Genomic DNA, 287,077 nt, shown 5'->3' with positions numbered 1-287,077 from the left:
CGCATCAGCCATGCGTTAGAATAGCGAGGGAGGCTTCACAGAAACGTAGGAAGGCCTGGCCCTCTTAACACCAATTGCGCCATTATCCCTGGAAGTGGAACTCGGGCATCAGGATTTTTCTAATACTAATGTCCAAGGTTACAAACCACTTGCTTAGCCTTCTTTCCAGCTGGTTTGCCTCACAGGTGCCAGGACAGGAGAGCTACCCAGAGGAGCCAGCCAGAAAGGAAAGCTTAGGGGTGGGTTTTGGTGTTTTCCATTTTTTGACTTTTGTTTTCATGGCTTGCTCTTTTGTTTTACAGAGAACAGATGTTCAGCTTTCCTTACTTTCTTCTCGGGCCTCCTCCGATTGGAATTTCTGACATCATCAGAAGGCTCCCCATGATCCGGGAAAGCCCAGCTCATCCCGGTTAATCCCTCCCTCCAAGCTGAAGGGAACCAACCTGCCTGGGTGTCGGGCTGACCTGGCAATCCAGAAGCATTTATTACCATCTCCAACAAGGCTCATCTGGACTGACAACACACTCTTCAGCTGCGGAAGACAGTGGAAGACAGAATAGAAAAGACAGTTCTATCCCCAACTCTTGCCAAGGACTTCTCACCTGTCTTGGAACTGCAGAACCCTGTTTGTGCACTGCCGGGACCAGTGGGTGTCATTTAACATCTGTCAGTTAGCGTCACGCTTCCCTGAGAGCCCATCTATCAGGATTAAGTAGTGTCTTAACACTGACATACCATTTACACTTCCTCCTGCCAAATGGGTAATATTAAACTATTTTTGAAAGTTTTTTTTGAAAAAGTCTGTGTGCAGAGATGGATAAGGTGGGAAGTAGTTCACAGGCTGAGGGAAAGAAGACACCTTATAACAACACAGTTTTTGACAAAAATTTGCATGCAATACACGCAGAGTTGGCATCAGAACTCCAGTTCAAAGCCAGAAAAGCTTAAACTTGACCTAAACAACATCTGAAAATGGGAGTAATGGAAACGAGTTAGTTCTGCCGAGTTCTTTTATGGAGAAGAATGCAGGGTATACCCTTAACACAAACTTCAGGGTGGAGCAGAGATGTCATTCTCTCATGGAAAAGTTTGGAATCTCTCCCTCATTCCATGCTGAGAGTTTGTTTATACTTAGATCTTTAGATGATTATTTTTTCCCCTTCAAGGAAGGTCTGACTCATCAAAGGCTAATACGAGAAGGTTCTGTGCCTTGCAAAGTGGGGTGTGGAGTGGGTTTTGAGCTTTGCTGTGATGAAGGCACATGAGTAGGTGCTTATTTAGCTTCAGTAGGGCTCTAGTTAGAAGGTCCACACCTCCTTCCCATGACAAAAACAAGATAATGGAAATATATGCAGAAGAGACTTCTGAATCAAATCACAGAAGCAAGACACAGAAGGATGCTCCCTTCGTGAAATGTACACACCAGCAGAGTGAACCCATGATGGAAGCTTAGGATGAGGGTCCCCGATCCTCAGTGTGACTCCCACAAATGTTTTCTTCAGGTCTTTTTTAATCAAAGTAAAGTTGATATACAATCTTATATTGGTTGCAAGTATACAACCCAGTGGTTCAACAGTTACCCCTGTTATTAAATTCTCACCCTCACTGGTGCAGTTACTGTCTATCAACTTGGGAAGATGTTACAGAATCATGGGCTATAGGCTCCATGCTGTATACCATCCCTGTAACCAGCTTATATTATGACTGAGAATTTCTGTGCCCCTTTTTACCTCTCCCCCTCCCCACCTACTCACCCCTCCCCCATGATAACCATCAGTTATTTCTCAGTGTCTATGAGTATACTGTTATTTTGTTCCTTTTGTTGTTTTTAGATTCCACATATAAGCAAAATCATACAGTATTTGTCTTTCTCCACCTGGCTTATTTCATTAGCATAGTATCCCTGAGGTCCATCCATGTTGTTGCAAATAGCAGGATTTCTTTCTTTTCGTGGCTGAATAATATTCCATTGTATATATGTACCACCTCTTCTTTTATCCATTCATCTATTGATGGACACTTTGGTTGCTTCTGTATCTTGGCTATTGTAAATAATGTGGCAATAAACACAGGGGTACAAGTATCTTTTCGAATCAGGGGTTTTGTTTTCTTGGGGTTAATTTCTAGAAGTGGAATTAATGGATCCTATGGTATTTCTATTTTTAATTTTCTGAGGAATCTCCATACTGCTTTCCACAGCGGCTACACCAACTTCCATTCCCATCAACAGTGTAGGAGGATCCTTTTTTCCACATGATTTCTCCAGGTTTTTTATTTTCTTTATCTTATTAGTTGGTAGGTGAGACTATCATAAATGTGTAAACCTCATCAAGAAACTCCATTAGAAGGAGCTCTTGTGATAGAGATGAGGAAGGGAAGGGGGTGAGAGCTGATGGAAAAGAAATTGAAAGGCTCCAGTGGTAAACATGTCAATGCTCTGCATCCTCCTCTATCCAGAATCCCAACCACGGAAACCCATTGAGACCTTGACTGAAATTGTGCGCCCTGTTACTGGGCTGCTGCCTTTTTTCCTTCTGAGTCACTTCAATTGCATGTGGAGAGCAAAGATGAGGTGGGGGGGACCACAAACAACAGGAAGCAATGGGAAGGAATCGGACGGGTAGTTTTCCATGGCCTGTGGAAGCATCTTCGTGCCGCATCTTCGTGCCCGTGTGAACTCACCCCACAGCTCATTGGCTCCTGATTGACCCCTGAGTGGAGAGATGGCTCCATGTCCTAAAGATTAAGTTTTATTAGGGAGGTAGACTCAGGATATGTCAACTCTGGCATCAGGAAGGAACAAAAGCTGGACTGGGATCTGAGGAAAGGCGTTCTCATTACAACCCACTCAGGGTTCATAAAAGCCTGCGCAGGCGCACTCCCCAGAGTAGCAGGATGGGTTTTTACACAAATAGGGCCAGCTTCCCACAAAGAGAAACAGCTCAGGGGAGAGCAAGGCACATGCTCTAACAGGAGGCCATGGGAAAGGACTTAAGCCAGCTAGTTGACAGAAGCCCCTAAAACCATAACTGATTTGATCTTGGGCAGCAACCAAAAATGTACTGCCTATTAGCAATAAGGCTAAGCCTCTCTCACCACTCTGTGCTGGGCTAAGAAAAGTTTAATACTAGTCAATATATGTCTGCTAAGTGATTGAATGAGTCCAGACTTCACCGGGGGTTCTGGGTTTGGCTCTGAGCAGCAATACTTTGAGGTAAACTGCAGCAATTTCAGAAAAGCATAATTGGGATGATGCATGGGTTTGGAGCAGTCACACAAAGAATTGAGGAAATTAAGAATGTTTAACCAAGAATGGGGCAGTGAGGGCTAGGGGCTCAGAGAAGAGAAGAGAAGGATTAGCCTTCTTCTGTGTTGTCCCAGATGGAATTGTCAAGGTGATATAGAGCTCGGATCAGCAAAGTCTGAAATATCTTGGGCTGATGTGGGCTCTGTGTCACTGGGAAAGTGACAGTTATTTGGTAGGAGGAGGGACATGCATGGTGCAATTCTAAGGTCCTTGCCAGCCCTCTGGTTCTACAATTCTAGAGAGAAATATTGGTTTCTAAAGTGTCTACCACTGACTGACATGAGGGCGAATGTCCCCAGTTCCTCGAAGTTTCAGCTACTCTGTTGAATGGAGAAATTAAGTCCCATGTTGGAGAACTGAATCAAACCAGCCCTACAGGGAAACAATTCTGTGATTTCACAGGCAATGGCAATCTGTTGATTAGTTGATACCCGCTGAGTGGTATCTGAAATTCCACACTTAGAGACTCATGAAGGGTCCATTTCCAGCTAAAATGTGAATATTCCTGGGAGAATTAATGAATTAAACTTGATGAATCCTTTATCTGTGGATTTGAATAAGTTTAACTTCAACAGAGTCAGCTTGTGATACTGAAAATGAATTGCTGTAAAAGGGATGGAAAAGCATCAGAAAGGTTGTTAGAGGCTTGAAAAGAAAAAAAAAATTTCTATTTCTAAGTTTCATCTAACTTTAGCTCTGCACGTACCGATAGCTTTATTGCTCTGTCCTACATTCAGGGCTAAACTATTCCATTCTTTCCATGGAAGTTTTTTTACGTTAGACCTCAGAACATATACTTTGTTGCTTGGGAAATAGATGTCCAGAAAGAGGTAACACCATTGTTATAGAAGCAAAAGAATGGAGGGATAATGAGTTTTCTTTATTGTACCATTCATGTTTCCTTCCTTTCAACTCAGAAATTAGTAAACCAGTGGATAAAGAAGGAGACAAAAGTATCTTCACATTTGTTTTTATTTTAATTTCTAACCCACAATGTCATATCTCTAAGCCCTTTACCTAAATCAGTCATTGCTTAGGTGTTTCTGCAGCAAGGTTATATAAAAATAGCATGAATTTTAGCTTTAGGACTGACCTGTAATCCTGGTTGGACCCTTATATCAGCTTATGAACTTGGGCCAGTTATTTGACCTTGCTGAGACTCAGATTCTGCATCTTTAAGTGGAGGAAATAATTCCTCATTATAGAGCTGTTCTGAGGAGTAATTGAGATGAATACAGCATATATTAATTAGGTCATCAAGAATTGTCAGTTAATGTTCCTCTTTTTTGAGAAATTTTGTCTAAATGTATACATAAAATTTGCATACTATAATTCAATACATGCATAGCCACTTAAAATATTTCATATGTGCTTTCCCATGAAACTACATAGCAAATAGTATTTACACTTGCATTTTTTGTGGCTTTAAATATGCCAATGAGTTATTAGTACATAATGTATAACCACCATATTATTGGACACTGGAGTCACAGATAGATAAATAGACATAGATTTCAAAATAGGCAGGGGAAATTGGACTCTGAAATTACCACAAAGGGAACTGAGGATGATTCTCCAAGAGATAGTGATTTCTCCAGGGCTGAGGTGCAGCTCCAGGGATTCCATGTGGTGTCTTTCCCACAGGAGAGGGACTATGTCTCCTGAGCTTATATCAGTAGAGGTGGAGGACTAGCGGCCAGGGCTGCTTGCTTCCATGCCCAAAGCTGGATTGCACAAATACAGACAAAGAAAATAAATTAACAGAAATAGCTAAGAGGCATTTCTAAACATGCCCAGCTGAAAAAATTTATGGCTATTAACTCTTGGAAAAGGTCATTTCAGATAAGACAACTATTTATATAGAAAACAAAAATGAAACACATATTGATTGGTTTTCAGTTGACTATCCCCAGTCCTGGGAGAAGCACTAAGTGGGGAAAAGCTTACCTGACCATCTTGTTCTTTGCCAGTGCATCATTCACTAAAGTCCCCCAAAATTTGGACTAGAGGGAGGGTTTCTGAAAAAGTTGAAGTTCAGTGTTTTGTAACCATGTGGACCTTTTCTTCCCCCAGGATTCTTTTATAAAAGAAAGGAAAGGATCTAAAAACAGAAGCATTCTTGAACTAGCCACATTCTCTGCAATGGCCAAGTTAGATCTTTGAGTACTGCTGGGGAGGTAGCCCATGGTAGAAATTCCCCTCGCAGGGAAAATAAGAGTTTCTCTTCACATATATCCAATGCATCTACTGCTCTAAGGTTGTGTGACCTTAGGAAAGCTATTCATTTCCCTTTACCTTGGTTTCCTCATCTATAAAGCAGTCTCTAAGGTTCTTCCAGCAGTACCAGTCTACATTTGACTTCTTTCCCATTTTTTTAAATTTTGGTATCATTAATCTACAATTACATGAAGAACATTATGTTTACTAGGCTCCCCCCTTCACCAAGTCCCCCCCACATAGCCCTTCACAGTCACTGTCCATCTGCGTAGTAAGATGCTGTAAAATCACTACTTGTCTTCTCTGTGTTGCACAGCCCTTCCTGTGCCCCCCATGCACTATACATGCTAATTGTAATGCCCTCTTTCTTTTTCCCTGCCCTTATCCCTCCCTTCCCGCCCATCGTCCCCAGTCCCTTTCCCTTTGGTAACTGTTAGTCCATTCTTGGGTTCTGTGATTCTGCTGCTGTTTTGTTCCTTCGGTTTTCCTTTGTTCTTATACTCCACATATGAGTGAAATCATTTGGTACTTGTCTTTCTCCGCCTGGCTTTTCTCTCCCATTTTTGAAGCTGCTGACCCTTCTCATTGCCATATGTTCAAATAAATTAGAATGTGCAAGTTAAGTTTGCTCTGTCCTATAACAGATTCCCAGTAATTCCTCACAAAGTCTGATCCAATGTAGGTTGAATGAAATTTGCACAATCTAAAGAAAAGATTTGCTTCACATGACTATGGATAGAATCAAAGCAAATAATACTGTCAGGATAATTTAAGAACTACAAAGGCGTCCTTACTGTAATATGTGTAATGCAGATGCTAGCTTAGCTGGGTTCTTCTGGCCCCTTGAGAACCAGTTAAGTTTAGTTCAAACCCCCATTCATGCCCTGTCAAAATCCAAACCTTCAACAAAATGGTTGCTAATTCCTAGTGAGTCCATTTCCTTCTGTTTCCACAGGTGCTATGTCTGTTCTTCACTTCAGAAGTGAAACTCAAGTTCTTTCTTAAATTCCTGAAACAAAACAAAACTTTTGCACAAAGCATTCAGGTGTGGTAGATGTCACTGAAAATTAGTTAAGGTAGTGAGGGACAAAAGTGAGTATTATGCCACAGCAACATGAAGATGTTCAAATTAAACATCAGAAATCATTAATCTTAAATTGTGGAATTTCTACTGGTTGTTTCATCAAATATGGACCTTTGCCTCATTCCATCTGCTAATTCCTCCTTTCTTTCTCTTCCCTTCCTTCTCTCTGTATCCTCCCTCTTGCAAACAGAGAGAGTCCTCTCCTTGTCTCCATATTGCTACCATTTTTGTTGTCTCATGCTTTCATGTATTTTTCCAAACAATGGCAATTTTTTTCTCTAAGAAGAACTCTGGTGTCTGATAACAATAATCCATTTGTATTACATATAAAATCCATAATGTTGGGAAACTTTCAGATGGGAAAGTTAAGACAACTTTAAAAAGAATCTTTTCAAGCAGTCTTAAGTTGGCTTTACAAGTACCCAGGGATAGACAAACAGTGAATGATTAGTTGAGAATGTATGATGATTTAAGGTCTGAGCTGGGTCTTGGTGAGTCAAAGAAGTTTGAAACACAATATGAAGGCAAAAGACTAAGAATAGCCAACACAGTATTGACGGAGAATGAAGTTGAAGGACTGATACTACCAAACCTCAAGACTTACTATAAAGCTACAAATAATCAAGGCAGTGTGGCATTGGCAAAAGAATGGAGACATAGATCAGTGAACCAGTAAGATTCTAGAAATACACCTATACAGACATAGTCAATTGATCTTTGACAAAGGAGCAGCAAAGGAAATTCAATGGAGAAAGGATAGTCTTTTCAACAAATGGCACTGAAACACTTAGATGTTTATATGTAAAAATAAAATAATCTAGGCACAGACCTTACACCTTTTACAAAACTTAACTAAAAATTGATCATACCCCTAAAAATAAAATGCAATACCATAAAACTTCTGGAAGAAAATATAAGAGAAAAATCTATGTGACCTTGGATTTCTGATGAGATTTTAGGATAATACCAAAAAAATGATACATGAAGAAAAAATGGATACATTAGATTTTATTAAAACTAAAAACTTGTGCTCTATGCAAGATACTGTTAAAAGAATGAAAACTTAAGCTAGAGACTTGGAGAAATTTTCTGTAATCATCTTTTACAAAGGACTTCTTTCCAAAATATACAAAGAATCCTTAAAACTTAACAATAAGGAAACAAACAACTCAATTTAAAAATAGACAAAATATTTGAACAGACACCTCAGCAAAGACATATTGATGAATAAACATATAAAAGATGCTAAGCATAATTTGTCATTAAGGAATTGCAAATTAAAATAAGATACCACTATATACCTAATAGAATAGCTAAAATAAAAAAAAACTGATGATGCCAAATGATGGTGAGGATTTGAATTAATAGGAACTCATTCATTGTTAGTGGGAATGCAAAATGGTACAGTCTCTTTGTAAGACAGGGTTGGTAGTGTCATACAAAGCTAAGCGTAGTCTTACCATATAATCCAGCAGTTATGCTCTTAGGTATTTACCCAATTGATTTGAAAAATGTATATCTACAAGAAAGACCCTGTACATGAATGCTTATAGCAGCTTTATTCATAATTGCCAAAAGGTGGAAGCAACCATGATGTCCTTCAATAGGTGAATAAAGAAACTGTGGTACAGTCATATGATGGAATATTATTTAATGATAAAATGAATTGAACTATGAAGCCACCACAAAAAAACATGGAAGAAATTTAAATACATATTGCTAAGTAAGTGACTAATGGGAAAATGCTACATACTGTATTTTTCCAACTATATGATATTCTGGAAAAGGCAAAATTATAAAAACAATAAAAAGATCGGTGATTTCTGAGAATTCAAAGGAAGGAGGGAAATGGTAATTAGGTGAAGCACAGAGAATTTTTAGGGCAGTGAAACTTCTATATGATATTGTAATGGCAGATTCTGACATGGATTTATGAAAACCCATAGAACTTCACATCACAAAGAGAGATTCTTAATGCATATAATTTTTTTAAAAATTGCTTGGAGGTCAGGAGATCCTAGAAAGGAATGTAGACTGTGACAAGAGACTCCAATTGTATTACAAATGAATGAACATGTTCACTGGAGGAGGAGGGGTGGGAAAGGTGTTGACATAAGTAGCCTTGGAAATGAGTGGAGACTGTAATGACAAAGACAGGGTGGGGATGGATTTGCAAAGGGCCAGAGTTTTTGTGTTTTATTGAAGTTAAGTAGATATAAATTCAGATTAGAATATTATAACTGTAGGATGTTAAATGTAATTCCCATGGAAAACCACAACGAAAATATTTTTAGAATATATACAAAAGGAAATCAGGGAATCAAAACATTTCACTCCAAAACATTTAACTAAACTCAAAAGAAGAGAGTAATACAGAAAATGAGAGATGAAAAGCTAAAAGGCGTATAGAAAACAAATAGGAAAATGACAGTAGTAAATACCTCCTTAATTACCTTAAATGTAAATGGATTAAATTCTCCAATTAAAAGCAGAAATTGGAAGGATGCATTAGAGGAAAAAAACATGATCCAAATGCATGCTTTCTGTAAGAGATTTACTTTATCTGAAGGCACAAATAGGTTGAAAATGAAAGGATGGAAAAATATATTCTATGCAAACACTAACCAAAAGAGAAGAGGGTGGCTATCCTAACATCAGACAAAATTGACTTTAAATCAAAAAAGGTTACAAGAGATGAAAGACATTATATATTAATAAAAAGTTCAATAGAACCACAAGACATAATAATTATAAATATTTACACACTTAATGACAGACCATCAAAATATGTGAAGCAAAAACTGACAGAACTGAATGGAGAAATAGGCAGTACTACAGTAATAGTTGGAGACTCCAAAACCCCTCTGTTAATGATGGACAGAACAACCAGACAGAAGGCAAGGTAACAGAGGACCTAAACAATACAATAAAGCAACTAGATTTAACATACATATACAGACCACTCTATCCAACAATAACAAAATAAACAGTCTTCTCAAGTGTACATGAGACAATCTCCAGAATAAGCCATATGTTAGGCCACAAATTAAGTGTCCACAGATGTTAAAAGATAGATATCATACAAAGTATCTTCTTCAACCACAACTGGATCAAGTTAGAAAACAAAAATAGAAGGAAAGCAGAAAACTCACAAATGTTTGGAAATTAAACAACACTCTTAAACAATCAATGGATCAAAGAAGAATTTACAAGAGAAATTAGAAAATCTTGACAAATCACAAGAAAAATGCAACATACCAAAACTTATGGGATGCTGTAAAAGCAGGGCTTAGGGGGATATGTTAGCTATAAATGCTTACATTTTTTTGTTGTAAAGCTCCTGAATCAACAACCTCACTTTACAACTTTAAAAATCTAGAAAAAAAAAAGAACAAACTAAACTCAAAATTACCAGAAGAAAGAAAAACATCAGGATTAGGGAAAAGATGAGTGAAATAAAGAATAGAAAAAAAGTTATGTAAACTAATGAAACTAAAAGTTGGTCCCTCAAAAAAATCAACAAAATGGGCAAACCTGTACCTAGATTGTCTATGCCAAAAACAGAAGGGACTGAAATTACTAAAATCATAAATGGACATTTCTACTGATTCTACAGAAATAGAAGTATTATGAGAGTACTATGAACAATTCTCCATGAACAAATTGAATAACCTAGATGAAATGGAAAAATACATAGAAACATAAAAGCTACCAAGAATCATGAAATGGAAAATCTGAAAGGAGATTGAATCTGTAAACAAAAATCTCCCGATAAATAAAAGTCCTGCATACGATGGGTTCACTGGTGAATTCCACAAAACATTTAAATAGAACACTAACCTTCTCAAAACTTTCCCAAAAAATTGAAGCGAAGGGGACACTTACTAATCTCATTCTATGAAGCAATTATTTCCCTGATAATAAAGCCAGACAGACACTACATGAAAAGAAAATTGCAGACCAATATCCCTTATGAACCTAGCTGGAAAAATGCTCAACAAAATACTTGCAAACTGAATTCACTAGCATATTAAAAAGATTATATACCGTGACCAAGTCGCATTTGTTCCTGGTATGCAAGAATGGTTCAACATATAAAAATCAATCAAATACACCATTATCACCAGATAGAAAGAAAAAAGACACATTATCCTCTCAAATTATCATCTCAAAAAGCACTTGACAAAATTAATACCCTTTCATGATGAAAACACTCAAAGTCTAGTAATTGAAGGATGTTATCTCAACATAACAAAGGCCATATAAAAAAACCAACATCCAACATTATACTCAATGTGAAAGACTGAAAGTTTTTCCTCTAGGATCATGAACAAGGCAAGGATACCTGCTTTTACCACTTGTATTCAACATAGTACTGAAAATCCTAGCCAAAGCAATTAGGCAAGAAAAAGAAATAAAAGGCATCCCAATTGGAGAGAAAGAAGAAAAATTATCTGTTCATAAATGATATGATCTTATATGTAGAAAACCCGGATGATTCCACAAACACAAGAGGAGGTAATTTTATTATTGGAATTAATAAATGAATTCAACAATGTAGCAGGAAACAAAGTCAACACACAGAAATAAGTTGCATTTCTACAAACTAACAATAAACTATCTAAAAAGGAAATTAAGGAAATGATTCAATTTACAATAGGATCAAAAATAATGAAATACTTAGGAATTAATAAAGGAAGTAAAACGCTTTTACAATGTAAAGTACAAAACACTGAAAGAAATTAAAAAGACATAAATAAATTGAAAGATATTCCATGTTCATGCATTGAAAGATTTAGTATTGGTTAAATGCATTGATGCTACACAAAGTGATCAAAAGATTCAGTGCAATCTCTATCAAAATTCCAACAATGATTTTTTCAGAAATAAAAATAAAATCCTCATGGAATCTCACAGGACACAAAGACAAAAATATCTTGAAAATGAACACAGCTGGAGGACTCACTGATGTCAAACTCACTACAAAACTACAGTAGTCAAAAGACTGTAGTACTGCCATAAAAACAGATACACAGAGCAATGAAATACAATAGAGAGCTTAGAAATAAACTCTCACATACATGGTCAAAAGATTTTTTTGACAAGGGTTATGAGATTATTCAATGGGGAAAGGACAATCTTTTCAACAAACGGTGCTGGGAACTGGTCATCCACTGCAAAAAAAAATGAAATTGGCTCTGACCTAACACCAAACACAAAACAATACAAAAATACCTAAAATATTTCATGGGTGAAAATATTAGATCCAAGACCTAAACATAAGAGCTAAAACCAAAAAGCTCTAAGAAGAAAACAGGGCGAAGCTTCATGACTTTGGACTTTGCAATGATTTCTTGGATATAACACTTGAACATAGGCAACACAAGGAAAAACAGGCAAACTGGAATCATGAAAATTAGTGCATCATAAGACACTATCAACAATGTAAAAAAGCAATTCTCACAGAATGAGAGAAAACATTTGTAAGTGACATATCTGGGATTAATAGGGATTAATATCTAGAATATATTTTTTAAAACTTCTAAATGCCAACAACAAAAAATCAAACAACCCAATTAACAAATGGGCAAAGGATTTGAATTCATATTTTTCCAAGTAGGATATATAAATAGTCAACAAGCATATGAAAGGATGCTCAGCATCAGTAATCACTAGGGAAATACAAATAAAAACTACAATAAGATACCACCTCACAGCCATTAGGATGGTTACTTTATAAAAGAACAGAGAAAAGGAAGGGAAAGAACAAGTGTTGGTGAGGATGAGGAAGATTGGACCCCTGTGCACTGTCAATGAGAATGTGAAATATACAGCCACATGGAAAACAACATAGATTCCTCAAAAAATTAAAAATAAAGTTACCATATGGCCCAGCCATTCCATGGTCACATAATAAAAATAATTGAAAGGAAGTTCCCAAAGAGATATTCAAACAGCCATATTCATAGTGTCATTACTCATAATAGCTAAAATGTGGAAGCGACCCAAGAGTCCACTAACAGATGAAGGAATAAGGAAAGTGTGGTAGATGCAAACAATGGAATATTATTCTTTCTTAAAAGGAGGGAAATTCTGACATATGCTACAATATAGATGAACATATGCCAGTCACAAAAAGACAAATACTGTATGATTCCACTTACATAAGGTACCAGAAGAATTAAAGTCATAGAAACAGAAAGTAGAATGGTGGTTTCCAGGGGCTGGGGGAGAGGAATGGGGAGTTCGTGTTCAATGGTTATGGAACTTCTGTTTTACAAGGAAAAAAGTTCTGGAGATGGACGGTAGCAATGATGACACAACATTATGAATGTATTTAATACCACTGAACCGTACACAGAACAATGGTTCAGATGGTAAACTTTAATGTTATTGGTATTTTACCACCACAACAAAAAATTGAAACGGTATGTTTAAAAACGCTGAAGACAAAATGAACTGCACTTAAACATTCTACTCTTATCGACAAAGTTCTCACGGGAGTAACAGTTAAAAAATTCTGATACTTTATACATGTGTGCTGGAAGTGAACAATTAAGAAAATTAATGGCAGATGGTGGGAGCCAGGTTTCTCACTGTTGGACTAGGAATTGCCCACTGATAGAGATAAGTTCAGGGAGGAGGCTAAAATGATTCAAGTGCTAATTCTTTGGAGTTGGAGCCATCAGTAAGACCCACGTTTAGCTTAAGGTAGATACACAGGGTTACATATGGAAATATTTACAGATATGTGTATATACATGGGCTAGTATACACACAAATATTTTGTTGTTCTCAGCTTAGAGGGTGTAAAAGAAATGACCCCCCACAGCAATGAGCACACATAGTGTCTAGATCTTGGTTTCTAATGCCATTCTCCAATAAAAGGAACCAGGGTCGCTTAGAGAAATGGCTAATTCTCAGATAGAAACACGAAATACATACAAGGTAAGCCTGGAACATCCTGCAGTGCCATAAAGTAAGGAAGTACTAAAAAGCAAACAAACAAAACGCCCCACACTGATGGAGGTATGTCAAAGGGACACAGGCGCCAGCTGAAAGAACTCCCAATGGCCAAAGCTGAAACAATTTAAGTAATATAATAAATCAATAAGTAGGGGATTATAACCCAAAGTATGAAATAAATAATATGCAAATCCATACTGACAACAATAAATGATTGAGTAAATAAATAAATTGGGGAGAAGAGACAAATCTCCTGCGCAGAGGAACGCCAAATAATTCATATAGACAATCTTCCCTCAAGGAAGGAAGAGCGCACCTACCCGCTCCTTAAGTATGAGCTGCAAATAATGACCTTTTTCCAGAAAGTGCAGTTGGGAAAAGGAGAAATTTCTTTGCACTGGAGAAATATGACAAACACAACTTCACGCACACGATCAAGATCAACATCGGTAGTCAGTCATAAATCACATTGACAGTAGGCACCCTGGATATGACATGAGGAAAATGGTACTTTACCTCCTCCTCAAACCCTGTAATCCCAGTCTTATGAGAAAAACATCAGACAAATTTCAACAGAAGGTCATCCTACAGTGTATCTGATCACCAAGCCTCAAAACTGTCAAGATCATCAAAAAACGTGACATCTGGGAAACTCATAGCCCAGGGGAGGCTAAGGAGACACGAGGACTACATGTAATGTAGTGTTTTGGATGAGATTCTAGAACAGAAAAAAGATATTAGGTAAATAATAAGGAAATCTGAAAAAAATTATATAGGCTTTAGTTAATAATACATCAATATTGGTTCATTAATTGTAACAAATGCAGTAAAGCAATATAAGATGTTGTTAATGAGGAAACGGAGTAAGCTATATGAGAACTCTCTTTACAATCTCAACTTTTCTGAAAATATAAAACTTTCAACAATTAAAGTCTACTTAAAAATATACAGTATGAAACAACAAATATTTACTAAATGAATGAATGACAGAGTACTTGATTGCTCCCAGGTCCTTATAGTGCCGGACTGTTCTCCAGCTGGTTGGGCAGCAACAGTGTAGCAAACACAACTGTCACCCTCAGCTCCTCAGGGAGCAAGGGGTCCAGCTGACATGACCAGTCCAGCAACTGTTGTTCTCCTGCTGCTTTCAACCCAGTGCCTGCGGCTGTGTTCAAGGAGAAGGGCTCTCTGCTGCAGTATTCTCCCCAAAGAAGAAATTTCCCAGGAGGGGGAAATGCTGCCATAAAATTTCTTGGCACCCTGGGAAAGAAGAACGGTTCTCAGTGGTTCAAGTCTGGTTTCCTCCACTATTCCAATCAAAACACAGTACCTGAAAGGGAAAACCACGTGAATTCTGGCAACAATGTTGATTCTGCCTGGCAGATTTTAGCTCAAATATTTCCATGACTCCTCAGAAAAATGCCTAAGGTCTAAGTAGCCCATGAGTACTTAGATTTAGGATCCTTTCAAGTAGAAGGGAAAGGGGACTTGAAGAAACAAATGTCTTGGAAGTTACAGTCTGTTTGCTGAGATACAATTATTCCAAGAGCTCTCATTTTTGCTTCAGAGCAAATGCCAGCACAGAAGCCGTCTTCCATAGAAGAAGAAGAGAAATCCAAAGCCTAAGGCTCTAGGAAGAAGGAGCTCCTTCCACACATTGTCAGCTTCTTCTTGGGAAGGTCAGTACGGAGATAAACAATCTTTAAGGGAACTAGCTACAGGTCTGGTCTTCAATACCGTGCTCTGTTAGTGTCAGATTGTGATTGATTATCCTCCTTCAAGACTCTAAGTTCAGCAACCAAAGGAATATTGCCAATGTGAGTGTTTCGTGGAGGTGGTCTCTGTACTGATGTTGCAACAGACTGTGAGTACAGGGTGCCTAACATGAATTTTAAAGATGAGTTCTGCCCTGGGTAGGAGTTTGAGGTGCTCTCTTCGGCTCGGTTCTCATCTCTTATCCTGAAGCTCATCAGGTGACAGCTGTTCACCTGGCTTTTTCAGGTTTCAACTCCAACCCAAGGATCTACTGAACTTCTCATCTACACCAACAGAAACTATCCCTGAGCTCTGCTTTTCTGAACTTTTAAGGAACTAATATAAGTAGTGAGTGTCCACCTTGTTAAGGCATCAATTCCTACTTCTATTTTTATTCTTCTTCCTCCTCCATACTTTATATATTTGATGTCATAATCTGCATTTTTTGTGTATAGTTGGTTTTACTCCTTTTTTTTGCTTTAATTTTGTATGTGCTTGGTAAATAATTGGTCAACTAGCTTTACTGTGATTTATTTTCATGGTGAAAGCTATTTAGATTTAAGAGCATTTCCATCTACAGAAGTCCCTTTAACATACACTGTAATGCAGGTTTAGTAATGGAAAATTCCTTTAGCCTTCATTTATCTGGGAAATCTTTAATCTCCCCTTCAAATTTGAATGATAATTTTGCTGAGTGGACGATTCTTGGTTGAAGGTCCTTGTGCTTCTGTCCATTAAATATTTCATTCCACTCCCTTCTGGCTACAAAGTTTCTGCTGAGAAATTTGCCAATAGCCTGATGTATTGGCATCTTTTCCTTATAAGTAATCTTTTCCTCTCTCTGGTTTCTCAATGCCCTCTCCTTATCCTTAATCTTATCTTTTAAATTATTATATGTGTTGGTGGCGTCTTCCTGGGGCTCCTTTTTTAAGGGGATCTCTGTGCTTCCAGGACATGGGTGTCTATTTCCTTCCCCAGATTGGGGAAGTTTTCAGGAATTATTTCTTCAATGAGACTCTCTACCCCTTTGTCTCTCTCTTCTCCTTGTGGTTCCCCTATTCTGCAAATACTTCATGAGCTCAGCAGTGCCACCATTGCTGACGGGCAGGCAGAGGGCACCCTTTTCATTTGGGGTTGTCACACAGCTCCCTTAACATCCTCTCACTTCTAGAGATTCTTTTTTCTCTCTGTTCCTCAGATTCCTTGTTTTCCTGTCCTTTAATTTTCTTCTTATTGACAGTCTCCTCTACTTGCAGTGATCTATTATTCATTCCCTCCATTGTATATTTCATTTCAGTTACTGTATTATTCAGCTCTGAGTGGTTCTATCTGACTCCTCTATCTCTGTTGAATTCCTCCCTGAGAACTTCAGTCTTTCCCAGAGATCAGTGAGGATATTTATGACTGTTACTTTGAAATCTTTATCAAGAAGATTGGTGATCTCCATTTCATTTATTATTATTGGTGATCTCCCTCTTTCTGGTGTCTTATCCTGTAGTTTTGGTTGGAACATGTTCCTCTGCCTTCTCACTTTGTAGGTAGATCCACTATGCCTCCGCTTCTAGAGAGTAATGGTTTTATGAAGAAAGCATTCTGTGTTCCCCAGAAGCTCAAGACTCTACTCTCCAGTGCCTGGTCATCCTTTGTGGGGAAGCCCCATTTGTGGGTGGTGGGTGATGAGCAGGGCCACCTCTCTGTCCGTCTGCTGGCAGCGGTCTATCACAATACACCACAATCACAGCTCACCTCAGCCAACCCTTTGTGAGCCATGGTGCTCCTGCAGGGATCATTGTCGACAAGGGTGCCCTCTGCCTGCCCGTCAGCAATGGTGGCACTGCTGAGCTCATGAAGTAAGCATGGTGGTCATGCAACTCTGGGGCAGGTATGCTGCAGTGGCATGCACAGGCATGCAGTTGTGGGGCATATACATGCAGCACTGGGTTGTGCCATCCACAAGGAGGAAGGAGGGCTTGGAGCTGGATCCTGCAGGCATCTTCCCAGTTGAGCTGCGATAGGGCCAAAAAAGCTGGGACAGCCTCCTTCTGCCTGCCAAATAGCAAAGTCTGATACTGCTGGTCTGAGTCAGCCTGGCAGGCTGGCCTGTGCTCAGGGAAGCATCTCGAGGCTGAGTCACCAGTGAGGGGGATGGAGCATCTTGGACTCCCACAAGCACCCAAACTGTTGGGCTAAGGGATGGCTGGGGAACTGTCATCCCCCTGCCCTTCTCCTGCTGAGAGGGCTCCATCCAGCCCTTGCCCCTCTTGCACCTCTACCTCTGTTGGAAAGTCCTTTAGACTGCCACCATTCTGGGGTCTCAGCAGAACTGATGGATCCTGCCTGTCCTCCACAAGTGGCAGAAGTCTCAGCCTCCCACAGTGTGCCAACACTCCCCGGTGTCCAGCCCCGCTAATCAGAAATGCAATGTGGAGTTGTGTTCCCAGGGCAGATCTCCAGGGCCAGGTGTCAGAGTTCCTGAGCACTTATCCCCTCTCCACTCTGCTCCCCTTCCTCGTGCCCGTGGGCTGGTGTGGGGAGAGGGCTGGGGTCCCGATGGGGCATGGCTCTGCCGCTTTACCCTTCTCCGTGTGACCTTCTCTTCTTTACCAGGTGTATGTGGTCTGCTCTGCAGTCTTCAGGTCATTTCCAGGGTCAGTTGTACTTGCGAAGTCGCTTCTTTTCTGCGCATGTGCGGGAGGAGGTTTCTGCCTTGTCTTCCTGCTCTGCCATCTTTACCCAGTTCTCTATCCCTCCATCTTTACACATAAGGTCTTTGGGTTAAACTGGTTTTCTAATTTTATGGCTGCAAAATATCAAAAGAACATAATTTCATTACATATAAAATTTACGTGAAGTTCAAATAATAAATTTTACTGGAATTCAGCCACACTCACTGCCTTCGCGCTACCAGCTGAATAAGCTGAGTAGCTGCAAGACACCATACGGCCCACAAAGCCAGAAATATTTATTCTCTGACTCTTTCCAGAAAAAGTCATTGACCCCTGTCTAAACAATAATCCGTCCTCAGTAACACCGTCCCTTTTCAGGCTACAGGGATGCAGGATTATTCCTGTTTGCACTTTTGGAACAAAAAAGAGGCCATGCTCAGTGAGAAATGCAACCATGGTAAACCAGTAACAAAACTGATTTGTTGAGGGTTTAGAAATCGTGGTTGTTCGTTCACCTTTGTGAGATTTTGTGGTCAGACTTTGAGTTGAGTTTCACCAGCAAAATAATCTTCCTACTGTTTACACAGACTCGGCTGGACTGGGCAGACAGATGGTTGGGCCTGAGGGGGACAAAGAGGGTGGACATTAATACAGTTCTTCTTGGGTCCACTGTTCCCTGCCACTTTTCTTTCCTTTTAGAACAGTGGTTGTTGACTCTCAGAGCACTTCCAAAACATAATCAACCCGAAGACATCTTAATATAGCTCTTCTGTGTCAGCAACTGCCATCAGAAGAGACTCCATCTTTCCCCACCATTGTCCCATCCCCACGAGCAGGCAGCGAAAGCAGGGCTGTGCCTTCTTACCTCTCCCTTCAGTCCACCTGCCCCAGGTCCGCAGGGCCCAACCCTGTCCCAAGAGCCTTTGCGGGTCAGCAGGAAATCATGTCAGGTTGTACCTGATTCTTCACTCTGACAATGTTTTTATTTAAGGGAAACCATGTTAAATGAGCTTCCAGATTTAAAGGGAAAATAATTAAACACACAGCTTAGAGAACTCTGCAGAAATGAGAAAAGGCAGACCATTAGCTTCATCTCTTTGATGCATTCAGGGGATTCCAGTTAAATTACCTACCCTGGAGTCAGATCGTTTTTGTTTCTGATACTGACACATCAGCGGCCCCCTCTGATCAGGTCCCACGGCGCTGAGTCAGTTTGCAGTTCCCTAAGAAGTACGCCTGTGACCTGACCTGGTTCTACAGCTAAATGCCATCTGCTCCAGCCGGCACAGCTAAAACCAGAAGGCTCTACTCAGAAATTTTCTTCTTAAGCAAATGACATTATCTCCTTCTGCTAAGAACATTTTGCCTCCTATGGCCCCATATGAGGAACAATTCAGTGAGGTGAGTGGATCACTTCTTTTGGCGAAGGAGGAGAAATAACAAAAGGTCGAACATCTTTGTATGTATTCTGATGAAAAGGTGACTCACTGCTCTATTTGCCTAATAAAATCTTTCTCCAGGTGAACACACTGAGATGAGTGTCTTATTTGCACATCAGACCTGGGGCATTAAAAGCATAAGCCACTGTACATATAAAGCCCTTTTCAAAGAACACAGGAAAGGAGGACTTAAAGTAGATAGAATGAAAACAAGCCCAAACTGAGAGACGGCAGGAAATAGTTCAAACTGTGAGTCTGAACCTATAAACTGTAAAGAAACTGCTCTTATTATTTCTTTAGGGGTATACCTCCCTCTGAGTGCCTCATTTCTAATAAAAGAGAATGAGAATGGAACTGTTTGTGGAGCCCGGAAGCCCTACCAGAGAGGACAGTCAGCGGAAGGCAGTCCCACCTCCCTCTTGTGGCTTCAAGCTCCTTAGCAGGCATGAGATGTGCTCTGGAAGATTGATGTGCACAAATCATTGCCATCCTCGACTTTCTTTAATGCGCTGAAGTACAGGCATTCCAGCAGGCCACGTGCATCTCTTTGTTTGAATTTGTTCACTTAAGAGGCTGCCTAAGGCAAACATTTTGGTTAATGTCCCTTTGGAGGTAATTTCAGTTTAGGACCTTATGGCTTTAGTTCCGCTGTCAGTCGGGATGTATGTTGGTTTAAAGAGAGGCACATGGTAAAGCGGTAAGTGCTCTGGGCCTGAGTCAGAAGACCTAGCCCACGGGAGTCAGTGCCTCACTGGGCAGGGTCCTGCTCCTTCCACCTGAGCTTGGGAGGACCAGCTGAAAAGGAGGGCGAACACGCTTCAGGACGATCAAGATTAGACTATGCAAACCTACGACTACCGCACAGAATCAGAATGGTGAGGGGGCAAATTTAACTTTGGGCTCCCTCCTCTTTCATCTAAGAACTCCCCAGATCTGCCTTCCTGATGCACATGCTCTCATTCTTTCTTTCCTCTATAATGTCAGTTGTTTTTATTAAGCCCATCTTATCCCAGGGGCTCTTGGCTAAATTCACTTGCCCATGCGGTACTAATGAGAGAGTTTCTCTCCATTTCTGTACATTGCACTGATACACTGAAGATCTTCAACTCCATTACCTAAAGGAGTATGGGAGACCTCAAGCATCAGGGCAAAGGTTTGGAGACATTTTGGGGTGGTCAACACTGTGGCCCTTCAGAATCATATTATATATTGCCTAACCTGCTCAAACCAAGTTATCCTGGAGAGGAAAATGGTAACTAGCATTTCTCAAGGGCTGATTTGGGGCTAAGCCCTGTGGTAAACCCTTTACTTACTCTATTCCATTCAATTAGATCATTGACAAAATCCATTTAGTTGAGGGAGAAGCCACTTGTTAAGAGTTGAGAAAGCCTTTGGGAAATACAGAGGCCTCCCACACACTTATTTTATAGGTGGGGTTGCTTGGGCCTCAGAGATTAGGGGTTCCCTGTCGCATGGTTAATTATGGCAGAGCCGAGCAGAAACTGGCCTTCGGATGTAGGAAGGGGCTCCTTCCTCGATTCCAAAGTTCAGCTATCAGCTCTACTTCAAAAAAATCAGCTTTATAACCACATTTCATATGCAGGTGAATCACTTGAAAACACATTGTGGGCAGGGATCTTGTGCATTACCCATTTTATGTACCTGTGAAGTCTAACTAGAGCTTATGGCATGACAGGGGCAAGCAAGTGCTTTGCAGAGCAAACATGTGAAAAAAAAATGGCTTTGAATATGTCTAACCTCTACCTCATCGTCACTAGACAAAAATAAAATATTTTTCCAAGTCTATACAGTCTGGTTAGTATAATAGACTTTGCTTTAAGCAAACCACACCAAAAATCTTATAATCGTTGGCAGCTGTCAGTGATTCTTTGTGTTAAAAATGGAGTCAGTATCAGTCAGGGGCCGGGCAGGAAGCATGTGGCACTCTCAGGATGGTCACTTGAGAGGTTAGTAAAGGAACTATTTACAAAGGTGTGGGCAGGGTTTAGGAGCAGCAGAAAGGCATGATGCAACAGCAGTTCACACCAAGCAGGAGCAGCTCGGGCTGCCCTCACCACGCAGAGGCCGGGAGAGCTGGATGCAGAGGAAAGCTGAGAGGCGATGCCTCCGGTGGAGGGGTGCAGCCGCTGACAGACAGGGAGCCAGGAAAAGCAGCCCAGCAACCTTGTGTCCCCGGCCACCTGTATTGTGAAGCCTCAAGATGCACGATTATGCCAGAAAAACTTCTTTCAGTAATAACCTTCTTCCCCTCCCAAGGCCCCATTGAAAGTTCACAGAAAAAAAATTGTTTTTTTGAAAGACCAATGCCAGGCTGGAAAAAAAGTATTTTAAATGGGATTGTGTGATCAGAAAAACCAAAGCAAGACAGCCACAGACCAAACCACTAGAAGCCAGAGCATTCTTTCCAAGAGCATCTCAGAGAAGCTCCAGGCTTGGACAAATGGGAAGCGAGATGCTCAGCCACAGGGCAAAGGTCAGGGTTCATGGGCAGGCAATGAACCCTTGATTTCAGCCCACCCGAAAGTTCTGGATTTTGGCTCCCATGTTCCTTGTAACATATCCCCAGTATCTCTATCAATTCGTCTTCTTACTATACCTCTGCTCTTCGTTGACTGGCAAATCCAGCTCTGGAACTCTTTCTGGAAGAAAGGGGCCAGCTAGGCTCCCCCTGTCCCTGCTCTCACCTCCCATCCTCCTCTCTGAATACCCTGTATGCCCACCTAAACGCAGCGGGCGCCTGCTTGCATCGGGGCTTCTCCGCGTGGGTGGGAGACACGGAGGGAGCGGCAGGTTCGTGCTTAAAAGGGCTCCCGTCTACACGGAGGGAAAAAGGAAGGAGAGGGGGACCCTTCAGAGAGGGAGATACACAATGCCCGACACGCCGGAGCCTTCCATTCTGTGCACCCGGCCTCCCTCACTTTGCCCACATCACACCTCCCGCCCCGGACAATAGCCTGACAACCGGCGTGTCCCACGCGCACACCCAGCAGGAAGCCCACAGAGAAAACAGTTGTATTTAACCGAGGAAGAAACTCTTGCCAACAGTTTATACAAACTAAACAAGTGGTGACATGCTGCACACACCGTTCTGTGCCTGGCTTTTTTATCTTTCGACTCTCTTTCGACTGTAAAATATAGGATATTGGAAATTTTTCCACGTCAGTCCATACAGAAGCCTCCTTACTCTTTGTTTACAGCTATATATTATTCCCTAGGACTGATGCCCCACAATTTAAACAATCCCTTATGGTGGATAATTTAGGTTGTCCTATCAAACTTTCTGATCTTTGCCAATCTTACGGGTGATAAATTGTAATTCAGAGTAGTTTTATTTTACTTTTATCTTATTAGGAGTGAAGTGGAATATCCTTTCATGTGTTTAAGAGCCATTTATATTGTCCTTTCTGTGAACAATCTGTGCAAGTTCTTGCCTGTATTCTCCATTGAGTTGTTGGTCTTTTTATTGATAGAAATCCAACATCTAAATTTGGGGGTAGAAAGCAATAGAATTAACCTTGCTAAAGTGCACAACTCATTATTTCTGAACTGAAATGCAGTGCAATTTTATTTAGATTACAAATAAGCTCCAGCTTCTTAAGAGCAGGGCCTTTTCTAGTGAAAGACCAATTGCAGTGCTGGGAAGTTTATTTGAAATGAAATTGTGTGATCAGAAAAAGCAAGAAAGGACATCACTGACCAAACCACCAGAAGCAAGAGCAATCCTTTCATGGATCTTTCAATAAATTCAGCTACACAGAAAAGAAAAAAAATATTGCTAAAGCCATCAAACTCCATCGACTCTTACAATTTGAAAACTAAAAGGAATCCTCCTCACTGTCCAGTTCTATTATTTCACTGTGTAAATGTAACTGGGAGAAATCAAGGCAAGCGGCCTTAGTTAATAGAACCAAAACCTCCAGATGAGTAGCCTGGAGATTTCTGTATTCTACTTTGTAGCTCCTTTTAATCTGCTACTTAGAGAAACCAGAATTTTCTGTCCTTGGCTGAAAGTTTCTTTTCAGGAGATATGTGAGCAGCCGGCACTGCACCCTTCAGAAACAGCCCAGCACAGCTGAGCTCATTTACTGGGGTGCTTCTCCCAACTGGTTTCATTGCTCACCCAACCTTGACCTCAAGCTCCTATAAAGGAAAGGATTCAGCAACGCTGGGTAGACAAACAAATATTTTGGATTTCTCCCCAGTGATAGGACGGAACAAGGTAGCCCGGGCAGAGGCGTGGTGAGGAAAACTTTTCAGCGTCCAAGGCTGCGCTGAATCCTGCCATCCAAGGTAAACACACAGCTCAGTGAAATTTCAGGCCCTTGGCTTTTTGTCTTTATGTTTGATCCCCTATAAAGGAGAAGTAACATTTGATGAGAAACTAAAGATTTCAGCAAACCAGATAATAATCACATACTGAGAATAGACACAGGAGCTTAATTGTCTAGATTCTGGATTAATAAACGACATGAGGTATAAAAGTCCAAATGCAAGAACTCCAGCCAAAATAGTGGATGAGGAAAAAAAATACAACCCCTACTTAGAGTTCTAGGCTGAGGAAGGCACATTGGGGGGTGAGGAACCAAAGGCTGTACTCTCTTCTTTAAGTAGAGATGGCATCAGTTCATTCCCACATGTCATTGCGGCAGTCTCCAAAGAAAAACAGGTGTTCTTATGCAAGAATGAGAGTTAGAAAGGATGCCTTGGCTGAGTTGTTCCATGAAGGAGAAAGAGTTGCAGACCATCTCTGGTGGGTTACATCAGGACTGTCTCAGCAGTAATCCAGGACACAGCTGCCTATGCTGCCAGACTGCTCTGTACGGGTGGGCAGTTTGTGCATTGCTCAAAGGCATTGTCTAAAAGAGTGCAGGGGATGAAAGCCAGCCTGCCTGTCACTAGCATGACTGTGTGGGGAAAGGATTCTTTTTGCAAGGAATCCTTTGCATTTGCCTTAAGGGGAGCATATTTTTATTTTTTATTCAAGCAGAAGTGTCATGTAGACTAGTGACAACCGGGGATTTTATAATAATGAAGAATCTCAAGGCCTATGTCAGAACTACTCAGTCAGAATCTTCCATTAATATTTTCCTAGGTGTTGGCTACCATCCAAAAGACAAACAACAACAAATGTTGGCGAGGTTGTGGAGAAAGGGGAACCCTCCTACACTGCTGGTGGGAATGTAAATTAGTTCAACCATTGTGGAAAGCAGTATGGAGGTTCCTCAAAATGCTCAAAATAGAAATGCCATTTGACCCAGGAATTTCAGTTCTATGAATTTACCCCAAGAATGCAGCACTCTAGTTTGAAAAAGACAGATGCACCCCTATGTTTATTGCTGCACTATTTACAATAGCCAAGATATGGAAGCAACCTGAATGTCCATTAGTAGATGAATGGATAAAGAAGATGTGGTACATACACACAATGGAATATTACTCAGCTATGAGAAAAAAACAGATCCTACCATTTGCAACAACATGGATGGAACTAGAGGGTATTATGCTCAGTGAAATAAGCCAGGTGGAGAAAGACAAGTACCAAATGAGTTCACTCATATGTGGAGTATAAGAACAAAAGAAAACTGAAGGAACAAAACAGCAGCAGAAGCACAGAACCCAGGAATGGACTAACAGTTACCAAAGGGAAAGGGACTGGGGAGGACGGGTGGGAAGGGAGGGATAAGGGCGGGAAAAAAGAAAGGGGGCATTATGATTAGCATGTATAGTGTGTGTAGGGGGGCACGGGGAGGGCTGTGCAACACAGAGAAGATAAGTAGTAATTTTATAGCATCTTACTATGTTGATGGACAGTGACTGTGAACCGGTATGTGGGGAGGACTTGGTAAAGGGGGGAGCCTAGTAAACATAATGTCCTTCATGTAATTGTAGATTAATGATAGCAAAATAAAACTAATAAAAAAAAATATTTTCCTAGATGGCTGTATGCTCACTGGAGTCCAAGCAGCCCTAACCCAGAGCCTAGGAGGACACATTTCACTTTGCAGAAAGTATTTGCAATATGCAGGGAAGTGCTTTGCTTAGAGAAGAGGCTGGGTTGCTCTCAGGCCTCCTGGGTTCCAGTCCTTTTATTATCTCTGTCTGTTTTGTCACCGTGCACAGCACCAGGGTGCATGGCCTGAATGTCTCTTTACTTTTAGAGTTCTAAGGCTCCTGGACTCCTCAAGACTTGGACATATTTTGTTCAAGATTCCCTGTTGACTTCTGAATGGGGATCCTCGGATGACATCTGATCCATAGCAGTGGAGCTGCCCCTGCTCTGATCTGCTCAGAGCACTAGTCCTCAATTCCAGCCAGCCTCCAGGTCTGGGAGAGAGTACCTGGGTGCTTACGTGCATGTGCTGCAGTGTGCACACGCACGAGGAGAGGCTGGGAGTGCCAGTGCCGGCGCACAGGATCATGCGTGCCAGTCTCGTGCTTCTACCTGCCCACCTAGCCTACCATACAGTCCCAAGGAAAAGGCCCCCCAATTTTTTTGCACTAATCATCTGTACAGACTGTACTCTAAACGGGGAGTGCCTTTCAGCCTCAGTTGTTCTACACTGTTGATAGAACTTCTGTCGATCAGTGTCTCTCTCTCGCAGATAAAACCACCTTACTCACACTGCTGTAGGATGCCCAGCCTGTAGGAATAGAGGGAATGTCTTGAGGCAAAAGTATTAAGGAGCGAAGATCCCAAACCCCTAATTGCGAAGCAGGCAGTGGAGTACAGAACATCTCCGCACGGCTGGGCAGCAGCTCTCCAGCTCTCAGACAGGAGCCGGCAGGTCTCCTCCTTAGCGGGTTCTCCTTCTCTTTCTTTCTGTTCTTTCTCCTTTGAGAGTCCCAGGAAGGACAGACTGGAGGCAGGTGTCCCCAGCAGGCTCTCACCGGAGGACAGCCTTTCCCCAACCAGGGGCTCCTCCAGCTGCCCTCCTCCCGCTCAAAGGGGCTGCCTCCAGCCCTCCAGCCCTCCATCCCTCCAGCCCCCGGGCTCCCCCAGCACGCATGACTCAGAGCCAGCAGGGTCCCCCCAGCCGGCGTGCGCCCCGCCAGCGGCCCAGACAGCAGTCAGGAAGCCCTGGCTTCTGGCCCTGCTCTCACCCACCCCGTCCTCTTTCTTCTCCCCTCCCAACCTACAGCTACTTGCCAAGTAGGTAGAAAGATATTGAAGGGGTTTCCACCAGATACTTTCTATTGAAATAAAAAGCAGAGAAGGAGCAGCTATCTTAGAGGATAGTGGGGTGGTCAGAAGTTTAAAAAATGCTGAGACTTTACGTTGTTATGCTGGAGAGAAAAATCGGACACCTGAAGAGAGAACAGGAGGACGGCTGGGTCGGGGGGACTTTCTTCCCACCTGCTCCTCCCCTGGAGGCTTGGGTTCATTTTCTCTCTCTTTCCTCTTGCCCACCATGCCTTCAGAGTAAAGAGGGGTCTTTTTCCAGAGGGACTCTTTTCTCATTAAGGATCAAGTCATAGAGAATGAGGAGAGGAAGGAGAAAATGTTCAATAAAAGGTGGCTGGATCTCATTATTTCGGTCTGTCACTTCACCTCTCTGAATCTTAATTCCACTGGACATAAAATTAAGATAATCGAAAGAAACATCAATATCCTGCACAGGGATCTCAAAAGAAGCATGTTACATAATGCATGTGAGTGAATTTTGAGAAGTGTAAATTGCTCTAAGAGTAGAAGGTGCCGCTGATATCGAATCCCTGTTTTAAGTTCTTTGTGGACATAAGCTTGACCAAGATGCCTTTACATACCAAAAAGTTGACAATGACATTAGGGAGACAAGACATGCAGCGTCAGTCACAGCTGAGAACATGACTGGCAGGTGGAAAGGAACAGGTGAGTGGTACAGGTATGAATGAGTAGCTGTTGACCTACAAGCTGCATAAACCTGGAGCACAGACTGATTCTGGGAGGCTCACTGAAGAGATGAGAGCTGCTATGGATTGCACTCTGTCCCCCAAAAAGATACATTGAAGTCCTCACCCCCAGGACTTCACCCATGACCTTATTTAGACATAGGGTCTTTGCAGATGTAATGAGTCAAGATGAGGTCAACTGGAGTTAGGCGGGCCCTTCTCCAGCATGGCTGGTGTCCTCAGAAGAAGGGCAGAGAGAGACACAGAGAAGAGACACACACGAGTAAGGGAGACCGTAGACGGCAGAGGCAGAGACTGCGGTGGGGTAATGGCTGTAAGCCAAGGAAGGCCAAGGGTTACTGGCAACCACCAAAGCTAGGAAGGGGCAAGGATTCTCCCCTACAGATTTCAGAGGGGGCACAGACCTGCAGACACCTCGATCTCAGACTTCTGGCCTCTTGTTTAAGATGTTTAAGACAAATTTCTGTTGTTTTAACCTACCCAGTCAGGATGATAAAGAACTTAAAATTCAAAGCACCAAAGTGGAAACCCACACTGGAGGGAGTATTGATTGCCTCATGGAGGCTGCAGACAGTGTCCTCATTCAAAACACACAGCCCCGAGCTGAGCCAGGTGCCTCTTTGCCCACTGAGTTCCCCACTCAGTCCTGCGTTCCTCTCTCATACCACTTGCATCAGTTCTGGCACCACATTAAAGCCGGTCTAGCAGACGATACAGGAGCTGAGCAGGGCTGTAACCGGTGTGTATTCCCACAGGATGAAGGGAAGTTTCTTCATAAGCTGTTGGAACGTAGGAGTGTGTAAGAGGGGAGCTTCACCAGTCAAGTTAATCATTTCTCAATATGCTTTAATATACTGGAATAACATCTGTGTTCCTTCTAGATAAGATCGGCAATTTCTATTTTACTATCTAATCAGTAATCAGCATTATCATAACTTTGCTACCTTGTCTATTTGGTTTGGCTGCACAAACTCTTTTTGAATTACTTCTCTTTGGCTATTATCTATTTATTGCCCATTGAAGAATCATGATGACCCTGTTCTCCTTTCTAAAAAAATCAGTGTTTGGATTTCACATTTATTAATATTCAGATCTTCGTGGCACCCAAATGTCCCGGTAAATCTTGACATTTTGCTCTGAGGAGAGCAGTATCAAAGACATAATAAGAAACTTCTAAACACTGTGAGTTCTATTTGATACTCCGCAGATTTTGCTTCAAGGAAATCCTGTTCCCAGAAGAAGCTGCTGTGGTCTATTGGGCCAGTATTAGACCTTGAGAAAGATCTAAGAGCCGTATTTACACGTTCAGCTGTCATAGATCCAAAGTAGCCATTAGTAATGATTAGGCAAATAGAGTAACTCCACATGTCCCTGAATACATATTTGCAGGATAATAGGCTGTTGGGTGAGGTGTTCCTCTTTTGAATAAGCCCGGCTTTTAAAAATGGAACTCTGGCTAGGTCGTAAGCTCACTGGGTAATGCCGCCCCCATTTCTGCATGTTACCCGTTAGTATGTCATGGTGGCATCTGGCCACGTTTCACACTTTTTGGGTTCTCCAAGGATGATGTGGAGTGTGCAACACTGATTTAAGGCAAGCCTCGGATACTGCTCAGTATTCTAAGTTTTAGAGCAGAGGCTTCTACTTAGGTGTCCCCAAAGGTGGTAATGGGCGTCTGAATGCTATTTTCACTGTTCCAACAGTCTAGCAACAGAAATCATTCATTTACACTCAAGTAACTAAGTGGTCTAATTCAAATATCAACAATGCATTATAAAGATTAAGAGTTAAGAGTCTGGAGTCAGATGGCCTGAAATAACTCACCTGCTGTGAAACCCTGCCCAATTCACTCAACGTCTTTGAATTGCAGTTTCCTCATCCGCACAATAGGAATGACTGCAGTATCACACCTCGGTATGCTGGTTGTGAGGTTACCTGATTTGAAGGAAGGAGGGCATTTGGAGCAGGGCCTGGTATACAGTAAGTTCTTGAAATTACGACTTTTTGCTTTTAGCTAAATTATATAAATTCCAACCAGATATTTTATGCTAATCAAAAAGTCTACTAGGCAATAGCATACATCTCAAATTAGTTTTTATTAATTATTAAAAATAATTCATTGATAAGATATCTCTTAAAACCTGGTTAGTACAGGGAGAAAAAAATGAAAGGGGTCATTACATTGGTGATGAAATATTTGAAATTACTCTGTTGGGATTTTTTTAAAGATTATTTTGTTTATTAAGATTTATTAAGACTGTCTTGTTTATACTGTGTTGACCCAGCTTCCAAAACCATAAGGGAACCCAGTCCTTGGAAACACTAATCCTAATATAGTAATAATAGTCACTTAACAATGGGAATTTGGCACTTTCAGTTTCCCATTAAATTATCCTGGGAGACTTCAGAAAATACAAAAATGAAAATGAAAGCTGATTGACACTCAAATACCAAATTGTGGGAGGAATCTCCACTAGATAAATCAGATGGAGCCGAAGAGAAGGCAAAACTTCTGCAGGATGATAAAGAACTTAAAATTCAAAGCACCAAAGTGGAAACCCACGCTGGAGGGAGTATCTGCCTCACAGAGGCTGCAGACAATGTCATCATTCAAAAGGCGCAGCCCGGAGCTGAGCCAGGTGCCTCTTTGCCCACTGAGTTCCCCTCTCAGCCCTGCGTTCCGCTCTCATACCACTTGCGTCAGTGTAGGGATAATACCTGCTTCTAGGTCTAAGTCTAAATCTATACTGTGGGAACCATGGGCTGGTCATGTTTGCATCTCAAAAGCTGGCAGCACATCTGGCGCACAGTAGACAACAAACCTAAGTTCAGTTGGGCTATGTAGACTTCATCCAATGCTTTGCTAAAAGCCAGCTGTGCTCTGAACTACTAGTTTTGTGGACTGTCAAAAGGAAAGAATTTGTTTATTCAGTCAGTCAGTAATTTATCTGCTCATTTAATTAGTATCTTCTGAGTTTCTCCCAATTGCCTGACATGGTGCGTGTGTTCAGCCTGGTATGAGTTGCTTCTTGGGCACCCAGGCTGATGACCAACTCCTTTTCTAGGTTTTCAGAAATGCTTCCTCTAATGATTTATTCAAGAATGTTTCCAGTGTCAACCTCATTCGTCTCTAACGTGACCAACACACCTTGCTCAACTCACCATTTCAAAATTTAGAATAATAATTGTCCATCTCCAAACTTCTGATACTGTTCTCATTGTCTGTGATGCTTCCAGTTTATACAAGTAATTCAACCTCAACTTAACCTCAATTAAGACTCAGCATTCTTGCAAGTAATACAAGAAAAAAATCCAGCTCTTAACACAATAACACTCAATAATATGAATAACCTGAAAACTATTAAATGAATTTAATTCACTACCAAAACCCTTTCCCAAAGAAAACTCTAGGCCCAGAGGATTTCACTGAATTCTACAAAACACTTAAGGAAGAAATAAAACCAAGTCTACACAAAATTTTCCAGAAAATAGAAGGGGAAATACTTCTAATTCAAAATGCTATGAGGCCAGTATTATCCTGTTATCAAAACCAGACAAGAACATCACACAGGACATTACATTACATTACAAGGAAGCTGTAGACCAATATCTCTTATGAACTTGGATGCAAAATCTTTGAAGAATATTAACAAATCAAATCCATCAATAGGTAAAATAATAAATCATGGCCAAGTATATGAGATGTCAGTTTAACATTTGAAAAATCAACCCGTATAACTCATCATGTTAACACATTAATGAAAGAAGTCGGACATAAGATGCTGTGCTACGTGATTCCATTTATACAAAATTCTAGAAAAGGCAAAGCTGAAGTGCAGGAAACAGATCAGTGATTGTCTGGGGCTGGAGTGGAAAGAGGGGATGGACAGCAAAGGGTCACAAGGACACTTTGGAGTGTCATGGAAATGCTACATTTCTTGATAGTGGGGGTAGTTATTAGACATTTGTCAAAATTAATTAACCTGTACACTTAAAATGGGGGGATTTCATTGAATGTAACTTATGCCACAATAAAGCTGATTTTAAAAAATTGGGGGCCCAAATCAGCAAATGCTGTCATGGTAAAAGCATCTCCCATAATCCTCCTGTTTCTCTGGGTCTCCTCTTTCCCTCCCTTTTTTGGCCTAGTGGTATCTTGGTACACGGTCAGCTCTGGTGGTCCCAGTGCCCCGGCCGGAAGTGCAGTCAGTCATTGATTCCCTCCATGGAGAGTCCCTAAGGGAAGGCGGTGCAGGGGCTGCCAGGGCCCTCGTAGCTGGGGAGTGAGGGTCAGCGCTGTGCCAGTGCGCATTCTCTCCTTCCTCTCCTCCTGTCATGAGCAAATGTTTGGGCGGGGCCCCCTGATACACTCTCTTTGGCTCAATTGAGAAACATTCATTCCTTCATCAGTGACAATAAGTATGTCAAGAACTGGCCTTAGGAGTCAAATGACCATATTCTAGAACTGGGCCTGTGTGAGCCTCAAGAAGTGAAAAATTGCCTCATTTCTCTTGGCTTCAGTATCATTCTTCAGAAAATAAGGATTGATCGTTCCTCAAGTGTTTCCAATAAGAGCTGATTCCTTACTTCCCAGAGGAAAGACTTCTGCGCCATTACTGTGCTTCTCTCATACCATTGCTTAAAATTGTTCATCTGCTTCTGAAAGTGAAAAAATTCACAACCCCAAATTCATGTCTGTTAAAGTGCCCAATTATACTCAGTTTAGTGTATTTAATATACAATAATACCTCATCCATCCAGCACTCAGTTTGCTTAACTTCTCAATTCTCCAGAATAAAATCAAGGATCAAATAAGAAGCTTTGAAACAGGGAGGAGAGGAACTCTGAACCTTCAGTTCAAAGGTTGAGGGATTTTTCCAAAAAGAAGAAAACCATAGGCTTCCTTAGGGTTAATTTGTTAGGTATTTCACATTCAAACCTAATAAGATTAGTTTGTTCTCAAACTCTTGCTAGATATTCATCAGCAAATTAAAAGGAACATTGACAAACCAATTAAGGGATGAGATAGAGAAACCATAAAATACAAATGATTCTAGTGTAGAAAGTAAACCATCTTATGCACATACTGCAACAGGTCCTGAGGCAATTACTGCACTGGAGCTAAGTACAATTACTAGTTTTCATCCCTGCTATCTTATGTTTTAAGGGACAACCTCTCGGTTTTCTGGATGGATTCTCCAAAAGGACTCAGCCTTTGAAGGTTCTGGAAAGTTGATGTTTGCTATATAGTATGTTTATTTAGCAAGTGTTTCATGTCTCTAAATGTTGTGTTCTCAACTTCACTGAAGCTCCTTGAGGGGAAGGCCAGGTCTGATACTTCTCTGTGCCTCCCATACAACCAGTTTCATCTGTATCATGAGACTAATGACACCACCTTCACGTGAGTGTCATTTGCATAAAGGACACAAGTGCCTAGACAGAACCTGGAACATTGTTGATGCTCAATTAATGTCAGTCAAATGAATGGTGTTTGTGCGTTGTGAAGTTCAAGAAGTCCTTGAATTATTATTGGTTTAAGGTTCCTTCAAAGCTGGTCTTCTTCAAAGCTGCATTGCATGCTGGGATTGCCATCCTTTTTCTCCAAAATATTTATTAATGTTCTTCCCAACACAGGTCACTGTGGACTTTGGTTCCTGGGAGAGTCCTCACTCAGGAAGCACCGTAGAAGGTAGGTGCTGATACACAGCAGAGACACAAAAACAGATCTGGTATGTAGGAGAGAGATCACAAAGACCCAAGGCCCGATGAAGAAAAAGGAGATCAGGGCAGCTGCTTAGCCCCAAATAAGAAGCACTTAAATAGCCCCAGAAATATAACCAAATGGGTAATTGTCCGATTGTGGGTGTCCGTACTTCTCTCCAGGGTAGTATTAGATATGAATGCAAGTAAAATTGATGACTGTGAGGAGGCAGCCCCAAAGGCACAGCTCAGATAACACTACTTGGCCCTCAATTTCCATGGGAGGACGCAGGGCTGGATAAACAAGGGGTTGGTGCCAGAGCTGAATTATTGAGGATGTTGAGAAGTGGGGGCTACTGTCATTCTTCTCTGATCTTCCCCCATGCAGCCTCCAACCACTCCCCTAAATAAATGCTAAACAAATATTGAAAGAGTAATGGTTTAAAGGGATACTCAGCTCTGAATCTAGAGATAAATAATAAGGAGAAAAAACTGAGAAAGCTATTCTAGATATCAGTGATGTGTCATCCATAATGCTCCTAAATGCTATTTGAAGCTGTTTGCAGTTTTGCAAGTTCTGTAAGTGTATAGCTGTTGCATTCTTGTGTGTTTGTGGTTGTGTGTGTGTGTGTGTGTGCTGCAGACATGGAGGGAAAGTCTACGTCATGCTCCCACTGTAAATGCAGTGATGTCCAGACACCTGCAGGACGCTGGTCAGTGACTCCTGGCTCTGACTCCCAGGCCTCAGGGCAGAGACTCTTGAACCGTATGTGACAAGAGCCTTCCCCTGACTCATCTGAAGGCAGGTGGGTGAGAAGGGCATCAGCAGGACAGGAGTGTGGTGAGGCAAACATCACAGCACTGCCTGGGGAGAGACTGGGGCCGGGGGAGGAGTGATTTCAAATACAGCAAGACTTGTGTTGGGACTGTTCTCTTGGCCCCTCTCTAGTGGCTGATGCTAGGCACCTAGGGCCCCTCAGAGCTTCAGGCTCACACAGAGCACAGGGCTTTGCAGCCCATCATGGTTCAGGGTTATAGAGGTAGAAGGCAGTTACCACACTCACCTTCACCTACTAGAGCACAGAATGCACACGGAGCAAGGCTGTGAGAAAGCAGAGACCATCAGTAGGAACTCGTGACCTGAGGACCGGCGTCATCACAGACTCTGGGGAAAGTCCCATCACAGAGACAGTGGAAGCTGCTTGATGAGGTCAGGGCCACCAGGAAGGACAAGATGGGCAAGCCCAGGTAGCCATTCCTGCGCTTGTATGAGACCCCAGGGACTCTGAAGGACTAAAGGAAGGTGTGAGGGGTTGGAACACCCAGCTTTGAGGAGGAGATTAAGTCAAAGAAAAACTCCCTTGTTGCAAACATGATGACTGCTGCCCACCCCCAGCACTACATGGTTGTTCCTGGGAAACACGGGTGTGTGTTTGCATGACCGGGCTTACTGAGTTCTCAAGGAGAACACATTCACTAGACAGCTGGGAACTCCATTCCTGACTGCTTCCACCTTGGGTGGTTTCTCAGGCTGGGCCGAGAGAAGCTGACAGCCGGTCACTGCAGGACTCGAGAGGAGTTTCCCAGATCTTCTCATCCAGAGGAAAGTTTCCGGTCCCAGTGGCATCTGGAAAAGCCAGATGCAGGAGAAACAGAACCTTCAGGAAAGAGGAGTAAATGGGTGTTGATGTGACCAGAGGTTCTGGGGACTAGGGAAAAGTCCCAGGAGAGAAAACATTTCGTCCATGTGTGCCTCTGACCGAGGTCTGAAGTCCTGCCATGACGACCACCCTCAGCTGGTCTTTAATGCTGTTTGTGGTGTTTCAGGGTATTTTTCTGGATGGAGGGTTAGTGCTAGATACACTTGAGCTTATTCTTCAATTTCATTATTAAAATAGATGCTGAATCCACATTATAGGCACTACGGACATAGCTTCTAGGCCGGTCATTTCCATGAGAAATCGCCCTCCTCTGCTCACACTGCCCCCGCCTTTGTCGTTAGGGGTCTGCATATCCTCCTAGAGTTGCTTTTCACACAAATGAGCAATATAAATACAATATAAATACATATTCTCACCTCCCCCAAAGTAACATATTATCACACTTTGTTTTGCTTTATTTTTTGTGGAATTTTTTAACTTAAATTTTTTTTTACTTAAAAAAGTGGTTATCTGACAATTTCTATATCAGAGCATGTTTTAAATAGCTGCATGGTATTCCATGTGTGAGTATACCATAGTGTTACACAGTTCCTTATAATTATTATTTAGGTTACATACACTATTTTGCTATTATAAATGACTTGGCAAGAATGGATCCCAGAGAAGCTGGTCACAATGGCCATTTTGCACATGTGCAAAGTACAGCTGGAAATAAACTCCCAGAAGTGGAAAAGGATACAGAGATTCATAATTGGGTTAGTGTGCCTGTGAAAGAAGGAGAGAGTATGTGGGTATGATTTTCTATTTTGGAATCGTTTTAGATTTACAGAAAAGTTATAAAGATAACACAGAGTTCACATATACTGCTAACAATTCTGTAAATTTTTTTTATACAGACATTGAAAATTTCGGTGTGGTCAACTCTGCATGTTTGCCTAGAGTTTCAACTTTTGCAGAAAAAAATCCATCATTTTTGCTTAGTTATTTCTTGTTTCATCTTTTACATTGAATTCTTTAATTCATCTGAATTTATTATGGCATATGATATGAAGTGATACCTCACACTTTAAATTTTTAATTTTTTCCTTTTTTAGTAAAAATTTCTAAGTATCCTGGCATCTTTCATTGGCTAATTCTTCCCTTATCTCCCTCTTAGCATGCCAGGCTTCCTTTATTATATATGAAATTTTTATTCATTTTGGGGTTTATTTGTGAGCCCTGTATTCTGCTACATTGATCTGATTTTTTTTTATAGATCTTTTTGGCTTTATTCAATGACTAATGAATCGAGCAGCATCCCATCTAGCAAATAGAGAGAAGCTCTGAAGAGCTGCACAAAATGAAGGACTTCATAGGCAGAAGGGGGCAGGACAGAGAAGGCACTGGCAAAGAGTGGGTTGGTGGTGGCAAGGTCACCTTCCTTTAGGGGATGGTAGGCTTCTACCAGGCCGATTACCTCACTAGTGGGGACCAGGTAATTCTAGGTTGACTAGTGTAACATCTCCTGGGAGAGGTTGAAACTGGTGATGTGGGCTCAGCACAAGCGACTCCATTTCAGGCTTGCTGTCTCTTGTTTTTTAACAATACACTTGACCCTTGAACAATACAGGCACTGAAACTCTGTGGGTCCACTTTTTCAATAAATGTATTGGAAAATTTTCTGGAGATTGGTGACAATTTGAAAAACCATTTCCTTTTCTGTGGCTGACTTTATTTTAAGAACACAGTATATAATAACATAACATAAAAACATGTTAATCAACTGTTAATGCTATTGTAAGCCTTCTAGTCAACAGTAGGGTATTAGTAGTTAAGTTATTGAAGGAATCAAAATTATGTTTGGGGTTTTGACTGCATGGGGGGTTGGCACTCTGAACCCCTGTGTTATTCAAGCCTCAACTGTACTAAATTGTCTTAAAAGGTAGAAACTGGCAGTTGGAGTTAAAAACTAAAACTAGGCATGTGTTGTTTATAAGAAACACACCTATGATAAAGTGACAATGAAAGTATAAAAATAAGGAACATGGAATTTAAGGTCAAAGCATGAAACAGAAAGAGGGACACTGTATAATAAAAAAGGATATGATTTACAAAGAAGTTATATATGTCGGTTATCTATTGTTGTGTTCAAAAGACCCCAAAAAGTAATGGCTCAAACCCTAACAATCACCGGTCACGTTCTGTGGCTCTGGAATTGGGCTCGCAGGTTGTTTCTTTGGTTTCATAAGGGGGCCAGGATCCACTCAGCTGCATTGTGGCTGCTGGGTGGGATAGGCTGGAAGGCCCAGAGGTCTCACTCACTCACTTAGGTCTTAGCTGGGGTGTTCAGAATTGGAGGGCATTCTCTCTCACTGCTCCCATTACTCGTCAGTATTTGCATGCACCTTTGGCTGGTAATGGAAGATGGGAAATGGAGCCCCTGGCTGTGGAGCCACATCTCAGCTGAAAGGAGTTTACACAAGGCAAGGGAAGAATGGACTATGGCAGAGAGTTAATCATCCCTGCCGCAACCAGAACCATCCTCAAATTGCGTAGACCTGTCTGAGTGAGGTCTGTGTAGTCTGGGTTACATCAAAGGAGCTGCTAGACATAAGGTGTGAATTGGGATTTGTTTTTTCCTTTTTCACTTTTATTTTTCACATTTTTTCCTTTTTTCTTTTTTTTTTTTTTTGAGAGGGCATCTCTCATATTTATTGATCAAATGGTTGTTAACAACAATAAAATTCTGTATAGGGACTCAATGCACAATCATTAATCAACCCCATGCCTAATTCTCGACATTCTCCAATCTTCTAAGGCATAACGAACAAGTTCTTACATGGTGAACAAGTTCTTACATAGTGACTAAGTTCTTACATGGTGAACAGTGCAAAGGCAGTCATATCACAGAAACTTTCGGTTTTGATTACACATCATGAACTATAAACAATCAAGTCAGATATGATTATTTGTTTGATTTTTATACTTGATTTATATGTGAATCCCACATTTCTCCCTTATTATTATTATTATTTTTTTAAATAAAATGCTGAAGTGGTAGGTAGATGCAAGATAAAGGTAGAAAACATAAATTAGTGCTGTAAAAGGGCAAATGTAGATGATCAGGTGTGTGCCTATAGACTAAGTATTAATCCAAGCTAGACAAGGGCAACAAAACATCCACGGATGCAGAAGATTTCTCTCAAAACAGGGGGGGTGAGGTTCTAAGCCTCACCTCTGTTGATTCCCAATTTCTCACCTGATGGCCCCCCTGTGACTGTGCCTGTCTTAGGTTGTTCCTCCCTTGAGGAATCTTACCCGTCTCTGGCTAACAGTCATCTTCCGGGGCCATACAGGGAAATGTAAAGTTGGTAAGTGAGAGAGCAGCAATATTCTTTGAAAAGGTTAGCTTTTTACTTCTTTGCAGATTTATGCCCTGTGGCTTCTATGCCCAGCATTGGTCTTGAGGTATCTTTACCACTTGGAAGAATTATGATACTCGGTAATTTTCAATATGAGGCATGAATTCTACTAAAGGATTGTAATTAAGAAGTAAGAAGAAAAGCTATAGAAGTAGCAGATGGAAGAAAACATGGGAAGATTGATTATTTCTTTGACATATCTTCTTGTAGAGTAACATAAGGGTGTATAGGTTTTAACAAACTACTAATTAAATTGCGTGCACACATTCACAGAATAGGAATACAGATACACAACAAAAGCAGACCTACAATTACCAGCCATATCCAGTGTAGGTACCCTAGGCATTTGTGAAAACTTATCACTGATATGATGGATATTGTCTAACTGAATTTGAATAGTTTGAGAAAAATCAGACAAATTAAAACAACACATTCCTGGGAACTGTTCACATCCCATATGTTCTTTTAACAGTAGATAGTCAATAGTCACATGATTTTGGAGCACTGCAACTTGCACTTCTCCTAATTTTTGGTTGAGTTCCGTCAGTATAGATCCAGTCAAATTTGTTGTTTTACTGTATGCACAGGCCAGCTTAGATATCTCCTTCTTCATTCCAATGGCAAACCCAGGAACCGGTGGGATGAATGGAGCTACAACTGCAACAGGGCCAGGATCTTTGTTGAAGCTTTCTGATGATCATCTTCTGGAATGACTCTTCCAGAGGATGTTAATGTTGGAAGTTCTTCTTCATATCTTATCTTCGTTCATTTTCTGGGCAGCCAATTAGGCTTTGATCCTCTGTATAAACACAAACCCTTTGCCCACACTTAGATATGACCTTTATACCATTGTGAAGAACCTATTGGAGATCACCACACAAGAACTGCTTTTTTTTTAAGAGAAAGAAATATTATCAGAAAAATGTACTTCCATAGCTGATCACCCAACACCCTTTAAAAGATAAAAATTAAGGATATGTAAAGCATGCATTAATCATTGATTTGCAGGTAGTTTTATCCTATCAGGGAGTAATCCCCCTTTTCTTTCTTTCTTTTTTTTTGTTATCATTAACCTATAGTTACATGAAGAATATTATGTTTACTAGGCTCTCCCCTACACCAAGTTCCCCCCGCAAACCCCAATACAGTCACTGTCCATCAGCATAGCAAAATGTTGTAGAATCACTACTTGTCTTCTCTGTGTTGCACAGCCCTCCCCTTTCTCCCACCCCCCACATTTTGCATGCTAATCATAATACCCCCTTTTTTCTTCCCCCCCTTATCCCTCCCTACCACCTATCCTCCCCAGTCCCTTTCCCTTTGGTAACTGTTAGTCCATTCGTGGGTTCTGTGATTCTGCTGCTGTTTTGTTCCTTCAGTTTTTCCTTTGTTCTTATACTCTACAGATGACTGAAATCATTTGGTATTTGTCTTTCTCCGCTTGGCTTATTTCACTGAGCATAATACCCTCTAGCTCCATCCATGTTGTTGCAAATGGTAGGATTTGTTTTCTTCTTATGGCTGAATAATATTCCATTGTGTATATGTACCACATCTTCTTTATCTATTCATCTACTGATGGACACTTAGGTTGCTTCCATTTCTTGGCTATTGTAAATAGTGCTGCGATAAACATAGGGGTGCATCTGTCTTTTTCAAACTGGAGTGCTGCATTCTTAGGGTAAATTCCTAGGAGTGGAATTCCTGGGTCAAATGGTAAATCTATTTTGAGCATTTTGAGGAACCTCCCTCCATACTGCTTTCCACAATGGGTGAACTAATTTACATTCCCACCAACAGTGTAGGAGGGTTCCCCTTTCTCCACAACCTCGCGAACATTTGTTGTTATCTTTCTTTTGGATGGTAGCCATCCTTACTGGTGTGAGGTAATATCTCATTGTGGTTTTAATTTGCATTTCTCTGATAACTAGCGATGTAGAGCATCTTTTCATGTGTCTGTTGGCCATCTGAATTTCTTTTTTGGAGAACTGCCTGTTCAGTTCCTCTGCCCATTTTTTAATTGGATTACTTGTTTTTTGTTTGTTGAGGTAGGTGAGCTCTTTATATATTTTAGATGTTAAGCCTTTATCGGATCTGTCATTTACAAATATATTCTCCCATACTGTAGGGTACCTTTTTGTTCTATTGATGGTGTATTTTGCTGTACAGAAGCTTTTCCACTTGATATAGTCCCAATTGTTCATTTTTGCTTTTGTTTTCCTTGTCCGGGAGATATGTTCAAGAAGAGGTCACTCATGTTTATGTCTAGGAGATTTTTGCCTATGTTTTTTCTAAGAGTTTTATGGTTTCATGACTTACATTCAGGTCTTTGATCCATTTTGAATTTACTTTTGTGTATGGGGTTAGACTATGGTACAGTTTCATTCTCTTACATGTAGCTGTCCATCTGTTTGATGTTTGCCAGCACCATCTGTTGAAGAGACTGGCATTTCGCCATTGTATGTCCATGGCTCCTTATCAAATATTAATTGACCATATACATTTGGGTTAATGTCTGGAGTTTCTAATCTGTTCCACTGGTCTGTGGGTCTGTTCTTGTGCCAGTACCAAATGGTCTTGATTACTATGGCTTTGTAGTAGAGCTTGAAGTTGGGGAGTGAGATCCCCCCCAACTTTATTCTTCCTTCTCAGGATTGCTTTGGCTATTCGGGGTCTTTGGTGTTTCCATATGAATTTTTGAACTATTTGTTACAGTTCATTGAAGAATGTTGCTGGTAATTTGAGAGGGATGGCATCAAATCTGTATATTGCTTTGGGCAGGATGGCCATTTTGACGATATTAATTCTTCCTAGCCAAGAGCATGGGATGAGTTTCCATTTGTTAGTGTCACCTTTAATTTCTCTTAAGAGTGTCTTGTAGTTTTCAGGGTATAGGTCTTTTAGTTCTTTGGTTAGGTTTATTCCTAGGTATTTTATTCTTTTTGATGCAATTGTGAATGGAGTTGTTTTCCTGATTTCTCTTTCTATTGGTTCATTGTTAGTGTATAGGAAAGCCACAGATTTCTGTGTGTTAATTTTGTATCCTGCAACTTTGCTGTATTCCGATATCAGTTCTAGTAGTTTTGGAGTGGAGTCTTTAGGGTTTTTTTATGTACAGTGTCATGTCATCTGCAAATAGTGATAGTTTAACTTCTTCTTTACCAATCTAGATTCCTTGTATTTCTTTGTTTTGTCTAATTGCCATGGCTAGGACCTCCAGTACTATGTTAAATAACAGTGGGGAGAGTGGGCATCCCTGTCTAGTTCCCGATCTCAGAGGAAAAGCTTTCAGCTTTTCGCTCTTCAGTATGATGTTGGCTGTGGGTTTATCGTATATGGCCTTTATTATATTGAGGTACTTGCCCTCTATACCTCTATTCCTCTATACCATTTTGCTGAGAGTTTTTATCATGAATGGATATTGAATTTTGTCAAATGCTTTTTCAGCATCTATGGAGATTATCATGTGGTTTTTGTACTTCTTTTTGTTGATGTGGTAGATGATGTTGATGGATTTTTGAATGTTGTACCATCCTTGCATCCCTGGGATGAATCCCACTTGGTCATGGTGTTATGATCCTTTTGATATATTTTTTAATTCGATTTGCTAATATTTTATTGAGTATTTTTGCATCTACATTCATCATGAATATTGGTCTGTAATCTTCTTTTTGGTGGGGTCTTTGCCTGGTTTTGGTATTAGGGTGATGTTGGCTTAATAGAATGAGTTTGGGAGTATTCCCTCCTCTTCTATTTTTTGGAAAACTTTAAGGAGAATGGGTATTATGTGTTCTCTGTATGTCTGATAAAATTCCGAGGTAAATCCGTCTGGCCCGGGGGTTTTGTTCTTGGGTAGTTTTTTGATTACCATTTCAATTTCTTTGCTAGTAATTGGTTTATGTAACTTTTGTATTTCTTCCTTGGTCAGTCTTGGAAGGTTGTATTTTTCTAGGAAGTTGTCTATTTTTTCTAGGTTTTCCAGCTTGTTAGCATATAGGTTTTCATAGTAGTCTTTAATAATTCTTTGTATTTCTGTGGAGTCTGTCATGATTTTTCCATTCTCATTTCTGATTCTGTTGATGTGTGTTGATTCTCTTTTTCTCTTAATAAGTTTGGCTAGAGGCTTATCTATTTTGTTTATTTTCTCAAAGAACCAGCTCTTGGTTTATTCTTCTCAATTTTGTTTATTTCTTCTCTGATCTTTATTATGTCCCTCCTTCTGCTAACTTTAGGCCTCATTTATTCTTCTTTTTCCAGTTTTGATAACTGTGATGTTAGACTATTCATTTGGGATTGTTCTTCCTTCTTTAAGTGTGCCTGGATCACTATATACTTTCCTCTTAAGACTGCTTTCGCTGCGTCCCACAGAAGTTGGGGCTTTGTGTTGTTGTTGTCATTTGTTTCCATATATTCCTTGATCTCTATTTTAATTTTTTCGTTGATCCATTGATTATTTAGGAGCATGTTGTTAAGCCTCCATCTGTTTGTGAGCCTTTTTGTTTTCTTTGTAGAATTTATTTCTAGTTTTATACCTTTGTGGTCTGAAAAGTTGGTTGGTAGAATTTCAATCTTCTGGAATTTACTGAGGCTCTTTTTGTGACCTAGTATGTGGTCTATTCTGGAGAATGTTCCATGTGCACTTGAGAATAATGTATGTCCTGTTGCTTTTGGATGTAGAGTTCTATAGATGTCTATTAGGTCCATCTGTTCTACTGTGTTGTTCAGTGCCTCCGTGTCCTTATCTATTTTCTGCCCAGTGGATCTATCCTTCGGGGTGAGCGGCATGTTGAAGTCTCCTAAAATGAATGCATCGCATTCTATTTCCCCCTTTAGTTCTGTTAGTATTTGTTTCACATATGCTGGTGCTCCTGTGTTGGGTGCATATATATTTAGAATGGTTATATCCTCTTGTTGGACAGAGCCCTTTATCATTATGTAATATCCTTCTTTATCTCTTATTACTTTCTTTGTTTTGAAGCCTATTTAGTCTGATATTAGTACTGCAACCCCTGCTTTCTTCTCTCTGTTGTTTGCCTGAAATATGTTTTTCCATCCCTTGACTTTTAATCTGTGCATGTCTTTGGGTTTGAGGTGAGTTTCTTGTAAGCAGCATATAGAAGGGTCTTGTTTTTTTATCCATTCTATTATTCTGTGTCTTTTGATTGGTGCATTCAGTCCATTTACATTTAAGGTGACTATTGAAAGATATGTACTTATTGCCATTGCAGGCTTCAGATTCATGGTTACCAAAGGTTCAAGGTTAGCCTCTTTAGTATCTTATTGCCTAACTTAGCTTGCTTATTGAGCTGTTATATACACTGTCTGGAGATTCTTTTCTTCTCTCCCTTCTTATTCCTCCTCCTCCATTCTTTACATGTTGGTTGTTTTATTCTGTGCTCTTTTGTGTTTCCTTTAACTGCTTTTAGTGGGTAGTTGATTTTATTTTTTTGTCTTTAGTTAGTATTTGGTTGGTCTGCCTTCTTTGCTGTGATTTTATTTTCTCTGGTGACATCTGTTTAGTTTTAGGAGTGCTCCCGTCTAGAATAGTCCCTCTAAAATACTCTGTAGAGGTGGTTTGTGGGAGGCAAATTCCCTCAACTTTTGCTTGTCTGGGAATTGTTTAATCCCTCCATCATATTTAAATGATAATCATGCTGGATACAGTATCCTTGGTTCAAGGCCCTTCTGTTTTATTGCATTAAATATATCATGCCATTCTCTTCTGGCCTGTAAGGTTTCTGTCAAGAAGTCTGATGATAGTCAGATGGGTTTTCCTTTATAGGTGACCTCTTTCTCTCTAGCTGCCTTTAAAACTCTTTCCTTGTTCTTGATCTTCACCATTTTAATTACTATGTGTCTTGGTGTTGTCCTCCTTGGGTCCTTTCTGTTGGGAGTTCTGTGTATTTCCGTGGTCTGTTCGATTATTTCCTCCCCCAGTTTGGGGAAGTTTTCAGCAATTATTTCTTCAAAGACACTTTCTATCCCTTTTTCTCTCTCTTCTTCTGGTACCCTTTTAATACAGATATTGTTTCTTTTGGATTGGTCATACAGTTCTCTTAATATTGTTTCATTCCTGGAGATCCTTTTTTCTCTCTGTCAGCTTCTATGTGTTCCTGTTCTCTGGTTTCTATTCCTTCAATGGCCTCTTGCATCTTATCCATTCCGCTCATAAATCCTTCCAGAGTTTGTTTCACTTCTGTAATCTCCCTCCAGATGTCTGTAATCTCCCTCCAGACTTCATCCCTTAGCTCTTGTATATTTCTCTGCATCTCCGTCAGCATGTTTATGATTTTTATTTTGAATTCTTTTTCAAGAAGACTGGTTAGGTCTGTCTCCTTCTCAGTTGTTGAGTCTGTAATCCTTGTCTACCTCAAATTTTGCCTTTTCATGGCGATAGAGATAGTTTGCAGAGCTGGCACGAGTGACGGCTGGAAGAACTTTCCTTCTTGTTGGTTTTGGCCTTCCTCTCCTGGGAGAACAGCAACCTCTAGTGGCTTGTGCTGGGCAGCTGTGTGCAGACAAGTCTTCTGATTCTTGCCCAGCCACTATGGAGTTTATCTCTGCTGTTGGTGTGGGAGTGGCCTGCCTCAGGCTGCTGCTCCAATATGGCAGAGCCACATTGGAGGGGGAACAGCCAGGAGGCTGTTTATCTCCATGAGGGGCCTCTGAGCTGCTCTGCTATCCAGGGGTTTAGGGTGCCCAGAGTTCCCTGCTACTGGATTGTGTCCCAGGAAGCTTCCATCTGGCTGTGGGGTCCCTGTCCCTTTAAGACTTCCAAAAAGCACTCACTTTTCTTTGTCCCCGGGGCACCAGCTGCAGGGACCTGCTCACAGGTCTTACTGTCCTGTTTCCCTAGTTTCCAGCACCCCACACACGCCCTGCTTCTGCACCCTGGTGTGGATGGCTGGGGCTGGGTGTTTAGCAGTTCTGGGCTCCCTCTCCCTCCCCGCTCCGACTCCTCTCCTCCCGCCTGGAGCTGGGGTGTGGGGCGCTCGGGTCCCGTCGGGCCGGGGCTTGTATCTTACCCCCTTCGCGAGGCACTGGGTTCTCGCAGGTGCGGATGTGGTCTGGCTGTTGTCCTGTGTCTTCTAGTCTCTCTTTTAGGATTAGTTGTATTTGTTGTATTTTCAAAAATATAAGTGATTTTGGGAGGATATTTCTGCTGCTCTACTCACGCCGCATCTTGGCTCTGCCCCCATTGATCTGATTCTTAAGCATTGGTGCTTTGGGAATAATTTCATATTTTAATTAACTCATTAATTTTATGTTGATTTTTAGCTGACTTGCTTGGATTGGTAAGTAAGTCTTTGTATTTATGAATAGTGGTGATTTTGCCTCCTTTTAAAAGAATGTTTATTGCTCCTGCTTTTATTCCTTGTTTTATTCCATTGGGTAGAATAACTGTGGGGACGGGACAAGAGTGAAATCAAGTGCACAGAGGGGCCTCATCTTAAAAGGAGAGAGGAACTCCTCTTGCCATTGGGATGAAAGGGAAGGACAAACAGGTTCAGAGATGCGGGAAGTGGCAAGGTAAGGAGCTGAAGGCTCCCTGTCTGATGGCTCATGCCTCCGTGGAGTGGGGGGCAAGGCTGTCTTATTAAGGGATGGATGGTGAAGTGAAGAACAGAGATGAACAAATGAGCTTCTTCCTCTGGAGAGGACCACAGCGAAGCAAGTGTCCTCAGGATAAGAACCAGGTTGTAGTTAAGATGGGAAGGTAGAAGGAACATTGTGAGCCTAGGCTGGGGATGTAGGGGCCTGTGCTCTGAAAAGGCACCATGCAAATGAAAGGAACAATAGAAGTGGGGGTCATGGAAAGAAGGCTCCAGACATTATGAGCATGGGAGCTTTGGGGAGAGAGCCACAGGGAAGCTTCCAGCAGGGATCTGGCCAAGATCAAGATGGCTGTGTGGCATGGACATGTTAGCTGGTGCGAAGTTTCTGAAAGGGGCAGTGTCAGCATTTCATGGTGCACAGTCAAGACTGAAGCTGGGAGGAGATGCCACAGTGCAAATTGATTACCCCTTAAGGGGGTCCCAATCTGGGAGTAGAGACAAGCAACAGATTCATGCATTGAAATTCATCAGTCCCAGAACTTCCACTGCTGGCCAAACGGAATGTGCTCACTACAGCCTATCTCTTACACCAGTAATGATGAAACTTCAAAATGACATAGAAAAAGCAAATACCTGAGGGTGCTGAAAAGAATAACAGGCAGATTGGGGAGGGAAGTCCAGACTTGAATTACTAGGATTGCAGTGATTTCTTAGCTTTTTGTTTTATCTTTTTTCCTCCTTTAATCTGGTTTCAACCTGAGGATGGCCTGGGTTCCTGAACTCCACAGCAGATATCCTCAGCAAAAACTGAGAGAAACCCCCTTTTTCTGGCCATAAGACCAGGTAAAAAGGGCCCTTGTGAGCCAGAAAGGATGGAAGAAATCATCATTTTCTCTTTTTTTCTCTCTCTCTTCTACCACCATTGCAGTGACAGCAGTGGTACAGATACATAAAGCTGGAGAAAGAAGTTCTTGTGATCCTAAGATCACAACAACGAAAAAAGTAAGTACAGTTCCCACTATTATTTTCTCTCTTTTCTCACCACTTTGCCCCTAGGATGGCCCCATGACATGGGAATGTGTGGTGGTGCAGGAGTATGTGTGACAGTGCAGGGGTATACTAAACTCTTAAAGAAACCTATATTTCAAGTCAGAAGGACCTGAACAAGAAGCCCATGGAATCAGAGAGAGACGAGGTAATTTTGTAGAGGAGAGAGCTGGAGAAGCAGCCACCATAATTCACAATGTGTATGAACCAATATAAATCCTGAGCTCACCACTGAACTGCACAAAAGTGAAATAGACCCAACAAAACATAGTAAAGGCTTTGAGAACTGAACTCTGATATAAACACTGACCAAGCCCCAGACGTAACTGTAAGTGGCACATTCATGGGGCAGATTCACATAGTGAAGGCTTTGAACACCAAACTGACATTGGACCTACTGTCATGATAGGTGAAACTGAGCTGGCAGTCTGAACATAATCAGGTTGGTTACTAATAAATAAATAAACAATCTCCAGGGGATTTTGATGGGACTCATACTCTCACAACATAATATATATATATTTTTTTGGAAAAAGCATTAACGTTGTTTATTTAGGATAGTCTATAGGAATCTTTTTTTTTATTTTTTATTTTTTTGGTATCCTTAATCTACAATTATATGAAAAACATTATGTTTACTAGGCTACCCCCTTCACCAAGTCCCCCCCACATACCCCTTCACAGTCACTGTCCATCAGTGTAGTAACATGCTGTAGAATCACTACTTGTCTTCTCTGTGTTGCACAGCCCTCCCTGTGCCCCCACACACACTATACATGCTAATTGTAATGCCCCCTTTCTTCTTCCCCGCCCTTATCCCTCCTTTCCCACCCGTCCTCCCCAGACCCTTTCCCTTTGGTAACTGTTAGTCCATTCTTGGGTTCTGTGATTCTGCTGCTGTTTTGTTCCTTCAGTTTTCCTTTTTTCTTATACTCCACATATGAGTGAAATCATTTGGTACTTGTCTTTCTCTGCCTAGCTTATTTCACTGAGCATAATACACTCTAGCTCCATCCATGTTGCTGCAAACAGTAGGATCTCTCATAACATAATATTAACAGTGTTAAGGATACAATCTAAAATTATTCAATGTGCTAACAACCAGAAAAATGTGGCCAATTCTCAAGAAAAGAACAGATTACACTTGGGATGACCTAGATGTTAGACTGATCAGATGAAGACTTTAAAACAGTATTATAACCATACTCCATGAGATGTAGATATATACTTTTAACAAGAATGTAAAGATAGACATTTTTTTAAAAGCTGGAAAGTATAGAATTAAAATATTTAGTATCTGAACTAAAGAATTCACCTGATGGGCACAAAAGCAAAATGAAGATGACAAAGGGGAAAGTGAGTGAACATGAGAGTAAATCAATAATAATTTTCCAATGTGAATAACAGAGAAAAAGCAAATTTAAAGCAAACAAGTAAATTGTGATTCAGTGACTTACAGGATGATCAAAAGTTCTAAGTTCATGTCATTGGAGTCTCAGAAAGAAAAGAGAGTGATTGGAGCAGAAATAATATATGAATAAATAAGGGTGAAAACTTTTCAAATTTTGTGAAAGATGTGATTTACAAATTCAAATATATCAGTGAAGCCCAAGCAATACAACTCAGTGAAAATAAGCAAACCATAATCAGAATGACAAAAACAAAATACAAAGGAAAAAAAATCTTGAAAACAGCCAGAGAAAAATGACATATTACATATGAGGCCCTAGTGAATGACTGTAGACTTCTCATCAGGAACCATGGAGGCCAGAAGACAATGGAACAGAGAAGAAGGCGAAAGAGAAGCATTGTCAACCCAAGCTTTATATCATTGAACATACTCTTCAAAGCAAAATAGAGACAATTTCAGAAGAAGGAAAACTGAGAATTTGTCACCAGAGGATAAAAGAAATGCTAAAGGAAGTTATTTAAGCTTTAGGGAAATGATACCAAAGGGAACCCTAGAAATTTAGGAATAAAGAAAGATGAAGAACAACAGAAATTCTAAAAATCTGGATAAAAATTATAAACTACTGTTTCGTCTTAAATTCTTGAAAATATGTATGATCACTGAGAGCAAAAATTTTGCTTATTTTGTTTAGTGCAATCGGAATTCTCATACATTGCTGGTGGGAATGCAAATGATGCAGCCATTTTAGGAAACTATTTGGCAGTTTCTTATAAAGTTAAGCCTCACTCACCATATAATCCAGCAATTTCATCCCCAAATATTTACTCTAGAGAAATAAAAATTCATGTTTATTTGAAAACTTATATGCAGATGCCTAGCAGTTTTATTCATAATCTCCAAAATATAAAAGAAATCTCAATGCCCTTCAATTGTATAAACACACTGTGGTACATCCATACAATAGACAGTAGTGTACAATTTATATGTCATTCTGGAAAGGAGATGGAGAACTATTTGTTAAGGGTTAGGAGTGGAGGGATAAGTTTATTATGAAAGGACAGGACAAGGGAATTTTGGAAACTGATGTACCTTGATCTTGGTGATGATTACACAATTCCATGCATTTCTTCATACTCAGAACTGAACATCAAAAAAGTTCATTATGTAGCAGTCTCACATATCTCTCCCTTAAGTCAATATACATATTTCTAAAAGCTGAATGCAAATTGGGATCTTGTACATTCAAATATTTCAAAGTTCACTGTAGGATCTTGCTTTTAAAAAGATTCTTAGTGTGAATTTTTTTAACAAAGTAAACTTACTGTATCTGACTCACTACTATCAATGTAAACCAGAGTTTTGAATTTCACTGTCTGCTTAAAGTGAGGTGATGCTTTTTTCAGGATAGTCTTTATTTCACATCTCTGACCAATGGCAGGTTGGAGATGTGATTCCTACAGCCCTTCCCAGTGCCACAATTGGAAGAAAAAGAGTCGGAGCACTGCTGGGTATTTCAAGGACCTGCCCCTGGAGAAAACACCTTCTCCAATTAAGTGAAGAGGACACTGGGAGGACACTTAGGGAGCCTGGGTGGGTGCCCAGGTACTTGCCTTTGGTTAGGTTGTGCCCGTGGCTACAGGTCACTGAGGCCTGAGCCCCACAGAACCAGATCATGCCACATGCCTCCTCTCACCCTGCCAACCTTCGAGCACCCTGATGTCAAGTGCAAACAGCAACACCATGAAAAAGAGGAAGTCGCCTTTGTCTCAGCGTGGTGCTTGGTGACGGATGTCAGAGATGACAACTGTTCAACAAACCGGGTAAACTTTGTTCACCTTGTCCTGGCTGCCATCAAGCCCCACAGTTAGCACAGGTGCCCAGCACGGCAGTTTGCACATCCTGGTCACATTTCCTCACCCTCACCTTCCAAGCTGGGTTTCAGGTTCAGTAGTCTTTAAAAAATTACAGACAGCTCTGCCTCTGCCCCTCCTAGGAAGGGGTTCCTCACTTGGCTCAATAAATTCCTGAAAAAACAATGGATGCAAATCTCACTGTTATCAATCACAGCAGGATAATAAATGTCTAGGAGAGTCCCTATCCCGTCACCCACTGGGGCTCCTCCAACAGACTGAAGTCTCCTTTTGTAAGGGACTAATCCACCCCCTACACACACACACACACAAACACACACACACACCAATTTCTCTAACTGCTAAATCCTCTTTGGGAGGCATAAGTTTGGACTTAATTGCAAGCATTAAAGCCAGTTCTGGGAGCTCCAAGCTCCCGACAGAAGCATCTTTCCTTCCTACAGCACAGCTGCTTCTGCTCCCCTCCCAGCGCTGTCCAGAGCTCCCCACCCTTACAAAAGGAGAAGGTGGTTCCACAACACAACACAAGGGAGAGTATACGTAGACCAAGCATGCATTTAGTAGATAAAGAAAGTAGACTGTGATATGAATGTCCTCGCATGTTGCCAAAACACACCAAGAGTTTCTTTTATTTTTCCAGGGGATCTCGCCACAACTAGAAGGGATCAGTGAGTACTGCTACATTTTTTAAATAAAGTTAAGTACAAGTCAAATTTAAATTATTCATCACCCTACTTTTGAGAAGTCAAACACTGCCCACCAATGAGAAAGACTCCACAGAAGCCTGGTCCAGTCCCTCGTCATCCTCTGCCGGGCTCGCCCTGCAGAGTCTGATCTACCTGTTGAGGGAGAGTACCTGGTCCCCAGGGCTGATAAATACCCCACCCAGCCTGCCACACTAGCATGCCAAGCCTGGCTCACCCTTAAGGATTCCACGACTGTACCATCCGCAGGAATAGAACTGTTTTAACAACTTCATAGGCCTGAGTCCCCAAGTCCTCATCCCATAGCAAATCAAAAATTTTTAACTTACCTATATCCCACATTAAATAGAATTCTACATGGCTACGTAAGAGCTAGAAGCAGTTAACTAGTTGATATAATGTTTTACAGACATTTAATTAAATGGTCATTAATTTTGACTTTTTGGGTTTTCTTTTCATATTCTGAAATCAACACAGCTCTTTTTGGTTCCCAAACATTTCCAGCGTCTCCTGTGAAGTCGGTTCTCCTAGGGCTCTGTGTCTGCGGTGCCTAGTGGATACGACAGTCTTGCATGGAGGAGTGCAGAAATGGCATCCCCGGGTCCAACCCGCGGCACGGGCAGCTCAAGATGCTTTTACCAAGCGTAAGCCAGAATGTCAGAACAGAGCAGGAACGCAGAGTTCTAGCACCCACCGGCAGTCAGTGCCACTTCTATTATTCACTCAATCTTCACAACAGTCTTTTCTGAGTTTGGAATTATCATCCTCGTGTAACAGGGAGGGACACTGAAGGTCTGAATGACGTGTCCAAGGTTCCACACCGAAGAGCAGGCTTCTGCACCCAGTTCTCGCGGCCCCAAACTGAGTCACATCTCCTAGGTCATGTCTCCTGCACATCTAGTGGAAAGTCTCAGCTGTCCTTCCTGGCATTTACTGTGTGATGAAGATGGCCAGTTTCAAAGATTACTTCATGTCCTGTCATCCACAGATCTCTTTATATTGCTATTCATTAATTTTTCCTGTCTTTATCTTTTTGTCCAAAATGACATTATGCTGTAAATGACACTCCTAATATGTGGTTTGTTTTTTGAGAGGCTGGGTTCCACTCAGCCTCCCCCTCAGCCTTACACATCGTGAGTATTCTCTCTCCTCCATGCCTTCCTCACACACTCTGTAGAACTCATGTGGCATTTGGACCCCAAGGTCACTGTTTTGTTCCTGCTCATCCCATCTCTCTCACATTACCCTCCAGGATCCTGGCGGTAAAGACTGAGTTTTGTGCTTCCTGCTCTCCCCCGCAGCAGCGTGTTCTAGTGGTAAACGAGTCCTCATTTCCAGTTCTCCCTGGGAAGCTAATCAGGTATGTAGCCAAGAAGTCACCCAACTTCTCAGTCTCTCTATTAATCAAGTAGAAACAACAGTTGCCCTGTTTAGCCCACAGGATTAGTATAAAGATGAGAAAACAAATTGATGCAGAGTAAGTGCTTTGCAATCTAAAAAATACTGTGCACATACACAGGGTGATCAAACCAAACTATTTCTGACTGACACTGGCAGGAAAAGCAGGTTCCTAGGCTTTTTTACCACATTGAAAAATAACAGTTTATCTAGGTTATAACAGTTTAACTACTACTGCACTGGGCTCCCCAAGATCATGGCAGTCGAGTGAACCCATGGATCAGATATGCAATGATGGCCAGTTCAGCACTTGGGTCCCAGAAGAACAAGGGAAAATCGTGAGCTGTGACACTCTGGTGAGACTCTTGTAAACCTTCTGACCTCCTCAGAGAGTGAGACAGAAATTCAGCCCCTGACTGGTAGCATCTGCTCACTGGACATCTAGAATGTTCTGAGAGCTTTTGCCAGCACTCAGCCGGTGTCCTACCTCAGTGCTTACCTTAAGAAAACATCACAGGTGCAAATACACATGCTGGTACTCAGAGATGGCACCTTGCCAAACCTTTTCTTAAAGCTCCAAATTGTCAAGGTGTAGAACTTGTCACAGTGGGATTGGCAAACAATGAAAGATTTTGGGGGGTGCTGAGGGTGGGGAGAGTGTGAAAGGGAGGGAGGTTCCAACTCAGGATGGAGGGGAAAATCAGATTTTTCAACTAGTAAACCTGAGCTTAATTCACCAGAAAAATGTTAGCAACGGAAAAGGAATTCCCTCCACAGCGTGAATCCAAAAAGAAGCAAAGCCACCCCTTGTAATAGAATCCCAAGCCAAGAAAGACAGACACCTGGGCACTCAAGGCCCAGCACTGCCACGCCTCAACCTGCCTCCCCAAATCCAAAGCCTACCACTTGAAATATGTGCTGGTACAATAAGCGTCCAGAAGCTGACGCAGATGTGGGCTGGCAGCTGGCGGGGTGAGAGAGGAGGTGTGCGGTTCGTGTATTAATGAAAATTAGGTGCCACCTTGTGGCCAGAAATAGAAGTTCAGGGATGTAGCGGGGTAAGAGGATTGATTGATTGCTCTGAGGACCAAATATAGAATTGCATTCCAGAAGTAACACCCTCCGTCCCAGTGGGGACAGCACATTCCCACACTGACCCTCAGAATGCTTCTTTGCTCCAATCCATGATGTCCTTACAGCCATAATCCTTACCTCACACCCACATCATTTTCAAGTCTCCTGAAGTCCCATTGCTCTAATCAATAGCGCTGGCTGTCACCTTGCCCCAAATCCAGTATGATTAACCCCTGAAAATTTTTCAGGGAAAATTTGATTTCTGAAAAGCAAAGATGACATAGTAGACAGCTTCAGGAATATGAAGTGAAGAGAATTTCCTTTTGTGAGCAAATAAACTTTCAGTGACAATGGAAGTGATGCTTTGCTAAAAGTTGTCTATAAGAAGTAATTTAAAATATTTTATAATTTTTATAATTTATAGTTGGTGATTTTATTTTATAAAATTGACAATTTGTGATATTTCATAGTCCCATATAAGTGACCAATTATGACAGCACTGGAAGGTTCAGAGTTTCCCTCAAACTAAGAGTATAATAGAAAAGGTCAATATAAATAAAATCAAGCCTTATTTCAGATATCATCTACTTGGATGCTTTTTTAAAAAAAAGTTTAGACATGCACCAATTAAAAGAGACTGTCAGAAGAGATCCAAAAACTAGACCTAATTTTATGTTGTCTGTGATAAACCCACTTTAAATGTAAAGATACATACAGATTAAAAGTAATAATAATAAAAGGTAAATAAATATATGCCATGCTCAAAGTAATCCAAAGAAAGCAGAAGTAACTATACTAATTTCAGTCAGAGGGGACTTCAGAATAAGGAAAGTTATCAGGGATAAAGAGGGGCATTAATAATGATAAAGGAGTCAATTCTGCAAAAATAGAAAACAATCCTTAATGTGTATCCATCTCACAACAGAGCATCAAAGTACATAATGCAGAAACTGATCGAACTGCATGGAGAGAGAGACAAAACCCCTATAATAGTTGGAGACTTCAACACCCCTCCATCAGAAATAGAACCACCAGGCAGAAAACCAGTGAGGACATGGTTGAACTCAACAACACCATTAATCAACTGGATATAGTGTACATATATTAACTACTTCACCCAGCAACAGGAGAACACACATTCTTCTCAAGCTCACAGAGAATATCCACCCAAGGCAGAACACATTCCCAGGTATAAAACATATATTAACAAAATTAAAAGAATGGAAATCATACAAGGTTTGCTCTCAGACCACAGTAGAATTAAATTACGATTCAGTAACAGAAGGATAGCTGTAACACCCAAAAGTACTTAGAGATTAGACAACACATTTGTAAGCAACATATGGGCCACAGAAGAAATCCAAGAGAATTTTTAAAATATTTTGAAATAAAAGAAAATGAAAATACAGTTTACCAAAACTTGTAGGATGCAGCAAAAGCAGCATTTAGAGGGAAATTCACAGCATTGAATTTATATATCAGAAAATTTAAAAAAGTCTAAAATCAATCATTAAAGTTTCCACCTTAGGAAACTAGAAAAAAAAAAGTAAATTAAATCCAAAGAAGCTGAAGAAAAGAAATGCAATATAATGAGTCATAAGAAATACATATTTGATCATTCATTTGATCAAATATATATTTCCCAGGTGTATTTGGCCTCCATCCCATTTCTGAAAACACTGCAGAGTCTTAAAGGTGAAATGGTGTCTTGTCATGTTAATGAGAGACTTTTGGACCCCCACCCAAGGGCAAGGCCTGGAGGTTGAATCAGCCAATGGCCAATAATTTAGCCAATCATGACTATGCAATGAAGCCCTCACAAAAAAACCCTAAGAGCTCTCTGCCCCCTTGGATCCTGCTTCTCAGAGAGAGCTTCTTCTAAGCTTGGGGAACCAGAACCCCTCCACGTGTCACTGAGCCAGGCCCCCAGCTCCAGGAGGACAGAAGCTCATTTATCTGGGACCTTGTCCTATGTCTCTCTCTTCATCTGGCTGTTAACTTGTATCCTTTATTAAACTGGTAAACGTAAATGTTTTCCTGAGTTCTGTGAGCTGCCCTAGCAAATTTATTGAACCTAAGGGGGAGGTGTTGGAGCCTCTAGTCTGTTGCCAGTAGATCAGAAGCACAGTTAACAGCCTGGGACCTGCGACCAGCATCTGAAGTCAGGGTGGAGAGCAGTCTTGTAGGATGGAGCCCTCCACCTGGGGAATCTGGTGCTGTCTCCTGGCAGAGAGCATCAGAACTGAGTTGAGTTCTCTGACACCCTGCTGCTGTTCAAGAATCACTTGGTGTTATGTGTGGGAAGACACCCTCCACACACTTACACACACTGGAATCAGGTCTGGGAACCTGAACAGAGTTATATTACTATTACTGCTGTGTTGAATACTATTATTATTGCTGTATATACATGTAGGAAAATAACATATAGCAAGAAATAATACAAATTAAAGCAGAAATCAATGACACTGAAAAAAGAAATCAATAGATATAAATGGATGAAACCAAAAGCTACTTTTTTGAAATTGGTAAGCCTCTAGCCAGGCTAACTAAGAAAAAGAGAGAGAGAGGACATCAATTACTGATTTCATAAATGGAAGAGGGAACATTATACAGATCCCATAGATTTCAAATAATAATAAAGGATTACTATAAAAATCTGTCCATAAATTTAATAACCTGGATGAAATGGATGAATTTCTTGAAAGACACAATCTGCCAAAACTTACACAGAAGAAATAGACAATCTAAATAGGCCAATATCTGCCAAAGAAATTGAATCAATAATAATAACCTTCCAAAACCAGACCCAGATGTGTTAACTGGTGAATTCTACCAAACATTTAAAGAATGAATTACACCAGTCCTCTTCAATCTCTTCCAGAACAAAAAACAGATGGAATTCTTTCTAATTCACTCTATGAGGTCAGTGTTAACCTAATACTAAAACCAGACAAAGACAGCACAAGAAAACTACAGACCAATATCTCTCATCAACACAAATGCAGAAGGCTCAACAATAGCAAATCAAATCCAACAATGTATTACAAGAATTATATACCACAACCAATTTGGATTTATCCAAGCTATGCAAAGTTGGTTCAACATTTTTAAATCAATTAATGTAATCTGTCATATCACCAGGCTGAAAAATAAAACTCACATGATCAGATCAATAGATGCAGAAAAAACATTTGAAAAGAATCCAATACCCACTCATGATAAAAACTCTCAGTAAACAAGGAATAGAGGGAGACTTCCTCTACTTCATAAAGAATATCTACAAGAGAGCTACGGATAACATCACACTTAATGGTGAGGAGCTCAAAGCTTTCCTAGGAAGGTTAGGATCAAGGCAAAGAAGTCTACCACCATTCCTTTTCAGCATTGCACTGCAAGTCCCAGCTAAGGCAGGGAAAAGAAACAAAAGCTGCACTAATTGGGAAGAAAGAAATAAAATTGTCTTTGCTCACAGACGACATTATTGTCTACGTAGAAAAATCCAAAAGAATCAAGAAAAGAACTCCTGGAACTACTATGTGATTATAGTAAGGTCACAGGATACAAGGTTAATATGTGAAAGTCAATCACCTTCCTATATAGCAGCAATGGAGAGGTATAATTTGAAAATTCAAAGCACAAAACCATTTACATTAGCACCCCCAAAAATGAAATAGGTTTACATCTACCAAAATATGAGGAAAATTACATAATTCTGATGAAAAACTTACAGACAAACTAAATGGAAGGATTACGCATTTGTTCAAACCCATAAAATAGATAACAACAAGAGTGAACCCTTATGCAAACTATAGTTTTTGGGTGATATTGATGTATAAATGTACATTTCTCAGTTGTAACAATGTGCCAGTCTGGTTGGAGGCCACTGATAATGCGGTCAGGGAGGGCATATATGGGAAGTACATCTTCCTCTGTACTTTCCTTTCAATTTTACTGAACAAAAATATTGGAAACTTTTTTGGAGATTTGCAGCAATTTGAGAAAACATTTTCTTTTCTCGAGCTTAATATAAGAATACAGCATATAATATACATAATGTACAAAGCACTTGTTAATCAACTGTTTTGTTATCAGACAGGCTTCCAGTCAACAGAAGGCTATTAGTAGTTAAATTTTTGAGGTATCAGAGGTTAGGCAGGGATTTTCCACTTCACAGAGGAGTCAGTGCCTCTAACCCCCACATTGTTCAAGGTTCAACTGTATATATTTTTTAAGTTTATATATATAGTCTCTACAATAAAAAAAATGTCACAAAGAAACCACATTGCATCATCCTACAGCAGTATCCCAGGGGACAATAAGGACATTGCTGCTCTTGCACCCCCCAAGCTGTAGGCACTCAATAGAGTGTGACCTATTTTGGTTCAGGCACTGGGTTGAGCCTGGAGTTCAACACACACCAACAGTCCTCACTCAGAATTTAAAGAGACACGTAGACAAATAAATTATTTAATTACAATGGTACAGAGATGTTGCAATTGCAAGCGTATTAAAGAGAAGGATGTGAAATACACTTACATCCATCATTTTCCTATACCATGTTCCTGGATTTTTATGTTTTATTCATAGAGTAGTTTAGGAAGTGAGAAGTGCGTAGTAGTAACACAGAAAGATAATGAATGATTCTTTTGGTAGGTAGGCTAAAAGGCCTGTGAAGATTCTCCCTCTAATCACATCTAAAAAGCATGTGATCATACTCTATAGACTTAGAGTCTGTTATATGAACATAGGCTACTGCAGCTGGTCCAACCTTTACATTTTGCAGATGAGGAAACTGTAGATCAGAGAGATTAAATGATATGCTCAAGGCCACTCAGCATCAATCAACCAGTTAGTGACCTCCAGGATGAAGTGTCCAGGCCTTTGGACATTCTCACCCATCTGCTATATGCTCAATAGTTAAAATGGGCCCAGAGGAGTCTAGTAAACATAATGTTCCTCATGTAACTGTAGATTAATGATACTAAAAAAAAAAAAAAGGATAAGTAAAGAATTTTTTTGAAATGGTCCTAGAGCAAAAACTGCTTCATATACCAACAATTAAAAAATTATCCTTGTTTTAGTATTCATTATAAGGTAATTGTATGCTTTTCAAATTTGGCTTTTAGAAACTTGCTGATCTTAAAAACAAGAGTTATTATGGAGGCCACGGTGGAAATTCAAGATAGTATAAACAAAGATTTTTATCTAAGTCAAAGAGCAAAAACAGTCTCTTCAAAATAGGAAGCTGGATCAGATGAAGCATGTCAGCAAGAGGCTACGAACATCTGCGCATGAGTGCTCCCGGCAACGGAGGCTTAGAGGCTACACTCTGCGAAGGAAGTCTCTCTACCACAGGGAATAAGAAGCTCAGGTTTGGTTCAGCCTTCCCATCTAGAACGTTCTTTTTTTCTGGCTGCTCCTCCCACCAGGATTGCCCTCTCGGGACCATTAATCACGGCCCCCTGCATGTGCAATTTACCCAGATTTCACTCATCTCAGGAACTTGAGGGGAAAGGTGAGATGAATTTAAACACCACAATTGGCTCCCAGGCCTACAAATGGTGAGCTTACCATAGAGCCCCATTCGTGCAGACGCGAGCAAAACCATGGATAAGACCACTGACAGTGCTAGCGGGATGAGCGAGAACCCAAGGGAGCCGCTAGTACTTGGGTCTTCCCAGCTCCCAGGCTGGTGGTGTTCTTCAGTCTTTGACCCAAGGCGATTTGTCCAGACATTGCCTTGAGTCCTAAGGTACCTGTATTGTCAAGGACGCTCACTGTGGGACCAGCTCACTACAAAGCAGCACTTACTAAACCCTGCAAAGTCCAGCACAGACAAAAAGGCACTGTGGGCATCCATAATTATTTTCATTAAAATTTGCACATGATTTTATTCCAAACTTTACACAGAGACAGTCAGGGAAAGGGAGAGGGTTTCCTGCAATATTCACTCACCTGGTGGCAGCAAGCTCATTTCACAAGCTTAAGGGGAGACATGAGTGGGAGCCTAACACTTGGACACGCGTCTGTTAGCTGCCAACACAAGCTAAAGGCATCCACCAGATTTCCTTACAACTCAGCGGACAGCCCAAATCCACCTCTACAAACCCACCAACCGACGAGCGCAAATGCTCCCAGCACTGCTCCTTATCAAACTACCTCTTCCCTTCAGGGCTGCCCCCCAAAAGGGTGAGTGTGCAATAATGGAGAACCCAGATATCCACGATGCCCCTTCCTACAGCTCCGGGCTTTGTGGGGCTTCACTTGGGTTCTGCTTTTTAGTAAGTGCTTCCTGCAGGGAGACCTTGGCCAGCTCAGGAGGCCTCTAAGGCCGAGCCCCGGCTTCAGCGGCCTTGGGCGGAAGACAAAAGCATTGCCAGTGGCATCTGGATTTATATTTTGTCTTCTCAGAAAGGAGTTTCAGCCGGCAAGGGCTGGACTGTCCCCCCTCAGGTGGCACTGTGTCCTCTCAGCAGAGTGATAGTGGTTCTCCCCAGATGTCCCACCTGCTTTTGGACAGTGACAGGTCATGACTACCACAGGTAAATAACATGAGTGAAGGGCTTCCTGAAGAAGCCATCTCAGCAGGAAACTGGAATTCTATAGTGTCATCTTCTATCCACATCTTTACAAAAGAAAGCTCACATGTTCCCCCAAATAATATTACTTTTGGTAAGTCTAGAGAAATGAGTAAGCTTGGAAGTATCCTCAAATTTTATAAATGTATTGGGGAGTCCAAATTTTAAATATGGCATTTCCCTTCCACTAAAATACCAAGACAGCCTGGATGTTCTATAGATCATTTATCCAGTTTGTTTCCAGCTTTTGACGTTCATGAACAAGCCTGGGATGTGCCTTAATTATCATCTTTGGTGGCAATTGGAATATTATGTCAGATGCATTAGGAATGTGCTGGGAGGGAAAGCAACTGAACTCGGCAAAGATGGGATTTACAAGGGAATCACAGAAGGCAAACTAAGGAGAGGGGAAGACAAACCGGGGAAAAAGGATAAAAACAAGGAGAAACAATCTGGGAATTGTTTTAATGGCTTCCGTTGCTTTTACGTTACACCTACACATTAGAGCTAATGACACCTTTTCCTTCCTAAAAGCCTCACCTCTTGGCTGTTCATAACTTTCTGACCACTCCCGTCTCTCCGGTTCCCATTTCTATCCTCATTCATAAATGGAAGCATTCAGCAAGGTCCCTGTTCTCTCCTGGGGTTCTCATTGGGTGCATGGCTTTAGCCAGTGACACCCCTTCACTTAACTGCCAAACCCTTAGCTCCAGGGGCAGCGTTTCTCCAGAGCACCAATATTCTCATCTCTCCCAGGCAGCTCCACCTCTGATTGCCCCTTAGGGCAAATTCAGCAGGACTTCAGAAGTTTGCAAGGAACAATGCTTGTGGCTCTTGTGCAGAATAGGGAAATACTAGGCTATGTAGAAAACAAGAGCGAATGACCTACAGTGTCTGTCCTCAAAGGGCCCACACTCTGGGCAGACAAGGGCAGAAGTGCAAAGAAGGTTGGCCACAGGGAACAAGGCCAGGTTCTGATGAGGAAGGGAGAGAGATTTGATGTGACAATCAGGAAGAAATTCTCAGTGGCTAGAAAGGTTCAGGGCACCCTAAAGGAAGGATTTTGATGGGCAGAGAGGGGAGGTGGGAGGAAGAGGCAGAGGGAGATTGAGATCTAAGTGTCCGTCCTGCTGTCTCTTCTGTTTCTCTTTATTCCTTCCCATAGGAACTGAATCGGGCTAGGATATGTAGGGGAGCCTATTCTTAAATTTCATAAGCAGTGAGGAGCCCTTGAAGGTTTTGAGCAAGCGAGCGGCATGGTAAGCCTCTGGCAGCAGGGGGCAGGCGTCTCTTGAGGTTGGGGGACAAGAGCTGAGATCTGGGAGATCTCCGGCAGGCACCGGGACATCTAGATGAGCCCAGAAGTTGAGCTCTGCCTCTTCCATCATCTTTCCAGAGGGGCCGGTTGAAGTTGTGGGGGAAGGTCAGCACCCGCTATGGAGAGGCAGGGGGTCCAAATGCAGAACCTTCCGGAGCAGCCATCCTCAGCTGGCCCAGAAAGGAACTGAAGCTGGTTGGAGAGCCAGAGAAGGGGGCCAGGAGGAAGGCACAGGAATGGAAGCCAAGAGCGGCGAGTGACGAGGCAGCTCTCGGCCCAGAGGGCAGAGCTCCGGTGCTCTACATGCCCTGGGAGAATGAGCACTACGAGAGAGGCAGACTGAGGGAGTGGTCGCCTTCTGGGCCACCACCTGCCGCTCCACCAGCCAGGCCTCCCTCCTGACCCCGCGTCTCCCTCTCACCTGTCCCCGTACCCAGCTCCCACCGCCGCCCACCACCCCTACCACTGATTCTGCTCCGACGCCCTCACCAGCTGCACTCATCAGGCGCCAGGCTCTTTGCCTTTCCCTTAGGCCCCTCTTCTAGAAATTTCACTGGGACACCAAACCAACCATCTCTCGGCCTCCCCTGTGTTCCTTCTGCCAGGTGACTCTCCCTGAAGCCCAGCTCCAGGCATGGTGTCCTCTGCTCCAGGACCCTGAATGACTCCCTGTTACCTGCTGACGAAAGGTCAAACTCCTTATGGTGACAGTCAAAGCCCTTACTTGCATTACCACCAGAACATCTCCTGCAAACCCTATGGCTGCAAACCTAGCCATTCTCCCTAACTGCAGGCCTTACCCTCAAGCCACCCACTGCATTCGCCTTAGAGATAACTCTACTTCCCTCCCAGGGCATGTCTCTCTTGTACAACTCTGGGCTTACTACATTCTTCTCTGAGATACGTGTCCCATTCAGGCCAATCTGTGGGTAGGAGTGGAGTATTTTAGGAAGGGGTGGTCGATTCACTAGAAGCAGTGGGAACTCAGACATAAGGAGACCTTGACGCAGGAGAATGGGAACCTTGTCCATTCATGGCTTCTCTAGGGCTGGGCTGGACAGGGCTCATAAGTGATGAAGATGGCCTCTGCCACAGAAGGACAGAGAAGGCCAGCACTGGAAGGGATCCCAGGCTGAAGGCGAGAAGCTTATCTAGTATTCCTCTCTCTCTCTCTGCAAAGTTACCCAGCATGCCCCACACACCGAGCACTGTGCTAAATGCCAACAGCAGTGGATGGCTGAGCCGCCTGTCTGAAAAGGAAAGGCCCAGATCTGCAGCACTTGCCTGTGTCTGGTGTAAACAGTCCTACCATTGCTGATTTCAAGCTAGTAACATGGCTTTACTGACTGCAAAGCTTGAGAAGAAATGCACACAATCAGCTCCAGGGAGCTGGGGCAGCGGCTGCCTTCCAGCACAGCATGATGGGGGTGGCGGTGGGGGGTAGAGGACAGCACTGTGAGTGAGACGGACCAGAGCGAGTCTCACAGAGCTTGGTCTAACGGCATCGTGTTACTGCTTTGCTTCCAGCAGCTTCCACTACCATGTGGGTAGATCTAGATGTGATTGCGTGAAGGAGGTCCAAGTTTTCCTTGCATTCCTCTATTAGGCTGTAAGGTCTGAAGGGCAGGGCGCCACCCCTTCCACGTGGCTTTTCCCCCCAGCACCAGGCACGGCGCTCTGCTCATGGGAGCCACTCCAGGTCTGCTGGCAGATTTACTGGTGGGGCAGGGAGAGGCAGAAGGGACCCGTTTACACTGAAGGCAGGCTCCCCAGTATCTGCGCCCTGGGCTGGTATTTCAAGCGGCTGGTGTTGGCCTTTGGTAAAAGACAAAGCAGGCTCACCTCCAGCCTTCCCACTCCAGTTAGTGCCCTGTTCCCACCTCCAGGGCCCCTGCCCGCGGCTGGTTCTCAGGCTCACCCTCAATTCTGTTCTCCACCCTTGTGAGGCCTTCCGTGCTTATGCCCAAAGGCAGTGCTGACTCCAAAACCATGGGAAGCGTCAAGAGCTGTCCTGGGCTTCTCAAAAGGGTCTGAGACCTTCCCCATCCCACTCCCACCTCCAGAAAAGGCTCAGTTCTCTAGCTTAACCTATGACCTTTATGAAGTATGTGTAGATTCTGGTCACCCAGGAGGCCTTCCATGTACAGGGACCCTGGCTGAACCTCTGCAAAGGGATTAGTGTGTGCACATGTGAAAGAACATGCTTGGGTGTACCATGTAACAGAGCTGGGTGTACCATGTACTTGCAGCTGCCACACACACTCCCATGCCAGGAAGGAAAAGCTGCCACATTGCTGTCATGGTGAGCAAAGCCTGAGGGGCTGCCCTCACCCAGCATGGCAATGTGACTGTCTCTGCCGACTGCTTCCATCTCTAAGAGGGCCGAGAGGGCGCTTTCTGTCGAACCATAGATCCTAGTCGTTAATGTGCGCAGCTGGTCCAGGCACCAAGCCACATGGATTCGGTTCCTTCTCTGCATCCACTCCCCTCTCACTGCAACTTCCCACCACAGAGCCCACAACACTTCAAAGATCAAAGCTTTATTTTCTCTAGCTCCAGTGTCACAACGGTAGCAGCATATCAGAAATATAAGCACTCCTTTCCTTCTTCAAAGAACCAGCAACAATTAGAGGCAAAAACAATATTTACTACAGGCATTTAAGAAACAACACTTGCTCACCCTTATGCATTGTGCGTCTTGACAGGTAGGAAGCTACAGTACATTCGCATTTAACAAGCACAGTCATCCTTAAAGAAAGTTCAACAAAACCTTATTGGCAAAACAACACAGTGGAGATGCAGCCTTCAGAAGACTTTGGAGGACAGAGCTGGAATAAGACATTGTCAAAAAAAAAACCCCCCCACACAAATGCATGTAGACCAGTAAATACCTAGATTCAATCGAAAGTTAAGAATAAATAGTCATGGATTAAAGATTTATCCCATTTGTTAAAAAAAAAAAAGGTCAATTTTTTACTCTAAAATAGATATAAAACTCTGATGTACGAGTGGTTCAATCTCAAGTCATGGTATGGTCTTGGCAGCAGAGTTCACGTGCACGTGTGCACACACATTACTGAGTATTGTACTCGAGCGGCAGCGCCTGGCTACAGATGTTACTCCAAAGCCATGAAGGACCGAGTTGTGCCACAGTTACATGACGTTGGTCACCATGGAGGTGGGGGTGGAGAGAACATCCTCCTATCTAGCTACTCCTTCACGCCCAACAGCCTGCACGGGGCACCAACTCACCTCTGGGGCTCAAGGCGAGGCAGGGAAAGCAATTCCCACGAAATGAACCACCACTGCGGTCTTAGTGCTTCTCTACTTTCAAGCTTTCTCAGGTACATGGCTCAGCGGGCCGCCGAAGACCCAGCGCGGAAGGCAGGACAGGCGGCACCACTTCCCGCCGGCTCAGTGCACTGCGCGAGGCCAGGCAAGAGCAGACCTGCCTTCCAACGGTGCCCACGGAGCTCTGGCCCCCACCTCCGACCTCTCTTCCTTGTATTCGCTACCCAAAGTTTTCCAGAGAAGTAAACACTTTCTCTGAATAAATCGAAAACAGAATCCTGTAGGAAAAAGGGAATATTTTGCTGCAGCGTGGCATATTGTGGGTGGATGCAAACGGGAGATTGATTATTCTAGAATTTGGTCTAGTTTTCTTTCATTTACAGGATTGAACAGAGATGCAGGGTGTGTTTGGAGAGCCGGCAGCACGGTCTCCAAGGCCTTTCAGCATGCCTGGGAGAGAAGCTGGCCGCAGTGGTTTCCAGGCGGGCAGGGAGTGGGTGCCGGGCGGGGCGCGGTGAACTCCAAAGTGGGACGGGTCGGCAGCTCAGGCCCCCAGCCCAGGAGCAAGGTCCTGCTCAGGGGCACATGTGGTAACCACCCCACGTGGCACTCTCCTGTCCCTAACCTGAGCACTGCTCCCAAGGTACTGTGCAAGGTCCCAAGATAGAAACTGTTCCAGTGCTGCCTGATCTCTTCCCAGGAAGTAACAGCCTCTGAAAGGGCCTGGTCTGAGCCTCAGCCAGACGCACATTGACCGTGCCTGAGGCAAAGGGCGAAGGGCAAAGGGCACAACCAGGCTGACAAAGTGCACACACACACACACACACACACATACACACACACCCATGCTTCCTGCTCATTTTTAAAAGAGGACTCTAAAAGGAAACGGTGAAGCCATTCGGTCTCCCCTTGGAGATCTGGCAGCCAATCAAAGGGCGTGGCCAGCGGAAACAAGCTTGCATTTTCTCCTAGTGATAATGCGGCCCAGATGCACCATGCCAGAAAACGCAAGCTAGCCTCGCATTCCCATGCAGACCATGCAAGGCTGAGGACAGCTCCAGGGGCAGCTTGACCCATGCCTGAGGGTCAGGGTTCACTTGAGCAGTGGGGCTTGACTGGAGGGCCTGGATCCTGTCACTGTGCAGTGAGAGGCTCTGTGACAGGGAACTGGTGATAGGGCAGATGCCACAGACGTATTTGCTATGTTCTTTAAAATCCCTACAACTGCACAGGGAAGCACAGATTTAGTCAAAACACACACAGACAAGAATATCCGAAGTGCCTGAGTTAAAAGGTTGATGGAGAAATAAGTCCTGGGATAAAGGTGGGATGTACCCCAAGTGCCTACCCAACAAGCAGCCAGTGACATTTGAAGGGCTCCTCTGTGCTGGCCCCAGGAGGCACACATTCACATCAACCACGGGGGAAGGAAATGGTCTCAGCAGATCCAAGACCAGCCGTCTAATCAATCCTACTGGGGGCCACAGTCCTCCAGTGTGAGCAGTCCTGCCACCCAGCACGCATGTGTGCATGCAGCCAGAGAAAATGCCCCAGGGCCAGATCTTTGGCCCTGGAATTTTTAGGAAAGACAGAGGAAAAAGGCACAGGAAAGTGACTGATGGGAGAAAAGAAAAAAAAGTAGCTGGAAGTCACATATCATTATTTTGACTTTTTTCAACGTACCCTTTTTATCCCCCATGAAAAGAGAAATTCAAAATATAAGCTTTATTATTTTACATTTAAGTGAAACTTCCATCTGGGGGCTCTATCCAACATGAGGCCACCTTCAGCAATTCATTACTGTGGTGCCTTTTCTGCTCAACCCCGATGGAAGAGTTCAGCCGTCTATTTTTTTTTTAAACAACAGCTTTATATTCCCAGCTGTCACACGTACTTGTACACACACACACACACACACAAATCCAGACCTCTATGTAGAAAAATAAAGGATAAACATTATCCAACTATTTTATACTGTGTCCTGGAACTTTCACACACATAATTAGTTTTTCCTTTCATGTTTTCAGTGTGCATTTCTTCCCTCCTGTGTGGTCTACAATTCTAGAGGAGGAGACTGCAATGAAGCAGAAAAGCTACGTTCCTCTCAGGGGAGGGACAGAAAGAGCACTTTCTCACTCCCCCTCCAAAGTCTTGCCCCATCTACCACCACCTCGGATGTCCCTGCAGACGCATGGCCTTCTGGTAGGCGGCTGGCCCACCCTCCCCTCTCTCTAAGGTGCCAGGGAGTGGAAGGCCCCCTGAAACCCCTCCCGCCGCCTGCAAACATCACCTTGGTGTGAGGGCAGGGGAATGGAAACAGGCAGAGAGAGCCTTTTAAAAATAAAAGATTCTGGAATCCCTTCCCACTGCCCAATCCTTCAGTATGGAGTTCGACTCTCCAGCTTGTGTTTGGTGAGGAAGTATTTGAAAAACTCATAGACAGACCAGGAAATGGCAGTGGAGGGCATCTGGTAGATGACACGGGCCTGCATGCCCTTGAAGTAGCCAGGCAGGCCGTTGAGCTGGTACACGGTCCGGAAAGCGTTGGCCATGCCCGACAGCCGGCCGCTGATGTTGGCCAGGTTGAGGGCCATGTTCTCCTGGGTGTTGAGGAGGGTCTTGCACACATCCAGTGGGGTGGTGGCGGCTGCGGCGAGGGCCCCCGCCAGCCCGCCTGAGATGATGTGTGACTGTGGGTTGTAGCCCCGGTGAGGGTTGACCTGCTCCTGCAGGAACTCATAGGTGATGAAGTGGATGGACTGGAAGGGAATGTTCATGGTCAGCTGCGTGGTGTAACTCCGGTAGAAGGCCCCCAAGCCCTCCGTCCTCCAAACTGTCCAGATGCAGCTGAGGGCCGACCGGTGCGGCGAGTTGTACATCTGCATGCGCTGCTTCACGACTGTGGTCAGGCCGTCCACGGGCAGGGGGTTGGGTTTGGCCCCACCCCAGATCGGAGTGAAATGGGAAGCCAAACCATAAAGAGAAACAAGCAAGTTTAGACACACTGGTGGCAGGTCACAGAGAGCCACACATACACAGCCCCAGCCCGAGAAACCACAGCGGGCCAGCTCCAGGCAGTCCCAGGCAATCCCAGGCAATCCACTTAAGAATGTAGCTCCAAGACCCAGTGCCAGAAAGGTGGCTGCTTCATGAACGTTCTCTTGCCTGAATCTTGTTTAAGGTGGTTCCTAAACCAGGCAGCCACTTCAAACTAGAGTCACTGATCTTATCCCCCATCACACCTGGCACAAATCAAAATCCTGCCCACTCCTGGCCCCTCTGCCCTCCTCCCTCCCAGCTGTGATGTCTGTCCTGTTTTTATTCGCAGTGGTCATAGCTCTGGCAGTACTTCTGGTTTCTGTGTGTCACAGTGCTCTTAAAAGGGACCCTAGAATTATGTCAGTCCAAGCTCAATGACAAACTCCAACAAAGACCTCAGCTTTGTTAATACAAAAGTAATCAGTAATTCAAAGGACGTGAGGCAAATGAGACCAACTGTGGTCCTTTAGGCTTAGACTTTTACTAGTACCCACACATCGCCAAATGAACACACACAGTGTTCTTTCCTTTACGTCTCTGCTCCGTAAGTCGGTATGTCAAGGAGAAGAGGGGAAGTCGAACCTCATTTTTTTCTCCTTCAAAAATAGAAATAAAATTCTGACCTGACTGACATAGGCCATTGCCTTAAACACACACAAAAAGGAACCCCTTTCCCAATCTGACCCATCACATCCCTGAAGGTCGGGCCACACCCCGTCTGCCAGAGAAATCTTAACCTTAAAAGATAAAAACAAACTTACAACAAGACTTAAGAGGTTGAAGTTTTTCCCTCAGATGCTCCTCTGGCAAGGGGCCATTTTCAGATGGGGGAGAAAAGTGGAGAACCCACCACATCTCCCAGACACAATAACCCAGCTTATAGGAGGCCCACCACGAGGTCTGAAAGCTCCTCACAATTCAGACCTGAGTCAGCCGAGCTCACTGGACACAGTAAAAGCTGACAGAGCATAAGTCTGAACAGCTAAGGATTATTTTATAATGCTCCCAAAATTCAAAAGAAAAAAAAAAAGAAGATAACATAGGGAGACAGCTAAAACAGTATGTGCAAAGGTTTGTTTATGAAGCAGAGTGACGCATACATGGCAGTTCAAAAATACTGTCTGCACTGGCATATATTTAACCTTATCCTTAATAATTTCTAATTTCCCTTTAAAAAGCAAATTGAACATAGGCCCTACTGAATGGCCTTTGACAGGTTCCTCCTAAATTTGTCTAGGATTGATAAAAGTTAACAAGGATCAGGGATGTGTGTATGTGTGTATGTATGTGAATGTACACATGTACACCCGCATACAGAGGTTTTAGAGCTGTGTAAAATCATGTAAAAGAATCACCAGGTTATTAGAACTGACTCTCTGTCCCCACCCCAGTCATTCTGATTTAGTAGGGCTGGAGGTGGGGGATACTCAAGAACTAGCATGTCTAACAGGCTCCCAGGAGACAAATGCTGTTGTGGTCTGCAGGTCACACTCCCAGGGGCTCTGTTTAACACAACAGGAATGCCGTAAGATCAAATGGCTTATGTCTCTTCCTGAGGCCTTCAATAATGTGGTAAAGAATACTGCTTATTCGGACTAGGGACCAGGAGTTCCCTTGCCCAACTTTCTGTCATCCCCCACCCCTTATTTTCTGCCCCTCTGCACATCCCCTACTGCCACTCCCTGGGACCATGAAACATTACCTTCTGCTGGATTCATTACTGCATCGTGGAGCAGGGTGGCCATACTCCCAGCTATCCCTGCAAAACAAACTCCAGAAAATTACCCTCTGGGACCAGGTGCTCTGAGGAAGTTCCTGGAACCTAAATTCGGACCAAACCCTGGACACAGCTTTGCAAGAGGCAAAATTCATGACCAACTCCACCCAGGTGAGTGCTGACTCCTAAAACCCTCAAGTGACAATGTAAATAATGGATAAAAACAGAGAAGGTAGCCTAGGTACAGTTACCTGCATTTTAATCTTGCAGAAACCTCATTTTCTCTCCTGTAGTCAACCCTGGGGAAAAGCTAGTTGGACAGTGCATACAAACCACACTTCATGCTTTTCCCACTGTCTAGATTTCTCTCCTGTCCCTCGCCTTTACCTACAGATTAACTCACTCAGCCCTTAAACTGGTGCGCTCAAAGGGGATGATACCATGTATATGGCTAATGGGGAAGAAGTCAGATGAGAAATCTTTACAAAACTTCCTTAATAAAATCCAGGCAGTTTTAAGGAAACAGCAGAGCAGAGAAGAAAACAGGAAGACATGGGGTAGCCTTCCAGGGTTAGTGTGCAAAGCTGTGACTTGTTTCAGAGGTGATGCTCCCCCTCTGAGGGTCTCTTCTGGCCTGGCTTCAAGAACCATGAACCTCAAAGGCCTGGTTCATGTCTGGAATTTTGCTTCTGCTTTGCAGGTGACACTGTCCAGTAATTAAGAGTACCACGGGAAGGTGGGAAGGATGGGGGACACCAGGATAATGCTTCCGAAATGTGTATACATCCCCCCCACCCAACCGCCACACACACACACTTATGGTTATCCCAGAAAGGTCACAATGCAACCTCAGCGCACATAACAGTGAAGCAGTAACAGCGCAGCAGTACTTGGTATAACCTGGGTTTGTCACACCACCTGCAGGGGCTCAGTGACCAGGGGACCAAACCATTCCATAAGGCAGTTTCAGTCAAAAGAGGGACTTGGAGACATGGACTCAGAGACAGCCATCAGAATATAGCTCTTAGTGACCATCCCCATCAATGCCACTTGGGGCCAATTTTTAAAAAGCAACTTTAAAATACTTTTTGTATTTCATCTTTATAAGTTAGCCCTTAAATAGTAATGCATTTGTTCCCAGTCTGTCCCTGGAACAGCCTTGCCTCCTTGAGGCAACGACGCAGCTCTCCCTATCTCTGTTATCCCTATAAACAAATGTCTGCAAACCAGCCAGCTGGAGTTATTATTACCAGGTTTGCTGATGGAAGGGATGCTTTTTGGCTTCCTCTGAGTAGAACAGAATGAGAAAGCTGTCGCTGATCACATCTACCTCTCCACTGTTGAAACATTAATTATGTTAAAATAAGTACACCTTATGCTGCTAGCCATAGTCCCACTCCACACCCAAACAAAACCAATGAAAGCAAAACCCATAGGACAGGCAAAAATAACCACTTAGCAGGGCCCAGTGAAACACGCCTTTGTAAGAGCTGACCCCCAGCTCGCGTCCCCACCCCAACCCTCTCCCTCAAAACAACAAAAGAAAATTCAGCCCTTGCTCGCAGAGAGATGCAACTCAGACAAACGGAAGAGAATGGGGGAGAAATTCCCAAACCCCCAGAAGCTTAAGGTGGGAAAGGTCGTCTGCGCTGGAGCAAATCCTTTGTCAGCCATAAAACTTCTTGACCTTTTAAAGCTTAGTTAGATCTTGACGTTGTAGAGACCTGTTGAACCAGTTTTTAAATAGTCTCAAAGAAGCTGTCCAGATAACTTTTTTTTTTTTTTTTTGGAATCCAGCATTCAAAAGTTTTGTTTCTATTCAGGGTTTTTTCCTAGATCTGATCATTAATTGCTTTTGAATGTTTAAAAAAAAAATGAAAAAAATGAAAAACCCACAGAACAATGGAAACCGAAACACCTCTGTCACGGATTGTCCCCAGGCTTTATAGAAAGCGAAGGAGGGGAACAGGAAAAGCATGTGTGTGTGCACACATGTGTTTGGGTGTGTGCACACACGACTCTATAGAGTTCTTTATTCGTAAGCAAGCGTGGCGGAGATGAGGCGTCAGGCTGCTGGGTCACGGGGAGGAGAGCCCTGGGGAAGGGTCTGTTGAAGGAGAGAGCTGTCTCACTCCAGACAAAGGCTTTCAAAATACCGTTGGCTAGGTGGCTGTTTCCTTGGTGGTGGAAAACAGCATTTAAAGTCCTTTTCATGTTCTCATAGCAGGCAAAGTACATGGCGTGGGCGGGCCCCGCACCCGTCACCATCACGTTGAGGCCCCGCAAGGGCCTCCAGAAGCCTTCAGTCCGCATGATTTTCTTGAGGGCTCCGTAGATGCTTGTGTACTGGGCTTTGGGATCTGGATTCAAACTCTGCATTCGTGTCTGGGGGGGAGGGAGAGAAACCAAGAAAAAAAGTGGGAGTTAACTAGGATGGTAAAGGAGGGAGAGGAAGACTCACAGAGAGTGAGAGAAAACAGTCCATTTTCAGAGTTTCACAGGATTTCTTGGTGGAGAAGACATTTATTCTCTCCCTCCTGGAGTACTCCCTCCCCCACATCCACACAGCCACATGGGTTGCATTATGCCCAGCAAAGGGGGAAAGGGCTAGGGGTAGGGGGGCAGGATTTGGAGTAGGAAGACCTGCCCTTCCAGGCTGTGTGACCTCTGATGAATCCAATTCCTTAACCTCTCTGGGCCTCGGGACCCTCGACTAAAAAATGGAGCTGTCATGAGCATCAAATGAAACAATGCATGTGAAAAGCCTTAATAAACTTAGCGATCTCATTCAGGGTAAGTATTATTATTATCCTATTGCTCCCACTCTGGGTCTAAAGAATTCTGCACCCTCACTTACCTGAGACGTCTGTGTTCTGCAAGCCCCTGTTCAGCCCCCCTACCATGAACTGTCCCTGGAAGACTCCAGCCCTCACCCCCTCATCTCCTCTAAATACTTTTTGCATTTCATCTTTATAAGTTAAGCACTTAAATATCAATGTCCTTGTTCTCAGTCTGTCCATTGAATAGCCTTGACTCCTTGAGGCACTGACGCAGTTTTCCCCATCTCTGTTATCGCTATCAGACTACTCAGGCTCTTGAGTGGCTGTGCTGGTTAATCTGTGTCAACCTGGCAGGGCCACGGTACCTACACTGGCTCCAGCTGTGGCCAAACACTAGCCTTGATGCTGCTGTGCAGGCATTTTTTAGATGAGATTGACATTTAAATCAGTAGATTTGGTAAAGCGGATTGCTTGGCACCGTGCAGGTGGGCCTCATCTAATCAGCTGAAGGCCTGAAGAGGGGGGAAAAACCTGATATCCCCCAAGGAAGAAAGAACTCTGCCTCCAGACAGTCTTAGGACTTGAACTGTAACATCAACTCTGCCCTGGGTCTCCAGCCAGCCTGTTCACAAGCCTTACAGTCATGTGAGTAAATTCTTTAAAATAAATCAGTCTCAATGTCTACACACACACACACACACACACACACACACACACACACAGTTGTCTCTTTTTCTCTGCACAACCCTGACTAGTCCAGCAGATAAGAAATATTTGCAGGTGAGGGGCCCCCCACAGATTCAGTCCTGCAAAGCCAGCAGCCTGCTTTCTCCTGTAACCCTGCCCTGGACACACAGGCCATCTGGAGGCTCTCCAGCCTTTGGCAGGAATACCCTTTAGTTGCCATTTATCACCAAATAAAATCATACAGAAAACTCATCTATAAAAGGGAAGAAACGCTTCTCTGAAAATGGGGTGACAGGCCCTGGGCCATCGTCTCTCATTCCCTAAGGCAGAGACACACCCCTACCCAACTCCAGGGGTCCCAGGGCTCAGTGAAACAACAGGAAAACCAATGACCTAAATTAGCAGTCATTTTCAGATTTCTGATTCCACCAGCTAGGTGCACACTGTTAGCAACTTTTCATTTTTCCAAGAAAGGACATACAAATGATAACAACATAAGCAACAATCACAACCACCCTCCATTACAATCATCATTTCCTAAAAGAAATGACATATTTTTAAATGCTTAAGGAAAAACAGCAAGAACCACCTCTAATTATAAAACTGTTTTTACATTAAATGTAGCTTTATTAAAAACTCACTACTTTACCCCTTTTTTTCTATCACACACTGGTACAAATTCCTGCTGGCCCAGCCTGGGGTCCCATGGTCCCAGGGAAGAGCTAGTGGGAGTGGGAAGGGACAGGGTCAGTGTCCCTGTACCCTTCTGTTGAATTATTTTCTCTTCTAAGCCATTTCAAAAGGGCCTTGAGGCTGCCTGGTAATAGAGGAAACATTATAAGTAAACAAGACCAAGAGAAGGAGAAAGCAAGCAAATTTACAAACCAACAGGATACCTGACGCGGGGCCACGAAGCCTTCACTTTGCTCCTGAGTACAGAGTGAATGGAGTCCTCGCCAAGCACGCACTCTCTTCGGAAGGGGCAAAACTGCTTCTTCAGGGATGGGAGAGGCTCTCTAGCTCTAAAATCTAAAAGGTATTTGAAATCACTCAAGTTTTAGAGCAAATTCAGCTTTGCCTTTCGCCTAGCTTGTCTTGGAACGACAGCACAGCGGTCCAGCACACGGGCGTGGGCGTCTGAGAACAGGATCAAATTCAGATGCCATCACTGACTGTGGGACCCGGGCCAAGACGGTTAACTCTCTAAGCTTTCCTTCCCTCTCTGAGAGATTAGCTGAGAAAATTAAATGTCTGTTACCTGTCTATTACTATTGCTATTGTTAATAATAATAAAGATTCATCAGGAGGCCAAGGAATATGGTTCAAGTATATGACTTTGCAGGAAACGACTGTGTCTCATTCACGGCCGATCTCTAAGCCTTTTATGGTGTCTGACTCCCACAGTGGGGGCCCAAGAAATATTTGTTGAATGAGGATGAACAAACAAATGGTGGCAACTTAGCATACCAGCTGGAGTGAAGGGCTCTGTGCCTCTTCTCCTCTCCCTAAATATGAGCAGCTTTTCTGGGATTACCTGACCATCCCAACCCTCCCACCACCTTTTATCTAGATCTTTCCCTATTGGTAAATATCAGTCAGGATAATCACATCTTGCTGCATTACTGAAGGCCAGGGTGGGATGTGCTGAGCCACCAGTGGAGCAGAGGCTGCCTGTCCCTGGGGCTGAACTTGGGCCTGTCAATACAGGCTGGCTGCTGGCAGTCCCACTCCCAGAGGAGAGGCCAGCCTTGGGGACAGACAGCAGGAGCTCCTCTGCCTCCCCGTGCCCCCATCCGCCTCCCACTGCCCGGTTTCTGGCCTGGGGTTGAAGGCCTTTCTTGGGCCTCAGTGGGTAGGAACAAAGGAGCCCCTTGTAGGCAGGGGTGGCCGAGCCAGGAAACACCCCAGACCCAGAATGAGTTGCTGAGATGCCATTCCGGCCCTCACACCGGCTCCAAGGGCCAAGGGCCTTCCTTGGCTACAGCATCTCATCTCTCTGCTCTCTGGTCCCCGGAGTCCTCCGCTGGAAAATGAAGGAGAGGATCTGAACAACGACTGATGAGCAGAATCACCTGGGAAATGTCTAAAAGTGCCCATCTGGGCACTACTCCACCACTGAGTGATTCACAACTTTTAATTCCCTGGGTGATTCTGATCCTCACTCCGTTTGGAGAACCCCTAAATAAAGGCCCCTCGGCCTGAGCACTTCTGATAACACTCTCCATCCAGCCTTGGGTGCTGCTGGCAGACTGAGCACCTGTGGGAAGCGAGGACTTGGGCTGGCCGTCAACAATGACCGTCCCCTCTCCTCCCCACCCTTTACGTGTGTGAAAGCATCAGATGGGTTTCTCCCATTCAAAGCTTCTCACAGCAGCCAGCTCATACGGATGAGGGAAATTTGGGGTTGATTTATCACCTCCCTCATTTTCAAATTAGGGTTGAGGCAGTTGGAGTAAATATTACTGAACCAAAATACACCATCCTCCTAGGGAATTGAAAAGGACAAGTGGGTCTCTGTGACTCAAGTTGCAGGTGGACTGCTCTGTCCTCGGGAAGCGGTCTGCTCAAGGGCAGGCCACGTTTAATGAACCCACTTGGGTCAAAGGCAAGTGGCCAATAAGCACAGAGAGGACCCAGTCAAGGCTCCTCTGGGCCCACTGTGGCCACAGTGGCCAAGTTTTAGTCCAGAGCCTCTTTTATTCCTCTGGTGCCTTCATTTCTTCACCCTGCCTGCAGCTACAACACCCTCGGGGCCAGGAAGCAGGACACAGAGAGGATACACTATAAATAAACAAGGAAAGCATGGGGCAGGGCAGAATGACAGAGACTGTCTGGGGTGCCAAAAAGGAGCCCAGAGAAGGCAGGAGTGACCAGTCTGCACCCCGCAGTGAGAGACCCTCCCTTGGAGGAAGCCAAAGGTGGCCAGGTCAGAGGTGAGGCAGAAGTGACCAGCCAAGCTGGAGAGGGGATGATCAGTTTAGTCTCTCTTTCTCTCCTTCTCTAGCTGTGACTCTACCTGTATATATATATATATGCACAACTGAGGGCTGGGCATTGCCTATCTACTGTGGCCCCAAGAAGGAGGGAAAATTAGGGATGAGTGGCTGCAACCCAAGTTGATGGACGGGGGATAAGCAAAATAAGCTTTATCCATATGCTGGAATATTATTCAGCCTTAAAAAAAGAAAGCAATGCTGACACATGCAAACCTGGATGAACTGTGGGAGCACTGTGCAATAAGCCAGTTATAAAGAGACAAATACTGTCTGATCTCACTCACGTGCCTTATTGAGAGTTGTCAAAACCCTGGAGACAGACGTAGGATGGTGGGTGTCAGGGCAAGAGGGAGGAGGAACGGGGAGTGGTTTAATGGGGACAGTTTTCATTTCGCAAGGTGAAGAGTTCTGTGGGTGGATGGTCGCAATGACAGCCAACAACACGAATGTACTCAATGCCACTGCACGGCACACTGGGACATGGTTAGGGCGGTCCGTTTGATGTCATGCGTATTTCGTCACAGTTTTTTAGAAGTCAGGATGTGATGGCGGAGAGAAGGAAAAAGGAAATGAAAGAAGTAGGATACAGAGAGAGAAGGCTGAGATTAAAAACGCACACACACAGAACAAAACAAGCAAAAACACAGAGACAGCAAATCTCCCAACTGCCTTTCCTGTCCTGGGTTTCGGTTCCTGCTCCAGGCCTGGCGGCACGGCTCTCCCTTTCCTTATAGTAAATTCTCATTCTTTGCATTCGAATTCTCCCCTCATGGAAATTCAGCCTGCATAGTAGCATGTGAAAGGCTCTGGAAAGTCCTTCAGGAAAGCAGCCGCTGACCCTGCTTAACAAGGCACTTATTAAATTGGCAGTGGAAGCCCCTCCTCTCCTTTACTAAGCAGTTCCACCTTGCAGGACACACTTCGAGAAAACAGAGCGGTAGCCCATGGCGGCGGGCCCTGGAAGCAGTCCCTGAGGGGTCAGAAGGAATCCTCGGGCAGCCCAGCCCTGCAGGCAGGTCACCAGGAGCGGCCTGGAAGCTGAGGCCTGAGAAAAGGCCCGGCACAGCAGCGGGGGGAGCCCTTGGCTGCCTGTTACAGGCCTCACGCCACACCTACTTGCGTAACTGCTCTCTGCTCTCAAAGGAGGCAGGACGGAGAAAAATGCCATAGCACAGAAATCAGGAGACCTGGGCTCTGGCCGGGCTCTGCGCCACCATGTGCCCTGAGCAAGTGCCTCCAGCTTTAGAAGACAGGGCTGCAGGAGAGCTCCACACCAGTGATACAAAGTCTGCATTTGTGCCAAACCAGCTCATAACCTTCCAGCAAGGCCAGAGGGAGTGGGGAGCAAGCCCTTTACTCTAATTCTTCCCTAAGAAGACAAAACAGGACGTGCCTGCCTTGCTGACCTGCTGGTCTTACGGAGAGTAAGAGGGAGCGGGGCAAGTGGAAAATGTGTGTTCCGTCCCAGGTGAGCTTGCAGGGTCATGTAACAGAGCTACCGGGGCCGGGGCAGGGAGCGCATGCATCCAGCTCGGGCTCTTCAGATGGGAGCCAGAACCCAGGAAGGAAGAGGGGAGGCAGTCGGCTGGGCCTGGCAGGGAGACCTCAGACCTCCCTGAGGGCCTTGCAGCATTCCTGGGCCACTGTCTTCCTCCCTGTCCTGGACATGGTAGGGGATTCCCACCCCTCCTCCTTCAATTTCTCAAATATAAAGAATAAGTAATATAAAAAACTTCCTGTGCCGAAAGTACATCTGGTGTTTTCAGGACCTGGAGAAGATGCTCCAAAATCTTCCCACTCATCCCCTCAAAAGCATCTGGATGCTACTTTGCGGCAGGTGTAACGGGGAGAAGAGGCAGGGATGGGCACATGGGGCTCCCTCTTCCTGGTGGGGACAGTCAAACATCACAGCTCAGTGTGTGGCCACAAGCCCCACTGAGGGGCTGGGGCTGTGCTCCAGAAGGCTGGCAGGAACCCTGTCCCAGATTTTCTCTCAGAGAAAGGAGGTAACATTTAGGCACCTAGCAAGAGCTAGGGAAATGCCAAATAATGTTAGCATCTGATCTGCCCCCAGTATCTGCTTCAGAATTAGAAATCTAATTGGTGAGCTCAATTCTACCCCATCTGCAGACTGTTCCAAGTAGTGCTGGCTGACACTAAGTTGAGCCATAGTGAAATGCCTAAGCCACACTGTAGGGCCCAGCCCCAATTCTGTCCACGCCCCACAGCCACCCACCCACGGATGCCAGGCCTCCACCCTTCAGCCCTCTGGCCCAAAGCTCTCCCATTTCCACCTGAAGCCCACCCCCTGCACTATGCGCCCATTGCACTGGGGTCTGCTGACAGTGCTCCAGCTCCCACCCCAGCCCCGCAAGGCAGAGGGTGTCAGGGTGAGGCGTCCGTGCCCACACAGGCCCTGCTCACTGAGACGCCATGCAGAGCGCAGAGGCCAGCGGGAGAGGCTTTCTGGCACAGTGCTTGGCAGGGAAAGGACTGTCTTCTCAAGTGAAGCCACAGACCTCATCATGGAGAGCTTGGGAAGTCCTGTCTCACCTTCCAGGCAGGATCCTTAGGAGGCTCATACAATAGGTGACGGCACCCAAACCACATCTAGGAGGCCCACGCATAGTGAGACTACCAGACCCCCAAGTTCCCCACCACCAGCGTCCGACTCAGCATCAGTGCCCTTATTATGTTTGATGGACTCCAACTGGTGCTTCCAGCAGTCACAACTTGGCCCTTAGAAAACACAGGCAGAAATGATCAAAAAGGAGGCAGGAGGGCACCCTCCAGCGTTGCTCCCATGCACGGGTAGCCAGGAACCGAGCAATGCCAAATATCCCTCACGGGGACCACACTGTCCGTGGCACTCTACAGCACACCAAAGTTTCGGCCCAAGCTCAAAATTCCACAGCAGGTCTCTTAACAGCTCCCAAATTGGCAAAAGTGCACATATAACAAGAATATACTTTGCCTCTCTTTCTTAAATCAAAAGGAAACTTGACCTTAAAGTTTAGGAACCAGCAAGAGAAAAATGACTCCTCAAAAGCAGTCCTTCCCTCTGTCCCTCCCGCCACAAAAAAGGGTGTGGGGTGAGAGAACGGCTGCATATCAGAAGCGCATGGGGAGTTCCAGGCGAATCCATTTTGAAAGCCCCTGGGGAGAACTGCTATTTTAGAGCAAGCAAAAGGGCCAGCTCCTTGGCAGACCAGTCAGAGAAACAGAACCCAGACAGAGATGAGGGCTGGTGGGAAGACACCTCCAGCTCCATCGGCGTCCCTGCCTCCCCTACAGGAAGCCCCGGCTCCCCTCAGTTTTCAGGTCACTGATGTTGGGGGAAAGGTGGGAAGAAGTGGGGTCTCACCGGTGAGAACAAACCATCAAGGCTGCTCCACCTTTTCACTTACATCCTCAGGGGAAGGCGGGTGCAATGTTCAGAAAAGCCACCTTCCCCCTTCTGAGCAGGCGCGCTGCTGGCCTTTCACACTCCTGATTCCGGGCCGCCTCTGAGGCGCAGGGCCTGGCCTGCATGGGGTTGGGCCCGTCTGTCATTCATATTCTCCAGATGCAAACGGCCAGCCTTCAGGGCCATCAGGGGGGCTGCTTCAGGGGGCACTGCTGTTTCCAAGGACAAAGTGACCAAGTGAGGGGCTTCCACATGTATTTGGTAGAAAATACAAATGCCACCCTAACAACCAAAACCAACTTCCCAGGCCTCCCACCACCAAGCACCAGCTCTCCGAGGACCAGGCCACAGAGGGAAGAGGGAGACCCCAGATGTCATCCAACCCCGAAAGGGTGGCAAAAGAGTGGCCTTTTGAGCTGCACCCAGAAAGAGGAACCAATTTCCATTGGTAAGAAACGGAGCTGTCATTACAATCGCTTCTATACTATTTGCTTTTTGGAGTACCTTTGATTGATTTTTTTTAAAAATACAATCACAGCAGGAGAGGAGGAGAATAATTCCATTCCACCCGGGGGGTCATGAACATACCTGTGGGTCTGGGAAATGGAGACGGTTGAAACGTAAGTTCTGGGTACGAATGGAGAGATAACCCCAGACTCAGGGGGATGCTGAGCATTAGATAATCAATAAATGTTTGCTGGGAGAAAGGCAGGTTGAGGCTGGACTGTGGGAGGCCCTGAACTGCTAGCTAAGGAGTTTGGAATTTACTTTATAGTCAAGTGTTCCCCACGGTTACATACTGTACATGAAGAGCTGCCAGTGAGCAAGACCTGTGGCGTCTCCCGCATCTGGGAGAAGAGAGCAGACCTGTGAGACAGACGCCCTCCCCACAAGCATTCACTAGAGGCAGGCTGCTCTCTCCGAAGATGTGGCTGCCTGCAAGCCCCCTCTAACAGCACATGCCACTGAGGTCTTCCTTCCCACACCCAGGTAGCAGCTCGCCACCCTGCTGATGGCTCAAAGGACGCCACCCTACATTCTTTTATCCTGGAGCCAAACCTGGCCACCCCTCTCCCTTCTCTAGAAAATTCTACAGCAAGAGGTGGGGATGAAAGGATCCAGGCCTGGCTTAGACCCCGGACACAAACAGAACACCCAGTCTGTGGCCACCCAAAGGATTAAATTGTTTCCACTCTACAAGAGGGCAAATTCCCAAAATTCCAGGTAGCAGGGCTGGGATTTCATGAGTGGGACTGGTGACTTCATTGGGAGGTGGCAAGGGCAGGGACGACGCTGGGCTGGAGGAGAAGCTGAGGCCACTTTGCCCATTTAGGACAACTAGCAGGGTCTGGGTCCTCTCTTCTGGCCCCACATGTAGCATTAAGGACCGTGTGGCCTTAGGCAAATCAACATGCTTCTCTGAGCCCCATTGCCACTCTTTCTTCACCACATAAATATAATAATGCCAACAGTAATATTAGCAACTAACTATCCCCATCTCACAAACTGAGGCACAGGGGGTTAAGCAATTTGTCCCAAGGTCACAGAGCACAGACAGAATCGGTGGCCAGGCAGTCAGGCTCCAGAGCCATGCTGGCACCCCCAGGGCCACACAGCCTCTCAGGAAGGGGCTGGCCAGAGGGGGATCAGAGTGACTCCGACTCCCTCACGGCTCTGATGTGCACAGCTTCTACGGCCACACTGAGTCACATACAAACCTCCTCCTTGCTGCCCGACCTTCTGTGGTCACTAGAATCCTTACTGGTTAAGTTCAGAAAGCTCCTGAGGGGGTCTATTTTCCAGCCTATAAGCGCTGCACCTATAGGCAGTCCTAAGGAGGCCACCCATCCGCAATGATCCTCAGCCTTGGCTGTCGGCCTGGCCACTGGGGCTGAATGGGTAATAGCAGCTCATTTGATATGAACCCAACTCTCTCCTCAACAGAGCCTGAACCATTCACCTGCCCAGGTTGTGGGCAGAGGGGCACCTTGAAGGATGGGAGCCTGGCACGCCTCAGGTATTCAAAGGCTAAACCTGAATGTCCCAACGGCCTGGCTGCTGTCGAAAAAGAGCGCAACTCAGGGCTGGTAATCTTGCCTCCTCGGAGCCTCCCCTGACTCAGCAGCCTTGTCTATGTCATTGGCTTATAAACACCCACCGACAAGTAAGGACAAGATGTCAGATGTAGAACTGGAGAAACAGCTCATCCTCAGAAGTGTTTTATTTTTCTGGCATAATAGGAAAACTCACTGAAGCATCATAATACCACATCAAAGAACAAATTCAATACATGAGTGCATGTGGAAGTGCCCTGGAGCGCAGGAAGCCACCCAGAGCACCGAGATACCTACTGTGCACAGCAGAACAGAGTCCAGTCACCAAATGTGTGCTCAGCGATCCTCCGTACGCTGGGTCCAGTCCTGCTCCCCACCACAGCCCCGGCAGCAGGACCATCATCTGCTGTGCACGGTGGGGGCTCCCTAGGGGCTTTCGATTTCAGAGTTCTGCACCTGTTCAGTCCAGCCCCCAGCTGTTTCCTAATGAGGAAATGGGTACGACATAGCCAGGCATCTCAGCTGTTTACTGCTGCAGGAGGCTGGCCAGCTCTCTGACCCCCAGAGCCCACTCATCTGACCAACCCTCAACCATATTTCATGGAAAATCCCAATCCCCGAATCTTACAAAAGCTCACTGACCACCCACCCACCCGATGCTCAGTCCCTGGGGTTTGAAGTTCACCTCTTCACTCAACAATTACATACTGCTGAGGAGCTGTTATTAGGACCCGAGGATGCAAGGACGGCCCTGTCCTCACCCACGTCACAGTCAAAACCCTATTCCATTTTCCGACTGTATGACTTGGGGAGTGCCTGAACGCCTCTGAACTTCAGTTCCATCCTCTCACGAACCTCTCTCACGTGTTCCCTCTGATGAGAAGTGAGAAGACACATGGTTTTCCAATCTTACAAAGAATCACCAGAACCAGCTTAGTCCTGCCTAGAAGGTGTGGGTGTTTCTCCCTGCTTGCTGGTAAGTGGCCCTCATTACAGGTCTGAGTCGGATTACAGTAGAACAGGACTGGGGGTGAACGACACACACAATAGACCCCAGGGTCCCAGAAGGAAGCTGCCAGCCACAGGGCACAGATGTTGGGGACCCCAGGCCACAGTTCCTACAATCTCACAAGGAAGGGACAGGGATGAAAAACCCCAAACCCCTGATCAGAAAGAGGCTCAGCAAAGGTGAGGTGGCCCTGTGGTTGTCACTGGAACCCAGACAGTGGCAGAGGAACGGGCTTCAGGGCCCCACCTGCTCCAAATCCCAGCTCTGCTGCTTCCTCTTTGCACCTTCGGCAAGTTACTCAATCTCTCCAAGCCTGCTTCCTTACCCGTAACTGGGGTTCATAACAGCACCTACCTCCCAAAGTGTCTGCGAGGATTACAGGAAGCACGAATGAAAAGACCTTTGCTTGGGGGCTGGCACACAGCTGCAGTTGCTTTTATTAGGCTTTTTGTTTTTTTGGATAAACAGCAAACAAACTCCTAGGAAGATGTCATTTTTACTCCTCATTCCTTCATAAAATTCTCATTCTCTCTGAAGAGGATGCCTTTGGGTCAGCCCTGGTTGAGAGCAACCCCCCCAACCCCGGTCCCCCCTACCATCACCGCACACCGAGACGAGACCCCCTGGTCACCATCAGGATGGCCTGGGCAGGCCTTTAGTTCCGCTGCCCTCTCAAGAGAAGAGAAACAGGCCCAGGAAAGCAAGGGGACTTGCCCATAGCAGCCCCAGGGGGGACTCTGTCCCTCCCACCCACCCCACACCCACACCCACACCCACACCCACCTTTCTTGGCTCAGGATTTCTAAATGAATGGACCTGGCTGCTTACATTAATCCTGATTATGCAACACGGGAGACTCCGGTGGTTGGAAAACCACTAGTGTCAGTTTACACAGGCGCTAAGCACCAAGATGGAGTGGCCCCAGAAAGCTCACTCACCCGCCTGACAGCTCAGAGCCCAGGGCAGTTCTGGGGAGCTTTCCCTGATGCTGCAGGCTGGGCCTGGGTGGAGAGGGGGGGCCTTCAGTACTAAAGCCCCCTGACACTGCTCACGGAAGGCTCCCACTCCCTCCAGGGTCCCACGATGGAAACGGCCCATCCTGTCCTGCTGCTCGAGGACGCGCTACTCTCTGAACTATAAGGAAATGCCCCGCGCCTGGGCGCTGCCCCCTCTCCCGCACTTCCCAGTTGCCCTGCAGGACTAGGGGTGGGCTCTCCCGTCCCTTGGATTCTAGGGGATAAATTTACACGGCACTGCAGGGCACGGGTGTTTCCACCGAGTGTGTCCCACTTTCCCAAACAGGGGTGATTCCCTGAAATGTGAAGCTAAATGAGAGCATGACAGAACAGAGAGCACCCCGATCCAAGGGTCAGAGGATGCAGACTGCCGTCCAGCTCGGCCACCAAATCCCTGAGGGACTCACCCCGAGGGCTTGCATCAAGATGTCCACCAGCCGATAAACCTGAGGGCAGACGATTTCGTCTGTCTCCTTCACTGATCAATTACAGCTGCAAATATTTGTCAAATGAATAAATGGAATTAACAGACGGTTTTAAGGAGGGCCTTTCTGATCTTCAACATTCTAAATCTACAAAACTGGTAAAAGAATCCTTCACAAAACAAATGTGTATGATGTGTTTTAGTTTGGGGGAGACAAATCTACATATCTACTTCCTATACATCAGGCCTACTCGCAGCTTTGAAACAACTATATTTAAAAAAAGAAAAAGAAGGAAAAAGAATTCCAGGAGAAACTGGAACCCTTCTGCATTGCTAGTGGGAATGTAAAATGGTGCAACCACTATGGAAAACAGTACGACACTTACTAAAAACATTGAAAATAGAGTTACCATATGGTCAGCGATCCCATTTCTGGGTATATAACAAAAAGAATAGAAAACAGAATCTCCAAAACACATTTGCACACCCATGTGCACAGCACCACCTAGTCATAATAGCTAAAAGGTGAAAGCAACTCAAGTGTCCATTCATGGATAAATAGACAAACAAGACGTCGGATAGTCACAGGATGGAGTATTACTCAGCCTTAAAAAAGGGAAGGAAATGCTGACACATACTACAAAATGGATGGACAGTATGCAATCAGGCAGTCACAAAAAGAAAAACACTGTAAGATTCCACTCACATGAGGTACCCCAGAATAGTCAGTCACAGAGACAGAGGGTAAAATGGGGGTTGCCAGGGGCTGGGGGATGGGGACTGGGGGTGGTTGTGTGCTAGGCAGGGAGCTTCAGTTTGAGAAGATGAAGGTCTGGAGATCAGCTGCACAACAGTGTGAATGTACTAACATTACTACACAGTACACTTAAAAAAGGTTGAGATAGTAAATTTTATGTTACGTGTATTTCACCACAATTTAAAATAAAAATCCTAAATCGAATCAATGGCTCATTCGGCATGCATTTCACAACGTGAAATCCTATCACAATCAATTAATTCCCTAGGTTTCCTTCAACACTAGCAGTTTTTTTGTTGTTGTTGCTTTTTGGTGAAGGCGGCCAGGGGTCTCAAATGCACAGCTTAATGCCCCGGACACAGCAGTATTCCTGGCTCCAGAGCCTGCCTTGGAAGGAAGTACCTGGAAGGTCAGCCCAGGGGCTCCTGTACGGAAGGCAAAGCTCTAAGGAAGGCAGAAGTGCTTGAGATGCAGAGTTTGAGCCCTTGTCCTTGTCCACATGCTGGCTCCTGGCCCCGATGACACAAAATATAGTACTCAGGAATTGGGACCCCACATGCTCAGGCATGGAGGGAGTAGTCCTAGTCAGCCAAATGTCTGCATGTGAGAGACTGGGTGATAATGCCAGCGGCTCCAAGACACCATCCCTGCCACCAGAGCCAGGGGCAGAGGGGGCCCCGGGGCGCTGTGGGTGACAGCTCTCCTGGACTCCAGCCCCGTGCATGGTTCTCACGTCAAGTATAGTCCTGCCAGCTTCTACAACACGGGCTGCCCCGCCTTTCCAGAGGCCACATCTCCTAAAGCATGCCCCATTATTAGCCCATTACCTACAGGAAAGAGAAACTGTTCAAAGCAGCCCTGTCGCCAGCTTTCTCTTGTTCATTCCTCTGCTTATAATTATATCAGGTGCTGTGCGTCTGCATGCCTGTCTGCCATTAAAGTCTGAGACAGCCATGAAGGAAGGGGCAGCCGCATGCGTTGCGGTCTTGTGGCGCCAGCACCTTGCTTTAATTAGCATGGACTCAATACCTGACTGTCAAGGACTCAGAGATACACTAACTTTCACCCACAAAGTATACAAGACAGGCATGGAAGCTCGACGTATCTACACCCTGAAGTGCAATGTGCCTCACCATTATTCTCTGGGGCCTACCTACCACGTACGTAAGGTAAGAGCCTCATGGGAGGACAGAAGCCTCATTAGAGCTGGGCTCCAAGTGCCAGGGTTTGCCAGACACCTAAGCAGATGTCCAGGGTAAATTTCCCAGATGTTACCAAAGCTGAATTTCCCACGAATGCTGTCAAATCATCTCCATAATGCTGGCTGATGAGCAAATCAGCAGGGCCAGGTCACAGCTGAAGGGGAGATTCTCCTGCTTTCTTCACCCTCTTTGCCCACCGGACAGTAACAGAAAGATGACAAAATACCAGGCCTGGCCTTCTAAGGGTCTTGAGGGAAAGAAACCAAAAATACATCCTGAAGACACACCCTCCAGGCCCTGGAACAGACCTGCATGTACCCGTTTGCACGTTCAGATTCTTTCATAAGCTTTTGGGGAGCCATCTTTAAGCTCTGCAGAAGCCACAGGGAATGGAAGGAACCTTCAACCATTGGTGAGATTCCACGCTGACTAAAACCTTCATCTTGGAAACAGTGGGTTCAGGTGTACGATTTACACCAAAGCCGTCTGATGAGAAGGGTTTCCAGAAGTGAAGGAAGGAGACTGGTGCTGGGATGCCGGTGAGCGGCAGGATTGCAGGAACCTCCCACTGGTAAAACAACAGGGAGGCTCTACCAGAAAGTTCTCCCTTTGTGCCTGAACGTCAGCGTCCTGGGGAGGAGTAAGCAGCGGGGGGTCCTTGACTTCAAGAAGCTAGGAGTCCAGCGGGAGATAGAAAGGGTGAACCAAACATCACACAGGAAGAGTATTACACGCTCTACGTCCAGAAGCAGAGCGGAGGTGAGGGGCCATGAGTGCAAGGGCGGGTGGGCCACATTAGATTCAGGAGGGGCCTGGAAGTGACTTTGGAGCAGAGAACTGGACACTGGGGGGACTCGGGCCAAGTGAAGTCAGGAAGACAGGGCTCCCTGGGGGCACAGGGAGTGGCAGGTGGGGGGCCCAGGCCCTGAGAACGATGCTGGGCCTGGCCGCCTGAGCCAGGAGGGGAGCCTGGGAACAGTGTCACTTGTTCTCAGTGTAACACCTCAACCCTCTGTTTCCAGGACGAAGGTTTTAGTCAGCGTGGAATCTCACCCATGGTTGAAGGTTCCTGCCATTCCCTGCGGCTTCCAGCAAAGCTTAAAGATGGCTCCCCAAAAGCTTATGAAAGAATCTGAATATGCAGACATACATTTCTGAGTCTCTGGATACAACTTTCTATGGCCTCCAAATTTCTCACAGGAGGAGAAGGAAGCAAGGAAGAAATGAGGTAAATGAAACAGGAGAACATTTCTCACTGTGAAACCGGAAATGGAGCGTGAACCACAGGGAGCGACGGTGCTCCTGTCACCACGAGGGGACATGAAAGGCAGCTCCCTCTCCCTGTCACTGCCACTGACGCCCCCCCAAGTCCTCGGGCCCACCGGGCTAACCCCGTCTGCGCTGCTGGCCAGGCTGGTGACCTTGGCCAGGCCGGCTGACCCTGGATGACTCAGCTTCCTGGTAGTGAACTTGTGAAAGGTCCCCGGCAGGAAGGAGTCAGACAGCTATAAACAGGGCCTTCCAGAAACATCTGCTACCCACCTCCCCGTGATTCCCAGGGTGGGGCTGCGGCCACTCAGCATTTCTGGAATTGCCTAAATGAATGGTTTGCACTCGTTAAGTGTTGTAGTTTTAGGTTTCAAGTGAATTAAACAAACTGTAATTTCTAGGCAGGCACCTTGGTATGCTGGGGCCCCGAACAGTGTATCTGGTTCTCTCCTCACTTCTTAGACCCCTGGTAGAATTCCAAGGCAGGGGTCTCCCTGCCTTCCTCCCCAAAACAGAAGTGCTTGCAAGTCTAGACTTCACATTCAAAGTCAAAAGAGAATGTCCACAAGTTACACCACCCCAAGGAAATGGGTGGGATTTTTAGAACTGGAAACTTCCTAAAAGACCATTCACGTTTAGGTCAATCTTGCCACTTTACAAAGGAAGAAACTGAGGCTCAGACAAGAACAGTATTTTTCCCAGGGTCATGCAGTCGGTGGGCCTCTGGTCACCTTAAGATAATTCCAATTCGCCCAAACATGCAAATGCAAATGCTACGTGGGCCTATGATAGAAAGAACCCACTTTGCTTTGCTCGTCACCTCCTGCCGTCCACACTCAAGCTATGGGTTGACAATGGTTCTCTCCCTGTCCCTTAACCTCCGGCTGCTCAGGGATCAGGAATCTGTTTCCAATTTCAAGCAACGCCTGGTTTAAAAGCCCAGCTTTGCAATAACTTTTGGTTTTTAGGGTCTGAAACAATTTCAGAAACTTTCTTGTGACCGAACTACCAGAAAAGACAAGAGACCCTTGGAAGGGACACTCAAGGGAAGTTGACAATGAGCGTTCTCACCCAAGGTCAGGGGGCACCTCGCCGGCCAGCCAGCCCACTCTCAGAAGCCCGTGGAGGGAAAAGCACTCATTCCAGGGGGAAATGGAACCCGCTGCCTGCCCATCACTACAGACTGTGCTTCCACTCCTCTCCCTCCTCTGAAACTTGGAGGATTTTTTTTTAGACGTGAAGAAGGACCTAATGTCGCCCCCTCCACCCTCTCACACGTGTACACACCAGCACCTTCTTTCTTTGGAAAGGCTTCCCTGCTTCTCCAGTCAGACTTCCCGGATCTGATCATCAGCCAAACACCCGTTCCTTTAATCCAAGCTCGTGACAGCCCCAGGGACACCCATGGGACATCCCCTATTCCAGAGGAGCAGAGCAGTGCAAGTCAGAGGCAGCACCTGGCATGTCCCAGTGCCCAGCAAGCCTGGCTGGCAAGTGTCATGCAGGCTGCCGGGGCCCAGTCGGCCTACCACGCCTGCTGCCAGGCACTGCAAGGTGCCAGCAAAGCCCTCGATGTAGGCAGCAAGCAAAAAAGAGGACCAGAGGGACAAAGGCGTCTGTGTCCTACCTCCTTCCCCTCTTGTGGTCATCAGCAAACAGGAAAAAGTGAGACAGGAAGGACCAAGGTGGGAATGTCCCCAGCCTCATCAGGCACTCAATGGGACAGACTCACTTCCCAAGTCAAAGTGAGCATCTAAAAAAAAGATAACCCGGATGAACAGGCCCCTGACTCCCCTGGGCACACTGCTGTCCCCCACAGGTGACTCGGGCCTTCACTGGCCTTAACCACAGTAGCTGCATGCAGCTCCTCTCTTCACTAAGCCTACATTCCGATGCTAAATGTATTTCTGAGAATGCTTGGAGCTCTTTCTCATGATCCCAGCTAAACGGCGAAAGGAGACGGCCACCCTGGCCTCTGCTCAACAGATGGGAGACACTGTGTAAGGAGAGAGGTTAAGTGTCCAAGGCCACACAGCTGCTGTGAATCCTACAGTCCCTGGAATGAGAGCCGGTATTTTCCATTCCAATGAGCTAACTTACCCCTTTAACAGGATCCCAGTTTGATAATAAATATCATGGCCTGGCACCTGCAGACAGCTTCATACTTTTAAAAGGGTATAAAGGTTTGTTCACTGCAAAACTGGCTGTATTTTCTTACTAGATACAGTAAGGGGACCAGAAAGGGAGGCAGTGTTGGTCGTCCCTATTTAAGATGAGAAAACAGCGGCCCGAGCAGACCAAGGAGCCATGAGGCAGTGCTCTTCCCAATAGGCCATTTTTATGCTGTGATCTGGGAAGGAGTCCTCGGGCCAGTCCAAAATGAAATCACTATATTGAGCCCAACTTCGACTCCCTGCTGAAACGAGAAGGTGCCACCGAAGCTGCAGTTTGCTCTGGAGCGAGAAGCCAGGGAGAGCCAAAAATATCTTACAGCCATAACCATTTGTGATCACCCCCTGCCCTCCATACTGGGGTATTTGACCAAGGAACTCCTACCTGTACATTAGAGCCCTGTGTTCCAGGCCATACTTTGGTTTCCTACTGGTGCTCCCTCACCCCCAGCTCCTCCCTGCCCACCCCACCCCCACAAGAATGCAGCTGAGGCTCTGTCATCTCTCAGAATGCAGCTCAAGGGCTCTGTTGCCATTGACAGGTGAGGGTGCACCCCAGCACCTCACTCGGTTGCTCCCACCTGAGTCCCTCCCTCAATTCTCCCCTTCAGCTCTGGTGCAGCAGAAGGAGGCCCAAGCTGCAGGGCATGTTATTTTTTGCAGCTCAGTTTTCTCATCTATGAAATGAGAAACCGCACGTGCCTTTTTCCACCTTCAAAGGACAGCTAAGAGGATCAAATGAGAGAACATGGGTTGAAACAATACAAATACACAGTTGTAACAGCAGCACACAGCAAAACCAGGCTTCCAGTAACGACACCTGAGAAATGATAATAGGAGCTAGTATTAACTGAGCACTTACCACATACCTGACACTCTTCTTAACACTCTAGGTGTACATAATTAATTCATGATTAACAGGTACACTCTGAGGTGGGTACTGTCATTATCCCATTTTACAGATGAGAACAATAGGCACAGAGAGGTTTCAGTAACTTTCTCAGGTGCCACCCAGCACAGTCTGGCCCCAGAGCCTGTGCTGTTAACCTGAACCTGCTCCACTCTTAACCATTACGCATATTGCCTCTGATACAATAGGCCATTAGCTGGCATGTCATGGTTTACAAAAGCTGCCCACAAACAGTGCCACCTGAGCTTCTCAATAGCCTTGTCCAACAGGTAAGTAGATGGTAATAGTCCAGGGGACTAGGATTGGTCTGTTAGACATGGAGACACCAGCCAAGAGCAGTAACTCACACAAGGTTTTATAGCTAGTTCATGGCAGGACAGGCTTAAATTCAAAGGACTGCCCCCATTTAGCTCAGTGCCCTTTCTAGGGGCCACAGCATGGGCACAAGTCCAGCATGTACGCCCCCCTCACCAGCCTCGGCCCACAGGTGCATCTCAGTGCAGCCTTGGTGGCCATGCCATGGAACAAAAGCTGTCGCTACACTGCAAACACAGGCCAGGGGCTGTGGCCAGCCTGTGGAGTCTGCTGCTGGACGTGGCCAATGGATCCGGAGGCTGGCAGCCCCACAGAAAGTCCTCGCAGGGACGCGGAGCTGCAGCCCCTCGGCCTGACCCACAATGGCCAGGCATTTCTTAAACCTGTTGTGCAACTCTTGCTTCAGCCAAGTGGCTGCTGGGATTCCTATTTCAACATGTTTTGCTTTCTCTCAAGAGAGAGCATGAATGTGAAACCAAAACACCTCTCAGTGACCAGACAACAGCCCTTCCTGGCTGTCTGGGATTCCTGGTAGGGTAGGGGATGTTTTCAAACGCACCTTCTGTGATCCAATTTCAGCTTCCAGAATGGCTAACAACCGCAGGACTGAGGAAGGGGGGAGGGGCACTAGCACAGGGAGGGCCACGGTCTCCTGGAGAGGAAGTTGAAGAGTGCCCAGCAGAGCTGGGATGCTTCCCGGCAGCCCGCAGGCCTCCAAGATGGCAGCTGGAGCACTCCTGAGTCTGGACGCTGCAGACCTTGTGCCCATTTGAAAGTAAACACCAAGTGGGGCCATTCTTCTCTTCAAAAGGAGCCAGTCCTGTCACCTAAGCTCAGGGTCTAATTATAGGGAGCTGCTCTGGGAACAGAGGCCAGGACTTATTTTTGTTGCCGGGTGTCTAGCACAGAGCCTGGCAGGAAAGGTGCTCAGTCAATGTGGAGTGAAGGAAGTGGGTGGCCTGAAGAATTAATAGCCCCACGGGGTGTAACTGTCGCTTGCAGGTTCTGCCATGAAAAAAGGACAAAGAAAAGGGCTGAGAAAGTTATTTTGTGGCCAAGATACTGGATGAATTAAAAAACAATGCAAAACAAAAAATAAATGCCAGCATTTGTTTAATAGCAGGTTTCAAAGTACTGTTTTTCCCCACAACTGCACTTTCATTCATTCAACAAATAGTCACAGAATAAGTCTCACGCTGGTGGACAAGTCAGAGCAAAGGAAGTTTGGGTCTCTGAACGCTGCTTGAAGTAAATTCAGGCTTTATTCCGAAGGCAAAGGGGACAGTTAAGGGAGTACCAGGAGGGGAGAAATGCCACGAGATGCAAACCACAGAAAGTGCGGCTGCCCCATTTTCCATTCCAATCAGCTAACCTTACCCTTTCAGCAGGATCCTGCTTTGATAATGAACACCACGACCTGGCACCTGCAGAGAGCTTTACACTTTTTCAACTGTGCACACTGCAAACCTGGCTGCATTTTCTTCCCAGATGCAGTAAGTAGACTTGAAAGGTGGGCCAACAGGCACTGTTACTCTTCCCCGTTTAAGAGGAGAGAACTTCAGTCCACCAGGACGCTGTAAGGCTCTCAGGGGGAATGAGCAGGCCTGGCTGGGAATGATGTGCGGTAATTCATTCTTAACACTTAGCTGAGTTTCTACTATGTGCCGGGACTGTTTCTGCCGATGGAAACACCAGAGAACAACAGAACAAAAAGTTCCCGTCCTCTGGGAGCTTACATTCAGGTTTGGGGAGACAGACCATAAACAATAAAAGTAATGTTATAAATGTGAATCAAATATGTAAGCAAGATAAAAAACAAATGTAAGTAAATGGTATGTGTCAGAAATAATGCAGGCTGTAGGTGGGTGATAGGGAAGCATGGGCAAGGCGGGGAGGGTGCACCCACTGTGACCAGGGTGTCAGGGCAGCTGGCAATTGACAGAAGCCGGGAGTCCCCTGAACCAAGGTAGCAGCCATGGGAGGGAGAGGAAAACAAAGTCAAGAGGTTCTTCAGATGCACAAGTGGACAGGTCTTGGGAACGTATGGGCAGCAGTGGGTAAAAAGCTTGCAGACCATCATTGGGTTTCTGAGGAGGGGGCCCAGGCTGAGGGCAGACCCAAGGGAAGGTCAGGATGTCCACACTGGACACCAGGGATACCGAGGAAGCCGGGGGGACCACCTGCAAGGCAACTGGATACCCAGCTCCCAGGGAGACTAGACCAGGGACACCTGTCTGCAGACTGCCAGTTATCAGGACCCAGGGAAAACCGAGACGCATCCTGAGGGAAGGAAAAGGGGAGGAGGGCAGGATTCCCAGGACGACCAGGAGACGGCCCCCTTGGGGCCCAGGGAACAACGGCCCAGTTTATTAGCACAGAGATCACCAGCCCCTTGTGAGGTTTCAGCAGAGTGCCGGGCATAGAAGCTTGGGAGGGAGGGGCGGTAAGAGGGTGAGGAAGGAGAGACCACGTGTCAGGGGTCCTTTCATGACATTTGTTTTTTAAGGCTAAAGAAAAAAAAAACCCTGGGGCACGTGGGGTCAAGGCTAGATGTCTGGGGTTTGTTTGGTATTTAAGTTTGGACCTGTCTTAAATGCTTTTAAGAAGGGACCAATGGGGGGAAGATACTGGAACTGGGTTATTCATGAGAGAGATGATCAAAATAACCACCACCATGGTCATTACTGAGAACTCAGGCGCCAGACACGGTAGCAAAAGCTTTACGTATGTTCCCTCATTTAACCTTGCAACAACCCTGTAAGTATTAATATCCCCATAATCTTGGTATTAATATCCCCACTCTGCAGACAAGGAGACTGAGTCTTCGAGAGGTCAAGTAAGATGTAGAAGCAGGATCCAGCTCCAGGTATATTTAGGTGGTCTCCGCATATCACCTTTCCCTGTACAGCTGATTCGCCAGAGTGGAAGGAAGGACCCTCTTATCTTTTGATAGGAGGAGGGGCAGGGACAGCCCACCAGTTGGAAGGACAGTGACAGGAAGAGGGGTTTGACTCCCGGTTTCTCTATGAACTAGGAAGCCAGATGCCACGCTGAGGCTGAAAAAAGTGGAGGGGTGGGGGGTTGAGGAGCAAGAGCATAGCCTGAAGCCCCTGCTGAGGAAGAAGGCGGTGACTGACCAGGACACGGGGAGGCCAGCTGAGGACCCCAGGGGCCTGAGCACACAGGGACAACAGAGAAGCACGTGGTTTCCTCCTGGAGGGCCTGCCGCCCAACAGACTGACGGGTGGTCCGCAATCAGGGTTTAGGCAGGCCAGCGTTAGAACCAAAGGAACAGAAACCAAGGGCCGAGAATGGCCGCAGTGGCAGGCCACAGGGTCAAGGTAGATGAGCAAGACTGGGACAGGCTGCAAGTGGAGAAGAAGAGGTGGGCGGCCAAGCACAGCGTGACCATCAGGGCTGGGGCCAGGCTACAAGACATCCGAATGCGGATTTCAGGGGTGAAAAGGTTCTGGGTTAGGCCAAAGCCCGGAGGAGGTAAAGGCCACTGATCGAGGGTTGTAAACACCAGAGGCATTTGGATATTAGTCGGTGGTGACCAAGAGGGGATACTCTCAGGGTGATGACAGCCTTTGTGGTGGAAGCGGTCTGGGAGCCAGACACCAACATCCACAGAGAGTGAGGGGAAGTGAGGTGGGCAGGAGAGCCTGGGGCAGGGCTCTCTCACCACGCAGCCGTGCCTGGAGTCAGCGCATCCCTTCTCCTGTCTGCAGGCGGGGACCCTAGGCACAGAGAGGCAAGGAAACCTGCCCCAGGTCACACCCCGGTGGGAACCAGAACCCAGCCCACGCAGTCTGGCTCAGGGGACCGTGTTCCTACTCATCCCGCCCTCATGCTGAGAGGCGCTCAAGGTGGAGGTCGGGACGGAAGGCAGGCTTTGGGCAAAGTTGGGCTCACTATGCCCCCAAAGTGCCAACACCATGATGGTCCAGGGGCATCGGCAGCCAGCACTGACGGGGCTGGGAGGGTCATTGAAGATGAAAACAAAAAGAAAGAAGAAAGTTCTTGGAGAAGGAAAGGTTGGGTATGAGGGGAGATAAGAGAGCTAGAAAGTTCAGCAGTTCAGGAGAAACTGTCCCAAAGCTCCACATCACAAGCAAGTCAGTTATGCAGGGAGTGGCAGCCCTCCTCAGGCAGACCAAGGTCAGGAAGCCCAGCCTGTGTGAAAGAGGAGGTAGGAGTGAGATCCATCACTGCTCCAGAGAGCAGACAGGACAAAAGCCCTCGCAAATGAGATGGCGAGGCCACCAAAATGTGCCACAGATGGATACCAGAAAAGTTATGGACACCACAGCCCCAGAGCAATGCCCCCCACCACACGTGACACACGCACCCAGCACACCCTGAGGTTAAACAGTGAGGTCAGTTAAATCCTCCCGCAAAAGCCCCAAGTGCCCTCCCTGCTGAATAGCTGAGCCACCTGCACCGCCCAGTAATCCTAGGGGCTCCCTTCCAACCCTGAAGCCCAGCCTCCCCGCCCCCACTTCCAGGCAGAGGTGACCATGGCAGGCAGGAAAGCGGCGTAAGAGGGGCCAAGTGCTGACTCTGGGACCAGGCTAGATTCCCGCCTGGGTTCCTCAGCAGCAGGCCTGCAGGAGCAGATCCCAGCTCTGGGCACCAGCAGGCGGCCTGGGTGCTCATCGCACAGAAGTTCAATGTACTCCTCTTCTGATCCCATGGTCCTCCCCGACCCACATTTTTAGAAAAGCATCTCCTACTGAAGAAGGACAGAAAGGAGAAGGAGGGATGCGAGGTAGGCTACACAGGGAAAGAGAGAAAAATCACTATATAATTTCGTTTCAGGAACTAGAGCGACTTGGGATTTCACGCCCTTCTGAAGCTGAATGGCATCTACTGCATGCACTTTGTCTTGAAAGCACTGAAGTGGGTGGGAGGGGACTCTGGCAGCTGCCGTCACCCCCCGAGTACCCTTCCTACCAGGCAGCCTGCGTTGCTGGGACCAGAAGAAGCAAAGTCAGAAGCTGAGGAATGTTGAGTCGCCCTGGCACCTGCCTGGCCCACCGCTGCTCGGGGCTGCAGCGCCAGCCACGGAAACCCCCAGGCCAACCGGAGGCTTCCAACTGGCTCAGCCCCACCAGCTCCAAGAGCACAGCGTCGAGGCAGTAGTGCCTGCGATGGGTCTGCTCGGCTGGGAAGCACGGCTTTTCCTAGCAGGGTTAAGGACAGTGTTTCCCTGACAAGCAAAGCAAGAAAGGGACTGAGAAAGGGTCAGCGGAAGGTCCCTCGCTTCAAATCTTTCCTGTTTCCTTCTGCCCCTGCTTTCACCACCACAGGACTCAGCATGGTCTACGAGCAGTGTGCCTAATCTGGTTGGAATTTCCTCCTCCACCCACCTGGCATTCTCCCCACAGTCTTGAGCACTCCCGACCAGGGGTTCTCACATCCACCCCCAAGTACTGGTTGGTCGAGGCGACCATGCCACTTGCCCCTTTAGAGCACCAGGAAGAGTCTCATGGAAAATCCACCGCAAAGCCCCAGTTGGAAAGGCACAAGTAATTGCTACCATTTGGCGAAAGCCCTGCAGAGCCCCCAGGCTCCTCCCTTGGGACCACTGCAGGGGCTCAGAACTCATAGGAGAACCCTGCAGCCACGAGTCCCAGCAGCCTGGCTCTTCATGGTTAGTAAATCCCAGCAGCCAGGGACCAAGTGAGAGAGGAAGCCCAGGGAGGAGCAGAGAAGTTGCCCAAGGTCTTCCCAATACCCATTTAATAGCTGCAGGCTGCTGACTGCTGGAGCTTGAGAGGCATGAGTGATCACTGCGTTCAGTGTTTTTCATGCTTTTTTTGGCTACAACCCCCAGCCAGAAGTGCACATCACACAGACACCTAGTGAACACACACACAAAACCCAAACAGAATCTCATGGAACAATACTTCTTACTGCACATCAGGAAGGCTCTGTTTGTACCTTCACCAATCTGTCTCTTTCAAAATGTTGATGCCGTTAATGGGTCAAAACTGAATGACACTGGGGGTGGGATGAGGCTTCATGGGAGAGCATATTTCCTATTGCAATTTTAAGCATCAGCAAGGATGGCTTTCTGCACTTTTGACCACAAAATCAAGCAGCTCAACAGGCTCAGGGCTGGCAGCACCCAGCACTGAGCTCCATGGGCCACACTCTCCAGTTAGAGACCCAGGGACAAGCAGGTCCCCCAGCACTCTCATTCAGCATCACAAGATCAAAGTTAAAACTGTGTGCCTTATAAAACCAAAGACAACTCTTACCTCCAAGATACAATTTACACTGATTTGGCTGCCCGTTGTCCTAATTATTTGAAATCTCAAGTAATGTAAAAGAGGACAATGAGTGTTCTGTGTACACAGAAAGGGAGGCAGGTTAAAAATGGGGAGAAAAACTGAACTGGTCCACGGCCCCTATTTCACCGGTGATAAGGCCCAAAATAGGGCCTAAGGCATGAAGCAAATTATGGGCAGGGCTTGAAATTCAATCCAGGGCTCCTGACTCAATTACTCAGTCTCCATCATTCAAAATATCGAAGAAGGGCACAGTGGCGGTCTCCCCAAGTGAACATTTCCATGACTGAAGCACGGATGCATCCCTGACAGTCATGCTGGGCGCAGACGGCTGTAACTATCTGGGTGAACCTCAGCACTCTGTGCAGCCTCCCAGGGGTCAGCCAGTGGGGCTCAGACACTTAACTCTGTGCCTTTTGTCTCAGCAGAAAAATGAAAATAATCCATGCAGGCAAGCTGCAGTGAAAAACAAGAGGTGCTTTAAAACCAAACCTGCATGCTTCAAAAAACAGAAGAACTTCTTTGGGTCGTCATTCAGGGTCAGAGTTAGAATTCCAGAACCTAGAAGACCTGACATATTAGCTAAGCCAAATCTTCATTTTACAATCAAGCCCCATAAGGCAAGTGACTTGTCTAACATAGCCGGACGAGCTCCCTGCACACACATCACATTAACCTGTCCACAGGTGACAAATGCAGTGGAAAGTAATACTAAATAACACAGTGATGACGTCTGGATCAAAACACACCAAGGCCTAAGGGCCAGGAGGAGGGGCAGGGAGGAAACTCAACACAGATCACTGAATTTAAACATGTGAATTCAAACACTGAATTCAAAAAGCATGACTAATTATTTCTAACCCTGAAGATAGCTACAATGATGCTCTAAACCGAACTTGCAGCAAAGGGGCCAAGGCCTCAGAAGTGACGTGGTTCCTTGATGGAGCACTGATCTCCCCAGCGCAGTGGGGCTGGTGCCTGCTCAGATAACACCTGCCTGCTGCTACTTTTCCCCACATACTGTCCAAGGCTCTTGAGACAACAGCTTCAAAAATGGGGCATTTATTAAATGTGTGGGATTCCTTCCTGCACACATGCCACCTGGTATCTGTCCAGGGTCTTTCCTGAAGAAGCACTGAAAGCCTAAGAGACAAGATCTCCCCCCATGCCCTCTGTGACCCTGGCATCTCCCCCATGCCCTCTGTGACCCTGGCAGGCAAGAGCCATTCCTTTAATTCCCCACTGGGACACTGAAGGGGTGGAAGGGGTCACGCATGGCTCAGACTTGGGCCTCACCTGACTGCAAGTGCCCATGCCTCCCCCTCACTGTACTTTGCCCAGCCACCGAGTGCCAGCTCTGAGAAAGCTGCCCGGGCAGGGAAAACCCTCCAAGTTAGACATTCTGGCCTTCTCACGGCTCACGTGGGGTCAGCATCAGCAACAAGAGCTCTGTGGGTGCCACCTTTCAAGATAAAGGGCCATCTGGAGAGGTGGCTGCCCCAAATCTCCCAAAGTACACTGGGGCTGGAGTCAGATGATCCTGGTGGACTGTGAGCATGGGTAGGTTATCAGTTCCCCTTTGTGCCTCAGTTTCTTCATGTACTAATCCCCAGGATTGCTGCATGAATTAGATGAGTTATGTCTACAAAAGAGCAATGTGTCAATACTAGTAATAACTTCCTGCAACCACTCTATCCCCTGGTCGTTCGGTGTCCTGAACAGTGCGACACCGGTCTAACAAGAAAAATCCTCCAGGCTAAATTAGAGAAATGCACTTAAAGCTACTTGAGGAAGTGCCCAGCAAAATGAGTGCCAATTACACAACCCAGAGTACAGGCTATAGCACACACTCTCCTTGCCGGCCCGCCTTCCTGCAACAAAAAGAGAAGGCAAATGTCACTCCCGTCTCTCTGCCCCTGGCTGCAGGGCTGCCTCAACTCCAAAGAGGGGCAGTAACCCTGAGAAACGCGGGCTGCACAGGGCGTAACTGAGCCGGCACCCCCAAGCCACCTGCCAAGAGCCAGGGGAACCCCTGTCATACCCACAAACCACCTCCCCCGCCCCAGAAAAAACCCGAGTAGCTGAAGCCACACGCCAGGGCGGGACCGCGCGCGGCCGGGCCGGGCCACGTTTCTCCGCGCGAGAGTGGTTAGTGCTTCCCGGCGGCAACCTCGGTCGGAAACCGCGCACGTGTGGGCAACTGAGCCGGGACCCCAAAACCCTCGGATCTCGCGTGCAGATGTAGTAGGACCGTGCAAGGCTGCACCGATCGCCTCCCTCGGGAACCCGCCGCGAGCACCGAGACCAGTGGCGGTCGCCACTTCTCCCGCCGCAGCGCCGCCAGCAGCCGGGGTCGGGGACGCGGTGCGGGCGCCAGCTGGAGCACCCTCGTGGACTCGGGGGGCGCCCCAGAACCCAGGCGCGAGGTGGAAGGGGCGGCGCGGCGCGCCCCCCGCGCCAGACTGCGCGCGCCAGCTCCCGGGGAGCCGGGGCGCCGCGCCCCACGCCCGCCGCGGCGCGGCGAAGAGGGGGGCTTCGGGGCGCTGCCGTTGCGCGGGATGCAAACGCACGCACGCGCGCGCTCTCCTCTGCTCGCGCCATCCCCAAAAGGTTCCGCGCACCTCACCTTCACCGAGTCGACTGGGTACATGACCGAGTGCTCCAGGATCCCGGCCATCGCTCCGGCTGTCATGTGGGTGGATAAGGAGGCGCTGGTCGGCAGGTTCTCATAATCCTCCGACCCCGCGTCCTTGCAGCCGCCGCCGCCGCCGCCGCCATCTCGGCTGTCCCCATCCATCCTGAGCCCCACAGCCTGGCTCCCGACGCCACCGCGGCGGAGCTCCATCCGCCAGCTCCGCGGGGCGCGGGAGGCTGCAGGAGGTGGGCAGGGAGGGGGAGGGGGCGAAAAACTTCACTTCTTAAAGTGGGAACCACCTCCCCGGGGCTGCAGCGCCTGACGCCATGGCGGGCTGGGGTGGAGCGGAGGGGTCCGAAACACCAATCACTGGAAAAGAAGAGGCCGGCCGCGGCCGCGCCATTGGTGTAAGGGACTGAGGGGACCCGCCTCACTGTGTGACGTCACGGTCCAGTGCAAATTTCCCAGCAACCGGACGGGGGCGAGAGGAGAGGTTGGGGTGTCCCGGGAAGTTGTGCTACCTCTAGGGTGGTGCTTCCTCGCTTGGGACAGGCCAAGGGGGCAGTCACTGGGGAAGGCCAGCCCGGCCGCGGGGAACATGCCTAGGGCTGGAGGGGGATCAGGAGCAACGGAAAATCCGCCCCCAGAGCCCGGGATTTTGCAAACCGTATTGCTCAGCAAGCTTTGGCATTCCTAAGGCCTGGAGTGGGGGAAGTTAACTGTGAATGCCATTTATGGAGCAGTTATGGTGGCTGAATGGGACGGTGGGGGCGGAGAGGCGTTCTAGAATTGAGGACACTGCGCAACATCAGTGGTTCACCTCCTTTTGTGCAACACGAGGACATACAGCGAACGTGCAGGGGACAGAGTTAAAATTAACTCCAGGCCCTGTGCTAGGCTGCTTTGTTGGGGAGAGCACCCATTTTTCAAAATTTGTTCTTTCCAGGAAAACACATAATATAGAGCTAAATTTATTCCTCTTATACTCACGGAGAGGCCCTGGACTGATGAAGACAGGGAGTAGTCACCAGGCTGGAGCCTTCTGAGTAGGCAGCTTCACATTTGTTTTCCTCGGGTCTGATAATTCCCAGAAGGGCTTTAGAGGCCCACTCTCTCCATAGGAGGTTAAGTGGCTGAGAGTAAGATCTCCAGCATTACACCAGCCTATCTTCTAAGACTCTGGTCTCCTGGTTCTTACAGTCATCCTAAACTGGCTTCTTAAAGTGTAATCCAGGCTGCTTTACCTAACCTAAATAATATTGTCGTTCCATCTGGGTGAAGGGAGAGGGATCAAAATGTGGGAAGTGATCTGTGTATAGAAGTCTCCATGACAGTATAGCACCTGGGCACCTAAATGTGCTTGTTCTGGGGCATTAAGACTTGATAGCTGATGAATTTACAACTACCTCATCAGACACCTTATCCAGAGAAGGCTTTTGGTCAGGAAAGCTGGGCCTTAAGATATGAAAGGGTGGAGGGACTCTGAAAGGCTGCACCCACTCTTAGCCCTTACCCTGGTCCCCAGGTTCAGGTCATAGCAACCCAGGCAGCTTCTCAGGGAAGCTGAGATACAATGACGAGAGCATTGTCAAGAGAGACTTCAAGGCCAAGAGCACCATTTCCCCATTTCGGGTAGGTGCCAATAGTAGGATCTGGTAAGTAGAAAGAAGCTTATATTTAGTGATTACTAAAGAAAAAAAACATTGATCAAAAGCTGTTAATGCTCACTTTAAAATGGATACCCTTTAACTAGTGCATATTAACCCATTGTCCCATTTCTGGGAATGCGACCTGAAAGTCTGAATATGCATGAAGCTCTTCTTCAAAGTGTTATGCATAGCAATAAATAATTGGAAACTAAATGCTCAGCTAGAGAGGAATGGTTTTGTAAGTTAGGACACATGTATTCGTGAAATATTATGGGGTCCTTAAAAATTGTGGTTATGATTATGTTATGCATAACATGTTCAAGATGCAATGTTAGGTGACATCAAAACAAAATTCTATAAACATTCCATTCACAGAGATGTAAACATGTACGTGACAAGGATGACAGTGATGTAGGATAATAGGTATTTTTACTATAATTTTCAGAGTTAAATAATACTTGTATTATTTCCATAATCTAAAAAGTGAAAAGAATGAAAGTGAATCATTCTTTTGGGGGATATAATATCCCAAGGATAAGAAACCCTTTGACCTTTGCAGTGGCTGTATTAGGGGCAAGAAGTCACAGTTTGAATGGTTACGAGGACTCTGGGCAAATGTAAACATACCCATAATCTTCAGAGACTTAAGTTTTTTAAAAAATATCATTAAATAAATGTTATGTCAGAACCATTTAGAAAATCTTTGGAATACTTATTATAAATAGTCAACATTTTTTCTCACCATGTGTGATAGATATGATGATTTGCCACTCAGCATTCATCTTAAATTCCTCCTTGTACTGCAGCGGCCAGAAAAGTTTAAACCACATTTCTGAAACTCCCTAACAGCTGGGAGCCCAGATGTGAATTACATTCTGTCAGTTAGATGGATTAGGAAGTTCCAGGAGGTGGAAGGGAGATAGAGGCCACCTTCCTGCAGCTTTGATGTTTTCTGCTGCCTAGCAAGGTAATAGACACTTGGCTTAGGAGCAGTTGGGGTGGACAGCGACTTCCGTGTTGCAATAGCGTTGCTGTGTCCAGTCACTAGGTCCATGGGTGTTGAGAGGCAGTTGTAGCAGGGGGGTGGCAGCAGGAATGTGGTAGCCGCCTGATCTCTGCACCATAGCTTCACTAGGTGGCCTTCCTCACCTTTGAGGACCCAGAAGAGGTTCCCTGGGGAGGCCAGTTTGGTGGCATGGATCTGAAAGTTACCCCTAGAGGCCCTGCCTGAATTTCAGCTCCCCCTCCTCTTCCAACAATACTGTGTGTAGTAGCAAAAGGGCATCATGAGGAAGGCATCATGTCAGAATACAACATCCAGCCCTGATCCCAGACCTGGGCAGAAGGCCTGCGTGGAGGGGCCAGCATCCCAGACACCATAACCCAGTGCTTTGGCCACACTGCCCCCAGAGAGAGGGCAGCACAGAGGCCCAGGAGCAGACCGTGATCCTGTCCTGGGGAGTGGGCCAGGAGACTCAGGGTCTTACATAAAGTTTCTGAATGTTGAAATTCTGAAGATGTCATCATACTGCTTTAGTCCAACTGGGGGCCAAGCTTCACTTAGAAAGGGGCAGCTACAGAGGGTGGAGGGTGAAGAGCACTTGACTTGGCTTCATGAACCTGTTCAGTCCCCGGCCCCCCGGCTTACTGACTGTGGGCATTGGCCTGTTTGGTTGGCATGCTTCCTCATCTGTTGGCCGTGAGCATTGATACTTGACACGTGGTGAGTGAGACATGGGAAAAAATAGAATAAAAGCTCATGGCAAAGTATGTATAATTTTGGGGTATTAGGAGGAAAGAGGATAGAGAGAGGCAAGAGGTCCAGGCTCTCCCCAAAACCCTATCTTTATTTCACAATGATTACTCTAGCCCTGGCTTGCCTACCCATGCCCCACACAGATGCGTTAACACCCTATCCAAAATGTAGTCAGTGCGTGTCTCCCACGGGAGGCTGGCACTTCTGTACCGGCAAGGAGGCCCTGCGCCATGGAGTGACCACAGCTGATATGAGGTCTCCTAGAACACCACATGCTGTGGTTCCAGAGTTGTGTGGGGTGGGGAGTTCAGTTTGACCTTATTTTCACGATGTGTACTCTTCCACAGTTCCATTAATTTCAAGTCAAGTTTATATGCTGTGAGGGCTGTGAGGGCCCCTAGACGTGCAGGGTCCCTCCCTCAGATATGCTGGCTTTCCAAAAACTCTCCCTGTGGTTCATATATAGAAATGAAGACACAAGAAGACGTGGGAGCAAACAGCTAGCCTTTCTCTGGAGCCCATGTCAAATAAGGAGGCAGTGGGAGGGGGCCGTCAGACACAGAATGCACAGAGCTGACTCACTTTACCAGCTTCCTTTTACAAAGAGTGGTAATGGGCAAGGTTCAGAGCTGGGCTTTGACCCATAGGGTGAGAGAGGAGTGCTGGCCTGCACTACCTCCCAGAAGCCTGTCCACGCTCACGCTTCTGAAAACTCTACTAGTCGAGTCTACTGGTAATCAACCCACCCATGTGATGTGATTGGGCCCCACTGCTATGACACAGTCCCCTGAGTCCTGTTCTGCCGATGCCCTTGCTATTATCCTTGACATGTGTATGTTCTTCAAGGATATTGGCCTGTAATTTTTGTGTGTGTGGTGTCTGTTGCATTTGGGTATCAGGGTAATGCTGGCCTCTTAGAAGGAATTTGAAAGCCTTCCTTCCTCTTCTGCTTTTTGGAATAATTTGAGAAGGGTAGGAACTAACTCTTCTTTAAATTCTTCAAGTAGAATTCACTTATGAAGCCATCTGGTCCTGGACTTTCATTTTGGGGGAGTTTTTAAATTACTGATTCAATTTCATTACTTGAAACCAGTCTATTCAGATTTTCTATTTCTTTATGATTAAGTCTTGGAAGGTTGTGTGTTTCTAGGAATTTGTCCATTTCTTCTAGATTGCCCAATTTGCTGGCATATTTTTTTCATAGTATCTCTGACCATCCTTTGTATTTCTGTGGCATCATTTGTAATTCTTCCTCTTTCATTTCTGATTTTTATTTATTTGGGTTCTTGCTCTTTTGTTTTTGATGAGTCTGACTGGAGGCTTATTAATTTTATCTTTTCAGAAAAATGGCTTTTAGTTACATTGATCTTTTCTGTTGTTTATTTAGTCTGTATTTCCTTTATTTCCACTCTGATATTTATTATTTTCTTCCTTCTACTAACCTTGGGGTTTGTTTGTTCTTCTTTTTCCAGCTCCTTTAGGTGTAAAATTGGATTGTTTGAGATTTTTCTAGTTTCTCAAGGTAGGCCAATATCACTATGAACTTGAACTTAGAATTGCTTTTGCTACATCCCATAGATTTTGGGAACTTGTGTTTCCATTTCTATTTGTTTCAAGGTATTTTGTGATTTCCTTTTGATTTCTTCATTGACCCTTTGGTCGTTCAGGAACACTTGTCTCCTTCTACCTCCCAGATCCTGTGAGCAGTGCTTAGATTCGACCTCTGAGAGAGCATCGCTTATATCTATGGTGACAATGTAATTTATCATCCAAATTGGAATGGTTTTTGAAAATGAAAAGGAGCATTGTTAATAATTATACTGTGACAGAAAGTATAAACTGAGACTGTCCTGGGAAAATGAGATGTGTTCACCCTCCTTATACCAACCCTTGCTTTCCATCCCGAAGCCTTCACCCTAAACCCTGGCCCTCTCTCCTTACATTCTCTTCTAAAGGAGGACCCTCCATGCTCCTCCTGTCAGAATGATACTCATGTCTCAGCTTCAATGGCTCCCTTTCCAGGAAGCCCTCTCTGATTCAGAAGACATGAGCTGAACCCCTTCACTCTTCCATGCCTCCTGCATGGCTCTCACTAGCCTTGACTTTAGAGTTCTGTAGCCATTTCTTACCTCTCCCATTACACTCTAAAGGTCTTGAGAATGTAAACTGAGTAAACAATCAATATTTATTAAAGGAGTAAGAATTTCCTTCAAAGAGCTCCATATTCCTATATAAAATATTAAACTATTAGACACCCATGATCTCCCAGAATTTAAAGCATGCTGCACCAAGACTCTGAACATAGTTCCTGGAGAAGAGAGAGAAAAGTGACATTTTCATTTCTTCCAAAGTACATGTCACAAATGCTAGATTAAGTGGCTAGTCTTCTTAGGAACATGGAGCCACAAAGCCCAGGGAACTGCAAGAGGCCTAGGATATGATATTGTCTATAAGTTCCATCTCTCAGGTGACCAAAGACATCCAAGAGGTAAAGTACCTTATCCAAGGACACAAATGTGGTTAGTGGCAGAACTGGGATAAAAGCCCAGGGGATTCATTCAAGACTCTTTCATTCACCTGCTTTTGAAATAACCGCTGAGGCTGATACAACCTTATTGCTATCATTGACCATTATCTCAGGTGGCTTTTCTGTAAAAAAAAAAAAAAAAACAACAGTCACCAACTCTCCCTCTGGCCAGGCTTGCAGCACATATGGCCACATTTGCCAAATTCCACAGGTGGGTTTTTCACTGAGCTCTATGAATCATCAGTCAGAATCTGTTGATCAGGACCATCCTGACAGCTTAGCTGCCCGTTTTCCAGTGTCTCAAATAAACTGCTGAGCATAGACGAGGCACTCTTTAGGAGAATGGAGTTGATACAGCATAAAAATAAAAGGCGTGTGCTTTGGCAACAGACCAGGATTAATTAAATGCCTGCTGCTTTCAAGAGTGGCCCTTGTGAGAAGCAGCTCAATTGTGATTTGGAGCACCAAGCAGGGTGATTTTCCATTTGAGTTTCATACTGGTTTTCTCTGTCCGGAGAAACCTAGTATGTGCGGCATGTCTCTCCCGACCTTTAGTCACACATGTGTCTCAAGTGTAGCCCTCAGCTTTAGCTGCTGTTGGGAGGTAATTGCAGAGCAGCTGTGAGTTTACAGGGGAAAGACACAAAGGTTCCCCAGGGTCACTAGTGAACAAAGCAGAGCTGAATTAGCACTAGGAGTCTCTCAGATGAGGGAGAAGGGTTAACAAAGGTGACTACTGGAATATCCATCACTGTAGTTCCTTTCTGAAATGACAGGTAGAAGTGGCCCCAGAGACCAGCCAGACTGAACCCCTCGGCTACTGTGTTAGGGGATGGAGCACCAGTATCTGAGGCTCCTAACTTAGCTTTGCTACAGTGGACTGGAAGGTACCTTTTCCCTAAATTAAAGCTCCAGACTATGGGAATTTCCCATCACACACCAACTGTAAAGTCCTTACTTCTGCTTTGTTAATTACCAGAGAGTCCCACTTGATATAAGAAACACATCCTTCTCAATTTAGCCCATACATGGTGATTCACATTAGCACTTTTTCCCAAGAAACCTACAAGGACAGGTTATCAAAACCCAGAGTATTTGGCCAACATAATCAGAAAGAGTGTTTTTAGTCTGGTTTTTAAAACTAATCCGCCCTGATACAACCAATATGGAAAACTAATGGCATCTCCTGAAGCTGAACATATGCGTAACCTTTGACCCAGCAAATCTACTCCTAATATGTCTGCAACAGAAACACGTTCTCTGTGTACCAAAGGACATGTACACAAATGCTCAGGGCAGCACAATTCACAACAGTCCCTGAATGGAAACACCCCAAATGTCCATCCATAGCAGAATGGATGAACTGTGGTATATTCACACAGGGGAATGTTACGGAATAAGGAGGATGGCCATCTTCAGGCAATAGCACGACTGAATCTCTCACCCATAATGTTGAGCAATAGAAGCCAGACACAAAATATACAAAATATGCCTCTTTTTACATAAGGCTCAAAAACAGACCAAACTAGTGATTAGTGGTAGAAATCAGCACAGGGATTTCCCTTGTGACAACAGGAAACATTAGAGGCCTTCTGGGATCTGGCTGTATTCTGAGCCCTTACCCAGGTGCCAGTTACACAGTTGTGTTCACTTTATGGAAACTCATCGAGATGAGCCCTTAGGCTTTCTACATTTTTCTATCTCATCCCATTACATGTATAAGTCAATACTTCACTATACATACAGAACTATTTATATATTTTGGAGGAAAATATAATCTCTCCTAAAGCATTGGTGACACCTGTAGATGATAGACCCAGAGCTAAAATATCCCACCCATTCTCTCCCTCCCTCCATGCAGATGAGGGTGAGGTGTATAGGGAACCCATTCTATTGGAAATTCACTGACGAACTCATTAGAACTGAATCTGCAGTGATCACTGCTCCTACCCGTCCATTATTATCCCCTAGCCAGGACCCGAAGAACCTCCAGTCCCCAACACACACCTATACTCCCTCTTGCTGTCCTGAGCGGCACATGCTTCAAGGAGCAGGCAGCGCCAATGAGCCGTGCTCTCCAAGGCCGTGCTCTCTGGCCCCATCCGGTCCACCTTGTCTGCCCTGCTCTCCGAGTCTCTCGCACCCCGGGCTCCAGCCACGTGTTCCATCCTGCCCTCTCCTCTGGGCTCTGACCTCCCTGTGCCCCCGCCTGGAATGGCCAGTGTCAGTTCTTCCTGTGGGCGGCTTCTTGTCTTTCCGGTATCAGCTCGAATGTCACTTCCTCAGTGAGAACAATCTGAACCAGTCCCCAATCACTATTTTTAATTTATAGCACCAATTCCTTCTAAATTACCTTGTTTCATTTGTTTATTCTCTCTTCCCACATCACACACACACACACACACACACACACACACACACACACGCTATGAGCTTCAAGAGAGCAGACACCAGGTGTCACCTCTTCAAAGCTGTGTCTCCAGTGCCTAGAACCATGCCTGGCACAGAGCTGGCGCTATCACTAAATAGTTGCTAATGAATAAATAAAATGTCACTTCCCCCAGGAAGCCTTTCCTGACCTGACGGCCCACAGACAGCAATCTCTACTGTACTGAACTTCTTTAGGATATGTGTCATCATCCAGAGAACATTTATCATTTACCTTGTACTCTGGTTTGTTTCAGTACATGTCTGAGTCCCCCTTCTAGATCTTAAATCCCTTGAGAGCAGAATCCCGGGCTTATATTCCTTCATATCCCTGGAACCTAGCCCAGGTTCCTGCACATGACATGATGGCAATAAGGATGTGTTCAATTGATTGAACAGGAAGCAGAGCATAGTAAAAAGGTGAACTTTGATGTCAGAAGTCCTGACTTGCACTAACTACCTAGCTGTATGTCCTTGGGAAAATTACTTGGCATCTCTGAGTCTAGTTTCTCAATTATAAAGTGGACACAGGAATTCCTACATCCATGATTAAAAGAGAAATTATATAAAATAATAAATGTTTATTTATTATATATTAAAAAATGTCACTTCCCCTCTACTGGTTGACAGATGTTCGTTATCTCTTACTGTAGCCATGGACATATTTCATAGCATACTTATGTTTACGAAAGATTTTCTGCCTCTTAAGGAGCAGTTAATTTTGCTTTTTATGTGTTAGCTTTTTTTAAATCCAAAAAAATGTAAGTATATAACATTTTTATTAAAGTGTTTTGATAAATGTAACTATATAAAATCAGAGCATGAACATGACTTGCTAAATTTAATAGACTTAGTTTCAGTGTAATAATAAGAGATGGTTTTCACCATTTGTTTCACATTCACAAAAAGTGACTTCAAGAGCAATGTGGCAATCTGTCAAAACCCATCAGTTTGGTGTGAGTAAAGGATCTCACAGTGGCTCACTTGGCCAGGTAAAAACGCAGTCCTTGAACCACCTGCTCTGCCACAGCAGTGTGCTCATCTAGTGGCTCTGTCTGTGCATTCCCGGGGTTGGGGGGTGGGGGTGGCCAAGTCTGAGTAAGTAATGGCAGCCTGTGGATCCCTGGAGAGCGTCCAAGCACTCTGAGGTATCTTATCTCGTCCCACCCCGAGGGCTGTTATTAGGCAGTAACATGGAGACATGTGGGCCTTGTCATATTACCTGGTGGTTGGGCTGATGTGTACCTGTCCTAGGGGAGAGTTGATTAGTGGGGCCAATATCCACAGGAAGGAGGTGTGACACAACTCTGTCCTTGACTGTGTTCAAGTCACCTTTTTTTTAAAATCAACTACTGGAAAAAAAAGTCATGGAATCCAGACTTATCAACCTCCTAGAAGGCAGGACTAGGAGGAAGAGAGTCAAGGAATGATAAAAGCCATTTGTTTTAAAAATCTCTAAAAATGTAAAGTCTTCTCTTAAATCTTGAACATCACGGTTACGCTGGACAGGATAGAGCACTCCTGAACCGGTGAGACTCACATGACACTCGAGCTGCCCAGAAGCTTGGTACGTGTTCCAGTTCCTAGAACATTTTCCCAGCTGTCTTCACTTGGGTAGCTGCAACTTGTCCTTCCAGTCCCCATTTAGATGTCACCTCCTCTGGGAAGTGTCCTGACCCCACAGCTTGCTTCTAGTCACTCGAGGCAAAAACCCTGGAGTCACCCTGGAGTCTTCATTGTCGTTCACACAGAATATACAGTCTACCAAGAATCATGCCAGCCCTACCTCCCAATAGACAATGTAGTTGCATGTATCAGTTATTAACATAATTTTTACTATTTATTATTAGAGATTTATTTATTTTGCTTTTGTCTGTTTCCCTACAAGTGTAAGCTTCCCAAGAAAGAGATCTTAGTTTGTGACATTGGTACTCCCCAAAATCTACAACACATAGCAGGAACCTCAAAAGTATTTAGTTTTAAGGAATGCATGAGTGAATAAATGCAGGTGAGTGAGGTGCCCCACTCTCATACCCCCATCATACATGATTCTCCCATCATAAGACCTAATACATGTGGTGTAATGGGAGTTTATTTCTACTTTAAAACATATGTTTTAATTACACGTTTGCCCATGAATAAATTCTGGTTGTCATGTAATGGTTTACTTGCCTGACCATTTCACTAGACTGCAAACCACAAATAGCCTGTAGCTGGTCTGCCTGGCTGGCTGCTGTGCCCCTGGCATCTGGCACAGTGCCCTGTACAGAAAAATAGCACATTTATTGAGCACCAGCCCTCTTCTGGTGTTTTACACGCACTGATCATTCAATCCTCACAGTAACCCAATGCAGTGGGTTCTGTTATAATCCCTATTTTGTAGATAAGAAAACTGAGGCTCTGAGAAGTGGAGAAACATGCTCAATAGCACTGGGGGAAGGGATGGACCTTGGAATCTGGCCTAGGAAGCCTGGCTCCAGAGCTCCAGTTCTAAACTGCTCCTCTGAATCGCCACACCTTTCCAAGGCACTCAGTAAAACTTGTTCAGTAAATGACTCAATGAAATACAGCTTCATGCAAAGGCAACGCAATTTTTGGCTGTGTTAGTAAAGGGTCAAGTCAAGGGATTGTAGTCCCAGAGTAAAGTACAGGTCAGGTCAGACTCGATAACTCCTAAAAAGGAGATCAGAAAACTGAAGTGGGTCTAAAGACCTAAAATACAGTGGCAGCTGGAAATCATAAAACAGTCAAAGAGACTGCTTATTCTTCGAGAAGCTGGCAGTGAGGATTTGGGGCTAGCCTTCAAATCCCTTGGGAAGGGGCCAGTTGGATGCTGTGGCCCCCAAGGGCAGAGATGGGCAGATGGGTATAAGTCACAGGAAGGCAGGTTTCAGCTCACTGTGTGGAGGAACTGAGAGACAGCAAAATTCAAAAACTGAGGGTCTATTAACAGACAAATGGATAAGCAAAATATGGTCTAAACACACAGTGGAATATTACTCGGCATGAAAAGGAAGGACTCAGACACATGCTACAGTGTGGACAAATCTCTAAGACATTATGCTAATGAAATAAGCCGGACACAAAAGGGAAAATACTCTAGGATTCCACTTATTCAAGATTCCAAGAGTACTCAAAATCATAGAGACAAAAAAAAACAGTGGTTACCAGGGCCCTGGGGGACAGGGAAATTGGGAGTCATTGTTAAAAGGGTATAGAATTTCCATTTGAGACAATGAACAAGTTCTGGAGATGGATGGTGGGAAGGTTGCACAATGTCAATGTACTTAATGCATGAGCTGCACACTTAACAATGGTTAAAATGGTAACTTTGATGTTGTGTATATTTCATCACAAAAAAAACAGTAAATTAAATTAAAAACAAACAAACCAGGGTCTGCCCCGTGATACACTGAGCTTCCCACCATGGACGGTGAACAAGCAGGAGCTGTGTATCTGCGAACATTCCTGGGTTCGGGTGGGAGCTGGACTGCATGTTCCCTGAGGTCCCTGTCAGCTCTTATGTTTTTATCTGTCTGAGCACTCACTATGCATGGATTATTTCAGTGACTGCCTGTCACTCCGTGAGACATCACTACCATAGTCCCCATCTTACAAAGGAGGAAACTGAAGCTTAAGAGTGCTCTAGCTTAATCAAGGCCTCCTAGGCATCCAGGGTGAGGAAGAATGGGGCCTACAGTACAGTGGCTGCGCAGAGGAGGAAACCTCGGGGGCTTGCAGACTTCCACAAGGTCACACCAAGCTAGCATCAGGGCCCAGGCCTGCCAGTGCTGCCTGGGGCTCCCCCAGTAACTCCTTGCTGTCTCCTGCCCTTTCCTCCTCCATCCTGGGCATTCCTGGTCAGTCACCAAGGCTGCTAGGCTGTCCTCAGGAATCCACATCCTCGAACTGCTAAGGATGTTGCTACGTCCAGGATGTCTTATGAGAGACATAAAGCCTCAATCAGCATTGGCTGTACTATTACTGCCCTTGCAGGGTCAATTTCCCAGCTAAAAAGCAAGTTACCTTGCTATTTCCATCACGATTTCCCACGTCACAGCTTCGGAGTCCCTCACTTAGAAGGTGGCTGTAAGTGATGGTTTGAGAACATAAGCTTTTTCACAGACACAAAGCCCATTTTAATTTTATGAGCATTGTGGTTTTTATTTGATATGGTCTTTAAATGCTTTGAAGCAGAATCTAGACCAGCCCTGCTCAACAGAAATACAGTGCATGCCCCATACAACACTTCAAATTTTCTGGCAACCACATATAAAATGTAAAAAGAAACTGGCGGAATAAATGTTAGTAATATATTTTATTTATCCCAATTTATCCAAAATACTTACTGATGATATTGTTGACATCCTTTTCTCATACTGTCTTTGATATCAGTGTCTATCAGATACACACAGCACATCTAGGGTGGTCACCTTTCAAAGGCTCAGTAGCCACACGGAGCTAGTGACTAACATACTGAGCAATGAGCATCTGCTCTCCTTTTATAGAGTTTGAACGTAAAGAGTAAAAGAGAAATAAGGGGGTGCTTTGATAGGAACTGGTTCTAGTCAGAGTTTTATTTACTATGAGATGCACGTTCAAATATGTCGACTCTGGGAGACAGAAAGGAGACACACTGAAGATGCAACAAGAGATAATAAGTAACAGCGTCTCATCCAGAAGAAGCCGGATGGAAGGGTGATGATATCAAGGACCCGACACAAGGGCTAGCTTTGAGGTTGCTGCTGGCTGGGGTCTTCTCTAATTATTATAAATCAGTATTTTTTAATATTTAAAAAGTATAAATTTATTTTTAGTATATAATCTTTAATATTTAAAAAATATTTTGAAAATGTTTTAATCTTTTTTAAATATTTAACTATTTTTAAAATGTTACCCTTTTCATGGTTCCTAATCTTCATCCTTGAACTTCCTTCTCTCCCCCCTGCTCTTCCTGACTGATCTGGTTGCCATCATGTGACATCATAAGCACGGAGCTTACACTCCAGTCCCCCCTGAGTCTGTCCCAGGTGCCATCACTCAACTCTGTGATATGAAACAAATGAGTGTCCCCCCTGTAGCTTCCGTTTTCTACTTTGGAAAAAGAGGCAGTCAGGCTATGAGGTACTTGGTCAGTCAGTCAGTCAACCAGTCAATAGCCATCGACTGCCCAGTGATCCCTGAACGCTGTCCCAGGTGCCATCTGACTGTCGTTTCCTCCTGATTAAGTGTCTTGTGTTCTCTAGGACTTCTGTGGGGTTTTTCCTCTGCTGCTAGGTGCTGGATTTCCTAGGCTGAACATTTTTAGCCTCAAATGAAACCACAGGCCCTCAGGAGGTCAGACAGTTCCCGCTAGTGGCAAAAAAAGGGAAGAGGGAACGGTCACTACCTGTTTGGGGTTAGCCGGGGCAGGGCGGCCAAGCTCGTTTCCGCTACACTTTTCCACTCAGAGCCCCCAGCGAGCGGGATTTCTTCAGCATCAGAGGCCTCCTTAGTTGACGCTGGAGATGCTGACCCACATCCATCTAAATTCCTTCACCATGGCACTGAGAGGACAGCGGGGATAAAGGTAACACAAACGTCCCTAAATCCATCTCTCTAGAAGCCTGATTTATACCTGCTGTCAGTTAGCGCTTGGGGGCTTCAGGACGGGGCCCCTCACCCCTCCGGCAACGAGGACGTTCAGCTTGCTTCTGAGTGCTGAAGCTGGAAGTCTGTTCACCAAGCATCGGAGGTGTGCAGCCACCTGAGAGAGAGAGGAGGATGCATGGATCCAGTAAAATCTGACTGACAATGGATTGAAAAGAACAATATTTCAATTAAAGCAGAAAAAAAAAGAATTAACCTTGAGGGCATTATGCTAAGTGAAATGTCAGACAAAGACAAAAACTGTGTCATCTCCCTTTTGTGTGATTTCTAAAAAAAAAAAAAAACTCATAGAAACAGAGGCCAGAGGCAGAGGGTGGAGAGTGGGGTGACTGGAGGAAGGTGGCCCAAAGGTATGAACTTCCAGTTGGAAGGTAAGTAAGTCCTGGGGATATAATGCACACCATGATGACTGCGGGGAAGGAACACTGCTGCACAGTAGATTTGAAAGTAGCTAACAGAGTAAATCCTAAAAGTTCTCATCACGGGGAAAAAAGAGTTTTTTGGTATCTATATGAGGTAGTGGATGTTAGCTAAACTTATTGTGGTCATCATTTCACAGTATATGTATGTCAAGTCATTATGCTCTGCACCTTAAACTTATACAGAGCTCTATGTCAATTATATCTCAATAAAACGGGGAGGGGTGGGAGGGAGAATGGGTTAATCAGAAAGGGTCTTAAGTCTCAAAGTGAAAGGAGAGCACAGAAAGAAACCTCAAACCTGTCCGTGCAGAGGAAAAGGCAGAGGCTCTGCAAGCCCACGATGTGCCACCCTGCACAGCCCCCCTGCCGCCCCAAGATTCACAGAGGCCATCAGTGCCAATGGCGTGCAGGTGTTTCTGTGACTCTGGCTGGGTGGGTATACAGCCGCGTTACTTATCCTGGCGTCTAGATGTCTGATCCGTCTAGTTCCCCTGGTTCCGCTCTGTGCTCAGCCGGTTGCCATCTGGGTCACCCCTCGGTTTCCCTGAGGACCTCCTACACAGAGGGAACGTGCCAAGGTTCAGTGTAAATTCACAGGGAGTTTGGCATTCTAGTTCCACGTGTTAATCTTATGTGTTTGATAAATAAACACAAAGCAACCCCTGAGAAATCAAAGTGCCCTCAAGGTGCCAACAACAGCAGGTTTCTGAGTTTGGGAGTCTGCAAATGACCCCAGACTCTGGCCAGTCACCTCTGTGTTGGTGAATGCCACCCGGCAGGGAGTGGCCGTGCCCCCAGGTGGCCACCTAGATAGTGGCTTGTTCATCTGATGCATCACCTTTGAGCACCTTCTTAGTGCCGGACGCTGAGCTGGGTTTGGGGGACACCAAGCCCCTTCTCTCTTGGAGCCCCTGGTTTTATTTTCTACCGCAACTTGGAAGAAAAGAGTTTGTGTTCTCTACAACTTCCAGAAAAGTTAAAATAACCCCTTCCTACCTTTTCTCAAGACAAAGACTACCTTTAAAAAAATAAAATAAATACAGACTGAAGGAAACCTCAGCAGTCCTGCCTTGCCAGGCTCTGATGTTTTGCTGACAAGAAAGTTGTCTCTGATGAGTGGGTTCCTCTGCTGGGGACCTTCATGGTATCTGACTCTCTTTGCCCCATGCTACCTGGACAGAGGAGAGGGCAGGACCGAGCTGCAGAGGCCATCTGAAGTCACATGAGGACCTGATGGGAGGCAGGCAGGGAACAATTAGGCACATGGGCCCCCAAGAGAGAACCCCTCCCTAAGGTTCAAGCCATTTTGGAATACCCCAGGGTCCAGCTGTGTTCAGGGGTTTTATCTCTCAGTCTAATTCTGTTTGGAAGTGTCCAGCACAGCTGACAAAATTAAGCAAAGGGCCCTTAGCAGGTATTACATGGAAGCGGCTGGCGTGTCCATCCTTGATCACCTACCACATTTAACCTCCCAAGAGGCTCTGACAGGGGTGCTCTCAGCTCTATTTATCTCCCATGGACTTGCCAGGTCCTTTCTGGTTGATTAGGGAAGGGTGGGTCAGCCCTGTATCAGAAACCATTTGCTCTCAGACCAGACACATGTTGGAGGCAAGAGGCCTCAGAGAGGTAGTGGGTTCAGTAAGATAGGCTGGGAGTGACCGAAGCACACCCTTCCCAGCACCCAGGGTAGACAAGGCTCTTAAACCGGCCACATGAGGCATGTTTATTTCCCAAGCACGCTTTGATTGTTCCAGTCATCTGTATGATTATGGTTTAACATGAAGCCCACTGTCATACATGGCAGCTAACTGAGGGCATGGCGCTGTCCCATAGCAACTAATAGGGTATGTTATTTTTATATTCTCTAGGAGACAGTTTATAAAAGGTAGCTGTTCCACATAGATTATTCAGAAGCAGCACATAAAAGTGTTGCTGAAATAAAGCAGGCTGCATAAGAATTGCTAGATGCTCAGATACAGATTCCCAGGTACCACTCCCAGAGACAGATCCAGCAGGCCTGGGGTCAGACCCAGGAGTCTGCATGTTAGCCACTCTCCTCACCATAACCACATTGCCCCTGTGCCCACACACACAGGCTGGGTCACTCAGGCATGCGAGAGCAGAGGACCCCACCCTGAGACAGTCTGTGAAAATAGCCCTGGTCTTATAAACCGAAGGCCTGAATTTGGGATTCACTGTGTGACCTTAAGAAATCTCTTCACCTCTCTGGGCCACCCTCCCTGTGTCTACAGATTGAGGGAACTGATGCTTCAGGCCCTTCCCAGGATCAATGTTCCAGAAGTTTAGGCACATTCACAATGCCCTCCAGGGCTGTGAGGATTCCAAATCTCCTAGGATAGGGACCACTTCTTAGACTGAGCTTTACCCTAAAGAGGACCACCTGACAAGTCACAGAGCTTCCTCTTGATTCCCCCATTCAGGATTAGGCCTCTCAGGACAGACAACACCATGCTTCCATCCAACACAACCCCTTTCCTCCCCGTATAGCTCTGAGCACTGCCACAGGCACACTTCATGTTCACCTTCTGTGAGGCTAGACTTCAGGCAGGGCCCATTTATTGGAAGAAGACTGAGGCCGAGATGGGGAAGCTAGGAGACCTGGGAGCCACCTATTCTGGATGCCAATGCCATGCCCAGGAGTCTCCACGCCGCCGTGTCTTCAGCACAACACGGATGCCCTGGGCACCTCCCTCTGCTATGTGCGAGCCACAGATGAGCATCACAGACCCCAGAGAAGACCTGCAGATGGGCCATCTCTTTTCGGGAGTGTTTCTGAGTTCATGTTGCACATACACATCACAGGTGCAATTGGCATGCGCCCTGCACCCCACAGAGTGAGAGCGCTCCTTCTGAAAGGAATTTGGAACTTTCATCTCCTGCATTTTTATTAGATCTGGCACCACCATCCCAGCTAACTGCTCACATCTAAGGAGCCATACCTTCCTGAGCTCGGAGGCTTGGACTTTAGAGTTGTGAATCAGCATCTTTTGCATGGTTGCCATACGAAGAAGAGTGAAGAGCAGCGTCATACAAATAAGGAAAGTCCGCGTCTCTGATGCTTGAGCTTTGTGGTGGTTTCATACCCTCCCTTCCCTTCCCCTTTCCAGTTTTGCAAAGAGTTGGCCTGAGATTATAGTCCCAGATCCATACAAACCCCCCAGGACCCCCATTTTTCTCAGCTCTGTAAGGTTGTTACTTGTAAGGCTTCGTTAATCATCACTTTCTGTGTCTTGGGAAATTCTTGCATAAAAACCACAGAAGCTTATAGCAGATGCTGTATGACTCTAGTTTCAGTCTCAGTTTAAGGTTGTTCATACATTTAATTTATTGGCAACTCATTTCTGTGGCAAGAGCAAAACCTCTGACCTTGATAGAGATGACAGTGTAACAATAAATGAAGTCCTTTCCTCTCTACCTGTACCTCCTTCCAGACTTGAAGCCAACACTTCAGAACACCACTGAAGACCAGAAAGAAGTTTTAAAAAAAACAAAAGATGGCATGAAGTGTGTGTGTTTTTATCTTAGGAATCCTTTTAGTATGAGCCCTTCACTGATTACTTTACAAACAATTCCAAGAAGTCAGGGTGGATTAGAAGGAAATAGGGTGCTGTAGACAGTGCTGACGGTATAACCTGTGGCAGCCTTTGGAGATGGCAAAGCTGGGAAAGCTACAACTAGATAGATTAGGTACTCCGGGTTCTGTTTTCAAAGGTGGAAAAGTAGGTCCCATATTCTAGTTCTGCTGAAGATGCTAGAACAAACATCCCTACAGCTAGCCCCTGGCATAAGGTCTTAATCACTTCTTTAGAAAAAAATTCTCATAAGCAGAGTTCCTTTACCAAAAAGCCTAAATATTTTCAAGGCTTTTGCAACATATTGCCAAATATACCTCCAGAAATATTGTATCAATTCACACACATATCAGTATAGGACAGTCTCCTCCAAACTGAAGCCAGTGCTAAATATTTACATTAACTGAAAATACGTTGTCCATTTGACAGACCAAAAAATGGAATCTCATTGTTTTCATCTGCCATCAGTCACAAGGCTAAATGTCCATTAAGACACTTGTAGTTCTTCTGGGCTGATTTATTACTAATGTGTTTTTTGCTCTGTCTTCTGTGGAGGCATTCATCTTTTTCTTATTGATTAGTAATAGAGTTTCTTATTTACTATATTAACTATTTCATGTATGTTATTAATTTCCTTTTTGTTTTGCCATTTACATTTTGTTTACTGTTTTTGACATACAGATATTTCTAAGTTAAGTACATATTAATACTTTTTATTTCAGATTCTTTTTTTTTTTTAAAGAAAGTCTTTTTCCTCCAATTATATAAATAGTCACCTATATTTTCCCCCAGTTCTGCCCTGGTTTTGTGTTTAAAATTTTTTCCAGTCTGAAAGCTGAGGTGGGACTCTTTTTTTTCAAAGAGCTAATGATTTCACAAATATCTTTTCTTACTGGTTTTAGGTGGGACTTTAATCACATACTGAATTGAGTCTGTTACTGGACTTCTATTTTAATTGATGTGTAGTCTCTTGCCAGCATTATGCTATTTATTATAATTATGGTGTATGTCATTTCTAGTATTATGAAAAGTCCTCATGCTTTCTTTCTTCTCTCTTTGTTTTTTATTTCAACATTAGTTTGGCTGTATGGGTATTCCTCCAGAATCATGCTGGCAATTGTACATTTTTTTCTTATAATATTGAGAGCATAATGATTTTTTCTTAAACCCAGACATGGCCATGACCAGAGGATGTGGCTGTAGAAGAGAGAAAAAGTATAAAGGAAACACTTACCAGACTAGGCAAGATACTACAATTTTTCACTCTAATCATTTCACAAATAACCAGACTTTAAGCTCCTCAATATGTTCAAAGGCCTACCACCCGTGGCATCGACGAAAACCTTCTGTGTAAAAGGATAAAGAGAGAGAATATAATGATATATGGCTAGAAGTAAAAGAAGGAAAATAGGATCTGAGATTAAGAAGAACACAGATGCATGAAATCAAAAGGCTGAAAATAACCTAAAAAACAAATGGTTTCACGTGTTCACTTTCATTCATTTTATTATGTCTGAAAACAAAAGGTTTAAATGTTTCTAAGAAGCCACTGAAAATGTTTATTATGTCCCTTTACCTAATTATGATGTGCAGAGCCTGCATCACAGAAAGCTGCACCTTAACTGAATCTTAGAGGTAATCTGCCCAGGCAGGAATCCCCTGCAGCCCTTCAAGGAGTGGCTGTCCAGCCTCTGACCAGGCCCTGACTCACTCCCTCACTGAGCTCTTTCCATGTTTTAACAGCCTAACGATTAGAAGGTTCTTGCTGCTGTAAAGTTAAAATCCGTCTCCCACTCTTCCCCATCCCTAGCCCCCCTTAGCCATGGTTTCGTCTTGTCCAGCAAACGGAGGCCTCACTGCTTTGACGATGGCTCTAGTGTCCACCTTCAGTTTTATCTTCCACAGATTTGTCAGTCCTGATTCCTCAGACTAGTTCTTTTAGGACATGGTTCTGTATCTCTGGACATCCTGGGCTCTCATCTGAAAGTGTTGTAATATAAGCCAACATTTCTTGTACAGGTGAAACATAGAAGTTAATGTAATTCTCCAGATTCCATCTGACCTCTGCAGTAAATTGGAAGAACATCATTCCTTACTTGGCATTTTAAAATGAAAGTACCTAAGGTTACATTCATGTTTGAGATAACAGACCCAGGCTTTAGCGACCTGGCTTTGTCCTCAAGAAAACAACTTAGGCCCATTTCACACAAACAGGAGAACAAATCTCATGGGTGAAGAAGACTTTGGTGAAATTTGGAAAGAGTTTTAACAGCCAGGAGTAAGGAAAGGAAAGTCCTTTCTGTCAAAGTACTGAAGACTCCAGGTTGTGGAATTATGGGTGATGGGAAGCTTCCAGCCCAGGAAAGGGGGGCACCTGCCTGTCAGTGAAGAAGCGCCTGGATGCGTCACTTTTAGGGTGCCCTGTCTTGGGCACAGCTGCCTGCACAGGCAGACGGAGCATTGGGTCATGAGCCGTTTGCCACTTTTTCTTGCTTCCTGTTTCTGGGATTGCTTGGGAGTGATGAGAGCTTAGGTCTCTGCCTTTTCTGGGCCTGTGTGTGTGTGTGACCATGCAAAATGGAAATTAATACTCAGGACCCCAGTACTCTCCATCAGTCGGGCCCTCCTGGCTGCCTCCCTCTGATCCCAGAGAGCCGGACTCTGGAGCTGCCCGCCCTCCCCCCAGCCGCCTTTCCCTCCCGGCTGGATCAGGGCCACCAGCACTGCCAGCCACTGTGCAGGCAGGTGTGGGCAGAGGCTGAGGTGACTCGCCACTGAGCAGTGGCCCTGGGGAGCACCACAACAGCCGGGCCTGTCAAGCAACTGGCAGCCTCTCCTGCCCACTGTCTGGCCCTCTCCTGCTGCCTCCAGACCGGAAAAATGAGGCATTTTCACAAGTGGAGCCTGCTTGAAATCTGGGAGAAGGCTTAATTACATAGCTAAACCTCTCGGTTTTTTCTGTTACCCTAAATCCTAGCATAAGCCCTGGTGAGTTAAGTCAGGAACTAAACGCTCGCCTTCAAGGGAGGGAGTCGGGGGAGGGCAATCTTCATTGAGTTTCTATTGCTTGGAGAGGAGCACGTGATCCTCAAGGCACTGGGCTCTTTCCCAGCACAAAAATTTCCTGCAACTACTTCATTGTCAGGAGTCCAGCCCACCTCACTGTTTGAGGGCTTTGTGTCCTATTAATCTACCTCTTATAATGTAAAATCCATTGGGGACTAGATTACATATATCCCCTTACACTGCTATTATTGGCAAATTAAGTCACTGAAGAAATAAACAGCCTGGTTTGCCTGAACTTTTGCCGCCATATAAGGCAGAGAGAAGGTGTTCAAGGAGAGGGGCTTTCTCCCTCTTTGGTTCGGCCAGCTGGAAAGTAGGTCTCCCTTAGCAAAATGCACAGCGGAGCCCGGGGCCGGTGGTTATGAAAATGTCCGGGGGTCGGGGAGAAAAGATGGCAGCCTTCTGTGTGCCGCCTCCGCCCCAGGCTCAGCAGGGAGCCCGGGACTCTCCCTGCAACGAAGATGCGGCTGGGGGCAAAGCGGACCCTCGGGCTTGGCTGGACACTCCCAGTGCCTCCTTCCCTGCTCTGGACTGAGCTTCTGGAGTCCGGATGTTTCTCGCCCTCCCTCCCCCTTCCTCCTTCTCTCTTACTCCTCCTCTTCTCCTTCCCTGCTTCTGTCTCTTTCTCTGGAACTCTAAACACTGACCCGTGAGACACAACCCCTGTCCTCCAAGCCCCCAGTAAGGTTTGGGACATCTGCTGAGCTGTTAACCTTGTCTTGTTCACTTTTCATTTGTGTATCTTCTCCCCAAACTCAGCTGTATCCCTCACAACACATCTCTGTGCTCAAGACGAAACATACCCGCTCTTGAATGAATGAACAGACTTCCACCGTTTACTCCACAGGTTCAGGAGGAAGGGCTGGGCCCCCAGGGATGTTTCCTCGTGCTAAGATACCCCCACGCGGAAGCTTTTTAGAAAGCTCCAATAAAGAGTTGGTTTTGTGTTTGTTACACACTTTGCACTCTGGCTGGGATATCCCCACAAAGGAGGATTCGGGAGCTCTTCGATGATTGGAGATAGTTTTTTTTTTTATTGCTTTAGCAAGGCAAATCTCAAGGGAATCCAAGAGAAGAGAGATTTCCCATACGCCCACCACTCAGCTTCAACAAACTCAACTCCCGTTTTCTATCACTTATAATCCATTTATTATGCCTTCCATCCTCCCCAGGATTATTTTGAAGCAAACAAAACACATCCTGTCATTTTATTGCTAAATATATTTGGTGTGTATCTCTAAAAGATAAGGAATCTTGTTTTCAATAATCCCTTCTATGCCATTATCAAAGTACTCCATCTTTGAGGCACAGCCTGAAGGCTGATGAGCTCCCTTGAGATGTGCCTCTGTCGGGCCCCTATTACTATCTCATACGGGGCACCCTGGGTGCACCCATATCTTGCTTCGGCATGCTACCACTCCCTACCTTTTCCCAGTTGCCTGTCTCAGGGGGACTGGCTTCATTAAGAGAGGCTTACATGCAGAGACTGGGAGGCCAGAATGCCTGAACCTCACCCAGCTCTATAGCTCTGTGACCTTGGGCAAGATACTTAACCTCTCTGTGCCTCAATCTCATCTAAAATCTAAGTTAATACTATTTATCTCATAGGGTTGTTGTAAAGATTAAATATGTTAAAAATAATATGAAGCTCATACACAGTGGAATATTATTCAGTCATAAAGTAAAAGAAATCCTCCCATTTGCAACAACATGGATGGAGCTAGAGGGTATTATGCTCAGTGAAATAAGCCAGGCGAGAAAGACAAATACCAAATGATTTCACTCATCTGTGGAGTATAAGAACAAAGCAAAACAGAAGGAACATAATAGCAATAGACTATGTCATAGACACTGAGAAGTGACTAGTGGTTACCAAGGGGGAGGGTTTGGGCCGGTGTGGTCAGGGTTGGGGGAGGGTGAAGGGGATAAAAGGGCATAATAATTCACAATCACAATATGTTTGTCATGGGGATAATAGTACAGCATGGAGAATATCTGTAACATCTTCCTATGTTGACAGATAGTAATTACACCTGAGGGGGTGAGGATTTAATAATATGGGCAACTGCTGAACCATTGTGTTGTATATGTGAAACCAACATAAGATGGTATATCAATGACACTTTAATTTTAAAAAAGTCATATGAAGCTCTTGAAACATGCCTGGCACATCGGAAATACCATGTGTCTGCTTTCATTATCTTTTGCTTAGTGTACGTACTGTTGCCACCAATCCCACGGACTCCCTGAATTAACTGACAACCAATAACCCCTCACATACACCCAGCAGCAACTTAAGTATTCCTAAATTCTTCCACACGTGTTATCAGGCCACAATCTGTCAGGGCCCCCGGCCTGGGGGATTCAGAGGTGCTAATGCAGACCAGGAGGAACACGGAGGTTCAGCTGCAATTAACCCTGTTGACGATGGTGAGAAATTAGAACCAAACCAAAGGGCTAACAAAGAGAGGTGAGTCCAATAAGATGCAGCACATCTGTGTTCTGCTGTCATAAACGAGGCAAAGGAACACTTAATGATATAAAAACTTCATGCTAAGTGAAAAAGCTCAAGTAGGTTAAGTATGAATCTACTGTGCATTTCTTTTCTCTTTTGGTATATTTTGCTTGTTAAAAAGACCACAATGATGCACATCAAAGTATTAACATCTGTTATTTCGTAACAGATCAACAAAAAGTCATTTTTCTTTTCTTCTTTGTGTTTGAATTTTCTGAATGCCACATAATGAACCGCATTACCTTAACCATAGGAAAGTTATTATTGAAAAACAGGACACATAATTGTGCATGCAACATGATGCAGTGACATATACAAGAAACGGTCTATGAAAACAGCAAGATGTTAATGGGAAAATGGTGGGTGATTTTTGTCTTTCTATTTCTCAGGTTTTTCCTAATGTTCTACTCTGAGAGCAGTGCGTTATTTTTAGGAAGATGGTTCAGATAGGGAAAATTATACAAGGTGGGTGGGCAAGAAGGTTCTCTGGCTCCACACACACCTTGCCTCGCTCAGACTGGGTGTGGTCAGTCTTCCCCTGACATGCCCCCCTCTTGGGTTTATCTCTGACCAGTGACAAAGCTCAGAGGCTGTAAGTGACTGTCCCCTAATAATAGGGTGTTGTCTTGGAGCCACTCCTCTCATTGTTGACAAAGCAGCAGGGGAAAGAAGCCAGAGGCGGAAAGGAGAATCGGGCTGCAGGGCCCCGTGCCTGTTTGGGGTGAGGGTGGGGACACATGACCCCCACCCCCCAGAGGCCCCTCCTGGCTATCTGTAGGGGCAGAAGCCAGTCCTCAGCCCTACAGCTGTGCCTCTCCAGATTCCAAGACTGCAGCCATCTCCCTGCTCCAGATGCCAGCTGTTAGGGAGGAGGGAGCCCTGCAGGCAGGTGTGTCCAGAAGTGATAGCAGCCCACCCAGGCCAAATATGTGGGGCCTCCCTGGTCTACTTCCCCAGTAAGTGTGTCTGGGATAAAATTAAACTGGAACAAAAATAAATAGAGGCGAGGAAAGAAAAAGAAATCGGAGAACGACAGAAAAGTATTTCCTAAGTAAAGCAGTCGCATCTGATGGCAACCTAGGAAACAGGCAGCAGGGAGGGTGGCGTGGCCCAGGGGGCAAAGCTGCACCTTAGAAGTCAGGGGCCAAGAGCCTTTGTTTCACCCACAGCCTAAGACTGTACGGCCATAGCATGTCCCCTCCCTGGGACGGTGTCCCTTCTGCATGAGGCAAATTTCACCAAAAGCATAAGGAAGTTTCCTTGTTCCTGAGAGGGGAGCTTTGAGTACATGCCTGCCCTGTACCCACAGGAAGGAACGGTTGGCTCAGCCTTCCCACATATGCCTGTTAGGATCCAACTGTCAGGGCAGATTGCTGTTGAAGTTCACGTATCTGCCCTTTGGCCTCAGAGTAAAGTGGTTTTCTGAGATTATTCCCCCCAGGTGGAATGGAAGCAAAAAGAAAAATCAATGCATTACAATTTTGTGTATAGCCTCGTGGTTCCAGAGATGCCCAGCCAGTTTGAAGGCAGTGACTGACCTATGTGTGGACAAGGGGCGTATCTAGCCCTGATTTCCAGGCAAGACTGTGGGAGGAGAACAGCATTGAAGATTTGGATAATAGGAAAACATTGTCTTACCCCTTAGCTTCCTACGTCTTTCCTTTGTAGGTTGCTACTAACATCCCACCAAACCCTCCCACTGGCATCCTTTGGCTTTCAGCTCGATCCAGCTGTAGGCACAGCCCTCCGGGCCTCGCACTGGGCAAAGTGGGGAGCGTATGACAAAAGAATAAGACTTTGTCCCTGTGACCCCCATCCAGAGGGGGAGACAAAAGTCTTGCAAGGAGTTTATACTGACCAGAATAGGTCAGACACCAGGTTCTGAACCCAGTTATGTGACACAGTTCCTGAGTACCCTCATTCCAAATTAACACCAACACCAAACAAAACATGTAGACAGAATCCTAAAATGTACTCTGTGTTAGTACCAGCCTGGGCTGCTCATCAATGTCCTCTATCTTATTTAGAGCCAAAAGACAGCCACTCAGTGCCATGCCTGGGTGCACATCAACGTCCACCTACAAGAACAGCAGCTGGGTCTTTTAAAAATGTGTCTGCCAGTGTTTATATTTGTCCAACCTTGAAGATACATAGAAGAGAGAAGATATTTACTGGGATCAAACTTTACTCAACAACTGCTTTTGTCAGGATCCAATTGCAGGCCTCAGGGGTAGCCCACATGTCCACCTCTCATTTGCTGGGTGTATTCTCTCCATTGATTTAATATTTCTTTATCTTGTAAAGGTCAAGTTCAAACCTCTCATCTTCTCCTCGGTGATGTCTCCACCTGCCGTATGATTCCAAGACTGTATCATTAGAACAGAACTAGTTTGTGATTTACATTCTATGTTGCATATTTATGTTTTACCTGCGGTTCCAGAGGCATCACAGATGACACTTCTTTGGGACCCACCATGGTGCATCCACTAGCCAACACTACCATCACCAGAAAAATAATGGTAAACACCATTCTAAACATCTAGTGATTGTCCAAGCTCTGTGGCTTCATTCACTGTTAACAGAGCCCTAGTGAACACTCACCTTCCTGCTTCGAAATGCAGTTGGATCAATACCTAAAGATAGCCATGACCTGCCCCTTGGCCTATGCCAATTAGATGTTTGTATTATATTCCAAGCCCATGTTCATCAGCAAAATGAATCACAACCAAAAGATTCATTATTACAAACAGAAATTTGTATAGTCAGTGGTAATCCCAGCAAGATAATGTGAGTGGTAAACATCATCTTTGAAAATAACAATTACACAAAAAGCACAAATACATCCACAAAATACTGCATAGCTGAAATCCACATACTAGCTCCTTCTGGGAGAAGAAAACCATGGATTTTCTTTCTATTTACACATCCAGTGCCAAAACTAATGGTTAATTTATTCACCTTGTTATAAGATTTAGAGCTGTAAGCTATTTATATCCTGCATAGGAAGTTGATAAATCACATTATGTGCCCAAAAGATAAGTATTTCTATGTAGACAGCTCCATTTTGACAGAAATATATAACTGAACAACTAATCCCTTACCAGAGAAATAAGAATAAAGGTAAGAGCAATTAACTTGCTAATTCTCTCCTCTCTGCTTAACAGTCTTGTGTCCTACATTGCTAAGTATACCTCCTTCCTGGATACACTGAGGGGAGCTCAGTCTGAATTAGTAGGAGTTTGACTAGAGATTTTAAAACTTACTTTCAAATACTTACACAGAAGTTTTTTATCTCTCCAATATAAAATTAGGCCTTGCTTTTATCAGTGACTTAAAATGATTTTTAATTTAAATTTCTAAGAGCCAGCCAAGAGAGGCAATCATGGCACCTGCTTACAGTGAATTTAAATGCTTTCGTTTATTTTCTTTAGTAGGTAAACAGTACTTATATTAGTTACCTGTGGCCACCCTAACAAATTACCACAAATTGATAGCTTAAAACAGTACACATTTACCCTCTCACTGGAATTCTGGAGGCCAGAAGTCTGGAATTGGTTTCCCTGGACTGGAATCAAGGTGCCTGCCTGGAGGAGTGTTTCCGGAGGCTTCCAGGGTGTGTCCTTTCCTCTTGTGGCTCCTGCCGGCACCTGCATTCCTTTGTCTCCTGACCCGACCCTCCCCCCCATAACCTCTCGCTTTTGACCTTTCACCTCCTACTTCCTCCTCTACCTTTTTGCCTCCCTCTTAAAGGACCCCTGTGATTTTATTCAGGGGCACGTGAATAATCCAGACTAACCTGCCCGTCTCCAGGGCTGCCATTCCTCACACCTGCTTGTTCCCTTCCCACGTCCCTAGGGTATATCGTAACACAGGTTCCAGGGATTAGGACACAGATGTCTTTGCGGGTGGGGGACATTATTCAGCCTCGCACAGGACTCACCTGACCTTGTTGACACTGTGCATTCACTGGTGTCTTCTTTTAGAAATGGTCCTCAGACCGTGGAGCCGTAATTATGGTGTGAGTCTCATGCGCTGGTATTGAAGACGGTGCTGGATTAGAACCTGAGGTCTCATTCTGCCACTGCGGTAGGGCAGCTGGGGAACAGAAGGACCTAGTTTGAAATCCTAGTCCTGATTTATAAACCAAGTGACCTTGGGCAAGTTGCTTAAGTCCTCTGGGGAGTAATGGCGCCTCCCCAGCAGGGCTGTCCCTGAGATGAAATGAGATGTTGCATGTGAAGTGCCTGGCAGAGTAGGTGTTTAGAAAATCATGGCCTTCCCTCTGAAATCCTGTTTGCTGTTCCTACCCTGCTTCACAAGGATGAAGTTGATGTCTACGGTTTCCTTTTTTGATTTCTAAAAATTACAAGGATCTCACAAATAATAAATTCATACAACGAAAGTTCGCCCATTTACGGTGGGTTGAAGCCTCTGATAACTGACTGGCTATGTTAAGCAACAAATCTATGGGAAGAACAGAGAGAATACACATGGTCATAGGAAAAGCTGGAGAACCAGGGTCTCAGGGACTAGTTTCACAGCAGAGATCTCAATAGTAGGCAGGCCTGGAATGCAACTGTTGGGATAAGTGAGTTCCATCCCTTCACATTCAAATTCCAAGCAGAGAGCATCTGATTGGCCAGGCTGAGGCAAAGAATGATTTTATTGAAAGTCTCACCAAGATTGTGTTCAGTGGGGGATGGATATTTCATCCAGCAAAATTATGTTAGTGCCTGAAGAAAAGGGAAAGAATTCTGGACAGAAAAACTAGATTGCTACAAAAATACATAGTCATGAATTAAAGTAACTAGTCAGTAGGGTTGTATGTTTTTTCCAACAATATTCAGCCTCTCTGGGGTTAGCCCAAAGAAAGTGGGTCACTGGGATTGAGCTAAGTAAGCACTGTGGAATAAGGAGTTGATTATAGTAATTAGATCTTACACAATCATGGGAGGACCTGGGGATGTAAAAGTCCAAATTTGGAGCTGGAGGATCAGAGAAAAGCCACCAACCAGCCCTGGCCCTGGGGAATGAGTGGACATTTGTAGGAATTCTGGAAACTAGCCACATCCAGCTGCTGCCACAGAGCCATGAAGTGGGCTGGGGTACAGGTCCATGGACAGTTGTTCTCCATTGCTGCTGCCTTTGTGAGTTCACACCAAAGTGTCTGGGGGTGAGCCTGGGGTCACTCTCGGTCAGCAGGGCCAGCAGTTAGGACGAGAGACCCTGAAAGGGGAAGAGCAAGTACAGGCTGGAAGCCCTGGCCCTTCTGTGCCTGCTTCCCTTTGCCTTCCCAATCCTGCACGGCTTCATTTTTGGCCAACTCTGACCCTGAAACATTCCACAGAAGGGATTCTAGGAAACATAGTTCCCAGTGTAAATATGACATCAGCAGAAGAATACAGCATGGTAAGCATAATGGAGGAAAGAGAGATAAAGGGATATAGGGCATCTCAAAGGAGTGGCGATCATGAGGGGCCATAGCATCCAGAACATGGGGATCACGCTGGCAGTCTCACGGTCAAAGGATTTTTGCACTAGGGCTGCTAAGTAAGTGAGCTGTAAGGATAAAAGATGATAGAAAATGGAATATAAACTTGAGATTCTGGATGTGTGGTGGTTACCAGCGACTGGGAGATCCCAGGTAGCTGGGGTGAAGAAGCCCCTCATGTTGGGAGAACCATCCAGGGGACGTTGGCGTTGCTGAGAATGGTGCCGAGGCGAGTGCCAGAGAGAAAGTCAGTGAGCCCAGGGCTGAGGTCATCCGGGGGTCCGCAGCAGTGACTGACTGGCAGATTGCTGGGTCCAGCAGCAGGGACAGGTGGACATCGAGCTTTGAAGCTGGAGGGTTTGAAGCAGAAAGAACAGAAGGAGAGAGCAAGGAGGGCTCCTACCCACCTCATGGTCCGAGGTACCCAAAGATGAGGGGGAAATCAATTGTCTCCTGAGAGGGCTGCGGGGTAACCAGTGTCCTGCAGGGAGGCCCTGGCCTCAGCGAGGGAAAGGAGGTGGGCAGTGCATTCAGGGAAGAGGTGGGGGTACAAGGGAATGGGCTGATCACTCCTCTCCAGTCCCAAGAGGGTGCAAAGAAATGTCCCCCAGAGGGAAGGGGTGGGAGGTAAGTCAGGTTAGGGATTATAGCAGGACTTCTCAGTGTCAAATGTCAGAGACACAACTCAAACCAGGTTAAGCAAAAGAGAAGCGAATTTATTAGCTCATATGCCTGGAACTCCAGCTGGGCTCTGGCTTCAGTCCCGCACCCATCAGGGACCAAAACCGTGTTCTCGAAGGGCTCTCCTCCAACGGCTGCCCCGTTCCACACTCTGCATCAGCTATGTTCTCAGGCGGTCTGTCCTCACGCAGCAGTGGATGGCTGCCCACCAGCTCCCAGGGGACATGGTCTTCGGTGCCTGCCCCCCCTCTCTTATTACCTCAGGGAATACCAACCTGAGCTCCGTTGTGGCTAGCACTGGGCGACTCTAAGCAGCCAGGCCTGAGTCCACTGTCCACCCCTAGTCGGCAGAACCCACCAGAACCACATGTTGGCAGATAAGGGAGCAGCCCTTCAAAGGAAAACTGGTGCATCATGAAGAGAAGGAGGGCAAGGTGCTGGGCGGGCAGGAGCTGTGTCCACATCAGGGCCATACAGAGCATGATGGGGAGGGGTCCAGGGGGATGTTGAATCACTGCAGAGGCTGGGGCTTGGACTTCTGGGGTCACTGAGGAAAACAGGGATATGAGGCACGAAGGGCTTGGCACCGATACCCTCTTAGGGGAAGCGGGCATCTTCCTGCTAGTCCTGAGAACCTGGAGCACCAGCATGGGCCTTGGCCATAGCGCCATCTAGTGCTGTGTCGGGACATAGCCGGGAAGCCAAGGCCCACGCTGCCTCCCTGTGGCTGCTGCCTGGCTGAGCTCCAGACAGCTCGTGGCCGATGGGAGGCTAGGAGTCTTCTGAAAATGTCTGACGGTAGTGCAGAAGTTTTGGGAGAAAAAATTAAGGAAGATGAGATTAGTAGCAACTCTTGGCAATTTGAAGAACTGGCCTCTGGACGAGATAGGAAAGGGCATCTCTGTGGTTCCCAAGCAGAATCAGCCCCAGCATGTACAAGCCAGGGGAGAGTTTTGAGCTAATAATCACAATTGCAACTGTCTAATGAGGAAGGGGGCTTCCTTCCGAGGTGGTGAGCTCCCCGTCACTAGAAGTGTACAGGCAGTGATTTAAATGCATCTAGTCAGAGATGTTATATAAAGGCACCTATTTGGTGTGAGATCAAGCCACAACACTCTTAATGGTAGCTTCCATATTTAAATTCTATGACTTTATTCACATTAGGAAGGAGAAAGAAACCATCAGGCAAATGGTGCAGCAGCTGAAAATTGGTTCTGTATCCTCTTGCTTCCCTTTTCTGACTCCCTGTTTCTGCCTTCAGGCACCTGTGTCCCATCCCTAGGAGCTGCGTGCTCTCATGATGCCTCCTGGATTCCCACCCGCTTCTGCCTTCTAGAGGCAATGTCCCTGCTGCAAAATGAGTGTTCTTCTTCCCCTTCACAATGTCGGGGATCTGACAGCCTAATACCAACAAACAGTGCCGCTGTAAACTAACACTGGGCATGGCAGAAATTGAGAAACTGAGCTGTTGGGAAGAACTATAAGCTTCATTATAAAGACTCTTTAGTAATGCACTTTTAATCATTTCTCACTTATTGGCTTGTGTTCACAAGCTTATTAGCTTAAATGTGTTTTGATTAATTTTGTCTCCTCCAATCAGATTGTTGGAACCTGTGGCCAGGAGTTTTATGATATAATCTTTGGAATACTCTGCAAAACTTGCTGTTTCAGTAATAGATGAGTTGATTCAAATCAAGATGAGTAAGATCTGTTCATGAGCTAGTGTGTTCACTTGTTCCTGGTGGATACCAAAATGGAAATTAGCAAAATGCAGACAGGAGCGACTGTGTCTCATCAAGTGGAACTCTGAGTGAGTGACCTGTCCAGCCATGTGTTGGGCCCAGCTCTCCGGAGGTGCCTCAGATGACCGTTTCTGGCTGAGCGACGGTGGAGAGCAGCAGCTCGGGTGCCATCTAGCGGTGAGTCCGAAGCCTCATTGTAGGGCTGGAAAAAGGATCTGGTACCAACATGCCTCCAGGATGGTGAAAAGCTAAGACTGAGGGTCAGCAGTGCTGGGCGGGTCCTGAATGCCGGTCCCAGGCCCCATCATTGCACCCCCAAAGAAATTCATTTGCTACCTATGTTGCCATCCGATCCATATCCCTGAACTCAGTGGCCTTTCTCAACCCTCACCCTCACCTTTCAAGCTTTCCAGAATGTCCTTCTATATTCTCCTTTGTATTTCCATTCATGTTGGTTACAAATGAAAAAAAAAATAGAACTCCAGTTAATCTAGTCTTGCAGTTCCAATGCCCCCCACCACTTCCAAACATACACACACACACACACACACACACACACATACCACCTGCTGTCAGGGTCATTCATCAGAGAGCTTCTCTAGAGGAACTTTTTTAAAATACAGAATCCATGTGGAAAATTCCAGCAGCTTGGGAAAGTGAAGGGATAAGAACCACGAAGGAAGAAGATGCTGTTCTTGCCACAGGAACCCCCACAAATGGAGCCTAGGAAACAGGGGTGTCCTCAGCAGCAGCCTCTTGAGGTACCAGGCCTCCTACTCTGCTGTCCCCTGTTTTTGTCTGGTATGGTACACCTCAGCCCCAGTCCCCCCTTTCGACAGAGCAGACAGTTGTGCAGAGCCTGGATACGCACGGGAAGGGAGATTGGCAGCTTCAATGGTTCAGAGATGTGGGCTTAGCCTTGGTGTCAGAGGCAATGGACAGTCTGCATGGCAACCTGGAGCATTTCCCCTGAATATGACTGGGTGATGAAGAGTTCTCTGAGCTCATACTGACTTTTGTACTTGATTGACCCAAATTAGTCATTCATTATATAAATTTATGGATACTGTGACATGTTCTGTGAATGTATATATTTTTAACCTAGAAATATATTTCTATTGTAGATCTTGCAGTAGACAGAATGATCCCTCCTCCAGAAATGTTCACACTTTAATCCCCAGAACCCACAAATACATTACTTGGCTTGGCCAAAGAGACTTGACAGATGTGATTAAATTTAAGGACCTTGAGATGGGGAGATTATCTTGGATTACTCAGGTGGGACCAGTCTAATCACATTAGCTCTTTGAAAGCAGAGAACCTTTCCAGGTTAGGTTAAACAGAGAGAGGGATTTGATATTTGTGGCTTTGAAGAGGAAGAGGCCTTGCACAGCCGAGGAATGTGGGCAGCCTCTAGAAGCTGGAAAAGATGAGGAAACCAATTCTCCCTAAGAGTCTCGAGAAAAGAATGCAGCCTGTGAACATCTTGACTTCCACCCAGCGAGATCCATATCAGATATCTGAAGAACTGTGAGATAATTTGCATGGTTTTCAGCCACTAAATTTGTGGTAACCTGTTGGAGAAGCAGTAAAAGCTAATACAGCCTTCCTTGAAGTTCTGAGATCTCAAAGTCTCATTCAGTAGCAAAGCAAGAACTTTCTGGAGCTTCCCTGCCTCTCAGAGACTTTGTTCTGATATGGCCATGTTTTCTGGATTTTGTTTCAGGACCTGGGGGAGAGGTGTCATTTCCGTTAATAATCTGTTTTATTACTCATAAACCAAAAGACCTCCTCTGTCCCACCTGGTGGGCCTCCAACGAATGTCTTCAGACTCTTCAAAGGGTTCTGAATTAGGGGGACCTTGGGGCTGACCTCTGTGCCCCTCCCCATTGACTTGGACACGCTCCGGCAATAGAGAGATGAATATGTACTATAGAGAGGCCACAGAGGGAATGTCTCCACCAGGAAGTGCTGGCTCCTTAAGGAACACTCATTAAATCCCAAAGATGTCCAAACCTCCTTAACACAGTAAATCCATTCTGAGGAATTTTTTATGTGAAACTAATTCCAGAGAAGCAAATAAAGTGTGCAAGAGAATTTTTATGATAGGATTATCTGAAACAGTAAAAGCAACAAGAAAAGAGTAAAAATTCCACTGCAAAGAAACCTGTAACAAATTTGTATTCTGTGTCCATTATGGAACCCTTAACAATTACAATTTTTCATACTATGAAAACATAAGGAAATGTTCTCATTATGCTAAATGGAAACAGCATATTATAAAATAGTATCCATTCAATAACCCTTTATTGACCACATGCTATGTATCAGGGATTGTACTGAGCACCAAATAATTAAGGGGCACCAAAGTGGACATACTCACTGACCTTAGGGACTGAGGTGTGCCATGACTGCAAAAATGTAAAATGATCTACACATGTGCAAACAGATGCATCAAGAAATGTAGCAAGGTGTTATATTAGGGCATGGCAAATCTTCTACTTAAACTTTCTTCAATCATCTTTTCAGTTATAGTCATTATATTAAGGGCAAGGCAGGAAGAAACTTGGATCTCTGGACCTAAGTCTCAATGCATTGCAGACATGACAGCAGGCTCCTTGGTGAGAAAGCAGAATAGGAATATACTGTTTAGAAATACAACAGAAAGCAGCCTGGCAGATCAGGAGGCCAGGCTGTTCCCCAGCAGGGGGCAGAAATGCAGCTGTACACAGGGGTCCTTCCCAGTGAGCCTGACCTGACATCTTCTCGCGCATTTGGGAAACTTCCACTGCACTAGGCTTGTCCTGAAGGGATGGCACACCTCTCTCTGTCTGTCTCCCAGGTGCTGAGAGGTGAACTGTGAAAGCAGATGCTACATCTGTCATCGTTTTCATGCTGCCATCTCATGTTTCAGGCAAATCACATACACTGGGTCTGCCTCAGTTTCCCTGGGTGAACAAGGAAAGTCAGGGGGTAGATGCCCTATTCCCAATGGGATTCGGGCTTGTTTCACTCTCATAGCCTTACCCCCATGTCCATCTGTAACAGCAGAGGTCCTGGGAAACTGCTCCAAGTTGCCATAAATCAGTGAGCATTCAGCTCCTGTGTCTACCAGAGCCAGGACATGTACATTCACTGGGGACCAATGAATTGATATTTCAACACGTGGCCTCCAGTCCCCACCCACTCCCCCGAGGCAGGTGTCTTGACCTTCCCCTCAGTTAAATCAATTGTTGATCACCCAATCGTCTTCCTATGAAGGTCCAGGCAGGTTCAGCTCACTCTCCTGCAGGAGGTCCTGCAGGCGTATGGTCTGGACTTATGTCTTTGTCTCTGATTTCCATTTCTTGGTCCTCACCTTAGCCAACTGCCAAAACTGTTGCTACAACTTCAGTTGTTGTCACAGCTCCAGTAAGATTGTATTTTACTTTCCATCCAGCTTCCCTGTCTGCTCCTGCCTTTATCAAATCAACCCACATCTGGGTCCTCTTGACCTTTCCAGGGCCCTTTAAACCCTTCCTCTGAGTAGGGGATTGTATTTGCTTCCGTGCTGGCACTGATTCAGCCTCCTCCAAATCTGCTACCATATGGGTAACCTCACTTACGGGCTGCCTTAAGTGAGGAGCAAGAAGGGCCACAAGGGGCCCAAAGAGGGATGGACGAGCCATTCGAAACACCACAGTCCTCATCCCCACAGTAAACAGCTCCTCATCTGGGCCATAATTCACTGGGCTATAAATGGCACTTTTCATGCCTAACTCCAGTAACTTCCTAAAGGGGCCCACTCCTTAGGAAGAAAGTCAGCTTGGTCCGCATGCCCATTGGTGGACACCTAAATTCTTCTCATCCATAAGGGGTTCCTGCAGCATTTCCCCAGCCATAAGGGCAGCCTGCTCAAGCACCCCTCCTACAAGGACAGCTTGGGACATTTCTTGGTTTATAGTGAATCCCGCCGACTTCACCAAATGTCTCACTTGAGGGTTTCAGCCCCGGGCAAGTTCATTCTGGATTCAGTGAGACAAAAAAATGACAATGGAACATTTCTGGGGTAAAAGGTCTTACACTAAGCTTTTTCCTCATGATGGCAGGTCAGGTCGAGCACTAGAATCCCATCTGCCTCCAGGGCAGTCTGCATGCAGCAAGCCCATCTCTGCCTCGAGGCCTCTACAACATCTCGCAGCCCAGAGCACTGGGTGGAGCTCTTTATATAGAGTCAGTAATAGCCCATTGCCAACCGGTGTGTAAGCATGTGCCTGCAAGCATTGCACCTGTGCAGTGGGCTAGCAGAACCAGGGCGGTTCTGGTCAGGTGAGGATCCTGGCCATGGAACTTCCATTTTCCCTGCAGCTACTATCAAAAAGCAGGAAATTACAAGTGTTGATGAAGATGTGGAAAATCTTCCATTCACCCAAAAATGGGCCCCTCGTATACTGTTGATGGCAATGTAAAATTATGCAGCCACTGTGAAAAAAGAACGTGCTTCCTCAAGAATTAAAACTAAAACAACCGTATGATCCAGCAAGCCTCTTCTGAGTACAGATTCAAAAAAACTGAAACCAGGCTCTCAAAGAGATACCTGCACACCCACGTGCACTGCGGCATTATTCACAATAGCTAACACGTGGAAGCAACCCAAGTACCTATCAACAGGAATGCATAAACATAATGTGGTCTAGCCATACAATGGATATTATTCAGCCTTAAAAAGAAAGGAAATTCTGACACCTGCTACAACAAGGATGAACCTTGGCGAGATTATGTTAAGTGAAATCAGCCAGTCACAACAGATAAAATGCTGTCACAGTCACAAAAGATAAACTTTCAGCTATCTGAGGTCCCTGAGGCAGTCAAATTCAGAGGCAGAGTGTGACATGGTGGTTGGCAGGGACTGGGGGAAGGGGAAGTGGGGAGTGGTTGTTTGATGGGGACAGAGTTTCAGTTTCATGTTTTACAAGGTGAAAAAATCCTGGAGATGGGTTGCTGTGGCTCCTGGAGGAGGCAGTTCCTGCCGGGAGCAAGTTCTCTGTGAATCCTATGATGAGACCAAAGGAAAACAAGGGCGAGAGGTTGGGAAGGGAAGTTTATTCTCCCGGCTCACCCTCTCCTCACCCTCCAGCACTCACTGGGACACCCCTCCCCTTCCACACAGCTCCCAAACTCTCCCGCCAGCACCGCTCTGAGCCCCAGCTCATGCGGCTTTTCTTTCTCTCTCCCTCCAGCCACTCTCCCTGCCCCAGATACAAGCTGCCCCACTTTCTCTCCCTAGTACAGCCTGGCCCAGGTCCATGCCTGGGCTCCCAAGCTCTGCCTCCCCAGTGGTGGTGATGTTGGAACCTGTCACTTCCCCCCACCCCACCTCTTGCCCGGGGAGGAACCCTGTGGGCAGGTCCCTGGTGACTGGCAGCCGCCCGCCCAATTACATACAGGAGCTCAGGAAAGGACAGCCTCTCCGCCCCTCCCTAGGGCACTCACTCCCTTAACTGACTAGTGGCTCCATCCTGGTAAACATCCTGCAGATGTGCAAACAGGCTCTATTAAGGGCAGGTGGGAATCCTGTTCAAAAAGTTCCATTTTCCTCACAGTTACACAACAATGTGAAGATGATTAATACTACTGAACTATATATACACTTAGAAATGGTTGAATTAATAAATTTTATATTGTGTTCATTTTACCACAGTTTTTTAAAAAAAGAGGAACCTCTCCTCCTCTGCCACTAATGGTCATCTGCATCCTCAGTCCTGTTTCATGCCACCTTTTCCAGCAGGCCATTCCTTCTGTTTTCTCCCTTCCAGGATTGTCACAAACATTTGTAGGACTGGGAATAGGAGCATATGCATATATTTAGAGATGCTTAAGATAAGAAACCCAGATAACCAAAATGTGTCATTCTAATTTGAAAAATATATCTTTGAACAACAAAATAGAAAAGTGTGTAAAGCTGTGGTTTCCTTAACACTGAAAGTCAGAAAGCGATCAAGGCTCTCTGGATCTGTCCTTAAGCCATGCTTTCCGCACTCCACTGGCCATTTCTGCGCAGCAGGGAGCCCAGGCTGGTCCACCTCTCCAGCCACAGCTGAGGCTTCCCATTGAGGCCAGCGTGCTTTGCCGCCAGCGGTCTCTGCGTTCCTGCAGTTGCCACAGAGCTGCACAGAGTTGTACAGTCATCCCACAGGACCTGCCACTTAGAAAAAGCCCTGAATTGGGATTCATGCTCTGCTGTCACTGCCTTGAAATGCTTAATAACTTTTTAACAGGAAGCCTTGGATTTTAATTTTGCGCTGAGGCTGCAATATTAGCCAGTCCTAGGTGGTCACATGCTCCTGGGAGAGCTCTGAGTCTCAGCCTGGCGATGGGGACAGAAGGGCCTGGGGGACACTCTGAGTCCTCACTTCCTTCCTGCCCACTCCCCCCGCCCTCAGCCTAGAGGCAGTGCTGCTGTTTTGCACCTGCTTCTCCTGGACCCCTTCGTGAAACCGCTTCTTTTACCTCTTTAAGTAGTTCACCACATTCTACTACATAATAAGCCGCTGTTGATATAAGGACTCAAACAGTAAACTAGCCAAATAAGAAAGTATGTAGGGATATGTGCTATAGAGAAAGCACAGAACAGAGAATGGGTGTAAAGAGTACGGGCCCAATGGGAGCCAGCTTGCAATTGTAAACAGAGGGCAGAGAGGACACCACAGGGAAAGATGTTGGGCTGAGAATACATAGTTGACTCCTTGTCCCCAGTTCCAACTGAAATGATGAGAAAAACAAAAATAGGGTCAACAGGCGTCCTTCAAGTGGATCATTCACCATCCAAATATAAAAGCTCTACCGGATTTTCTGCGAGGCATACAAGGCAAATAGGATCAGAGTATTGTGAGGAAAGATAAAGCTTACCTCTGAGTCACACTCCACTTCCCTCTCTCCCTTTTCTGTCCCCAGGTCGGTGACTTTGAAGGGTCGTAAACAGAGAATAAACCCCTCTTGCCAAACTCTATCTACCTTCATAAATGTCTCCCTCTGATGAAGAAGGAAAGTAGCATTCATTCATTCATTCGTTCACTCATTCACTAATCGCTTAGAAAACATGTTTTGGGCACCTCCTGGGTGTCTAGCACTAAACTAAGCATCTGAAAAGTATGAAGTAGAAGATGCAGTCCCTGTCTTCAAAGAGATTACAATCTACCTCAAGAGGATATGGGATATAAGACATGAATGCAAATGAATATTATTCAAAGCTAAGAATAATAATAAGTAAGTTGGATAACCAAACATGAATTTCAAAAATTCTGACCAATGAAGCTGTTAGCACGATGGACAAGATGAAATATTTCAGTTCAATCCAAGTAGGCTTTATTGAGGACCTACTCCAAAAAATACAGCATGGATTTCAAACAGGGATGCATCTGGAGACAGGGCAAAATAGAACCAATGCCGTAGGAAGGGGGTGAAATCTATTTCTACTGGTGGAAGGCAAGGTGGCCAGAGTCATTTTAGTTCTGCAGGGCATGGAAGGAACACATCACGGACACACAAAATGTATTTGTTGAGTTGAACTCATGTTTGTTCCAGGCTAGAAATACATGGAGGAAAAAGAAAGTAGCAAAGCCCAACAGCAGTAATACCAAACAATGGTGCTGAGCAATAAAGGAGAGAAGCTTTCTCACCTGCGGAGGTCAGGGACAGCTTGATGATAAACACAGCTTCGAGGGACAAACTGAAAGATGAGTAGGAGGTTTTTAAATTTTTTTCCCTAGGCAGTCCAGAAAAAGGAAATTATTCTGAATTTTGGAGGGAGGAAATGTGTGAAGACACAGAGGCATGAAAATAAGGAACCATCTGGGAGCAAGGAAGTAGTTAAGCATGTTAGAACTGCTACAGGGAGTAGGTAGAGCGATGTTAGGACATGTGCTTGAAATGTGGTGGGTCTCAGTCACGGCCTTGCGTGATCAGGCTAAGGAGGTGGATGTGAGGTCGACCTGTCAATGGTATCTGATCACCCCACTGGTTCTCAGAGTTTACTTGCTAGGAATATCAAGTCTCACCTCAAAGTGATGAGGAATGAATGAAGGATGCTAAGAAAAATGGTATGTTAGCTGGGGAGAGGAAGGAACACAGAAGCGTTACATTCATTGGGTCCAATAAATAACCCACTGCTAATTCCCGGTTGTAATGCGCCCATAGGGACCATGGTCTTATTGACCGCTCTGAGGTCTTGTAGGAGCCTCCACATTTCTTTTGAATTACAAAGATTGGGGTGTTCCAAGGGGATGTAGAAGGTTCAATATGTCCAGCAGCCAGCTGTTCCTGCACTAACTCTATGGCTGCATTTAATTTTGTAGTGGTAAGGGGCCATTGATCGATCCAGACAGGAACATCACTTTTCCAAGTAATCTTGTCTGCCTGGAGTGCAGGAGGAGCAACGGCCCTTACGAAAAATGTTTTTCAAACCCTAAACCTGAGCGGTCTATCTTAGGCGTGGCCAGTATCGGGTTGGGATCTCCCTGTTTTAGTTTGCCCAACCCCTGACCAGGGAGGTAACCCTGTGAGAGCATCTGCTGTGTTACAACTTCATTAGGGCTACACATGATAACTTTCATTTGAGAAAGGATATCTCTTCCCCAAAGATTTACTGGCAACCCAGGAACTACGAAGGGTTGAATGAATCCGGTATTTCCTTCTTCATCTTCCCAGTTTAGTAACTGTGAGCTCTGTAAGGTGTTTCTTGACTGCCCAATTCCTTGTAGATGGGTCAAGGAAGCGTGTAAGGGCCAGCTGGAAGGCCATGAAGCCTGAGATATGACCGTAGAGTCGGCCCCCGAATCTAAAATTCCTTCAAATACTTTTCCTTGGATCTTAAGCTTAAGAGTGGGGCGTTCTTTAGTAATAGCTTGGATCCAATATAAGTCTGAAGAACCTGGGGTAGAGGAGCCTCGCTTCTTATGAATAGCAGGGTGAGATGTACTTAAAGGGAGGGGGAGTGCCTGCGCAAGGCGCTGACCTTTCATAATGCTGACAGGGCACTGGGGAGCACTAGCAAGAATTTTTATTTCTCCAGTATAGTCATTGTCAACTAAGGAAGGGTGGACAATAAGGCCGTTTATTGTGGTGGAAGCTCGCCCTAAAATTAGAAAATAAGTATCTTTGGGAGGTGGGCCATAAATTCCTGTGGAAATAATTGTAACTCCCTCTTCAGGCGTTAATATTGTTGAGGAGGAGGCACAGAGGTCAAGTCCTGCACTCCCGGGTGTGGCCCGATAGAGGGCGGGAGTGCTACAGCTAGGCTGTTCCCCGAGGCCGGCTGAAATGGAATTGGCTGGGGGGCCCGGGGCTGGCCCCTCAGCCCGTTTCCCTGAAAAGGGGGGGTGAAAGGATTTGTGGTACTATAAAAAGGATTTGTTGGATTGTTACGGCACTCTTTGGCCCAGTGCCGCCCTTTATGGCAGCGAGGGCAAATACCGGGGACTGACCCAACTCTAGGAGGAGGAGCTGAGGTAGGGCATTGGCGAGCGAAATGGCCTGGCTGTCCACATTTAAAGCAGTTACGCATAGGCGGTGCGCCCCTGGGGAAGGAAGGAGGATAAGAAGCCGGGGGAGTCTGAACAGCGGCACCTACAGCTAAAAGGGCTTGGACTTTGGATGTAAAAGGATCGACATCTTCTGCCCAAGTCTGTATGATTTGAGAAGTAAAACAGAAAGTGTATGAAAACCAGAATATCTTTCTTTGCAGATGGAGCTGACATGGAATCATATGGCTTTATCTGATCACAACAGTATGATTCATCTGCCAATCACAGTGGTCAGGGGATGAAATGACTCTGCAAAACCAGGTCATGTGGACTGAGTGTGAGCTAGTACATTCCTTCGGAAATTAGAGATACTGTTACCAAAGACAGAAGGATGGGTCTTGAGCAGCAAATTCAACTATGTCCACTCCCTAAGTTTGTGTGTGTGTGTGTGTGTGTGTGTGTGTGTGTGTGTGTGTGTGTGTGTGTGTGTGTGTGACGATCCAAATTCCACATAATCCCTTTATGGTGCAGTTCGTCATGCTGCTATGCTGAGAAAAGGCAGAAGGAAACCCTGAATTTTGATATTGCTCTTTGTGGATCTCAAGTGCTTTCTCTCCATAACAAAACACCAAAAATAAAGACAAACTCTCACGGTCCATTCCCTGCCCTAGGAATGCTGGACTCTTAAATGAGGTCATGTCTGTAATGTGCTATGATCTCCTTGAAGACAAAGTCTGTATAAATACAGTAGGATTATTAGCCTAGTTGCTCGAAAGCTAGCCTGTGCATGAATGCATTGGAAGGCACACAGGACCGGGGGAGGGCATTAGGACTCCGTGTCCAGGAGCCGCTTGTTGCTTTGTTTCCATGACATCCAGCGCCTCGCAGTTACCCACCCAAACACCCACACACTGCCAGGAAGGACAGTATAGCCAGTTTAGACTCGCTGGAATGATGGGTTAAAACACAGGCAGAACAAAGCCAGCACAATGCCAAGCAAATGCCGTGTTGGAGGTTTTTCAGACAGTTACGAAGAAATCCTGTTTGTGTTTTAAATATGGTTGTTCACTGGCCCTAATCTGCTCATCAGGGTTCCCACACGTACAGTTTTAAAGGAATTTAAAGTTCAATTTAAAAAGGAAAAGGCTCTTTTATGTTTGATTTCATAAGAAGGATAAGGGGAGGAGGTGGAGGTCAGGGGGGAGGAAATAGAAGGGGAGGCCACTGTTTCTAGTTTTCTCTTTTGCCCCTTAGAAATCCTGGATTTGGGCCTGAAAAGGACTTTAGAGGTCAGTGTAGCCACCGGCCATTGTCCCTTTTAAAAACCATATATTGATAGTGAGGACCACTGAGGTAAACTTAAATTTTCTAAGCTCACACGACCAGTTAGTAGCAGAGCAGAGACAAAGACTGGGGTTCCCTCCTGCAGGTCAGTATTCCTCATGCTCAATCATCCTGCCTCCCGTCCAGCCTTAGGGGCTTGAGCAAGTCCTCTAGCCTCGGAGACCTCAGCTGACTCACCTACCAAACGCAGGAAGGAAGACAGCTGGGAAATATGCCCTTGAGTTAACAAATATTTTTAAAGACCTAACAGTGAGCGATGGAATATCCAGCCAAAAATAATTTCAACAAATAAAGGCTTTATTGTCCCCTCATAACAAGAAGTCAGAAGGTAGACCCAGTCTGCTGTTATTAGCCCAGTGGTTTCATGATGCCATCACGGACCCAAGCAACTCTTTCTATTTCAGTGTATTTAATTTTGACTTCTTATTTGTACTGCTGTTGCCTCCTGGTTGCAAGATGGCTTCTGCAATCCAGACGTTACATTTTTTTTTTCACACTTTCATTTAATACTTTAAAAATACCGAGCATGTGGTGCTTTGATCTTGCAGTCATGTTGGATGTAATTGTTTTGTAGATATCAAACTAAGGAAGATCGAACTAAGGAAGCAGCGGGTTATTTATTGGACCATTTGAATCTCAACACTTCTATGTTTCTTCCTCACCCCAGCTAACCTATCATTTATTTTCTTTCAGTCACTCCTCCTTCCTGGCAGATGAGACCTTTTTTGTTTAAACCATGAATGACCTTTGAATTTTGTCAAATTTTCGTTTCTACATTGGTTAAGGTGCTATGAATCATAGTCATTGTGTCCTTTATACTCTTTGTACAGTGAATGACATGGACTGATTTTAAAATATTGAACCAACCTGGCATTTCTTGAAAAAAAATCCCACTTGGTTAAGCTATCTTATTCTTTTTAGATATTGCTGGATTTGATCTGCCAATATTTTGTTCAGATTTTTGCCTCTGTTTATAAGGGATATTGATGTATATAATTCTTTTTCCTTCTTATTTCTTGGTATCAGGAGTATTCTGACCTGATGAGTAAGGAAGTTTTTCTTCTTCCTCTATTACTCTGAAAGAATTTGTGTAAAATTGGTATGATTTCTTTCTTAAGGGGTTGATATAATTTACTAGTGAGACCATCTGGGCCTGGAATTTTCTTTTGGGGACTTTAAAGATGTAGGGCTTTTATGATGTTCAATTTCTTATTGAGTCAATTTTGGGAAATTGTTTTTCAAAGAACTTCCCCATTTCATCTGAATTACTGAAACTATCAGCATAAAGTTGTTTATAGTGCTTTCTTAATATTCTTTTAATTTTGTAGGATGTATAGGGATGTCCCTCTTTTATTCTTTATATTGGTTATTTGTGTTTTCTTTTTTCCTAATCAATCTCTCTAGGAGTTTATTATTTTTTTTAGTTTATCAACTTTATTAATATTAATAATAAAGAACCAACTTGCAGTTTTGTTAACTTTTTCTAACCTATTTTGAAAATTAGTTCCTTCCTTCTATTCATTTTGGGTTTGCTTTTCTTATCTTAACTACTTAAGGTAGAACCTTAGAAAATCAATTTCAAACTTTCTTTACCAAAGCCTTTAAAGCTATAAATTTCTCCATTAAGAACTGCTTTAGCTGACCTCCATATATTTTTATGTATTTTCATTATCATTCTATTTGAAATGTTTTCTAATGGTCTACAACTGTGCCTGGCATAAAATACTCATTAAATGTTATCTTCTATTACCTTAGCTCTTGCTAACAAGTGAGAATAAGTTGATGATCACTCTGACAGTTGTGATCCTTCCTGCTTCAGAGGCTCTTTGCTGTTCTCAGCATCTGAAATGCTACTCTTTCATATAGGGCCAGACTTCATCCTTTTCCTAGTTCATTTCCAATTATCTTGTGGCTGTGACCTCTAACATCACTTCCTCAAAGCAGCCTCCCCTGATGACTCAGACTAGGAAGGTCCTCCATGAACTGTGTTGAATAGTGTCCCCCAAAAGTTCTTGTGCACCCAGAACCTATGGATGTGACCTTATTTGGAAATAGGATCTTGCAGATGTAACTACAATCAAGACATCATAGAAGATTACAGTGGACCCTAAATCCAATACTACTGGTGTCCTTATAAGAAGAGGGAAATTTGGACAGAGTCACACAGAACATCATGTGACAAGAGAGGCAGAGATTAGAGCAACACATCTGCAAATAGAGAAACGCCAATGACCACCAGCAACTACCAGAGGCTCAAAAGAGAGAAGGAAGGATACTCACCCAGGCTTTTCCTGAAGACTTGCCCTGTCAATGCCTTAATCTCAGACTTCCAGCCTTCAGAACTGTGAAAGAGTAAATTTCTGTTGTTTTAAGCCTCCCAGTTTGCAGTAATTTGTTACAGACATTCTAGGAACTGATACACCATTATGTATTTTCATACTCTCATTATACTTTCCTTTCCTAGCTCTTACCAGATAATTTTTACACATGAATTATCAGGAAATACTGGTGGTGTAATAATACTAGTTCAGCATGTAAGTGGAGGCCTCCTTATGAGACTACTGTATCCAAACCAGTATCTCAAGTGATAAGGATTTTGAAGGGCACATAATTTTGAGGGACTCTGGCCTTAAAATCACAGCACATTGGGTGCTAACGAATTCAACTTCCAAAACTAGCCTTAGGTACATGTCTCAGAGGTTTCCAGTGTGTAAACTATCCAAACTGGCCATTCTTTTATAGCAACAAATTACCATAAAAGGCACTGAAGTGAGAGTCAGAACCACTGGTTCTGCTTCCCATTCTACCTCCAGGAGGCCTTGGGCAAGTCACTCAACTTCTCTAGGTGCCAAGTTCCTCAACAGTAAAAGGAGGTTGCTTGGACTAGACAGTTATTACAATCCATGTGGCTCATATGTTCTGTGGCTTGTGGAGACAATGGAAATTTCTGAACAGGATTTTTTCTTGGCCTTAATAGGGCCCATTGTACATATGTAAGAGCTTGTTTGCACATCTATGGGATGTTTACCAGGGACAGAGCGGCTGGTCAGTCAGGAATACCTTACCAGGAGAGGGGTGGAGAGGAAACACCTATTCTCTCCTCTTCTCAGTGCCTGGCATGTAATTGGTTGGGCATCTACCAGTCACCACGGAGACCCACCCACAGAGGTCCTCCCTGTACTAGCCGTGGGGAGGTCCAAGAGGAGGGGAGAGAGCTCAGAAGGGAAGCCTAGAGGCAGAACTGGAGAGAACAAAGCCTGGCAGAGGGAAGAGGTGGAGCCCAGTGCTAGAAGAGGATTACGCCTGTGCTGGGGAGCAGGAGAGACGGAGAATAAACTTCTTTCCCTTGTCTTTATTCAGTCTCCCCAAATTCATAAGAAACTTGCTCTGCACTCAGAGCCATAGGTTTTATGATTCTAAGGTGGAGCGATAATAAAAAATACAGTATTTATTTCTAAAACACAGGACTCCCTGGTCATTTCTAGTCTCCTTGCATGAACCTGTACTTGAAACCAGGGATGAAACATTACAAGGAGAGGATGACCCCAGCTGACACTGGACCAAAAAGGAGTCTGCTTGAAAAAGGTATAACCACTAGGTCTGTCCAAGGTTGTTTTACTTGACAAAAACAATGGAATAGACATTTCTAGGGCTGTCATTCTAAAAACCATTTTAGGGTAGCTAGGCTGGCTGGTCACTTCCTATCTCTGGACAGCAGTGTATTCCCGTGAAAAAAGAGGTGGGGGGGGGGGAGGTTGGAAGCCATTATCCTCAGGTTCTCTTCCAGCTCTGTGGCCTCGCAGTTTTTTGTCAAGCTAGGAAGAGGGGCCTTGAGCTAAGTACCAAGTCATGGGTTCAACCTCGGCAACTGGTGCTGCTCACCTTATTTCTTCTCATGCCGTTACACGTGCTGGTGACGGTCTCTCTCTCCCAGAATACGATCTACTACAATATACCCAACTTTTGGCAAGGATGAAATCCCGGCTCTTACTGATTATGTCAACTATAAAGCCACTGAGTGGGTTTGCGCGTTCGTCTCCCCGTCTGTGCAACAGGGCAAGCTACTGGAAAAGTCGTAAAAACGTCAAGAGTTGAGCAAAACTGCCCAGTTGCTGTTAGGTTTTCAGGAATTACTTTTCATAATCCTTAGGAGAACAAGAGAAAGATAAACGGCCGTGTCATAAGCACACTGCGCCCTGATGACAACCAGACGAGATACGACCACGGCTGCCCGCTTGAAACGGGATACGGCCAGCGCTCTCGGCGGTCACCGTGCAGCGCGGATCCCCGCGGGCCAGACTCCGCTCCTCGGCGTGCGCGCTCCCGGCGCGGGCGATGACGTGTCCACGCAGCGCGGCGCGACGCGGGCGGGGCGGGGCGCGCGGCGGAGCGGCGCCGGGACGGAGCGGCCCGTCGGGGAAGCCGGTCTGCGTTGCCGCCGCCACGGTGGCCGTGATGCGCTCCGCTCGCGGCTTCCGGGAGCCCCGGCCGCCGAGGCGGACTCTGCCGAGCAGGTGAGGCGCGGACGAGGGCAGGCGGGCGGCGGGAGAGGCTGGCCGCGGCCCCGCCGTGTCCGGGAACCTTCCCGCGCCAGCCCGCCGCCCTCCCGGCGTCCTTTCTGTCCCCGGCGCCCGGGCCGCGCGGCCACATCGGGCGCCCGCCGGTGCGTCGTCCGCAGAGCGTGGGCGCAGGTGCTGCCCCCCAGCCCCTGCGAGAGAAACCCGGCAGCCGTGCGGTCGCGCCTCCCGCGGCCACCCCGCTGGCGCGGCCCGGGGGCAGGTCTGGCTCACCTGCGGAGGGAGCTGGCCGGGGCAGGGGAGGCTGCACCGAGGACTCCCCGCCCTTGCCTGCGCCGTACCGTGACATTTACACGGACCCCTTGCTTTAGATCGCTCCTTGAAAAAATGGAGCTAACTGGGAGATGAAGAGATTGATGGTGAGAGCAGCGTTTCCCGAACTTGAGTCCTGTGTGGACCCTTTCAAGGGCCAGTTTTCTCCTTTTCTAGAATAGATTCCAGAACCCACAGGGTTGAACACTGGTGCAGAGCATTTTCAGAGAACATAACTATCAGGAAAGAAGAGATGCTTTACAATTCAGGCATTAATATGCTAGAAGATAAGCTAGAGGTCATTAAACAATTCTAAATTAGAGACCCAAGTCCCTACTGTAATTTCATGTTGCAGTCTTTACTGTGCTTTGCTTTGTATAATGAAAAAAACCTAATTTTCCAGCCTTGGAGAGGCCTAAAAGGATCATATTCTTTGTTATTTTATATTTGATGTATCTTGCCTTTGTATCACAATGTTTGACACATTACAAGAAAAAAAAGGAATGCTAATTTGTATAGTTTCGTTTATTTCTGTGTTTTCCTTAACATTGATTTATCACCTATATTTGTTACATACTGAATCTGTGGTTTCTATTCTTCTAGCCCTAATAGAAATGGATGATCTTAACCCTTGTGTAAATAGTCTAGAAAGAAGAAACAAAAACAGAAGTGGATCTAAGGATTTATATTCTCTACATATTTGTTCAGCACGTTTATTTAAAATAGACTACACATGAATAAAGAGCAGATTCACAGTGTGGGAAACAAAAGTATAAGCAGTTGAATCTTGGCAAAGAAAAACATTGACCTGTGCTTTGGAAGAAGTGTACTATTGAGAATAGGACATGTTAGTTAGGAGGAAGTGACATTAATAAAAGCCGGAGGCAAGAATGGGAACAACAGGTGTGTGAGAGCAGCCTCTCTTAGATGTTGTCTGGGCTGAGGAAAGAACAGGTTGGTAAAGAAAGATGAGATCAGCTGATGGATGCAAGATTTCAGATGCCACACAGGGAAGTTGGTGTTGACCCACAGGTTCCAGAAGGCTCTTGAGCTGGTCATATTTTGAAGACTGTTTGGTGTTCACAGTGAAAGCACAAGGTGGGTGACCTGTCTAGAGGTCTGTCCTGAGGTAATGATGTCCTCTGCGGTCACCTTAGATGTGTGGACGCTTCAAGGAAGAACTGACATGATCTAATAGATGATATCATATGTTCACACACAGACAAGTGGGAGTCAAAGATAAGAGCCAGTGTCCCCAGTCAATGGTGATACCCCTCTTAGACCTGGAGAATTTGGAAAGTGGTATTAGTTTTTGTCAAAAGATTGTGACTCCAGACTTAGACTAAAGGAGCTTGAGGTAACAGGGTGGCAGTAAGCTCAGCTTGAGGAGAGTGGGTTGCAGATTTGGGAAGCTACAGAGGGGATACAGGAAATGTGTGGCCGGAAAAAGATCCCTTAAAACAGGGACCAGAACTTTGCCAGTGAGTAGTGAGAGGTAGGAAGAGGTTTGATTAGGACTTGATATTGAGAAATAAAAAATTTTTAAATAAATATTGGAAATGTAAATCATAAGTGCCACACAGCATCCTTCACTTCACTTGGCCTCCCACTCTCAGAGAGACAACTATTTCTTACAGTTGTTTTTGGGCTTCTTTGATTTTTCCAGGCCCCCTAGTAATTCTTGATATGCATGTCATTCTTTTTTGAAGTATCCTTCGTTTCATTTTCTTATTGAGAGGTCTAAGCCCTTCCAGAGTGTCATTTCTCTATGATTTTATTCTTCTGAGATTTGAAAAGTTGCTAATGTCTGTTTCACTGCATCCTGAATTTTTCACCATAGAAGGTGTTTTACTTTGCAATTAATTCATGCAGTATTATTTTCATGGTTTTCCTTAAAACTGTTATTGAGAGACTAAGTGACAAATATTTACCCAGGACTAGATGGGCTTTACTCCACTGAAGAATGTTCAGCTAAGGAGGATCCCAGTAGCTGAAATCAGGAGAGTTAACGCATCTCTCTGGTGATAGGTCTGACACAATTTAGGCCTTTTAAAAACATGGTGGCTTATGTAATGTTACTAAAATGTTTGCCTCCCTAAACTCTAGTGCCAAGATTGCTAGTTGCAAATACAGTTGGAGTTTACATTTTCAGATCAAATTGCCGTATTGTTGACTGCTGGGTAATATTTAGTCATACTTTTGTCCTAAAAAAGTAATTCATCAATTTATAAATTGTCCTGTTTTCTCTCTGTCTTTAAAAAAAGACAAATTTTGTAGCTTACAGATATATCTATCCTTTTTGTCAAAATTCTCACGACTCAATAAAAAGTCCTGAGATAAACACCAGATTAAGTGATGTTTACTAAATTTACTTTGATTACTCTAACAGTGCATCTTCCCCTTTGAAATGTGTTCTTTTTTCTGCTTTCCTCCCACTCCCAGGAATCCTTTCCTGTTGACTAGCCTTCATCTTCTCTGAACTCTTATAGCAAGAGTTGGGATAATTTGCCTTCCCTTATTCTCATGATTGTTCCTGGGTATTCGTGTGTCTCTGTAACTGTCTGCAACCTTGAAATCTGGAGTCAGGGGTGTTACGTCTCTGTGTCCTTTGTTATCACTTCATAATACTCATCTTTGGGTCACCAAAGTCTTCTCCCAAGGATGTTGACTTTAAGCTGTTAACTAAAACCTTCTTTTCTTTTGTTCCTATTTCAGCTAGCACATAAGTCTGTATTTTAAAAAAATATTCAGATGGGAATTAAGTGTCTTGAGAGTTTTTGAGATCGGCATTCTTGATATATCCAGAAAAGGATTTAATTCTGGAAACTAGTGGTAGCCAGCAGTCAAGGTAGCTTGTTAAAAATAGCTCTGTTGTTTCTTCTGATAATAAAATTAACATACACCCTTTAAGAAATACAGGCAAACCTAAGGAAGGAAATAAAGATGATTCATGATCTCACTACTCAGAAATAACCACTGTTAACATTTTTGTTTCTCTCCTTCCATTTTCCTTCTCCATTATTGATGTAGTTTTTATCATTTAATATGTCATGGCTATCTTTCCATGTTGATAGAGATCTGCACCATAACCTGTAATAGTCACATCATATATTCCATTACATAAATGGATCACGATTTAATTTAACCCACCTCCCATAATGCACATTAGTTTGGTAACAGTGTTTTGCTGTTTTGCATAATACTATGATGAACACCTTTAGACATATTTTAGTGATTTTACCCTATTATTTCCTAAGGATGAATTTCTCGAAGTCTGATAAGTAGGGCAGAGGTAAGCATGCTTAAAATTTTTATATGTTAACCCATATGCCCCCAGAAGTTTAATAACTATTTAGTTCTCCCCAACAGTATACTCATGGCGTTTTTCCTTCCCCCTTGTTAGCAAAGTATTGTCAGACTTTAATCTCTGCCAATCTGATAGTGGCAAAGTCTTGTTTTTATTTATATTTCTGTAAATATTAATGAAGTTATATTTGATATGGTTTTTATTTCTTATTTTGCTAATTTCCAATTATCCTTGCTCATTTTTCTTTTCCAATGTTTTCTCTTATTTATAAAGAATTGTTGTAGCTCTTATTTATTTATAAGAACTTTTTATATATAAGGGATATTTACCTTTTTTCATGTATGTCACAAGTAGTTTCCAAGCCTGTGTATTTGGGAAGGGATTTAAAAAAAACAAAACACTCAGAAGTTTGAAACTCATGTGCAGATGTATTTTCTTTCATTTATAGTTTGATACATTGATGTTTTTGGTAGAAAAGTGTTACCCATTTGAAGATTACATAAATATTTATGTACATTTCTTCTTATATTTTTACGGATAAATTAAATATTTAAATCTTTGAGCCTTTGGAAGTTTCATGAAAGGTATGATATAGTAATCTCACCATATTCAAATGTTAAAAGGTAGCTACTTTATAAAAACACACTACAATTCATCTAAATATCTAGGTAATTGACGTATATTCTTTCCTTTTGTATAAACTTTTAAATCGCAAATACTATTTGTCCTAAGTTTTGGGCACAGTACAATATGGACACCATATTAGAACCTGAACTAAGTAAAGTGATTTTTCCCCTTTTGTCCCCTTTTGTAATAATGTAGGCATTATTAATACTTTTTACCCTATAGTATTTTTTATGTGTATGTTTTATCCCCTCCCCTGCTTTATAAATTCTTTAAGGGCCTGATCAATATCTGATGCATCTTTGTACCTCCCATTCCCAGCCATCCATGAAACAAGCAATGTTTGTTCATCACGTGGGTGACAGGCACTAGTCACTGAGGAAATAGAAGAATGAGAGGCTGTCCCTGCCAATGAGGGGCTTGCCATGTAATGTAAAGTCCACCACAGATGGGACACTATAGCCCACCACTGTGACGAGCAAATACTCGGGTTATGAGTATCAGGGAAGTCCTCACAGAGGAATCACACTTGCCTTGTGTCATGAGGAATGCAGAGGAATGCCAACAGGTGGACCCAAAGAGAGTCTTTCTACAAATGCAAAGGAATGCAGGGCACTTGAAGGACTTACAGCTCGAGTTTAGTATGGCTAGAGCCTGGGGCGCCTGTCTGTCTGTCAGGGGATAAGACCAGAAAGAGGCAGGGACTCAGTCAATGCCGACTAATGCAGAAGCTGGGTGGCTGCTGAGCCCTTGAAATGTGGCTAGTGCAGTGGAGGGGCTGCATTTTAATTATCCTAAGCAGCCACAGGTGGCAATGGCTGCCATTGTGAACAGTGCGACACTAGATCCTGAGAGACCTCCTTTACCACCCTGAGGAGTTAGTGGGGAGGTGTCATAGTCCCTGTTTGTTTTGCACAGATAACTCTAGTGTATAAGTTCCTAACATTTTTGGTTCCTAGAACTCTGAAACTTGACTTCTTGCCAGGCACTTTCTTAGGGTCTGTGAAGTTGGGAGTGAAGCAGTCAACCAAGATATAAATATGGCTCCTTGTGGAGCTTAACTCTGAAGGGGACACATGAGCAAGAGAAATGTACCCACACAAAGAGCACACTAGAGGTCAGGGATAAAAGCAGAGATTCTCATGCTTGAATCTCAGCTTTTATCTATGATCACCTTATTAGCTATGTGACCGTAGGCAATTACTTAGCCTCTACCTCATCTGTAAAGTGTTATGCACATAGTAGCTACTTTGTAGGTTGTTAGGAGGAATAGATTAATATTTGTAAAGCATTTAAGCAGGTTCTGGCATGAAGTAAGCATAATACAAGTATTTCATGTACAAGTAAATTAAAAGGAGAGAAATCGGGGAAGGAAGATTGGGTGGCCAGGGAGGACTCCTGAGCAGGTGACAGTGAGTGATGACTTAAAGGGAGTGAAGAAGTGAGCCATACAGATTATTCCCAAGCAAAAGGAAGGGCATGTTCAGAGGCCTGGAGACCAGCAGTCTTGACGTGAGTGGGGACAGTGAGGACACCATCATGGCTGGACTGTAGTGAACGGGAGAGTAGAGGGTGAGGTCAGAGCTGCAACAGGAGGCAAGGTCCTGCAGGACTGGTAGGTCAGAGTAAAGCCTTTGGCGTTTACCTTAAGTGCATGGGAGCCCCTGGAGGACTTCTAGTACAGGAGTAACAGGATCCCTGACCTTAGCGGGATAGGTGCTATCCACTTCAGAAGGAGGATCTGTGCCTAAAGGCATTAGCTGAGGAACCAGAGAGCTGCTGCGTAGAGACTGCAGGTCGGGACTGACTAGTTAGGTTGCTGTTCAGATAGATCAGGTAAGGGATAAGAATCTGACGTCAGGCCAAAGTGCCAAGAGAAGCGACAGATTTTAGATAAATGAGGTTGAAGAAGTATAAGGAGTGTAAGAAACTGCCTATGAAAGATGAAGGGGAGGGAGGGTCGGGCATGCCTCCCAAGTCCAGCTTGAGCAGCCTGGCGGGATTGAGATTGAGACTGCGGAGGAGCAGATGGGGACCTCAGTGTACAAGTGCAATTTTAGAAACGTGTCTTGTGGGCCTGCACAGCACTCAGGTGGATATCAGTAGATTATTGAAGATGGGCGTCTGTCACTCAAAAGAGCAGCCTGAGGTGGTGAAAGAGATTTTTGAGTTACCAATCATTGTAGCAGTGATTGGGATTGACCAGGAGCAGGGATTCGATTTAGAAAAGAATGGAGCCAAGACAGAAGGAACCCACGGGGTCAGAGCAGATGGAATTTGCAGAAACAAGACTCGCAAGGGCCCTGAGAAACAGTGGTGCAGGAACTCAGAAGCAGACTGGAGAGACAGCTGTCTTGAGAGGCCTGTCGCAGGAGAAGCAGAGCAAGACCAGGGGAGAGACCGGCCATCATGCAGCCTTTGGGTCCAGCAGGTTGGTAGGAGTCACTGGCTGTAGGGCCTCACAGCCTCGATTTTCTCTGCGATTTGAGGCCTGGGGGCTGGAGGAGAGGCAGTAATTGGAAGTAACCCGGTGCTGACTGGGAACATAGTACCTTGCATGGTCACTTGTCCATATGAGAGATCTAATAGATATTTTTCAAATGAATGGATATTTTACTTGCCCACTCAGTTCTTCATTCTGCCTGCCTCCTACTCAGCCCTAACCTTCCTTAACAGTCAGTACCATAAGGTAGGTAGGGCCTACTGGTGACCTGGTAATTCGGGTCACTAATTGCCTTTTGGGTGGAGAGCATTAATGGGGCCAGCCTATTAACCCTCTCTTGATTTAGGCCTGTGTCTCTGACAGCATGAAATTAACTTAGTGGTGTGTTGCTCAGAATAAACCCCTCCAACAGCTTCAGTGCAAAGATCACATACCAGATTACGTGTAGTTGGATTGAAGCACGTACTTGGTAAAGAACATAGATGTTTAATGGATTGTGTCATCTTTGCGATTTTTCTCATTTCAGCAACAGGAGAGCGCTAACTCTGGGAGGACAACATTGTTCCTGTAACAGTGTGTGAGGACTGACTCCAGGACATTGCCTGACCTCTGAGCCTTCAGCATGGGGAGGTAAGTGATGGTACCTAATCACTGGCATTGTACAATCTGAGATTTTGGTGCCACAGAAACAGCTCTTGAGGGGGAAAAGATCTAAATCCCTAGTGGAAAGTGTTCAAAGTTGTGCTACACTTCTGTTTAAAACCTTTGTTCTCCCAGGGCCCCAGTGGGGTTCCTGCCACTGAAAGAAGTGATAATGCCAGGTGGATCCTGCAGGAGCTAATCTAGTTACCATAAAGGACATACATGTTGGAATCTGCAAGGGGCTGTGTTAAGTACAGGCTGAATGTAACCCTGGGGTGGGGCAGGGGGAGGGGCAGGATGATAAACTTCATGGAGTGACCCAAGAACCCCCATGGAGACTAAAAACTACAAATGGAAAATTCCACTGGGTTAGCAGGATTCCCCTGCTAACCCCTTCCATGAGTTATTTTAGTCCACGCAGAGTGTAGGAAACTAACTATAAAACAATAAAATGTATCCTAAAGGTAGCAAGGTTTTTTTAAGCCTAATAATAATAGTTTCTCGTTCCTGATGTAAACTGAGAAGAACAGTATTTATTAGCAAAAATGTCTTAGGGATCTTTCTAAAAACACAGGACTTAATGGAACTCATTTATTGTTTTATCTTACTGAACTTATCCTTGTAAGTTGTCTCTAATTCTGTATTTGGAACAAAGCAGGATACAGATAAAAATCTATATAATACTGTTCAAGAAAAGGGGACAACAAAGAAGGGGCATAATCCTCAGGGTTCGATTCTCAGTCATATAAGTTTATGATGATGAGTTATAGAGCAAAACAGTATCAAACATGCTGATATACAGCTACCTGCTGTTAGGGAAACTGGGGTAGCTCCAGCTGAAGGCTTTACTTTCAGATCAGTGTATGTGAGGAGAAGACTGGAGCAGGTTGCTTTAAAATCTGTTTTTTGGAATTTCAGGATTGGCATCTCCTGTCTTTTTCCTGCCTCTTGGCATTTTAGCATCTCTCCAGCGGGATGTCCTCGGATTCTGAATACCAACATACGCCAAATCATTGTTATTAGCATTCTGGCTGCTGCTGTTTCACTGTTATACTTTTCTGTTGTCATAATCCGAAATAAGTATGGGCGGCTGTCCAGAGACAAGAAGTTTCAAAGGTAAGGGAGTGTTTGTTTTTTAGATGAGATACCTTACCTTCATTTCATGTCTTAAAGGCTTGGGATTTATTCGGAATTAGAGGAACATATAGATTTGTTCGGAGTTTAAGGAGCATATGGCTGTAAGAAATGGAGTCCTCCGAATACAGCATGGCATGAAAAATTAAACTGAAACTTTAATCATTACCACCAAATCTACATCATAAGAGGATTTAAACATAAGCTTCTGTTACACCCTTTAAACTGATTTTTCAGTTAGTGTTGATAGTTTGTGGATACAGTTTTGCTTTTCATTACATTTGAACTTATTTAAAGGAATAATGAACGTGTATCTGATGTAAATGATCTTTATCATTTGTTTTCTTTTGACTCTCTAATCATTTGGCAGTTGTAAAAATGGTTGAGTGTTGCTGCTATATAGCTTAGAAACTACCGACTTGCTGTTTGTTTATTGTATTTGCTTTGTTAGGTCTAAGGTGTAAGCTGCTGTTATCTGTCTCAGTAAAGTGTATGTTTGGTTTTTTTTAAACCAGGTACTTGGCTCGAGTTACTGACATTGAAGCTACAGACACCAATAACCCCAATGTGAACTATGGTATCATGGTGGACTGTGGTAGCAGTGGGTCTCGAATATTTGTTTATTGCTGGCCAAGGCATAATGGCAATCCTCATGATCTGTTGGATATCAGACAAATGAGGGATAAAAACCGAAAGCCAGTGGTTATGAAAATAAAACCCGGTATGTAAATGATAAATATCTGACTGGTAACCAGGTTGGTCCTTTCATTCTCTGTGATGTCCTTCCCATCTTCCCCTCTCTCTCCCACAGTCATCAGCCCTAAGTCATAGCTCACATTAGGATGCAACTGGGGTCTTGCTTCACTTTCTTTTCCCTTTTCTATCCATCTTGCATGAGGCGACTAACATCTATAAAAAATATGCAAAACCCACATCTTTCTTTCTGTATCCTGCAGCATTTATTGTACTGTTTTACTCTAAGTGTCTACTGAGATACTTGCTCATTGTCATTAACTGTGGAGGGATTTTTTTCCTCTTTGGCAGCTATTAGTCTTTATCCTCAATGGCATGGTAATTTCAGATGACACAGGAAATCTGTACTGTAACCACACGTATGTATTTGTCATGTTAGAAAATTGCTGCCCCAGTGTATTTCTAATCACATAGATTATTTAATAAGGATGACTATAGAACTTAGAAGAGCTACAATCTTTATGTCCAGGTCTTAAAGATACCACAATTTCTGAGTCAGTTTGTTGTAAAAGTTGTGATTTTCCTTCCCCTTTAGCCAATTTAAATCAGTGGTTCTCAGCCTTTTTCTGTATCTACACCATTTCCATGGGCAGCGCCCCTCTGTCAGGAGCATTAGGAATGGATGGTGTCAGGAGTACCTTAGGTGCTTTATGTCTTCATAGTTGATAATCGCTGAGTTAAAACAGGGGACCACAGATCTCAATAGAGATTCGGCACTTTTGTTTCATCTTGTTAATGTGTTAGTTAAATGTTCAAACAATCCAAGGAATTTATCTTTCAAAATAGTAGAGAATGTTCATAAAAAATATAATTAATCATAGCTCATTATCCTCTATTTCAAAAATATGCATGAAAAGGAGATTTAATTTTAACATGATAAAATACCTATCCTCATAAACCAGTTCCTGACCACACAGACTGTAGACCCCTGCGTCATACTCATTCTTCACTGAATAATTCAGGCCCCACTTCCTGCTTCAGGCGACCCTCAACAAGTTGGTTGGTTGACGTTTGGACAACTGGCACCAGAATTTTGCTCACAAAATTCAAACTCTCATTTTTGAGGCTAAAGAGAGGGAACATAATCAGAGTCTCTTGTATAAGCATTATTTTGATACTAGAGTACATTTCCATAAATGATCATTTTTTCTATGAGTCTTGGTAAATGACTTAATTTTTAGTTTTCTGTTTTCCCATCCCTTAAATTTTTATGTATTCCTAATTTAGAAACATTTTCAGGGCTGAAGTAGTATTGATTAAATAAAATATTCTCTAGGAGATTAAAAAATAAAAACTCTGTAAAGCACTTTGCATGTCTTCTGGCTTCACATACCAGGTTCCTTAAGTGATTAAACTGCTCTCATGGAGTAAGATAAAATCTTTGATGCTCTAGAGTTGTCCTTTCAGAACAAGTACACAGCTACAACATCAACCCAGGGTGTACATCCCAGAATCTCATTAAAATCAGGCTTAATATGGTTCTCTCTGATGCCCCAGGAAGTGTTTGAAGTGCAAATTCAAGTACTTTTTTATAGCACTACCGTGTTCTGAGGCATGGACTCTCTTGTATAGCATGACAGCAAAGCTCTATAAATTTCTTCACTAGATTCTGAACAGTTTTAGGCTTAGTGTCCATCGAAACAGCATTGTATTTGAAGTCTATTTCCGCTAACTGATTTGACAGATCACTTCATCTCTCTGGATCCACAATTTCCTAATCAATAAAGTAAAGAATTTTTAAACTTCTAAGATTTTAAGCCAGGAAGAGTTTAAGACACCGTTTGCATAGGTCGTGGTCAGGGGATTGCTGAGACCGGAGAGTAGTTTGTGTCACAGCAGGCTGGTGGAGTCCAGAGGAGATGAGGAAAAGTGAACTAATGTGAGAGGAACCAAGGAGAGGCAGTCAGTGAGACCCAGAATGCACGTCAGGGCGAGGGGTTTGCTCCGGGTACTGGCTTATTTGCATATGTTGAGTCTGGGGGCTTTGAGGACGAGCATATGGCCATGTCCAGTGGATAGTCATGCTGATCTGGAGGTCGGGGAAGAGATCTGGGTGGCTGCTGAAAAGATTTGGACATCTGAGAATATAGGTGGTGATGGCAGCTGTGGGGGTGAGTGAGCCTGCCCGAGGAAAGGGGGGGCACATTTCTGAAGGGCAGGGATGAGCTCCTGTGTAGTTGATCCCAAGTGTCTGACACGGAGTAGTTGCTCAGTTATGCCTGTGTTTCTTGATGACTTCAAAGAAGGGTGCAGGACTGAACATTCACCCCCATCATTTAAGGAAGAGAGACTGGAAGAGTTGCCAGAGGGATAGGGAAGAACTAAGGATGGTACGTAGCTTGAAATTCTCTCAAGTTAGCCACGTTGAAGAAGTGTAATTTATTACCTAAACTGTCTGCTTGTTCACAGAAGTGTCCTTTTTCTGTAGGCATTTCAGAATTTGCGGCCTCTCCAGAGAAAGTCAGTGATTACATTTCTCCACTCTTGCACTTTGCTGCAGAGCATGTACCACGGGCAAAACACAAAGAGACTCCTCTCTACATTCTCTGTACAGCTGGAATGAGAATCCTTCCCGAAAGGTGATCTTCCACAGGAGGGAAAGCAGTCAGGCGGGTGATGGTGGTGGGGGAGGTGGGGGTGAGGAAGGGGGCGAGGGAGAGAGGGGGCGGGAGGGAGGGGTGGAGGTGAGGGTGCTGAGGAGGGTGACAGTGGTTTATTTCCCTCCTCATCCCTCTCCTGTCTCCCTCCTCCTCTTCTGTAATCATCAAAAGGAAGACTTAAAAATTTTTTCTTCAAATCTGGAATAGTACCAAGACTGTCCTTACCGTTAACCCCTTAGTACCCAACCCTTTGCCAGAAGTCGCCAAATAACTTTTGATACATTTCTTTTTGACTATAAGTAGTAACCTGTCAAGTTGTCATTTTAAAAAAAAAAACTGTTTTCTATTTATTCGTTTAAGGATTATTCCAATTATAATTCTACATCTAGGAATCATGTAAATTCATACAACTCCTGAAAATTCTCTTCCTAGAATCTTTTCAATGAATTGTGTTGGTGTTAAAGTTTACTGTTTCACATAGGATATACCAGTGACTAGTGTTTTTCTTTCCTCTCTTTAAAACAAAAATTCAGAATATACTGTTTTGATATGTAAGATTTTGGATTGTCTTACAGCCAGCAGAAAGCCATCTTGGAAGACCTTCTGACTGATATCCCTGTGCACTTTGACTTTCTGTTTTCTGACTCTCATGCAGAAGTAATTTCAGGGAAACAAGAAGGTTGGTATACTGGTCTTCAACTTGAAATTTGGGAAGTTCTTCCTTTAAATCCTCCCTATTTTCCCCCATGTACACTTTATTAAATTACTGCTAATATCTTAAAATTTGGGAAACCATAGACTTGAAATACTACTTTTTTTAATGTCAAAATCAGTTTCTTACGTGGCTGGTCTTTTATTATCCAAACATTAAGCGATTAAAAAATAACTTAGTTTGTCTTCACCATATTTAGGAAACATTTTGGACTCATTTTGATAGAAAAGGTTTGTGTTCCTTGCATAAGTTATACAGCTTTCTGGAATTCTGACAGTTACTAAGCTATTAAAGTGTTCTATTGATTTACTCACTAGGAAGGGGAAATTATTTTTGATTTTGGTACACTGAAAATGGTATTCTGTTTTCGAGGAAATGATTCCACTTGAGAATGAAATGGTAAGTCAGTGCAATTATTTGGGGAATAGCTTGCTAGAAATGGAAACCAAAAAGCATTTATTTCAGAATCATCAATCATTTCAGTAAATACCTCCTCTGTGAAAGGCACTGTAGAAAACACAAAATTGGGTGGAATTCAGATACTGCCATTAAGCTGTTTACAGAAAAGTGAAGTCCACAGTTAGTTGCTGTATGAAGTGAAGTTGTAGGTGCCATAGGAGGATAAGCAAAAGTATCATGGGAATTGGAAAGAGGGAGACGTTTTATTTTTTTAGCTAGGGTATTGTGTAGAAAGTGACATCCAAGTTGTGTGTTCAAGGGATAGTTAGAAATATAGTATGCCAGGGCATGGTTAGGGTAGGGCTCTGAGGGGGATAGGAAGCACATTCCAGGCAGAAGAAACGATCTGAGTCAGCACAGGTCAGAAAAGCTGCTCTGTGGACAGAGGAACAAAAATATTTTAGTGTAACAGATTCTGGCCCTTTCGAAAGGTGGTGGTATTATTCAAAGTTAAGGCTTGGTGACATCAGCGTCACAGCACTGTGAGCCATTTCTGTTCTCTTTGACAACTAATTTGACACCCATAACCAAAACAAAGCCCCTCCGCAGAGTGCCCCAGGACAAGCAAGGTCATCCATCGTGCACCCACACGGGGGTGGACTGGACCTCGCAGGGGGCCTCACAGCCAGGCAGGCAGCTGCAAGGGGAGCAGACTAGCGTAGGCTTCTGGCAGACATGGAGGGCGAAGCTGGTGAGTGGGGGTCACCTGGGCACACACGCTGCGTCTGCGTCTGAAGGATCCATTGCTCCCTCTGAGGAGAGGTCACCGTGACTAGGAGGAGGGAAAGGAAAGGGGAGAACTCAGACCCGAAGGAGGGTGGTTCTTGCTGTCGGCCCTGTGATTCTGGCAAGAGGACCACCCATGGACCTCTGGGAACCCACCCCCACCTCTACCAAAGGCTCCCTGCTAGGCTGTGGGCACACCCAAAGCCCCCCAGCTCTGCCTAAAATAACCCCACCCTTTTTAAAATTACCATCCTGTTGAACTTTAGATTCAAAGTAAACAAAACCTTACCTAATAAGAAAGGTGCTCACTACCTCAAATGCAGTGATACAGGCACTTATCCTCACACACTGGAAAATCATGGTAATACGGTATCAACAATTTTCTAGCAACTGAACCCAAAGATGCAGAATATTGCAACTTAACTGATAATTCAAAAGAGATGTTACGAAGAAATTTAATGAACTACAAGAAAACTCAGGCAATACAGTGATCTCAGGAATAAAATTAATGAACAGGAGCACTTTACCAGAGAGGCTGAAAAAGCACCAAACAGCTTCTGGGACTGAGTGACTCAATACCTGAGATGAGGAATGCACCGGGAAGCGCTGGAAGTGGAGCAGATCAGATGGAATCTCTCTCATATAAGCGAGCCAGAGGACAGGAATATACAGATGTTTCAGGTGGAAGAGGAGAGAGAATTAAGGTTTTTTAAAAGTAAAGAAACCCTATAAGTACTATCATACTCCCTTAGGAGAGCCAACACAGGATCAATGGTATACCAGAAGGAGAAGAGAGAGAAAGGAACAGAGAGCATTTTCAAAGAAATAAAAGCTGGGAACTTCTCAAACCTGGGAAAGGAACTGGATATACTAGTCTCTGAAGCTAATTAACACCTTTTTATGTCAATGCAAACAGCCTCCAAGACATTATATTAAAATGGTTAAAGGTCCGTGATGAAGAATTTTAAAGACAGGAGGGAAAAAAGTAACCTACAAAGGAATCCCCATTAGGCTATCAGTAGATTTATCATCAGAAACCCTACAGCCCTGGCAAGAGTGGAGTGACATGCAAACTACTGATAGATAAAAATTGCCAATCAAGACTACTCTGTATATCAAAACTGCCCTTCAGATTTGGAGGAGAAAAAAAAGACAAAGCTAAAGGAGTTTACCACCACTAGGTTTATAATTTTCAAGAAATGTCAAAAGGAGCTATTCAAGCTGAAAACTCTTGATTAAAGTGATAAGTAGAATTAGTAAACTAACTCTTTAAAATAGTATATTAAACAATCATAGCATAAAGACTAAAGGAAAAGAGCATTAAAAATAACTAGCTACTACGACTTGGTAACAAAATCGTAGCAAAAAAGAGAATTTGTGACATCAAAAATATAAAAGGGGAAGAGTAAAAGGGTGGAACCTTTATAGGTGAATGAAGATAAATTACTCTCAGCAGAAAAAGCTCTCTTTTATCTATGAGATGTTTTATGTAAACCTCATGGTGACTAGAAAGCAAAAATTCTATAAAAGACACAAAACATAAAAGGAGAGACTGAGCAAATCACCATGGAAAGCCATGAACTCACAAAGATAAACAGAAACAGAAAAAGAAACAATGGAGAGACAAGCAGAAGGCAAAAGATAAAATGACAGTAAATTTTTACGATCAGTAATCACTAAATGTAAATGGATTGGACTCACCAATGAAAAGGCAAGAGTGACTGGATGGATTAAATAAAAATAAGACCCAACTATATGTTGCCTACAGGAGACTCATGTTGGCTTTAGACACAGAGGCCCCAAGTCAGAGGATGGAAAACAATATCCCTGCAAACAGAAAGCAAAAGAAGGTGGGCATAACCACACTTAAATCAGAAAAACAAAGACGAAAGGGTAACGAGACAAAGAAGTTCGTTATATAATAAGAGGGGTAATTATATCGAGAAAGCATAATCATAAATATATACACTCCCAACACCCAAGCACCAAAATATAGTAAGCAAATACTAACAGATCTTAAGGGAGAAGTGGGTGACAAAATAATCGTAGGGGACTTCAACACCCCCACTATCAGCAATGGATAGAGCATCTAGACAGAAAATCAACAAGGAAACATTGGAACAAATGGACTTAGCAGACGTTTCATCCAACAGCAGAAAAATGCAGCCTTCTCAAGTGCACATGGAAAATTCTCCAAGACAGACTGTATGATAGGACATAAATCTTAGAAAATTGAAGAAGATTGAAATCATACCAAATGTCTTTTTCTGACCACAATGGTATGAAACTAGAAATGAACAACAAAAAGAAAGTGAGAAAATCTACAAATATGTGAGAACTAAATGACGCACTTCTAAATGACAAATGGCTCAAAGAAGAAATCAAAAGGGAAATAGAACATTATCTTGAAAGAAATGAAAATGAAAGTACATCATCAAATATTGTGGGATGCAGCAAAAGCAATTCTGAGAGGAAGGTTTATAGCAATATAAAGAAATTAGAAAGATCAACTTAAGTTTATACCTCAAGGAACTAAGAAAAGAAGAACAAATTAAGCCCAAAGTTAGCACAAGGAAGGAAAAAAATGTCAAAGCAGAAATAAATGGAATAATGACCAGAAAAACAATAGAATCAATGAAGCTAAGAGCTGGTTCTTCAGAAAGAGAAACAAAATTGACAAACCTTTAGATAGACTAAAAAAAAAAAAAAAACAAGACCCAAATAAATAAAGTTAGAAATCAAAGAGAGGTAAATAAAATCATAAGAGACTACAGTGAACAATTATATACTAAAAAATTGCATAACCTAGAAGAAATGGACAAATTTCTAGAAACACAACCTACCAAAACAATCAGAAAGAAATAGAAAATCTGAACACATCAATAACAAGATATTGAATCAGTAATCAAAAAACTCCCAACACAGAAAACTTGGGGACCAGATGACTTCACTGGAGATTTCTACCAAACAGTTGAAGAATTTAACACCAGTCCTCCTCAAACTTTAAAAATGCTTGAGGAGGGGGGAACACTTCCAAACTCATCCTACAAAGCCAGCACTACTTTGATACCAAAACCAGATAAGAATACCACAAAGAAAGAAAACTGTGGACCAGTATCCCTTATGAAGATAGATGCACAAATTCTCAACAAAATATTAGTAAATTGAGTTCAAGAATACATTAAAAGGATTATACACTATAACCGTGTAGAGTTTATCCCTTGAACACAAGGATGGTTCAGCATACACAAGTCAATAAATTCAACACAGTCTATAAAGAATATAGACAATATATTGTACTATAGTTATATAACATAAGAATCACTATAAGAGCAATCATAATAAAATATGTAAATATATCAAAATGACATGCTATATACATTTTAAATTTTCACTATGTTACATGTCAGATTTATCCAATAAAAAAAGAAAGTTGGACAGGTTTTAAATTATGCTGTGGGGTTTGGCCTTCATTCTATATAGATCAGTCCGATAGCAGATAATAGAGCGGGTCGGAGTGAACAGTAGGGGCAGAAAGATTGACTAGGCCTCTGTTACAGCTTAAATCAAGGTCATAATGAAAATGGGTAAAGATTAGATATAGAAAATGTAGTAAAAAGAGAACCAGACTTGCCAGCTGGGTGAAAGTGATAAAGGAAATGGGAGAGTCAGAGTATCTCATTTTTATAACCTTGCAAATTGATATAACTTTGAAAAAGGTAAAAACTCCAGTATATCAATCTATAAATTTTACAGGAAAACAGACACTTGAAGGATTATGTTTTCAACCTGTATAAATCCTATGAAACTATAAATTTTAAAGTTGAGAGTTCTTGGAAAACCCATGGGAAAGGAAAGTACATCAGTAGAAATGCATTATTTCAGATGATTTCATGTCTGGGAATAAATGAAATGTTTGCATGGACTGCATTGATAAGAATCATACAAAATATTCTAAAACTTTATTCTTCTTCACTCTGTGAAATGTCTGTAGGTGTATATGCTTGGATTGGCATTAATTTTGTCCTTGGCCGCTTTGAGCATATTGAAGATGGTAAGTATCATGTTTCCAACTGATGTGGCTAACTGGAAATTGATGGCTTTTTCTATTTAATCCAAAGGATAAAAAAGGAGCTAAGTTTTGTGAGACAGCAAAACGCGTAGGACTAGAGTGAGAGGGTCTGCACTCTCACACTGTTACCTTGATCTTAGTAGGGAGGAGTGGGCTGGGTTTGCCTAGATGTGCTTGAAATATACTATGAAAACAAGACGGCTTTTCAGAGGAGCCCAGTCCTTTGGAGCTGTTCCCATGGATGTTTCTTGTTCTTCCCAGATGATGAGGCAGTTGTGGAAGTTAACGTCCCCGGTAGTGAAAGCAGTGAAGCCATTCTCCGTAAAAGAACAGCTGGTATTCTCGACATGGGAGGCGTGTCGACTCAGATAGCATACGAAGTCCCCAAAACTGTAAGCTTTGCCTCCTCACAGCAGGTTATTATCTGTACAGATTTCTTTCTGTTTGATTTGGTTTTCATTTAACATGTGTCCATCCATTTTTGTTTTCTTTCTGAGTCTGAACACATCTTTACTTGCTGAGGTGCCACCTTCTGAACCCAGGAGAAAGGAGACAGGAGGAACCAAGGCAAACCTCCGCTAAGCCGTTTGTTTGTTCATTGAAGTCGGCTGGTTTGTTTTCTGAACTCAGAGTTTTTCTTTGGACTGTGTGTCAGTCACATGCTTGAGTTTTTGTGTTTTCTCTTCAATCACTTCTTTTCTCACTAGGCATTATACACCTTAATATAAGAGCATCAGATTTCTTAAGTTGTAATTGGGGGGAAAACTGGAAAACAAAGGCTTTCTTTTTATCACTCAGACAGCTTTTGACTTTTCTGGAAAGAACTGAGGTTTGCATCCACTGTGTCCCCATTTCTGAACTTGTGGTTTAGTCTGTCTTTTCTCTGTCCCCTTCAGGGCTCCCACGTATTGCTTGTAGTTTCCAAGTAGGGTGGGCAGCTTTGTAGAAGGAGCAGAGCGCCAGAGGGTGTCACATGTTTTCCTGAGTTGCTACATGTGTTTATTACTATTTCCATTGAGCTGTAAATTAATACCAAAGCCTGGTTTCCTACCCATGTCCCTAGCATAGCATAGAGGTTAGACTGGAGCCAGACCAGTCTAGACTGCATCGTCATCCTGTCCTCACTGGTTATGTGACCTTGTACAAGTCACTTAACTTCTTTGAGCCGGGTTCTTCATCTCTAAATGTGAATGCAAGTACCTCTAATACAGGGCTAGTATAAGGTTTAAATGAGATGGTGCATATATCTAATGCACTGCTAGGCATCTTAGTGTCTTCACCTAATTAATGTTACTGATGTATTTATTAAGTTCCTTGGAAGATGCTTTGTAAATTCAAGTATTGCAGTTTGTATTTCCTACTTCCCATCCAGTCATGCCTGTAGAAGCTGTTATACTCTGTAAAAAGTCATATCTTTTCCTCAGGATAAAGTATAAAAAATACATGTATAGCAAGTTTGGGGGGAACAAACTAAAAAAGTAGGATTAAAATTTTCCTGTGGATGCATCACCCAAAAAAATCATTGTCAGCATTTTGGTATAATTATTTTCATTCTTTCTGTTTCCTATATATAGTTTTTAAACATGGTGATTGTAATCTTACTGTTTATATGATTTTCTGTCCTTTATTTAACAGCACACAGGCATGGTCCTCTGTAAACTATTGATCACCATTAAGTAACTAACCCCTCCTTAGAACTATATATTTAGATGACATCCAGTTTTCTCTTTCACAGAATTGCAAAGGATATCTTTGTGCATAGGGAATTCTCCATCTTTAGGGTTATTTCCAAGGCATAGAATTCTGTAAATAGACTTACTAGATCAGAGGATATGAACTAGATTGCTGACTTCCTTCTCCAAAAAGTCACAGCAATATCGCAAATGTGCAGTGCATCTGACATTTCTTAAGTCAGACTGTCCCATTGAATTAGGAGGGACACTTCGAAGGATCCTTGGAAAATGCAGAAGCAGAAATTTTTGCTCCTTTTAGATGAGAATCTTTTAGATTCTTCTTTTTAACAGGAGATAATAGTTTTTGTACTGCTTAAATTATTAAAGTTTGTTATCCTCATGTCTGCAGGAAGAAGTAGCTAAGAACTTGTTAGCTGAATTTAACCTGGGATGTGATGCTCACCAAACTGAGCATGTGTACCGAGTCTACGTGGCCACGTTTCTTGGGTTTGGTGGCAATGCTGCTCGACAGAGATACGAAGACAGAATATTAGCCAGCACAGTTCAGAAGAACAGGTACAGTGCGCCCCACTGCTCGGCAGTCACTTCCAAATGCGGGTCTCTCCTCACTGGAGGCACACCCAGGCAGAGCAGGGGGAATGCCTCTGCAGGAGCATGTCAGCACTGTCAGCTCTTCATTCCCCTGCCAGCTGGGCTGGGAGGAGAAATGACAGGACACCAGGGTCCTGCCTGTGGTCCCACCTCCCCCGGGCTCCCTGGGAGGGTCTCTCTCAGACCCACAACTCCCCAGGTAGATTGGAAAGCTCACTGTGAGTACTTCAGTAGTTCTGAGCCCTGGTGGTGCTGTTCCCAGCTGCAGTCCTTGGGAGACTCAGCTGCTGGGCCATGCAGGTGTTCTGGAGGCCTGCAGAAAATGATGGTAAGATTGGATGATGTGATCTTCTGGAAAAGCAGCTGTGCAGCTGTTTGGTGGTTAAGACCATAGTGAAGGAGGTTCCTCAATAGAAAGGAATGAGATAGAAGTCAAATGAGTGGTTTTAAACATTTTTAGCAGTAAGTTTTAAAAAGGAGTTTATGAAGAATTCTGGTATGGAATATGTGTAAAACAAAAGGAACACTTCAGTCTCTATTTTTTATAAGTTTAATTTTATAGCAATTATTGGAAATTAGTCTGTAAGAACAGAAAAGCTGTTTGAGTGAATAAAAAATCTGAAACTGGGGTTATGTAAAATATCCTGTTAATTACTATGTTTTGTCTGTTTTGATGAACAATTTTGAGGGGAGAAATCCTAATTGATAGAAATAAATGGTAGTGATCAGTTCTTGATCAGTTTAATCTTAATAAACCCGTGGAAGCCTGAAGTTGAGGAAAGTCTAAGTGAGAGCTATTGAGTACCACGTTTCCCAGAAATTCACATAGGTAAGTAGGAAAAGCAATAAAAACTTGTTTGTTGCTCTAGACATTAAATGATTAGTGTTAATTAAGAGCTTGGTAGTCCCATGGATTTTCTTTTTTTAAAAGTGGCATATTATATAGCACATTTGATATAATAATTTTTATAATCATAAAATAGAAATATTTCATAAGTAACATTTGAATCAGAATTGTAGAAAAACACCCTCTGCAACCCTAATTGGTTTTAATATTAAGAAGCATGTATAGTGGACCATTCAGGGTTCTCCTTAAACTAGATAGAGAACTAAAAACAGTAGAATGAAGTACAAATTGACTGGTCTTGGACTCTTAATACAGTTATAAAGATTAATCACTTTTTATATATGTCATGAATTGAGCCTTTAAATGCATATTTATCTCTTATTAATGATTGAATTTTTAATTAATGGGCAGACCTCAGTTTATCACTCTTGAGTGCATTTTGAGCTGCCCTGATCTGAGGAATAAACAGCTGGTCAGTTGAGTGGCAAGCGAAGGCTTGACTCAGGATCAGTGCCTGAAGCTGATCCAGGCTGTCCCAGTGCTGCGGCACCTTCTAGACCCACAGGATTGCACAGCATCACACGAGTAGGTCTGAGCGCTTTCTTGTCTCAGTTGCTTAGCAGAGAGTACACATAGTAGGACAACAGATCCTAATGCCTGGAGATTCCCCTGGGAAGCAGTTAAGTGTGTGCGTTTCCATGAACAAAGCTAAGATTTCTTTCTACAGTACCTCTCAGAGCCTGTAAATAAGAACTCTGGTACCTGCAGCAGTTGGGATCAATAGCTAATTAATATTTAAAAGTCAGTTAAAACAGAGACTCATAAAGACAGAATGGAGCCTCAAGCATTTGCTTTAACTTACGTGTTCAGTGGCCCATGTTTTGCTCTGGACCAAGATCACTTCTTGGGCTACACTTGTCATTTCCCCACTGTGCACAGCACCCACTCATCTTGATGTCACTTGGGGTTTCTTTAGAGAATACCAGGGACTTAAAGATATTGTGAAGTAATGTGTGTACCAAATCCTTCTAAATTTTCACTAAATTTTTTTCGTCTTGCTAACTCCTAAGTTGACAACAGTTTTCTAGCAACTTGCCTTTATCATATTTTTGTAAGGCATCTAACCTGGTTTTCACAGAACTAGTCACTTCCTCTCACAGTCAGTTTTATCTGCATAATTAAAACCACAGTACTGGTGGCAGAATGGGGTCGGCAGCCACAGGTTGGTGGTCGCTGGGCTGCAGTCCGCTGAGAGGAGCTCACTGACAGGAGTGCTCCCGGGTGTGCAGGGCGTCCTGCAGTCGGCAGTGGTGGTCACTGGACTCTGGCAAGGTGTCTGCTGTACACAGTGTGAATCATGAATCTCCAGGAGGGGCTCCAGTAGGTGTTCTCCTGACTTAATTATGCCAGAACCCTTCTGTGTTCCCACAAGACACCCTTCAGGTCTCGTGTCCCACAGAGCATACTTTGAGAAGCACTGCCTTACAGCCACTTTCCTGTTGGTCTCATGATGAAGTTTCTCTTTGTCCTATAGGCTCCTGGGGAAACAGACTGGTCTGACTCCCGAGACTCCGTACCTGGACCCCTGCTTACCCCTAGACATTAAGGATGAGATCCAGCAAAACGGACAGACCATGTTCCTGCGGGGAACGGGAGACTTTGACCTGTGTCGAAAGACTCTCCAGCCTGTCATGAATAAGACAAACGAGACTCAGACTTCCCTCAACGGCGTCTACCAGCCCCCAATTCACTTCCAAAACAGTGAATTCTATGGCTTCTCTGAATTTTACTATTGCACTGAGGATGTGTTACGGATGGGAGGGGACTACAATGCCGCTGCGTTTACTAAAGCTGCGAAGGTAGCACCCAAGGACCATCTTCTCCTGCATGCTTCTGAGAGGCCGGTGGGGATCGGGTCAGGTTTGGAGGCCCAGGTCAAGAGAAGGGAAAGGTGGAGGGTGTAAGGGGGAGTGCAGCATATTAGGAATCCTGTTCCCTTGGTTGGGCAGGAGCAGTAGTCAGAGCCGAACTGAGAAATGCACTGTGGGCCTACTCTGCCCACCACTCCGTGAGCTCCCCTGGTTAGTGGCTTTGAGAGGACAGTCTTGTGTGTTACCAAGTAATCATGGAATGAGTATTGGACAGCACTCTCCCAGCCTCTCTCTCCCCTGGCTGCCAGGACTCCTGTCCTCCCCTACCTTTCTGACCACTTCTCAGGCTGTGTCAGGGGTCTCCCCTGTCACGCCCCTAAACCTTGGTGACCCTGGACTTTCACCCTTGGCCCTCTGATCTCCAGGTTCTTGGATGCTCTCAGCCACGCTCACAGCTTGCTGCTGCCTCTCAAGAAGAGGCTTCAGTCCTGCCCCTGCCAAGTACCTGATAGATTTCACTGTTCCACACAAACCCACTGTTCCCTCCCTGTTCTGGTCCTGTTACCTGGTCTCAGTTAATGGCATCACTAACCATCAAGCCCCTCACTGGAACCCAGGAGTCACAGACTTCTCCCTGGCCCTCCTTCACCCCTCACTGCACACCCCGTACAATCAGTTCTTAGGCATGTTATTTTGTAAATATTTCTCAAGCCGCCTCTGTTTTTTGTCCAGCTCGCGCTGTCCTAGTCCAGGCCTATCTGTCACCTGCACGAGGGCAGGAGCCCCAAGCTGCCTCCGTGCATCTGGCACACCCCAGCCTTCACCCCACGCACTGCCCAAAACACAGGCGCACTCAGCCTCCTATTTACAGTAGGAAGGTACTCAGTGTGCACTAACTAAAATACCTCTTCACTCTTCCAAAAGTCTTTGCCTGTCACATGGATCATGGAGGGAGAAACAAAGCAGTTTTGAAGAGGTTGATTGTTGCTCACTGAGGGTGTGTTTGTTTTGCCTTCATGTATGTCTTCATAAATAAGCTTGTGTTTCCTAATTGGAAGGATTTTTTAAATTAATATGAGTTTGGTAAGCCTTTTTAAAAATGAAAAGTATTTTTAATAAACCTTTGCTAATGATTTATTTGGGGTGAAATTTCAGGATTATTGTGCAACAAAGTGGTCGATCTTGCGGGAACGCTTTGACCGAGGACTGTATGCCTCTCACGCGGACCTCCACAGGCTAAAGTAAGCAGCAGGGCACCAAGCCCAAGGCATTGTGAAGAAACTGTGCATATGCATGGACCCCCTGGCTTCCACACCCTGGTCCCGACCTACCTTTTTATCCTTGCAAATCACTCTTCCTCATCCACCTGAGCTCTTTTCAAATGAGATGACAAACGCTGGTGCCCAAGCATATCTTAAAGTATCTTGCTCAGGTTTGCTGTTGCTTCCACCTGGAATTCCGTTCACCCCCCCGGCTTGTGAAATTCCTGCTGTGGTATAAGCGTCAGGCAGATGCCGTCCCTTGGCCCTTCCTCTGCGCGCTCCGCCGAACTCCGTTCCTCTGAGTCTCCAGAGCACCAGTACTTCTGTCTAGTGGCGGTTACCATGTTCTGCTTTGCTGTATAGTTACTGTTTGCTTTTTAAAAATCCTTTTATTATAAGTCATTTAAGTACATTAACTATCTTATTATTATATCTTTTTACTTGCTTAGAAGAGTGCTTTGCAAAATAGTAAGCCTCTGATAAAAATTTAGAATCCTAGAACATCAGAGCTGAAAAGGACCCTTCTACCTTCTCATTTTATCATAATGAAACTAAGGTCCAGAAAATTTGGAACTTGTTCAGTATTTATTTAACAAATAAATAATGGAATGCCCTAAGAAAAAAAAAATCTGTCATGGCAATGTATTAAATCATATCAAGACCAAGTTTCCTGAGCTGCTTTTGGCAGGTACACTGGTTTGTGTCATGGGACCAGGGGCAAAGAAAGGAAGCGAATCGCCTGGAAATGCAGGTGGCGCAGCTGCTCAGAGCACTGGCCGATGGGCCCACACGGGTTGCAGAAGGGAAAGCTGCCTCCGCGCGGTTCACCGGGGCAAGCGGGTCAGCCCCACTGCGAGTGTGCTCTCTGTCTGTAGGTATCAGTGCTTCAAGTCGGCCTGGATGTTTGAGGTGTTTCACAGGGGCTTTTCGTTTCCTGTCAATTACAAAAACTTAAAGACAGCCTTGCAAGTCTATGACAAAGAAGTTCAGTGGACCCTCGGAGCAATCCTTTACAGGACCCGCTTTTTACCTTTAAGGTATGGCTGTGAATTTGATAATGAGAATCAAACAAAAGGTGCACCTCTGCATCTGTCATGCATCATGGCACCTGCGGTTTGTGATCGTCTGGGGCTCTGTCATGAGCGCTGGCTGTCACAGAATTGCAGAGTCCATGAGGTTTGGCTTTGTGCCCCCTGCCCATCCTCCCTATCCCATCATGTGCCACACAGACGTGTTTGATTATCAGACTCTCAGCTGTCTACGCCCTGACCCCTACACAGAAGGTCTAGTTCCAGGATTCTTAACCTTTATGGCCTTGGACCCCTTCTCAAAATACTGCTTTTAATGCATAATATGAATACATAGGTTACAGAGGAAACCATTGTATTGAAATGTGTTTATCAAAATATGACAGAAAACAAACGTGATACAGTAATACATGTTCTTTATTAACACATTAATAAGATGTGGCAGCAGAAGTAGCATTTTCTGTGATTTCAGTGTAGCTGTCAATGATGTGTTGAGAAACAGCTGCAGAACACAGCGATGTGATTGAAAAGGTCTGAGTTTCACCGCAAAGTCACAAGTCCTGCTGATACTCTCGTAGTGGCTGCATTCATGTTCAACAGAAATACTGCCTCACAGCCAGAGATTGGTAAAATAAAGATGTACATTTTCCCCATTCATGCTCACATGGGGGCTCTGGTTGTCAGTTGGCCCCCATGTAAGAACCCTGGTCCACAGTTAAATGGGATATTAGCTTTTGGGGTTTTTTCCCTTTGATTTCACTGAGCATCTCCCAGCAATATGTTTAGCTGCATTAACTGCCAATATTGTGATAGTGGCTATAACTGATCACAAACACGTGGTTTGCTTCCACATAGGCTTCCGTGTACTAATGAAATGCTCACAGTTCTGAATTTCTCTGATTTTTGTTACCCAAATTATGATGATGGTAACTGCCATAGGCTTAGGAATACACCTTCACGTGCCCCTCTTAAGACCGACGACAACCCCATTAGGCCACAGTGTGCTCCATTTGAGAGGTGAGGGAACGAGTCGTGGAGTCTGCAGCGCTGAGCCCTGACCTCGGTCCCCCCACACACACCCCGCACACTGCCTCACCAGCGCCCCGGCCTTCCCTGGGGCCTCTTACCTGTCCTCTGTGTGTGCTTTGTTTCCTTGTGCGCAGAGATATCCAGCAGGAGACCTTCCGCGCCAGCCACGCCCACTGGAGGGGCTTCTCCTTTGTGTACAACCACTACCTGTTCTCCGGCTGCTTCCTGGTGGTCCTGCTCGCCATCCTGCTCTACCTGCTGCGGCTGCGGCGCATTCACAGGCGGACGCCCCGCAGCGGCTCCGCCGCCCCCCTCTGGCTGGAGGAAGGCCTCCCGGCCCAGAAGATTGCTGGTACCTTATGAGCGGAGTTGGGAGCTGGGGAAGACTTTCTGCAGATACCTTATGAGCGGAGTTGGGGGCTGGGGAAGACTTTCTACAGGAAAAGCCATTTTTGCCTCAGGGTTTCTCCTCTTTATTCGCATTCAGCTTTGTTTTTCCTTTTCCTTTTTGTTCTTGAAAGAAAAACAGAATCCATTGTTTGTCAGATCTGCTGTCCTAGAAGTACTGCATTTAGCAGTTTTGAATACAGCTTTAAATTGAGGACTAGGGAAAAGGGAAAATTGCTTCGTTTTTGCTGCATAGGATATCTGCCAAAAATTTCTAAGAATGTTGGGGTTTTTTTGTTAAATTTAAAAGCACTTTGGTATTGGAGGGAAGTGGCAAAGGTGTTTTCTATCCATGGAGATAGGATTGGAGAGTGGTACTTTCACAGAACCGAACGCTTCCTGGTTGGAATTACATCCCTCTTTTTTCTGTATCTGAAAGCTCTAGACTAACGAGGGTGATGTTTAGTTTTTGTTATAGTTCAGGTCTGTCGCTATATGTTTCCTTTGCAGTTTTAAAAAATCAGAACTGTTTATATCCAAAATAGAGAACCACAGACACCAGGAAATAACTGTTTTTTAAAACTGATAGTAAAGAGACCTGGAAAATGTGAAATAATGTCTAGAGGGCTGTGTGTCTGTGTGTGTGTGTGTGTGTGTGAGAAAAATGCTAGTGAAAGAGCGTGAGGGAGTGCAGTGGTCTTTTAAAAACACACACTTCAAAATTTACTGTTTCATTTCATTGTATTTAGAAAAATCCCCATTACTGTTATCTTTGCCCAACCACAGGTAATTAATTACCTTCCTCATCCCTTCTTTCAGTGGCCTGAGAACAGTATTGGAAAATTCAGGAAGTTTGAACTGGTTTTGATGTTGCAAGAACTAGCTGATATCTACCCAGACACTTCAGTGTGTCTTGGGAGCACATTTTTCTTGTTTAATTATGCTCCAGTTTTTTCCAACTTCAGGTTGGTATTCCACCCAATTAAAAATTATCTCGGTTTTATTTCAGAAACCCCATACTTAGGTCTCCTTTCCACTGTTATATTTGAGGCTGTGTTGTCAATGCCACTGTAAATCCAGATTAAGAGAAGGGTCTGAATTTAAGTAAGAAATAAACTCCCATCTTGATGAAAGCAGGTGTAACATTTTAAACAAGAACCTAAAAGGGAAACCAGATTGGCATTTGTGAGATTGATTGTTTTTTCCCTATTCGTTTAGTTTAGAAGCCTTGGGAATTCCCATACGTCATTTCTGTAGGTGAAGCTCTTCTCCTGAGTGTGTGTGTACTGCTTTCAGGTGGTTAAAGGTAAACTTAATTCCAGAACAGTTGAATTTGTGTAGTTGGTAGCAGACATATATTCTGAGAACCATTGGCTGCTTTTTCAAAGTCATGGATTAGAGAAAGAATTCAGATTCTGAAGCCCTTATTTAACTTAGAAAGAAAGGCAGATTTTTATCTAGTTTATTAATTACATAAAAACATGGTATACTGTATGGTGATGACTTGAAAGATTACAAAATTATTAAAGAATTCTCTTAATTCTGCTTCTCAGAGTAAATATTCCAACAATGAAAAGATTATTGGTAGAATTTTGCCTCTCACATATCCAGAATATTGGAGGACCAGCCCCTGTTACAGCTTCTAATGTGTAGAGCCCTGTTTCAGGGAGGATTTAGGCAAATGAAAGACACAGCTTTGGAAGTGTGGGTCCTTAGCTATTTAAACGTTGGTCCCTAGTAAAAACTGCTCCTTTTTAAGACCCAGGCACAAATGAGCCTGTCATAGACCCCCCAGGGCAGAGTGAGTGGTGTGCTTGCTGAGTTCTGAGATGGGGTTGCCCAGTAGGCTGGATGGCGTCAGTGTTGAAGAGAAAGTAAGTTTGCACTTCAGTCTTTCTACCTCCAGCTGTTTGGAGTAGTCAGGCCCCAACATGATCTGAAAATGTTCACATGCCTAGAGTACGTGATTTTGCCTTTAAAGTCAAGACAAGGATAAGCCAGCATAGACACAGATTTAAAATAGGCCTTAATTAAGACTTCCTACCATAAACACCCACTTTTCAAATAAAGGATGCCTATTTGGTCCAGGTTTGTACCGTTCAAAGAGCAGAATGGAGACAGAGAGAGTCCTGTTTACGGCTAAGGATTCTCTGCAAGGACCTTCCTTACTCTCAGAAAAAACCCAAATTAGGGTTCCAAGGCCCCAACAACCTTATACTTTGTAGAGTTAAGCACCCATGCTCTCCTGACAAAGAATTCCCTAGAGCTGGGCTTGGCAAACTATTGTCCACAGGGAAAATCTAGAAGACCCTTGAGAATGGTTTTTCAATTTTTAAGTGTTGTTAAGGGAACAAAGTGAAGAATGTGCTGCAGAGACAATACAGGGCTGATAGTGCCTAAAAGATATGCTAAGTGCCCCTTTACTGAAGATGTTTGCTGACCCCTGGGTGAGCAGGCCCACTCTGGAAAGGACATATGGTAGCATCTCCTTACCTCAGGAAGGCAGTTACCATTCATGGGCACAAAACGATGGGCAAGAGCCATGCCCCCACTTCAGCCTCAGAATACTTGTTTTATGAACCACAAGTTCACTTTATTATCTTCTCCTCTTATTTTCAAGATCAATTTTTTAATAAATCAGAAGACATTTCCCCAGACCCCCGCCAATTTAAAGTATTAGGAGGGCTCCCTACTGTGTTGAGACAACTGGTCCAGAGGAGGCCTCCCAGGCGACCTCGGCGCCCCACCGCAGGGGTGGAGCCGGTGCCTCTCCAGGCCTGCGGGGCCCCCAGGTGAGAGGCGAGCGGGAAGGAGCTTCAGTCAGGAGAGGAGGAACTAGTAGCTGTTGAGGGCTGACCAGGAGGGCAGTCGACTCCGAATACTCTACCAGAAAGCAAAGGAAATTGGACTGGTGGGGACTTGTTAGAATCCTGTCGGGGAAACCATTTTCTGTTAAATCCTGGTGGGAGCACGCCCACCGTCCCTGCTTTTGGTCATCGCCAGACATGTGCTTCTCCTTCCTCATGCTCCAGAGGACGGTCTCAAAGATACGCTCCATGCAAGGACCTCACAGGACAAGTGCAAGCATACTGATGCGTACCAGTGGTTTTTGCACATTTTCACCCTAAACTGCAGCCTCAGGCAGCATTCCCTAACCTTGGGTTAATTGAAGGGGCTGTTTGTGTCGGCCTGGCCACCTGAAGGCTTGTTCCCCACCCATGGTCCACACCTGTGCACTCTGGTTGGCAAGCTCCAAATTAGCAGATAATTCGGTTTTAAACTCAGGCCTAGATAGAATAGTTTCCCTTAAAAGAAGCATGAATCATTTAACCAGAAGGTCAAAAAAGCAAATATGTTTTCCAAGCTTTTAAGGAAAATCAGCTTTAAAATTTTGTGTGGTAATGTGCAATGCAGCAAAACTTCCTATAGTAAATTATTTAGTTATTTATTTCTATTGCAGTGTTTTGGGTGTTTTTCCCATTGATTTGCCCTTTCAGTAATGAATGATGTGACCAACCAAGGAGAATCTCTGTCCTGTTACTATTTCACAGTTAGGAATTACAAACATAAAGGGAGCTCTTAAATGTTTTTTATTTAAATGATGTTTTCCATGCATCGTGAGAATAACTATCTTTAGGGCATTGTTGTGGTGTCATCTCACTTTCTGTATTTGGCAACCTCATGTTGCCACACTTGCACCCAAGTGGGTGTTTGGAATCAATAAAAGTTCATTTGGTGGCCCATAGACTCTGTGAGCTTACTTTCTTGTGATTGAAGCAGATTTTTCTCTGATGTTTGAATCTTGTCCTTAGTTCAACTTGAATCTAAATTCAGTAAAATAAATTGTCTGTGTCCAACTACACACTCTGCATTTGCTCTCTTTGCTGTGCATATAGTGAAGCACTACTGCGTGCTGTGTCGGGGGAGAGGTCTGTGAATCTGACAGCACAAAAACCAGGTATTGCCCAAGGAGGAATACTTACCAAGGTGTAATGTCAAGCCATTCCGAGACAACTACTTACAAGGTTATCACTTTAAAGTACCTACTAACTATAAATGTAGACAAGAAAAAGAAATGAAAACTAGCTTTTATTTCCTCTTAAAAATAGTAAAATCAAATGCTGACTTTATATTACACTATTTTGTAATTAGATAGCTAAGCTTAAAGCTGTTGGCTTATTTCCAGAATAGTATGAATACCACTGTTAACGTTACTAACATTGCTAATAACTATTAGAAGCTACACCTCTTTTTCAGCTGTTTGAGAACATATAAATAGAGGTTTTCCTGGAGGAGGAAGGAGGGCCTGAGCCAAAACCTGCAAATAGATATAAAGACAGATGGAAGGGGGGCCAGCTGTTAGGAACAGAAATAAACAGAAACTGTATGAAAAGAGGTGATTTGGAGAAAGGCAGAACAAAATGGGGCTGAGCACAGACAGCAGGGTGGGCATGGAGGTGCCAGGCTCAGGCCACCAGCAGGAAGGGCTGGATAGTAATAATAACTTACTTAGATGATTTTTGAGACAGTGCAATAAATAGAGGCCTTTGTGCCTGAGGGTAAATACACTAAGGCATCTAAAGATGTCTAATTTTGATGGAAGAGAAGTGCCTATTTCCATGTTAACACATCTGAAAGGCATGGTTCTGGGTTTTTGTTTGTTTTTTCATTGCTTTCCACTTGTCCCATGAATGCGGAATGCACAAGCAGATCTTTTCTGAGATCCTTAAATGCTAATGGTTTGTAGGTTTGTGGTCCTTACACTGGTCTAAGAGCTGAGATGTGAACATCTCTGTCAGAGTCAGACTGGCTTCTGGAAGGGTCATCAGAAGACAAAGGGGAGCCCTTTAATCCCTCGGCCAGCCGGGTAAGTCCCCTGGAGCAGCAGTGTCAGGGTGGAACCCGATCCCTTGAAGGGTCCCCCCCAGCGCACCTTGTCTGAGAGCCTGATTGCCTCAGCCTGTGAACCAGCCTCCTCGTAACCAAAGCAGAGTAGCACTGTCGAGGCATTTTCATTTGTTTTTAACCAGGTCAGTGTGCCCCTCCAGGGCAGTGTCACCTCCTTCTATCACTGTGTCCATTAGGCCGACCAAGACCTGCCGGGGAGCCGGGGGTGGCCTGCCGTCTCTGCCCTTCACCCTTGATCCTGTTTGGCAGGCGAATTACATCTGGGCTCCAGACTTCACGGCCACTTACACACTTCTGTCAACAGCCTGTTGGGTGAGGGATACCCAAGTCAGAAGCCCAAACAGGAAAGCCCAGCTTTAAGAAAGATTTCTGCCCTGAGAAAAATACTGAAGTGTCCTCACAGAACATAATGGTGATAGGTACAAAAGACAGGCTTCTTGTTTTAAACATAAACTCAACTAAATGGAGGGAAAAGGGTTTTTTTCTCCCAATGAAAAGGAGACATGGGAGAAGTTGCAGCTTGGGACTTCCGGATCGTATTATTCCTAGAAAGTACCCAGGCTGGCTCTTCTCACTGTGCTCACTGATGTATGATCATTAGCTTTGATCCACCCTTTGGCCTTCATGATAATCAGAGTTTGAAGTGGGCAGTTGTGGAAAGATAAATCCGCCTCTTCTTGCCTGTGATGCCACATGACTTGAACTCCAGTAACCAGCACTTCCTCCTCCTACGGTGCCATCCTCCCCGCTGGGCACAAGTTCTATTTAATACCTAGAAACCTGATTTAAAAAGATCGAGACACTTAAATGTTTAATGGGCTCTACTCAGCCTTGTGAAGTCCTCTGGTATCTTCTCCATATGACCCTCTTTGGTCTGTCAGGGCCCCACTCCCGGAGGTGTCCTTCCTCTTTTCTTTAAACTCTTATTTTCCAAATAACTTTTTTAATGCTCAATTACCTTTTTGCATCCATTCTTGAATTCTTTCTCACAGTGAGACCAAGAACCCATCTGTGCTAACAAAACAAATGGCAAAGACCAGGCCAATCCCTTATTATACCACTAACCCACCACCACTGCCCTCAGACATACACACCAAAAAAATCAGTGGTTCCTGCAAGACAGCCAATCTCTGAATAGCACACTTACTACACCTCAGTTTCCCCTCAACCAGAGGGGCAAAACCTGCTCTGATGAAGTTGGGAAGAGGCGGATGTGTCTGCAAAGCCATGAGGAGGGGAGTCAGGGGCTGGCTGTGCGGTAGAGCGCCGACCTGAGGAGCCACGCAGGACGGCCCGGCCAGCCTGGGCAGCTTGGCACCTGCTCCTCAGGGCCCCTGGCCTCAGACAATCCATCCATTTTTCCCCACAAATATTTATTAAGTCAAGCACCGTTGTAGGTACTCAGTATAGCAATAAAAGCTTAGGGAAAAAAAATTAAGAATGCAAGCTCTGCCTCCTATGGAGCTTACATTTCAGTGGAAAAGAAAATAAATGAACAATGCATATAGTATGCTGGACGGTTTAAGGGCTAAATGGACAAATATAAAGCAGAGGAGGTGAATAGGCAATGCCAGATGGGCGGGGGGTTAGCAGTTAAAATAGTACAGTCAAGAAAGTTCTTCCAGAGCAGCTGGCACTGGAGCAGTCTTGAAGGAGGTAAGGGAGGAACCCAGAGGAGATCCCAGGAAAGAGTTCCAGCAGGAGGGAACCTGTGCAAAGGCCCTGGGGCAGGACCAGCCTGGGGTTTTGGAGGAACAGCGGGGAGGGGTGAGGCAGGAGCAAAGTAATCCAAGGGGAGCGGTGCCAGAGAGGCACAGGGCTGGGGGAGGAGGTGTTAGAGTTTCTGGGCTATTGGAAGAACAATGGCACCACAAGGGGCAGATCAGAGAAGCTACAGAATCTGACCTGTATTTTAAAAGCATAACCCCAGCTGTGGGCTTGAAAATCAACTGTTGGAGCATAGGCAGACCTGAAGTGACTGGGGCTATTTTAACCACTCAAATGAGGGGCGACACAAAGGGGAGGTGAGGGGCGCTTGGAGTCTGCAGCTCCTGTGAAGCAGAGCCGACAAGATTTGTAGTGAATCTGGGAGTTAAAAGGAAAGGACTCAGAGAGCAGGAAGGGCGGCCTTACCCTTTCTGATGTGGGCAGATGTGGAGGAGAGGAGAGTATCCGGAGTGTGGCTGGGGACATACCACAGTTGAGGTGTCACATAGCTACCCCGTGGTGCCGTTGAGCATAGAGTTGGGCGCAGGTGTCTGAAGAGCTTTGCAGAGGCCAAGCTAAGACGTATTTGGGAATTGGCAGCATATAGACGTAGCTAAAGTCAGGAGGCTGGGTGGGGTCGCCCACACTGAGCCCTGGAGCCCTCTGACATTTAGAGGTCCAGGAGAGAGAGGCAGGGAAGTCATTTCCTTTTTTTTTTTTTTTAAAGGAGAGTGTTTACCTTTAGGGCAGGGAAGCAGTTTTGGGAAGGAGCATGTGTGTTTCGGGGATGTTTCTGGAATGCCAGTAATATCCTCATTCCTGAGCTGGATGGTAATAATATGGGTGTTGCTCTACATTAGTTCACTGTGCCCATATTTATGCTTCATGCACTTCTGTGTATATAGGCTATGTTTTATCATTTTAAAATGATAGATGAGATAGATAGACAGGTAGATATTGGGTAGAAGAGGAAAAACCAGGAAAATGAGACTGAAGGGCCAGAAATTATTTATGTTGAGCCACAGTGAGCTGCACATTTAAAAAATTTACTACAGCTGCAGGGATCCTTAAAGGAAAATAATTCCAGTTTCCAAGGTAGAGGCTGTGCAGAGAAGGGGGCTGTGCTTGGAGAGGGAGGCTAAGTTGGCTTGTGTATTCCAGCTGTGGTCTCCTAGCAACCAAGGGGCTGGGAGCTGGGGATGGGCCTCGGACTATACTGATTTTCTTGGGTTGCCTCTCTCCTCATAATCACACCTAATAATGCAGCAAATTTCCCTCTTTAGAGCACATGCACATTTAATTTCTTTTGCTTCTCAATAGGTCTATGTGAAAGATGAGAAAGATAACAAGTATTTCTCTATCTATAAGAAAGAATACCAAGTTTCAGAGAAAATGAAACAATGCCATTTTTATAGCTAGGAGGGCCTTTGTTATTTAATTCGACCCCCAGTTCCTGAGGAGAAACCTGGGACAGGAACTCACGTTGCCTGACTCCTGGAGCTCTCCACGATGCAGGGCCCAGCATTCTGCAGAATGTGGCTCTGGCTGTTCTGGTGTATCACAGCTCCAGAGAATGAGAATAAAAAGGAAAATAAGATCTTAGTTTTACTATGAAAGTAGTTTGATTTTTGGCCCCCCAGGAAGGGTCTTGGTAACACCCACCCCTCCGCCGCCGCCATCCCAGACCCACGCCCTGGACCACACTTTGAGAGGCACTGCCAGCCCAGAGTATTAGGGGTCAAGTGAGCAATGGGTGGTCACCTGGAACAGACCCAGGGCAGTAGCTGAGGGAAGGGCACGCTGGGGAGACAAGACAATTCACACATCTCATAAGGTGCCTTAATTTAAGAGGCGAATCCCTTTGGTGGGCAGGCAGTGGGGCTCAGGGAGTGAGCCCGTGCGTAAGGTGGGGAGGGGACAAAGAGGCACAGCCCTCCGGGTTACAATGTCGCCAGTCGCTGCTGTGGCCAGGAGGCCTGGGAAGGAAGCACCACTGTGCGCTTCTCTTAGTCAGCTCAGGCTGCCGAAACACAGTATCTCGGCCCGGAGGCTTAAACAACTGACATTATTTCTCAGAGCTCTGGATGCTGGAAGTCCCAGATCAGGGTGCCAGCAGATTTGGTGGCAGGTGACAGCCTGCTGCCCACTTGCATGCAGACGGGCACCTCTTGCTGTGTCCTCACATGGAGGCAGGGAGGACTGAGAAGCTCTGATCTCTCTTCCTCCTCTTCTTATAAAGCCAGAAAGTCTATGTGAGGCCTGTGAGGCCCCCACCCTCCAGGCCTCACCTACCCTTACTTCTGGAAGCCCACACCCAATACCGCCACCCTGCGGGGTGAGGCTTCGGCGTATGAACAGAGGAGCACAGGTCCGTTCACAGCAGCACTCCTGCCAGTTTGGTGACCAGCCCTGCTGGGGTTTGGGGACATTTTTCTGAACCATGGCTTCCTCTGAACCTCCCATCCTGTAGGCTTGTCCTGGGCCTTCTACCCGAGGAGTGGGGGTTGGCGGGCAGAGCTAGATTTGCACCCCCTCTTCCTCCCCTAGGGCGCCGAACTGGGTCTGGGCACGCAGAAGCCTCATAAACGCCAGTGGCTGGAAGGGAACAGAGTCAGGCTGTGTCCTCAGCCAGCCCTGAGTGACCTGGGCAGGCTGCTCAAATGCTTTCTGGGAGACAGCACGGCTGTGCTGGGCTGTGGCCTGGAGCGAGGGCCCTGCCAGATGCCAACGCACTGTGCTGCAGAAAAGCTCCCATTTTTGTCTGGCACGTCCCCGCCCGCCCTCCCTGTTTTAGCTGCATCTTTGAGACGAGGTGGTCAAAGCTGGCAGAAGCCAGGTGTCTGGGAATGAGATTTGGACCAGGTTTTTGGTTTGATTTTTACTTTTTTTCCTCTAAATGACTCAGCTAGGTGAACATCTCCCTCTTCTCTCAGCAGGAGACTTTCTTGGTGGAGGGGTAAATGGAAAGTGAGGGCAGCAGCAAAATTATAATGTGGCTGCAGCTCGACTTCACCAACCTGCCACCCTACATTCTGAGCTTTTGCCAAATTTCCGGGGTCCACACCATGCCTGGCCACATCCCACCTGCTCCCAGTTGTCCTGGGACTCCTCCTTGCGCAAGGAGAAGCTGCTTTCCCAGGTCTGTGTCTTTCTCTTGCTGCTCTCACCCGGCCCAGCCTGGAATGCATTGCCCCTTCTTCCCTGCCTGTCTAGTTCTTACCCTCCTCTCAGCCCCCCAACCCATGCACACCCCCAGACTCATACACCCCAGCCCCACCCCAAGACTCTCCAGTCCTTCTGATCTCTGCTTTCTGTATGATGCCAGGCATTTTGCACTGAATCTCATACTGTTTTGTCTTGTTTCTTAATTTCTGTGTGATCTTCTCTCCAAAATCACAATGTAAGCCCCTTCAAGACTGCGTCAAGTTTTATTTATTTCTAGAACCCATCCCACTCCTCAATCCAATCCTTTATGCTCACATCCATGTGCACACACGTGCACACACACACACACACACGGAGACAGGGAGGTATGATGATACTCTGAGTGCTTGGTGAAAAATGTTCAGAAAATACGAAGATAAACTACAGACTGGAGGAGAATTTTTGTAAAACACGTATCTGATAATGGACGGTGTGCATAATATACAAAGAACTCAACATTTAGCAATAAGGAGACAAACAACCTAATTAATAAATGGAGAAAATATCTGAAAAGATACCTCACCAAAAAAGATATACAGATGGCATATAAGTAAATGAAAAAACACTCCACATCATATGCCATCAGGGAAATGCAAATTAAAACAACAAGACACCACTACAAACATATCAGAAGATCAAAATCCAGCACACGGGCAACATCAAACACGGGTGAGGATATGCAACAGCAGAAACACTCTTGCTGGTGGGAATGCAAAATAGCACAGCCTCTTTGGAAGACAGCTTGGCAGTTTCTTACAAAACTAAACATATTCTTTTTTTCCCCACAATTACTCTGCATATGTGACTCTTCGCACGTTTTTATTGCAGTAAAATAGACATCATGTAACATTATCATCTTAATTGTTTTTAAGTACACAGTTCAATGGTATTAAATACATTCATAATGTGCAATCCCCACCACCTTCCATCTCCATAACTCTCTATGGTATTTCATACTCCATCTCCTTCATGTAAAATTGAAATTCTGTCCCCATTAAATAATAGCTCCCGAGTCCCCCTCCTGCTAGCCCCTGGAAACCACCATTCCACTTTTTGTTTCTATGACTTTGCAACTCGAAGTACCTCATATAAATGCAATCACACAGTGTTTGTCCTTTCATGACTGGCTTATTTCAGTTAGCATAATGTCCTCAAGGTTTATGCATGTTGTAGCCTATGCCAGAATTTATTTTCTTTTTAGGGCTGCATGATATTCCATTGTATGTATATACCACTTAAACTAAACATACTCTTACCATTTGATCCAGCAGTTATGCTCCTTGGTATTTACACCAAAGAGTTGAAAACTCATGTTCACACAAAAACCTGCATACACATGTTTATAGCAGCTCCATTCATAATTGCCAAACTTGGAAACAATCAAGATGTCCTTTAGTAGGTGAGTGGGTAAATAAACTATGGTACATCCATACAATGGAATATTACTGAGCAATAAAAAGTGAACTACCAACCCATAAAAATATATAGAAGAAACTTAACCACATATTATTAAGTGAAAGAAGCTACTCTGAAAAAGTTACATACTATAATAACATTCTGAAGAAGGCAAAACTATAGAGACAGAAAAAGGATCAGTGATTGCTAAGGGATGTGGAGATGGAAGGATGAATAGATGGATCACAGAGGATTTTTTGGGTAGTGTAACTATTCTGTACAATACTGTAATGGTAGATACATGTCATTATCCATTTGTCAAAATCTATAGAATGTACAATACAAAGTGAACCCTAATGTAAACTATGGACTTTAGTTAATAAAAATGTATCAATATTGTTTCCCAATTGTAACAAATGTACCACTTTGACCAAGTGTTAATAATAGGGAAACTCACTGTACTGTGTGAAGTGGGACATATGGAAGCTCTCTGTATTTTCAGCTCAATTTTCCCATAAACCAAACACTGCTCTAAAAAAAAAAATAGTAACTAGAAAAAATTTGGTCAACTTAAACTGACATTTACACCTTCATGTGAATTGTTTTAAAACTAGCTGGCCCTGGCTGTGTGCCAGATACTGTGCTCATGTGTGAACTCATGTCAGCTTTACAAGAATTCCGTGGGTATCTCAGCACTTTACAGGTGAGGAAACTGAGGCCCAGAGAATCTAAACGAGCTGCTCATTTCATGTGTGGTAAGAGTTGGAGTCAGGCTTCCAATCCAGGCAGTACTGCTCCAGCTACTGTTCTCTTAACTACACCTCCCCTAAGTTGCCCCTCCTCAAACTGCTTTCATTTTAAAAGAAATGGGGCAAGGGGACAAAGGACTACATCTTAAATAACATTTATTCTGGAATAACTTTCATAAAATAAGATTCATCCATTTTAAGTGTTCAGTTTCATGGATCTTGGAAAAATGCATATACCAAAGTAAACACCAACACAATCAAGACCTCAGTCATTTCCATCACTCCAGAAGGTCCCCTCATGCCCTTATCAGGCAAACCCCATGCTTACCTTAAGCCACCACTCATCTGCTTTGTCACTGCAGTTTAGTTTTGACTTTTCTAGAGTTTCATATATAAGTGGAATCGTACACATGTTACTCTTTTGTGGCTGGATATTTTTGTTTTTTGTTCTGACTCAGCACAGTGTTTTTGAGATTCATCCATACTGCTGCATGTATCAGGAGTTTATCATAGGGGGCCTTTTCTCATAGGAGAATTTCTAATGCAGGATTTCAGGCACAGCACCCCTGAGGAGATTGTTAGAAAGGCCCCTCAAACTGTACCCTATCCTGAAGAAAGCAGGGCACGGCAATCCTTTACATTCTGCAAAGAAGAAAACTAAGTCTAGAAAAGGAGAAGTCCATTTTCTATGACTAGCCTGACATTTCTCTCCGGAGCTCTGACTGGCAGCCACTGGGATAACTTTCTGTGCTTGCAGCCCATTTGGGGCCCAGGTTAACCTGACATTGCCCAGGACCGCTCCTGTTTTGCAGCCTAACCAGGATAGCCCCTTGGGCACAGAAACTGAGAGTCCACCTTGCGCAAACATGCTGTTACGATGATTAATATAAAGTGAGAAAAGGCAAAAGAAAGGGATGGGTGAAGCTTTGCCCGTTGTGTGTGACAAAGAGTGATTATACATCCTAGGAAATAGGTTATGTGAAGGCGATGATACTTTTAAAATATGAAACCTGATGTTTCCTGGAGAAAAGATGGGGAATCCTAACCCCTCCTGATGTACACAAACGTGCTCTCAGCAGCATGGTTATTCTCCTAGGGGCTAGAAAACCTCCATCTGGATTTGGTTTCGGTGCTGCTGCTCACCTTCGTGGGGGGAACATGATCTGACACAGCTCTCTGGGTCTCTAGTTCCACATCTATAAAGGAGATGGTCCAACCAAATGTTCTGTAAAACTCGACGGTTTTAATGACGACCCTGAAGTGGGAGGGCCAACGCTGTGCGAGACGTTAACCACTAGGGGGCGCTGTCACCTAGAGGAAGCTGGAGTTCGCCCAAACAGTCTTTCCTATGGTGTCCACACCCATTAAAAGGGGTGTGATACACTACACGTTTCCGACTCTGAGAAAGCCAGCTTGTAGGGCTTGCAAGATACGTAGACAACGCACTGGCATATGTGACATATTTGACCAACCTGACCCCTTTAACCACAACTCCCCACCCCCACGCCCAGGGCCAAGCCAGACCAGCACCCCGCCCCTTGACAGACATTTCCAAGTCACTCTGCTGGATGGCTGAACCAGTACTTGGTGGTTGATCGGTTCCCCTTTCAATTTAACAAGCAGCATATTGGAACCTTTTCTTCAGTTCCACTGATGTAAACTGCTAGTCCTTCCATTCTTATTAGTATGGGTAATCATTAATAGTACTGACTACAATTACTTTGATTTTAATCATGAGTTATAGGTTTTCTAGTGTCTTTGGTTCAACTGATGGCCCATGATGTGTGCAAGCACACTGCTGGCTCACAAGGTGGCTGCAGAGGCCAATGCAAGGTGGACTCGCGGTTTCTGGGCTTACCACAGCCTTCCAGGAGAGAGAAACAATACATGAACAGCTCTAACACAAGCAGAAAGCCATACAGAGCTCACGAAGCATATAAGTGAAGTGCTGTGGAGCCGGGAGGACACTGGGGTCTTCCACCCCAAACGTCCACACAGCCGGTCACTCCTCTTGAGCCTCTGTCTATGCCACCCCGTCAGATGGGCTCCCCTGGATGAAACACCAGGCTTCCCTCACCGTCTACCCCCTCGCTCAGCTCAGTTTCCTCCACGGCACCTGCCCCACCTGCTCCCTTATTTCGTTGTTCTTTCTGTCAGTCTGTCTTGTCATCTCCACATTGCCCAGTACACCGCAGGAGAGCACAGACTGCAGAGAACATTCCCCTGGCCTCTGCTGCCCCAGGCTGTGCTCCCTGTGGTATGCCCAGGCTGTCAGGAAGGGGTTTCGGCAACAGAGCTCAAGAGCCAAAAAAAAGAGAACTCAAGTCATCCCATCCTGGGAACGTATCCTAAGAAAGTAATTGCCGCGGCCCCTGCCCCTCAGGGGGGCAGGAGAGCGTTGTCTGTGCTGCTGTGTGGGCTCCCAGCTCCGCTCACACAGGGAGTCTGCAGTGGCGCTGTGCCCTCCTCCCCGCAGCCCGGCAGCAGTGCCGGAGCAGATACCAGACAGCACTTCATGGTTCAATATCGCATGGCAGGGATGTTCTTTAAATACTTTCCCAGTGATAATTGTCATGGTATAATTTACACTAGCAAAAATTGGTAACTTAAACTCTTAACAGTAGAGAAATGACACCATAGAACATGGTAGTTTTAGACACTGCAATAGTTTAAAACCATTAAAAGGTACATTGAAAAACGCACACACAAAAATAATATAGTTTTAAAAAACCTAGGTAAAGAAACTGTATCTACAACTTGGTTTTAAAGCTATCCTGAAGGAAATACTCCGAAAAGTTAGATGCTTATCTCTGGGAGATAGGACACCAGGGTGATAAGTTTCTTCATTGTACTTTATCATATTTTCTGAATATTCCACAAGGTGTTTGCTTGGTTTTTTTTCACCATCAGGCAAAACAATGTTTACAGAATTAGCTTCCTTTCAGTTTATACCTTTTTGGTTAATGCTTTAGCAGGTAGGGCAGGACTGAAAGTGGAGGTCTCAGAGAAAAGGGTAAGAGGAGGGGAGAGAGCTCGGCTGAACTGCTGTCTTCAGGCACCGTGCAGGGTGTCCACTGTGGCAGCTGAGTGGGCTGTCAAAGAGCTAGGCACTGCTGGGAAGACAAAGCCAGGCAGTGGTATGTGCAACGCTGTGAAACAGCAGGCATGGAGAACAGCAGGCAGGGCCTATGGGGGACAGGAGAGCGGGGGGCTGGAGGTAGTCGGCTGGAAATGTTCTGTCAGCCGCATCCTGAGGGCCCTGGAACTAGGAATTTTTATTGATAGTTGTAGTTTAATATGCACTTGTAAGAAATAATAGAGATGTCCTGTGTACACTTTGCCCACTTTGGTTGACATTGTGCAAAATTAAAGGACTCAATCACAATCAGGATAGTGGCATTGATACAATCCACTGATCTTATTCAGATTTCCCGTTTTACTTGTACTTGTGTATGTTTGTGTTACGTTCTATACAATTTTACGTCCCACATAGGTTCTGGCATCCACCCCCCGACCATCAAGATTCTGAAAAGTTCCCGCACCACAGGGACTCCTGCTGCCCCTCTGGGAGCACACCCACCTCCCTCCTGCCACCCCCTCCACTGCCCCCAGGACCATGGGCCTGATTCAGCATGCAGGCTAGGGAAGAGGGCCCAAGAAGACCCCATTTCTCCTGGCAGAGCTTACAGGAGTTGGGGTGGGCTGTGCATGTGGGGCTTGCAAGGTTAGCTGTGGCTCTGGGAAGGTCCAGAGGGCCAAGGGAAATGTCCTGGAGACCAGTGGATTTACACACCCAGCAGTGAGGACAGAAGTCTGAGCCAGAGGTGATTTCCTGGGTTTTCTAGGGAGGAAGTGGTGTGGGAGGGGAGCCCTGAGGAAGGATGCCAGAGGGGGACGCCACAGTAATGCTACCTCTGCAACTGCAGACAGTGCCCTCAGGGTTGTGCCTGCTCAGAGGCCCCCAGACCAGTGCCCGGTTGTGCAGCGGGCTACTTCTTGCCCCGCCAAGCCTTGCTCTTACTTCGGGATCCCTGGGAATCCGCACAGAGGGGTCCCCCAACATATGACTACCTTGCTTTGCTCAGTATGGGCCTCAGAGCAGGGCATGGAATGTCCACCTGCACAGTATGTTCCCTGTGTCCGCGTCCCGCTCAGTCCCCCAAGGGCAGGGCTTGTTAATCCCCGGCCTGCCATGCAGGGCAGGGCCTCCGAGATCACTGAATCCAAAGCCTTTCATTGCAAAGGAGAAAACTGATTCGCAGAGGAGAGGAAGGCCTGGTGAAGGCCATAGACGTGATCTGCTGTAAGAAAGGGGGCTGTTGGTTCCACGTTCAGAATCTGCTGTCAGCATGGAGGAGAAACACAGGCGGGGTATTGGAAAGTGTCTGAAGTCTTTCCATCATCAGTTTTTACTGAGCGTCTACTAGGTGCCAGGCGGTGCTGGGCTCTCTGAGTGCGGAGATGGGTGAGGCACGGCCCCCCCCCCGTGCTGGTGGCTAGGACACCCAGGGGTTAAATTCCGGGAGTTAGGCGGGGGTTTGCGGGGGGAGAGGAGGGGAAGTACCCGAGGAAGAGCCCCCTCCCTGGCTTCCCAGGCTCGGAAACCGGGCGCGAGGAGCCGAGGAGGGCCGCCCCTCGGGCGCGCCGCCGCCCCGGCACAGCCCCCTCTGGCTCGGGAGTGGCCGCTCTCGGGTTACAACAAAAGGGGCTGGCGGCCGGCCTGCGACGGGGGCGTCCTTCAGGGAAAGGGGTGGGTCCGGGGAGGGGTTTGCCATCCGACTCCCGTTAAAAGTACCGGGAGAAGCGCAAAGGAGGGACTCCGACGCTCCCGGTACGCGGCGCTCGCCCCGTCCACCCGGCTCGCCCCTCTGCTCGGGAAAGGGGCTCAGCGGCGACGCGCGCGGAGAGGGGCCGCTGTGGAAAGTCCGGCCCAGCCGAGCCAGGGCGGACGCCTGCGGCAGGGTAAGTGCGCTGCCTGCGCCTCCGCCTCGCGCAGCCGTGCGTGGGAAAGCGGGGGCTCCGCGCGGGCTCTCCGGGCTCTGCTCGCCGCGGGGCCGCCTCTCCGCGGAGGGCGTGGGGGTGGGTGGGGCGCAGAGCTCGAGGGCTTCTTGCTCCGAAAGCTCGACGACATGCAAGCTAACGGTTCCCCTCCCGACTCGCGCGAACCCACCCAGTCCCACCTCGCCTGAGCCGGGGAAGGCGACGCAGCCGGCGCGCCCCGGGACGCAGGACGCTGGGTCCCGCACTTGCCGGGGGCCTGCAGAGGGCCCGACCGAGCCAGGAGAGGCTGGGTGCGCGCTCGGTTATTTAGGTGATTGTAGCAGCGGGGGACCAGGGACCCCGGGGGCTGTGCGCGTGCCCGCAATCCTGGCTTCGGAGGCTGTGGAGCGCGGGGGAAACGCAGGGCGCACGGGGTGTCCCCGGAGCGGTGGCTTTGGGGCTATGGCGCGCACGGCGCTGGAATGGGGTGGGGGTGGGGGCCACCGGGCTATGCCCGGGAGCCCTGGCCCCCACTCAGCGACAGAACAGGGTTCTCTCCCCAGCTTGCGGTACAGGCCGGGCCTGAGCGCCAGAGCTCTGTGAGGCTTGTGGGAGGAGAGGCGCGGTCCACACGCCAGATATTCACTTCAAGCGCCCCGGCTCGTCCAGGGACCGGGAAGCCTCTCCCGCTGGGATTACAGAGAGGCCCTGGAGTAGGAAAGAAGCAGCGCAGGCGAGTCCACGGGTCGTGCCCCGCAGTGGCGCTCATGCTGGTCCAGTGCAACTTTTACGCAGACGCTTTGGCCAGTACACTCCCCCAGCCCGGGCCCTCCGCCCCCCAAATCTGGGAACCTTCTGGTGTAGCTGCTTGCCCAAGGTGTGGCTGTAAATCAGCACTGGAGCGAACAGAAACGATTTGGAGGAAACAAGCAGATTCCTTCCCCTCCATCACCCCCCACCCTGCCCGGGGAGACCACCAAAAACCAGCGTGGGTGGAGTGAGGGGACTGCGCCGCTCACCAAGTCCTGATGAGAGGAGAGAGATGCATGAAAGTCAGAAACTTTCCCCAAATTAACTTCGTCTCCTAAAATCTTTGAACTACGGGAATCTTAAAATCAGTCCGATCATTTCTTTTTGCAGAGCAGAAAGTGCTGCAACTCGAGGCTCCTGGGTTACCTGGAATGGGGATTCGACTCCATTTGCATTACTCCAGGTCCCTGTACCACCGCCAGCCGGTCTGCCCTGGAGCCCCAAAATACCATTTGCACCCTTGGTGGAATTATTTATTTATTTATGGTGTACTGTGTACTTAAACGTCAGCGATAGGGCTTAAGACTAAGGCCAAGGCGTTCATTTCCCTGGCGGTTCCCAGATGAAGGATTAGCTCACTGGACCCTGTCCTACCTAAATTACTCATCTCCCTTTGTCCTGTTCCCCTTTCTGGTCTCTGGTTCCTGTCCTTGGAATGAGCATCAAGCAAAGTGCATGCATCCCATGGGCCCCTAGTGGCTCTTAGGGCTCCAGGGGACTGAGCAGTGTGTGTGTGTGTGCGCGCGCGCACTCACGCACATCTGTTTGTCTCCCTGTGACTTTGTGTTAAAAACTGACTTGGTCCAAGGTCATATAGCCGTGAAGTGGCAAAGCTGGTTAAGAAACCTAGGTCTGAAGACAGAGCACTCCCTTGACGTTACAGGATGGCTGACATTTTGATGCATGGCTGACAGGAGGTTCTGGGAGGTTGCATCCAGCTGTCTTCCCTTCCATCTGGGCTCCTTGCCTGGCCTCTTCCCAAGCCCTTGTCTCTGACCTCCGGATGACCAGTGTGGAAGGGCCTTGGGAAGGAAACATTTTCTGAGCCCTGCAGATGACCTTCGGAGAAGCTTTCCGTTGCCCCAGAAAATTCTGTATTGCTTATTTAAAATTTATTTTTTATTCTGAAAAACTTCAAATCTAAACAAAAGTAGGGGGAAAGCCCCTTATACTTCTCACCCAGCTTCAACAGTTACTGACATTTTGCCACATTTGCTTTATCTGTTCCACTTCGCTCTTGTTTTCTATGAAATATTTTAAAGCAAATCCCAGACATCAAATCATCTCATCCCTACGTATTTTATTGTGATCTCTAAAGATACTAAATAGCCATTATTCCATTATTATACCTAAGAAAATGAACAAAAGATAGTTCTTTATCATGTAATCCCCAACCTATATTTAAAATTTTCCCAGTTTTCTCCAATATGTCTTTGGAAAGTTCACCTGTTCTGTTGACTGTTGTAATTTATGTTCCTTTTGTATGTCGTTCCTCTGAAGCCCCCTTTCCATGCATTGTGTCATTTGATTCTTTCAATGTCCCTCTAAAGAGTGAGGTAGACACTGAATTCACTTCCCAGCTGAGGAAGCTGGCAAACAGATAAGCTGTCCAGACAGCACAGCTGGCGCTTTTTGGCTGGCTGGAGTCCTGACCTGACCTGGCTTCCTCACGCCTGGGCCGTGGTGCTTCAGCTGCTCAGTGCCACTCACAGAACACCAGCTGTTCTCTGACTCATTCATTTTGGCCATGGCTTCCTCCTGGGCTTATCACTGCCCACACACCTGCTATCAGAAATTGCCATGTAAATGTTTACTACATAGCCATTTGGCACTTAAGAAATCAGCTGCGAAGTCAAGAGACCTGGGTTTCTTTCCCAACTTACTGTCACCTGTGGAGGGTTCGGGTGGCCCTCTCTGAATAAGGACACGCCATCCACCTGGCTCCTGGGTCTGAAAGTAGGATGGGTGGTATGATCATAGCTGGAATTCTGGGAAGAGACAAAGGCCCCAGAAAGAAATATTACTGAGAACAATTACGTCTCCTTGATTGTCACCCAAGTATGTTGGCAGCTGGCATCTTCAGTCAGAGTCTCCTAAATTCTATGACAGAGAAGACGCTTTGCTCTGAAGTCTCTCATTTATGGACAACTTCATTTATTCTGCCTTTGGTGAGGATACAGAACACCAGAACTTTGTACTTTTAGCATTTTTGCTACTTGTGTTCCCTTTGAAATGGGTGTAAAGACATTACTGTTTACATCTTATTAATGAGACTCATGAATTGGAATTCTTCCTTGGCTGGCAGCGTGGGAAAATGGAATCTCTTATTTCTAGACTCCTACTTTTCTGCTCTTACATTCATTGCCCTGAAGTAGACATTGAATGAACAGACTTTCCATAAAACAGCCTCTTAGGGAAAGAGAAACTGGTTGCTCCAACCCCATTATCCAACTGTAGGAACTCAAAAGGGTCAAAGCATTTACTTTGCACACCATCTTCCAGCAGCCATGAAATCTCTCCCTGCTGGCTGACAGGCTGTCTCTATGGGGTAGAACTTCTAGATGATTCCATGGCAGCGGCTGCAGTTGCTTCCTTCCTTCCTTCCTTCAACAGTTTTGGGACATTAGAAGATACAGTTCCTCGGTCCAGGGGCTGCCTGGGTTCAGAAGAACAGCTCCAAATTACAGTCATCCATTCTCTCTGGAGAAAGGCCTGGATGGTCAGTCTGTTTGGCAGTGTCACCAGGGCCCCCTGCACTCCAGACCCTAGGTGGGCCAGGAGGAGGCCTCGGATGAAGTGGCCGCAGCCTGCCCTGCTCAGGGCCCACTGAACCAGCAGGACTAGCAGTTGTGGCCAGGAAAGGGAGAGCCAAGCAGATGTCTGCAGAGGCTCATCCCCAGCACTGCCCTGCTTATCCTCGGTCTCTGGCCACGTCTAGGTGGAAGCGAGCCTGCAGACCTTCTCATCCTAGTACTTTCAGCTGCCCTCCTGCTGTCCTGCCTGGCACGGGCTCTGCAGGGAACACAACCTGACCAGGTGTGCTGGCCAGTCTCCTCCCCCAGCCCATGTCTGAGAGGTCTGTGGGCACCACCTGTTTGGACTAGCCACTTGTTGGAAGGTGATAATGCATGATGGTGATGGGTTAGATAAGATTTCTGCCCAGAGTTTTTAAAATTTCTGCACTTCCCTTGGCAAAAACAGTAAGCCCAGGCAAGTTGTGTGCACCCGAAACTGAGCAGGTAATGAGGATGTGATTCGGTTCTCAGCTCGTAAGTTCTGCTTGCCTAAGGCTCTTCGATCCCTTCACTTGGAATAACTTTAGTATTATATTATAATGTCATATGTGCAGGGAGATACAGTTTCCTTTCGTTTTTTCATTGTCAGAATCTCTGGCAGACCAGCAGGCAGAGCTGGCCCTGTGCATGTCCTGGGGCAGCAGCTCCATACACCCTCCTTGGTGTGTCAGCAGCATAATGCTAAGAATATCTTCTGAGAAAATAATGCTGCTTGCCTGTAAGGCCTATGCCCTATAAGAAGATAACAAATAGGTGACTTGTGAACAGCTTGATTTGCTCAGGTTCTTTATACTGTCCTTCTTGAGCGTGGATCCGTGAACTTCTGCCCCCAGCCGTGTCCTGGGGCACCACTGATATACTGGAATAAACACAGCACCACTTCCCAGAGTGCCTGCATGACTCAAAGATCTAGTAAGATTGGCCTTTTTCTAAATATTTCTAAAACAAATACAAGTATAAAATTGAGCCAAGTACATTTTTAAAGTAATTGCATCCCCCACCCCCACCCCAAAAACAGAGTACCGAGGTAAAATGGCACCAATCCTAAGCACTACCTGAAAGAACTTTGGTTTTGTTTATTGTAGTAAAATATACATAAACATAACACCAACTTAAATGTTTGCAGTGCACAGGTCAAGTGGCATGAAGTGCATTCACATTGTTGTGCAGCCATCACCACCATCCATCTCTGAAGTTTTTCATCTTCCAGAACTGAAACTCTATCCTCATTAAGCACTAACTCCCCCACTCTCCCATCACCCAGCCCCTGGCAACCCCCATTCTACTTTTTGTCTCTGTGAATCTGGGGACCTCAAATAAGTGGAATTATACAGTATTTATCATTTTTTGACATGCTTAGTTCACCGAACAAATTAGTCTCCAGGTTCATCCACACTGTAGCAGGTGTCAGCATTTCCTTCCTTTTTAAGGCTGAATAATATTCCAGTGTATTGCTACACCACATTTTATTTATCCATTTATTCGCTGATGGACACTTGGGCTGCTTCCACCTTTTAGCTATTGAGAATGATGCTGCCATGGACGTGCGTGTACAAATACCTGCTCTTGATGAACTTTTACAAAACGAATATGCCCTTGAACTACCACCTAGATTTAGAATAGAATGTATCCAGAGTGCATGGACTTAAAGAAAAAAAGGAAATTTCAAATATACTTCCTGCCTGCATACAGCTGCTTCCACTACACCTGAAGGTCTTGGGACTGGATGTTTGCGTTCCTTACCATGAGGCAGTTTAGAAGAGATGTTTGAAAAACACAATTTGTAGTCTGGAAGGCCGTAAGATTAGTTGTGATATTTAAGCAACCTCTTTCTTAAAACATCCAGGGAAGATGGTACAGCATATTTAGGATTTGTAGTTACAGCTCTATTAGGACATCACCACTAAGGCACATTCTTCCAGGCTGTCCCTGGACCAAGGGCATTTACTGCCACCTGAAGAACTCCATTCTCTTTTGCCAGCTTCTGCTGGAGAATGAATTTTGAGTCCTGAGTGGAAAATTCCGTGACCATATCCTGCCTTCCCACCTTCCTTCTCTTTCTCCTTCCCCTCCCACCAGGCCCTTTATCTCTTCTAAACTGAAATGATTCATTATTGACTTTCTGTGTACCAGACACTCTGCCAGTCACTGTAGGAGACACAAAAACAAAAAAGATATGTTATTTGATATATGTTTTTAAAAACAAATCATTAGGCAAGAATACTATTCTGACAATGCTGTGGTGCCCCCCTGTGACAACAGCAGCCTTAGCGCATAGCCAAAGAATGTGCAGCTGGGCTTGTAACGCAGAGGAAGACGACCCACTAGGTTATCTGGAATCTCTCTAGCATGCCCATAACCAATTATAAGAATGAGTTTTAAAAACACATTTAAGCTGCCTTGAATTCAAGTACTCTGTCTAGAGCACTCTGCTAAACATGATGCATTGGGACCATTTTAATAATTAAGAGGAAAACACTAAAATTTAAAGTTGAGTGAACCTCTGTTCATTTTATTTAGCTCATTGATCCATTTTGAATTAATTTTTGTAAATAGTGTGAGGTAAGGGTCCAGACTGTTTCTTTTATATGTGGCTGTCTTGTTATTTCAATGCCATTTTTTGCAAAGACTATTCTTTCCCCATTGAATGGCCTTGGTATCCTTGTCCAAATCAATTGATCATAAAAGCTTATTACCAGACTCTCAGTTCTATTCCACTGATCTAACATCTGGCTCTGTGCTAATACCACACTGTTTTGGTACCTGTTGCTTTGTAGTATGTTTTAAAATCGTGAAGTATGGGTCCTTTTGCTTTGTTCTCCTTTCTCAGAATTGGCATGGCTACTCTGGGTCCCTCACAATTCCATCTGTATTTTAGAATCAGTTTGTCAATTTCCATGAAGAAGTCAGCTGGGATTCCAATAGGGACTGTGATGAATCTGTAGATCAATTTGTATTCTCATCTTAACATATTGTCTCTCAATCTATGAACATAGGATTGTTTTTCTGTTTATTTAGATCTTCTTTATTCACTTCAACAATGTTTTGTAGTTTTCTGAATATAAATTTTACATCCCCTTGTTAAATTTATTCTTGGTTATTTATTCATTTCAATGCTATTGTAAGTGAAATTATTTTCTTATTTTCATTTCTGGATAGTTCTTCAAAAGCATATAGAAACAGATAATTTTTGTATATTGAATTTGTATCCTGTAACCTTGCTCAGCTCTTTTATTAGTTCTAATGGTCTTTAAGTAAATTCCTTCAGAATTTTTAATATACACATTGAGTGGATTCTTGAAGAGTAGTAGGTGTTCGGGAGGGACAGGCGGCATCCTAGAACAGGGAACAGCAAATTCAAAGGCAGAGAAGCATGGAAGCAGGTGTCTTCTGGGAACCACATATGCTCAGGTCAGTGTGGCTAGAGCTCAGGATTGTGGGTTGAAACCAGCATGTGTCATGCTAAAGACAGTGGAGGCATCCCACAGCTGCCAGTGGGAGCCATGCCATGCTTGGAGATGCAGTAAGAATATTTAAATGTTTTCGAAGACTTGTGATCAGCACCAATGACATTGGTAGCTAAGAAAATCTGCCCTTCTCAGTAAGAGCAAGACCTTGAAGGTCTCAGTGTATATGTGGCTACTCTGTGGATGTCATTACCTCCAGGGATGACCAGTGACACAGAACCAGCTGGCACTGTGCAGCCGAGCCTGGCCAGCTTTGGTGATGTGGCGGTTGGTGCCTGCTGTTATTACTCACTGGGTTTCTGGAAGGGAGCCAGTGCTTCTGTGGACAGCAGAATCCAGATCACAGGCTCTTAACAAACTTGAGAACAGCTCTCCTGCTTCCCTCGCTGGGCAGCAGACATTTCCAACAAGCCTGAGGTATGGCTGTGGTCTCTGAACCAGCTGCTCCTTCCTTTGCTGGACCCTGTGGGGTTTAGTTCTCATCTGAGGGGCTCAGGCCTGAAGATTTGACAGGTGACCCAGGTTGCATCACTTGGATGAGAGCTTGGCCTGGAAGCTTCTGGAGACACAGGTGTGCAAAGCCAAGAGTGAGTCCTGCCTTGAAGAGCCCTACCTGAGGCATGAGGGGAGTCTGATGGGAGAGGGGTTGGGAAGCGTCACTTAGGACTGAGCTCAGGAGGTGCCTTCGTGGCCACTTCTAAGGGGCCATCTCTTAGAAAAACTAGTATGTACAACCCCTCCAGCCCAAGGCCCCCTCCACTGCCTACCCAAGCACGCTGCTCTTTGCTACCTGTCTGAGCCCCTCCCTACCTAGTATCTGTGCCCAGGACCAAACCTCAGCACCACCACCCCTAGGAATTTGCACACCGTGGGCTCCATCCTTAACTACATTTCCTCCCCTGTGAACATGACTTGTTTGCAATGATCGGATGGCTTACCAAGTTGGCACTCTGTTCTGGCCCTGGCTTCTGTTCTCCCCTGTCTGTTTTCTACGGACTTCTAATATCTCCTTTAAAGTGACAAACAGAAGTCCAAACCATTTTAGCTACTGATTGTCATCTCTGGGAAACTGTATCTGGAGTGTGTGCGGCCAGAGGTGGGAGGATGGGTAAAACCTGCTACCCAAGTGGTGTGGCCCGTAGGTGATGGGACAACCCTCCTGGAATTTTTCTGGGTTGTTGCTGATTTTATAATCATAATAATCACCATTCATTGAGTACGGATCACTGCTGTGAGCTGGACACTGTTCTGAGCCCTTGATACTTTTCTTTTTCTCCCACCAGTAACTTGGGCCATCCTTTTTTTTTTTTTTTTTAATTTTTTGACCATCAGTGCTATTTTTTAAAATTTATTTTTATTTTATATTGAGGTACATGCAATAAAATGCACAAATCTTAGTGTACAGCTTGATGAACTCTGACATGCATATCCACTTGTGTAACCATCGCCCCAACCAAGACATGAAGCATTCTCACTAATTACTCCCCCTTCACTATTTCACCCATGCCCCCAATGGCACCCACCAGTCCATCCTATTTATGAGTCTATTCTTTGATACTTCTTATGTAACCCTAAGACCCTAAGACCCCTCTCTATCAGCAGAAGGCACATTTGAATCTGAACCACCATATTCTCTTAATTAGTGTTAATTGGCATGTAGTCACGCCATGTCCTCTGCCGCTGCAACGGGATGGCCTTCCGGCAGCAGAACCAGTTGGGTTTTCCCTGCCCCTTTGTGGGCTATGCTGTACAGATAAGATGTGTCTCTTATGGACACTCAATATTTGGCCTTCACTTTCTGATTCAGTCTGAGAGTCTCCAGTAAGCACATTTTAAAGTGTCTGAAGTTGTACTTTCAGCATCCCCTAGAAACAGCCTGGTGCAGAGCCAGAGATGGACTGTGGGGAACCCCAGTCATTCACAACGAATTATTCCTGACAAAGGCCTCTTTCTGGAGGCTGAAAAAATGCAGCTTCCACATGCCTACCTTCTTACCATTTCACTGTGTTCTGAACAGTTCAGCACTGTGGAAGGAAATAGGACTGAACTAGACAGAAATAGACAGGACTCCCCTGGAATTTTAGCCAGGGGCCAAATGGACCAGCTCTGGCCAAGCCTGGTGTCCAAGTCCACATTCTTGTCTGAGGTGGTTCAGAAGGGCCCCTCATCCCCCACCCGCTTCCCTCATTCCCTGAGCACACCCCTTCACCCAAGACAGCCTTCCTCTACAAGGGAATGTGTTTCATGTGGGGCAGGAGCAGCACCTGGACCACAGTGGGGGGGCCTCTCCTCAGTGCCTTCTGAGCCATGAATGAGGACCATTCATCACTCCTGGTAGAGCAGGAGTCCCTGGAGGGGAGGGTCTGATGGAGGGGGTGGCCCCCACCCCACCCCGACCCCAGATCTGCATGCTGACATCAGGCAGGGATGGCACAAAGCATTCTGTCTGGGAGAAAGAATTTGCCTGAGCTCCCCACTACCCAGTTTCAAGGACACTAAGCATGTGCTGTTTGCACCTTGGGCCGCTGCTTCTGGCTGGGGTGGCACGGTTGCTTATGGGACACTTCCCACTGGGGCAGGCAGGCCCATTCTGGGACCTACAGAGCCCAAGATGTGGAGCAAGTGCTGGGAGGAATGAATCATTTCCCTACTTACCAGGGGCCTCCCCAGTGGCAGAACCAGTCACTGCAAAGCTGGGCAGAGTGGGGCCTACTTTAGGAGGGCCCTGTGCCCCAGAGAGCTATGTTGGGGGAGGGGAAGGGGACACAGTTAAGAGGATTAGCTTGTGGGACAGCCATGCTTTTTGCCAAATGCACTAAATGCATTACGTGCAGATAGTGAATAATTTTGACTGCCTATAGAGAGGTGGCAGCATGTCCAGCCCAACCTGCTTGGAGAAGAATGTGCAGGCTGTGTGGGTCCCTGCAGGCAAGGGGCGCTCACAGCCCTTGGGGAAGTTGAGCCAATTCTGGCTTATGTTTGTCAGATATTCCAGGGACCTGGAATCCCAGTATTGTGAAGGGATTCTCTCCCTGTCTCTCCCAGACTTCTGGGGGCACGGTACTTCTTGTCAACAAAGCTTGTACTAGAATCAGCTGTGTGAATGATGTATCCATAAATGGACTGGACCGAATTGAATGTAAAAATGTCATCAACCATTTAGCCAAGAGCCCAGTAAGAAAATATTGAGAGAGAAAATGTACTACTTTCAAATAAGCCGCAGGCACAGCCAACTTTCTTCTGGCATGCACTGGCTCTTACTAGAGTTCATCAAACACTGCAGTCCTTGGGTATCTTGCCTTGACCCTGAGGACGACCCACTTCGGAGCTGAACTGTCTGAATAATTAAGACCATCTGCTGCAACAGTTCCTAGACTTCCTCGGGTGAGGTTAACTCCAAAGCAGGCCTTTCTTTTCTTTCTCTGCGTGCCCGGAGAGGGGCGGGGAAACCTGAGCTTGGTGTATGTGTGAATGAGCTGCAGAAATGTCCTGCAGCCCCGATGGGCTTGTCTGGCAGTATATCCTGGAATTTCCTTGATGAGTGCTCATGTACCCTCACTGGCGCAGACCCCTCTTGGGCTGTCCATGACAATGGAGGTCCTCAAAGGTGAATGCTGTGAATAGATCTGTTGTCTAAAAACTCCAACTGTGGTATCGGACAGATGTCTCCACCAGGTTTTTGGATGTCTTTAGTGAAATAAAAACCTGTGACCAAGAACTGATAAAGCAGGTGTGAAGAAGAGAAGTATGTCTTCCATCCATCCAAATGTCACCGAATGTCCAGAAGGGAAGAGAGAGAATTTACCGTATCTGTTTATGATTAGGTGCCACAAGAGGTAGGCGATGCAGCACACTTCTGTTTGATTTTCTTCCTTTTGTTTTGTTTTATTCAAATTAAAATTCAAGCCTTTCTTTACTTTTGGTTTTAAACCTTTGGATCATGGTACATTACCTAGCAAGCTCAAATCCTTTAACCCAAAGCAGCCTTCTCAAGCAAACTGATCCATGGGCAATGCCAGGTACACTGGAATGTGCTTGTCTCAGCAACAGGGACAAGAATGATTAGGGAATAAAGGTACCAGCTGTGGTACAAATCCCACCTTGATCACTTTTTAGCTGTGTGACTGTAGGAAAATCACAAAGTCTTTCTGCCCCTCATGTCTTCCTTGGGGAAATAGGGATGCTGATAGCACTTTTCTGAGAGCGTTGCTTGGCACTGGGCAGCCACCACCACATGGCCCACTGAGCACTTGAAATGTGCTGGTCTGAATTGAGATGCTCTTTGAGTATAAAGTACATGCCAGATTTCAAAGACTTAGTACAAGAAAAGAATGCAAAGTATCTCATCAGTCATGTTTATACTGACTGCATATTACAGTGAGAATATTTGGGATATGCTGGGTTAACTAAAATGTATCATTAACTTTAGTTTCACCTCTTTCATTTTACTTTTTTAAGGTGGCTTCCAGAAATGTTTAAATTACATATGTGACTTACATTAGGTTTCTGTTGGGAAGTAGGTAGACTAGTCTAGATAGAGGATTAAATGAGTTCATATCTGTAAATCACTTTTCACATGGTAATTGATACAGAATGAGCAATCAATCAATATAGGGTTTGTTTTTTTAAATCCAACTTTGTCTTTAACAGAATCCCATCCTCAGCTCCAGCCCACGTGGTGTCCAGGTTGCAGTATAAAAGAAGAGGTCATCTTTTTGGTACAAGGGGTGGGGGGGGGGGTGAATGAATACACAGAATAGGCAGAAAATAAGAAAGTCTACATCCACCGGGGGCCGCTGGGGGTGTGCTGCTGAGCAATTGCTCACCACAGTCCTTGCCAGATAAAATTCCTAGCCCCCAAAGGTAAAGCACATTGGCCTCTGAGCACCTTCTAGGGTCCTGTTATGCTGAGGGAGGAGACTCCTGAGCTGCCCCAAGGCCTGCCTTCTGCCTTCCTGATGCTGGCATGAATGCTGCCTGGCACACTCAGAGCAGCAGACGATGCCCAGCCCTCTGTAGCTCCCTGAGTACAGTTGCAGGCGTTTTGGGAAGTAAGCGGAGAAGGCAGAAGTGGCCGGGTCTTGGGGCATCACGTTTCCTGTGGTCCCTGCAGACACGTTTGCAGGCACCCCGCTCTCTGCTCTGAGTGAGACCAGCTCACTGCCTCAGGCCTTGAGGTGCCCTCCAGGCGTCAGTGTCCAGTAGAGGCTAGGGGCCGTTTCTTTCTTTCTTTTTTTTTTTAAGGTATCATTGATATATACTCTTGTAAGGGCTTCACATGAAAAATATTGTGGTTATTACAGCCACCCATATTATCAAGTCCCCCCCACACCCTATTGCAGTCACTGTCCATCAGCGTAGTCAGATGCCACAGAGTCACTACTCTTCTTCTCTGTGACCCCACACACACCATGTGTGCCAATCATAATGCTCTTCAATCCCCTTCTCCCCCACCTCCCCACCTCTCCTCTTTGGTAACTGCTAGTCCCTTCTTAGACTCTGTGAGTCTGCTGCTGTTTTGTTCCTTCAGTTTTGCTTCATTGCTATACTCCACAAATGAGGGAAATCATTTAGAACTTAATCTTTCTCCCGCCTGGCTTATTTCACTGGGCATAATAGCCTCTAGCTCCTTCCATGTTGTTGCAAATGGTAGGATTTGTTTTCTTCTTATGACTGAGTAATATTCCTAGGGGCTGTTTCTTTGAGGGCAAACAGGTGTGTGCAGCGAGTTGGCCATTCCTAGGAAATCAGCTGGGATGGGCTGGGAGCAGGCCTCACCTTGCCTCTCCCAGGGCCAGCCTCACAGCTCATGACCCTTCTAGACACAAGCATTCTGGAGTGAGATTTTAGGAGCCAGAGGATCTTCATTCCTCATAAATTACTCCAACATCTGCCTGCCACCTTTACCACACAGAGTGGATCTCAGAGGTAAACAGGCACCTGTGGACCTGGGGAGGTCCACCTACTCACATACAACCCTATTGCCCTTACCGCCAACATGGCACAATATGCAAAATTCAATTGTCAGAATTCATAACTTGGAGTTCCTTGCTAAGATGTAAAAGTGCACTATCCTTAGGAAAGTAGATAATTTATTCATTAATGTGTTAAATTCCTTAATACAATAAATGTATAAGGAATGAATTTACCAACTCACTTTTCCTATAGAAGAAAAAGGCAGTTTTAATAGGGTGTGAAGATTTGAATAGGAATTTATCTTTATTCACTCAATAAATGTTTACTGAATACCTACTGAGTACGAAACAGAGCCCACAGTCAGGGGGCGTGAGTTGGCAGGAGGAAAGAAGAAAAATGTGACTGAGTCTATGCTGTGTGCTAGGATTTCAGGTTATCTCATTTAATCATCACACACACATACACACCTGTAAGGAAGGTTATCGCCATCATCAGAAGAGGAAATCCAGACTGTAAAAGTAAATTGGTCCCAAACCAAGAGAGCTGGGCTATGGCGAAGGCAGGATTCAGACCCTTGTGTTTTGATTCCAGGATGCCAAACATGGCCTCTCCAGGGAACCAGGGAGCCTGTAGGCAAGAGGACCCACTCAATGCAAGATGAGGAAGCCAAAGGCCCCATTCATAAGCTTCACGTTAATAGCCCTTTGACCTATGGTCAAAGAATAGAGCTTGTTTTAGAACCACCATGGAGAGGCACATAAGGTATCAGATGACCATCATATCAGATCAGCCAGTATGGATGGAGCAGGCCTGGAGCAGAGAACACACACCTGTATGGGGTCACAAAGCATGTGTTTGGAATGTGCTCTGCAGCCAAGCATTGGCTGGTAGTCATGAGAGGTCCAGGAGGAAGCATTTCCGAGATGTAGTGGCCGACTCAGGACTGGGGTTCAGAGAGGGAGGAATTAGCCCTTAGAAAGGCAGACCAGAAAGGCAGGGGGACACAGGTATTCTCACCGAGGACGTTCAGGACTTCAGTGGAGTTGTAAAATCTTGGAACCAGAAAAGTTCTTAAGATCATTCATCCAGTGCCTAAGAGGGCAAATGCCCAGTCCCATGGCACTCATCACCAATCCGTGCCAGAACTCTCTGGGCCTCTTGAGTCCTGATGCCACTCAGCACCCTCAGTAGCCACCAGGAACTGGTTGAATTTGACATGCAAGTGGATATCTGCTTCCTGCCCTGTCCTAGCCCACCGTCCTCATGACAGATGAGGAACTAGAGGCCGGGAGTGGCAGGGATTCATTAAGACAATGTAAGAGACTGAGAGCCTGAGCTCTTGTCCTGGTCCCTGGCTGCCTCTTAGTGCCCAGCACAATGCTTCCACATCCTCTGCAAGCTGACTTCAGCCAGGAACTTAGTGCCTGGCCAAGAGACAAAATGAGGACAGACAGGGTCAGGCGGAGGCAACCTAATATAAGGGATAGAATAGGAAGCCAGGATACCATGGTCAAGACTAGGCTCTGCCAAATACTTTGCACTGACCATGGGCCAATCCATTAAACTCTTAGTCTACATCTCTTTTATCTGTAAAGTGAAATGAGATGGACTTGCTGACTCTGAATTCCCCTCCTACTCTGAAGTTCTTCCCATCCATCTTTCTTTCCTGGCACCTTTCAAATACTGTGCTTCAAACACCTCCTTCCTGTCCCTGCATTAGTTGCTTATTTCCACATCTACTGCTTTAATCACATCCATTGCTTTAGTCCAAACTTCTCCGCCTTTTCTTGTCCCAAGCCACTTTCTTAGCCCACTCAAGGCCATCCTCCTCCCATAGCTTCTACTGACCTTTGTTCTTAGCAGGGAGGAGTCTCAGATTGGGAACCAGAGATAGAAATTGTGTTCTCTGTCCTTCTCCCTTAACTAGGTGACCCTGGGCATGGCCCTCCTCCTTTCAAAAGGCTCTGTGTGGTCTTCGTGGCTGTAACCTTCTCTGATTTCGCTCTCACTCAAACAGACATGCCCATAACTCTTAATACTCCCGTAGTCTGGACCCACTGATTTAATGCTTGAGCATATTCTCTTCTTGTAATACTCCCATTCCAGGGAGATAGGACTAATGCAGGAGACAATGGAGATGAGTAAGGGCCGAATTTACATTCTAGATGGGGAGATAGGCCCACTCCCACAATGTGAGGGCCTCCCATGTCAGTCTCTCCCAGAGCACCTAGCTCCATATGGTTATATAATAGCTCAGTTAAATACTCAGTAAGTGTAACAGTATTACTTTTCATTTACACAGCACATCTGTAAAGACTATGAACTGAAAGGAAATGAGTCATACAACTAGGAAGTCATATAGACTGTCCCTCTGTTCATGCAGAAAAGGAAGACATGGTTTTCTGCATCCAGTCCTTACTTATCACATTCCCTGGAAGGATCAATGCAGACAGGGCGCTTTCATTGTAGAGGCTACCAAATTCGTGAAAAACCCTGCAGTTGTTCAATGAAAAACAACATTTCTCACCTGCTCTCATGTTCCTTTCTGGAAGGAACATGTGTGTAAAACAACACTATATAGTAATGGCAAAAGGCAGAGGGAGTTGTTCTTGTTTGAAGCTTGGCTACAGCCTACCACCCCTTCTCTGAATTCTCACAAGTGGAGATTCACAGCTAAACTGCAATTAAGGCAGATCCCAGTAATTGCCTTATATGGTAAGGCTGTGATTGGGGAGACAGGCCTGGGCCACGGTGGGGCTCCCACCTCTCAGGGAAAAATGAGGATGCTTTGCCATTGTTTACATTAGCTGAATACGTTGATCATAGGTCGGAATCCACGAGTCCATTTTACAGAGAAAAAAATCTTAAGGGGAAATGATTTTTCTAGGATAGAGCCCCAGCGGGCTGCCTGGTGCTTTTTGCCAGCGCCTTTGTGAGGTCTCTGCTGTTCAGAAATAAAACTGTGACTGTTGTCCCCCATCAGCAGGGCCTGCGGTTTGCAGGGTCTCCTTCGCCCAGGAATTAGTTGGGGTCTACCCTGAACTATCCTGCCCTGTCCAACCCAATGTTAATAAGCGCTCGCTACGAGCCAGGCACTGGGCCTGGCGGCTCGGGCGAGTCCCGGTTCATCAAACAGCAGCCGCTGCACGTGAGAAATGTGAGCAGAGGGGGGACGTTCGTCCCCAAGGAGCGCGGCCCAGCCCGGCTCGCGGTGTCAGCGGCGGGCAGCCAGCCGGGGCGCGGGGCCAGCGCGGCTGCCGCGGGGCCGGGAGGCCGAAGCCGCCGAGTCAGGGCCCGCTCCCCGCCCGGGTGCCTGACCACCCGGAACCCCGCGGGCTCGCGCGTCCAGTCCCCCGCAGGCGGCGCGGCCTCCGCATCACCCCGAGGGCGTCCGGGCCGGGGCCCCTGGTTGGCCGGAAAGATCTCGCGTGAGTTCGCGGGGCGCGGCTCGCGCGGGGCTCCGGCGCCCGCTCGCAGCGCGCGTCCCCGGCCGTGAGGCTGCCCCGTAACCTTCCGGCCGCCTCTGCTCCGCTCAGCCCCCGGGGGTGCTCGGTCGTCGCGGCGCAGCGGCCCAGGCGCGGGCGGTCGCCGTAACCAGGCGCCACCCTGGATGGATTCCCGGCGCGCCGCCCGCCCTACCCGCTGCGGCGGGGCTGAGTCCCAGCTCCGGGCAGGGCCTCTGGTCTGACGGCGGAGGCAGAGGCGGGAACAGGGCGGCTGGCGGCGAGGACGGGAGACGCCGGGCGTTTGCTCTCCGTGCACCCAAGCTCCGCTTTGGACGTGGGCTTCTACCGGCGGTTTTCCTTCCTGGGGGGTGGATGGCTGCCAATGAGAAAAATGCATCTTAGAAAGCAGTAAGGGAAAGAGGAACATTCACTAGAAAAAGTGATAAAAAAGTAAAATAAAGAGATAACTCCGCATCCCCCAAAAAAGAAATACAAGTGGGGGAGAAAAGGTTAACCTCACTATAGCAGAAGTGCTAGTTAAAACAAAATGCTACACTTTTTTGCTTACCAGATGGAGAAAGGTTGGAAAACGTGGTCATAACCAGAATTTTTGAGGTTGTGGGGAAACAGACATATAGTGGCTGATGTGTAAACTGACAGTCTTTCTGGAGGGCAGTTAATACAGGTCTGCAAGAGTGTTGATTTTTTACCAGCCCTTTGACCCACCAATTTTACTTTTAGGAATTTATCCCAAGACTGGAAAGTTTCAGTTACAAGGATATTCAATTCAACAATGTTTGTAACAGTAAAAAATTTAGTGATAAGATTATTCAATCTTACAGTGTATCTATAGGATTGAATACTGTAAGATAAAAATCTTTTACTATAATAATACTCAATGAGGCGTAATGTTTGCAAAGTACTATTAAGTGTGAGAAAGTTTGCAAAACTATGTAGAAAATGATTTCAGCTTTTAAAAGGAAATGTGTATGTACAGAAAAAAAGGCTGGAAGGAATATACACCACACAATGTTGGTAATATACCCCCAATGGTGGTACTGCAAATTGTTTTATTTTATTTGTATGCTTTCTCCAGATTTTTACCACTTTTGCAATAAGGGGGAAAAAAGCCCAGAAAAGCTATTTTTAAAAGAGAGTAGCATCTGGGTCTAATATTTTGCAATCCCCCAGAGCAGAGAGTAGGAGAAGGGCCCACAAAAGAAGCAAAAAATCCAGGAGCATTTTTCTAGAACAGATTTAGGAGTTGAACTCTGGCCAGTCTCACAGATTGGAGAATCTAAGACCAGTGGAGCGGTTTATAGATATGCAAACCCAGAGGTAAAGATTTCTTTTAAAAAATTGCAGCACCACGTATTTTTTCCATTTCTGAGATGAACAGATGACTGGAGGCCTTTGTAGCCCTCGTGTGAGGAGAGCTTGGGGGTGGTAGGCAAGCACTAGACTGAGATAAGCAGCTATGGGCCATAGAGCATAGCGGGAAGGACACAGCCCAGGTCAGCCTGCTGCCCTCGAGCAGATCCTGGGTTGCTGCTCAACACTGGTGCAACCTCAGTCAACTTGTCAAACTGCTCTGTGCCTCATTTTCCTCCCGAGGATAATGTGTTTACCTCATTAAGTGAATTACCGCGATAGAATGTTGAGAATGATGTGTTTTAAAATGTACCTGGATTTTGTTTGGAGCAGGTGCGGTAAAATGTAGACGTGGAAATGACTGTCATGAACAAAGAAGTTTAAGCCCCCAGATCCCTAGAAATGAGGCATTGTATGCCATGCAGAGCCATACGGGGAAACACCAGAGTTGGTCAGGGGCTGAGGGGGCATGGGAAGCCGGGGGCGGAGCCTTTATTGTCACCTTCACAGGAGGGAATAGGAGAAGCGGAGTAAGAAGGCTAAGTAGTTTTGGATTGGTTGGTTGCATAATTCCAGCTCACCCTGGGGCACAGAGGCTGACTCTAATAGTCTGGTACCTGGCCCTGCTGTCATGAGGGCAGAGGGAACTGGCCCAGAGTGTGAGATCTTGATAAAGGAGGTGGTTGGGAGGGTCTGGCTCTGTATTGGTTGGCTTGCATATGAAAAGTAGGTGAATCTTTTATCATCTCTAAGAATTATTAGCCCGGGGAAAGGTAGCCTCTCTCCAGGGACAGCAACATCCCAGATGTCAAAAGAGCAGAAATACCGAAAATAAAAAGTCATGATTGATACACAGTGCCTGCATTTAGGAGACACTCTATTATGTTAGCTTCATACTGGTTCTAGCACTGTCATTCTTTGTGACGTTTGGCAAGTCATGGACTTTCTGTCTTAAATTTCTGTAAAATGAGGATATAGAAAGAAGCAGTATAGAAGAACAAAAGACCTTCCTGAATTCAAAGTCAGGCCATCCAGGCTCAAGTGGTTCAAGCCATGACCATTCACTGACTTCCTGTGGGCAAACAGCAATGTAGCGACACCATCAGTGCCATGTCAGTGCACCACAGAAAGAAAACATTGCTTTGCTGTCAGGAAGCCTCCCATTTACCAGGATCTTAAGGAATGTTTGTTGAATGAACAAATCGAGTTGTCACTGTGACCTATGTGCAAGTTAATAGCAATGAATTTTTTTCTTTTACATCATTTTCAAATATTGGGGGATATTCTAGTTCTTCTTTTTGTTATTGGTTTATAGCTTAATTCTACCATAGTCAGGCAACATTTCTTTGAATGCGGTGTGACTTGCTTTATGACCCAACTCAGGGTTTGTCTGGGTCAATCCTGCTTGTAGACTTTAAGCCCATCTGTCTTCTGTAGTGGAGTACAGTTGATAGCAACTTCTCAATTAGGTCACACTTGTTAATCATGTCATTCATATATTCAGTACAACGATTTTTTTTGTCCACTTCTTCTGACAAAAGGGGCATAAAACTTCCCACTATAATTGCAGATTTGCCAACTTTTTCCTGTTAGTTCTGTCACTTTATACAGATTGGGCCTATTATGCAAATTGAGAAGTGGTATCAGTGGATTTGACTCTTTCATCTTAACAAAATTTTCTTTTTGTCTCTAGTAATGCTTCTTGTCTGGAAGTTGACTTTATCTGACTTGTACCAGCTTTTCCTTTTTTTGGTTAATTTGTGCACGGTATATCTTTTCCATCCCTTTACTCAAAATATGTGTGTCTGTATAAGAAACAGGAAGTAGTATTGTTTGGTTAAATCCATTCTAACAATCTTTGTCTTTCACTGGCAACTTTATTTCGTCCAGTGTAAATACTGTTGTATTTTACTACTTCCATTTGTGACAACTGTTGTATTTCTCTGCTTCATTACTTTACTTCTGCAGTAATGAGATATTTTTTTAAATTAATTCCCTCATTTCCTCCCTTTAGTACACTGCTTGTTCTTTTTTTTTTTTTATATACTATTCTTATGGTGATTACTGTAAAGATTACAACATGCATCTGGCTAAGAGTGTTAAGGTTTGCTACAGTCTAATAGAAAGTAATACTTACACTACTTTGCAGATAATGCAAAAAACTTGCAACCCTTTCCCTATAATACCCCTCTGCATTTTGTGCTATTGTTGTTATGTATTTTATTTGAAACCCCACAAGAAATAACTGTTTTACACAGTTGTTCTTCATATAGATTTAATCACATAGCTTCTCCTTCCTTAACAATCATTCCTTCCTGCTTCTCCATACTAACATTTAGGATTATTTTTCCTTTGGCCTGAAGAGCTTCCTTTAGTATTTCTGTTTGGTGGCTCTTCTGATGACAAATACTCTCTCTTGTTTGTCTGAAATGCCCTCATTTCACCTTCATTCTCTCCAGTGGGTACAGAAGTCTAGGTTGACTTATTTTTTTCATCTCTTGGAAAATGTCATGTGATTATTTTCTTTGTTAGCTTGTCCGGCTGTTTTATCGTTGCTTCCTTGAAAGTAATACTCCTTTGATACTCTGGCTACTGTTAATATTTCTCTTTGTCTCAGATTTTTTCAGGTTGGATTTTATGTGCCCAGGTGTGGTTTTCTTTGTAAACTATACTGCTTGGGCTTGATATTTTTCATCAGTTTCATCTGTTTCTTGGCTATTATCTCTTCAAATATTTCTTCCACACATCTTTTCTCTCTCCTTTGGAATTCCAATTATGTGGAGTTAGACCTTTGTAACATAGTTGGAATTCCAATTATGTAGAACTTAACTCTGTGCCCTGACTTCTAGAAGTTAACCCTTCAGAGACTCCCACCTGAAGGCCTTGGTAGGGGTCTGTGGAGAAAGTGAAGGATTCTCACCTGGCCCTGGGGGAGGGAGGCCTGTAGTGCCCACACTACACACGTGTGGGCAGTATATTGTTACTGACTCTATATAAAGAGCTCCGTCCAGTGCTTTGGACGGCTGCAAGGCTGTGGGGCTGCATGGCTGCAGGAGAGCAGAGGCTGGAGTGGTGGCAGGGCCCAGGACAGAGACTGAGACGGCTGCAGGGGTGGAGAGGCCCAGAGGTAGAGACCAGCCTGCTGCATGCACACTGGCTCTGAGAGGATGGGATTCTAGTGATTGACCTGCCACTGTGGGAATACAGTTGGGTATAAACCCTTTTTCCCAAGAACTTTACATTGTCATTTTTCAGTCTCATTAAATCCATAGTGAACTTGACAGGGTCTTTGACAGGGCCCTTCCTCCTCAGCAGGTCCTGAACTCCAGTTTTTGTCTGCTCAGTCCTGGGAGGCTGCATAGAGCTTTGCTTAGCTTCTGTTGGCCATGGCCTTGGAATCAGCCTGTGCCTTAAGGGGAAAAGCAGACACAGCTGCCAGGCTCGCATCCCGCAGTGCCCATCTCTCAGGAGTCTTGGCTCCTGAGCCATTGCTGCCTCCACAGCTCTCTGGTATCTTCAAAGACATGTTTCTAGTATTTTATCTACCTTTTCTAGTTGTTCTTGGCAGGAACGTTTATCTAGTACAAGGTATTTGGCCACAGTCAGAAAGAAACACGTGGTACTCTGTGGAAATGACAGGAGCTGGCTTCTGTCTGGAGTCTGACATGATAATGGTGTAAAGTGCACACAAAGTGCTATTTTCAAGGGAATCAGAGAAAACCTTCATTCTGATGAGGGGCATCTGGGAAGCTTTTCTTGAAGAATGGAGAGGACTGTGACATAACGTTCTTTGGAGGGAAGGAGATAGGGTGGGGATGGAGGCACACTGATTGAGATGGAAAACTTAACCCAGGTATAGATAATCAAATGGGTGACCTGTGAGGGGACGGAGTGAGGGCAGGGACAGCAGCTAGGAATGTATGGGTGGGAAGGCTTCTCTGTACAGGTGGAGTTCGGACATCATTTATACATGCTGACGTTTTGCTGGCTTAAGAGTGACGTGTTCTGGCCCTGCCTGCACTAACTGCAGTGCCTGTGAAGTCCTTCATCCTCTCTGGCTCTTGGTGTTCTCCCTGACAGAATAAGAATCCCATTCCCTGCCTCCTCCACCCACACCAGGTTCCAGTGAGGAACAGATGAGCTCATGGATGCGGACGTGCTGTGACGGGAATGAAGCGTGACCAGGGCCTGGGAGGGCTGGGGCCTTCAGAGCCGTGTCACTAGTGTGTCGCACTGTGGTCTGAAGGGCACCATTGCAGGAACCCCCACAGCTCTCTCCCCCCGTTTGTGAGTTACAGGATGAAGATGGTTGGATCTCTAGGGAAACTGGAGGGCGTTCAAAAGTCCTCAGCCCTGGCTGTCCCCTGAGCACTGTCCCCTCTGCCCTGGCAGGCATCACGGGGGACTGGCACTGCCTGGGCATCCCAATAGGGAACTGCCTCTCTCCCGATAAGACTACCTATCCTGGGCAGCTCTGGGCAGGTATCTGGTCCTTCCTCGATGGTGATGCACTGTGAGCTGAGGGATACGATTAACCTCCCCCTCTGTACCTGGTTAAAACAGAATGTACTGTGCCTCCCATTAGCTACCATTAGGTTCCCCCATCAGGTCCTGGTCTTGTTTTCAGAGCCTCACATTCCGTCTACTTCTTCTTCCATGAAACGCACCCGTAGTGCCTTCCTCTCTGAATTATGGGAGCACCAAGGCACATGAGCTAAGTATTTATCTCTTCTTATATGATCTCATCTAGAATTTTTGGAGGTAGGTTCCTCCTGGGTAGAATGACAACATTCTTGAAAATTTAACGTTTTTATTTAGCAAATGTAGTATCTGTTATGTGCCATTCATTCAATCTTCATAACAATTCTGTGAGCTAGATGTAATCATTATCCCTATTTTATAGGTAGGAAGCACAGAGAAGCTAAGTAGTTTGCCCAGTGTCACCCAGCTAGTATCAGAATGAGGACTCAAACCCAGACTATCTGGCTTCAGTCTGTGCTCCCCAATTCTGCTGTCCAGACCACCCTCGCCTGGTGACAGGCCACACAACCATTCTCCTGTTTACCACAGAGAGCTTCATGCCTCCTCTGTGCAAAGAGCAGGCTGGTCCCTGCCCCCTGTACCTCTCAGGGACAGAAACTATGAGATGGGATGGAATTGTTATCAGGGCATCCTTGGCTTCTCCAAGTGTGACAGATGCGCCTCAGGACGGCTCTCTGAGGCTGCTGTTTGCAAAACCCACAGCTCAGCTGAGGGCAGGCCTGCGAAAAAGCTGTTCAGGGGGCTTTGTCACTGACCTCCTCAGTCATGCAGAGGACAGGACATAATGAGATCGGGGGTGTGGGTGGACAGCATGCTGGCGGGTCTGAAGGCTGAGAGCCTGAAAGCAGAGCCACAGGATGTGTGGGCAGAGAGGAGAGCAGCTGGTGGGCAAGTAGAGATAGAGCCACCAAGCCTCCTCGTGTTATTCTCAGCACCTGGAAGAGGCCATGTCCATCCAGGTCGAGGGAGGAAAGACATCTTCCAGGGGAGTGCCCAACCTCTCAGTGCAGCACTCGAGTCCCACCTTTCACCAGGGGCTCAGTCCCTGGAACCAACTCGGCTTCTCATTCTGTAACCATGCCCAGGAGCCTACAGCGTTTACTCTGGAGGTGCCAAAGAGTGAGATACAAGTCCTGCCCTAGGATGTCTGTAACCTCCTTGGGGACGTGGAAGCTTCTGGGAAAGGTGAGAATACTAGATAATGAGCCTCCCAAGGAGGCCTGGGAGCAGAGAACCCTGCAGGCAGCTTCAGTGAGGATGATTTGCAAAGGAGGTGGGATGTGAGCTGGGCCCCAGGGGGAGATGTACAGAGGTGGGGAAGAGGAGCAGTGCGCAGGTGCCCTCGGCCTGCCCTCTCCCCCTGTTGCCCTCCCTCTGCACCATCCTGCAGCCCGGATGCCAACCCATACAGACTCCACCAACAGGCTTGGTTTCAGTTGGGTTTGCCCAACTGGAGGCACTAGAAAGCAGTTGGAAGACTGAGAAGGGTGGGGTCAGGTATTTATCCCTTGCGCCTGTTGCTGTGGTTGGGCTCCAAGACCCTTCACTGAAGTCACGGCTCTGCGGCTGCGGCTCTCCTGGGTTCCAGGAACCGCTCCCGCTCCCTGCCTGGCCCTCAAGCCTGGCATGGCTTGGAGACGGCTCTCCTCCCAGCCCTGGGTCTTAGGCAGGCCTGCATTCGTTCTGTGAACTCTGCTCACCTCTCCAGAGATAGTCGTTCAAAAAACTCTGCTCAAATTAAGTTTGAGTGTGCTGCTTCCTGCCAGGAACCCTACTGAAAAGAAGCATTTCAGAGATAGGGGAAGATGGGTGGGCTAGAGAGGTAGGAAGTCGTAAACCTGTCTGGCTGAAGTGCAAGCGGGGAGGGGGGTGGGAGAGGAGATGGGAGTCTAGGATGGGAAGAGCTCTAACACCCAACAAAGGCAAGTGAAGCCCCTGCCGCTCTGCAGCTGTTACCTGCATCTCTCCCCTCTTCCAGGCAACGCCTGCGTGTCGCCTGTCACCGGCCCCATCAGCCCCTCCAGCCAGAGTCCGGGGATGGCGAGGCGGGAAGGCGCCCGCCTGTGCGGCCGTCTGGCTGTGCTCGCCCTTCTTCCCTCGGTGATCCTGGCGCAGTACGAGAGCTGGCCCCACTATCCCGAGTACTTCCAGCAGCCTGCCCCCGACTACAGCCGGCCTCGGGCGCCCTCCGACGTCGCCAAGATCCAGCTGCGCCTGGCGGGGCCGAAGAGGAAGCACAGCGAGGGGCGAGTGGAGGTGTACTACAAGGGCGAGTGGGGGACCGTGTGCGACGACGACTTCTCCATCCACGCCGCGCACGTCGTCTGCCGGGAGCTGGGCTACGTGGAGGCCAAGTCCTGGACCGCCAGCTCCTCCTACGGCAAAGGGGAAGGTAAAAGGCTCTGTGCTTTGGAACCGAGTGTGGTGTCCCTCGCAGCCCCGGGAACGGGCTAAGTGCGGTAAAGGACGCTGCCCCTACAGTCAAGTATGAATTCCTGGTAATACTTCCTGTGGGCAGCCTCCTGTGCCTGCGCTGGAAGGAGGGAGCAGTGGGGTTCTGGGAGGGGTGCAGTGACCACCCATCCTGCTCTGCCTGGGACTTTCCCGCTTTTAGCACTAAGTCTGGCATCCTGGGAAATGCCTCATCCTGGGCAAACCCCACAGGTTAGTGACCCTAGTTAGGGGCTGAAGTCAGTCTATACTTACCTTTCCCAGCCACGTGCCCTGCCTGGGGGCCACATCAACCAGGACAGGGGGCGCTGTTCTCCCAGTCGCCCCCTGTAAGTGCCTTTTGCTCTTTCTCACGAAGGCTGCCCATAGGCTAGGGCTCCCTGACTCCCACCACGTCCTGCCCCATGTGGGTACACGCTTCTAAACTAAACTAACACGCTGCTTTGGGCTTGGCCATCCTGTGAGCACAGTTGCTCTGGTCGGCCTATTCTTTCCTCCTCTGTTAAGTCCAAGTCAATATATTAAAAAGTTTTTTTGGTTTTTTTTTTTTTGGTAGGAGCTTTGAGGGAGGCAGGTGTTGGAGCCCAGAAGCTAGAGCTCGTCCTGGTGCTCTGCTAACCAGACCTAACTGACCGTATGCTCCATTGGAACACACCCTTTCTGGCCTCAGTTTCCCCAGCTCCCCAAGAACTTCTGAAACTCTCATAGTCTGTAGTCTTCAATAGAAAAGTAGATAAGGGTGAAGAAGATAAGTAGAAAAGCAGAGAAGTGGGAAAGTGGCTAAACCAAGTTGAGTTAGCAAAAGCTGCAGAATTAAAAAAAAAAATCCGGGTGCTAAGAGGGCCTCTGCATGCGTCTGGCTGCTGGACTGAAGCCGAGGTGCCCACACTCTCATCCTGGACTGTTGGATTAGTGCCACACTGACGGATAAGATCCCCTGTGGGGGCTTAAATCATGATATTCTCAGTTAAAGTCTGAGATGGAGTTAGGACTCTGTAGCTTTGGAAGCCTCCCAGGTAATTATATACATAACCAGGTTTCAGAGCCATTGAAATAGATCATTGTTGGGGTCTCTTCCAACCCTTGCTTTCTATTATTCTAGAAATTGTTAGACAAAGGAAATCCCATCTCATACATGTCTCACCTCCGTGCAGTTGAGTATGCCCTGTTAGGGTAACCGGATCAAGAGCCTGCCCCTGGAGTAAATGGTCTCCCAGGCTGAGATGGGTTCCTTAGCAGTGAGGAGAGTAAGAGCAGCGAAGATGCGTCAGCAAACGTCTGCACTAAAGCCCACCTCTTGTCTTTTTACACAGACTCTGGACACTTCATTTTCCCACTTCTGCAATTATTCTGCTAGCTGAATGATCCAGGGCTTACATCAGATCTGTATTTTCTATTCCAGGCTCTCAAAGCCTAATTATTTTATAATAAATACTTTCCAGTGACTGTGGGGTTTTTCCAGGGACAACCTTCTTTTATTTCTACCCAAACCTAAAGTTTACCTGTTAACAGATAATGTGAGTGCGGTTTTTCACCATCCCATGTTTACCTGCCCAGGAGCGGGCACAGGGTGGCTGCAGGGGTGGGTTACTGGCTCAGACTTTGTCATCCAAGGATGATGAATGCGGTTGGGGGCCGGGTGGAGGGGACTTCAAGGGGGTAGAGGGAGTGTGTGAAGAAGCAATGAAGACAGTGGGCCATGGAGCCCAGGCTGGCTAAGTAGAAAGGTCTGTGGGAAGCTGCTGGGGTCCCTGGGTTACAGGTTGCGATTACAGTCTGTGAAGCAGTGTGCTAGGAAAATGGGGAGGGCATGGGGGTGCACAGCAGAGGAGTTGAAATGGAGATGGGGAGGAGGTGTGATCATTGGTGATGGCAAGATCTAAGCTGTGGCCATGGGAGAGCAGCTGGCCCAGGGTGGAGGAAGGTCATTGGAGAGAGGGGCTATAGTGACCAAGAGGTCAGAAGGACAGGGAGGGGCATCTGTATAGATGTTAAAACTGTCAAGACTTAGGAAGGGAAAAGTGTCCAAGAAAGAGAGGGAGAAACAGATGCTAAAACAATTTTAAACTGTCATGTCTCCAGGACTTTAAGGATTATGCTGTCTATATAAACTGGCACTTGGTTTACATCAGGAGAGGCTTTTTAAATATATATGATCACAAATAAATTTCATCAGCATGGGTTTATGATTTGTAGCACTGGATACATGGTGGTCACTCAGAAAATATTCGCTGCCTGACTCGTTTTGATTTGGGAGAATATTAAAAGCAGTTGGCAAGCAGAACTTGGCATAGTGACCAGAGGAAGTGACCAGTGCGTTGGCATGTGCTGCAGCAGGGTCTAACCCGCACCTGTGCTCTGTGAATGCCCTGAGGATGCCCCTCCTGGAGCGCACGCAGACACCTGCTCCTCTGTGGCTTGAGCTGTAGTGATGAAGCCTGGGAGAGCACCCCACACACCTCCCAGGTTTTCCAGCCTGGCCTGTCAACAGACCTCCTCTCCCAAAGCATCTCTGAGTTCAAGAAAACCATGGGCCCCTTTAGAAGGTTCTAGAAGGGCAGCTGCCCCGTTCCTTACTCTCTGGATGGGGCTCACAGCAACCTGAATCTAAGGAAGATCCTAACTTGAACAATTTCCATTGCCTCAGCAGCCCAGAGGAATGTTCCGGCATTCAAACAGAATTTCATTTATGATCTTTAACTTCCAAATGGTCTGGTAATTTATTTAAATTCTCCTCCTTTCATCAGGAGAAGTTCATAGAGTAAGTGAGTAGAAAGAGTAAAATGAAGTTGTGCTTCTGAATGACTGGCTTTTTGTGTTCAAAATTTGAGTCCCATCTGTGTCCCACGGGCCACTTTCCTAACAGCTCTGAGAAGGCATTTGTTGAACTTCTGCCCAGAACCACCCTACATTCCAAAATCAGAACCAGAAGCTGGGTGCTTTGGGATCAGGACAGTCTAGTTGGTAGGCATTGAACATATAGAAAAAAAAATTGTCATGAAATCAGGCCAAATAAGTACACCATGCATGGTGATGCTATTTTGGGAGGAATAGACACTTATGTTTCCACCATGTAAGAAAAAATAACCCATGGCACTTTGTAGAGGGCAGGGCTACCGGGGTGGGTGACTGGAAGCCACTTCAGAAAGCAGCTCTTGAGCACATTAGCTCCCATTTGTGCGCCAGGTGCTAATTTCACATGTTCCTTATCAAAACGTAAAGTGGCCCTGTAGGATCTGTTTTCCGGCTCTTCACGGTTCCTTTAGCCAGTGCCGTCCTGCTTCCCATCCCTCTGCGAGGGCCTTTTCTCTCATTGCAGAAGGAATAAGGGTTCTGCTTCCTTTCATCTCTACCTCTTTGGCAACTTTGCTGTAAAACGTTCTAAAAAAGAGGCCCCACTTCAGGGGCAGAGGGTCTTTTCCGTTGCTAGTACTTCGCGAGCCAAACACTGGTTTGTTGTTGAAACAGCATCGATTAGGGAGCATATGTTTCAGTGGAGCTTGACGGCTTGGAGACATAGCCAAATTGAGAAATCAGTTGGCAAACCTCAGTCCAGATGTTTTCAATAAGCCCTTTGTTCCCCACGATGCGTCTGAGGCAGTTGCTCTCATTTGAGCCCTGACTGCCTTCACAGTGGGCATGTTCACCAGGGCCTCGGAATCAGGAGACCGGCCCCACATCCTCCCCGACCTTGGAGAGTCCCAGATTCTCCTTGATTTTCACGTCTCTACAATGGGAATGTTTTTATCTGCTTCCTCCTTGCTCCATGGAAACAACATTGCTTCTCTGACTTAGTGGACGGTGGAGGGAGCAGGAGGTGGAACGTGCACTAAGCAGTTGCGTCATCTTATTGAGTCTCCACGGTGACCTGTTTGCTGGGTGTCAGTGCTCTCGCTTCAGAAGTGGGAAACAGCCTGGGCTCACTAGCCGGCCCAGTCACTTCATGCCCGAGCCCAAGGCAGAGAGAATCTGAACCCAGGTTATCTGATTCCACTATGCTAGAGAGCCCTTCATGGAACCAGGAGAAAAATGAGAGGTTTGATTTTGTAGTGGTGTTTATAGAGATCACCATTTGAAAGCCCTCCAGCAGTTTAACTGTTTAAACCATCTTTAATTGTGGTAAAATACCCGTAACATAAAATATGCCGTCTTAACCATTTTTCCATGTACAGTTTGGTAGTAGTGTACATTCACACTGTGGTGCAGCCCACCTCCAGACCCTTGTTCATATTCTCAGACTGAAACTCGGTTCCCAGTAAACAACCACTCCCATTCCCCCTCCTGCAGCCCCTGGTAACCCCATTCTACTCTCTGTCTCTGTCTCTGAATTTGATTACTCTAAGAACCTCATGTAAGAGGAATCACGGTTTTTGTCTTTTTGTGACTTATTTCGCTGAGCATAATGAACTCAAGGTTCATCCATGTTGCAGCATGTGTCTGAATTTCCTTCCTTTTTAAGGCTGAATAATATTCCAGTGTATGTATAGACCACAATTTGTCAGGGAGCCCTTGGGTTGCTTCTACTTTTTGGCTATTGTGAATAGCATTGTAATGCACTTAGGGGTGCAAATATCTCTTTGATACCCTGGCTTAATTTCTTTTGGCTGTATGCCCAGAAGTGGGAATTGCTGGATTGTATGGTAGATCTCTTGTTAACTTCTTCAAGAACTGCCATACTGGTTTCCATAGCAGCTGCTTCATTTCATATCCCCACCAGCAGTGTACAAGCGTTCCCGTGTCTCCACATTGTCACCAACACTTGTTACTTTCTGCTTTTTGGATAGTGGCCACCCTAACAGGTGTGAGGTGGTATCTAATTTTAATGAAGCTTCTGGCACTTGGCACACTGAATGCTCAACTTAGTGCAAATCGGGGAAAGGCACAGGAGGTGAGCAGAATTCCACAGGGCCTCCAGGCAGACTGCCTAGCTGCAACCAAGCTCTGCCTTCACCTGACTTCTGAAACGTGAGAAGGCGGCTCTGTGGGGTGGCCCTGCAGAATGAGGTGTCCTGTCTGCGCCAGAGCTCTGCATCTGTGAAGTGGAAGCAGTGATGCTTCCTGGTCCTCTTCCCTGTGGTATGGGGAAGTCAGGGAAGTAATGGACGTGAAAATGCCTTAAAAATACCAAACCCTGAGTTGCAGGGTAGCTTAGGTGCTTCCTGAGGGGTCAGAGTTCAGCGTCTGCTGAGGATGCAAGGCAAGTCTGGCTTGTGCCACAGTCAGTATAACTAAAATCATCTCTGCCATTGTCGTTGCCATTTTTGAGTCTCTATGGGCCAACACTAAACCAGACAAGGGCCGTGTATCATCTGCAATCTGCACACAGCTCGTGTCATGAGTACCCCAGCTTTTCTGAGGAGATAAAGAGGCTTTGACCAAGGTCATACAGCTAAGTGGCTGAACCAGAATTCAAGCCCAGCTTAGTATCCAAAGTTGGCTCTTTCCCCCGTACAGTGTGACATCCAGGCTCAAATCTGACTTCTGTTCAAATTGTGTTCAGTCTGCCATGTCCCTAGATGACATCAACTGCCTACTCTGGCAAGAGAATCGTAACTATATGAATGATACACAATACTTTGACTTAGGAAAAATCAATTGATGACTACACACAGCTGCCAAAATTAGAGCGAAATTCTCTTCCTATGTCTAACATCGGCGCCCCCAAACACACAAACCTATTTTAACATAGCACTTGGTTTCTCTCTTTGCCTCCTTCAGGGCCCATCTGGTTGGACAATGTCCACTGCACTGGCAAAGAGGCGACCCTTGCAGCCTGCTCCTCCAACGGCTGGGGTGTCACCGACTGCAAGCACTCAGAAGACGTGGGTGTGGTGTGCAGTGACAAAAGGATTCCTGGGTTCAAATTTGACAATTCGTTGGTCAACCACATAGAGGCAAGTCGTGTGTTCTTGATGTTTCCTTCATGTAAGTGTTTTCCTTCTTCCATGAAACTCACTCCTGGCCTACTGACTCCAAGAAGTGTGTAAGCACTAAGGAGGGGTCCCAGGCCAACCTGATTTCTGGTGGGAGCAGTGGAGGAGAGGATTTCTGGAGAAGAGGATACCACCGTGGGGGGACGGGGGAGGGCAAGGGCACTCCAGACCCACAGAGCAGCTTGGGTAAAGGCACAGAGGCGTCAAGGTGTGACCTGGGCCCAGTAGTGCTGTCCAAGACTGAAATGTGAACCTGGGAGTGGTGTGAACTGAAGCTAGGAAGGGGGGCATGAAAGGCCTTCTGGGCTATATTCGGAGAGCACCCCTCAGGCTGGGGAAATGCATTCGTTTTCAATTGCTGTGTAACAAAAGACCCCCAGATTTTACAGCTTCAAGCAACACATATGTGTTATCCCACATGGTCTCTGGGGGTCAGGAGGGGCTCAGCCGGTTGGTTATCTGAGCCTCTCATGAGGGGGCAGCCACTCTGGGGCTGAGGGATCCTCTCCCAGGTTGACTCATGTGTTTGTTGGCAGGCTTTTGTTTCTTTCTGGCTGTCAACTGGAGCCCTCTGACCTCCCCACACTACCCTCTGTAGGCTGCCTAAGTGTCTTTAAGACATCGCGGTTGTCTTTCTCCGGAGGGAGCGAAGCATGGAAGCCATCGTCTTCATAACCCTATCATGGAAGTGAGTCACCCGTCATTCCTGCTGTTGGTCACATGGACCAACCATATGCACTGTGGGAGGAGGTTGTCCCAGGGCATGGATTCAGAAGGCGGAGATCAGTGGAGGCCACCTCAGGGGCTGGCTCCCAAAGGGCAGTTGTTCCCAAATCTACCTAGGAATCAGAATCTCTTTAAAAACTCAAGTGCCCGGGCCTCGTCCCAGGCCTACTAAGTCAGAATCTCCCACGATGGACCAGACTACTTTTTAAAGCTCTCTCCGATGATTCTGACTTTGCCAGCCTGGCCCAAGTCGGCATTCAGGAGTGACAAAGGGCTTGTGACCCTTCCTCTAAGTTGATGGCAAAATTTCAGATTTAGCTTTTCAACAAATTCTCCACTCAAACAACAAAATCAACAATATATATGCACTACTTGTCTCTATAGGGTATGTGGGGCTTTAGTGCAGGAGGATTAGGCAGCCAGGACTCCTTCCCCAAGCAACATGTTGGATGTCACCCCCAACGGACTGTGGGGGTCTGCCAGGAATGCAGGCCAAGTAGTTTTCACTGTGCTGCAGCTTCCAGCTGAGCCTAGGACTGACGCCGGAGGACAGTGACTTGAAGTTGCCCTATATGGGCTCCAGAGGAAGTTCTACCGAGATTGTGGGCTTTACATTTTCCTCTCATGACTCATGCTGGCCTGCTGTCTGCTCATATGTTCCTAGAGGACACTGAGCATGCTGGGGACGTGTCTGAGCGTGCGTCGTGGCGCACAGAAGGATTTCCAGCCTTCTCTCAGCTGGCAGGATCAGACCACTGCCAGCCAACACTCCTCAAACTGTGCTGTCTTATTTGGTCTAACTAGAAGAGATTGCTAGAGGGTTGATGTACTTTAGTGTTCCAGTTACTGCAGACAACTTTGCTTTACCATAAAGTCTGTGATTTAGAGGGTAGGCTTGCCTGACCCAGTTTCACACTTTCCATATCCACTCTTATAACCTCATATGGAATAATTTGCACCTACTTATATCTCACCTTTCCAATGAGATTGGAGGCTCCCGGAAGGCAGGGGCCCTATCTAATTTTCCATTGTATCCAGTAGAAATAATGTTAGCTACCTAATGGGAGCACTATCTCCAGCTCCCAAATTGTCTCCATCCCAGGGATATAAACCAAAACCACTATCCCTGTAGATGAGAATCTCTCAGGATTTAATATAAAAATAAATAGTGGTAAGAAGCACACAGAAACAGTCATTCCTTTATAGCATTGCCCTGACTAATAGGACAATCAGCTTAATTATAGCATCTTTAGTGGACCTCTGTTTAGCCAAGAACCTCAGGATAATACGTGTGGATTGTCAAGCAAAGATCCAGGCTCTGGGCATAAAAAAGTTATTGAAGGCTTGAATAAAAGAAAGTTGGGCCAGAATTTCAGGGCATTTTAGGTTGGGAAAATGAGAGGACTGATCTGACACTAGAAAAAATGCTTCTGGGACAAGGACTGAGTGATGACACTGAAACAGAGATGGCTTTACTGAATATGTCTATAGGCAGTTCTGATGCCAATCAAGGGAGGTGCATGTAAGTTGGCTCATGGAAAAAGCAGAACCTTAGTTGTGTGGACTAGGCAGAGAAATGACTGAAAAGATACGGCAGAAAGTACTTTCTTATTCTGGGAGAGCTGAGTATCCCTGACAGGGGAGCAAAGTGCCTATCTTTATTCCAGGCACTTGCTGGCTGCCTCCTGCACACACATCATGGTCTGGGACATCGTTAGGGAGAGAAAACATGGACCTGGTCCTCTAGCCTTTATAACCTGAGAGGACAACATGCATGTGCCTTGGGAAAACCAGAGGTCATTTAAAGGCAAGGAGCCTGGACCCCCCCATGAATTTGCAGTCTCCCAGGGAGGTCTGCCTCAGGGGAGTATCTAGTTTGAGGGGCCAGATGACTTCCTCAGCCTTCCATGCCTTGCATTTTCAAGGCCCCCTGTTGCTGTCAGAGAAATCAGACTGGTTACCATGAGCCAGACTAGGGGCGTTCTCAGCCAGCCACAGGTGCTGGCAAACTTTCAGCCGACGAGCAGCTCCCTGTGACTTCTTCCCTCTGGGATCGGCAGAATGTAGGTCACAAAAGGGCCTAGATGTCAGGGTGTCTGGGAGAATCTTTGAGCTTCCAGAAGATTCTTCCCTCCAAGATTCCGTGGCTGAAGCTCAGGTTTACCAGCAGAGCTGGCCTGAAGACGACCTACAGGGGTATTTGTGGGATGCTAAGGTGTCTCTCTGAGCTGCCTGGTGTATTAGCCTGTGTCAGCAGCTGAAGTCATGGAATCCTTCCTCTTGGCTAAAGAGATGTCCCCTAATAAGTGTGGATAGGAGGAAGAGCTGTAGGTGTGGTAGACATGCAGTTAGGTGGGGTCACAGTGTGCAGGCCAGTGACACCCAGGAGAGCTGCTGACCAACCGGTGTGAGCACAGCGGACGGTGCCCCGCAGCATCTCCCAGGGCCGCCCTCCTGCGGCTCCATCGTGTATCAGAAACTTGCATGGAGTTAACCTGTGCACTGATACAATTCCCAGGAGACACGAAACCAGGAGGGACTGCTGGAATATCATAGTGTGGAATGAGATTTGCAGAAACCTCAGTAGGGAGAAATAACAGGCCCCACTGTATCATATTAGGGAGGAATAGCGGGCCCTGTGTCAAGGTTCATGGGAAAAATAAAAGTTTGGTTTGAGTTAAAGCTCAGCATAAGCCAAAGGTATGATGTGGCTGCTAAAAAAGTGAATGTAAACCTATGCACCTATTGAATTCTTGCCCTAAACTCTGCAGTTTGGAACAAGAACTGTGGAAGGAAGGGTTCATTCAGAGACCATCTCTTAACTCGGTTCTCCAGAGGAAAGGCCAGTGGGGCAATGACAGGACTGGAAACCATATAATACAGGGAAAGGAAGACACTGTGTCAAGAAGGAAGACGGGGAGACCTGTTGGTTCTCCTCAAATACTTGAAGTGCTACTGTGCAAAAGATGCCTAATGACTGATTCTAACTCCCAGAGCTAAGATGGATGAGAAGGCAAAGGGATGTAGATTTCAGCTCAGTGTGAAAACTCTAACACTAAGAGCTGCCCTGCCATGGATGGGCTACCTGGTTAGTGGTGAGCTCCTATCACGGAGCCGTTCAGGCGGGGACCCGATGACCTCCTACCAGGAATCAGCAGCCAGACAGCTGCACTGCAGAGGAAGCAGGGCGAGGTGACTGCCACGTTCTAGTAAGACTTATGGTGCTCTGCACATATGAAAACGCACCTGGGTGCCCACAGCCGGCTATTGGCAGTGCCCACCATTGTGTGACACCATATTTGTCACCCATGCCACACACACATGTGTGTGCTGTGAGTGTGGGCTCTCTCCCTGCCTCTTCTCTGGCTGGCCCCTCATGACCTTGGCCTTGAAAGGAGGAGCAGACTTTTCGCCCTCACTCTTCCACAGCAGAGTGTGAGAGCTGAAGCTGTCCCTCAACCTCCCCCTGCCCATTTGGGCCCATAAATTCAAAAGTGGCTAAGAGTGGGGTGTGGTCAAAGTAAACTGTTAGTTTAAGCTTTCTCCATGTCTTGTGACCCCAGGTGTAGATGACTGGCTGAATGACTGTGAGGAGGACATCCCCCCTCTTTCCATCCCTACTCTGCAGGGGTGTGGCAAGGCTCAGTAACACCCACCCTCACTGCCTCCTGGAAATTGGCTACAGATCACAGACCATTAGAGATGACCCTCACCAACTTGTGCCTTCTCTGGAGTGCACTGGAATTCCCCAAGCAGAGATGGAGGAAAAACTGCATAGTCTAGACCAAGTTCATCCTACTCTGGGATGCCAGAGGCATGAGTCACTAAGCCCAGGGGTCTGCCTGATGGAATTTCACTCGATGAGCTAACTGTCTTCCCGGGGACGCCTTCCACATCTGCTTGGAGCATTCCTGGGGGCTCCTTGACACTTTATAAATTCCCTTTTAAAGAGGGAAAAAGTTAGCTTCCTCATATGAATGGCCCCACCAAGGGAGAGTTCACAGTCTTTTACCCTGAGTTACCTGGTGGCCAGCAGCCAGAACACTGAGCGAATCCATTCTCTTTTGAAAAAACGATGGTTTGAAATCAACCCCTTCCGGCTATGACAGTCTGTAATCCAGAGTGCAATGGTTTCTCCATTAGAATGACACAGCAGGCACTAGTCATTTACAAGGCAGTTTAGAATATTCTGCAGGGGAAAATCAATCAGGTGATTTCTGTGAAAGTCCTCTGCAGACAATAAAGTGCTACAGAATGTCAGCCGTGCCAGCCCTTCCCCAGCCTTGGCTCATTTCATCCACAAAATGAACCAAGCAGCCTCTCAGGTCTCTGCTTTGCTGATGGAGGCTCTACTGTCACATCTCACTGTGCAGCCTCAGTTTGAGATCCCAGAGTTAAAGGCAGGACCCCTGACTTCCAGACTCAGTGGAGCCTGAGACTTGCAGCTGTATGTCCTGAAGGACTGACCCTTCTCAGGTCAGTGCAAAACACCTCGCTATAAAGCAGCATTTGGAAGATGAGTCTGGAGCTAGTCCTCAAAAACTTCTTAAAAAGAGGTAAACAGGAACAAATGATAAAATGTGAAATATTGTTAGTTCCGAGCAAACAGATCTTTTTTAAACCTAGAAAACAGGGCCCCGATCGAACCTCCCAGGATTTCAGAGGCTCTCAAATCGAGAGGCTTCGTTTCCTGTCTGTGGCGGGTGGACAAGTTGGAAAAAGCATTAGATAAGAATAGAGTATAAATCCAGACACTCTTCTGTGCAAACCTCTCCCCACCGGCAGTGTTGCACATTGCTATGTCATGTGCTCACAGACAGGCTGGTGGCTGGGGCCACGTGCCCTTAGGTCAGAGAACAGACAGGTCTGTTCCTTTTCTTATCCTCCCCACTTCTTTCCCCACTCATTTTTTTAAAGGCTCTTTTGCAAAAGCAATTAGGTTACCAGAACTGATTGCAAGCCCCCACCCTGTGAGATTTATATATGACCACTCCTTCAAGTGGCCCCCAAGCCTCAGTTTCCCCTCTGTGACAGCAGGTAGCCCAGGAGGAAGGCCCAACAGAGGGGCCATGAGGACAGAGCCAGGAGGATCTGGTACCCCTACCCACTCCTCTTTCACATCCTTCTGGAAAGGAGCTGAGACCTGAAAAAGCTCTTTCTTTTCCTCTTAACCACAGACACTGAGGCTGTTGCAAATTTTTTAAATTCCAGGAGCCCAGGTTTTTATTAGTCACAGTCGGCTGCCAAGTGCTTCTAGGTTTTCCTGTCAACAGCAGCCTTATCTCACCAGCATCCAGGGGGCTCCAAGGCAAGAGGTCTGGAGTCCAAAGGAGAGTAATTAATCTAGAAAGGTCTGAGCCCTTTCCAGCCAGGAGTTCCCCCATGCCCCATGCCCAGCTAGAGAGGGGGCATAATAGTTTGCACTGGGTGATTAGGAGAGAAGGGGAGCCTGCTTTCATCTCTGTGCAGTTTTAGAGCTGGTGGTCCCTTCCAAGCCTAAAAATAGCCCTGCTTCCCCAACGGCCACAGGATAGCTGGCGACCTCCCTCTGTGGCAGGAGGGCAAATGGTAGCAAGTGGGCAGTTTGTGCCAGCCGTTTCAGCAAAGAAGTAAATAGCTACTGTGGCAGCCCAGAGCCTTTGAATCCTCGGTCTTGCTGAAATGGGCTGAACTTGTCAAGTCGGGCCATCAGAGGTACCTGTCCCGGGTGTTGTCTCCCAGCTCACAGTGAGCTTGGACCAGAGGATGTATAAGATTCTGTCCAGTGCTAACAGTCCATGATTCTATCTATCAGGAGTCTCTATGTGGTCAGCGTTTGCCAGTAACCACAAGGGACACAACATAAATAGTTCTCGGGTGACTTATTTTCCCACCTAAAATTAGAGAACAGCATCTGAAAAGCAAAAGGGCATTTATATGGCTGATGGAAACAAATAATTGAAATTGTGCCCATCTTGGCAACTCTGGGAAGCTGATTCCTGGCCGGGTATTGTTCCTGTAACCCTTTGAAAAGTATAATATCATTGTAATTATTTGTGAGATGAAATAAATGGACAAGCAATCTTATACAGCTGACCTTGAATAACAGAGGGGCTATAATGCTGGTCCCCTGTGCTGTCAAAAATCTACATATAACTTTTGATTTCCCCTCCCAGACGTTACTACTGATAGCCTGCTGTTGACTGAAATGTTACGTTATGCTTACTGATAACATAAACAGTCAATGAACACAAGTTTTGTCTGTCATATGTATAATATGTTGTGTTTTTACAACAAAATAAGCTAGAGAGAAGAAAATGTTTTTTCATGGCCACAAATCTCCAAAAATGTTTCTCATATATTTATTGAAAAAAATCCATGTTTATAGTGGTCCTGTGCAGCTCAAACCTGTGTTGTTCAAAGGCCAACTGTACTTACTTGTTAGATGAAATAGATGAATAGGTAGCATTGTGATAACTCATTTAGATGAAATAAATGAATGGACAGTATGTACTCAGGCTTTGAACAGTGTGGACTGGATGGTCAATTGCATGGCACTTTGGAAAGGGAGAGATAAGTGGGGAGACATCATTGGCAGGGATGCTATATGGCAGCGGTAGGTGGAAGGAAGCCTCCCTCTGCACTGGCTGGGGGATCCTCTCTGCAGGGCAGTCTGCTGATATGACTGGATTGGGTTGGGGGTGTCCGGTTTGGCTCTGCAATGGGCCCAACTGGTTCATCTGCCCCACCGTAGCCATGCCAGAGGCGTCAATGCCAAGAAGTCCCCCTGACCCCATCCTATAAAGTCTGTTGCTAAGGCAGCTGGGGGCTGTATCTGCTCATTCATTCATTTTAATTGCACCCCAGGCACTCTGCCAGACACTGGGAATAAAGAAATTGAGGGATTTTTTTTGAGGCTGTAGGATGGTGAAGTTTTGTGAGTCTGTGGATGGGAATGATCAAATATTCCTAGTTTGGTTGGTGATGGGGAAGAGGTCATCCTGGCAACTAGCTCCCTTTAGGATCTGGTTCCCCTCACTGAAGGGGACACTAGGCAGTAATGAATGGTCCCCTTAACAGCTCCTCCCAGCCAGCACCAGTCAGTTGGATCTTGCTGGTCCCTATTTTGACCCCCAGCTTTGGATTCTGTCCTTCCCTGAGGGAAGGGAGGCCTGGGGGGCAGCCCTGTGCACACACTGGGAGTGATGAGGAATAACAGGCCAGGGCTGATAGAAGGGACATCGGGCAGGGGAGGGCAGGCGTCTGGTGGAGGATAATCCTGGAGCTTACAGTCTAGTAGTGGTAAAGGACAGTTTCACAAGTCATTGCTTTGTTACCATGGTGATGATTACCACAAGAAGCATCAGGTACCCCACCCGGGAGTGGGTGGATGGCCTGGTCTGGCCAAGGACTTGCCTGGTCTGTGGCTCCAGCTCCCCTGCTGGGTCAGAGGGACTGATGGCTGAAACAGGTGTCCCGCCAGCTTCCTGCAGACAGTAGAGCTTGCCTGTTCTCCAGAGAAGCAGCCTCTGTCACCTACCCCAGGTTGGAAAATGAAACACAGAGCCTTCGATTTTCCAGCAGTCTTGCAAGGCTCTTGATTTATAAGAGGAGGGCGTAGACAGAGTGCCAACTTTTTCCTCTGGTAGCTCAGAATGACCTCAGCTCTCCAGGCCACCCCCACGCAACTGGTCTCCATCACCTCAAGCTGAGGAACAGAAATCCCTGAACTGTCTCCCTTCTTCCCTTTCCTCCGTCTGACCCAGTTGGAAGTCACTGGCCAGGGAATGTCACTGGCAGCTTCTTACACTGTGAATTCCTGATTTTCTCACCAAAAGGGGATAATTACAGTGTAGCCAGACTTGTCTACTGCAACATGCCTCATGCTGTTTACAGACAGTACCCACTTAGCTAACCATCTAAATGTGTGCTGAGGGTCAGATCTGCTTTTAAGTGAGTTCAGTAACTATTTCTTAGCATCAGATTTCAAGGGGAAAAGGGAGGGTATTAAATAGCTCAGCTGACAAGAGAAGGCATGGATACAGTGTAGACATTTTCCTTGCCCATCCATAAGTCACACAAGTAGTGCTTATGTTATAAATTAGAGAGGCGAGTGTGCTGTCTGGTTGTTTATTTTGCATTAAACAAAGAATAAAGGGAGCCTTTCTTAAATTTTTGGCTTGGAAGCCCAATGTTTCTAGCTTAGCCGAATTCCTGTAATTGGATTTTTAAAAATTATTGGTTTATTCCAAAAATGACACTATGTGTCATGTCCAGCACTAGGAGTCATGGTAAAGCAAAAATGAGTAAGACATAGTTCTACCCTTGAGAGATTCACAATCTGATGAGACACATGGAGAGAGAAATAATAGTACAAGATAGTCACTCCAGGTCCAGGACTAAATGAGTGGCTCAGAAAGAGAATGCTAGAGGAATGAAAGAGAAATCAAATCTCTGGTGGGGCTGGACGGGGTGCTTCCTGGAGGAGGTGGTGCTTTATCTTCTCTCCTGTCATTGGTGACTGCATGAGGCTTGCCTATCTGGTTGTCCCCTGTGTTCCAGGGCCTCGTACAGTGCCTGGGATGTGGTAGCACTCAATAAACATTTTTTGAACAAATTAATGAAGTTGACCCTGAAGTCAGTAGCATTTTGAGAAGTAGAGAGGAAGAAGAGACAATTGCAGGGAGGTCCCATGAGGGGGTTAGGAGACTGAGGTCAGCATGGCTGTGGGAGAAGCTCATGACTGGAAGGCAGGGGAGATGTGAGGGATCCAATCTGCAAGGCTCTTGAACAAGAGCCTACAGCCTGGGGGAGCCACAGGAAGGTTTGGAGCAAGACACATGCATACACAGTGGTCAAGGTGGCCCAGCCAGTGATTGCCCAGACTGGGGAGATATGCAGACCCTGTGCAACATGCCCTCCTTTCACACCCACCATGCTCACTACCTGATTGGAAAGTAGAAGTGGGAGCCGGGAAGGTGTTGGATGGATAGAGGCAGCATTGCTGGGCAGACTGTGAGAGGTGAGGAAGGGTGTGCAAAAGGCGGGGAGGAGTGTAGCCTTCCCGCTGGAAGGGTGGAAGACTGGCTTTGTGCAGGGAGGAAAGACGGGGTATCATGGGTTGTGGTTCGAGGTGCCATGCTGACCTCTATCTGGAAGGCCCTTCTTTCGAAATGGCCAAATAATGAAAGCTGAGGGCTTTGGTAACAGCAGGAGAGGGAAGGGGCTTGCTAAGCGAGCAGAGGTTGGGCAGAATGACCCAGGTGTGCTTTCTGGTTGGGCTGATGGCATTCTGGGATGTTTCCCCATCGTGGGGACATCCTACCCCATGACACTCCTGAGCTGACTTCTCCAGTGGGCAGGCCCAGGGGAACATTAAATGATGGCTTCTAGAGTGGAGGGAGGGGGGATGATGGGGTGAGAGCTGGCCCTTGCAAACACGCCCCCTCGGGTGGGCCGCTCTGCACCCAGGCTGAGCTTTCAGACAGGTTGTGAGGTGCTCTTTTGGAGGCTTGCTTGCTTCCTTGCCTTGCCTGCCCCTGTGTCTTTCCCTGATGCAATCTCCAACTGGACTTTCAAAATTGGTGATTTTTCCTCATTGGCCACAGCCCCAGACTGTCACACTGGAATTTGCAAGTCATTCACAGATGCTGCAGCAGGGAACTGTCCCTGGGGCTCAAGCTGGGAGTCACACCGAGTGCCCCTTCTCCTCCGGCTCCCTTCTCACCGGCCCCCGTGCTGAACGGGGCAGGCCCCGGCCTCGCTGCACCTTGACTTCCCCTTTCGGAGGTGGCGATTACTCCCAGGGCTCAGGCCCTCCCTGGGGATGAGAAGTCCAGAAGGTTCTGGGAGTTCTTCACAGGGAAGCCTTTTGGAGAGCCCGGTGAACTATTATCTCTGGCAAGAGTAACAGAATTCAGACTTTAATTTGACTTTTAAAACGTGCCAGATGCATTACCAGCTTCTGGGCTACTTACTGGGCTTAATGAAAACTAGAAAGTCTAGAGAGCCCTTTGCTAGGAAAGAAAATTATGTATGTATGTTTTAGAGTCTCAAATCTTCTCTTTTGGAGTTGAACTTCTGGGAAAAAAAAAAATCTAACATTTGTGGTTTTGAAAGGAATTCCACAGCAGTGAAGTAAGGAGGGAAGTTATGTGTTTATATGTGTGTTTTCCTACACAGAGGTCTCTGAGCAGCCTGTGTAAGCTCGTTAACTAGCAGTGAGCCCTGAATGTACACCACAGAGGGTTTCCCCGCCAGCCCTCCGCCTGAGAACTGGAGCAGCTGCGAGGCAGCCCTCCCTCACGTCCGCCCTGGCCTAACTCACGTCTCCTCCGGGTGGCGTGCAGGGTGGACTTCAGATGTGCAGCCCCTGAGGGGACCACCCAGAAGGCTGAGCCCCAGGCCCTGCCCCAAGTGGACCAACTTCATACCAGGCAGTGGAGAGGGTGTGGGCCAGAGGGCAAGGATCCCCTAGACCTGTGGTTGTGAGCCTGGAGCGTGGACTGGGAGTTGGAACTCGGTTTTTGACCCTTGTTTATCTACTTATTGGCTGCGTGAACCTGGAGTTCAAAACCTTGCTGTTTTCTCATTTCCCTCCTATAATAAGGATGTATACACCCTGAGCCTTCTCGTGGGTCATAATGGGAATTGAGCAAGAGAATGGCCCTAGGGTTCTGTGCACGAGGCCTGAGTGCAATGAGTTGGTTGGTGCTGGGTAGATGAGGGCCCTCGCCATCACTCTTACTCAGACAAGGAACAGGGCCTGCGCTTGGGGCGAGGGCAGAAGCCTGGCGAGATCCACGGAAGGGAGAGATTATTTTGTTGAATGAACGAATGGGAAGGAGTTGGCTCCACGGAGGGAGAAGAGGAGGAACAACGAATGTAAAGTCAATCCTGACTGCTCCCCTGAGGCTCTGCAGGGAGCAGGGCTCTCTGGTCCTTTCCTCCACCACACAGGTGCTCAAATAGACACACACTCCACACATGCAGAGGCCTACACGCTGCACACACAACCCTGGTACATACCATCAGGCACACAGACACACACAGCAAGGCACACTCTCACGTATCTAGATGCACAGACACACAGACACACACACCATCATGCACACATGCATGCACACACACGCACACAGTTGGTGAAAGAACAAGGACAGTAACACCTGGTTCTATGCTTTCCCTTCTCCAAGCCCCTTGTCCCTCCTCCTTGAGCCCTCCTGGCCTCCCCACCAGTCATGCTTCCACTGAGGGGAGGCCATCCTGCATGAAAACAGGGGTCCAGGGTCTGCTGTGCTCCCTCCGCCGGGCCTTCCTCCTCCTGTGGCAGCCTGGGTGCTGACGTCCACATTTTGCCTGTCCCCTTAGCAAGCCCGCACTGCTGCCCCGTGGCAGGTGGGGAGGTGGTGGCAGTGGGGGTGGGGAAGGACCTGTGAATTTAGTAAAGTTGTCCCAGCCTATCTGCACTGAGAAGCCACAGGGCTGATCCCACAGCAGTAACTGTCTTCTGGGCATTACGCATTACTGGGATGCCAGTCTGGCCTCCTGAGGTGGGAAGATGAGGGAGGGGGCTGACCCACAGGCAGTTTAGGACTTATCCCCTTTCTTGGCATGTCCCTGTCCACGTGTCTTGGTGGCACAGGTCCTGTGGCCTGAATGGTGTCTGTAAAGGATCCAGGATCCAAGCTGGCAAACGTAATCTTGCCCCTGGCAGCTTTCCTTCCTCTGCATGGAAAGCAGCCAGCCAGGGCCAGATGCCCTCACTCAGCCCCACTTTCCACTGCCTTGCAGGGCTGGGGAAGCTGAGCCTGGCTTTACACCCAGAAGCCAGTGGTGAGGAGACATGGATCCCTGGGCACCCAAATAATGGTCCTGTTCAACCCCATGGCTCATTTGCATCCTGGCTGGACAGGGGCTCGGGAACTCTGGTCGCCATGTTTCTCCCTGCCAGCACCCTTGCCCAGCCAGCTCCCCATCCCTACCCCAGCTCAGAGAGCTACTCACACTGCATTCCATCTTCCTGGGGAAATAATTGGAGTAAACCAATTTCCTCAACTGGAAAACAGGGGTGACAAGAGCTAGGCACTTCTCATTCTATTGTTTGAGAATTAAGTGAGAAAATGTACAGAAAACACTTATTGCCAGACTTGCATGGTAGCTGTTACATTATATTACAGTTACCTGAGCATAGATTTGGGGCCAGGTCAGTGAGAGGGCCAGAGCAGAGGTGGAAGCAGTCATGATGGGCTGTGGGGCCCCTTGCTAAGTAATTTGGGCATTACTACACAGGTAAAAGTAGTCAGTCAAGGGACAAGATTACTCTGTGCTTTAGAAAGAGCTCTCTGATGACTGTCCTGTAGCGGGTGGATGGAGAGGGAGATGGGGGCAGGGGCCCAGGGAGCCTTGCAGGAGCTGGTGGTGACCCCACAGGGCAGGGGCGGAAAGAGGAGGGGCTACAAGTGAGAGATTCAGGAGGGGCTCCCTCAGTGCTGGAGGCAGCGTGGGTGAGCCTCGGAAAATCACAAAGGTATTACTATCACTCTGGGCTAGCGCCCCAGTCCTCTCATCTGGCTTGGCCTCTTGAGGCCCCCTGTCCTCCTACCAAGTCCCTGGGACTGGGGTGTAGGCATGGGGCAGGGCCATGGCCACTTGGTGTCAGGGAATTGGGGAGCAAAGCCCACTCCCCCAGCCCCTTCCTCCTGTTGGGGTCCTACCTCTCCCTCAGTCCCACAGAAAGATGGGGGGACAGTGTGGAGGGGGCTTTACAAGAGCATCAATTCAGAATCTGCCAAAGAAAAGCTGCCGGGGGCAGGATTATGTCTGCCTACTTGGACCCTAGATCCTTTACAGCCTCCGTTCAGGTCACAGGACCTGTGGCACCAAGACACGTGGATGGGGCATTCGGAATCTTTCCCTGCCACAGCCAAAGGATTGTGTCCATCCCTCCCTCCCTCCCTCCCCACTAGGCAGCCCTGGCTCCCCGCACACACCTCCTCCCCTCGCTTCTCCTCTCCAACCCCACCCCTCCTTTCCTGAGATTTTCTCACTCAGGGTGTGAGATCTTTAGTGTATAAGCTGGATATCTGAGGTTCATTTGCCTGAAACTTCAGTTTTACTGAAAGATTAGTGGGAATGCACACACACACACACACACACACGCACGCATGCTTTGGAATAAAATGCAAAATCCAAGTTATTTTTAGTAAAGGACATTAAATTTTTAAAAAAGATTCATTCTTCTGCTCTTATTTCGAGCTCCTGCAGGAGGAGGATGCTGACTTCTGCTCTTCTGGCCTTTTGCAGGACGTGGGAGGAGCTGCTGGGGTCCCCCACGTCTCCTTTGGCTCCTTGGCCTCTGCAGGCTGGCAGTGTCTGGTCTTCAGTCACCTCTCCGTGGCCAGACCAGAAAGTAACCCCTGTTCTTCCCTGCGTCGTCCTTCCCAGAACCTGAACATCCAGGTGGAGGACATCCGGGTCCGAGCCATCCTCTCTGCCTACCGCAAGCGCGCCCCCGTGACGGAGGGCTACGTGGAGGTGAAGGACGGCAAGACCTGGAAGCAGATCTGTGACAAGCACTGGACAGCCAAGAACTCCCGCGTGGTCTGTGGCATGTTCGGCTTCCCTGGGGAGAAGACGTATAACACCAAAGTGTACAAGTAAGCGAGCTGCACGCGGCGTGCGGCCTCCTGGGCCCTTGCCTGCCTCATTAAAGGGTTGGTGGGAGGCCCCCTGGGCAGAGGCAAGGCCCACCTGCTGCCAGGTGTGGCCGTGTCCCGTCAGCAAGTTAGCCATCACCAACAGGCCTTACCGCTGAGGGCCTTGGGCTCCTGGGGCAGACAGACCCCAAGGGAGGGTCAGGGTGGAGTGAGGGAAGGCAGTGGCCGCAGTGAGGCGCAGCTGCCGGCCCCCGGAAGCCCACCCCTCCCAGCCGACAGCCAGCTCGGGGACCTGTGGGCTGAACAAGGACACACCGGGCCGGGCAAGGGTAACACCAGCCTAAGGAGACTTCTCCTCAGCAAATGGGTGTTGTGAGAAACCAGGGACCTGCAGCAACTGTTAGGAAATTGAGAAACTGATCAATGCAAGTCAGTTCCAGCAGCCCCTGTGAACCCTTATAATGCTGTTATGGCTTCCAAAGTGTCTCCCAGGAGGACAGGAGTAGATAATAACAAGAGAATAATTTTCCCCAAAAGGTGTCTAGTGAAGAGATCTTGGCCCCCTGACGCTCTGGTCATGAGGGTCCGTTGGGTGGGAGTGGGGTCTTAGTGATGGTAAAAACCCTCTGGTTATAATGTGCCAGTCTCTGTTCTTAGTCATCGACTCCTCACATGCTGGGAAGTAGGGGTCTATTTCAGAGTTGAGGAAATGAAGTCAGAGGGCAGTGTGAGGACGAGAAAGTGGCAGATTAGGATCCAGCGAGTCTCCAGCTACAGGGTAAGCCGGGGAGAGAGGTGGCTTCAAAGTCAGGAGACAGGGCTTCTGGCTGCAGCCCCGCCTGCAGATGCCGGCCCAGGGCAGGCTGCGTCCCTCCCTGGGCATGGCCTGGCCACCTTTGCTCAGAGCCCCATCCACCCCGGGTGAGTGCTGGCAGCAGAGCTGCCCAGGGGTGGGCTGACGCCACCCTGGGGGGGATCGGAGTGGTGTTCCCCACTCTGGCCCCCGAGACATGGCCCAGACCTTCCTGTTTGCACAGGCCCAGGTGGGGCATGCAGGGCTGTCTCTGTCTTGTGAATACTTTGGAGAACCCCTGCCAGCTGGCCAGCTCCTGCCCTGGAGACACTCGCCCAGGCAGCCAGAGCCAAGGAGAGCACATCCCCTCCCTGGACAGGCTGCCTACCTGGCTGGCCCCACCAGAGCCCCCAGTCTGACCTGGGGCAGGTGTGAGCACAGTCCTGGGATGAGAAGGCTGCCACCCATCCTGTGCAGCACAGGATGGGGTACCTGAGGCCAGGTAGCATGTGACATGCTCAGATGGCATTTGAAAGCCATCTTCCCAGCTACAGACACCCAGAGTCCTTCTCCTACTTTTGAGGTGAGATCTCAGACATTTGGGCAGCTGGGCCCCAGACCCTCCTTGGTTCTGGGCTTGAAGCCTGCCCCCTGCCCTCCCACTGCTGTGACTGTGGCTTTGAGTTTTCAGATGGGGGCAGGAAAATGCTTTGAAGTGTGGGGACGTTGAAGCTGGTGGTGGTAGGTGGTGTTCTCAGCTGACATGGGAGATTATGAGCAGACGCCTCTGGAAACTGGCTCCTCCTTGCTGGCGATGGTTTGAAGGGGCTGGAGGGCAAGTATGGAACCTTCTCGGCTTGTCTCTGAGTTTTTACGAGTCTCTGGGTTCAGCTGAGAGCTGGGCCCCAAAAGGGAGAGACGCTCTGGGCAGAGCTTCTGTGCCTGCACGGGGACTCCCAGGCCGTGGGTGGCCTCAGCGATCACCCTCCTAAGCTTTCAGTCTGCGTGGGGGAGACCTAGGCCTGAGGGTAGTGGACTCAGGGGTCATAGCCCGCTCCTGCCAGTACCCGTAGGTGTGCCCAGGTCTGCCCCAGGGAGAGCTCTCCCCACTGCCTCCTGCCCTTCAGACCTGCTCCAGCTCTGCCCGCCCTGGAGGCTAACATCACAGGCCCTATTGCAGGGCCTGCTGTTAAGTCTGGAGCTGGGGCTGGGCTGGCCTGGGGACAGGGTGTCTGTGAGCCCGCGTCAGTGGTTGAAGGCCCCAGAGGGCTTGGAGCCAAACGAGGGCCACACCCTGCGTGGTCCCTGGATCGGGAGGCCTCCAGGAGCACCTTCCCTTCTCCCTCTCACCCTGCCTAAGCCTGTCCCTGCTGTTGCTGACATCATACCCACGAGGCAAGGGAAGCGGCCTCCCAGGGAGGCCCTTCACTCTAGGAAGGAAACTGTTCTCAAAGTAATTCTCTCTGGGGTGGGGTTAGTAATCTCCAAGCATCCACCAGACGCCGAAGCAGCTTTGCAGCCTCGGAAATTCACCTGGGAGGCACCCGAGGCCTCCCCACCCTGGCTCCCTCTGCCAACCTCTGGTGGCCACGCAGGCCTGAGATACCTCCAAGGACAGGACCGCAGCTCTGCAGCTCCGCATTACAGCCCCTGCAAGTCAGAGGAGCCCAGGGGGTTTCTGCCTGTCCCCTAGAGGCCACTGCACCCACACTCACCCAAGAGTGGAGGCAGGGACGCCCCGCTTTGCTGTGAGCTGATTAATGCGTTGTGGGGTGTGGGGCAGGGCAAGCCCATGTGTGTGCCTTGAAGTTATTGACACTGAAGTTTTGGGCCCCCTCCCCTGGGCCAGGAGCATTTTGTAGTCATTTTTTTCTTAAAGCAGAATCCCAATATTGGTACCGACTTTTTTATTCAAGCTCACTAAGTGGAGTTTGGCATCTAATGTTGCATCTTGGGACTTAGGAAGAGCTCTGCCAGTTGGTTGGTTGGCTGAAACATGGACCAAAAGGTGGCCCACGCTGAGTGACGTGGAACACCTGGTCTCCCTGCTTCCACGGAGAGGAAGGGATTCAAAGGCTTCAGGATGTTCAGGGGAGATTGTTTATTTTCCTTGGTTCTCGTCCCCACCGCAACCAAAACTGAAGGGCAGAGACACAGTAGGGAGGCAGAGTAAAAGTTTTATTTAAAGGTATGCACTTAAAGAGAGAGAAAGTGTGGGTGTCCTCAGAGAGGAGGCGCACCCTGAAAGGTTGAGAAAAAGTTTAAGGTTACCCCCTTATAGCAAAAGCATGGGTGTTCTCACACTGAAAAATTGGGGGTTCTGCCTTTTAAGGATTTTTCAGGAATGTGACAAAGGACTAGGAATGTGGACTTGTAAGTGGTCTCAAGATGCGTATCTTTGATGAGAGACGTTGTGTCTCTTCTATTATCAGTCCTCCAGGTAATTCTGCAAAATTATCTCAACCCAAGAAATTTTCTGATCTGGTTCGTCCTCAGGACAGCAGCTTCCATCTGGGAACATATCAAGACTGCCTGCCCTGCCCCCAAGGTGGGCTGAATTACTGTCTGTTTGCTAAAGAATATGTTAAGAATCTTACTTCTTAACTATCTGACTTTTAAAATGCAATCTTAGCTTTAGGATGGAATCTTCCCTGTTTTTACTATGCTGTTTATACCTGGGCTTGTTTGGAAAATTAATCATGCTGCTCGTCTCCTGCCCAGGTGGCAAATTATTTGATTGGGAGCTGGAGGAGGAAGAGGAAAAAACAGCATATAGGTTAAGTTAAAGAATATGCTGGGCCTTTTGGCAGGCCAACGTAAATCTTACAATGAATGGCATGATCTACAACGACATGGGCTATGTGCTCGGATACTTTTCTTTATCTGTGGAACATCTGGATGTTCCAAGTTACTCCTGGCCCTCAGAGCTTCAGGTGATTAACTCATTAACAGTTTTTTCTGGGTCCCTAGTTTCATCTGCCTAAGTCTGTGAGCCCCTTTAAGTGGGCTTTACCGGCCTTATTCTCTCTCCACCCTGCTCATATGTATCCTTCTGCCTAACAGGGAGATGGGAATGCTGGAGGGGACTTGTCATTGAGGACCTACTCACCCACCCTGGGTGAACACACTTTGACCACTGCTGTGAGGGAGAAATTTGCTGAGGGGAGCGCTGGCATCCTTAAGAGCTCCCTCACAGCTTCTGTCTGTAGGCCAGACCTCCTGGTGGGACCTGTTGCAGGCTAGGAAACTAAATGCAGTGGCTGTAACTGGATCCCAGAGTGGAGGGGCCCAGTGACAGGCCTCAACTGCCAGAGACAAGGTGGGCGTGGCAGAGCAAAGCTCCCGTCAGAACAGTCATTCCTGAACACCTCGGGCATTGAGCTCACCACAGGGCTCCTAGAAGTCAGAGGGACAGAAGCCTGCTACATTCTTCCTTGGTCTGCGTAAGGAGAAAGGTTCTAGGTCAAGAAATCAAAAGTCCAACTTGAATTACAAAATCAGAGAGCCGTGACCCTCATTCGATTCCCAGACTTGAGCCAATTTACAGACCCAGAACCCCTTAGATGAAGGGGAGGCTGGATCTCTTTGAGGAAGGACCCAGGTACACAGCCAAAACTTTACAGTCCATCATTCTTGCAGCCATCCTCAAAGGGGCCTGTGATCTTTTACCAGATAACTGTGCATGGAGGGAAGGAAATAACCAGAACTTTCGGGCAGTACTGGACACAGGCTCCAAGCTGACACCTTCAGGAGACGCAAACGTCACTGTGCCCTCCAGTCAGAACAGGGGGTGTATGCAGGTCAGGCAGGCAGTGGGGTTTCAGCTCAGATCAACTCACAGCAGGCCCAGTACGTCCCTGAGCCCGTTCTGTGGTTACTTCCCAGCTCTGGAATGTGTAATTAGAATAGACATCCTCAGTAGCTGGTGGAGTCCCTAAAAAATCTAGGGAGAGCCTAGAAGGAGGGACTTCTCCTTTTGAGTTGAATCAGTCCAGCTCAGGGTTCTCACTGCTGCCTAGCCATAGGCCTGGACACCCTTCTCACACAGGCTTCCCACTTGGCCAAGGGCTGTCTCTCAGCTCAACTCACCGTCCAGTCACCAGGCCAAGAGTGGGCTGTCCACCCATCCTCCCCTGCACCTCACAGCCGCACCCCCTAGGGCCTGTCTGGCAGGGGACTGGATCCTGGGGGCGGGGGTGGGCCGCTGGCCTGCAGAGTGTCACCGGGCATTCCTATGAGCTGAGGCAGGGCTGCCTGGGGGAGGCAGGAGCCGCTCTGTGTCTGCTGCAGGGCTCACTCGATATTAAGAGCTCAGTACGTCTGCTCCTGGGACAGGGCAGTGTTTATTGAGAGATGGAAACAAGAGGATTTTCCAAGCCAGTGAGATCTGACCAATCCTGTGTAGCTGATATCCCCGGAGGGCTTTCTGTCGCCTGATGTGGGGGGTCATGGGGAGCAAGCTGTGCCCCCAAGGGTGTTCTCCAGTCTGAGGTCAGTGTCAAGGGGAACAAGCTAGAGGTTGTGTTCCCCAGGGCAGGTGCCGTCCAATAAGTGGGGAGGGCGGGCTCCTCGGACTTGTCAGCAGTCCCATGCAGTTCCCTGCTCTGGGCTGTAGTTGTTGAGCACACAGCCTGAATTTCCCAGGACGGTCTTTTTCTCAAAGATTCTGTGTCACTGCTCCCACAGGTTATAACCAGTTGTTATTATAACCAATTGGTGGTTAAGAAAAGACTGGCAGTATCTAAAGGGTGTTCCTGCCTCTGTGTTCACGTCCCATTCACTCTCAGACGAAGCACAAACTTCCAGTCCTGCTAGACCAGCAGGGACAGGTCTGTGCTTCGCCTCCAGGGGCAGCTGGCCGTCATGCTGTGGGCTCTCTCTGGCATCCCCCTGGGTTCTGCCAGGCAGGGATAAGCACACGGACCCCACAGAGCTGGGACTGCATGAGAGGACAGCGTGGCTTCCCTGCCCTCTTGCTTTTCAAATCCCACATTGGTCAAGGCTCTGTTCAAACCCTTGTCTCCCTTGAAGCCAAGAAAGTCAGTGCCTGCATGTGCACATGTGTGCAGAACCTGACCGTGAAGCAGAGCTCAGCTCCAGGAGAGGGACCGTGTCCATCTATCCCACCACCAGATCCTCAGCAGCCAGCCCAGCGGCTGGCCTAGTGCCCGTGCCTAGTTGTGGAAGGAACAAGGCAGGGTGCCATGGTGTCCCAGTCACCTGCCCCCTCACCTCGGCAGGATGTTCGCTGCCCGGAAGAAGCAGCGCTATTGGCCGTTCTCCATGGACTGCACAGGCACAGAGGCCCACATCTCCAGCTGCAAGCTGGGCACTCAGGTGTCCCTGGACCCCATGAAGAATGTCACCTGTGAGAATGGGCTGCCGGCTGTGGTGAGTTGTGTGCCTGGCCCTGTCTTCAGCCCTGATGGACCCTCAAGATTCCGGAAAGCCTACAAGCCAGAGGTAAGGATGGGGCAAAAGGTGTGGTGGCCTCTTGTCGCCTGGCCAGGTGGTGGTTAGGAGAGCCCCCAGGAACCCCCAGGGGACAGTGAGGACAGCTGGCCTGGCTCAGACTTTCCTGGAGAGCAAGATGATGGAGGGACACCCGTCAGGGCCAGCCTCACCTGGGTATGCTGCCTCTGTAGTATGACAAGCAGCTGGCCCCTACCCCAAATCACCAGCCCCTGGCCTGTCCCCTCCACCATTGCTACTTTACTCCGAGCGGACAGATGCCTCAAGGACCAATGCCAGGCAGTGGTGAGTGCGCCACCAGTGGCTGCCACAGGCTCCTCGTGCTGTCTGCTGACCCAGTGGTGGCCGGTGGCACCCTGTGCTCTGACAGTTCCCAGGGGAGGAGAGCATCCCAGAATTGTGGGAAACATGATGTACTTTTCAATGAATGTGAAATCAGCTCCAAATGTTTCCAGACATGGTTTGGCTTATTCTGCAACAGAAAGGATAAAAATTTTAAAAAGCTTTCACCAAGATAGAAAATGAAAACCTGCCATTACCTTGTCTATGTCATCTGCACCAGTGAGTCACGTTATACGTAGGTGAGTCAGTGGCACCTGTGTGTGCCTGTGAGTGCTTGGCGGTGTATTCAAGAGATGCCAGTGCACATCTGCTCACAAAGACTAACGCCCCTATCTCAACCGGCGGGTCTCTTAGGACAAGTCAGCCACGGCAGACTTGACGTGGCCTCTGGAAGAGAGAAAGTGCACCATTCTATCTTTCCTCAAAAAACTTTAAAAGGCTTCTTTGTCCTTCCCTCCTTTTCTCATATATCCATTAGGGGGTCTCTGTGATTTGCATGTTCTGGAAATTGGTGGGTGGGAATAGCGTGTGGGAGGAAGCGCGGCAGGAGTAGGACAGGTGGTTGGTCATTTACTGAGGACGATTCCCTGTGCCAGATGAACCCTCAGGGCTTAGTGATCAGTCACCTGGGCAAGAGAGTTCCAAGGCAGCTCTGAGCACCTCAGGAGCAAGAGGTGGGAGAAAGGCTGGGATGGAGGCAGGTGGCGCAGCAGCCGGATCCAGGCAGCGGGACAGGTTGATTGCCCGGCCCCAAACCAGGGCAGCTCATTCTGGTGTCCTCCCCTCCCCCAGCCCCGCCCAGCTTTCCCCTCTGCCCTTTCCAGTCTCCCTCCCCCATCAACATCTAAAGACCTGCTCTTAGAAAGGGGGGATGACACTCATCCAATGGGAAAAGGAAACCAGGACAGGGGCCAGATAAACCACACTGGGTGCTCCCCCCAGCCCCCGCCCACTACCAAGCTGGGGGTAAGAAAAAGCCTTAAAAGGAGTGAAGTGAGTGCTGTGAGCCCATCATCAAGCAGAGTGTGGGACTACTTGGTGAGCCCTCCTGGCACTCCTGGCAGACAGCTGGCCCTGCCCCAGTTCCCACAGGGACCTCCACAGTGTACAGACCCGGCCAGATGTCACATGTGTGCAGCCCGGTGACACAGACCCACCAGCACAGTGCCAGGCCCTGCCACCCCTCTAGACCCTCACTTGTCCCCTGCATGTGATTGGACAGCCACATCCTCTCTATAACCACAGCCTGAGCCTCGGAGCTCTCCTCATGTGTCATCCAGAATACCAAGTCCTACTGTTTTGGAATTCCTCTTACTGTGTAGTTTAAAGCAAAGGAATCAAGTTCAAACCAAATTAACTTAAAAAAGAGAGAGAGGGGGAGAGAGCAGCAAACCTTACATCACATTTTCCTTTGGTTTCTTCCTTCTCTCCCTGGCTGGCTGATTGCGTGGCCACTGCCAGCTGGGGCGAGGCTCTTTGGTGCTCTGCCTCCACTCGGTTTAGTCTGCAGATGGTCCACTCCGTGGGAAGGGGCCCTGGCATGCAGCTGGACAGCTTGGGAAGGGAAATGGGGGAAGGGAGAGGCTGAATTTTCACAGCAAACAGGGGCTGGGGCCAGCAGTTTGTTTATTTTGTTATCTAAGGCTAGAATAGAGGAGCTGAAGGTAATGGGCATTTTACACCCACCCCATCCCTCTTTTCTTCTCCCCCGGGCTGCCCAGGTCAGAGAAGTCCCTGTGGTCTGTAAGTCAGGTGTTGGCTCAGTGCCCCACCCTGCCTCAGCAGCCACAAGGCGCAGCTGGGGGGAGACACAGATGTGGCTGAGCGGGAACTTCAGCCGGAGGTTGGAGACACAGGTTCTCATTTGGCACCTTGGCCCTGTGGGCTGCTGGTGCACATGAGAGCCTGAAATGCATCACCTCCAACCAGGCCTCCCTGGCTGGCGCATCAATGTGGCGTGAAGGGAGCTGTGAGCTGAGGACTGTCTAGGCCAGAGTAGAGCAATGGCTCAGGTCAGATCCAACATACGTAGAACGGCTACAGTCACCCCTTACTCCCTCTGTGCTGATTCAAATGATTGTCGAAGTAACTGAGAGCCTTGAAGCCCTCTGAGTCCCCCACCCCAATGCAGATATACACACACACACACACACACACACACACTCTCTCTCTCTCTCTCTCTCTCTCTCTCTCTCTCTCTCTCTCTCTGCATGCCCAGTAACTGATGCAAACCAGAGTATGTGGGTAGATGGAGTCAAGTGACCCAGCGCCCGTCTTATAAAATGTGATCCAGTAGGGTCAAGATCCTGGTGGTGAGTGGGTCTTTCACCTGTGCAATCAAATAAACCCTGTAAGGTGATTAAGGCTCCCAGGCTGTCATTGAACAATTAGGAGTACACACACTGTAAACCACCCACCCTCTCTGCATAGCTGGTGGGACTGCACCTTATGAAGAGTTGTACTTATTTGGACTTGGAGTAGAATCTGGGGTGGCAGGAGTGGTGGCTGGGTACCAGCCCAACTCCAGGACAGATGTCAGTCTTAACCAGTGTGAGGCTTCATCCCCTTGTTAATTCACAGCCTTCCAGGTTAGGGCCCCTGCCTGCCCCTCCTGTCTCTCAGCTGCATGCAGAGCAGGATCTTTGCAGTACATCTGTATAGCGCCCTAGAGTCTCCCTCAGGGCTCAGCTATAGCAAGATAGAATCATGATCCATCTGGAATCTGCAGACTTGGGGGCAGGAGCTTCTTTCTGCAGCTCTAAAGCTTGAGGTTCTGGAGTGAAGGGATGGAAGGAAGTGCTGATGGTAAGGTCCTTGAGCCAAGCATGAGTTGGGGTGAGAAGCTAATGAGGCTCCCCAGGGGCCTCCCAGGGGTCCAGGACAAAAGCTCCACAAGAGGACAGCAAACAGAGCTTGCAGTAGAGCTGACAGGCACACAGCGCTCAGTCAGGTCAAGCACGGTTCCAGTTCCCAGCCTGGGCCCCTGGAGTGGAGGGGGCGGCCAAGAGAGGAAGGGAGTGGGCAGTGACTGCCTGCCGAACGTGCGTCAGCGTCTGTACTCAGCAGCACCACGTGTCTCTGCAGCAACCCCTGGTGCGGTTGAGAGGCGGCGCCAACATCGGAGAGGGCCGTGTGGAGGTGCTCAAGAATGGCGAATGGGGGACCATCTGTGATGACAAGTGGGACCTGGTGTCTGCCAGCGTGGTCTGCAGAGAGCTGGGGTTTGGGAGTGCCAAAGAGGCCATCGCTGGCTCCAGGCTGGGGCAAGGTAAGGAATGGGAGGGCATTCTGTGGCCTTTTCAGGGACAGCATGGCATGGGGAGCCCAGCCCGGGCTTGTGCCTCCCAGGCTCTTCTTGCTTTGCCTCCTGCGTCCGGCAGCTGCTGCTCTGGCCTCTCAGCAGGCAGTCAGAGCTGGAGGGCCTTAGGGAACATTTGAGTCCCCGTTTTACAGATTTGGAAACTGAGGCCCAGAGAAGGGAGTCAGTGACCAAGATGAGACAACATATTAGCAGCCATGAATGCTCTAATGCAGTCTCTCAACCCCTGACTCCCTGCTCCCCACTGGCCCCCTGAGAAAGCTGGAACTCACAGGCACCCCTTCCCGAGAGAGTCTGAGAATTCGTCAGGCTGTGGACCACCCCAGGCACAAGAGAATTCCAACGTCTTCTCGCTTTTCCGCTCTGGTGCAGCACCGCAGCAATTCCCTCCCTGCTACCAGCGATTGCGAACAGGATGCCCCCTCCGGATGTCATGAGATGCTAACAAGAAGGGCCTGGTTTTTATTAAGTGTCCTGAACAAATCTTTCATTTGAGCAAAGAACTAAAGTATAGGAGGCTTCTAAGCAGGTTGCCCTGTTGAGAGCATGTGGTAAACATGCCATGACAACACAATAGATAGCCCTTCCTCCCGACGAGCCCTGTGAAGACCAATGACCTGGCAAGTCCTGGCCCTTCAGCCGGAGGAGCTTCTTTTCCCCCCCAGCAGCCCCTGCAGCCCAGTTAGTTCCCAGCCCTCCCCCAGAGAACTGTGGGCTGAACGAGGGAATCAGTCACGGCCTGGGAGCTTCCCAGCACTGAGCAGACGGGGCACGTGGTTGGGAGGCGTAGAGAGGCAGCAGGGTGGCTGCAGGTGAGGAGTGGGGCATCCTGTCTCCTTCCTGTCAGACAGAAGGCCCGCGCCCCAGCAGCAGGAATGTGCTGAGGTCATGGGTCACAGGCCAGAGGAAATGATGGCCCAGGGAGCTGGAGAGAGAGTCCTGGCATTATAGATGGCACTGCAGGAGAGGAGCTCAGGTGATCTAGGGCAACAGACGGGGGATTGGAGGCTCGGGAACAAGCCTGAGGTCCCCCGATAGTGGCAGGAAAGACTGAACCCCATGTCTTCTCACCTGACTGAGTGGGGCTTCTCCTTTCATTCCCACCTTGGCCCAGTCCTGTTCACACTCAGAAGATACCCCTCCCTCCATTCTCCAGTTCCAGCAAACTTCCTGTGTGTGTATTGAAGGGTCCAGGGATGGACCTCAGTGCCACATCGTGCCACCTGGCAACCCAATTTATGCCACATGATAATCCTCCTGCCCTGGTGCTGGGTGGCTCTTCAGGGTTCCCTTCTGTCTCGAATATTCCCAGTCTGGTTTATAGATCTGCTGATGTGCTGGCGTGTGCTCTCCCAAGGCCTACAGCACAGCGACCACTCATTCTGAGAATAAACAATCACTGGTGACATGAACTTTCCGTTTATCATGGGTGTGTGCTGTGTGACCTAATTATTTCACTGCCAGAGCAGCCAGTGTTTCCAAGGGCCTGCAGAACTCTGAGAGAAAGACACATTTGGCTTTTTTGATGTTGTCCTTGAAAGGCCCATTGGATGATTTATTACCTTCTGCCATGCAAGGCAGCTCAGCTTGAGTATGCAGAAAGGGAAAAGTCCACATTCACTGTCAAGCCACAGAGCAGACAGCGTCATCCTCAGTCCTGGCTCTGGCTGGTGGACCAAGTGAAGCCCCACCGCAGGGAGGGTAGTGTAAGGGCAATCAGAGGCCCAGTCCCGGCCAAGCTACCTACTTGCTTGGTGACCCTGAACGACCTTTTGGGCCTCAGACTCGTCACTGGACTCACATCGGACATTCTGTCTGGCTGTAGCCTCCTGTGATTCTCTGATACCTGCTCTTACCACCAGGGTGGATGTTCGGGCAGAGGCAGGTGCTGCACTCTGTGTTGGGGTCCCCTGCACACATCTGGACTCCAGCCATCAGTTTACATCCCCTCCTCTTCCCAAGCCTGAGTGCTGTGTGAGGGGAGGGCCTGCATCGTTCATCTCTGTATCCTGACTGCTGAGCATGTGCCCGCTCACAAAGCTCTGGGCATATCCATTTTATGAACAATGAATGAATGAATGAATGGATGCCTTCCAGTTGCATAAGTAGGGCCAGCTGAGCAAGCACTTGGTAAAGAAATTTTAACAGCCAGATATGCCCTGTCCAGTGGAAATACAATGTGAACTATATATGTAATTTTAAATTTTCTAGTAGTCACATAAAAAAAAGAAACAAATTAAAAGAAACAGATCGAGTTAATTTTAAATATTTTCCTTAACCCAGTATCTTACTATGATTTCAACATGTAGTCAATATAAATACTACTAATGAGAGAGTTCACATTTTGTGTACTAAATCTTTGCATTCCAGGACATGTTTTGTCCTTCACAGCACTTCTCAGTCTGGACTGGCCACACTCCAAGCACTCAGCATGGCCAGTGGCTGCATATAGGACAGGGCAGCTCTAGAGCAGTGGCTTTATAACACTTTTGTCTGAAATGCCCAATCAGAAATACATGTGATAGATCATGTCACACATGTAAAGCAGAAACAGAATTTTCTGGAAACAGTGCTTACCTTTGCAACATGCAAGCCCTATGCTATGTCCTATTTGATTCCACTGAGCTCTGAAAAGTCCGAGTGTCCCTGCAGAGTGAGATGTGGGTCCAGAGCCCGTTGCTGCTCCAAGAGGTTGGTTGGAGGTGGGACAGCACTGTGAGGAAGAGCGATTCAGGGGACAGTCCAGTACCCGGGAGTAAGAGGAAGCTGGGGGTCAGGATGTAGAGGGTCAGACCCAGGTCAACAAAAGGAGCCTGAAGCCCGCAGGGAATGCTTAGCTGGGTACCCAGGCCATTGTCCCCCGGTGACACCTCCCTCCCTGCCTGCCCTCTGCAGAACTGGGTGGTGTGGGGAAGGGGGTGAGAAACACTGGTTCTCCCATCTCTGTGCACTGTGGGGTGCCATGAATGTTCATGCTTTAGGAAAGTGGCTCTTCCCCTGGGGGCTCACTCCCAGATGTGTGAGAGAACCACATAAGTTTGCATAAGTTAGGTCGGAATGAGACTAACCAGTTGTTAGGTGGAGGCCACAGTGTGTCAGGCCATGGCATGAACCGTTCCTCTCTTGTCGAGGCCTGTAGCTGGTGACCCAAGGGCAGTCCCTGAGCACAGCTTGCTCTGGATCCCGGGACGGGGAATTCACTTCTTCCGCAAACATTCACAGTAATGGTTTCTGTTCTCCAGGAGCTCATGTCAGTGGGGGAAGGAAGTAACGCTAACAAAAAAGTAATGGAATTAAGAGGTAACACCGGTCATAGCATTTCCATTTACTGAGTCCCTGGTATGTTGACATACTTTGTCTCACTCATGCGTCATACGCCCCAACCCTGCAAGATAGATGTTATTGCCTATTGCAGCTGAGGAATGTGGAGCTCAGAGAGCTTCCCTCTCTTCCCAGGGAGACCCAGGCCCAGTTCAGTCTCAGGCTGATGGCCCAGCTCACTACCTCCTGTGCAAGAAGGGCAGAAAACAAATGCCACAGACAAGGGTGAGGTTGTTCCGAGCTGAGGCATGGAGGATAGAGGATTTGAGGTGTTCCTTGAAGGCAGGCCTCTACTTCCATTGGCAGAAAGGAGCAGGTGTTCAGGAGGCAGGAGACAGAGCAGGCAGCCCTCGATGAAGGAGAACTTAGCAGCTTCTGAATGCTCAGCTCCTTCCCAACATAGGGTTTTCTCTCCTGACTTTCCTGATTGAGCTTCAGAAACTTAGCTAGGTCATGCTGTGGGGTCAGACTGCCTGGTTTGAGTCCCAGATCCCACCACCCAGTTACTTAGCCTTGGTCCCCAGTTTCCCCATTTTACTGGGTCACTGTGATGGCCAAATGGATTCATATAAGCAGTGTGCCTAGGACAGAACATAGCCCGTGGTGAGTGCTCAGTAAATCCGAGGTATCACCACCCTCACCTCCATAGTCATCAAACAAGCCCCTGATCTAACTGGCTACCCAAGTCCATGGTTGCTGCCCATTTCTGTGCCCACCTTAACCCAAGAGCTGTGGCCCCTGCCTGCTTCACAGGCTCTGTGTACTATCTGTATTTTATCACAGCCTTTCCACTCTGAATCCTTGAATTCTTCCAGCTATATGTAGTCACTGATGTGTTTATAAGTTTTATAAAATTCCAAGGAATTAGAAACTTCATCATTAATGAATTTCCAAGGAAATGGAAACCTGGCTCTTACCTACCAACGCAGATTGCTCCTACAAGTTAATTTTGGCCTTGGTGAGCTTAGATACCAGGGTCTCCAGAAACGCCCCCAACAGAGCCAAGGGCCCCCCACCTTTGAGCTCCAAAGCACGGGTGGTCACCTCCATCTTTATCAGTTGTTTTATCATCTTTACCAGTCACATTATATCACAGGTCTTCGTCTAAGTGTCTGCTTCCCCCAAAACTGTGAGCTCTTCATGGCAGGGCCCTGCCTTATTCATCTGTGAGATCCCAACACTGGCCAGGAGGCTGACATACTATGGGGCTCAGTGGAGTCAACAGTATCCATTCCGACACTATCTGTAGCGCCTCCTATTTGCCGGGTGCTCGCTGTAAAAGGAACACAGATGTGGCACCTGCTTTCCTGGGGCCTCCAGCCCAGTGGAGAAGCAGACATTGGACAGAGAGCTGCCTGAGAACGTGAAGCCGAGTGCCCATGGGAGGCTTCACGGGGACCCACCCACAGGAGCGTCAGGACGCTTCTCTAAGGAAGCAGCTTGCAAGCCAGGTCCTGGAGGGTGATAAGCTGGAGAGGAGTGGGGGAGGACACCAGGCCCAGGGAGATGCTGGCTCAGCCAGCAGCCAGAGGAGCTGTGTGGCTGCGGTGGGAGGAGCAGGCAGAGCCAAAAGGCTAACTGGGGGCCAGCTCGCACGGGGCCTAGTAGGCCATCTGGGGACTGGGGGTCCCCTTAAGTACAGTGAGAAGCCATCACAGGGATTTAAGACTGAAGGTGACATGGTTCAATATGCACTTAAAAAGTCTCTTGGGCTGCAGTGTGGCAAGTATTTTGGACGAATCAAGCGGAACAGGGACTAGAGGCTATTGCATCCTCCCAAATGGGAGATGACAGGATTGTGCAAATGTGGTGGCTGAAAGGAAAAGCACCCCAGTTTGTGCAGAGTGAACAGAACGTGCTGGGGGATTGCTCATCAGGGATAAAGAGAGGTGGCACCAGAGGTGGCCCCTGGGTGCTGGCAGGAGCAAAGCTGTGGGAGGTGCAGCTTCCAGAGAAGGGGAGGGCTGGCGGGGAACAGGCTGGGCAGACGCCCCTGCTGGCCACGGGAGGAGACACAACAAACCCTGAGGAAGTTACCGAGAGTTCACGCTGAAGGGGAAGGAAGGGACAGGCGAGGGAGGTGTGGGGTCAGGGGAGGATCAATACAAAGAGGTGATTTCAGTGCGTGTTTGGGTGCTGAGGGATAGGGCCCAGCGGGGAGAGGAGGGCGGTGAGGATCAGGAGAGAGGGCAGAGCAGGGAGTCAGTGCAGCCAGAGGCCCGGGAAGAACGGGGCTTTGATCCCTCTGCGTGGGCTGGACAGAGGGCAGGAAGCTCTGGGAGCTGAGCCGATGTGGGTCAGCCTGGGAAACTCATCCCCCAGCGTGGGAGCCCCCTGCTCCCGGTGTCTGTGAGAATGGTCTCCCTGCATGCCCCCCAGAGGTCACCGGTGGGGTGTCTGCCACCCGCTTCCCAGCCACTCCTGCTGCTCACGTTGTCCCTCGCCCCTGGAGGCGTGCCTGGGTTGGGCTAGCTGGGAGCCTGGTGCCGGGAGACTGGAGGCAGGGACGGAGAAGAGCCCAGGTCTGTGATCTCCCTGCGGGGTCCCTGAGGTTCCTGTCCCTCCTGCAAGGGTAAGAGCTGTTCTCAGGCAGCCCCTCCACAGCCCTTTTGCTTTCGTGGGCCACACATTGGCGCCCTCCCTTTACTCCTGCGGGCCCGGGGGTATCTCCCCCGCTGCTGTTAGCCCCGGCCTTACTGGACTGTCCTTTGTGATTTTATAATTTTCTGACACTCTGTTCATGCCTTTATTTTAAAAATCCCTTTTACTAACTCTTTTCCAATCGCCCAGATTGAATGTGGCATCCGTTTCCTGCAAGGGCCCTGCCTATACACCAATAGCCACCCTTTCAGATTCATAAATGCATGGGAAGGGAGCCTAGATGTCTTCTAGTCTGATTTCTTTATTTAAGTAAGAAAACCAATACTGAGAGAGGCCAAGTTAGTTGGCCGAGGTCACATAACAGTTTAGCAGCAAATTTTCTAAGCTCTTACGGAGAAGTAAACTCTCTTCCGGAGAAGAGCCCTGGGTTGTTGAGCTGGTTATGGGAGGCAGTTAGGAGAGTTTTGCAAATAGGAGAGGCATGTTCTTGTTGTCTGGCACTTTCTTGCACATTGTAAAAACTTTCCTTCAGAAGCTTTCATAGTGCATGTTAACGTTCCTTCCCCAGGGATAGGACCCATCCACCTCAACGAAATTGAGTGCGCCGGGAATGAGAAGTCCCTCATAGACTGCAAATTCAATGCCGAGTCTCAGGGCTGCAACCACGAGGAAGATGCTGGTGTGAGGTGTAACATCCCTGCCATGGGCTTCCAGAAAAAGGTGAGCAGGCTGGCCACCTCGAGGGGACTGTGTTCTATGTTGGTCACAGAGACCCCAGAAAGTGTGGACCAGGGGGCCTCCCACTGAAGGTTCCGAACAGGTGGTATTACGGTGCTCTGATGATAAGCTCTGAGGGGGCTCCAGCTCTGCTGTCACTATTGATGGCATTGTCACCTAGCAGTCATTAAATGTGCCAGACAAGAACCCATATGTATGAGCACCATCGTCCTTAGTGGCAGACATTGGCCTCCGCTTGGTGCCTCACCCTTCCTGTGGTGTGACTGCAGCTCTGTCCTTCCTGTAAGGGACTCAAGGGCAATAGCCCCCATGATGCCCTTGGTCTGGGCCCTTCCCGGGGGCCCAGAGGAACCACACTGACAGCTCTAAGTCACACAGGTGTAAGCACAGTACACACAGGATTTGGGGACAGAAGACTGTATTTTGGTAACCAGAGGAAAAGAACAGGGCACCTTAATAGCTTTGCACCATAAACACACCCTCCCCTCCCTGGGATGGGCTCTCTAAAACCTACACTGTGTATCCTGCTTGGGTGGGCAAACCAACAGGATGAATTCCTCTGCTGGGAGGCCTAGCCAGTCCTACAGAAGGGCCAGTACACCCTAGTTGTTGCTCCCCAGCCCACCATGGATTTGCTCACGTCATGTGCACCATCTGACCCAGGGCTGGCACACTGGAAGAGCTTGAGTGCTTATTTAAAAATGAGCCAATGTGGATACATCAGAATGAGTTCCCCAGTCAGACTCCTGCTCTGACAGCAGTTCTTGACCTTGACACGCTGGCCAAAGGCACTACTGAGCTGCTCAGCCACAACACGTCTCGTGCAGTTACTGCCCAACAGGCCACAGATGTGAGCCCAGCAGTGCACAGCCAAGCTGTGCATTTGCTGTGGGTGAGCAGGGAGAGGGGCCCCGCGGGTGCGGGGAAGGCTCGCCATCTCTGGTTGCCCAGCAGCGTCCCCAGCTAGCCATAGAAGAGCTGTAAAAGGTGACGCGCGTGAGTCCCAGGGTGGTCCCAGGCACCATTCACTCCAGGCAGATTGGAGTCAGGTGGAATGGGGTTTTCAACCCAAATGAAAGACCTCAGCCAGACATAGTGAAATCTTCCTCAAGTGTTTTATCAGTAGAGCTGGGCCAGGCCGTGTGCCTGGGGATGCCGAGCGAGGCACCATGCCCCCAGCACAGACAGCCCTCAGCCTTCCAGGGGCCCTGCAGACTCCCAGGGCTGACCCCCAGCGCAGGCATCCGCGCGGCAGAGCCCTAACACCCAGGGCTCCCGCTGGCCGGCCCTGGGGGGATTGGGGAGCGTTCCTGTAAAAGAACCTCCTGGGGCTGCCCCCGCCTCACCACTGCAGTGGGCCAGGCTTCCACGTGGCCTGGCTCGGGGCTCCCAAGGGTGCTGGCAACAGCACTGGACAGAACAGTCCCAAGTTTTGTCACTCTGTCAGTCTGCTCGGGCCGCCCTAACAAAATGACACAGACTTTCTCACAGTTTGGGGTGCTGGGAGTCCAAGATCAATGCTGGGGGGTTGCTTCCTCCCCGTGCCCTCACGTGGCCTACCTTCTGTGCACACTTCCCTGGTGCCCCTCTCTCTCCTTACACAGACCGCAGTCCTGTTGGCTCAGGGTTGACCCTTAGGCCTCATTGAACCTTAAGGACCTTCTGAAGTACAGTCTCACTGGTGAAAATTCTGCCATGCCCCAGCTCATGACAACAGCTCACTGAGTCCTTAATTAATCTCTTCGAGACTTCTGTCTCCTCCTCTGAAAATAAGGAGCTGAGAGAGATGGTTCCTAGTTTCCCTTCCACCCCCATCGCAGGCTCACCTGGAAACAGACTTCTCTGTTAAATGGCGGGAAGGCCTCAGGCTCGGACTGGGTGGTCAGTCTGCCCAGGCCCAGCAAAGCTCATGTCTTTCACTGGGGGAGAGGTGCCAAGACAAGGGGCCAAGGGGATGGAAGGTGGGTTTCCCAGGTCAGCAAACCTTCCCAGGGGCTTGAGCCCCCTTGCCGGCCCCCAGCTCACCTCTGAACTGAGGGTCTGGCCTGGCCTGGCAACAGGACCAAGGCCATGTGTGGAATGTATGTTGGAAAGTGCCTGGGTTGTGCAGCTCGCTTCCTGTCCCCTCATCTCTAAAAATAGGTGTGGGACAGGCCAACCACTTTATCAAAACAAAGTGCAGCCCTCCAATGAGCTAGAGGAACTTTGCTTCCCATTCATGCTCAGAAGAATTTAGCTGCCTGCACATCACTGCCTCTTCTGGACCCCATATTGCTGCCATCAAGAACCAAAGGAAAAGGAAGAAGGAAATGCCTGGGTTGTTTTAAGAAAATTTCAGCAGGACGACCTACCCTGGCATCCGCACTGGGTGATGAGGTGGAGAGGGTGAGGGCCAGAGGCTCCTGGCTCCGCCAAGGCCTATTGGGCTTCCCTGGATGCTAGTGATGTCAGAGCACCTTCAGCTGGCCAGCCAGGCAATTTCCAGGTGCCCAGGAGGGGCCCCTGCGAATGGGAACCGTGTCCTGGCCTATGTTAGAACTTCATGGCGGGCCTCTCTTGCACCCTCGTCTTCTCTAGAAAACAGGAAAAGGCTACGGTGCATCTTGAAGTGCCTAGATTCCCTTAGAGCAGTGCAGCCGTAGCCCCCGGCACAGGCTGTTCCAGGCCTGCCCGGCCTTGGAGAGCCACAGCAGGTGCTTGGAGCTTCCAGAAGTGTTTCTGGGAGAGGCCCCAGCTCGCTACCTGCCGTCACAGGGTCAGCGTGCTCCACGCTCCTCAGCCAGAGCCTCTGAGACTTCCCTGGGCTTCAGAAGGTCGGACAGGGACACTGCCACATGGCCACTCAGCTCTGGGGAGGGCTGCATAGGCAGAGGTGGGCAAGGGAGAGGGTCCTGCACCCTCCCAAAGGAAGCGCTAGAGTTAGAAGCCTTCACATGGAGTCTTACACTGGGGAGCCCCGCAGCCCTAGGTAGCAGGAAAGAGTGTAAATGGGGCTGCCTTCAGCCCCACCTTCATTGACCTACGGGCGACCAAATGAAGTGCTTGGGGAGGCCACAGCTTGGTGGGGGTGGGGGGGGGGGACCCCTCTGTGCCCAGGGCAGTCAGTGAGGCAGGGTGCAGTCCATGGGAACTCAGAAACAATAATAAACTCAATTAAACTGCTGCTCTTCATGCCTTGGCCTCCACCTTCCCAGGGTGCACCTCCTGTGCCCACCTTCAGCTCTGAGAGGCTTGGTAGTGGGAGCCAGGAGTCTATGCCCAGGGGAAGGGGAGAGGATCTGGACCCCCCAAAGAAGGGAAGCTTACTTCACGCTCCCCAAGTCAGGGCTCAGGGTGTTAGCAGGATCACCCTGAGGCCCGGGTGCAAGGCCTGCAGTCTCTGTCACAGCTCCTGCTTGCTATCTGCTTGGTCAGTGTCCTCAGGCTTTGAGCCAGGAGCCTGGAAACTCCGGGGACCAGGAGAGTGAGGAGGGGGTGTGACTTGGGGCTGGCAGACAGCTTCTTGCTCAGAGGCCATCTGAGGTGGTTTCACGAGGCACTAAATTACGTGCCTTAGTGAGTGTCCTAAGCCTCAGGGGTCAGTGTGCCCCCAGTGAACTGAATGCCTCAGAACACCAGGCCCAGAGAGATGGACACTGTATCTTGGCTGCCCTTGGCTTGAGTGTTTGCTGGTTGACCTCACTGACTCTTCCAGCCCCTAAGTCCGTAGTTTGTGCTGCTGCTAAGGCCTAAACGGCCTAGTGTGCTGAGGATTCCCAAAGGTGTCTTCTCTTATCCCAAAGGAATGAATTGCTAGGCATGTAAAGGGAGGAGGGTGAGGTGTTTGGATTAAGGGATGCATTTTCAGAAACCTTCCCCAAACTCCAGATCTCCCCATTTGAGCTCAGATAAGTTGTCCCATGCTTTTATTCTGTAAGACTAACCATGCATTCATTCATTCCAAAAATGGTGGGCAGTACCTAACATTTGTGAGGTGGTATCTTAGATATTAATCACACAGGAAACCACACCAACGCACCTCTGCCTGGGAGCTTATATTCCAGTAGAGGAGACAGGTGTGCAACAGATTGTTAAATTAGCTTAATTATAATTGTCATAAATGCTAAAAAAGAGACATCTAGGGAACAATGGAGTGTCTATGTAGGCACCGACTCCAATGGGAGGGAAGTGTTATTGCGCGTGGAATTGGGAAGATGGACCCGGATCAGGCAGGCCAAAGGGCACCAGTGGGCTTTGATGGGAGATGTGTGGCTTATGGGTGACATGGTCCTAAAAGCTAGTAGTCATGGAAACTGAGCAAAGGCCCATGTGCCGAGAGGTGGGACACCAAGGATGAGAAAGACGTGCAGTAAGGCTGGAGAGGGGATGGGCAGAGCAAGGGGAAGCCAAGGGTTCTAAGGAGTGGTGACAGGTGACGTGTTTTCCAAAGATGACTCTTGCCTCTTAGTAGAGAATGAGTCAGTGAAGGCGAGAGGTGCTGGTGCCTGGGAGAAGGGGTGGGAATGGAGCTGGAGGAAGGCAGGTGGACTGGAGAGACTCCAAGAGAAAATCCGCAGATTTTGATGGGATGTTGGGGGACAGACAGAGTGCCATGTCCCGGATGGCTCCTAGCTTTCTGGCTCCTATAACGGAATAGATTCAGGATCGGCAGACTGCACGCAGGCCAAACCCACCCTTCTGCCCTTTCCTTAAGAATAGTTTTATTGGAATACAGCCATGCACAGTCACACACATCGTCCACGGTTTTGACGCTGGACAGCAGGGCTGAATGGTCACCGCAGAGTGCATATGGCCCAAGAAGCCTGAAATATTTAACACCTGGTCCTTTAGAGAAGTTTGCTGCCCCTGGAATAGATGGCAGTGCCTCCAGCTGAGACAGGGAACAGGTGGAGACAGAGCACAGGCTAGGTGGAGAAAGAAAGGATGACAGGTTTCAGTTTGGGGTCTCCACGGTACCAAGTGGAACTGTCAAATAGGCAGTTGGTGCTCAGAGTCTCAGAAGAGACTTCTAGGTGGAGAGGACATTGTGGGGTGGGGCCTGGGGGCCCAGGGAGGAGATGAGATCAGGAGCTAGAACCAGCTGAGCAGAGGGTCTAGGAGGAGAAAGGGTCCCAGGAAAGAACCTTGAGGAATTCTGACATTTTAAGGCCCCTTGACACCTCTTCCCAAGCGTCTGACTCTAAGAGCAGCCCTGCTGGTAGCCTCCTGGGGTCATCAGGGGGCAGAGGCAGATTCTGTTAGGGCAACAGTGGGGTCAGTAGGGGTCAGAAGCATAGGCTTCTGGGGCCCAGGATGCCTGTGGGTGGGGCCCGAACACGTGAGGCCATGGGGCACAATGCCGGCACACTGTAGGCTCTTGCCATGCTGTTGAAGCTGACTGTGAGCAGGCAGGACCCCCTGGCCTGGGGAACGGGGACGGATGGCAATATGGTGTGGCAGCTTCCCTCCATGCCCTCCTGGTGACCATGCCCTCCTTTCTGTCCACAGCTGCGCCTGAACGGGGGCCGAAACCCCTACGAGGGCCGGGTGGAGGTGCTGGTGGAGAGGAACGGGTCCCTCGTGTGGGGGACCGTGTGTGGCGAGAACTGGGGCATTGTGGAGGCCATGGTGGTCTGCCGGCAGCTGGGCCTGGGGTTCGCCAGCAACGCCTTCCAGGTGAGAGGTCTGGCCTCAGGGCCCTTCATCCAGTCTGATCCCGTCCATCTCCAGTCAGCCCCTTCTCTCATGAGCTTCCCCAGCTTCCCAGAGGTGTGGAGTGAGAGGCCCTGGCCAGGGAGGCAGACACCGTCCTGGTCTCAGTCTGCTCTTCCCAGCCCTGAGGCCTCGGGCAGGTCATGCCCCCTCTGGCTTGTGTCCCATGACAGAGTAAGGGCTGGACTCGCTTTCCAGGGTCCTCTCAGCTCTGCATGCTGGGATTCACGGCAGCTGGCCCCAGGGCTGGCCCCAGAGCATCCCAGTGTGTTCATACAGAGGGAAGCCACGCAGTCTCCCGGGTCAGTGGTGTCCTCCCCGCCCAAGGCTCAACACCAGCCACCTTAGCTCACTCCCTCGGGGCGCTCTGGCTGGCTGCCCGGCTGGTGTCCATTCCCACGCCTCCTCTCCCCAGAACCTCCTCACTGCCATGCCTCGTCCCGGGCCCTTGTCGCATCAGTTGCACCTGCCTCCCTTCCTCAGAGACACGCAGCACAGCTCCTGCCCCGACCGAAAGGCCGCAGAGGAAAGACAAGAAAGCACTTTGGCTTCCCAAATCTCCGCCCTTTGAACCCTAATCTGTGAGGGCACCTTGTCAAAAAGAGGCTTGGGAGGAGGAGCAGGAGAGAGGAGGCCCAGGGTCTGCCCCTGGCTGTACCCCCACCAGCCTGCTGCATAATGATCTGGGGCAAAGCAGCCACCATCTCGTGCCTCAGTTTCCCTCCCTGCGTATAGTCCCAGGTCCTCGGAATCTGGGCTCTAAACACTTTACTTAAGCTTCTCACAGAATAGGAAAACGGCTGGAGCCCCGCGTCATGCTCTACCAACCCTGACTCAGCTCCTATGCCCGGGTGGCCCTGCTTGGGGTGGGGGTTTCTTAGGGAGAGACACGAGACAACTCTGGCAGCCTCCCCAAGCCTGACTGCCTACTGCAGGCGGGCCAGGTCCAGCGCAGGTGCTGGGTCCTGAGCAGATGCTGCTCTGGGGCTCCTCATACCAGCATCCAGGCATCCAGGAGGGACAGGCCCCTGATTCTGCTGCCCATGCCCTCTGGGAGCCAGGCTTCCCAGGGCCATGTAGTGTCTCTGCTTATACTGCTTATGACAAGCAGGCACTCTCTAGCTCTCCAAGGAGAGTGGAGAAACAGTGCTTACTGGCAGAATAGTACTATCTGTCCCCTGTCAGCTCACTCCTAAGACATCTAGGCCTTGGCTGAGGTTCTGAAATGGGTGTGGGCCTGACATCACCCCAGTCCCAGGTCTGCCACTGATTACAAGCCCTGTCCCTTCTCTACGACCCAGTTCTCTCTCAAGAGGAAGAGGGGATGGAAAGTCAGGTTCTCCAGAGAAACAGAACCAGTAGGATGCATGAATATCAAATTGTTGAACATATGTGCATAGATTTCTTCTCTCCTGCTGATTCTGATCAACTGGTAGTGCCTTCCTGGTCTGCTGTGTTGAGAAGGGTTCTGAGAGCCTGTCAATCTTAAAGGGTGCTGTGATTGATTAGTAATGTCTGCCCTGGGCTCAGGGTGAAGGAGTGCATAGTTTATCAGTTGCAAGGACCTGCTATTCCTGACACACAACACTGAACAGTTATATGACCAAAATCTCAGCTATGCTTTCCCCAGGGGGAGAGTAGCAGAATCCAAACATCATTAACTCTGCCACCGACAAATGGCATGAATTGGGTAAGTGACTTTGTGCCTCAGCTGTCTCCATCTGAAAAATGGGATCATAAAGCCTTGGAATTTTTGTGATGCTGAGAGTTGATAGAATACGATAAAGTGGCAATTCAAGGTGACATACTGGCCATTTCTTTCGTTGATTCATCCAGGAGACCTGGTATTGGCATGGGAACATCTTCACCAACAAAGTGGTCTTGAGTGGCGTGAAGTGCTCGGGAACGGAGCTGTCCCTGGCACACTGCCGGCACGACGGGGAGGACGTGGCCTGTCCCCAGGGCGCGGTGCAGTACGGGGCCGGAGTCGCCTGCTCAGAAAGTGAGAGTTCCTGGGGGTCACATCCCATCCTCCCACCCTCCCTGCCAGGCTCCAGGCTGTTCCTGGAAGCAGGTTATTGACGTCTCAGTGGCTATTCCTGGCGAGGTTCTGGGGCCTCTTCCGTGAGCCAGCCAAGAGAGGAAGCAGAGATGAATTTTTGTTAAGTGGTTAGAGTGAGGACAGGAGGAACTCCCTCCTCCACCTGCGACCTGGAGCACTGCCCAGTGATGGAGTGGAAGGGAAAGCAGGAGGGAGGGACTTGGGAGCCTGGGAGCCAGGGACTCAAATCTCTAAGTGACCTTGGGTGAAGCATGTAACTGAGAACTGATGTTTGTACCTGTTGATGAGGAAGATAACGCCTTTCTCAGAGGAGGTTTCTGAGGTTAGTGAAACATGAGGCACATGCCGGGAGCCTGCATGCATCAGTGTCAGCCTGCTTCCTTCTGTCCTGCTCCTTTCCTGCTTTCACACCCTGGGGGCCATTTAGCTTCCTGGTGACTCCCTGGGAGTCCTAGAAAAATTGAGAATATGGAAGAGGAAACCCCCGCCAGGATTTAGAATGACCCAGCTCCCGCCGAGAGAGAGGACTGGCAGACAGCCTTGTGGGCCTGCTGGGCCCCACCCCTGGCCTTGTAAAACCACACAGCCTTCTCCCTCGTGAGTCCGGGAGGTGGGACAGGCCCAGGATCTGGCTGGAGAACTTGAGACCAGACCCACCTGCCACTTACTGGCTGATCTTGGCAAAGTTAGTTAACCACTAGGATCTACAGTTGTTGATTTTCCTAGAAACTGGAATTGAATGTGATGATGAATATATGCAAGTGCTTAATCAACAGGGATGCGCTGTCATTTACCATCAAGGAGCACAAGGGAGAAGATGAAACCTGAGCTCAGTCAGTTTGATCCTCCCATGAACCCATGTAAGGCAGCCTCCACTCCAGTGTGAGTCTCTCTGGGCAGCTGTCCTAAGCTACTGCACCCTGCCTGAGACGGGGGAACACGACCTTACCAGCCCCCCAAGGGAAGCGCATTCAAACAGAGAGAAGCAGTCAGGGACCATCTCTTTGCCTATTAGTTTATTTATATTTGTAATATACCATCTTTCTCAAGGGGAAATGAAGATAATACAAACAGAATTCAAGGTACCATGAGATAAAAGCAGATGAACGAAAAGTGGGTGTTGGAAAAATGTAGCGTAGCGGCTCAAAATGGAACCAAGAGGAAGGTTAATAAAAATTATATACTATAGAGCCTATGCATTTACTATGGGGTGATTATAAATTTCACCCTGAGCTTCCTGGCAGCAAAGGAAAGAGGGAAACCTGGTCATTTGTATTTATGAAATAGAAACAAACCCAGGTGCCAAGAGAAGCCCACTGCTCTAGGCACTGAGGTCAAAGGGGATTTCCCATTATGAGGGTGGAAGTCACCACATCCCATATGGCAGCCCAAAAGGGAGTTTCATGGGGCTACTGCTCAGAGAACCCCTCTGGTTAGACTGAAGGCATCACTCAGAGCATGTCTGCAGGAAGGGTGAGAGCTGTTTGGGCCGGCAACACAGCTCCCGGCTGATCTGGCTTAACGGGGGTCAGAGTGCTCAGAGAGAGAAGCCATCTCCTTCAGGCAGCCCTTCGTGATGGCCGTTTCTCAGCCAGCCCGTTACACCCTCAGTCTGCGCATCCTCCTTCATCTCTCTTTTCTCCTCACCCCTCCATGTTCAGTCTATTTCAGTTTTTACCTTTCCATGTTTTCTTAGTTCCCTCTACCTCCTTCTGCTCACTGTCACCGCAGATGACATTTCCTACTGTGTCACCATACGGGCTCCTCGCTGGGACCCCCACGACCACATGCGCCCCTCCCTGGAGCCAAGTCAACGCTGGTCTCCCACTCACCCCTCCCTCCTTCTCAGCCTCTTCCAAGCTGCCTGCAGCATGTCAGTGACTGCAGGGCCTTGCACAAGGCCCGTGTGGCCCACGCCCACTCCTCCGCAGTGTCGTGACCACACAGGCTTTGGTCCCGCACACCTCGGGCCTGGCAGGTACTGCTGTGCTGGCCGTACAGCTCTGCCTTGCTTAGCACTGTCCAGAGAGCTAGTACAGCAATCATAAGGCATGGTGGATGGCGGGGTGAATGCAGGCCCCAGGTGAATTCTGGTAGGTGTCCTGGATGTTAGGGAGGCCAAGGCCTCATTGCATGGCAGGTGCCAAGGATGTAGCTCCCAGGCGACCAGCTGAGTGCAGCCCACGTTATGTTGATTTCTGAGCTGGAGGTAGGGCTGCCTCCTCTCAGAAAGAGGAGGACCTGATGGAGACCCCCTTGGTCAGCTCAGAGGTAAGAAGAGGGCCTGTCACCTCATACAGACAATGGCTGAGAGACTCATGAACACCCCCCAATAAAGGTGCACCCAGAACACTCAGTGCCCACAGTGCTGCCTCCTGGCGTGTGCCCAGCCAGAGGAAATATTGCTCAGCAAACAGCAGCCTTCAGATTTACGACTTCCACTCCCTACCCCATCCCCTCGGTGTGCTGCTTCCACTGCCTTCCATTCCACCCCCAATCCCTGCAGCGGGATTTGCTCTCTAGAGGCTGGAACAGGCAGGGAGTGTGCCATGCTCCGGGGAACCCGAGGGAAGCAAAGCGCACAGAGCACCCACTTCAGGTATTTACAAACAACTTGTCAGAAAATAAAAGATGGGTGGATCTTGTAAATAATTCATTTGCAGCATTTTTGTGGATTGACATGTACTTAGAAATGTTCGACGGAATCTCTTACAGGGAAATGTACAGTTAATTCTTTATAAAGAAGCTAAACCTCCTAATACAGTTGTTTAGTAAACATAGATTGTAGCCATTGGTGATAGTTTTTAGCACATGCTATGCACAATGTGCTAATTGAGTGAATCAACTTTGTTTTAAAAGAGGCACCTGGGGCCAAACTCAGAGCACTAGTGTGTGGAAACTGGAAGTGCCCGTTAGAAAGGCAATACACGTTAGGATTTGGTGATATGTACCAGAGCCTGAGAATTGCAGGACTCCCTCCCAGAAGTTTCACTTACAGAAATATATTCTAAAGAAATCACTAAAGTTACATACACAGAATAGTGCAGGATGTTTATCACAGCTTTTATCTTAAACTGTGAGAAATTCCAAGCAACCAATGTATCTAAAAATACAGGATAGGGTTATGAATTAAATATTATATAGCCAAGAAATGAATGTTGTAAAGGATATTTATTAACAAAGAAATAGTCAAAATGTATTATAAGGGAAACAGTTTTAGCAGACTATAAATCTACACAGGATACTCCAACACATGTTGGATAATACATTGTATCATTCATTCCCGGAAGACTCTGACCAAGGCATTTACAGTGTTGTCTCTCAGAACAGCACAATCCCATCATTATTGTTTGCTTTTATTATGGAAAATCTCAAGCCACTCAAAGTAGAGAGAATAATATAATGAGCTCTCATATACCCATCACCCAGAATGCACAATTGTCAGCATCTTGCCTGTCTACTGATAACTACAGAGATGCCCAAGAGGACCTTCCGAGAAGGGGCAGAGGAACTGGGGGCTGTTCTTTAAGGAAAGGGACCTTGCAAGGGGAGACCATAAGCCAGTTCCAGAAGTGCTGGGCAGGGACAGGGGTTGTTCCAGCCCAGGAATCGGAAGTAAAGCTCTTGGGAAGGAGTGAGGATCCCTTGTCTCGTGTGACCACCGCGTCTGCCCTCTGCAGCTGCCCCTGACCTGGTTCTCAATGCGGAGATCGTCCAGCAGAGCACCTACCTGGAGGACCGGCCCATGTTCATGCTGCAGTGCGCCATGGAGGAGAACTGCCTCTCGGCCTCAGCAGCCCAGACTAACCCCACCACGGGCTATCGGCGCCTCCTGCGCTTCTCCTCCCAGATCCACAACAACGGCCAGTCCGACTTCCGGCCCAAGAATGGCCGCCATGCGTGGATCTGGCATGACTGCCATAGGTAAGCCCTCCCTCCCATCACCACCAGTCCCCAGATGAGACTCAGAATCACAGGGTCCCTCAGAGACGAGAGGCTGCGTGGTCCTGGGGGGCAGGGTTTTCCTAGGCTGGAGGGAGTCAGGTCTGCCACACTAGCCTTCCACATTTACTGAAGCTACTCTCCGATCCCTGTTGCCTGGCCCACCACCTCTTCCCCAGTGCTTTCTCCTTCTTGCCTCTAACGTCAGGAAACAAACTTTGTTGTGAGTACTCAGGGCCCCCTTGTGGACCTCCCATCAGTGGTCAAGTGTCTACATCCTGGCTACAGTGTATTTCATTCTGCAAGGTGTGCGGGTCCTGCGATTGTTGGACACTGAATTCATTTAGAAATCTATTTAAATACCAGCATATGTTAGAAATATCTCTAGGAAGACAGTGGTTGTGGTGACAAGAGTTCTAGGCCCGGAGTCCCGAGACCTAGTCTCTCAACCCAGCTGTGCCTCTAACCAGCTGCGTGATGTTAGGCCAGCTGGGCCACATCACCCGGGACCTCTGATGTCCCTGCCAGCCCTCAGTCTCAGGATCTGATCCCAGTGCTATAAATCTGGACAAGAACAGAGTGAAATCCTAGAGCCAGTCCTAGCTGGAGCCAACAGAACTCACCCCATCCATCTCCCTGCCTTTCCTTCTTTTTCCCCTTTGCCTCGATTCTTATTCTAACCCAGAACACACCGCTCCAGCGTGTTCAGGTTCTCCTGCTGAGACCGGAGCTGGGCAGCTGGGGGGAGCAAAAGCGAGCACCCTTTTGAAAATGAAGCGGAGAGGCCCTGCCATTTACCGTGAGAACAGTGCCCCTGTGGGCCCGTGGCCTCTGGCCCGGTGAACAGCCTTCTCTGCTCTCAGAATCCCACCTGTACAACAGCTTCTGCGCTGGGCCGCTGCCTCTCCAGGACAGGTCTGTGGGCCGGCAGTAGCTGCATCAGACCTTCAACGTCAGAAGCCCTTTAACAAGGTCATCAGGTGGCTGTGTGCGCCTCAAAGTCCGAGAAGCCCCAGCCTCGCTGATCTCCTTCCAGTTGAATGTGGTGTTAGGGGCACAAGAACTCACATTTACTGACCCCCTTCTAAGTGCCAGGCACATGGAACACTCATTTTCATGGGTAAGAAATGGAGGTTTACCTCCAAATGTAGGCTTGATGTTCACATACATGCCTGAAATAACACAGGAAGCAGGGCAAGGACCCTGACTCAGGCCTGTCTGACCCCAAACTGGTCACTCTTCCCATGCCCTCTGCTGAACCTTCATGCAAAATCTGTCTTTGGCTGCTTTTTCCTGTCTTAACTTCTGGCCTAGTCACATTCAAATCCATTTTGGGATGGGGTTGTTCAACCCATTTCAAAAGAAAAGTTAGGATAGAATTTAAGGTGCTGATTTTCCTTTACAGTTATTATCTGTCTTCATGTAGAAGCACACAGATCTTCTGCAGGGTGGAAGCCAAGGAGGAAAATGAAAACCATGATTATATCAGTGCTCATGTCCCTTGAGAACACGCAGGTGGGCCACCTGGGCGTGTGGGGGCTGACGCTGTCTTCGTGTCTATAAGTAGAACATAATTGTGTCTCTGTCCTACGTATGCAATCCACCCAGTCTACATGGTGGGAGTCTGTGTGACATATGCTTGCCCTCCAGGGAATGGTCTATCCTCTAAGAACACACATGGCGACATGGGAGTGTTTCTTCTGATCTGGAGCCCCAGAGGCTCTGATCCCCACACCCCCACCCTGGCGCGCCCTGCCTTCCCTGGAGTTGGTTTTGTCTCTTTGCTTACAGATGTTCCAACCAATGGTTCGAGACGAAGCACTGGAGGAAAGCAAGCTGGCTAAGCGTACGTCCCTCAGGACCCCCATCTGGGTCCATTCCTGAGGACCTATGACCTTAAGACCCCAGGCAGTGTAAGAGGGCCCCTTGGCCTCCAGAGCTCCAGGAGCCCCTCTAGGCTCTGTGGAAGGGCCTTTCCACAGGACTCCTGCCCCAAATCTCTGTTGGGGCTCTGTAAAACCTCCTGATAAAAGCTGGCCCTTCCTCTGTTCAAAAAAACTACCTCTAGAAAGTTTAACATCCTATTTCAGCAGATTTACAGACACTCTAAAGCCCACCTGTGGAGTCAAAATTAAGAATCCTTGTCAAATTAGTGTGAATGGGGAACTATCAATCCTAATTTAACTGATGCCACCGTGAGGAGCAGAGGGGTGTTCTTAAAAAGCCCTAGGATGGCACAAAGACTGACCCCTTAGGAGTTCCCCGGTCAGCCAGACTTGGAGGGAAATGCCCAGAGTGGTTCTCTTTCCTATGCATTGTGCCCTTGGCTGGCGACCTTAATGAGGTCCCCTCTCTGCTGCTTGTGCCCTAAGGAGCCGGGCCCCCCTGCTTACTGGCACAGAGTCACAGCGTTGACAGGTGCAGAAAAAGCGGGCCACAGAACAACTCTGCCAGTCAAAGGGTCAGCCTCCGGGTCAGGGCTGGTCCTGCTACAGAGGGGAGGTTTCCATGCTCTCTGGCCCACCTTCCCCATGCCCAGAGCAGCCCCCTTGTTGGGCCAGAGCCCCGCAGACAGGATGCAGCCTCCGTGAGCCAACTGCAGCCCCTCGGCACATCTGTGCAACTTTTTTCCTGCTGGGAGACTGCCTAGCCCATGGGGAGGGCAGGCTGGAGCTAGCAGAGGGCCTGTGCCCTTTGTGGCCGCACCTGCTAAGATGGGAACACCCCCACCCCCCCAGTACTCCCTGAAGTGGGGCAGGAACGCCGTCCCCACTGCAGCTGAGCCCTGGCCAACTCTGTCCGTTTTGGAGGCACCAGGGGCCATGCGGCTGGTGTGGGAAAGGGTGCAGAGTGGAAACCTCTCTACAGTGTGTACTGGTTTTCTGGATGGAAGTTTTATTTGGGCTCTCAGCAGCCTAGCATAGCACAGAATACCCCCAAACCTCCTGTCTTTCTCTGAACTAGCTTTGTCTGTCTTCCACATATTCACCCAGTCGATTTCTTCGACTAGTACCACATCTTAGAATTCTGAGTGCTGGAGTCTTACAGTCCCAAGCCTCCTGCCTTTTATCCAGATCATGGTGACCGGTGCCCAGTGTCAGTTTATTCTCTCAGAGTCCTAGAATTTCTTTCCAAGTCAGAGTTCCCTATCTCTGCCCATCGATCAGGCCCCTTCTTAGACTTCCAGGGGTTGGAGCACCTCAGCCTGGAAAGAGGAAGCATATGCCCTCACCATCCGCCTTCCTGGCATTCTATTCTGCATTTCCTGGGGTGCCCTTGGGCCTCAGCAGCCAGCAGGGAGGGAGACGTGCTCCAGGGCTGGTGTCCACACATGTCCCACGGGTACAGCACACGGGCTCAGGATGGAGCCAGCAGAGAGGGGAGGCCCACGGCAGCTGCTCCCTCCTGGTGTGTTCAGCACTTGGGGAGACCCTTAAATCAAGCCTGCAGGAAACAGCAGAGGAGGCGGCCTCACAACAGCCTGCCTGTGGGCTCCGTCTGAGTTTTGTTTAGACAACGGAACATAAACCCATTTCTCCTCACTCTTGGCGGCTGGTAAACATGGTAACAGAAGCCCCTCTGAAAGACGCAGACATGTTCTAGGCAGTGAGTCAGACCTCATGTCTCATCTTGCTCCTTCAAGAAGCCTAAATAGACTCTTTCAAAGTCGTCACTTCAACTGCTACAAAATGCATCCTTGTCAGAGTTCTCAGAGGGCCCCCAGCTCAGCATCGTTTTACCCAGAAACATGAGTGACCTGGGAAAAGCCCAGTTTAGGAATTTCTGACATTATTTTTAGCATGAGCAAACACAGGAGGAAGGAGCCTCTAATTTCCTCTTGGAAAGCCCATCCCATCAGTCCCTTCTCCCCTCGGTCCTCTGCTGCCCATGTGCCACACAGGGAGCTGAGGCAGAGCGCAGGGGCTGCGGGGGCGCAGAAGGGCTGCCCAGGAGTAACAGTGGGACAGCAGCGGGCGCTGTTCCTGTTCCCCCCCTGGGAGTGGCATGCTCATGAGAGAGCCCGTAGGCACTGTGCGCTCCCCCGTCCCAAGCTCTGGGCCAAGGATCTCTGCGACTCCTCCCGCCGGGTCCTCAGGCACCCTGACAGCGGGCCAGGTGCTCACTGGCTCCTTCTGGACAGGAAACTCAGGTCCCAGAAGCCAAGCCAGTGGTTCTGGCTGCAGCCTTGGTACCTCATTCTTCGGTTTTCCCCATTCTCCATATGTTCCTGTAATGAACACATTCCTGTAGTCGCACACATCTGTGGTACACGGCCTGCAGCTTAGCCTGGCCCTGGCCAGCAGAGGCCTAGGGCAGCGCTTAGCAGCCTTGTCCCCATGTTTATTCTGAGCCACACACGTCACTTTCCAAGAATCTGCATCTGTTCCCAATTCCTCCCAAGTGAAAAGAAGGCACGAGCCCTCTCCGCCCTCTCCCCCGTCTCCCCCTTCCGGAGCCCAGGGGATGCCCCTGACTCCTCTCCCCAGTGACTCGCTCTCCTTCCCACAGAGCCTGGGGGCCGTCTTTCCCTCTCCTTTTTATTTGCCGAAGGACAGGAACACAGACTTCTGCTGCTCACCTCCCAGCTGAGGGCGGGGGTGGGCCGAGCACCTGCCCCCCAGGCCAGCCTCCTGCAGGCTGTCACTGTCCTGGGGTACCTGCAGGTCCTCTTCAGGGCACAGCCACCCATAACACCTGCTCTTCCCACCCCTCCTGCCCTCTTACTCTGCGTGCCCAACCCCTCTGTTCTCTTTTCCTCTCTCCCACTTTTCCACTTTGAAAAGTTTTCAAAGGACATAGGAGAATAACTTTTATTTTCCAAAGAAAGTACCAAATAGGAATGGGCTGTAAGGCCACTGTGTGCTTAGGGGGGTTATGAAATCACTTACAAAAAACATCTTATTCATTGAGCTTGTTACCTGCCAGGTCCTGTGCGCCTCCGTTTATCTACTAACTCCCACGGCCCCTCCTGCCTCTCATCGCTGTGATTCCCATTTAGTTGCTGCAAGGATGCAGGCCCAGGGGGGTGAGCCGGCTGCATGGCGGCTTCTGCTTCCACCCTCCCTGGCCTCTCGCCCCATCACCCAGGCCTCTTTCACCAGTCCCCCCTTTCACCACACTGCTTGAGGTGTCCCCAGGGGCAGGTGCTCCAGAGGCTGATGTCCAGGCTCCTCTCTCACCCCAGGCACTACCACAGCATGGAAGTGTTCACCCACTATGACCTCCTGAACCTCAACGGTACCAAGGTGGCAGAGGGCCACAAAGCCAGCTTCTGCTTGGAGGACACGGAATGCGAAGGAGGTATCTTTGTGTGGGGGTAGGAGGCTTCAGAAGGACTCAAATGCTCCCACCTGTCCTGAGTCCAGGCCTGAGGCTGCACTCAGCTGCCTGGCCACTGCTGACTCCAAGTGACCTGTCTCTGCTCAGGGCCTTCCAGGGCCATGGTGTGGGCCTGGGCACCTGGGCGAGGCCTAGCTACAAAGGCACCTGGATTCCCCCGTTACACTGGCAGGCACTGCGTGGTCCACATTGTCCTGGGTACAGCCCAGACCTGGCACACAGTCCCCTCCCACTGTGTGTGCTAATGCCAAGTGCCCGTGCCCCATAGGCATTACCCTTCAAGTGCAAGCTCAGCGACCCTCTGAGGCCCCAGATCCCCTCAGCTCCCGGGCAGAGGCAGCTCTGTCACTCCGCCGGGCCACCTCGCCTGCACCGTCATCACCTGTGTGTGCATCTGCCATCCCTCAAGGGGAGACCCGTTGATTTTCTCGGTATACTCAGTGCTTAGAGTGGTGCCTAGACACGGGGAATCTCAGTAAACATGTTCGTTAGTCAGTTACTGATGTGGCCTGCTCCTGACGCACCACGAAATCACACTGCGAATGGGTTCTGAGCACCTGCCATGTGCCAGACAACCAGCTACCTGGGAGGGCTCAGAGAGATGAACCAGACCAGAGACCACATCCACGTGCTGATTCTCTGGAGAGAGACAAGATATTCCCCACATGAAGCTCAACCACGAGCCGTAGAGCTTCCCCAGATAAGCATGCATTTCATTCCCAGCTAAAGATGATTTCCCAAAAAGGCCAGGGTGGATCCGAGTGGCCAGAGAGGACTTCATGGAGGAGGGAGCTTTGGCTGGGCCTAAAGGGTGGGAAGGGATGTGGGTAAGAGAATCAAGTGAGGGATTCCACTGAAGTGAGAGCAGGTCAGAATCCCTGACAGTGGGAAGGGGAGCCCAGGGGAAGCAGAGCTTTGGGGGCAGGAAGGTACTTGCTATGTGAGGGGTCTGGTGACATCACCACCCAGCATGGCTGTTGGGGCCCTGTGGGGGGAGCGTGGCACAGAGGGCGGAGGGAGGGTGCAGGCTAGGGGCTGGGTGCATAGTGACCGGGCTTGCTTCTGTCCCTGCCTGCAGACATCCAGAAGAATTACGAGTGTGCCAACTTCGGCGAGCAGGGCATCACCATGGGCTGCTGGGACATGTACCGTCATGACATCGACTGCCAGTGGGTGGACATCACTGATGTGCCCCCTGGGGACTACCTGTTCCAGGTGAGGGGTGCGGGAAGGCTGTCCAGGCCCCACTAATGGGAGGAGGGGCCTTTTCCCCAGTCGGGAGGGAGGCAGCCTCCTCCCTATTGGTGCCCAAACACAGAACACATGCATGGAGACCAGGCTGCCTAGAGTGCAGGAGTCCTGCACCTAGATGCCATCCCAGCCCATCAGGTAACCTAGGTTGTGTGGCCTGCAGGCCTGTGAGGAACTGCAGGCCTCCTGAGACCTCCCTCCTCAATTCCATTGCCGCCTGGTGCTTGTAAATCAAAATGCATCTGCAGCTGGATTTGGTCCTCAGGCCGGGAATTTGTTGCACAGGCTCTAAGGCAGCCTACACCTTTGTCCTTGGGAGCTGCACTCCCACCTCCGTCCCCATCTTTCCTTGTGCCCTTACCCTGGCTTGGTCTGTGCTGTCAAGGCTGAAAGCCATCTCATAAAGTGCCATTCGCTCACAAGGGTTGGGACATGCCTCTCCCAGAAATGTTGACCTCATTAAGAGGGGCTGCAGGGCTGCAGAGCGGACAGTGCTACCGCCGTCCTGCAGACAGCTGCATGCTCCAGCCAGGGTCCTGTGGTGGGGGAGCCCGGGGTACTGTGCTCCTGGTGTGCGCTCAGGCCTGCAAAGACTCTGTTTCTCACTCCCCTTTTCCCCACATCTCCGCCCTTCTAGCTGTCAAGCATGTCCTGTTGGGTGGCAAAGTGGATGACCAGAAATGTGTCATTCTGCCTTGAAATCTTTCTGAAGGGGGCATTCAGCCAGCCCAGAGCCTGGCTACGGACCCCACCCTGCAGACGGCCCTGGGACGAACCAACACCTGCAGAGAGGCCCATAGAAGGGCTTTGAAAGCTTCCCTGGGCAATTTCAGAGGCTGGAAATCAGACAGTCAAGCACTTTTCCACCCACAGGCCCAGAACCTCAGACTTGGAGAGGCCCAACTGAAGAGCAGAGTGCTCTTTATTTAAAAAAAACAAATATCTCTGTCCCTGAGCACATACACTGTAAGGTGCCTTATATGTCAGTTTTGTACTCACTCTGCTGGGTGAAGGTGTACCATCGGTGTATTCTGACAAATACCATCTATTTAGTGACTGTGGCTTAGGCAGATTGATGGCACCCAGGCCCTGTCTACTAGGCCGGAGTTATCCCCCAGGGCAGGGCATTAGTACTCCCCCTGTTTTACAGCCAGGCAGACCCAGGCCATGTCACCTCTCTTGACCTCTGTGTTCTCCATCCCACACAATCAGCGAATTAACTCATTAGGGGCAGGTTAGTGCCTCTGCTTAGCGTCAAAGAGTATTTCCCTTGGGACATAGAGCTTTAGATGCGTGACAGCCGTGGCCCGGTATTCACTGGCCTCTCTGTTCCCACATGGGCCCGAGTGCAGACATCCGGGATGCTGCCCGGGGTGGGAGAGCCGGCGAGCAGGGCCTGGGCTCCAAGCAGAGAGGCCTGAGCGCAGAGGCCGAAGAGGGCTCGTGGCTGGCCTTTATCTTGCTCTCACCATTTCCTGGATTCACAGCAGATCTTTTATCTAAGCAACTAAAACTACTTCCCACAAATCCTCGTGAGATTTAGAACCACAGAATATGAGGAACAGATGGGATTGTGGAGCCCGGTCCCATTTCAGGCCCTGACGCCCCAGCTGGCCCTGGGAGCCCCACTGCAGGGACTCCTGCGGGCACCCTGGGAGTGCAGCCTTCGTGGCAAGGAGCTGCCCAAGGCGCAGTGCGGAGTTGGTTGGCACATGATGAGGTGTTCATGGGCTGGGGGGCAGGGGGCAGCGAAAGTTGCTGAGTAGAAAAGAAATCAAAGAATTTAAGTTCCCTGGAGTGGGACAGTTACCCACCTCAGCTGGAGAGACAGGGACCCCAGAATGACCTCTTCACCAAAGGCTCCTGTGCAGGGAAGGTCCTGGAGGCCCCACACCTAGAGATGTGCCCTGATGGGCAGGATGCCTCTGCCCCCATCACCCCCTTGCCCCAGGACCACAGCCCTTCCAAACTTGAGTTTGTTACCTCCCTACCTTCACCCCTGCCCCAGGAAGCAGCTTTTATCTCTTCCCCTCCTTTCCCTCCCCTTTCTCTCTCCTTCCGGGGTCCTCACCCCAAACCTCTTCTTTCTGGCTGCCGGAAGAAGCCCCCTCAAAATGATGCTCCCTCCTACCCCTGCTCCTTTGGACTGTCCCCCTTAGCTAGCACCATGCAGAGGAAGGCGTGACAGGGACCCTGGACCAGCAGTGCTTGGGGATCACCTGGAGTAATACGAAGGCCCAGAGAGAAGGGACACATCCAAAGTCACACCTCCCAGACTCCCGCCCAGGATCCCCCTGCCCCTGCCTCCCACAGCGCCTGTTCTGTCCCCACCTGTCTCAGCATGTCCTGCTCCCAGGATTCCCCCAGTTCCTATACACAGCCTGTTCTGTGCCCCCACCCCCCACCCCTGCCAGGCCCCGAGTCCTGCCCCCATCAACCTCAAGCTGCCCAGGGCCCCTAAGAGAGGGTAACCCCTTTTGAACTGGGGAGAAGTGTGTGAGACAGACAGTCAGAAGTGCACGGAGGTCTCAGGCCTCCAGGCTGTGCTTCTCTGCCTCCCTGACCTCATCTCTGGCTGGTCCTGCCCCCGGCTGCAATTGGAGCACAACCCCTGCCTTGCTCCCTTCTGGGAGGTCGCCCCAGATCTGGAGCAGGGCCCTGGGCCTGGGGTCAGGAGGGTGGCCAAGGCAGCACTCAGCTGTCCCCCTGAACTGCCTCCCCCCAGGTGATCATTAACCCCAACTACGAGGTCGCAGAGTCAGACTACACCAACAACATCATGAAGTGCAGGACCCGGTACGACGGCCACCGCATCTGGATGTACAACTGCCACGTAGGTAAGGCCCTCGGGCTGCCCTCACCAGGCCTGCCAGGAGACAGGCAAGAGCCATCCTGCTTTCTCCAGGAACCAGTGCGGCTTCCTAACTTGGGTAACGAGCTCGGGGAACAGAGCCAGCCTCCCATTTCCACACACAGGGAGGGTGCTGTAGATACATGAGGCCTGGACGCAGGCCGAGTTCTCACAGCCAGCTCTGGCCAAGGAGAGGGCAGCCGAGAACTGGGCTGGAGCTGGGGCCACTACCTCATGATGCACGTGACCTCAGAAATGTGTGCATCAGCAGTTTGTGGGTTCTGTGTATCTTCTTCCTCTGTCAGAGCTAGAGGCTAGTCAGCCTCTCACTTCTGGTCACCAGTAAGGAAACTTTCCCTTGCATCACCTAAGCTGGGGAAGAAATGGGAAGCACAGCGCTCTCTTCTGCAGGAGAAGCCGTGGCCCTCACCCTTCGTGCCAGCGAAAGTGAAATGCTCCGGCTGTTCTTAGCCACGTGTACGCTCCGCTTTGACACAGCACCTGACACATGCCTGGCCAGATAGAAGCAGAAGCCAGGGCTGCCCTGGGGGCATCACACAGAGGGGACCCCAGCAGGCCACCCAGTGGAGGGGGGCTCTGGTTTACCAAACTCTCTCTCCCTGATGCCTGACCCTCAGGTGGTTCCTTCAGTGAAGAGACGGAAAAAAAGTTTGAACACTTCAGTGGACTCATAAATAACCAGCTCTCCATGCGGTAAAGCAGCCCGGTCACCTGCCTCCGGGCCACCGCTCGTCTTCCCAACAGCTGCAGCCTGACCGATGCCACACTCCCGCTCGCCCAGCCCAGTCTGCACCAGCTCAACCCCCCGCCGCCGCGCCCCAGCTCAGGAGAGGGGGATTCCCGCCATTTGCTGGGGGCGGCTCCCCGATGTTTGAGGCCTGGGAAGGCCCCTGGGGATGGGCTTGTCGGCAGGGCTGTGGGAGCAGCACCAAGAGCCTTCTTGTCCGGGACACGCAGGTCATCTATCCTCAGCTGGTCCCATCCATACCAAGCTCCGCCCCGAGTCTGACCCCACCTTGCTCAGCTCACCACAGATGATTCAGGGCCATTCCCTCCCTCCGTTAAACGTGGGTGGTGTGAGCTGATCAACCCCAGGTGGTCAGGCTGAATCCCCTTTCTCCTCTTACATGGTTTCCAGCCAACTTGAACATCCAGACCTCTCCCCCAATTAAACAAACTGCCTCCATCATAGTCACATATGCTGCCGTGCACTCCGATTAGATGAGCTCAGAGTTGGGGCGCCTCCCCCTCCCTCACCCCTAAGTCCTCTTACTTTTTAAGATTCCGTTATTATATTTTCACGACTTTGAAACAAAAAGCGATTTAGTGGCATTTAATATTGAGCATCTAGGCCTTGGAAGGTATAGCTCAAAATAAAGCGCCAGCCCACCTGTGTAAGTGACTCATCGTACTGCTCCAGCTCTGGGCAACTGACCGGCCCAGCGGCGCTATCAGCAGGGTCCTGGCTGATGGGGACATTCACTGAATGCCAGGTGTCATCACAGACACTTACACATACTTGAAACTTTGAATAAAAGGTCCATGATACCTGTGTGTGTTTCCTCGGCCTCTGCACAGCCTGAGCAGCAGGGTCCCCATGCTTATTAGGCAGTGAGGGAGCTTCGCATGCTCCTGAGCTCACTTCCGGTGGGGGGATGGGCTCTGGAGCTCCCTCAGGCCCAGCAGGCCGCAGGGGGCCCCCTTCCATACCCACCACGCCACAAGGGGCCACCCCTGCCCTGAGGGCAGCAGTCTGAGGAGACCATAGAAACTAACAAGAAGAGAATTCACACCTTACACCCTTAAACTTGTTTTTTAGTGAAATTTGTCAGGAGGTGCAGCAGTCGTGTTAGGACCAGATGGGGCATCTAGATTTAAAGTGTCTGCCTCGGGGGGCTTCTCAGGGCACAGAGCCTGAGGGGGGGCTGAGGGCGGTGCCTGGTCAGTGAACGGGTTCAGCGCAGGGAGGGTGGCGCCCGGGGCACCCACCCTGACAAGTGTTCTACAGCCCAGCAAATCAGAGGGGTCCAAGAGACCTCCCAGAGCCAGGTGGCCCCTCAGCGCTGACTCTACCCGAACCAGAAGAACAGCGACTGACCTGAGACCTTGTCTCCGCGAGGCCCTTGTACCTGCCTCTGTGAGGGAGGCCGACGCAGTGGGCATTCCAGATCTCACCTCTCAGCTTGGTTCATGTTCATTTCTGCAAGGATCCTTTTTGTGACCACACCAACGGGTAATCAGTCCAAAGGGTAGGGGTCCTCAGCACCGGATACCCGACTTGTTAGGGGGAGACTGCGCAGATGTCACACAGCAGATGCGACCGACCCTCCCACACTGGGCAGGCTCTCTGCAGAAATGCCTTCGGGGCGCAGCTGGGATCCTCCACGCTGGGCTTGAGTGACCGCTGTCTTCACAGCCCCAGGTCAAAAATGGGAAGTGAACAGCACCCCCTAGTGTCTCATGGCAGACCACATTTTGAGGCAATCACATAACAACTAAGTTTTTATTTTTTCTTAGCAGGTGAAACCAGACCAATCTAAAGCCCACCACGCCCCATGGTGACCCTCCAATGCTAGCGCAGGACTGTCCTGGTGTCCGTGAAAGCCTGGGCTGTTGGGACAGCAGCTGAGCTCTGGGGCTGCCAATCCAGGCTTGCTGGGCCTCTCAGGGCCTCAGGGAGGTAGGAGCCTCAGACACAGGCCGCTCTTTCTTTCTGTGCTGGAGCCCCAGGGCCTGGGCCACCAGCCTCCGGGCCACTGCTGTGTTTGTCTGCGGTCTCTCCTTCACCAGACGCAGGAGCTCTAAAGGGAAAGTCACATGGGGCGGGGACTCAAGACTATGGCTGCTTCTCCTTCCAGTGACACAGCAGCCCTGGAGGCCACCTTAGCCAGCCTCTAAGGCCCACTGGGCCCACAGCATGGCAGATGCTAGTGAGGGGAGCCCTGCCTGGGGCTCCATGTCCCCAGTGGGGGTGACCTAATCCTGCCCCTCTGCACCCCCTTTCTCCATCTCTATAGGAAAGGGGTGTGTGAGGTGGTTAATCCTATCATATCTCATATTTGTAGGGCCCTTAATGGAGGGAAATCAAGTCAGGATGGGATACCTGGAGCTCTTGGCCTGACAGGATACCTATTGTTCCTAAGAAGTCTGGGACAAAGGCCACATGATCCCAGAGCATGGAGGGCCTCAGCAGGCCTCTACTGGGCCAGTTTTGCTGGCCACTGCTTTACAGCCAGAGAAAACTGGCCTCTGAAAGCACCACCATGCTTTCCAGAGGTGAAGGAGGAAAGGGGAGGAGCCAGTTTGTTTGGCCCCTCCTGTGTGCCACTCACCCCAGCAGGTGGGCAGGCTCCCGTATTCACACCCCAGTCTACTCTGTACCATCTGCTTATTTTACAGAGAAAGAAACCAACTCGCACACATTAGGTGATTTGATCCAGGTCACCTTAAGTGACAGCCAGGACCACACCCAGGGCTGACTCCGGAGCCAGAGCTCTTTTAACCCCACTGCAAAATTTGGTTTCCACAGCCCTACAGAAAAGACTGAGGTTTCCCCTGAACAACACCCAGAAGAGGTATGAACAGGACAGGTTGGGACAGAGCAGCTGGCAGACAGCTCTGACAGGCCTCCTTCCCTAGGCACCCCCAGGCCCTCAGGACATGGAAGGAGCCCCCCACTGGCATTGCGCCCAGGGGTCCTAAAGTGGAGAGCTCAGGGGGAATGAATAGGAGGGAAGGGAAGGGAAGGGCAGAGGTCAGAGGGAAGGGCAGGCCCACCCGCCCACCTCGCCCAAACGCTCTGCACAGCCTCCCATCTAGGCACAACTGGCTCTCTTACTTGGTCTCTGCAAGGCTTTGAGCTTTGACTGCTTGGTTCCCTGCGTGAGGGGACGGATCTTGAGCACTGAGAAATCCTTGGCCAGGGCTTCAGCAGCTATGGAAAGAAAACAGATGGGAGCCATCCCCTCCTCCTGGCAAGGCCCCCGTGGGGCCCAGGAATACACGTCACCCGAAAGTGATGCAGCTGCTTTGTGCCCCCACTTAAAGCTCAGGGACGGGCTGCCTGACATCACCCTGGCTGGGCAAGAGGGAACTGCCAGCTGCTCACCCTGAGCCCCACAGGCCTGGACGGGGGCCACCTGCACTCCCAGATGGAAGATCTGTGCAGAGCCTGGCTCCCATGCTCCGCCCTCGGCTGCCCATAAGCCACCCTAGTAAGGCTATGATTCCGACATTAGGAGAGGTAGGGTCCCACTTTCTAAAGCCCAGGAGCTTAAAACAAACTCAACCCTTCCCCCAACTCAGACCCCCTCAAGGGCACATGCCCTCACTGCCCGACTTGTGCTGGGTCATAGAGAACTCAGGCTACTTAGAGACACAGCACGTGGGCGCAGGGAGGACTACAGGGGCAACCCCCCCTTTCACAGCTGAGGAAGCAGAGGCCAGGATGTGACCTGCCCGTGGCACAGGCCCGGCAGAGCCCAGAGGGCAGCCACAGCCACTCCTGGCCCAGCGCTCACTCCTCCCGGCCCACCGGAGGCCTCCGGGCCTCCCCCGCTGCCTCCTTTTCAGTCGACTCCCTCTCTGGGATTGCAGCCCCCGCTGTGCCCAGTCCCTCTGCTCCCTAAACACGACTGCCTACCCTGAATCCTCAGGATCTCCTGAGGACTGGGCCCGCACCAGCTGTGGCCTCCCCCAGCTCTGGTGTTCAGAAGCCCAGGGTTCTGAGAAGCCAAGACAGTGGGAGCAGAGGGCTACTCCTTGTAACCCCCAAGGTGGGCAGCTCTGGGGAGTGGCCAAGAGGGAGAGTCGAGCTCTAGGTCACAGTCTGGAGGCTGGCGCCCAGCTTTGATGCTGAGAGGCTGTGTGACCTTGAACAGGACCACTGGCATTCTGGGAACCCCAGTCTCCATCTGCTAAATAGAGGTACACGGCCCTATTTCTCAAGGCTGTAATGAAAACTCAGTAAGAATGGGTCCGTTGGAACCACCCAAAGTTGCCAGTATTTGAATGCTTTGACAGAAGAACAGCACTTTCTTATGTTTTCACTTAATAGATGGAAGTCCCCTGGGCTTCGCCTGGGGCATGTACACGTCACCTGAGTCTGACACCTCTGAGCTGAAGGCCCTGTCCTAAGGCGAACAGGAGAATGCGGGAATGTCCCGGCCCCAAGCCCGCTCCGCTCCCCTGGACTTTCAGACGAGGCGGGCTGGGAGCGGGCCCTGCCAGGCCCCTCACTCAGCTGAGCCTTCTCCCTGGACACAGGTGATCCTCCCTGCAGGAAAAACAATGCTCCTTCCCTTCTCGAAGGTGACCAGAGAAATGGCTGCGCCGACTGGGAAGCCACCTTACCTGAGGCCAGGCAGGGAAAGACGCCAAGTGCGTGTGTGTCATCCACCCACTGAATCTTGAACCCCTTCTCTCTGTGCCATGGGAGAGGAGAGAGATCAGTAATGAAAACAAGTGGGCAAAACCCTTTCTGCTAAAGGAATCACACCTCCAAGCCTCAAACGCTCTAGTTCCCGTCTCCTCCAGGAAGGAGACACCGCTTGCCGCAAGCTTTCTGGGAAGACCACATGGTCTCACCCCCGCCGGTCAGGTGGGTCCCTGCTGGCTAGACCAGAGAAGCCAGGACTCAAAGGCTGGAGGAGCAGGGCACCAAGGGTAAGGGGGGCTCCTGCTGGCAGCCACAGCCAGGCCAGGGGGTGGGGCCCCAGGCTGGAGGCACAGGGATTGGTGTGGTGGGGAGATAGGACCTAAAAGAAGCCTTCAATGTCACCGCTCCTGATAAGTGCCTTCCTACTGCTCAGGAAAGTGCCACCGAGTGTGGGGCCATTGAGAGGCCACAGCAGCTCTGGCCCTGTGGCTCCTCTCCGGGCACTGACTTGCTGGCCAAGGACGTCACCAGCAGCCCCAGTTAGGCCACACCCAGAGGTCAGAGCAGAGGACCCCCTTGTGCCCCACCAAGCTGCCCCTTGAGCCTTCCTCCACTGAGGTCATGAACACAGAGGGCTCTCTGGGAAGCAGTCAGAAAGGGGCCACGAAGAAAGGGGTTTTTAAAAGCCTAAATAGGAAAAGAGAAGGGGAATGAGAGAGGGGAAAATGAGCATAAAAAGAGAGAAAAGGAGAAAAGACAGAGGGAAAACAGGAAAAGTCTTCCCTCTCAATATATCCCTTTGGGTCCCATCACCACCCCGCCGCCACGAGCACACAGGCCCGGCTCACCCAGAAACAGTTCCCACACAGAGATGGCCCTGTCTGTTGGCTGACAGGGAGGCTGGGATGTGGAGCACGGTAGGCGGGGGGCTGCCTGCGCCCTGCATCTAGATGGAGGGCCCCACCAGTCCTGGCAGGCCTGTGGGCGTGCAGGGAGCAGGACCAGGTCTAGGGTCTCTGGAATGTACCTATAACCAGCAAGTCCTCTTGCGCACAGTCACAACCGGCAGGCTGCAATGCCCAGGAGAGCAACTGCAGCCACTTCCTGCCTTTCTTCTAGATCACTGGGCACCAGGGAGCAGCAGGCAAGTGTCCCCAACAACAAAGGGATGTCCCAGCTCCTCCCCAGAGGGAAGCACCCTCTTCCCCTGCCTCCCTGAAGCCTGCCAGCACTCACTGGAACTCGGAAAATGCTGCCAGCAGGTCCTCAGTCTTGAGGGCTGACTCAAAGTCATAGATCTCCACCACGTGGGCAAAATCCTTCTCTCCAGGCAGCAAGTCGGTGAAGGAGGCTGTGTCCACGTGGACCATCTCTACCTGAATCTCCTTCTCAGTCAGGTTGTCTGTGATCTGGGAGAGATCAGACCCTTCAGCAAGGGGAGCTCTGACCCCCAGGGCTCCAAACAGCTGCTTTCAAAAGCACACGCGGAGAGGCTTCTAGGTCAGAAGGGAGGACGGCACCAGGGGGCTGCTGACGGGGGCCCACCTGGCAGGAGCCTGCAAAAGGTGGCACGATGGCAGAGACTGAGCCAGAAGATGGAGAAGCGTGCATTTTAGGGGAAGGAGCTGACTTTCAAGGAGTCCCCACTGGGTGACTGACCACATTGTATTTCACGGACTCCTGAAAACTATATAGATAAGCACTTTACAGATGGGGACCCTGCAAATCAAAGAAGTAAGTAATTCTGCCTAAAGCTGCACAGTAAGAGGCAGAGCTGGGCAAGTCGAGGACCTGTCCTTCCCTTATTAATGACGTGATATTAAGCAAATGTTTCTGGACTTCATCCCTCATCTATAAAACAGCAATAAAAGATGCCCACCCTCCCAGCTGAACATCACAGCCAGTCTCAGGGGCAGACACAGTTCCAAGGAACTGAGATTTGTCAGCGCTTCAGGCAGAACAATTACCATGACCAACATCCACAGTCCTTTGCGAAGGCATTCCACATACACGCTATCTGTGTGACCTGGCCTAGTCTGTATCGCTATCTCCTTTCAGATGAGAAAACTGAGACTTAGAAAGGCAAAGTGACCGACCCACCGTCAAATAGCTCCTAGGTTGGGCTGGGTCACTAAGTCACACACTGATGCCATATCCTGGGCCTCCCACAGCTCAGCTGTGTCAGGCCTGTGCTCCTCCCCAACTTCTGCTAAGGGACCCTTATCCCCCAACATCCAGCGCGCTCGGCCAGCACATCCCCCACCCCTTGCACCATGACCCTTGGTCCCCAGCCACCCACAACTACACCCACCTCACTTCTACCCTCCCTTTTCCGGGCTTAAGAGCCCCATCACCTCCTGCAGCAGCTCGCTGTACTCATCCTCGTCCTCGGAGCAGCTGCCAGGCCCCTCCTCTTCCTCCTCCTCCTCCTCCTCGGCTGCCAGGCGCTGCTCCAGCGCACTCCCATTCCCTCCTTCCAGGCCCAGCTGCAGACCGGCCCCAGGCTGTGCGGCCTTCTCCGGCCTGTCTCCTGCCCCTGAGTGGCTCTCAGGCCTTGGGGGCTCAGGGTCAACTGGGTCCGGCAGCTGCTCATTTTCACAACCTTGGCCCAGGCCCATTAGGTCCTCCGTTGCCTGAGTCACTAACACAGGGAGTTCCTGATCAGAGTTGGGGTCCCTGGCACCAACATCTCCAGTTTCTTCCAGGAGCTTGCCAGCTGGAGCGTCTCCCTGGAGCGCTGGGGCAGGGGGTGGCACCCGTTCTTCTTGCCTGCGCAGCACCCGGGGAACATACAACACCTGGTCCGGCTTGCGTCCACGATGCCACCGGCCGGCCCGCGCCCCTGGGACACCAGCAGCTGCTCCCTGGTTTGAGGTGGGCCGAGGACCTCGGTACTTGCTAGAGTGGGAGGCGGGAGGGCGGCAGGGGGCCGAGAGTCCGTCTGAACTGGGTGACCTGGAGCAGGAGCAGGAGGCGATCAGAACAGGTGTGGGCCCTGAGGAATGGGTTACTGGAGCTACCTGCCGGTCGGCATTACACTCTCACATTGGCATTAGGCAAAAAGCAAAGCCAGACGACCCTCGGGAAGGCACCACAGTGGGGACTGAATGCCATCCCTGAGAGAGCCCCAAGCTGCCAGCTCGCCCACCAATGTTATAAACCAACGGAAGGATCGCGGAAGCTCTGGTTACACATCAGGGCAGGTAAGTACTTGCATTTAGGAACCATGCTACTAGAAAAATATACCACTTTAAACACTAGGATCATGGACATTGTGATAAGATCCTGTGAGAGGCACCTGGAAACACAGACAAGTGAAGGCTCAGCTGTGGTTCCCACATTCCACGGTCTCTTCAGGGAACAAGCTCACTGAGAGGAATGTTGGGCAGACACCCTCACTGCTTAAACTGCTATGGCTCCCCTCCTCTCTTTTGGCCCCATGTGTATAGCTGAATTTGCTAACTGAATTCCAAAAAATATACATCTACTCCACTAGGGAAGCAGAAGGCAGCAATGACTGTAAGCAGGTTAGCCTGGGGATAGACGCAGCGGCCTGGGGGCTCCCAGCCCTGGTTCCTGACAAGCTCTATGCTTCTGGGGTGGGCCGGCTCACCCACCACCTGCAAGGGACACCTCGGGGCCGCGAGGGCTGTAGAATACACACCTGATGTCCAGGTGGCAGATGACGGTCCTCCTCCTCCAGCCCTCCCCAACAGAGAAGCTGCTCAGAAGATCGAAATTCTCTGCCGTCCTATGGATCAGGTACCGAAGGCGACTGGAAACTGGGGGGAAAAGAAGTACCCTGGGGAGAGACCAAAAGGAGTGCTGAGCGGGAGCCACGCCCACCGGACCACGCCCAGTCGAAGGTAGCAGTACACTCGGCTCCTTCCGACCCCTCGGGTCCCAAGCCAACTGTGACAGACCGGAGCACAAAGGGTATCACAGAGCGCGACTGGTCTCATCGCCATTTCTGGGTTAGGCCCCTTCAGTGTTGGGGTGATGCTCAAAATTACCCGGGAAAGATGCAGCTGGGAGAGGCCAGAGAGCAGAATTTTAAACGGACGGCCAAGGTCTGAGCCAGCTGCAAACCAGTGCCCTCGGGTGCACCACTGGGGAGGCGGCATGGGCGGCCCCGGGCGAGCCCCGCCCTGACCCCGCAGCAGGGCAGCGGCCGCCGCCGCCTACCTCCCGCTTACTTTGATGGCTGCTTCTGCAGCAGGAAGCGGTCCAGCTCCTCCTGGACCCGGAGGACGAAGTCATTCTCGGCTGAGGAGAGGAAGACGCCGTCCAAGCAGAGAAGGGCCAGGGTGACAGGTGGGAGAGCCTGCGGGGCAGAGGACACGGCGGGGGTCAGGGCACAGACCCCGGCCCACCCGCACCCCGCAGGTCGTTGCGGCCACGGTCTCCCCCCTGACAAGTGAGGCGCTAGGCCCCGAGACGGGGAGGGGCGGTCTGGGTCCCCGCGCAGCCAGCGGAGTGGCCTAGGAGGGTCGGCTGGGCCGGGTGCTGCAGGGAACGCGCTGCGGCGCTCTACGCGGGCCGCTCCCGGGAGCCAGAGGCCCGAGGGTTCTGGGCCGGGCAGTAGCGGGCGACCCGACCTCGGGCCCGCAAGCCGCACTCACCGCGGCAGCCCGCCGCCACCTCTCGGAGGGTCCCCGAAACCAGCGCGCCCTTGCGCGCCCCAGAACTGCCGGCCTCCGCCGGGCCACAGCGCCACCGCGCTGCCCGGAGGAGGCATCGCAGAAAGAGTGGGGCGCTGTGGTGTGTGGAGGGGGGGACAGCCTGAAGGGGCGCTCCAGGATATGGGCAAAGTCAGGGGAGAGTCTACCTCAAAGGTAGGCTGGAGAAGAGGGCTGGGAACAGAAAAATGGAGAAAAATCAAGACGTATTTTGTTCTCTTGCCATTTTTCCCAGAGTATTTAAAAGAGATGGTGGTATTCTATCACATTTACAAAAACTGCAGATAGTTTTTGAAGACTAGAAAGCACGTAGAATAAAGGCAAAACCAAGAGCAGAGGGAACTCAGGGAGCCCAGTCACAAATCTCCCTTCCGGCCAGGTGGTGAAAGGAGCTGCTGAAGTCCGGACAGGTCCGCTGTGAGCACATCCATCCACGCTGCTTTGGGACAAACAGAAGAGGCCCCATTCAGAACAAAAAGCAGCGCAGAGGATATGCAGAATTTCTATGGCAAAAAATAAGAAAAGGAGCATAGCAGAGAAAAGGTGAAGGATAAGAGTATACTGGAAGATTCTCTTGAGAAAAGAGAAGACAATTTCAGTTAATTGTTTTACATTCCCAAGGAAATCAAAGAAAGCCTGATTTCTCCGTCACAATGGACAAGCCAAAAGACTGAGATGAAAGAAGACTGTCAGAACCACAGGAAGAAGAAAAGAGACAATCATGTTCATCACAGAAGCAGCAAAATCTAGAGTCAGCAGTGCTGAAAGCACACCAGTAACTCCAAGTAAAGGCTTGCGAAAATGAAAATAACTACAATTTATGTAAAGCTTGCCATGTAAACTGCACTCATTAAATCTTACAGCAGCCCTTTGGGATGGAGATTGTTATCCTGAGCATAGGGGGTAAACTGAGGTTTAGCCAAGGGCACCCCGCTACTAAGGGCAGAGTTGGAACTCACTTAAATCCAGATCTAGCCTGACTGTCACACCCATGCTCCTAAACACTACAAGATTAATATTTTCCATCTTTAGAAAGTCACGAGAATTGTTTTGATGCCTCAGCTGGTAGCCAGATACTGAAATCAGGAATTAAATAAACTAGATGAATCCAAACAGTTGGAAAAGCATGTTAGGTATGTGCTGTAGAATCTTACCCCAAACAGGAGGTATGATTGGAAGATTCTGAAAGGACTGAATGCAGGAGACACGGGGCTGCACACAGTCCCATCTGAGCCCCCTGTTGCCATAGTGTCCTCTTCGTGTTTAACGTTAAGTTTAAGAATATCCAGTTAGGTTTGTTATTGAAGGTCCTTGTAATGTTTACATAGTTTTGGCATATTAGAGAATCTAACACATTAAGTGGTTCCAATTTAAAAGGTGAAATGGATCTCTGACTTATAATTTAAAATGGGCAGATGTAAGTGTATTTGACTAAGTTTGTAAACAGAATTATAATATTAAACAGAACAGGATTTACAATATTTTAAGTTCAACAAGAATTGTGTAACAGCAGAGAGGAAGAGCCTGCATCATCCCCTGCTGGGGCACCCGTTTCATGTGCATAAGAAGGAAATCAGGACTTCCTGGGAATATGGAGTAAACACACTTTCCTTAGTCTTTCTGCCAATATAACTAAAACCCCTTAACATTATATAGAAAACAAGCATAAGAAGTCTCTGAAAGGTAGAGAGAAGAAGGCAGACCAGCTAGGGACTTGGGATCCAAGGAACAACACAGTGGTAAATTTCCAGGTTTTCTTTATGACTCAAATTCCCAGATTTGGAGCTTGAAGAAGCCAGCAACCCAGAAACACCAACAAACACAGGCAAAAAGACAAAAACAAAATTGACAAAAGCCGAAGGGTAGGCTAGCATGACAGAATACTCTGAGGCAATAACTGGGGTACCTCAGCCAAACACTAGCCCCGCCCACATCAGCAAAGGCTAAACATGAGCCTAGACTGTCACCCTCACGAGGTTGTAATAAAGTGCCACAACCTTCCCACCAAGACCAGGTCAGAGGAGCCAGCAGGGAGCTGGGACTTTCATGCCCTCCAGGCATTAGTGAACCCTGGCCCCTGCTGGCAGTGTCAGTAGAAACCACTGGAGAAACTGATTTCCACCCTACCCAGCAGTAAAAAGGCACCTTCCCCCTCTCCCTCCCCACTGGAGTGATGTCAGAGGCAGTCTCACAGACAGGAGGATTTTCATCATCACCCAGACATCAAGAAGCCCCTGTGCCCCCATGGTGTCAGTGGAGGCCACATGGGGAACAGCAAGGCTCTTTTACCCCTCCAAGGCAGGAAAGTATCCACAGAGGCCGAATGGGAAGCCACAATTCCTACTCTACCCAGTTGTAATGAGAAGCCCACACCTGGGGTGTCAATGGAGGACAAGTGGGGAACCTGGATTTTAACCCCCACCAGACAGTAATATGCAATGCCTCCCCACATCCCTGCTGGAATGTCCCATCCTTGCTGGAATGATTTCAGAGAGAGAGAGCTAAAACAGATATAAATAAGATCCAGAATCTTATAACACACTCAAGATATCCAGGATTCAATAAAAAATAACTTGTGATTCCAAGAACTAGGAAGATCTCAGACTCAATGAAAAAGAGATAGTCAATTGATACAGGCACCCAGATGCAAAGAAAATTACTTGAGACAGAGACATTATGTAATGATAAAAGGGTCAGTTCTAAATGTGTAAGCACAAACAGAACAACTGCAAAATATTTAGAGCAAACACTCATTTAACTGAAAGGAGAAATAACTAAATTCACAGTTATAGTTAGAGACTTTGACATCTCTTTCTCTCAACAATGAAACAACTAGACAGAAAATCGGTGAGGATACAGGAGAACTCAACAGCCCCTTTTAGATCAACAGGATCTAATGGACACACATAGAACACCCCACCCAACAAGAGCAGAGCACACCGTCTTCTCAAGTACCCACGAAACATACGATACCCTAGACCGCAGAACGAACCTCAGCAAATTTAAAGGAACTGAAGTCACACAGAGTAGGTTCTCTGACCACAATGGAATCAAACTAGAGTTAAGTAATAGACAGACAGCAGGAAGATCTCCAACCTTTTGGAAACTGAACAACGTATTTCTAAGTAATCCATGGGTTATCCAGGAAATCCTGAGGGAAATAAAAAAATACATTAAGCAGGCTGAAAATGAATAGGACATAGCAAAATTTGTGGAGCACATGTAAGCAGTGTTGAGAGGGAAATTGATAGCACTAGATGTGTACATTAGGAACACATGGAAAGTCCCAAATCAAAAGGAAAAGAAAAGCAAAATAAACCTAAAGAAAGTAGAGAGGAAGAAAATATAAAACAAGAATAGAAATCAATGAAATTGAAAACAGAGAAACAGTAGAGAAAATCAATATCACAAATAGCTGATTCTTTGAAAAGATCAATAAAATGATAAACCTGACATGAAAACAAGAGAAAACACAAATTACCTATCACGAATGAAACAGGGGCTATCATTAGAGACATTGAAAGTATAAGAAAATCCACTGAACAACTTTACACACTTATATTTGACAATTTCATGAAAAAAATCCAGTCCTAAAAAGTTACTTAGTCTAATCCATTTATATAAGCTCTTTTGAAAGACAAAATTTTAGAAGAATAAATTAGATGAGTAGTTAAAGGGGCAGGAACAGGAGGTATGAGGGAGAATATATGGAGGGGAGGGGGGGTGGGTACAGCGGAAAAGAACTATGAGAAGAATCCTTGTGTTCTGTATCTTGACTGTGGTGCTGGGGAATGCTTCTCTCAGCATCCTCATTTACTGGGCTCTTACCGTGGGCCTGGCTCTTTCCGTGTATCACCCTTGTCATCTCCATTGCACACCTGTGGAGTAGCAGTCATCGCTCCCATTTTACAGACATAAAATTGGGCTCCTGTCTTTCAGCAATGGCCCACGACTGATTTGCTACTGAACAGCAATGCTGGGAATCAAGTCCTGTCGAGTGGTTCCAAAGCTTGTGTTCCGTCCTCTATTCCAGGAACTTCCCAACAGTTTTTAGCTGTGGGACCCTCAGCTCAAACCAATGACACCCTGATGTGTTAGTCTGCTAGGGCTGCCATAACAAGGCACTTCAGCCTGGGAGGCTTCAACCAGAGAACTTCATTTTCTCGTAGTTCTGGAGGCTGGAAGTCTAAGATCAAGGGGCCGGCAGGGCTTGTTTCCTCTGAGGCCTCTCTCCTTGGCTTGCAGATGGCCAGCCTCCTGCTCCCTCTTCACATGGTTGTCCCTCCCACGGGGTGTCCAGAAATCTGAATGTCCAGATTTCCTCTTCTTATAAGGACACCAGCCATACTGGAACAGAGCCCACCCTAATGGCCTCATTTTAACTTAATCACCACTTTAAAGGCCCTGTATCTAAATACTGTCACATTCTGAGGTATTGCTTAGTCCTGAAACATAGGAATTTGAGCAGACACCATTCAGCCCCTAACATCTGGACTCATGTATAAATGTGACTTTGTTCTGTTCAAGCCAGGCCAGGAGGCCCGGAGCCCAGCTCTCTCTTGGACTTCCTAAAGCCCCTTTATGGGTTCCAGGGAGAAGTATTAGGAAATTGCTACTTTTTGTGACTTTAAAACACATTCAAGGAAATCCAGTAAAATAAAAACACCACGGATGGACAGTGACTGCATTGGGGTAGGTGTGGGCACTTGATAATATGGATGAATGTAGTAACCATATTGTGTTTTCATGTGAAACCTTCATAAGAGTGTATATCAATAATACCTTAATTTAAAAAATTTTTTAAATAATAATAAAATAAATAAAATAAAA

The 287,077-nt window shown here is 47.2% G+C and overlaps 4 protein-coding genes and 1 long non-coding RNA gene across 15 annotated transcripts; 2 read left to right on the top strand and 3 right to left on the bottom strand.

Annotated features, from left to right (window-relative positions):
• Positions 1–63,591: 63,591 nt before the first annotated feature.
• SLC25A37 (solute carrier family 25 member 37) lies at positions 63,592–99,425 on the bottom strand. 6 transcript variants are annotated; one of them, XM_017653899.3, is made up of 4 exons: positions 99,033–99,425; positions 71,271–71,499; positions 69,100–69,156; positions 63,592–67,257 (listed from the first exon to the last, which is right to left on the bottom strand). In XM_017653899.3, the coding sequence occupies exons 1-4, from the start codon at positions 99,249–99,251 to the stop codon at positions 66,737–66,739; spliced, it is 1,026 nt and encodes a 341-aa protein (XP_017509388.1). In that variant the 5' UTR covers positions 99,252–99,425; the 3' UTR covers positions 63,592–66,736. The 6 variants fall into 6 exon arrangements, with proteins under 6 accessions (XP_017509388.1, XP_017509390.1, XP_017509389.1 ...); XM_017653901.3 differs by lacking the exon at positions 99,033–99,425 and adding an exon at positions 81,335–81,516; XM_017653900.3 differs by lacking the exon at positions 99,033–99,425 and adding an exon at positions 73,478–73,701.
• Positions 99,426–102,240: 2,815 nt separating this feature from the next.
• Positions 102,241–113,990, bottom strand: LOC140848251 (uncharacterized). The gene is made up of 3 exons (XR_012128822.1): positions 113,854–113,990; positions 113,018–113,146; positions 102,241–105,095 (listed from the first exon to the last, which is right to left on the bottom strand). It is a non-coding gene; the product is annotated as an uncharacterized lncRNA (long non-coding RNA).
• Positions 113,991–145,750: 31,760 nt separating this feature from the next.
• ENTPD4 (ectonucleoside triphosphate diphosphohydrolase 4) lies at positions 145,751–176,160 on the top strand. 5 transcript variants are annotated; one of them, XM_037024545.2, is made up of 13 exons: positions 145,752–145,917; positions 153,133–153,236; positions 154,209–154,364; positions 154,898–155,103; positions 157,564–157,714; positions 158,311–158,414; positions 163,627–163,686; positions 163,966–164,120; positions 165,787–165,953; positions 168,371–168,695; positions 169,863–169,948; positions 170,845–171,006; positions 172,161–176,160. In XM_037024545.2, the coding sequence occupies exons 2-13, from the start codon at positions 153,229–153,231 to the stop codon at positions 172,387–172,389; spliced, it is 1,809 nt and encodes a 602-aa protein (XP_036880440.1). In that variant the 5' UTR covers positions 145,752–145,917; positions 153,133–153,228; the 3' UTR covers positions 172,390–176,160. The 5 variants fall into 5 exon arrangements, with proteins under 5 accessions (XP_036880442.1, XP_036880441.1, XP_036880440.1 ...); XM_037024544.2 differs by having other exon boundaries at positions 145,753–145,917; positions 154,167–154,364; positions 163,966–164,096; XM_037024542.2 differs by having other exon boundaries at positions 145,753–145,917; positions 154,167–154,364.
• A 13,009-nt stretch (positions 176,161–189,169) lies between these two features.
• Positions 189,170–273,739, top strand: LOXL2 (lysyl oxidase like 2). 2 transcript variants are annotated; one of them, XM_073232686.1, is made up of 15 exons: positions 189,170–189,338; positions 212,789–212,888; positions 213,682–214,095; positions 219,873–220,048; positions 234,236–234,447; positions 240,481–240,703; positions 244,139–244,322; positions 250,864–251,015; positions 256,521–256,688; positions 258,561–258,726; positions 262,467–262,710; positions 267,914–268,029; positions 269,147–269,283; positions 272,045–272,156; positions 272,809–273,739. In XM_073232686.1, exons 3-15 carry the CDS (start codon positions 213,741–213,743, stop codon positions 272,886–272,888), a joined length of 2,325 nt encoding a protein of 774 aa, XP_073088787.1. In that variant the 5' UTR covers positions 189,170–189,338; positions 212,789–212,888; positions 213,682–213,740; the 3' UTR covers positions 272,889–273,739. The 2 variants fall into 2 exon arrangements, with proteins under 2 accessions (XP_073088787.1, XP_073088786.1); XM_073232685.1 differs by lacking the exon at positions 212,789–212,888 and having other exon boundaries at positions 189,171–189,338.
• A 936-nt stretch (positions 273,740–274,675) lies between these two features.
• On the bottom strand, positions 274,676–283,525 carry R3HCC1 (R3H domain and coiled-coil containing 1). The gene is made up of 8 exons (XM_017653898.3): positions 283,402–283,525; positions 281,765–281,892; positions 281,233–281,370; positions 279,923–280,523; positions 278,805–278,977; positions 277,544–277,614; positions 276,030–276,125; positions 274,676–274,992 (listed from the first exon to the last, which is right to left on the bottom strand). The coding sequence occupies exons 1-8, from the start codon at positions 283,492–283,494 to the stop codon at positions 274,856–274,858; spliced, it is 1,437 nt and encodes a 478-aa protein (XP_017509387.3). The 5' UTR covers positions 283,495–283,525; the 3' UTR covers positions 274,676–274,855.
• Positions 283,526–287,077: the final 3,552 nt, after the last annotated feature.

Source organism: Manis javanica, chromosome 3, assembly GCF_040802235.1.
Source record: "Manis javanica isolate MJ-LG chromosome 3, MJ_LKY, whole genome shotgun sequence".
NCBI classification, from domain to species: Eukaryota; Metazoa; Chordata; class Mammalia; order Pholidota; family Manidae; genus Manis; species Manis javanica.
This window is presented reverse-complemented; position numbering and strand designations above follow the sequence as displayed.

Excerpts from the sequence above, each read along its gene's own strand:
- SLC25A37 (XM_017653899.3), bottom strand. The coding sequence starts at position 99,251 with ATGGAGCTCCGCCGCGGTGGCGTCGGGAGCCAGGCTGTGGGGCTCAGG. Across the intron at positions 71,500-99,032 it reads ACCCAGTCGACTCGGTGAAG|ACACGAATGCAGAGTTTGAA; the intron begins GTGAGGTGCGCG and ends CCTCCCCCCCAG. Across the intron at positions 69,157-71,270 it reads AAACAGCCACCTAGCCAACG|GGATAGCTGGGAGTATGGCC; the intron begins GTATTTTGAAAG and ends TTTGTTTTGCAG.
- ENTPD4 (XM_037024542.2), top strand. Across the intron at positions 164,121-165,786 it reads GCTTTGCCTCCTCACAGCAG|GAAGAAGTAGCTAAGAACTT; the intron begins GTTATTATCTGT and ends TCATGTCTGCAG. Across the intron at positions 168,696-169,862 it reads CGTTTACTAAAGCTGCGAAG|GATTATTGTGCAACAAAGTG; the intron begins GTAGCACCCAAG and ends GTGAAATTTCAG.
- LOXL2 (XM_073232686.1), top strand. The coding sequence starts at position 213,741 with ATGGCGAGGCGGGAAGGCGCCCGCCTGTGCGGCCGTCTGGCTGTGCTC. Across the intron at positions 256,689-258,560 it reads TCGCCAGCAACGCCTTCCAG|GAGACCTGGTATTGGCATGG; the intron begins GTGAGAGGTCTG and ends TGATTCATCCAG. Across the intron at positions 269,284-272,044 it reads CTGGGGACTACCTGTTCCAG|GTGATCATTAACCCCAACTA; the intron begins GTGAGGGGTGCG and ends GCCTCCCCCCAG.
- R3HCC1 (XM_017653898.3), bottom strand. The coding sequence starts at position 283,494 with ATGGCAACAGGGGGCTCAGATGGGACTGTGTGCAGCCCCGTGTCTCCT. Across the intron at positions 280,524-281,232 it reads ATCTGCCACCTGGACATCAG|GTCACCCAGTTCAGACGGAC; the intron begins GTGTGTATTCTA and ends CTCCTGCTCCAG. Across the intron at positions 278,978-279,922 it reads ACAGCGAGCTGCTGCAGGAG|ATCACAGACAACCTGACTGA; the intron begins GTGATGGGGCTC and ends GATCTCTCCCAG.